The sequence below is a fragment of the Bactrocera dorsalis genome, chromosome 2 (assembly GCF_023373825.1).
Source record: "Bactrocera dorsalis isolate Fly_Bdor chromosome 2, ASM2337382v1, whole genome shotgun sequence".
NCBI lineage: Eukaryota > Metazoa > Arthropoda > Insecta > Diptera > Tephritidae > Bactrocera > Bactrocera dorsalis.
The window spans coordinates 78,903,960-79,167,385 of NC_064304.1; the positions used below are offsets into that span (position 1 = coordinate 78,903,960).

Genomic DNA, 263,426 nt, shown 5'->3' on the forward strand with positions numbered 1-263,426 from the left:
TGACAGTTCCAAATCACTTCATTGAAATGATTTGAAACTGATCCACGCTAAATCTGTCCGTGCGACTCTGATTTTGCGCAATCTACTTGTCAGCACTGGAAAAATACTAGTCAGCACTGGAAAACTGTTACATTATCACAGCTGATTTAGACACTACAAAGGGAAAAAAATGTAAACAAACAAATTTATTTTATAGCAATGAATCTAATTTCACCTGAAAATCGACTTAACAAATGAAAAAATGCATTCACTATTTCTATTATATGGAAAACATTTGAAAAAAGACGGCTTTTATTTCAAACTACTATATGACAATCTTTTCTTTTGATAAATATTAAGCGATGTGACTTCATGAATGACAATAACAGCTGTTTTTTGATCTTTCTAACGGCAGTGAGAACACTGTTGGGTTATGAAATGATTAAATGTAATCTAATCTTTTGAATTTTCGGTCTGAACATGGTATAACATAAACAATGTGCTACATACATACATATGAACATGTATTAAGATAATTAATAGCGGGATTCTGTAACCAGTCTCTATTTGAGTCATTTTGAGGCAAAATCTCATTTTGTGACTAGTTACTATTCATTAAACAGTCTATAGCGTTAGTCTCAAAATATTGCATCAAATTTGAGATCTGGTAGTTAGCGGGTTACAAAACTAAAAAGAACTCTTGTCTGCCATTTTGAATATACTGTATAGAGATCATCATAGATATTAATCAAACACGAAAAGGTTAAAAATAAATAAATTTTAAATTAAATTAAATTAAATTATTAAATTTTCAACATATATTTTTATTTTTATTGATAATTATGTTTTTTGACTATGTTAAAGAAAATTTAATATTTGTTATCGACATATTTATTTTCATTCAAGTGTAAAATCATCTCTGAATAATGAAATGTAATAGATTTTGTGACTGTCACATACATAATAGCAAAATCGTCTCAAAAATTGTCTCTAACTTAAAATCTCAAATTTAGATACTTAAGACTGTCTCACGTTACAGAATCGCACGGTAAAATAGTTCTCGTAGAATGAAATAGTTCTCAGCTTAAATAAGATCTTTATTTCCCCCCCACCGGTGGTAAGGATCTAAAGAATCTTATTTAAGTTTTAAAGTTTGATCTTACAAATCAAACAGTTTGATTATAATTCAAACACTCTCACACTGGAATAAATTGGACATCCCTTTATCCCGGTATCATATTTCAAAATCGCACATTTATATTCAGTTTGTTTTGTCAAACCCCACAAAATTATTACTCTGCGTCCAATATTCAGTCGACTTACCACTATGATCAAATTGAAAGGTAAATTTTGTCCATTTCATCTCCTTCAAAGCCATCCCAATTACAATTAACCTGTATTAGATGGTCTATTGTCGCACTTCTTTGTTCAATAAATTCAGACAGTAAAGATCGAACAACTTAGTTTTAGAGCCTCATAAAACGACGCGTATCTCAAAAACTAAAAAATATTTTGACGTGAAATTTTTTAGCACAGAAATCAACAAAAGTACTGCCAACTTACAGAAAAAAAATTTACCGACTCGAAAAACACGCGAAGTTATAAGTCGCCAAGCAGAGTCGATAATTCAAACAGTCATGGAAGGGTTTCGCACCATTTTTACTCTAGCGAATAATGTGAAACCTCAGCGTAACTGTACAGTGCACACGGAAGAAACTTTTGCTGCAAAATAACGAAAAAGATCCGAATAAGTCAAACAGTTACGGGACATTTCGACAGGCTAAAATTTATGGCATTCTAACTGTCAAATCTATTGCCATTGCCGTTGCTAAATCTGTATGTGGGTATTTGTTATCATAACATAATCATTTGTGAAAAGGCGTCGGGTAAGTAGGTTCGTGCTGAAGTAGCGCATGCTTTGGGGTCTTGAACTGTTTAAATGTTTATATGGATGAAAAAAATTTATGTTATTTATAAAAAAAGGAGAAATATACTTTTCCTACAAATGTATTTCTTGAAAAAAAGATTTCATATTTTCGAAATATAATAATTTTTATACACCAATTAAAATAATAAATTTAAAGTGAGAAATGATATTTTGATTTATGCTTGTATAATTATTATTACAAGTTATTTAAGGCTTTACTCAATCGCCAATTCATTTAGTATAATTTTTCTGCAAATGAACAATATTAAACTAAATATTGACTTGTCAAAAAAGTCTTGCGGTACTTTTATTGAATTTTATTTATTTTATTTTTTATTTTTTTTTTTATTTTTATTTTTTCTACTATGCCGGTCTCTTTCGACCGATTCAGCGATTTTATCGCAATTTTCGACGACAGGCCTTCTGGAGCGTGGCGCATCTTCGACCACCTCTACAACACCAGAACGAAAGCGTTGAAACCATCGTTGTGCGGTGGAAATGGAAACTGTATCGGGTCCATAAACTGCACAAATTGGCGGCTTGAGGTGCATTTTTGCCTTTATCGTAGTAGTACTCGTACTGTAAAATATGCCGTATTTTCTCTTTATTTTGCTCCATGTTTGCGACGCTATAACTCACGAACGACTTAAAAGAAACGACAATCAATCAAACACGTGTTAGCGCGTGAAATGAGCTCTCCAAAAAGGTATAGCATGACCCGATGCGACGAATAAAACTAGAACTACGCGCTTTCAGCGCCAACTAGCGAAAATACCGCAAGACTTTTTTGACAACCCAATATTAATTTTTTTTTTTGAAAATTGTATGAAATTATTGTGGAAATGTTCTTTATTTTTATAATTTAAGACAACAAATTTAATACTCGCGCTACTATATTTAATATTAACGAAATGAAACTACCGTCGTCGGTATAAGTGTAAATGGGATGTGTTGCCTCTTTTCATAGAAATGAAAACTGAGCTGCCAAAGTGCTGAGGTGACAGTTCATTGCAAGAATAAAGAGATGTTCAACTTATTTCAGTGTGAGAGCACCTCAAAATTAGCATTTTTTTTAACATTTTTCATTATGGCCAAATTGAACGAAATAATAATTTTTGGGCATTTATCAACCCAACGCCCAACATTTAGTACGAATAAAAATTAATATACATATAGTGGTTATTTATTATATGGAAAAACTATTTAAAACTACTTTATCCTTATTTATGGCATGTTAAAACAACTGACTTTTGACTTTTCAATGTCCAATAAAAGGTTTTAAGCTTTTTAGCTCTTAATCAATAAATGTTTTTAATAATTTTCCATTGAAAATAATACTATGATGCTTGACATTACAAAATATTTCATCAAATACATTTAGATTTCATAGATTTATTAAATTTTCATTGTTTTTTCTAAGTGCAAAAGTGCCCTGTTACTGCGCACTATGGCCGAATTTGCGAAAGGTTCTTAATTTGCGGGCTTACAGAACGAGATGGCTAATGATACCGCTTTTTATAAGAAAACTTTGTGTAGCGAAAAAGCCCACTTTTTATCGATTGATAGCCATTGTTGGGACTCCGTTAAATATTCAAAAAGTCACTTATTAGTGTGCTGTATGAGCAGAGGGTTTTTCCATAGTAGTATTCTATATTTCAGTAGAAAATGTTGACTACAAGGAAAACTAATAAATGAAATCTATTTCATGAATTAACAAAAGTGTTAACGTTGTTGTTAACAATTTACATGTTGCATTTTCTTTTCGTCTCAAAATAATTACGTCACAAGATGGCGATTGGTGTAAGTAATCTTGATCTAAGAGATGAAATCATGAATTTCATTATTTTCAATGAAACCCAAAGAGACTAGTGATTTTAAAGCCACTTGGCAATCTATGAATATAAATATATGTACAGTGGCTCAAAGTAATAATGGAACAGTAAAAAGGCAGAAGTTTCGAACAGTATAATTGGTCGTACAGATTTAGTACAATTATTTTATATTTTATTTTAAAAATATGTATTTCACATGCTTAAATAATTAATAAAAAATATTGTAAGTTTCACATTTGTTATTTTTTAATTTGCTACTTTTTCGTAAAAACATATTTTTTAACCCCCCTAAGTAATAATGGAACACTATAAGGCAACTCTACTTATGCATTGCAGAAATCGCTACTAACTTCAATTTCTTATTAGTTAGTATAGAACAAAAAAGGGGAGTCCCAAAAATTCGGTATTCAGGTTTGGCTAGTTCTGTGAGTAAGTGTTATAAGTAAAATGGTTCCACAGAGTAAACAAACCACAGTTGAACAGCCGGAAACTGTCATTCGGTTGTCAAAATCGGGGAAACCTATCAGTGATATAAGTGAATTTGTGAATCGAGCTCCTACAACAGTATTTAATATAATAAAAAGGTACAAAAGTAATGGTAACATCAGCAATAGAGCAAAACCAATTAAACGCAAAATTTTTTCTGAGTTCGATGAGCGTTGGCTTTTAGCAAAAATTAGGAAAGATCCTCATACAAGTGCTCCAAAATTAGTTTCCTTAGCGGAGAAGTATTTAGGGAATAATTCATATCCAATGCGGATGTGTGCTTGCGGAAACACAATTACATATAATGAAAAAGTCGCGAGAAAAAAACTTTTTGTAAGTAAGGTTAAGAAACGGAGACGGATCAACTTTGCCGAAATCATACATGTTCTTAAAGATTTTTCCTTCTGGAAAAATGTTTTATACACGGACGAAAGTAAATTCAACATATTTCGGTCAGATCGGCAGTCATATGTTTGAAGAAAGACTAACACAGAGCTCAAACAAATTAACCTAAAGTATCCACTGCTAGTGGACAAGGAATAATGCATATAACAGAAGGGAATATGGATAAGATGGCTTATTTGAACACTTTGAAAGCGAGTGCGAAGGAAAGTGCTCGAAAATTGGACAAAGAAAAAGATTTTATATTTTACCAGGATAATGATCCAAAGTCCCGTGCTTGAAACTCTGACAAAATCCCCCGATTTGAATGTCATCGTGTCGAATTATTTGGAACAGAAATTAAATAAGCGCCACATTACGAAGACACCTAGGTTGGTAGCAGCCTGGAAAGAGAAGTGGAACAATATCCCACCTTCGTTCTGCCGTAAATTGGTGGAATCTATGCCAAATCACTTGAAAGCTGTTTTACAACAAAAAGGACGGCCCACTAAATATTAAAAAAAAAAATCTGTATTTCATTTTTTACCTTACTTATTTGTACTTATTTATGAGTGTCCAATTATTACTTTGAGCCTGAATTCTGTGTATTATTATAGTTATATTTTCCGTGGTAAATATGAACAATTTTAAAGTTTTGTGGGTTGATATATGTGTAGAAAAACACCGTACTGGTGTGCACTCGTTAAAATTGACAGTCAAATAGAACTTTATTTAAATATATGAAAATATTACACTTATGCAAATTTATAGAATGTTCTCAAATATTGCGTACTCGTTATTTTACGTTGTTCACTCGCTGACGGTTGCTTGTTGACTGTGCCCTTTTGGTTGCTGCCACTTGCTTTATTTTATCTGACACTTGTTGGGCAACAGAGTTGCCATCGCTTACAGTCGGCTTTCCTGACCCAATGTGGCGCCCTCGCCCATGGTGCTCTCATCTTTGTTGTCTATGTCGTCTGGATCATCTGGTGGTAACATGCACCAAGTTTTAAGTTGATCTGATGCAAATACGGCTTTGTAGTGACGTTGCGTTCGCTCGGCATGAGGTAAGTCTTCAATTACATAACGATCATTTGGCAGGACTTTGGTGATGATGAATGGTCCTCTGAATCGTGGTTCTAATTTACGTGATGTACGGAGCTTATTGGTTCGTTTGTAGTCAATAAGGGATCACCTTCGTTGTACGTCTTCGGTTGATTATGCTTTCGGCGTTTATTCGTTGAGCGGTGTCATCTATCAGGTCAACATCATCGTCTTGAAGTGCCTGGATAAGTTGATTCTGCAGGATGTCTCGAGGCACGTACCCATAAAGTAGTCGGAATGGTGTACAACCTGTGGTTTTATTCGGGATGGTATTAATGCTCCATTGCATTTGACGTAATTTGTCGTCCCATCGTCTTTCGTCATCAGTAGAAGGTAGTAGCATGGATAGGATGACGCGGTTTGCTCGTTCAGCGTGTCCGTTAGCGCGTGGCGTCCGCACTGCGTTGAGAATATGTTTGACGTTGTTTTCATTGCAAAACTTTTATAACGCTTTTGAAGTGAAGGCCGTTCCTCGGTCGGATATGATACGTTCAGGCATTCCCAGATAGCTCGTGATCTCAAGCAATACCGGGATTACATGGCTTGTTGCGGTACTCTTGACTGCTCGTAGGATTGTGAATTTGGTAAATGAATCTACAATTACCAACACATGCTCGTTGCGTTTTAAACTTTTTGGGAACGGACCCAAATGATCAATGTGTATTGTCGTAAACGGTATTGGCTTAACGTTATCGTAGTGATATCGACCCTCACGTCGTCCGCCAGGGGTTTTATTTAGCACAACCCACACATGAGTTGATGTAGCTCTTTATGTAATTGCGCATTCGAAGAAACCAGAAGAGATTGAGATTTCGTTTTATTGTTTTGTCAACGCTCATATGACATGCCTTATCGTGGCATTCGTGCAGTATTTGGAACCTTAATTGCTTCGGAACAACCCATAGTAGTTTGTTGTCGTGTTTTCGATATAGGCGTCCCAGTTCCACAACGTAGTCGGGATATTCTGGCTTCACCTCATTCTGTATTTCGTTAACGATGTTTCTTATTTTCTCGTCTTGTAGCTGAACACTAAACAACCAATCCGCCTGGTCGATAATCATCTTGGAAATTTTGAGATCAGCGGCATCTACTTCGTGTGAATCTTCATAAGGTGCACGGCTCAACGCATCGACATGGGCCATACGAGCTCCTGGTCGATGTTGAATTTCAATGTCGAATTCTTGGATTCTCAACCACCATCGGGCAATGCGTGGTATAAGCTCTCGTTTCTCCATTGTTGTTCGTAAAGCGTTGCAATCGGTAATAACTTTGATCTTCTTTCCGTATACGTAGTATTTGAATCTTTCCAATGATTCCACAATCGCTAATGCTTCGAGTTCATAGCGTTTTTCGTTGTCTGTAGTAGAGCGACTAAAATATGAGATCGGGTGGAGTTGTCCGTTCTCGACTTGCAACAAAACGCTTGCAAGACCGATAGAGCTTGCGTCTGTTCGGCTTCGATGCGGTAGTTGACCATGGTTGGTTTTGATGATAATGTGGTTTTGAGTTCGTTGAATGCTGACTCTGCTGTAGTCCCCATGCGAATGCGGTGTTGTTGCGTAGCAATTTGCGTAACGGTTCAGAAATAATGGAATAACCAGCGACGAATTTTCGGAAGTAGCCACTGAGACCTAAGAATTTGCGTACTTCAGTGACATTTCTCGGCTGTGGAAAATTTACGATAGCGTTGGTTTTGACGTTGCCCGGACTGATGCCTTCAGGAGTTAACTGATGTCCCAAAAATGTTATTGTTTGCGTGAACAACTCACATTTGTTAACGTTCAATGTGAGTCCACAAGTACGTAGTACTTGGAGTATACGAGAAAGCTTTGTATACATTTCGTCGAAAGAATTGCTGCCGATTAGGATGTCATCCATATAATGCAGCATGTCGCCCGTCTCCACCCGTCTTTGGATATCTGTAATGAGTCTATTAAATACAACTGGTGCATTCTTTAGACCAAACGGCATGCGTTTGAACTCATATAGACCGTCCGTTGTGATAAAAGCGGTGTATTTCCTACTATCGGGTGCCATTTTGATCTGATAGTACCCACTATTCAAATCGAGTGACGAAAAGTATCGGAAACGTTTTGCTTCATGTAGCCGTTCTTCAATATTCGGGACTGAAAATTTTTCTTTCTTTGTTATCTTATTAATTCGTCGATAATCGATACATAACCGATCACTTCCATTCTGCTTTTTGACTAAGACCACGGGACTTGCGTATTCGGATGTCGATTTCGTGATAATATCACGCTCAAGTAATTCTTCAATCATCTTGTTGACAATATCACGCTTCGGTTCTGGGATACGATAAGGCGCTTGAAATATGGTGCGATTGCTCTAAAGTTCGATGCTAGCTTGAACTACGTCAGTTTTGCCAATATCTTTCAGCCCACTGGAGAAAACATCGGCATAGCTTGCCAGAAGACTTTGTATCTTATTTCGTTCTGCTTCACTGCTGAAATTGGACATTAGTTTGGAAAAATTGCTCTCAGTTATTACCGTTGTCTGTACTGTTCGTCTGCTTCCGAATATTGTGCGACCATTTTCAATTTTCAGCGTAGTGTTTGCAGTGATAATAACATCTTGACCTATTAAAACGTCTTGTTCTAGTAACTCGTCATCAGCGATGTTGGCTTGCGTCTCGATGTTGATTCCGTCGATGGTGATGTCTATGGTAATAGCCTCCGTGAAAGTACGCACCCCTCCGCAAATGCCTTTTACTTGTAAGCAGCATTTTACGGCTTTATCGGCTACTGACCTACGAATGATGCTGCATTGGCTGCCCGTGTCGATGAATGCGATATACGGGTGCGCTTTTATGTAAACTAATTTCTTGAAACATTCGTCAAGGTTGATTGCACCAAGTCGTCGTAACGGTACTGTCGTCTTCTCACAATTTCCTCCGTTTGGATGAACTTTGTTACACGTTGTACAGCGATGTCGTTTCTGCGGCAATGGACATTTGTTGGCGAAATGTCCAGGTACGTTGCAATTGTAGCATTTCAATTGTGCTTTAAATTCATCATTTTGTTTCGTTGACTCAGCATATTTTTCGTTATTGTTGTCTCGCTTGCTTGGTTGATGTACTTGTGGCTCACTCCGCGATTAATGAAATAGTCCTCGATGGCGTCTCTCATCTGCTTCATTGTTGTAAACTTCATTGCTGTAATGCTTTGTTGGAGTTCTCTATGTTTTAACCCAGCTCTTGCATAACGTATAATGGCTGCCTCACTCAGTTTGTAACGTATACCTAGTGCCGCCACTCGAAAACAATATTCTTTCACGAAATGAATTTCTGCCTCGTCTCGATCTGAACCAAATTCGTGTCGTAACGCATCAGCAAAATTTCCCCAAGTTGTGTGTAATGTGGGTGATGCATCCAACCACATACGTGCAACTCCTCTTAAACGTGTATAAATAGCCAACAATAAAAATTTCTCGTCCCATCTATATGCTTCCACTACTCGATCGACTCTGTCAATAAATTGCTCTACCGTAATGCTTGCGTTATTCGTTGGATCAAATTCCGGCAGGGTATTTGCAATTTCTTTTACTGACGCGTGTCGCATATTCCCGTTCGTTGAAATATTCCCGTTCGCAGAAATATCCCCGTTGCTTTGAATGCGTGTTGTAACGTTTTTGTTAGTTGCCACCGTGCTGTCGTCGTTCGTTGAAATAGCGTCAGTGGCGTGACTCTGAACGCCTGCGCCGCCGTTGACTACGACTGCGCTATCGTTGCTATTTGCGTTTTGTACCTCTTGCATGCTGGCTGTACCAGTGCCGTTGTTTTGTGCTTGTAGTAGCTGTACCATCATTTCGCGTAACTGCTTCATCTCCTGCTGCAGTTGTGCCACCGTTGATATCTCGGATGACTCCTCCGTAACGTTGATCTCTTGGATGTCCACCTCGTCGGACTCCTCATATGCGCTAAGACGTTGCAACAATTGGTCTCGCGTGCCAGTCGTCGCTAATTGCCTTTCCCGTAGCAACCTCTTCAGTTGTTCCACCTTCAAATCACTGATTTTCGCCATCGTATCGTTTTTACGTATCGTGTATATATATCTGCCGGTGCCTATAGCCCTTCACCAACGCACATATACTTCCTATGTATGTAGACGTGTATGGGTTTATCATCCCACTTCTGAACTGTAGAAAAACACCGTACTCGTGTGCACTCGTTAAAATTGACAGTCAAACAATTATAACAATATAGAACTTTATTTAAATATATGAAAATATTACACTTATGCAAATTTATAGAATGTTCTCAAATATTTCGTACTCGTCATTTTACGTTGTTCACTCCATAGATAATATGATACGAAACTCTTTGATTCGAGAGAGAGCTGTCAAAACTCGCATTTTTTATAACATTTGTCAATGATGCCACTGCTGAAAAAATTTAGATTGGGTATATAATAAATTATACAAAAATTTCATTTCACATTAATTTCGTCAAGTAATTATAGCGCTTTACTTCTGGCATCCCGCCTTTTCTGAAGTCAACTGTCAAAAATTCCTTGATCTCCATCGCTGTCAAATAATCAGGGAACGCGTTTGACAGAAAAAGAGAGCCAATGCTAAAGTTTCGTATCATATTATCCATGGTTCACTCGCTGACGGTTGCTTGTTGACTGTGCCCTTTTGGTTACTGCCACTTGCTTTATTTTATCTGACACTTGTTGGGCAACAGAGTTGCCATCGCTTACATATGTGAACACTAAACAAAATTTTAAAAATAAGAAAAATTATTGTCGTCTTTCAATTTAAATTGTTTGCATTTAAGATAAAAGTATTTCATTCATACTGATCGATTATAACTTTGGGCCACTGTATATAATTTTGGTAATCGTTCAGGAGAGCGGCTTTTCAGAAAACATACACCAATTTTCTTGTTTTTAATTCCACATTACGAATATATATGGCGCATGACCAATTTTTATGTTCTTTTGTAATAAAAACGATAAAAAATGTTAGGGGTATTCTCTTGCTCTTGCAAGATTGCAGATTGCAAAAATACTGTTACAAAAGTAGTATTAAGTTATATTTGTATTGCTATATGCATCCCTTATTATGAACAATAGCTGTAGGTATATAGAATAGCATTTGTTTTGTTGTAGACATCTGGCGCCGCGGCTGTCTGCTTATCGAAACAATAGACATCTGGAGCCGCACTGTCTGCTTGTCTACTTAAACAATTGCTGAGTCTGGCGCCGTATAGCATTATGTTCTGGTAATTTCCAGACGCAATATTCTAGAAGGACACGTCGGCATCAGCGAGAAGTGCGTGGCTATAAAGCCGTGGCAGCGCCAACATAATCAATCAGTGCTAAGAGTAAACTGCTATAGTGTAGACGAATTGTGAAATAAAGAGTTGTTGAATTAAATTAAACAGTTTTGCTTTTATTTGTCAATCCAGAGATACGAACCTAGCAAAGTAAATTAGCAAGCAGTAAAAATCGTAACAATTGGTGTCAGAAGTGGGATTGTCAAATAATCCAAATTCAAGATGGTTAAATTCGGAGAATTGAGAATTCAGCAATTAAAAAAGGAACTGGAGGAGCGTAATTTGCCGATAAGCGGGCAAAAGGCGGATCTGCAGGCACGATTACGTGAAGCAATGGAAGCGGATGGAATTAATGTGGACGAGTTCGAATTTGTTGGGCCAGAAACTTCTACAAAGGTAGAAGAAAAAGTAGAAGAACAACGAACATCATCGAGTGTGGACATGAACATGCTGTTAGTGGCTATACAGAAAATAGCTGAAAATACAGAAAATGCAGTGCAAACAGGAAATCGTCTGGCACAGTAAATAGCGGAAAATGCAGAAAAGGCAGTGCAAACAGAAAATCGTCTGGCACAGCAAATGACGCAAATAGCTGAAAATGCAGTGCAAACAGGAAATCGTCTGGCACAGCAAATGACGCAAATAGCTGAAAATACATCACAGTTAGAGTCTCGCCTTACACAACAAATGACTGAAAATAATACGCAGTTAGAAAAGCGTTTGGTACAACAGATTACAGAAAGTAATACACAAGTGCAACAGAAAGTTGCAACAGAAAATTGGAAGACGAATTAAGCACGTTAAAAAATGACGAAGAAAATTTGAAATCAGAAGTTCTTCATTTGAGTAATCGGATGCGAGAACTGCAACTGCATGGCCCTGCACCATCAACAAATAATCCAAGATTAAAGGCACCCACATTCGATGGAAGTATTCCATTTCAAATTTTCAAACTTCAGTTTGAAAAGACAGCAATGGCCAATAACTGGAATGCAGTGGACAAAGTAGCGTCCTTGTTTGTATCATTGAAAGGACCTGCGGCAGAAATCCTTCAGACTATTCCAGACTGTGAACGGGACAACTATGAGGCATTGATGAGTGCGATAGAAAGACGATATGGTAGTGAGCACCGGAAACAAATATACCAGATCGAACTGCAAAATAGGGGTCAGAAAATGAACGAGTCATTGCAAGAGTTCGCAACTGAAATAGAACGTCTGGCTCATCTGGCAAATGCAGATGCACCTGTGGATTACATTGAGAGGGTAAAAATTCAAAGCTTCATAAATGGAATTCGTGATGTGGACACCAAACGCGCCACATATGCATTGCCAAAAAGAACGTTTGCTGAAACGGTTTCGCACGCCCTCACACAGGAAACAGCTTCTCTACTAACCAGCACACAAAGTACAAAGGGTTGAAATGGAACAACCGGCGCTGATGGAAGAAATATTGAAGACTCTGAAAACAATTGCTGCACCGCAAGTAAATACAACAGGAAGATGTTTCAACTGTGGAAAAGCGGGTCACTTTGCCCGAAATTGCAATACAAAAGTAAACCCATCAAAACGGAAACAATCAACAGATAACGAGGACGGAGCATCCACATCTCACAAGTCGTTAAACTAAAACGGAACAGTTCAAAGGGGCGTGAGCTGGTTCCCACAACTATTTGCCCCGCCATCTCGATATCACAAATAGGTCGCCATGACAACAATCTTACCATCAACGGCATCGTAAATGGACGACTGTCAACGCTTACTTTGGATACTGGTGCCACACATTCAATTATCCGACCGGATGTGGTAAGAGGAACGGTTGAACCATTAGTCGGTTGCAAGCTTCGAACGGCCACCGGGGAGGAAGCAGCTGTCGCGGGAAAAGTGTTTTGCGAAGTGATGATTGGTACCCTGGAAATTAGTCACACCTTCATCGTAGCAGAAATCATGGATGAAATTATAATGGGAGTAGATTTCATGATTGATCACGGGGTTACTTTGGATTTAAACAAGCAAATGCTGTTTTGCCAGAACATGGAGCTGCCTATAAACACCGGATATGTGACCAACGTTGAAAGTAAGAGGGTGATTGTTGATGATAATCAGAGTATTCCACCAAAATCTGAGGCGATTGTATGCGCAAAAGTGAATGGAGGAGGTGGGACTGAAGAGTTGTGGATTGTGGAACCAACAAAAATATGTAGATACACCCATATTGGTAGGAAGAACGCTTGTGAAAACTAGAGAAGACGCCACCATTCCGGTCAGAGTAGTGAATGAATTCAACACGCCTATAAGTCTGAAGAAAGGAGCAGTAATTGGACAGTGCCAGAATATAAGTGCAATAGCACGATGCGAACAGTCACAACAGAAGCCTACTATTGAGCCACAGCAGATAAGTCCTACACTCCTAAACAATTTGCTGAACGAACTGCATGGAAATGAAAAATTAAAAGCAGAAAAACTATTAGAAAAATACGCATCCATATTTGCAAACGAAGGAAACACAGGAAGAACCGGCATTGTCAAACATCGCATAAATACCGGAGACGCTAAACCAATCCGACAAGTTCCACTAGAAAAACGTGAGGATGCTAACAAAATTATCGAAGACATGCACAAAAACGGTGTAATCGAACCTTCAATAAGTCCATGGAGCTCACCTATCGTCTTAGTTAAAAAGAAAGATGGTAGCACCCGTTTCTGCGTAGATTATAGGAAGTTGAATGATGTCACAAAGAAAGACAGTTATCCTCTACCGAGAATCGACGATACATTAGACACCTTGTCTGGAGCGAAATGGTTTTCTACATTAGATCTACAAAGTGGATATTGGCAAGTCGAGATTGATGAATGTGACCGTGAAAAGACCGCTTTCAGTATGGGCGACGGGTTATGGGAATTCTCTGTGATGCCATTTGGGTTATGTAATGCGCCTGCAACGTTCGAGCGACTGATGGAACATGTGTTAAAAGGACTCAACTGGAAGACATGTTTGGTGTATCTTGATGACATTATCATCATGGGAAAAAGTTTTGATGATCATCTGAAAAATCTAGAGGAAGTCTTTCAGCGAATAGCATCAGCCGGATTACGCTTGAATCCCAAAAAGTGTTCATTATGGAAGAAGCAGGTCACATATCTCGGACATAAAGTGTCAACTGAGGGGATTCACACCGAGGAGGGAAAAATAAAAGCAGTTAAAGATTGGCCTCAACCCACCAACATACAAGAACTCCGCAGCTTCCTCGGCTTATGCACGTATTACCGCCGTTTTGTACCTGGATTTGCGAACGTGGCTAGAAGTTTACATGATTTAACAAAGAAGAATCACCCGTTTGTATGGCAGTTGGAACAGGAAAAAGCATTTGAGCAGCTTAAAGAATTACTTTGTACGGCGCCGATGTTAGCTTATCCAATACCTGGAAAGAAATTCATCCTGGATACAGATGCGAGTGCTTATGGAATTGGAGGTGTCCTGTCTCAGCTCATCGACGGACAAGAAAGAGTAATTGGTTATTACAGCAGAGTGCTCGGGAAACCAGAGAAAAACTACTGTGTGACGCGGAAAGAACTACTAGCTGTGGTGGAATGTGTAAAACATTTCCACAAGTATTTGTATGGACAACGAGTCTTGCTGAGGACTGATCATGCAGCATTAAAATGGTTATTACAGTTTAAGAATCCGGAAGGCCAAATTGCACGATGGATCGAAAGATTACAGAATTACGATTTCGAAACAGAACGCCGAAAGGGGATTCACCACAAAAATGCGGATGCATTATCACGTCGCCCTTGTCCACTGGAATGTAAACATTGCTCCAAATCAGAGGGAAAAGAAGGTATAATCGACGTGCGATTACTGAATATAGAGCCTGAAGATGATTGCACTCCTCACCGCATCAGAATCAATCAGCTGGAGGACCCTGATCTTGCAAAGCTGGTAATAGCCAAAGAAAATGGGGTACGACCACCAAAGGAACAAATAAGTAACGAGAGTTCAACGGCAAAAGCATATTGGGCCCAATGGAACAGCATAAACCTCGTTAATGGATACCTTCATCGTACCTGGGAAAGCGAAGATGGCAAACAGTCTCGTCTGCTGATCATAGTACCGAAGTCCATGATCCCGAAAGTATTGAAAGAATATCACAATGGACCTAGTGGAGGGCACCTTGGAATTACAAAAACTATAGAGAAGATTAAACAACGGTTCTACTGGATCGGTTGTCGAGATTCCATAGCAGAATGGATAAGTAATTGCGTAGAGTGCATGGCAGCTAAAGGTCCTAAAGCCAAAAGTCGCGGTAGGCTACAACAGTACAACGTGGGATCACCATTTGAACGAGTCGCAATGGATGTTGCAGGTCCGTTCCCAACCAGTACGGCCGGAAACAAATATCTACTGGTTGTCATGGACTATTTCAGTAAATGGCCAGAAGTATATGCCTTACCAAACCAAGAAGCGAAGACAGACCGAAGCGTTTGTAGAAAATTGGATAACAAAGTTCGGAGTGCCCGTCGAATTACACTCAGATCAAGGCAGGAATTTCGAATCTTCCATTTTCCAAGAAGTCTGTACATTATTGGGCATCCACAAGACACGGACAACAGCGTTACATCCACAATCAGATGGAATGGTGGAGAGATTCAACCGAACGCTCGAAGAACATCTGCGGAAAATCGTTGATAAAGATCAAGGGAATTGGGACAAGTGCATCCAGATGTTCCTGCTGGCGTATCGTTCAGCGAAGCACGAGACAACTGGTTACACGCCAGCAAAGATTATTTTCGGATCTGATCTGCGACTCCCTGCTGATCTTAAGTTTGGAACGAATCCTACAGCTGTAAGAAATGATGGAGATTATTGTTCTGCCTTAAAGGAAGAAATGAATGAATTGCATCTAATGGTAAGACAGCATACGCATCTGATGAGCAATAAGATGATGGACCGGTTCGATCAAGCGGCAAATTCAAAAGGTTTTGAAGAAGGTGATTATGCCGGTGCACCAAGAAGAAATATATGCAGTTCTTGCCCCGGCAAGGGTTTTGCAAGAGCAAGAGACTACCCCTATTATGATTTTGCGCGATATACACGATATATATGGCACCACTTTTCGAAATTCAATCGGGCACTATTGATACAGGCAGTGATAGGTTTCGAAATATCGACATTCTCGAGATTCGAGCCTGAACGAGAAATGATAAGAAATGAGAGAGATATAATAGAAAAATAATATTAATTGGAAAAATAAAAAGAAATTAAAATAACGATATTCTCAATATACGAGTCTGAAAGAGAATTGGTAAAAATGAGAAATAAATAAGGAAATTTTATAATTAAAAAAAAATCGAAAAACAATTTTAATTAAAAAATTTTTATTTTAAGCAAATATCTAAATAATTACTAAAAAATAAATATGTAGAAACAATGTAGTGAAGTGTAAGTGTATAAAAAGTGCGTAAAATGAAAAAAAAAATTATCATATATCGAGAAATTGCAGAATTAAATTTGCGAAATTTTCACCTCTAAATGCAAATATCTCGAAAACTATAAGTTTGCGGCGGCTATACTTATATATTTTCTTAATCTCATCAGCCCTATCCAACCATACCACTTTTAACCTTGAAATCGTGGGAAAGTATACTAATATTTCCGGAAATATTTTATTCCCGATTTCTTGGGACGGATAGATCAGATAGACTTCATCGAAAAAATCAAGTCTTTGTTTTTATACATCACCCTAATAGAAAGCGATTGATAAATAACTGTCTAATTTGAATAATTTTATGTGGCAACACTACTACATGAACTTGGTTGCTTTTGACGTGTCATCATACGGCCTAAAATCAGAAAACTTAAATACAAGTTAGAATTGCGAAAAGTTATTGGTGTTAGCAAGTATAATTATCTTTTAAAAATATTTGCATAATATGGAACCTTTAGTGGTCAACCAGCCTGTTGTCATTGACAATGTAAGTGTGCTATAACTTAATTCGCTTACTAACAAATTTGGCATAAAGATTGGGTGTGTGGCATCAAGTGACATCACTCGTCGTTTTATGCAAAACTATGAAGCCGCAGTTCCCGTGCCTCTCTTATAAACTTCAACTGCTTCATGAGGATGGTATACATATATAGACAAAGTGATGACTAAACCCTCGCATATACATATTATCGATTATACCTTTACATTTCTAAATATTAAACTCTGATTTACAATATTAACTTATTTGTGCTCAAAAATGAAACTTGTTTCATACCTGGTTTATCTATTATATTTATTTTTCAACGTTTATATTTAATACAAGATGTGCGGTCGTATTGCCCACCTAATATTATGCCTTCATCCAATCGTAACTTCCTTCCATATTTTAAGGGATATACTACAGGTTGTTTCTCACGGACCCACGTTGGCGGCAAACTTAATGAAACTGTGTTTTTATCAATTTCTCTTCGTCCACATTTTCCATAATGCTTCTTAAATGCTTCCGGTCTAGAAATCTTATTATATGGATCGCGGTAGTAGTCTCTAAATTCTTGGCAATCAAGGTAGAAATTATCAATGTCATCTAATTTGGCATAATTAACCATAGTTAGCCCAATTTTAGGTGCAAAATTCATGATAGATTTTCTGGAATTTCTGGAACTGCGTGAAACAATCAGCATATCAACTTCTGGAGCGATAATAGTTTTCATTTTATATATATGTTTTTGTTAATTGCTATTGAATAATTTGAATTTTTAAAATTTAAATCTGTAGATAAATTTTATGTACTTATAATATACATATAATTGTCATTTTTCTCAAAGGGTTCTGGAGTTATAAAAGCTGGTTTTGCTGGGGAGCACATTCCAAAGTGTCGGTTTCCAAACTAGTAAGTTAATCATTTATACTAATATTGAAAAACGAATAGATTAATTTACATACATAGTATTGGACGGCCCAAGCATGTTCGGGTCATGGCCGGAGCTCTTGAAGGAAAGATTTTCGTGGGTCCCAAAGCAGAAGAGCATCGAGGCTTACTAAGTATAAGATACCCAATGGAACATGGTATAGTTACTGATTGGAACGACATGGAACGAATTTGGAATTACATTTATAGTAAGGTAAAATGATACAAATTTATGTCAAACTAAGAACATTTATCTCTAACAAAAGAATTTGGCCCATTTTGTTCTGCTCTGCATTAAAAATAGGAACAATTAACCACATTTCCTGAAGACCATCCCGTTTTGTTAACGGAAGCGCCATTAAACCCCAGGAAAAATCGTGAAAAAGCAGCTGAATTTTTTTTTGAAGGAATAAACGTACCCGCGCTTTTTGTATCAATGCAAGCTGTCCTCAGTCTGTAAGTAGCTTTTTATAATAAGCTTGAATGTGTAATGATTCGGTTTTTATGAAGTTATGCTACAGGTCGTGTAACGGGAGTTGTGCTTGACTCTGGTGATGGTGTTACTCATGCGGTTCCTATTTACGAAGGATTTGCGATGCCTCATAGTATTATGCGTGTTGATATTGCTGGACGAGATGTTACACGTTATCTAAAGACTCTTATTAGAAAGGAAGGTTTTAATTTCCGAACTACAGCAGAATTCGAAATTGTGCGATCAATTAAGGAAAAACTTTGTTATCTGGCGACTAATCCCCAAAAAGAGGAAAGTGGAGAAACTGAAAAAATTTCTTATATATTGCCTGATGGCAAGACTTTGGAAGTGAGTAACATATCGAAATGGAAAATATATCATACAAGTGTTTTGTTTTCGAATTCAGGTTGGTCAAGCAAGGTTTAGGGCACCGGAGGTGCTCTTTCGACCAGACTTACTTGGTGAAGAATGTGAGGGCATTCACGATGTACTCATGTATGCTATTGAGAAGTCTGACATGGACCTTAGAAAAATGTTGTACCAAAATATTGTATTATCCGGAGGTTCAACACTATTTAAAGGCTTTGGTGATCGTCTGTTGTCTGAATTGAGAAAACACTCAGCAAAAGATCTAAAAATTAGAGTGAGTTAAATTGAAAATATTTTCTAGTATTAATTTTACGTTTAAGCTCTGCAGTAGTATGTGACGTTTGTTTCTATGACCCGTATTTTGCTTATTTGAAATTATGTCTTTCGTAAACTATTATAATTTGTTATCGTTATTCTTATTACGCAGATAGCGGCACCTCAAGAACGTCTGTATTCCACATGGATGGGGGGCTCCATTTTAGCATCGCTAGATACATTTAAGAAAATGTGGATATCGAAACGAGAGTATGAAGAAGAAGGACAGCGAGCCGTACATAGAAAGACATTTTAAATAAATAACTAAATATAGTTTGTGTACTTATAATTATAAGTCAGTGCTTTGAATTCAAAAACTGAATGCAAATCATTGTGTCGTGTGACTGAAGAGTTAAGAAGAAAAGGAAAACCATCTGAACACGTTCTGTGAAAATTAAATATTTAAAATAATTTAAAAATAATACCTTGCAAATAATACATAATTTATTACCATCGGTTAATTTTATTAGACGAAAGAGCTTACAAAAGGTTTAAATCAAATATGAAATTGGTTTTAAAACTTAATTCTATTGAATGCGATAGTAGGATTCCTTTCTAATAATACTCAACTATTTTGGGTTCAATAAACTGCTTTGTAATATATGAGGAATTATACATATTTACGTTTTATTCGTCAGTTTATAGATTATATCAAAAATATGTTTAGATTAATTTGTGAAGTTGAAACGATTTAATGAATATTAATCGTTATTTTCTAATGTCTAAATTTGACCAGCATAGTTGATATACATATTATCACTTATTGTTGGCGGATCAGGTCGTTGAGTCTCAGACTACCATTCAATAGGCCGATGCTTCCAACACCATCTTCAAATCAACTTAAATTGTTATAAGAAATATTTTCTAAAACCTTTACAGAAATTTCTGGCGCGGAGAATCGGTAATTCACAGGGTACTAAGGATGTAACTGTCATCTAATTCTTGTTATGTAATGTACTATATAATGTAATTAATGGGTACAAACAAGGTGATTCACGCTTCAATAATTTGGTATTAAACTACGCTATTCTCTATATATTATGCTATGTATTGTGCATTGTACGCAAGGTCATGACAAAACGGTGTTGTCTCTCACAATTTAAGTTATTGCGCTATCCAGTCGAATATGAGTTGTATAATCGTTAAGTTGTGTAGGTAAAAAGCGCTACAGTGTTTACCGTTTGGTGTTACTATAGCAGCAAAAGTTGATCCGCGTATCCACCCGTAACTACATATTGGATCACTGAATAGAATGAAATTATCAGTTTAATAAAATAAATTTAAAGTGCATTCACTGCAATAATTGTTACTAGCATTTGTGTTCATATACAGGTATACAGGCACTACATTTTTTTTATAGATTTCTTTATATATGTACATAAGTATGTATACAACGTTAAAACCGTTTTTATGCGACATACTTACATACATATATGTACTTATATGTACATTCATATTCGCTGAATATTTACTACTTTCATTTTGTGAATTTTTGTATTGCTGAACAGGTGTTGGTGTCTCCAACATGTATAAAAAATAAGTACTGTTGCAACAAAAGACTGCTAATTTTTAACTTCGACATACATATGTATGTATACGGCGTATTATTAAATACACAGTTATAAACACGATATCTCTAAAATCATCATTCGAAATGGCGCAGATTGCAACAAGTATGGCCAATGCCTTTAGTAATGAATCGGAGGTAAGTATAAGAATAAAAATTTAATATATTTAGATGTTTATAAATACACATGCATATATTATTTCCAGTATGAGAAAAACTAGTAGTTCCTTTTAACTTCTTCCTCTTGTTGTTGTTGTAGTGGCAGAGTTCTGCCGAGTTGACAGTCCTTGGCCGGATAAAAATCCGGGTCCGTTCCGGTTACGTAGACCCGACTGTCGTGGGAACGGAACTTCTTCCTCTTCTTTACTGGCGGTTATAGCCGTGTTAACAACAGCGCGCCAGTCGGTTCTTTTTTTCGCAAGGTGGCGCTAATTGAAGCTTCCAAGCGAGGCCAGGTCCTTCTCGAAATCAGATTTCATTATTATTTTTCCTTTCATCTTTCCTCTTTTATCTTCCCTTTTATATATTCTAATTTTTTTTTTAATATATATGTTTTATTTGCAATCTATGTATTTTAAAAATAATAAGAAAATGAGATAAAACCATAATCTGACTTATGTATATCATTGATATCCAGTGATATCAATAATAATATACAATATTCATATCGAATGTTCTTATTTCTAATGCTTATATTAACAAACTTAATACTAATATTTAATACCGTAATAATATATGTATGTTATTAAATATTTAGTACTTAATTCCTAAATGGGAAATCTAGAATATGTTGTCTTCTGAGTCTAGTAATTTCATTGCTGTCAGCTAATAACATGATTGCCAAAGGATTGTTGTGATAATTGATTCTGTGTAAATATGCTGTACTAAATCTTTTAATCTCAGCTTTAATAAAAGGCATATTAAGATCTGTGTGAATGGCTTTATTTGTTATAAATCAAGGGCCGTTTGTAATTAGTCTTAGGGTTTTTGACTGAAATCTTTGTAAAATTTCAACATTTTAGTATGGCTTTATATAATAGCAATTTATTTTCAAGATGTAACGGCGATTTATATCCGAGTAGCCAATACAGTTGTTTGATTTTTATTTTTAATTGCTTATTTTTAGCTTGTAACTACTTATGTGCTGTTTCCATGTTAACCGTTTGTCCAAATGTATGCCAAGGTACTTAACGCTATCACTTTTAGGTATAGCATTGCCATTTAGAAGCAAGGAAGGGCTATTACTTCGCCTTAATGTAAATAAAACATGCATTAATTTATTCACGTTTACTTTCATTCTCCAGCAATCTAACCAAGATTGTCTTATTCAATTCTTCTTGCACCAAATTAGTTGCTTCAACAGGAGACTGGCTTGACGTCAATAGAGTAGTGTCGTTAGCATACATACATACATACATAAGTATGTAGCAATTATGTATGTAGCATTTTCAGTTTCAGGTATGTCAGAGCTAAAAATGGTGTAAAGTACAGGACCAGGCACACTACCCTTTGGTACTCCAGCATTTATGTATCTTATATCAGACGTTTCGTCATTTATTTTAACATAAAATGACCTACCAGTTAAATAAGACTTAAGAATTAGATATACCTGAGAGGAGAATATGTTTTTTAATGTACATATGTATATAGTAGTCCATGATGCCAAACTGTATCAAATGCTTGCTGAAGGTCCAAAAATGCTGCTGAACAGTATTCCTTCCTTTCTAAAGTGTCAGTAATGTAGTTAACTACACGGAGACATTGATCGGGTGTACCGTGATAACGGCGAAACCCAAATTGATGTTTAGGTATTACCTTATTCTCCCTTAGTAGTGGCAATATTCTACGCAAAAATATTTTTTTAAATATTTTGGAGAATAAAGACAACAAACTGATTGGTCTATATGAAGTGATTTCGTTCTCAGCTTTACCTGGTTTGAGCACCTTCACAATTTCTGCACATTTCCACTGAGTAGGGAATTGGTTCAGCCTTAATATTGAATTATAGATAAGTGTAAGAAACATAATTCCTTTTTATACCCTGAACAGGGTATATTAAGTTTGTCACGAACTTTGTAACACCCAAAAGGAAGCGTCGGAGACCCTATAAAGTATATATACATATATATATATGATCAGTATGTTGAGCTGAGTCGATTTAGCCTTGTCCGTCTGTCTGTATCTCTATATATTGGGTTGTCAAAAAAGTCTTGCGGTATTTTCGCTAGTTGGCGCTGAAAGCGCGTAGTTCTAGTTTTATTCGTCGCATCGGGTCATGCTATACCTTTTTGGAAAGCTCATTTCACGCGCTAACACGTGTTTGTTTGATTGTCGTTTCTTTTAAGTCGTTCGTGAGTTATAGCGTCGCAAACATGGAGCAAAATAAAGAGAAAATACGGCATATTTTACAGTACGAGTACTACTACGATAAAGGCAAAAATGCATCTCAAGCCGCCAATAAAATTTGTGCAGTTTATGGACCCGATACAGTTTCCATTCCAACCGCACAACGATGGTTTCAACGTTTTCGTTCTGGTGTAGAGGTGGTCGAAAATGCGCCACGGTCCGGAAGGCCTGTCGTCGAAAATTGCGATGAAATCGCTGAATTGGTCGAAAGAGACCGGCATAGTAGCAGCCGTAGCATCGGTCAAGAGCTGGGCATGAGTCATCAATAAAAAAAAAATCAATAAAAATACCGCCAATATATACGAACAAGTCCCTCAGTTTTTAAGATATCGTTTTGAAATTTTGCAAATGTCATTTTCTCTTTAGGAAGCTGTTCATTTTTCGGAAATGCCGATATCGGACAACTGCCATACAAACTGAACGATCGGAATCAAGTTCTTGTATGGAAAACTTTCACATTTGAAAAGATATATTCACGAAATTTGGTACACATTATTTTTCAAGGCAATAATGTAATCTCCGAAGAAATTGTTCAGATCAGCTTACTATAGCATACAGCTGCCACACAAACTGAACGGTCGTAGTAAAAGGCTTGTATGGAAAACTTTCGCATTTGACAAGATACTTATATTCACGAAATTTGATATAGATTATTTTCTAAAGCAACAATGTAATTTCCGAAGAAATTGTTCAGATCGGTTAACTATAGCATATAGCTGCCATACAAACTGAATGATCGGAATCAAGTTCTTGTATGGAAAACTTTCACATTTGACAACATATGCACATATCTTCACGAAATTTGATATAAGTTATTGTTTATAGAAATAATGTAATATCGGAAGAAATTGTTCAGATCGGCTCACTATAGCATATAGTTGCCATACAAACCGAACGATCGGAATCAAGGGCTTGTATTGAAAACTTTCGCATTTGACGTGGTGTTTTTACGAAATTTGACATGGATTACTGCTTAAGGTAATAACATAATCTCCGAAAAAACTCTTCAGATCGGATTACTATAGCATATAGCTTCCATACAAACTTTTGTGGCTTTATTTAGAGTAGTTTTGTTAATTGGATTTCTACAGATTTGCCACTTTTTTCGTAAACGTCTTTTACTCTGAATTAATGATCTAATCCCTGCAGATACATGAATCAGTTTATGAGATGTAAATTTATTCCTTTTTTGGGGAGTGGCAGCAAAAGCTGCTTCGTGAATTAGGTTTGTAAAACATTCGCCTGCATCATCCAGTTCAAATTAAGATTTAATAGAAATGTTAAGTATTATATTTTGCGACATCCAATCTTGAAAAACTCCAATTTCACTTTTATTGCTTAAAGCAAAATATTTTCTTTGCTTAACATTAACTGAAGTGTTGTAACTTACTATGAGAGGCGAGTGATCAGAGCTAACAGCATCTAACAGTTGAGTTGGAATACCTTTGTATACAGCAAAATCTAGAATATCTTAATTAAAAAAACTAATTGACGCTGAAGACTAATTTGACATTATGCGTATATTATATACTTACTTACTATTTACTTGAATTCAAAAAAGTCTTTATTTTAATCGGTCTGTTTGTATGACAGCTATATACCATTTTTTTTTGGAGATTGTAATGCTGCTTTGGACAATAATATATAAGTTTCAGCCTAATTGTATGACAACTAAATGCAAATATATTCGGACGAACATGGTTAAATCGACTATGCTTTTCATGCTAATAAATACATATATGTTTGTAGAATATATAAGTATACAAAATCATCTTCTATAAGAGCGTACAGCTACTGGCGAACGCCAATGATATTGATATCTTTGGCCTCAACAACAGCACCGTTAATTCTGCTTTCTCCAGAATGGAAAAGGCAGCGAAGCAAAGGGTCTGGTGGTGAACGAGGCAAGACGAAATATCTCCTGTCATCAAACAAACAAGCAGCCAATTGAGAAGTAAAGTCACTCATTATTCCCGTCCTGCTATATGGTGCAGGGGCATGGACGATGACAACATCTGATGAGTCGAAGTTACGTGTTTTCGAGAGAAAAGTTCTGCGAAAGATTTATGGTCCTTTGCCCATTGGCCAGGGTTAAAAACGATTTTCGGCAAAACAACGAGTGCTCTAGAAACAAGTTAATTCTGTATTAACACATTTTTCACACATGTGTGAAAATTTATGTGTGAAATTTAAGTAACCAAGTTTATGCATTTTTAGACAGATGCTCGGTTGTACTGACGACTTTAATTTTATTGATTGCCATGAACATACTTAGCTCGGTCTAGCTAAGTTTGAACTGTAAGACGACCAGTTACTGGTACTCAGGTAGATTCCGATTCAAATGTAAATGGAATTGTGATACAGCAAAAATGAAATCACATTACTGAAAATTTACCTAATATTTACAATTATCCTATCGATTTCTTTTTATAAGATTGATTTTTCTACAGATGAAAGCCATGGATGCTAACCGGTATGCGACTAAGAAAACAATCGCTCAAGGTATGCTGGATATCGCCCTTCTCACCGCCAATGCCTCCCAATTGAAATATATACTTCAAGTTGGGGACCAACATCAGTTTTATAAACTAATGCTGATAATGATAAGCCTTTCGATAATATTACAGGTAAATAAATATCTATATTAAATTCCTTCTTACTAATTATCTTTCTTGGACAAACTACTCATTTAATAACATTGCAAGTACAGGTTTTATCCGGAGTCTTAAGCCTTAGCTTGAGTCTAATGCGAGATTGTAGAATGCATAAGCCTGAATATTATCAGTCAGCAAATGTTATAAATCATATTCGCACAGGATTCGCCTTTTTTACTGCTACCATAAATTTGTTCATTTCGGCTTTTGACACGCGTCTGCCACTTCTCATCGGAGGCCAAGTAGAAGAACAAAAATAATAAGAATAATCATTTAGTATGTTCGTAAACTTATGTATAAAATGTTGATAAGTGTGCTAGTGAGCGGACTCTATGAATGTAATGATTTGCAAAACATAATCCTGGAGAGCACTTGTTTCTTGCTTTAAAAAGTTATATATAATAAATTATGGCATCAGATCAAATACCATAAAGTTGTATGAAAATGGTAACTATTAAAAAATTTACGATTGCTAATTAATTCAAACTAAGAATTTATCAATAGTAAGAATAGAATATTAAATGTTGGCTATTCTATAATATTATTCGAGAATTGTTAAAAGTATGAGATAATGTTAAATATGTATTTTGCGGTCAATAGTCTTGTTTCCCTTTGTTTCATGGTTATTTAGTACATAATATACATATATACATATTTATATGCCTATGTATAATGTATAGGATATGTACATTTGTATACGCAGTGGCGTAGCTACAACTTCGGGCGCCCGGGGCCAAGGATGTTCTGCCGCCCCCTTTATCTACCTACCTATAAGTTTCATGAGGTGGTTCGAACAAAAGTGAATTTTTACAAAATATCTTCGATATTAAGTATATAAAATTTAGGAACCAGAAGTCACGCAAATTCTTAAGTTCCAAAATTCTGCTGATGACTTGGATAACGAAGATTTATACAGAGACATCCAAGACGTCCTACTTTTATTAAAGAGAGTGAAGAAAACCGAAGACCAAATTGGATTTTCGCCAGAAAAAGTTTTATTATACATTTCTTCAATTTCTTCAGATTATTACATTGTGAGTGTATAACTCTTTATATTTTATTATAAATTTTGTAAAAAAATTTGTTGAAATATTTTTCTGAATAATAAAAAACAGCGAAGATCGTTTTTCCGCCCCCAAGACGTTGCGCCCGGTGCGACGGCCCCCTTCGCTCCCCACCTAGCTACGCCACTGTGTATACGGAAGTATTAAAATTATATTGAAGCCTGACTGCAATTTGAATTATTAAATTTCAAATTATATTTTCCACAGCTCTTGGTTGGAATACTTTTTGTTGTTATTGGTAGTCTAAATATCAATCGCCAAAAGGATCAAGCGGCCGCTGTGATCATAAATGATATTATTCTCGTTATTATATTTGTCATTTCTGTAATAAATGTTATAATATCAGGATTTGGCATCGAATACTCTTCCCGACCTCTTACACTCTTAGAACAGCAGGCTAATAATTTACCATAAAATCCATCAGCATATTCAATAGAGACCTGCCCGTGTAAGTAAAAATTAATTTAGTTTTGAACGCAAATATGTTATATAAAAGCTTTGCTTTGAATCAATTTTAATTTGAATAATAAATAAATATACTACGGATAGAAAATACAGATTCTGTAAAAATTCAATAATGGAGTAAATGAAAGTATAACTTTAAGGGGTTGGGTGAGGCGTTAAATTTTAAAAATATCGAAAATTTGCATAATTTGATATATCTTATAAGAAGAGAAGTGTGTGATCAGGTTATAAAGAACATATCGTCAGGTAAAATGCAAAATAACGTATCATCAAAAAATTCAAAATTGAGTTTTTTATTGATTGCGATTCACCATATAATATTACACCCTCGACAGTCGGGTCTACGTAACCGGAATGGACCCGGATTTTTATCCGGCCAAGGACTGTCAACTCGACAAAATTCTGCCGCTACAACAACAACAACAACACATACATACATATTTACACTCTAAGCTTCTGCAATCAGAAATACCCCAAGTTATATTGAACATTCAAAAAAAAAGTATCATCAAGTGCTTGATTTCGTTAAACAAAATAACGTATCATAACTCATGTAAAAATAACAGAGTATGCACCCATACCACCTCTTTGACCAGCCCTTAAAGCACTGTTAATGATTTCAAGGCTCTGCGCTCACTTCTCTGAAGGAGGCTGTATGCGTAGCAGTAAATCTAGTGTTACCTTAATGGCAGAAATCTCGGTCTGAAAGACACTGGAAGTCTAAAACTGAAGTTGATATAGAACTCCTAACAATAGACCCCTCCACCAACCATCGCCCCATCCTTAAATACGCTCATTGCCTCTCTTCTCTAACGGCTTTTTCCCACCCACAACTCCTTCACCGGTATATGGGTAGAGAAGGAGCCGCCAGACTTCGGTTTAGCGATCCAAGTGATCCGGTATGAAGTCAAGGAGAGTGAGGATTTGCGAGAATTTAGACCCATGTTTTTTAGAAATTCAGCAGCCTAATCTTTTGCACCCACAATGTTTAACGATAAGCAAGAAGAAATGGCAACATCTGCAGGCCCTAAAAGCTTTGATTCCAGCAGACTGTCATTACATTAAATATAATCTTCTTTTGAATAATTAACTTTTTAATAAAAAATATTTTTTTTTTTTTTTTTTTTTTTGTTTCAATATCTTTTTTATTTATTGAATCTGCTTTTTGTTTTGAAAGCCTAACAATAAGTAATAAAATCTTAAACCTATTTAAAAACTAGACACGCTCAAGCAAATGATTGAGCTGTTTTGGTGATGCGCTGCTCCTCAGTACGCGGGCATATCTCTTCTTTTAAGGCGTGTTTGATTGCAGGAATGTACCAAAGCATTAGCCAAAGGGTTTGGGTGATCACGGAGTTTACATATATATTTAATTCTGATGTCTTCTACTTCTTTCCTTACCATAGAAATACCAAGGTCTTTATGGATATTCTCATTACGCATGTACCATGGTGAACACGTGATTGATCTAAGCATTTTTGATTGGAACCTTTGTATTATGTCTATATTAGTTGCACAGGTCGTACCCCACAGTTGAATGCCATACATCCAAATCGGCTTTATGACCGCATTATATAAAAGCACTTTGTTGTCTAGGTTAAGTTTGGAGTTTTTATTTAATAGCCAATTTAAATTTGCAGCTCTTATCTTCATGCAAGTTATTTTACTAGATATATGTTTTTTCCACGTAAGTCTTCTATCTAGGTGAATACCAAGATAGGTTACTTCATTCGCTTGGGGTACTAAAATATTGTTAATTTTTATTGCCGGACACATTTTTGGTCTAAGCGAAAATGTAACATGCTTACACTTTTGTTCATTTACCTTTATACGCCAGTTAGCTAGCCATTCTTCGACAAACTTTAAGTGCTCGGCTAATATTCTTGATGCTATTATGTGGCATTTGTTACGGCTCACTATAGCTGTGTCGTCCGCAAAAGTAGAAGTTAATACATTGTTAGCTGTTGGAAGATCTGCTGTATATATGATGTATAGTGTTGGGCCTAGAACACTGCCCTGGGGTACACCAGCCCTTATCTGTCTTTCATCAGATATGAAATCTCCCACTTTTACCATAAATTTTCTATTTTTTAAATACGATTCCAATGTTTTATATAACTTTGAAGGTAGAATATTTTTAATCTTGTATAAATCTTGTATAATCTTTTTAGTAGTTATGTTACATTAATAATAAAAGTAACATGAAATATGAAAAAATTGCTAATTTTTTATTTAAAATTAAAAAAAAATTAATATTCAAATTTTTAATTTTTATTCAAATTTAGATTGATCATACGTTATTTTGTTTCATAAATGAAAATTTAAAATAACGAAGGCACCTAATATAAAAATTGCTTTATTTTTTCTTTATTTTTATATCAATATATTTATAGTTTCATGTTAATTGAGATTTGAAAAATGTGTTTCAATATCTCAAGTGGTTTTCTTTTTATACGGGTTTTTGCTTCTGTAAACCTAGGAAAAGTGATGTTACGTTATTTTTTATTTGAGCGGACGATATAAATAACGGCTGTGCATTTCTCTCATTAACCCTTTCATGCCCGAATTAAAGTGGGCGAAGCTAAAACATTTTTTAGGACAGATATGTGTTACTCTTAACTCAAGTATGAAGTGATTAAAATTTCAAAGTCCTGAATGTCCTGGTTCGTTAATTACAGGATGTCGCCTATAGACAACAGCACTTTTACAAAATTATTTTAAACAAACTTAATAATTTTCCAATTATTTATTTTTATTTTCAATAACTATATTATGTTTATTTATTCATGTTCTTCCCTTGGTTTATTAATAAAACAGCTATTTTAATCTTTTTAAGCACTTTTCGCGTAAACCCCTTTTTTCGCGATCTTGACAATTCGCGATCTTGACAGTTTCACTCCACGAAAAACGCCTACTGAATGAACCCTTGCATAGCTTACGATAGAACAATTCACTGTAAGCTTACACAATAAACCAGACTACATAATACAAAAAACCACGCGTCAAAAAAACTGATATAACGGGACTTAGAAGCATATATGTAAATGTTGCATATATGCAACATCGGGCATGAGAGGGTTAAATACTTTTATAGACAAACATTTTAAGGTGAAATTACCATATAATTAGTATACCCTGAATGAGATTTTAAAATTAAATCATACTTCCTTTAATCGGTATCCATTCTGGAATTGTGCAAATTTCTTGCCGCCGACGTAAATATACAACAATTATGTAAATACACAACAAAATATTTTTTTTTATAGAAAATAAATACCCTATAATATAATCGTTTTCAGAATACCAGTAAGAAAACTTGAAATTATTAAGCCCCATATATATTATGATGTAACCATTGCAAACAATAAGTAATTAATTTGTACACGCATACATAGATCTGTATGTAAAATATATAATGTTGTTTTTGTTCTATTTCTTGGTACAGGTAATTGCTGGGAGTTTACTGGTTGTTTTGTCAGTTATCGGGATACACAAAACTAAATATCAACGCTCGCTTGCAGAGACACTAAATCACATTGTGAATGGAGTAATTTTCGCATCAGTTTTTTGCGATATCATAAAAATGAGTTTTGGTCTTGATCTCGCGATTCCCATGGTCGGAAAAGTTGACAAATTAAAACAATAGTTCATTGTGCATTGATAAATTTAATTGGTAGTTCATTTATGTATTATTAGTTCTATTCAAATATATAAAGTTGTACTTCTAATACGAAAATCTTGTTTGTAAGTATTCATAAATAGTTAAATTTTTTTACCCGTTTTTATTCGTTATTGGATCCATATTGTCAAAATCAGCTGTTTTATTTGGTTTTCATGATTCAAAGATACATTTTTCAAAGATTTCAACCAATGGACGTCTGTTTTCGTTTCGATTCGTAACTGTTTACGAAAAGATTGTAAATAACACAAAATTATAAGAATAAAAAAAAAATCATAAAAAAAAAGCAAATTCGAAAATCAATTGCACTGCAGGGTAATCAAACTGCTGCAGTCAATAACATTTCGACCGAGCTACTCAAAGTGATGCCAAAAAGAAAGAAGTAGTAATATATTATTTCATATGTAGCTATTATATGAAATGTAGTGGGATGGAATCTTGTCACGTTTGAAAAATTGTTATTATGCTTCTTGTCCAAACAGAAAATATATACATATGCACATACATACATACTTATACATTTCTATCACATAGATATTTGCCTCGAAGGACGAGTTTCCGATTATCATTTTCTTGGCAATGGCTACATATCCTATAAAATTACGGTCGCAAATATTCATAACTCCAATAAGTTGAATTTCTTACATCTGAAATCCTTATGAATGCTCTATTGGAAACTGACAAGCACCACAGCAGCAAATATTGTCAATTTAAAGAAGAAGAACTGATAGTTAATGCTTCATTCATGAATTTAAAAAAAATTAATCATGAAATTTTACTTACATTCAAAGATAAAAGAGCATCGGACATCGAACCCTTTTATTATTATCAAAATAATAAAGGATAAAGAACTGCTAATTTAAATGTGGAGTGTTTTGACTTAATTCGACAACCGATTTTTTAATTTTTAACTTGTACTAAAAAATGTTTTCCTCTGTTTAATTAAACATGTTTATTACAAACAGAAACCTAATTGTTATTTTTATATGAAACATAATAAAGAGTACCAAAGAATATTTATATTGTCTTTGGTAAAAGACTGCAAATTATTACCTTTTAATTAATATCAAATAAAAATTCGAATATATTGGTATCTTTGAATGTTCTTTAACATTTTTCTGTACAACGACATAAATTAAAAAGCGTTTTTATAAATAAAATATTTCTGTATTTACTCCTTTTTATTGACTACAAGGATAAAGAATTCCTTGTAAATTGAAGTAATTATTTTTCGTTGCTTAATCATATATTTTTTAGCAATATAATGGGTTACAAAAAGAAACTAAACATTTGTGATTTAGCAGTTTTCGTTGAAGTTGTACATATGGTAACACTAAATACTGTTGCAACACTGTGTCATAATGAACTGCAATGAATTGTCTTAACCTCACAAATCGCGATAGAAGTAAAGAAGAGAAAAGAAAGTGGGTGCAAGAATCGAAAAATCGCGTTGGTGCATATCAGACAATTTAGTGAAAATAGCAAAAAAGTTATTGAAATTTAAAATTTGAGATTCCGATCCCTTTGAAGTAATCAGTCCAATATCATATCAATTAAAACGTCCAAAATTTACGTAGTGTAGATTAACAGCAAGTGGAACTCCAAAGCAAATGAACAACAGACCCTGCTGAAGGAAATTCCATGAAACTTAAGAATACAGAATAAATAAATTAACAATTTTGCACTTGTTAGCGAAAAATTACTTAATTGAATCATAGTGTTATGTTTGTTAACTAAGTGGTCATATAATGTTTCCAAGGAACCAAGTGGGCTGCATGTTATTAATAACTTTTTTTGATGAACGGGGAGCAAGGGTGAATTCGGAAATGTGTTATTTTACAAAACATTGCTGATTACAGTTGATATCACTGTTTGGAATTTTGCAGTTTGTTAAACAGCAGTCGCTTAAGACTTTCCAAACCAATGTTTTCATAGATTTTAAATTGTCCAAAGTTAGCAAAGGTATTTGTGCGGCTTGCTAATTTGTGCCTAGTAATATTATGGTAGTTTTAATCTTTTGTTAAAAATAACCCTGTTATAATCTTCGCTTGTTCATATCCTGTTTTTTGTTATATGAGCGCAATATCAAAAATTGTACGTTAATTAATACAAAACCAGAAGCCAACAAATAAGTAAATATTTACACCCGTCCGCACCTACCTATCCCTCTTGCTACTGGATTTTTCAAAAAACTAAAGGAGCGGAAAACATTAAAAAATACGTAAAAGTAAGTTTCACATTTCAACACATCAAATTAATACATATATATGCATTTATATACATTATGATCAGCTGTCTGTCCGTCTGTGTATATGCCAAATAGTCATTCACTTTTTAAGATTTTGATTCGATTTCGAGGTTAAGGTGGATATGTACGGATAGAAGAGGTTCTCCTTCTGCCTCCGACTTATGAATTTTTGCATTTAAAGTTCAAAAATTCAACTCTTTAAAAAGCTTGTTCCTTTGATTTATAATGAATTTTACTCATAGTATATTTTTAATTTTTATTTCCACTAACACTTTACTAATTCGGTTCAACAAATTTTTTTTGTATTAAAAAGTGCAAAAATCACTTCAATTCCATATTTAACATTCCTTGAAATCCATTTATTCATACAATAAGAAAATGGTTGTAAGCAAGCAAAAAATAAGGTTTATCATACTTTGTAAACAAATAAAGATTAATTAAAAAGAAAGATTATATCGTCAATACAAAATTCATTATCGTGTGTTGAGTAACGAAACAGTCTTTAAGAATTTTCTTTGCCTTGATAATCCCCGTTTTGGCCCCACCAGGGCTATTTTTTTGAACTGCGAAAAACCTGAGTACGCTCAGCTGTTGGCCCGATTTTTTTTTAAGCGCAGCCGAAGGCCAAGTAGTTACAAAGAAACAGCTATTGATAACTGAACATACATAATTTACATAAAATGAATAATTACTACCGAAATTGCAGATAGTTTTGACTGAGTATATTTAGTTTTTTTGTGTAGGTAGTTTTTTTGGATTGCTGTTAATTTTTTGTAAGAACGATATTTCATAATTTATAAATGATTTGAATTTTTTTTTTACTGAAATATGGAGTGAAATGTATGAGGAAAATGTTTAAACTTTTGGCGCTCACAGTATAATATGTTACATTGAAAAATTGATCATAATCAAATACATATGTATATGTATATACAAATACAATGCCGATTGCATTGTAGTGCAATTCAGAAAGTCGTATTTTCATTATTTTATTATTTTTTCAGAAATAATTGTCACGTATTCGATGTAATATCTACAACAACTCATTATGGAAAAATTTTGGATTATCGTACACTGCTACGAAATCCTCCCTCGATATCGAGCTATACTACGATTTGCACATACATCATAAAGTAAAATTAAGTTTACTTTTGAATATAACGATACATGCAACTAGTTTTTGTAAAATCTCTTTTTATGGTAAGTGATCTTATAACAACTGAACAGGGTATTTTAAGTTTTTAACACCAGAGAGAAAACGCCAGAGATCCTCTAAAATGTAAAAAGTGATTAATTTCGAGGTTCTCTAAATTTTTTTTTAAGAAAAAACTTAGAAACTTTGAATTTAATGAAAAAATGAAAAATAATCATTCAAAAGAATATTCTTTGGCATTTATTTTAAAGATTATTTCTTCCAAATATTGTATGCGGCTACCTCTCAGATTGTCGTTCGCATTTCAACTGGTAACTGGCGAATGACATGTGTGATGTTTTGCTCCAAGGCCTGAATTGTAGCGGGATTGTTCGCATAGACTTTAGATTTTACATATCCCCACAGGAAAAAGCTTAAAGCTGTGATATCATACGATCTTGGTGGCCAATCGACCGACCCAAAACTTGAAATGATCTGCTCGCCGAAGTGTTTTCTCAATTAATCCATTGATTGATGCAATGCGTGGGAAGTGGCGCCGTCTTGTTGAAACCAAATGTTGGCGAAATCACGAGCTCCAATTTAAGGCATTAAATAGTATCATGTTAACATGGTGCGATAGCTGTCGTTGATCATTGACAATTACGTTCTCACCGGCATTATTTTTGAAGAAATATAGACCGATGATTCCTCGGCCCACAAACCACACCACACCGTTGTTTTATCTAGATGAAATGACAGTTCTTTAATCTCTTCAAGTTGCTCTTCGTCCCAAATGCGATAATTTTTGACAATTTTGTTGTTTACATACCTATTGAGCCAAAACTGGGCCTCATCGTTGAAAAAAAAATTCCTCGAAAAAGTAAGATCTTCTTTGAACTTTTCAAGAGACTATAGAGCGAAGCGAACGTCGAGCGGCTTTAGTTCTTGCACAACGTAAATAGCGACAAGCCGAGTTACTGCGAACGAATTGGTCTTCGTGTACACTCTCAGCTACGGCTGCTATATTTTCTTCACTGCGTGCTGGTCGTGATCATTCGGTCGTATATTATCCAATAATGAATGCTGGGTCTCAGGATTGGTAATGGTGTTCTGAATAGTACGCTTAGTAGGCCGATTGTTTTGATCATAAGTTGAGTGAAGCGAGCGAAACACATTCTTTAAAGAACGTAAATTTTCGTAAAAAAGCTGAACGGTTTGAACATGGCAGCTTGACACGTCTCACGTGTGATCTGTCAAAAAAAACCATTGAAAAAATGTATAATTTGAATAAGCAAAAATAAAAAAAGCAAACACATATTCAACAAAAACGCAAAAGCAAAATAAAGAATCAACAAAACAAAAAAAGTACCTCTACTTGGATCAACCGTTATAAGAAAATCATGATATCGATCTGACTTTTTGCATAGAAGAAACTGCTAATTTTTCGGAACCGCCGATATCGATATAGCTGTCATACAAGCTGTACGATCAACACAATCAAATGTCCTTTGTCAAGGCAACAAGCAAGACGTGATTCAGATAGTTATACCGCTATAGCTACTAGCTCTCATACAAACTGATATATCAAAATCTAGTTCTTTTGTATATGATATATCTTCACGAAATTGGATTATTGTCCAAGGGAACTGTGCAATCTTCGAAGATGATGGTATAATAGCTTCGATGCAATCGAAGTTAACGCAGTTTTCTTCTATAAACTTTTTTGTACCAGAAAATCGTCTAAGTATTAATAGAGTTTTTAAATCCATTTATAAGTGAGCCCATATATTACTTTAGGAATAAAAGTTAATTAACACATCAACATAAATCCATTGTTTTTTATGTGTTATACCACGTTTTACCCCATACGAAATTATTTTAATTTTTCTGAATCTGAAATTTCATGTTATAGACGTATTAAAAATGGTTGAGCGATACTAGTTAACACAATAAAACTCTTATTTACCAACAAATCAAATAGTTTCTTTACACTCCATGCATATTGCTGTATTCTCTTTGATAGTTATAAAGTGAATATGATTCAATTATATGTGCAATGATGTGAGCAATTTTGTCTCGAATGTGTCTACCGTCTGTTCAACATTCTTTCAAAATATGTAAATTTTTGATATTAATATCTACATATGTATGTATGTAGGATTCTTTCATTTATTTATGGTGTGGAAAACTTTTGTAAGCTTTAAGTTATATTGTGCATAAGAATTTTTCACTACAGCACATTTATTTGTTCTGCGATGCGCACAAAATATGGTTTTTTAAGCTTCTGAAAACGGTATGCTTAAAGTACGATACATGCATTTTTATAGTTGTCATATACTATGTAATAGACTGTACACATAAAAGCTAATAAAAGCCACAAAATATTGACTGTTGTGCTATTCTGAAAACATCTACGATTAAATACGTTCCAAATCTTATATAAAACTAGGTCGAGCGGATGCTTAAGTTAATATCAGTTTTAGATTCGACACCGGAAAAGGTCGTAAAATCAAAAAAACTTAAAACTACCAGGAGCTTATATAACCATTAAGCTGTCAAATCTAAACTCTATCGAAACTGTCATCATAAAAGGTGTTTTATGTTAATAACAAAATATTGTAAATACCATTATTTTAATCACAGACTGTCAATACGGATACATTTCGCAAACTTTTTCAACCTCTACTACATCAATAACACTTCTCTGTGCTTCACATTCTTTTGAAACAAGAAATTTTTTCAAAGAATGTTAATAACCACTATAACTGCATCACGAAACAAACCACAATTATCTAAGAGAAATTTTGTGATTCTGTAATATTAAAATATTATTTGGCTGCGTTAGCAGCTAAACTAAAATTAATTCAGATGTTAATTCCATTCAATACCTGCGGGACTACAAGGACGTGAAGTTACGAGAACGCAAAGTAAATAGCAAAAATGAGGTTAAGGCTGCTCTTTAGGAAATATGGGCAAATATATTTTCAGAACTTACACAAAATATGGTGCATTTTATGCATAAAACACTACAAACAAAGATAGAAATAAAAAATTTACATACAAAGTAGTAATTTTCCTTATATAGTATTTAATATTCATAATATATATGAACCCAACTGTAATAACCACATACATTCATATATGTACAAAGCTTACTTTTCCTTGCTTCACACAAAAATGTTCCAAGCTCTACACTATTGCTTTTATGCGAAGACAGTGAGAATGAAGAAACTTGAACCGTTTCAGGCAAGACTGGTAAGGAGGGGGAGTGCCACATAATTTATTTTGGTATATTGCTGGTTGATTCGGAAGAGAAGGACGATGAGATCTAAGATGCCTTCTCTGAACGCTTGGAGTGCTCTTACGAGAGCTGCCCCTCCACGATGTGAAAATCGTGCTTGCCGACTATAATGCCACGTTTCCATGAAAAAACATCCACAAATGGGTTGAGGCTGATCGGTTTCACGGAGGCCTGAAATATGGTTATCTCTAGTACTAGAATCATATAAAAATTCATCAAGCTACCTGGCTGTCTCTGTATCGAAAAGTCGAAAACCAGATCGAGATACGTCTCCAATGTTTTAGGCGTGCGCACATCTTTTTGCAGCCAAGATAAGCAAACGTCTCTATGCAGTAAAAAATGCACATCAACAAACACAAGGAAGGTTCGACGTCGAGCTGCAATCACAACAGACAGCCGAACGATTTTCTACTCGACTTGCACTCCTGCTATCTGAGAGCACTCGTCAGGGAGTGGGACAGCACTTCAAGCTCCTTAAAATATATCGCAATTTGTTTTCAGACTTTGTCATCGCTGTATGTGTATAGTTGGTTGCTGATAATTGCTTTAGTTTGATTCTTCAGACATCATAATTAGTAGAAGTCACGAACTACTTTTTGTTGGAAGCGTTTTAAAGGGGTTGAAAATTTTAAACACGCATGCATGCTTAAATTATCGAACTTTATTTTAAACATATTTTATAAAAAGCGATCCTTCCTCTTTCCAATAAGGTGGCGTGCTTTATGTATTGTGTTTAACCCTTTCAGCCCCGAAGTTGCTTATAAGCAACTTCTATCTATGTTTGACATCGTTTAAAAAGTCAAATACACAAAAACTTCTTTAAAATACACATCTTATAGATCAACTTCATGATCATGATTAACCCTTTTAGCCCCAAAGTTGCTTATAAGCAACTTCTATATATGTTTGACATCGTTTAAAAAGTCCTTTGGTGCTGAAAAGGTTAATATTGTGACAAACATCGATACGAGAACAAAATCGAATCGATAAATTTCCATAATAAACTAGACAACGAGATATAGTTGCCAGAATGTTCGAGTAGCAATGGTTAGCTAACAATCTACTAACAGACACTAACGAAGTTTTATGGAGCTATTCTGTACTGTGATATAGTCACAAGTTTCTAAAATTGAGATTTTCAATTAGAGACAATTTTTGTGACTGGAGACAATTTTGCAATTCTGTATGTGACAGTCACAAAAAGCTCTCAATTGAAAAAGAACAGGTTTAATTAGCTATTCTTCTTCCTTACTGGCGTAGAAAACTCTTACGCGGTTATAGCCGAGTCAACAACAGCGCGCCAGTCGTTTCTTCTTTTGGCACGGTGGCGCCAATTGGAAATTTCAAGCGAAGCCAAGTCCTTTCAACGGATTGGAGGTCTTCCGCTGCATCCCCCGACGGGTACTGCGTCGAATACTTGCAGAGCTGGAGTGTTTTTTGTTCATTCGGACAACATGACCTAGCCAGCGTAGCCGCTGTCTTTTAATTCGCTGAACTATGTCAATGTCGTTGTATATCTCATACAGCTCATCGTGGCCAATGCGCAAAGGAACATAAATCTTCCGCATAATCCTTCTCAAGAAAACTCGTAACGTTGACTCTTTAGTTGTTGCCATCCTCCATGTCTCTGCACCATATAGCATAATAATGAATGACTTATAGAGTTCGGTCTTTGGGCGGCGAGAGAGGACTTTACTTCTCAATTGCCTACTTAGTCCGAAGTAGCACCTGTTGATGCTGGTTCCAAAATGGACGAAATTATTTACGACTTTGAAGGTCTGACTGTCAACTGTGACATGGGTGCCTAGCAGAGAACGGCATCGGTTGAATGAAAAACATTCGTACGCGCTCAACAGCCGAATAATCACACTGTTCGGATCAGCCGATCAAACTTGCATGCGCTCACATTTTCGTTGTTGATTTTAAATTCACTCGGGTGTGTGCGATTTTTTGTTTCACTCCGAGTTTGTTCGGCTCGTGTTCAATATAATGATTTCGGACGCTTGCTCATTCGGTTCAACAATCATTGTTTTGAACAAGAACAACACTCAACTCGCAAAAATCAACTCGTATGATTTTACTCAGGCGCCCAGCAAGCGGCACTTTTTCTGCACAGATGAAATGTGAGAAGAACGAAAACAAAAACAAAAACAAGCTACAACAACAAGCTGCAGTTCGTAGAACGCATGGGGCTTGCAAAGAAATTGTTACTGTACATGCAGTCGTAACGCTCACATCGTGTCGTCTTGTCGCTAATAGTTTACTCATAATCGATCAACTCAAATTGAACCGAGTGATGCTTTCGTCAACACGCACATTTTATTGAACGCTGACTTTTGTTCAGTGAGTTGAATTGAGTGAGAAATTTTGAACCGAAGACTCAAGATCCTCGGAATGATGTGTACGGCAAAATTAGTTGATTTTTACTCATCACTCTGTTTTTTTCAGTGAGTTGGGTTGAATGAAAAAGTTCGCGTATGAGTAAATCAAGAAAATAGTGATTTTTGCAGTTCTCTGGTGCCTAGTCACTAGTGCGACAACTGTTTGTTTGATAATAAGTGAAATTTCGTCTTGCCATCGTTCACCACCAGACCCATTTGCTTCGCTGCCTTATCCATTCTGGAGAAAGCAGAACTGACGGCGCGCGCGGTTGTTAAGGACAATGGTATCAATATCATCAGCATACGCCAGCAGTTGTAGACTCTTGTAGAAGATTGTACCTACCCGGAAAGGTTCTGCAGGTCGAATTATTTTCTCCAGAAGTAGGTTGAAGAAGTCACACGAAAAAGGGTCGCCTAGTCTGAAAGCTCGTTTGGTAGCGAATGGCTCGGAGAGGTCCTTTCCGATCCTGACGGAGCTTTTGCCGCCGTGTTTGAATAGCTCTGCTTCTTAAGAAGGGTAGTTGCTATTCGAACTTCTCCATGGAATCGGTTTCGCTTTCTCCTGGCGTTATGCTTACACTGCCTTTCAGCAGGCTGGAGTAGTGTTCCCTCCATAATTTTAGTATGCTCTGAGCATCGGTTTCTATGTCACATTCTTGGGTTCTACAAGAGTATGCTCCGCTCTTGAAACTTTATGTTAGGATTTTCGAGCATTAGCCTTGTCGGCCAGCTTGTCAAGTTCTTCCTACTCACGCATTTCGGCCTATCTCTTTTTCTGTCTGCAAATGTGGCTCGCTTCCCTCTTCAACTCTCGGTATCTATCCCATCAAGTACCTGTTGTGGTCGATTGTAACGTTGCAATGTAGGTAGTACGTTTTCTCTCCGCTGCGACACGGCACTCCTCGTCTTACCAGCTGTTCTTTTGTCTGTTTGTTGCAGCTGTTCCGTACAGCTTAAAATGCCGCCCCAAAGTTCCCTTATAACGAGTTGTTGACGATTGCTCTCAGAGAGAATACAAGGCGAGTAAAAAATCGTTCGGTTATCTGTTGTGATTGCAACTTCTCGAAGTCGAACCTTCCTTGTGTTTGTTGACGTAGTTGCACCAAAGATACCCAAGCACGATTTATCGTGGCGGGGGCAGCTCTAATAGGAGCACTCCAAGCGCTTATAGAAGGAATATTGGGTCACATCGTCCTTCTGTTTCGTCGGGGCGTGGGCGCAAATCAGTGATATGTTGAAGGACCTCGCTTTGATACGGATTGTGGCTAGACGTTTATACACCGGGGTGAATGATAGTACTCCGCGACGGAGTCTCTCTCCCTCTACGAATCCCACACCAAACTTGCGCTCCTTTATATGGCCACTGTAGTAATTGCCACAAGGATCTACTCGCCTCAGTCCTTGTCCCGTCCATCGCATTTCTTGAACGACGGTGATGTTAGCCTTTATTTTCACGAGGACATCAATCAGACAGCGACACCTTCCCAAATTAAGGGACCAGACATTCTAGGTGCATGCCCTCAAATCGCAATCCTTCTTTTGTTTGCCATTGTCGTCATCAAAAGGCAGTTGGTAATTTTACATTGATGGCGTTTATTACGTGGCGGGTCCCAAACCCAGCGCACAACCCTGTGTAGGGGATGTTTCGCCTTCAAACGGATGTTCTTAGGCTACCCAGAGGATACTTGGTCAAAGACCGGAAGTCGTGAGCTGCTTGAGCAATATGTAAAGGAATCGTTTCTGGCCACTCCTAAGTGAATGGCGATCAGAAAACTTTCCTCACTTGCATGAACTTCTGCACATGACTTCATCAGCTATTACATTTCATTATTTACACTTGAATATAAATAACTATGCCGATAAAAAATATTAAATTTTAGTTAAGTAAGTAAGTTTTAGTCAAAAAGCATATTTACCATTAAAATTAAAAATATTTGTTCACTTTGTTTCAAAACATTTACGAAATTTATGTGAAATTTATATATTTTGAATTTTTTCGTGTTAGAGTAGCTTACAAAAACATATTAAAAACGACAATCGATTAATATATATGATGATCTCTACTCAGTATATTCAAATTGTCAAACAAGAGTTATCTTTAGTTTTGTGACCTGCTAATTATCAGTTGGCAAATTTGAAACAATATTTTGTGACTAAAAACTAGAGACTGTGTTGTGAATAGTAAGACAGATATAATTATTAAAAAAAAAAATACTTGGCAACCTTATATCTCAGTAACTTTGTAAATAATTATTGGTATTAATTATTAGTATACTTTTAGGCTTTCAGTGGCTAGATAACTCAAGCGAGCTATAATATTTTAGAGCGAAAGCAGCAAAGCAGGCGAACAGATCATTGCCCGTTGAGATTTCAGTGTTAGCGACATAGAACAGCTGTCTTCATGGAAATAGTACAAAAAAATAAGTAACAAATTTTTTAAACTAGTATAAAAATTTATGATTTTGCTATGCTTTATGACACGTTGTGAGTACCCCAATTGTTTTCTTGATTTTTTAGTAAGTAAAAGTAAGTAAGCATACACAGCCTGTAATCGGGTTTTCATTCTATGGACTCCGTTGGTATACTTTTTTTAAATACATTATAAATTTCGGCTTGTTGTCTTCAATAAAACCAAACTTTTGAGTATTGCCTTTCAAGTAAGTTCTTAAAAAGGTAAATATTGTCCTGCATCCATGATATCCTCAATGAAGGCAATTATTTGAAATGCAGTCCTACACCATGACGGATAGTTTACCAAACTTAACAGTTGAAATAATATATTGATTTTTCAACGCTTTAAACGGTTTTCCCCATACACTTCTTTGGTCCATATTTATAGTAAAGCATCATTTTATTCTCGTCACAGAATATTACATCATCCCAAAAGGTAATTGGTTTTTCTAAATACAACGTAGGGAACGATAATCGGTTTTCAATATTATTAAGGGATAGCAGTGGCTTCTTCCTTTCAATTCGCGATTTAACGAAAGCGATTCCGATTAAGAAGTTGTCTTACAGTTTCATAGGCAACAGTGACAACACACTAATTCTGGAGCTCAGTAGCAAGGGCAATAGTCGAAATTCCCTGGTCGTTGTGTATTTTTCTTATAATTTTTCGTTCTTCTCGGTCAGATATTTTAGTCGGCCGGCCACTCGAAGGCTTTGCTTACAACCTGCCTTCCTTGTTTGCATGTTTTAAAACATTATAAATTGCTTGTCTACTAAAGCAGAACATTACTGACAACTTTTTTATACTTTTACCGATGTGGTGATTATAGTATACAAACTGAGCCACATCGAACGAGATTCTTTTGACAGGCATTTTAATTTTTCACAGAACTGACCGTAGCACATTTTCACTAAATGATGGCAAACTCAAAAAAAAATTAAAACATTTAAGTCGCATGATTTCTGGAATTAGACCCTGTTCCTTTAAAATTAACAATTTTGTTTTAATTTTATAGATGGCCGACTGAACTTTTTTCTTGCAGCAACATATTTCTTTTTTAAAAGAGTTACTTTCGGGAAACTTCTTATTTTCCAATTGTTTTGAAATACGATTTGTAAGAGTAGTAAACGACAATTTAATTTTTTTAAATAATTTTTGAGGAAATATATTTTATATTTTTTAAACTAATTGCAAACAGTGAAATTTTCTTAAGAAATCTTAAACTTAGTTAAATATTGCATGTAACTGATTAAAAGAAAATTCATGCCTTCACCGAGAAGTCATTAAAAATTTTGGTTGTTAATTTAAAATTCAATCAACTAATAAGATGATAAAAAAATGTATTTGTAATTATTATTATTATTATAATAGAAATAAATATTTTCGGACAAATTCTGAAAATTTCACTAATTTATCTTTAACGGTTGATTTAAAAACATTTTTTTAAGTAAAAGCACTCGAAATTTTAAATTAGAAAGAAATTACAGTTAGAATTACAATTTTCAATTCGTTTTCTGCCAACTTTTTCACGCAAAATATGATGAAAAGATGGAAACAACAAATACTAATATAAGCAAAAAAGGTTAAAGCGAGAAACCACTGCACATTAGAGTTCGCAAGCTATCGATATTTGCAACCATAATGAGCGAGTATGAGTATGAGTTCTTCTTCTTACAAAGGAAATCAATGAAATTAAAATTTAAGTTATTACGCATACCTCAGGGAAAATTATTACTTATTTTTTACTAATACAATAGTTTCCATTACAGAAAATTAGCATATTAACATTTTTTTCATTTTAAGTACGTTCGCCGGTGTGTAATCATCCTCCCACACTTGCTAAAAATACGCTCCGATTCCACTGATGTTGCTGGAATACACAAGTATTTAGGCACACAATCTTTTATTGCATTAAATTCATCGCTTGCAAACTGAAAGTATAATTGGTCAGATCGTAGAATGTTTACCTTCTTAATTATAATAATGTCTTCCAAAGAAGAAGAGGATCTGAACTGGTCTCAAGGTTGGCTCTTTCATAGTATTGCTTCAGCATTTTTATGCCATATGAACGTGAGGTTTTTACCTTTCACGCCCATGTCTATGAAATCAAGCAAAGATGAACTGGAACTATCATTCATAGTGTAGTCCGCACTGTGAATTGTTTTCTCACGTAAGAATGCACCTTTCTGCTCTAAACAAATAACAGATTGTGCTGTATTAGTCTCATAGCGGCATTCTGTAATCAGTCTCTTTTTGAGACATTTTGAGGTCAAATCTCAATTTGTGACTAGTTACTATTCACTAAACAGTCTCAAAATATTGCATCAAATTTGAGACCTGGTAGTTAGCAGGTCACAAAACTAAAAAGAACTCTTGTCTGCCATTTTGAATATACTGAATAGAGATCATCATAGATATTAATCGATTGTCGTTTTTTTTATATTTTGTAAGTAACTCAAACACGAAAAGGTTAAAAATAAATAAATTTTACATACATTTCGTAAATATTATGAAACAAAGTCAACATACACATACATATTTTTATTTGTATTGATAATGATGTTTTTTGACTATGTTAAAGAAAATTTAATATTTGTTATCGAGATATTTATTTTCATTCAATTGCAAAAACATCTCTGAATAATGAAATGTACTAGATTTTGTGACTTACACTTACAGAATAGCAAAACCGTCTCAAGTCTCAAAAATTGTCTCTAACTTAAAATCTCAAATTTAGAGACTTGAGACTGTATCACACTACAGAATCGCACGGTCAGATTCGAAACCTTCTTTGAAATGAGGATCGAGTAATGTACCCATCCGCAATGGTGTTCTCGGTTCAAATGTAGTTAATCTTCTTGTTACTCCACAACTTAAATCTGCGCACAAAATTGTGGCTTCAGATGATGTTAAGAATCATTAATATTGTTCAACTTTTGCTTTAACCCATAGTCAAAGGAATCATCAGCGATATTGTTACGTACTTATTTCCAGGAACTTGTATTATAAATTATATTAATTAGTTTGTAAAACTTAAACACTTATTATACTTTTTAACTTTTCTGTTGCTTCCTGAAATATTTCTAACAAACTTAGTATCTTAGACGAAACGGTTTCGAAAATCACCTGCGCCATGGCATCTTTAGTAGCTATTATACGATTAATCATAAAATAAGTACTATTCCATCGAGTTGGAGTTTCTTGCAAAAAAATATACGGCTTCTCAGTATTTTGCGCCAGTTTAAATTTCTTATACGCCAGCGTATTAAAATATGTAATTATTCCTTTGCATTTTCTTAAAATTATTTGAAGTTCTCGATTATCTTTTAAGGGGTTAGGGGTAGTCAGAGGCATGAAAAAATGAGAATTTTTCGTACTTTTTTTTTTGCTATTAAATTGTGTTATTTTATAAAAGTAGGTAATATGGCATTATTATAGAATGTGTTGACTTAAAGTCACGAAAATTTCGAAAAAAATAATAATTAATTTCCAAATTATAGTTGTTTGTGTAGACCCAGTTCCAAAAAAAGGTACTTGCGGTGACAACCATAAGTGCTTGGAGATTCATCTAAAATCAATCGGACGAAAAAACTAGTTTTATAAATAGATAATCCTGGGCCTGATCGAAGGATTTTTTATTTTTTTAAAAATTAACAAAATGGCGGTCTCAGGTAATTCTTTTATAAATTTTTGGGAAAAAATCAACAGTTAATTGGTCTTTAAAAATCGAAATTTTTGAAAAATCCTTCGATCAGGCCCGAGTTTATTATGTATTCTAAAAGCTGTATAAATTTCATTAAAATCTTCTAAGCGGTTTTCGAGTTACAGTTGTCACCATTTCAAAAAACATAGTTTTGAAAAAAAAGCGTTTAAAGTTTCACACTAGCGCTTTGAAATGCTGACTACCCCTAACCCCTTAACCTGTCTTGAATAATCAAATTGATTGTATATGCATAACATGGCAAATGTTTTTTCGCAATATCTCGCACGCTTTTATCATAACAGATGCATTATCTGTAAGAATGCAATACACTTTATTTGTTTTGTCCCACTTTAACATAACATTTCTTATAGAATTCGCGAAATTTTTTGCTTTATGAGAGGTTACATCTTCCAATTTCTTTGTAGATAGAACCGCAGAGCACAAATTGAAATGGTTGTTAATGAAATACACGTTATGATTAAGTATCCCTCATTTGCCGCTGATGTCCAACCATCCGTCGTCAAGGCCACTTGAGAAATACCGTGCAGCATATTTCGAATTTGAAGTTACCTTATTCTAGATTGGCGAGTATTTTGCGAAGTACTTCCAAACTTTAGAAATGCCATCCTTTCGCTTCATATATATTTTTCCATCAATTTCTTCGTTGGACGCCAAACAGTAACACAGTCTCTTCGGACGATTCCATAAAAGTTTCAGTTATAACTTGATCTCCTTTAACAAAAAATCCAAATTAATTAGTAAAACATATATTTAAATTGAACCATTTATGATTACATTTTGTTATTTTTGTTACAAATTTTTTCATAGTTAAAGTTGCTGCTAACAAAGGCACGATTCCAATTACTCTGGCGGTCATAGTTTGGCAACGAATTCTGGTATAAACAGGGTATGGACTGAAAGAGGAGGCTCTCTAGATAAGGAATATATATAAATAATTTAGCTGAGACTTATAGTTTTTAAAATATTTATATTTAAAAGTCCAATTTTTTGTATAAGTTACACTTGGTATGTCAATGTGTTAACACAATTTTCTCATATTCTTCACTTCACACATTGAAAATTACACTGTCAACATTGAAATAAATTCAAATTTTACATTTACAGGGCTTGTCCGGAAAGTAATAGGACTGAGTAGATTTAAAAAAATTTATTAAACCAATCGTTACAATTCTTTAAAACCTTTCAAAATAGGCTCCTTCTGCGTCGATGCAGCGCTGCCAGCACAATTTCCAAGCAATGAAGGCGTCAAGGAAGATATTCTCCAGAATAGCCTTGAGAGCCGAGGTGCCTGCTGCTTGGCGAGGAGACGCCGGCGTGTGCCACTAGGAAAATTGCCTCTTTGTCTCGGGATCATACTCAAAGATTCATGACTCATCACCTGTGATTACGTTATTCAAAAATTTGGGTTCAAATATTATTGGCACACTTCCACTCGCCGCTATTTTCTGGTCGTCAGTTATCATACCTTGCGCATGTTCAAATGCTCCGGCCCAATGTCATGAACCACAAATTTTGATAAATTTAACATCTGAGCAATTGAACGGGAGGATGGAGTCATGTGTAGAAGTTCACGCAAGTGAGGAAAGTTCTCTGATCGCTATTCACTTGGGAGTGGCCAGAAACGATTCTTTTACATATGACTCAAGCAGCTCACGACTTCCGGTCTTTGACCAAGTATCCTCTGGGTAGCCTAAGAACATCCGCTTGAAGGCGAGCTAAAGTGAGAAGGCGAGGCAGGGGTTGTGCGCTGGGTTTGGGACCCGCCACGTAAAAAACACCCCCAATGAAAAACCACCAACAGCCTCGGATGAAGGAGCTGCCTTTATGCCGCGATGTCTGAATTTGGTATCCCCGCAAAACTAATACGGCTGTGTAAACTGACGTTGAGCAGCACCAAAAGCTCTGTCAGGATCGGGAAAGACCTCTCCGAGCCGTCAGTATACCAAACGAGGTTTCAGACAAGGCGACTCCCTATCGTGCGACTTCTTCAATCTGCTGCTGGAGAACATTATTCGAGCTGCACAACTTAATAGAGCAGGTACACTTTTATAAGAGTGTACAGCTGCTGGCGTATGCCGATGATATTGATATCATCAGCCTCAATACCCGCGCCGTTAGTTCTGCTTTCTCCAGACTGAACAAGGAAGCAACGCAAATGGGTCTGGCAGTGAACGAGGGCAAGACGAAATATCTCCTGTCATCAAACAAACAGTCGTCACACTCTCGACTTGGCTCTCACGTCACTGTTGACAGTCATAACTTTGAAGTTGTAGATAATTTCGTCTATTTAGGAACCAGCATTAACACCACCAACAATGTCAGCCTGGAAATCCAACGCAGGATTACTCTTGCCAACAGGTGCTACTTTGGACTGAGTAGGCAATTGAAAAGTAAAGTCCTCTCTCGACGAACAAAAGCCAAACTCTATAAGTCGCTCATAATTCCCGTCCTGCTATATGGTGCAGAGGCTTGGACGATGACAACAACCGATGAGTCGACGTTGCGAGTTTTCGAGAGAAAAGTTCTGAGAAAGATTTATGGTCCTTTGCGCGTTGGCCACGGCGAATATCGCATTCGATGGAACGATGAGCTGTACGAGATATACGACTACATTAACATAGTTCTGCGAATTGAAAGACAGCAGCTACACTGGCTAGGTCATGTTGTCCGGGTGAATGAAAACACTCCAGCTCTGAAAGTATTCGACGCAGTACCCGCCGCGGGAAGCAGAGGAAGAGGAAGACCTCCACTCCGTTGGAAGGACCAAGTGGAGAAGGACCTGGCCTCGCTTGGAATATCCAATTGGCGCCACGTTGCGAAGAGAAGAAACGACTGGCGCGCTGTTGTTGACTCGGCTATAATCGCGTAAGCGGTGTCTACGCCAGTAAAGAAGAAGAAGAGCAATTGAACGAATACTTATAGCTTTGGTATACAAGCAAAATTGTATGGTGATAGACGGCAGAATTGTGCATCTGGTATTTTTGGAAAATCAATATAAATTTAACGAAAAAAATCTTTTATTATTAAATACGTTAAAAGATAATAAAGTGCAACTAACCCATTACTGCCTGCCAATAGATCCCGCCGTATGATTTTTTCGAAAATTTATGGGGAAGTATTATATATAGGTCGTGGAAGTTGCTCTGCGAAATTTCAGGTTTGTAACTTTCAGTATACCTAAGATATACGATGGCTAATAAGGGTTCTAAGTGCACCTGAAACTTAGTATATGTGACAACCTGTTGATCGGCTGTTCAAGTGTTTATGAAAATCAACTATGTTACGAAGTAGATGCAAGTGAAATTGCAATTGTAACATAGTGCGGGTGTTGATTTTGTGTAATAAACATAAATAAATAAATAAATGCATCAATTGTATAGACAACGAAAGTTTTTAATAGGCAAGGAACTGCAGGCGAAAGTAGACAGCTGGAACGACAATAATGAACCTGGACGGAATTAAAAAAAAATAATCGAAATGGCGTTTTAATAAAAATGACAAGTTTGAGAATCAACCCTACCATCAAAATAGAAACATCAATACACCATAACGTCACATTCGACAACTTTTTACGATCCACAATTTTATGTGCCATGCTCGAATATTTGGCAACAGCCACTGCGCGTGACAATAGCGTCAATCGTGCTCCTTCATTAGGCATGATAGAAATGAAGAAGAATCCATGGAGAACATCCGATTATTCCGCTAATCGACGGAACTAATAATATATTAGCAGTGCGCTGGAATGACAATTCAGTAATAACCAGATTTTTAAACAATTCCATTCTATGGCTCTTTTTTGATTGTTTTTTATATTCTACAGGTAGTAACATTGACTTTTTCGCACATACGTCAATGTGTCATGTTAAAAGATACGATCGGAAAATGACGATTAATGATCAACTCTTATTAATACACGAGTATAGTTAACAGATGGAAGTCGTTGACTTATTCGACAATGCGATGGACAACTACCGCATTAAGATATGTGAAAAGAAGTAGTACTGGCCATTGCTTATAAATGCATTCGATGCAGCAATGGTGACAATTCCAAAGTTATGAGTCAATTTGACTTCCTTGTGGAAATTGCAGAAGCTTTAATAACTCAAGTCGTTTCCTCGACGATCTGGTGGAGGGCATAATAACAATATCAGTAAACGTACAGACGGCTTCGTTTAAATTCAAAACTGGACAGATGTGCTCACTACCACCAATGTGGAGGAAAAACTTAGTTTGGTTGCAGAAAATCATCCAAAATAATACTGTTTTGAACCAATAAACTTGTAAACAAAGCTTTGGTTAGTTTTAATATGAATTAGCATTCAAACGATTAAAAAAACTATGTATGTATGTAAAAAAATTTAAGTTTCTATTTCACTCATTTTTTTTCAGCACATATACACCCATCTTTGATCAATGGGTAGTTCAATACCCAAGTTAGTATATTCAGCTCCAGAATCTTAGGGGGTTAGGAATATTTTTTGATGGTTTTTGTTTGTTAAGAAAATCCTTTACAAAAACCAGTTATGATTTAATTTTTTAATTACTTATTTGCTAGTTTGCTGGAAAGCTTTGAAAATACATTTTCTGGTTTTTAAAATGTTTCAACTTTGACCTTAAAAATGGGCACCTATTAATCGAAAATTTGTCCTGCCTTAAAAGGAGTGTATATTCTTTTACATTTCCTCTATGATTTAGACAAAAAATAAAATCAATATCTCCAAAAACTTGTGTGGGTATTATTAAAATTAAATACCCATCGGGCAGAAAAGCAATACTTGATTGTAAATCGAAAAAAGTGTGCGAAAAAGTTAAGAATATTAGAAAATGGATAGCAAACTGTGTGTTGTTTATTTTCTGCCATCTAAAAATATTAAAATTTGTTTCTGTTAATATACTTACATAAATTTAATTAGTAATATAAAAACTGCTTACCTTTGATGCTTTAAACACAAAGGAGGCGGCAGACTTCAAGTGACATCTGTCAAACAATAGCAAAAATCGCCCTTTTGGGCAGTGTTGCCAACTCAAAGTTGGTAAATTCTGTTAAATGCACGAAGTTTTTGTGCATTACTAATTTGCATTAACATGGATCAAATGCGCAAGGTAATGCAAGTTAACCCCGCTAATGCAAATTAGGGCTGTCGCCTGTCAAGGCTATTAGTAGACTTTCTGAGTTCAAAACTTTGACTCGTGTGCAGTCACATTGTCGTTTGTCCAATTCGCAGGTCTCCCAGCACGGTCTTCATCAGCGACCTCTTCTCGATCCTCCAAAAAGGCTTGGTGCCACCGAAACACATATTTTTCTCATAATTTGTTTACAAAAAATTAAATGGAATCAGTTTTTTGATCGGATCGACTTTTAACGTTCGCTCTTACCGTTAGTTTCGTTTGTTGTGTAATTTCAAAACGAACAATTCAATTTAAGTTTAAAATTCATTCAAAACTCAATTCATGATATACATATGTGCTTATGCATTGGGGTACTCACAACGTGTCATAAAGCATCGTAAAATCATTAATTTTTATGCTAATGTAAACAATTTGTTGTTGGATTGCATACTAAAATAAGTTTACGCAAATACAACTCTGAACGCTATGTTTTCAGATCGTTATTACTTATAACTTTATGAGACTTTTTGAAACCCCTATATATGTATTATTAGCAATTCATAAATGAAGAGACAAAAGTTTTTTAAAAAAGAAACAAACATTTCATCGCACTTAAATATTTCTTTTTTTTTAATCTTAAATTAAAAACAAGTAAGGAAAGGCTAAGTTCGGGTGTCACCGAACATTTTATACTCTCGCATGATAAAGTGATAATCGAGATTTCATTATCCGTCATTTACATATTTTTTTATTTTGCTGTAAAATTAATTATAATTAAATTCTGAGAGATTTACCGATATTTTCGGTGAAAAATTAGGTTAGGTTAGGTTAGGCACTGAGTTCTTCGTGTTCGCTATCAGGGACCTTGAAAAGTTATAGTCCGATCACGACAATTTTTCCACAAAGGATACCTCAGCTCAAATACCGTATTTGTGTAAAGTTTTATTCCGCTATCATCATTGGTTCCTAATGTATATATTATATACGTACAGAGAAGGCATCAGATGGAATTCAAAATAGCGTTATATTGGAACAAGGCGTGGTTGTAAACCGATTTCACACATATTTTGTACATGCCATCAGGGTGTTAAGAAAATTTTATATACCGAATTTCATTGAAATCGGTTGAGTAGTTTCTGAGATATGGTTTTTGGTCCATAAGTGGGCGACGCCACGCCCATTTTCAATTTTTAAAAAAAGCCTGAGTGCAGCTTCCTTCTGCTATTTCTTCCGTAAAATTTAGTGTTTCTGACGTTTTTTGTTAGTCGGTTAACGCACTTTTAGTCCTATGTATGGGAGATGGGCGTAGATTTTATCCGATTTCTTCCATTTTTGAACTGTATATGGAAATGCCTGAAGGAAACGACTCTATAGAATTTGGTTGACATAACTGTTGTAGTTTCCGAGATATGTACAAAGCAGGGGACGGGGCCACGCCCACTTTTCCAAAAAAATTAGGTCCAGATATGCCCCTCCCTAATGCCCCTCCCAAATTTCACTTTAATATCTTTTTTTATGGCTTAGTTATGACACTTTATAGGTTTTCGGTTTCCGCCATTTTGTGGGCGTGGCAGTGGGCCGGTTTTGCCCATCTTCGAACTTAACCTTCTTATGGAGCCAAGAAATACGTGTACCAAGTTTCATCATGATATCTCAATTTTTACTCAAGTTACAGCTTGCACGGACGGACGGACAGACAGCCATCCAGATTTCAACTCTACTCGTCACCCTGATCACTTTGGTATATATAACCCTATATCTGACTCTTTTAGTTTTTGGACTTACAAACAACCGTTATGTGAACAAAACTATAATACTCTCCTTAGCAACTTTGTTGCGAGAGTATAATAATAAGTAAAAGGAACAGAGTTAAAAAAAAAAACATTTTATGGTATTTATCACCTAATATATTTAAAGTCCTACATTTAAGGAAGCAAGTTATAGTAATAGTCAAAAAATATACATATGAGATCGATGATTGTTAAACATTCTAGTTTTTATAATAACAATTTAAGAACAGCAAGCCGTCTACCGATGCACAGTGGTCTGTCTTGTATGGAATCAGCGGCCAAAAATCCTTCCACTGCCTATATAATAGTGAAACTTTTGCCAAAGCTTTTTAAAATCTCCCTCTCTCTCGTTTCCTACCCCCCGATGTTAACGAATTTTAATTAATTATATTAAATTAAAAGGGTTGATAAAAGAAAAACGAACTTTTTGAATATTACTCAATTAGTTCTTTTGTGTGTGATGGAGCGGGTGGACGAAGGTCTGAAGTTTTTCCAACACATTATCCTATTAATAATATATAATTAGAGGACTCATTGCATTCATTAATAACATTCGTGACGCAGTGTGGTCCAATAATTTTTTTATCTCATCCTCAACATCAGATTCTGAGACCTTTATTTGCTCAAGATAACTGTTTTTCCTTTAAAATGTTATCATAGCAGGATAAAAAGTTAATATCAAGTTTTTTATTAACGAAGCTAATAAGAAGATACTGATGTTTTATTAAAATTTCTTTGGTGATAAGTGATATGATGTGCTTGAATAAAAGTACGTATAAAACAAACGTAAATACAAAAAATTATGAAAAATGACACACAAAAATCGCATGCCTGGTAGAATAACATAAGTAACAAAGACACAAAGAGGGGCAAAAGGTGACAGCTGAAATCAAAAGTATAGATTTAGAAAACATTAACTAAAATAAACAAAATAGTCTCATTTTAGGGCAAGACAGGGATCACAACTTTTTGCATAACTTAGGGGGTTATATGTATACCTTCTTTGTCGAAGAAAAAAAGGAAAGTTTGGATTTTTTTAGGTATGTAGCAATTATTTCATTACATGAATGTTTTTGTTTTTTGATAGTACACTTTATTAGCAATGTTTGTCCGAAATTTCGTGGAAAATGTCAAATAGTTTTTAAGGGGTGGCTGTTTCCCTTAGAGGCCTTTTTTTTGGCAGAGCCTTGTGGTGACAATTCCCCAGGTCGAACAAGTCAACTGAAACCATAAAAGTAAACAAATTTCATAAGTTTGGTGTAATTCCTTGTGCTTGAACGATCGTTTTTATGATTTTTTTTTGTGCACACGGGAGCGTTTTATGCAAAAAATGAACTTTTTGGTCACTAGAAATTTCACTAAAAAATTCATTTCGGCGAAAAAAAAGTTTGTGCGTAAAAAGTCGATCGTTCAAGCACAGAAAAATTTCATTATGAACATTAAAAAAAAAAATTGAAGAAAATCGGTTCAGCAGTTTTCCGCCAATCCATGTCACCGCAAAGTCATTTTTCAAGAAACACCATTTCGAGATATTCGCGTTTAAAGATTCAAGTTCAGTTCAGGTTAGAAGTGTTCAGTTCATGTTAGAAGTGCTGTAACTTTTTTTCTACTGCTCGAATCTCTATGAAAATTTGAGAAAATGTTCTCAAGGAGTTGTTCAAGATAAAGCAATAAAAAAATTTCAATTTTTTGAATTTAAAAAAAGGTATAGGTATAAGTCGATGAATAAAGAAAAACATGCCACTCAAAAGGGCACTTATAAAACAATGGTTTAAAACAATAAAACATATTATTATATAAAAACCACTTTATGACATATAACTTTCTTCTCAATATTCAATTCGATTTCTGGCGATTAAACACGATCTTATATTGCAATTTAATTTATTATAAGAGATAATTTTTAAGCTATTATAACTGCGCGGTCCGCGTGTTTCTATTGCCTCACTTTTCTAGCTTTTCGTAGTGCGTACAAATGGGATGAGCAAAAATGTAATTACCGTTACTTTTATTGGGTTTTTAAGAAATAACTTTGATACAAACAGTGGTAAATTTCAAACTTTTATTTTTTTTATTTTTGGCCTATGAAATAGACCAGTCTGCGATGCTAGCTCTAGTCTATTTCTTTGTTCTGATGCTATGTTGCCAGCCAAAGAAAGACATCTCTCGGTCGCTGCACTGGTAGCTGGAATTGAATGAATTTGTCATGCTAGTTTTAATAAATATGAGTATTTCTTCTAATTTATTTGCAACCATTCCATCAAATTGAAAGTTTCAGTCATCTGGACTGCTTACTACTTCTCTGCTATATCGTTCTACTTCGTATTCAGGTTTTATTTTTACTGGTAATCGATGCTGAAAAACTTGAATGACTTTGATCTAAGTCACTTTCATTAAAAGGAAACGCGATGTCGAAGCAGAAACGGGAGTGGTTGGGCTTAAAGAGCGGTAATAACACAGACGAGAAGAAGAGTGTAGAAGATAGTTATATTGAATTTGAGAAATGCAAAAATTCTTTATACTATGCAAATCATTTGGTTGCATGTTTTATTTAACTTTCGCTTTTAACATTAATATTGCAGTTATATCATCACAATTCGGTTCACAAAAATTTACTTTTAACATAGACAGCAAAACATAGCACAGCTGCAAAGTTGTAATTTCTTGAGCGCACAACTTTACACAATTTAAACAAAACTTTAAGTATGACTATATTACCGAGTAGCAATAGTTGGCTTTGTTCGTTATCAATCAGAACGTTGTTAATTTTAAACCAATTGTAAACTATGTATCTAATCTTTCCCTAGTGAGAATTCCATCGCGTTGGACATTGGGCTTTCAATGAAGTGAATAAAATATGCTGCAAATTTGTTTTTTTTTTTTATATTTGACTATTTTTATGCAAGGCTCGCAAGATATTTCCGTTGTATAGCAATTATTAATCTTTCCGATAACTTTGCTCTTTTATTCTTGTAATAATTATTTCAATACTGCCCTTGGTTTCGAAAATATACTAAAATATTTTTCTTATCTTTTGTATGATAGGCCGTTGACATCAAACACACACAGGGGGCAGGTCTGGGAAATTCAATGGCTGGGGCCCCATTAATGTGTAGTTTTTAACAAAAAATTAATATTTTTCAAAAGTTATATTTTTTTATTCAAAGTAGTTTTCTTGTGCTTCGATACAGCGTTTAGCCCGGTCAATTAGCATTTCAAATGAGTGTTTAAGGTCATTTTTTCGGAATGCTCTTGAGAATATCGGTCGTTGCCTTTTGGATAGCTGAAATGTCCTGAAACCCGTGTCCTTTCATGGGTAAATGAAGTTTTCCAAATAGGTAAAAATCACAGGGTGTCAGATCAGGTGAGTAGGGTGAGTGATTAATGGTTAATACGGAGTTTTTTGTCAAAAATTCAGGGACAAGCGTCGACCGATGACACGGCGCATTATCGTGCAACAGGCGCCAGGACCCTGCCTCACGGTGTTGTGGTCGAGCACGACGAATGCGTGACAAAATATGCTTCATAACACCAAGGTATTACCCTCGGAATCGTAAAAACAAATCAGCATCAGCATTGTCTTTATTTTTGACTTCTGAAGACGACTTTCTTCTGATCGTCACAGAGGTCCTCACGACCTTCTTGGAATCGCTTAAACTACTCATGCCCATTACTACGGGATAGGCACTGATCACCATAAACTTTTTTTTTTATCATTTGAAATGTTTCAGTAAACGTTTTCCCAAGTTTAAAACAAAATTTAATATTTGCTCTTTGTTCAAAATGCATTTTACGACCGATGACCAAAAACTGCTGTCACTTTTTGATCGATAAAATCGATTGTAGTTATCCAATTGTCTTAAAATTTTTAGGAAATGTCAACAAGAGATCAAACTTTTTATTTCTTATACCCACCAATAGGTGGCGCCACCAGAAACAGTTATATTTAAAAAGTTCTGTTTCTTTTGCGACAGACCTTGTATTCGCGCACAAGCGATGGCGTAAAAGCCAATTTTTGTTCTTCCACAAATCCGGGCGTTTCTGACCGGTAATTGCATATCACTTGCAGGTAATATTCTTTATTGACCCTCTGGCAAGAACTCATGATGCACCATTCTTCTGTAATCGAAAAAAACTCTTAACCTTAATTTTTTTTGGAATAAGCAAAAATGGGAACACAAATCAAAACGGGTCCAAGCAAAACAGCTGACGAAAATTAACTAAACGTTCAAACTGGCCGGCCTTGTCAGCATAAGGAAGTGATATGAGTACCAACAAAACAATCGAATATCGAATACATGTATCCCGCGAAAATTTAAAATTCGCGATACTTTTTGAACAAACTTCGTATCTCCGCAAATGCTATATCAGGTTAACCGACCTTTGGGGTGGATATGGTAACACTTTTGCAACATTCGAAATCAGCCACTTCTTGACGATGCAGCAGACTACATCTACGTGCTGATTTAAAATATCTATCTTTGTTTAATGTAATCGACGATACACAACGATCCAGCTTATGTTATGTTGTGCAGTTGCAAAGGTGTACGAAAATGCCGGATACTCTTGAATATTTCTTTAATTTTCTTCCCCACAACCGCTCAAAATTTCAATCCGATTTTATAACGTTAAACACGGCTTACTTACATGTCTGTCACGGGTATTAAAATCATGTTTAAGTTTATTTCTCTGCCTGACTTACAATCAATGACCAACTTCCATAAAATATAATAACTTTTACATGGAAACTAACTGTAGTTGCTAATTTGGACCTGAATAATGTACCGTTAGTTTTACAGTTAAATTACAAATATCTGTCGCAGTTTTTGAATGAAATATTTATTTGGTGGTTTTGTTTTATAATAAAATTTAATAAAAGTAACTGACTTCAGGGAAATCTATTAAATTCGATCTATGCATTTGCCATACCAATTATTTCATTACCAATTTCGGTTATGAAAATATATATTCACCGTCATCGTTTGTGCCAGTTTTTTTTCATTGTACAAGTGTATAAAACTGTAAATACTCTCACAGTTGTGTTAAAAGGTAAGGAGCTGAAAGATAAAACGATTGAATAGTTTTTTTCGAGTGACAACTTCAGCCAATTTGAAACATGTAGTTTTGAGAAAAACACCTCTAAATATAAATAATAAATATATAATGAACCGAGCAGCTACACTTTAACACACACTTGTACAGAACTATTATTTTAAAATTCTAACATGTTATTTTCAAATAACTATGTAAAAAATAAATAATGGATTTTTGCTATAATAATTAACACAAATCACTATATTCATACTATTTGTGGGCATATGGTGTATTCAACATTATACCATAATATAAGCCGTATGCACCTTTTCCTTCGAATTTGGTATATGAGGACTTGAAAAGTTATGTTCATTATACCCTTCCGAAACTATAATATCAACATGTTAGAGTGTTAAACTTTATACTAAGTAGCCAGTAAATAGAAAAAATCATAACTTCTATAAAGATTGCTTCTTTCGTAGTGATAAAGTGCATACCTACTTATATTATTATGTATATAGTGTGTTTTTAGAAATACCTTAATGCTTTATATACTAGTGTTCTTCGATTCGCCATTCCATCGTCAAAATATTTATAACAGTTTGCTCATATGTCTGCAATGTGTATACATATTAATATATGTATATATTAACTAATAACTGAATACATATGTATGCATGTATATATGTATATTCGTAGTATATCTTCAAATGAAGGTCAAATAAACTTTCTTGTCTAGACTTTTGGTAGACTTATGATAGTAACTCTAACCCATTTGCCTATACCAGCGATAGTGAAGCAAGTTAAAGGTAATTAAGCAAAGGATATGTCCTTTGTATGTATGTACATACATATGTTTATTTCAATGCCAAAGCGTTATTCAGCCCTTTAGTTGCTAAGTTGAATTAAAATAGTTTCCGCCAAACTACTAAAACACACCTACATATGTTATTAAATACATTTATATTTTCAAACCTTTCCTCCCGGTTATTCAATAATACATACTTACATATATTACAATTATTGTGAAAGCAAGGGTAAATTATTATTGCTTTGTTGGCATTATTATTCATCCATTACTATTTTCCATGTGCACATAAGGGCGAAAAGCGAATGTGAGGATATTACGCCATGTGGTTATGTAAATCTTGGACCTGCGCATATTAGGGGTGCCAAATTATGATTACTCGGCCAGTTCACTCTGTCCCTTTTTCGCCCAATGTCAGCACATTTAAAAGAGCATCCTTTATATATTATAATACAGTGTTTAGAATATCACAATGGCGCACAGTGTACTATTGAATAAACTTGGTATTAATAACACTAGTCAACATATCTAATGGGCTATAACTGGTCTACAGTTCTTTTGGTGCCACTTAGAGCCTACTTGGCAATTTACTCTAAGTATAAGGGAAACGAAACGGTTTTCCTTTTTCAGTAAAGCTTAAATTTTTGACCAAATTAATTAACGGTAAATTGTTTATAAGAAAAGTTCAGTGGGAATAGTAACAAAACATCGTACGTGGTTCGCTAAAGTTTTTGTGAAACTGCAGTAAAATTTCGAGAAAAACTCGTTTAAAGTTTTACGTGCTCAAACTGATCGGCGTACATTTTTTATAATTTTTAGGCATGGATTTAAGTGAATGATACATATATAAAACAATGAATAAGCATATGTATCTGAACATTTTAAGAAAAAAATTTAAATTTTAAGTGTGCTTAAATCGGCTGTTAATGGCGGCCACTTCTATTTATAACAGGATAACGACCCAAAACACCCGTCTAATCTTGTACATGCAGGGTTGTTATCCAATTAAAAATAACTCCATAGGTCCCGCAATCACCATACATTAATCGTATTCGAAAACATCGAATTTCATCAAAATAAGGCCAAAATGCAGAATCATGGACTTAGAGGGTCAAAATATCCGGAAATAATACTACAAATTGAATGGGGATCATACATCGATGAGTAGGGACACTAATTACTGTTGATTTATATAAATAATCATAAGTGTACGTCAACTTTTTTGATATAAATTATGCCCATTTTAAGCTTTAGCATTAATTTTTTTTATTGAATATTTTGTTTATTTTGATATGCTAAATTTAATGTTAAGTGTATATATTTTGAAATGGATAGAAAAAACCACAAAATTTATTCATTTTAAAACAAATAAACGTGCCATAATTTAATAGAACTATGTGTATATAAATTTTATTGGTCCACTGTATCTCTATATACCCATAGTCTTATATACAAATACATATGTATATTGGAGTAAATGTATTGTCAACACACGGTACGTTCTCTACAATAGAAACAAAAAGCAACAATTGATTCTCTGTGAAACACCACCAATGTGCAACTTCGTAAAAAAGGCGCTTCTAAAGTCGTAGCAAAAAGGCAAACTTTGCAATCAGAAAAGTATTTTCCAGTTTTATTGTTGTTTTCTTATACACATATGTATGAGACTCTTTTTCATGTTTTTGGACGCATGCACCTTTCGTACATACGCATTGGGAATCTCCTATCAATTCGAGTTCAAATTATCCTCATTTTCAATGGTAAAGATTCAGTTTGACTTTGTCGCTTTATTCAGTCTGGTTCGGCGCTACAATTTTATATAATCAAGTATTTTACAAACAAGAAACACTTAAATTAATAACGACGCTATTGGATAGTTGGTTTGTCAACAAATTGCTACTTTGTACTTTTTTACTTTTGTGACGTGGTCTCATCTAAATAATCTGAAAGTGGTGCAAAAGTTGTTGGGTATCTATGTAAGTACAGTTGCAAAAAACTAGTTAAGTTTGCACACATGTATTTGTAATTTCTACACGTAATGTCTCCGAAGCAACAGGTGCAACAGACTAATTGTAATACAGGTGAATAAAAAACATAAATATTTATTTATATAACATTAAAAAATTCTTAAGTTTATCGTACCGAAATCTAATGAATATTGTGGGCATTTGCGATCTATAATATATGTATATGTATATAAAGTCTCTGAAAATCTTAAAATGTAATAAGACTAGTATATAAAAATACCTTCCAAAGGTTGAAATTGGTAGACTTTAAAACTAAAATAAAATAAATATACAAACCATTAAGAATTTTGTAGTAAGAGAGCAAGACATTTTTTTTATTTACGCAGGAAACAATAAGTCCCGCAATGTTGTTTACCAGGATGTGCTGCAGTATAATGATTTCTGGTTCTCTACGACTCGAGACAAAAAAAAAAACAATTATATAAGCATAATCAACTCTCTCAGTTCTGTCAGTCATCATTTTGTAAATTGATCTTTCTGTTTTTTACTGTCAAATAATTTCCCTTATAAACTGCGGGTAACATCGCGGACCTGGTATATATTATATAGATATGTTTTTGATTTTTAAAGTGAGTTAGTGGACTAAATGGTAAAAGTACCACATATGGTTCGAAATTGCTTAGATACAAACAGTTGTAGTGGGGCGTATAGTGCTCAAAAAACACCAATATTCCCATGTTTAGCTTCTATTTATTATGCTCTTGCAACCAGTCGCTGCAGAGTAGTATAGTTTTGTTGTTTGTGTGAGATATATAATTGAAATTCAGGGATAATACTTCTCAGACAATGGTATGTCTGTATGTAAAAAATGGTTTGAATCGGCCAATGCTTCCCTTAACCATATACGTAATATAAAGATAATCGATCTTCCGGTTGACTTTGTACCGCATATATCGGCCAATATGTGAGTTATCTCTAGGAAAATGAAAGAGCGTATTTTACTCATAACGGTGTTTCTTTGTGCCTAAAATAACTAAGTTGGGCGAAAACTTGACCTAGCCCCCATATAACTAATATCAGGATTTTCGAAATTCCGGGTGACTTTACTCCATATAATTGGTTTTTTTAGTATGTGACATGTTAATAGTATGTGGTTTTGGGAAAGGTGATAAAATCTGGTCGATACTACCCCAACTGTCACATACTACATCTAATAGTTTTATGCATTATATATAAAATCGCGTGCTACGTTCTTTGTCCGCAATGGACTCTTAAACTACTGAATCGATTTTAGTAAAATTTAGCACACTGTGTTCAGTTCGAACCAACTTAGAATATAGGATAGGTAAGGCAATTCATTTGTAAAGAATACAGTGAAAGCTCTCTTAAATAGACGCCCTATTAAGCGAACATCTCCATTAAACATGCTTATTGTTGATGTTTATTAAGTATAATATATTAAGCGGACATCTCTATTAACTGTTCAGAAACACTGGTAACCAGACATTGGGAAAGCAGCCTTAAATTCGTTATTATTTCCAATGAAATTTATTTGTATGAATATATTTAAAATTAAACCTCAAGTACAATCCATTGGATTCTTATACCGACAAAAAAAATCGTAAATAAAATTGTCACTGTATTGAATAGTTTACTACATGAATAATAGTATAAAATGTATACGACAGCCGAATCCCCTAGTGATTCTATATACTATGTGTATAGTATATGTATGTATATAAAATTGCTTGTATTTCTATCCTCAGGTTGACGTTTTTTATCGTAAAGTATTTCGCTGGCTTTGATTCTTGAAAGTTGCAAGAATATAAAATGTTCGGTTACACCCGAACCTTGTTTTTATATTAAATTTCCTTATAATTATTTCCACTGTGACACAGTGCGTCCTTGTTTCGAACCAAGCGTTCGCGGGTCTTTTTTTATATGGTAGAAAACCAGATGAGTTATTCAATCCATAATACATTACATAAATATGCACACTTTACGCACATACATAAGTACGAGTGCACGTGGGTACTCGTAAATACATATACATATGTATATCTAATTAGTTCAACCACCATCAGATTACTTATTGTGCGCGAAGTTGTTTGTGCATTCATATTTTCGGTACATAAAACTACGTGCATTTAAAAAATATGAAGTCAGTTGGAAAGGCCGGCAAGAGATTTGCTCGTAAAGCGTAAATTTTTAAAAATAATAACAAAGGAATACGTAATTTTGATTGTATTTTGTTTTCATGGTTTTATTCTTACGAATACTTCTGTTATAGTATGCGCAAAGGATAAAATTTCACGGGCCCATTTCGCTGGCACTAATAAACATTATGTTATGAAATTATTTGAAAATAATATGAGCAGATGAGTAGGATATGAAATGTGTGTTTTGGCTTTGTTAAAGAATAATAATTATTCTTCGCACAGGTACGAATACATTATACCCATGTGCTGTATCATGCAATTAAGTATTGTACATTTTTTCACTCCATACCCTACCCTACCTACCTTATCAAAGAGTACAGTTTTTGCTAACTTAACTTAAATTATTCTGTTATTTTCCTGTAATATGGTACAAAAATCGAAGTACGGTAGAAGATCATTGTTATGTTTTTTGTGGGTGGCCGCGCCCCCTAATAAGCTCATTTCTCACAATTACTTAGAATAATATAATATAATTGTTATTACTTACAGTAGACTAAAACTCAATAGTATAAACTGAAGACCTCTTTCATATCTTTAATGAAATCAATTCAACATTAAGTGAATGAATTGGGACATTTAAGGTACTACTTCGCACAAACAAATCTGGCGACATTTTGCATAAAGTTTAGATAATGCAGATCTTACATTGCTAAGAATATTGTATTAACATATCGAACAGAAGAATGAAGAGGTAATACTCAAGATTTAAAGATACAAAACTAAATTTTTAAAAAGTGTCTCAATATAAAATTTGAACAAAATATTATTTTGTCAAAGTTTAATGTGAAAAATCATTCTGTTGTAGGAAAATAGCGAATTTTTTTTTTAATGTCATCATTGACCATTCGTCCAGCAACAATTTTAAGGGTCAGACAACAATTTTTTAAAGCTCAATTTGAATGGAAAAATGTTTTATTTTTAGTTGAATTTAAGAACAAAATATGGAACATCAAAGGCTCAATCATAACTTTTATATCAATTGCGAAACCTGGCTAATCTATACATAGGATATTAGATCTACCATGTACATACGTATGTACATACATATACATATACGCTATTTTATAAAATGTAATCCATAAATTAAACAGGTATACCCATTTAGCAGATGCAAACACCACCGGGATAATGCTCAATAATCCCCAACCATAACAAAATTTAGTTGCTTATTAAAATGAATGGCTTTAATGGAAACGTGTTAGACAAACATATCATTAATGAGTTGTTTGAGAATGGGGACAACTACGTTGGATCTCTAGTTACTTGACTGTTGCATACATGTATTTCGAAACACATATTATATCAGTGGTCTGATTAATGGCGGACTTATGGTCGTCGCAACGCTTCCAATTTGGGTTTAGTGTATTCAGGCCACTTGTACGAACGCGTCTTAATGATGCTAAATTGTTTGGACTAATGCGTGGAAATAAAAATAACTCCAGATACACCACAAAAACCGTTAAGCACTGTGGTGGTAGAGTGACGTTCGCAATTGGAAACTCAATATATATTTTTTAAAGGACTATTAGAAAAATCTTTTTTTAAGTTTTTATACATAACGTATTCCTCAACCCAGAAATTATTATTTTTTTTTCATGTTAATAATAAAAACGTCGTATTATACTCCAAGTGTACTATTTCTCTGTCCATGACTGTATATAACTCCATATCTATCTCGATTAATTTTAGGTGATACAACCGGTAGGTGAAGAAAACATTTATACTCTGTAGCAACATGTTTGAAGAGCATAAAAATGTGTCAACATTTTAATCCCGCAAGAATATTTTTATTATTCTGTGGTAATATTGACGAAGGATGCGTTCAGGCTATGTAATAATTACAGCAGTACAGCAACTGTGTAGCAAATTTGCTGAAACTCTTCTGATGTGCAGACAAAAATTTATATTGATGAGTTTTGCATAAATTGCGCACAAAAAGTGACGGTAGAAGGTGGCGCTGTTGCTGGTGTTGACAAAAATTCCCTCAGAACGTGATACTTTGACAAATTTGAAATACTGCTGTCGTGATTGACATCTTGACGCCCAAAATACTCGTATAAACCTTCAGAATGCAGCAATGTTCCCCATATGTGTTGACAAGAATAATGTTAACATAAACATCTGATTTCTGCTGGCTACCTTCACATTTTTCCAAGGAGTCATGATCAAAGGTTTTAAAGCTGCCAGAACTCTTATGACCAATTGACGTAGAACTTTTGCTTTGCTTTGCGTCAGACATTTATTTCAACAGCAAAGTTTGATGTACGCTTTTCACATAAAAAGTTTCGATGCGAAGCCAAGAAAAACTTTGGCTTTAAACATTTTATTAGAGAGAAACACTGAAAGTAAAGCTTTCATTGTGGCATACCCTTTGTTTTCTCCGCTTCGTTGTTGCAGTATGAACTGTCACGCAAAAGGAGGAAAGTTGTATGTAAACGAGCCCTTCATAGTTAAAATAAGCTAGTTTTTTGGTTATCACGTGGTTCAATTTCATCAATCAGACGACGCCAAATTTTCCAAGGCAGACGAAAATTTTGCGTCCCGTAACTTTCTTATCCGAGATCCTAATTTTCGTAATTTTACGCTTTGTCTAAAAAGAAAACAATAAATTATTATAATTTTGCGAGTTGAAAAGGTTAGAAAGTAACAATGAAATTATCTGCTTATAATGGGAACAACAGAGTCTGACTTGTAGCTACATACATACGTACATTAGTATAATAATGCTTCTTTAAGCTTGTCGTCATTTATTTCTTATTTCCATTCTATTTGTCTCCTGTCGACATAAAAGACAAATAATTTTAACTTTATTTCCCTCCCCTCTTATCGTCATGCCAGAGTATGAGCTTACCAACCCCACTATCGTCTGAAAATTGTCATTAACGTTTGGTAGTTCATAGTCTTCGCACATAAGAGATAGTGGTAAAGGCGACGCCATATATAAGGGGCATAACGCCTTTTACACATACTGCGAGTGCCTGAAAGAAACAAGGGTGAGTCCGGAGTATACATAAATGTGGCATATGTACACATATACATTGTATATACGTATATAAGGGAGAATATAGTTCGGTTAATGTCGCTGTCGCGATACCTATTTCTTTATGACTATGGCGGTTTGATGTGTTTTTGGTTTTGCCCCTTTGTGTGCACTGCTTCGGGCTTTGTTGGGAATTTTGATTTTCTTCGTTCTTTTTGGTATTGCAAACACGTTAGCCCAACAGTGTTTGTAAATACATAAGTAAAAGGAATATCTTTCAAAATTTCGTGCAACTGTTGATTGTCCTCCTTTGCCTGTTTTGTCCGGAATACTTTATTGGTCGATCTCATCAACCAATCACAATCACTTTCAAAATGGCCGTAGTTCAATTCGATGCATTTCTTTTATACAGTAATTTTTTGTGATTTTAATCATCTTAAAGATATCACTGAACGTCTTTACTACTGATTTTTGACTGCGTATATTATTTTGTAGTTAATGGGCTGAAGTAATTGAAATTAATAAAAACTGTTAATTGGTATTATTAATCATTATTATACAGAAATTTGCAATAATGGCAAATCTAAATTTGCCCATTTCTCTCCATTTTGTTGTTACTGACAGTTATCAAGAATGCATTTTAAATGATTTTAACGGAAACAACCTTTAAATATTATGAACACCATATTTGTGCGCAGTCGATTACTGAAATGGAGCAATTCGCTTCAAAAGCTTAACTTAACCCAAAAAGTATATTCATAGGAGTAGTGGATTTCATCGACTCTAAATTGTAGCTTGTTTCGTCCAGTTTCGGGATTTTACTCCACGAACTCAACAAAGTTTTCACCTTTCTATGGATTTCTACATAATAACTGATTAAAATAGTTCGAAAATACATATAAGTATATAAGCTGTTTTTACCCATTTTTCATTTTCTATAAATATTTTTCCTAAATAAATTCATGAATATTTAACTACAACTCTAGTCCAGCGGTTCTCAGCTAGTTGTTCGCAAAATGGAAGATATGGTGTTTGTTTAATGCAATTTATTTATTTTATCCACATCAGATTCAAAAGACCTTCCAGGCCGTGGTACTGAAAATGCCGATTTTTCGTCACAAAACAAAATACAGTCATGGACAGAGAAATATCACACTTCAAAATAAGTTATTCAGATAAGTTTTCAGTTTTATCAAGTAAGTGAATCTTAACAATTTTCCACGTTAATATTCAAGGTCTGTCGCAAAAGAAACAGGACTGTTTAAAAAAACCACAAAAAATTCATATTTTTCAAAAGTTATACTTTTTATTCAAAGTAGTTTCCTTGTGCTTCGATACAGCGTTTAGCCCGGTCAATTAGCATTTCAAATGAGTGTCTAAGGTCATTTTTCGGAATGCTCTTGAGATAGATTTTGGATAGCTGAAATCTCTTGAAACCAGTGTCCTTTCATGGGCAAATGAAGTTTTCCAAATAGGTAAAAATCACAGGGTGCCAGATCAGGTGAGTAGGATTAGTGATTAATGGTTAATATGGAGAACTTGCCTACTAACTTGCCTAACTAATAAATTTATTTAATGTCCGCAGAACCGGCCTACTGTGCTATTTCTGTGTCCAGACCTAAACAGGCAATGGGAAACTTAATCAGTTTTTTTCGGAACAATTGAATAAAACTTTTTAATTTTTTGTAAATAACTCACTTATTTCTTACTTTATGCGATGCTAATGAAAAAATAAAATTTGTTTTTTGTTTATATCGAAAATATACGTCTATTTGCTATTTGCTCCATCGAGAAACGGTTCTTTTTTGTTCTTTCGAGCTGCAGATCTTGGCGGGAAAACAGAGCTATGCGGGAGTTGTTGTTTATTGGTATGCTAGCCAGTCAGCGAACGCCACGCACATACCGCACATATTGAGAATTGAGTGCAAGAATAGGTTTAGCTCAGATGATAGTATTAACCTTTGTGTCAGATTTTATAAACCCTCGTGTTTGACAAAAGGCGTACCTTAACTTATACAAATATACGGAAATTAATCAATAAAGTTTACATGCACCTAGTTGAATTAATCTACGATACGTTTATTTGTTTTAAAATTAATATATTTTGTGTTTTTTATATCTTTTTCAAAGGATGTATATTTAACATTATGGGGGTAGTAAGGTATTTTTTTTTGCATTTTTTTATTTTTTATTTTATATTAATGTACAATATCTTAAGATTATTCTGTGAAAATTTGACAGAAATAAAAGCAAAATTGACGGAGATATACACTTGTAAGTCTCCGCCCTCCGATTTGATTGTGAGCGTCTGTGAAACTTTAAACGTCTTTTTCTCACACTTCACTTTTTCGAAGCCGGTGAACTCTGTAGCTCAAAACCTACTGAACCGATCCTTTTGAAATTTTGAACAGTCTTTCTTTACATAAATTGTGAGGTAACGCTGCCGAGTTTTTTTTTTTTGCATATCTGTTTTTATTTATTGAATCAGTTTTTTTGTTTTAAAAGCCTAACAATAAGTTATAAAATCTTAAATCTATTTAAATACTAGACAAACTCAAGCAAGTGATTGAGCTGTTTTGGTGATGCGCTGCTCCTTAGTACGCAGGCATATCTTCTTTTAAGGCGTGTTTGATTACAGGAATGTACCAAAGCATTAGCCAGAGGATTTGGATGATCTCGGAGTTTAGATATATATTTAATTCTGCTGTCTTCTACTTCTTTCTTTACCATAGAAATACCAAGGTCTTTATGGATATTTTCATTACGCATGTACCATGGTGAACACGTGATTTTTCTAAGCATTTTTGATTGGAACCTTTGTATTATATCAATATTAGTTGCACAGGTCGTATCCCACAGTTGAATGCCATACATCCAAATCGGCTTTATTACCGCATTATATAAAAGCACTTTGTTGCGTAAAGTGGCTTTTAAATAAAAACTCTAAACTTAATTTTGATTTAAAAGCCAATTTAAATTTGCAGCTCTAATCTTCATACATGTTATTTTACAAGAGATGTGTTTTATCCATGTGAGCCTTCTATCTAGGTGAATACCAAGATATGTTACTTCGTTCGCTTGGGGTACCAAAATATTGTTCGTTTTTACTGCCGGACACAGTTGGCTAGCCATTCTTCGACAGACCTTAAGTGCTTGGCTAATATTCTTGATGCTATTACAGTAGGTAGAAAAAGTAAGTTATCAAAGTGAAATATAAATCAGCGATGTGAGTAAAATTTAAAAGTTTATATTTTTCAAACGAAATATTATTTTTTTATTGAGACCATATTTCAAAGTATCTAATTAAAGTAATTTTAAAACAAAAGAGAAGTTCATTGCTTTTATAAAAGGAAAACATACACACATACGGTAAATTGTATGTAGAAAAAATAAGTTATCAAATTGTTTAATATCTACAATGTCCATAATTAAGTCTTGCTAGTTGACCCAATCGTTATTTCATGAAGTTGGCAAGCTTCAAACAATAATTTTGAGGAAAATTATTCCAAATGTTATAGATGCAGTTCTTCAAATCAACCAGGTTTTAGGGGTTCTCCTCAGTTATACGCATCGTAAGGACTGCCCAAGATTTTCAATTGATAACAAGTCAGGGCTTTGAGGAGGCCATTTCCATACACTCACATTTTCATTTTGTAGATGTTCTGTGATGATTTTTGCAGTATGAATAGGCGCGTTGTCCTGTTGAAGAAGGATATCCTGCTCAATTAATCAGTGACCTTCGGGGATGGCGTGCTCCTTTAAAATATTTAAATAAACTTCAGCAGTAACTTTTCCTTCCAGGATTACAATATTGCCAGGGCTATTCACAGATAAGCATCCCCAAACCATTAAGCCCTTTTCCAACGACTTAACTGTGGGTAGAATGCACTTGTATAATAGTTCTTGTTCGGGTGAGCACCAAACGTAAACCATATAGTGAGAATAACGAAGACAAATCATCGATTCATCAGTCCACAGCACTTTATGCCAATAATTTTAAGATTTTAATATGTACTCTTTATAAAATGCTTGTAATTTTTTTATTTGCCTCATTTAGGTAGAGTAACTTTCTTGCAACGCGGCTGTGAATATTGGTTTGGTGCAATCTGTTAGGGACAGTGTGCGCTGAGGGGGCATTCATGCTTTTTATTATAAACTGTGTGCAAAATTTTGAACTAATTTGAAGGGATCAGAATTGGAAATTCGTTTGTAAACTCTCCCGTTGTTATTTTTGGGAGCTCTTGCTTCTTCTTCCTGATGACTCGATTTTCTTTGTAGTAGCCGGCAATAACTTTCCGTATTGCGACCTTGCTTTTATTAAATTTTAGTAATATAACGCTGCATGTGATCATCCTTATGAAAATTAACTATGGTTGAGCATTCCTCATTCGTTAATTGTTTAAAATTCACTATTTTCATATTTTTTTTTAATTTACCGTAAAAATCGCTTTAATATTTCAAAAAATTAAATTAAAAAAAACGAAAACTTTAGTTACCAATTCAATTTCCAAATTTATAAAATTAACAATTCTTGCACATTTAATGCGTTTTTGTAATTTATTTTCAAGTTTTAATATGACAAACACTTTTTAATTACTGCACTTGATAATTTACTTTTTCCACGCTTTGTCACTCAGCATTTTTATAGAAGGCTACCAAAATGTCTTACCAGATAAGCGATTGCCACTAAAATTATCAATTGCGGTACTTTTAAAACGGTACTTTCCGAATATATACAAAAAATATTATTTTCAATTAAGCGAAAAAGTGTAGAGCATTTAAAACAGCGCTGGCTGTTTTGATAACTTATTTTTTCTACCTACTGTATGTGGCATTTGTTACGGCTCACTAAAGCTGTATCATCCGCAAAAGTTGATGTTAATAGATTATTAGCTGTTGGAAGATCTGCAGTGTATATGATGTACAGAGTTGGGCCTAAAAAACTGCCCTGTGGTACACCAGCCCTTATCTGTCGTACATCAGCTGGACAGCTCAAAGTTGTTCCTTTGGGAATTAGGTTGAAATACCTTCTCTAGGTGATTTGCAAAACAATTAGCCTTTTCCTCGTCGATAGGCGGATTTTAAGCTTTAGTATTAATTTTTTTTATCCGTGTAAAATAAAAAATATTTTAATATGTTAAATATAGATCTTTTGAGAGACTTAGATATAAAAAACACAAAATATATTCATTTTAAAACAAATAAACGTGATGTACGTAAACTTTATTGATTCACTGTATATATCATGGTAAACGAGATTTGCATCATCAGAAAAAATATTAGTAAAGTCTTTTGACATTTCTAAATTAATACCACAGAGTAAAAGTCGGAAAAGGCCTTGTTAAACCGTACGATATCAAAACCGTTGAAAAGGTTATAGAGATATAACTCTGTCCATTAAGACGGTCAAAGAGCGAATTGAACTAAGGTCAAATGATATGGAGGAGCAACTTATTTCAACAATTAAAACGTCGTAATTTATCGCTTTGCAGTGTAATGAATTGACATTTTGAATTGTCAACTACTTGTACATATTTGTTCGCATTTAAAAAACAAAAATGTTCTAATGTAAAATCAACATACTGCATCATACGTCGCCAAGCATTAGCTCCTAAGACCCCGGATGCCTTAATGAAAGTTGTAAATGTTATCAAAAGCAGTTCTTTCAAATATATGTATTTTTTTTTAAATTATGCACTGAAATGCATTTTGAACATAAGGCTCTTCTCTTTCACGTGGATTTTCGAAGGCTGGCCAAAGGTAATATGTTGCGAGGATTATATGAACTGTGACGGTTTACAAAAAAATTAATGATTTACTGTAACAGTTTACTAATCCGGCATATCAGATGATTTTGGCTCATCTTGTGGATATTTTGACACACTTAAATAAATTGAATATGCAACTGCAAGGTTGCAGAAATAAATAATTAGAAAACGTCGCAAAAATATTACTTTTTGAAGATAAATTTCCTGCTTTTAGTAGTGAACTTCAGTTGTGGCGGAAGAAAAACAATAATAATTATTCTAGTATATGTTTGTTAGCAAAGCAAATAAATAAGAATACATAAAGACTCATTTACAAATAATGGTTGAAGAAATAAATTTTTACTTACCAGAGAATGCCAAAGCTAAAGTTGATCAAAAACTGATTCGTAGCCTCTAGCACGGACTATCGTATTTTTACTGAAGAAATACAGGAAGAACTCATTGAATTACAACAGTACAGAAACTGCAAGGCTGCTTTTGAATCAAATTCGCTTTAGTCGTTTTGGTGAAATTAAAACCCAACTCATGAAGAAGATGCAAGCAAGCTCAGAAATGAAATGAATGCAAAATTATAGAAGTTTATCCTAAAAATATATGTTTCTTTCTGTATAATTTACTACTGACTTCTTAATTAAAGTTTCAGATTACTTATTACAATTTGTTTTTATTATACCTACATTGTGGCCCATGCTAACAAGAGTAATATTAAAAAGGTCCCTGACCAAGGTAAGATTCGGAACCTCTTCTCTAGTTGGCCGAATTCTGCCGAGCTGACAGTCTTCCGGTTAAGTAGACTTGACTGTCGTGGAAACGGACCCTACTCTAGTCAAACCCATTGGCAGAGAATTGAAAACCATTAAAGTTTGATAATACTTCAACCGACATTTTTTTTGACAGGTTGAGTAGAAAACCATAATGCCGAACAAAACTTAAACCAATATGCGGCTGCGCATTGCATTTAGCGGGAAAACGTTTTGCATGTTTTTTCTAGTCACTTTTTTTTGAGTTTTAATTGTAACGTCGCCCTGAACAATAATCTATGTTCCGTAAAGATAATTTGTGGAATTAAAAAAAATAGCAAACAAGAACTTTCCTTTGATCGGTCAGTTTTTTCGGATATTTCAGTGTAATTATTATACAATGAACAAGGTATAGATACTTTCAAAGCCCTTTTTTGTTTGATATATATCGGGATATGTTGCTATAATATTTTACATTGAATTTATGTCAAGAAAGACATTTTTATTATTTTAATATTACTAACAATGGGATATTTGAACATCTAAAATTTGTGCAATATTTCTTTCAAATGCATTTAACATAATTTATGTTAACTATTTCAATATGTTTGCAAATATTTTATTCATTTAAAATTGCTTTATATTAAAAATATAGAGTGTTCTTTAGCTTTGTCTAATCAGTGGTAGATTCAGAGAAGGAAATAGGGGAAAAATTGCGGCAGATTTGAAAGTTGACGAAGAAAAACCAAGAATCTGCGGCCGACAAACAAAGCGCGAAAATTTTTGCCTGAGAACTAACGGTCTCAGTGTACATTCCTCTCTTACAATCGGCGAAGATTTAAAAACGCGCTTTTCTTGAGAAGTATTAAATGGATTTAAACTAAGTTTGCTGCTTTCAGAAAAGGAAGAAATCGTGGGTGAGGACAAACAAGATAGGTTGATCGGCTTGGCGTTGCTGCACACACATCATGCCATTGAAGTCACTGCAGAAAAATTTCTCGAAGGATTCTCAAAACTTGGCCCACGTCGTCTTGTTTTGTAAAACTTTTCTATTCAATACACGAACTGACTATTGTACATTGTAATAAAGTATGTTACCCGCTCTTCTACGATTTATAATGTGTTTTTCAATTTAGTAGGATTAGATATTAGAAGGTTGATTTGAAATTTTTCCACCATAATGTTAAACTGTATAAAGACTACTATATTTAACATAATAATATTCATCTTTCAAGTGAAAGAAATCTGATATTAAATTCGTTCATTGATTTTGGGACTTATGGTGAAAAACAGGATACAACTTCTTGTTGGTATATGGGTAATAAAAACATAATTCAACGTAAAATTGCATTTTAATACATACTTTCAATGTGTTGTAGTGATGTTGTTACCAACCTGCAAAATTTACAAGCAAATTTTGTATAGTATGAAATAGATAATAATATTTACTAACACATATGTATAGGCTAACAAATGGCTTATAAGAAATTTATTAAATATGAAATTTGTTCGTAATTTCTCATTAAATTCACAACTTATTATCTATTCAATATTTGTGCTTCTCTTTTTCAGCCCCTGCCATATTGCCTTCCATAAATAAATTAGCACGCAAAATTATTAATAACTTCCAAGTTCATTATATTCTAAATATAGCGGACAGTTCGTATAGATAAAAATATATATTCATTAACGCTGTAAGTGTGAAAAAAGCATTAGAAACTTTGCGAGGCGGTAGTTTGCTAGTCAAACTTAAAGGTAGATAGAAAAATAGAAAACAGAAAGTGGCATGAGCCAGCCATCAGGATTCCGAAAATATGATGATAATGAGTGCAGTGGGCCTAGACCACCAGTACCCGGAGAAGAAAGTCGAGTTAAAAAGGTAAGTTTCATTAAAAGCCGATAAAATCTAGAAAATTGTATAGGAAATAAATTCTTAATTATATTTCAACTTCAGATGACCGAAGGGGTGGCTGACAGTTCCCGAAATTCACCACCTTCTTATTTGAATTGGGCTCGAACGCTTAATCATCTTCTTGAGGACCGTGATGGAGTGGACCTTTTCAAAAAATACGTTGAAGACGAAGCACCTGGTTATAATGATCATTTAAATTTTTATTTTGCCTGTGAAGGTCTAAAGCAGCAAACTGACCCCGAAAAAATTAAACAAATTATAGGAGCGATATATCGGTAATGTAACATTTTAATTTTATGTAAGTGTTCGCTAACATTTCGTATTGAAAAGGTTTTTACGAAAAAGTCAACTATCAATACCTGAAGACTTGCGACGAATAATAAAAGCAGGTCTTAAAAATGAAGTCCCACTCAATTCTAACATATACGATTCAATGCAACAATATGTGGAGGTCACTATACGTGACAACATTTATCCCAGCTTCCTTTGTTCAGAAATGTACATTTTGTATATTCAGCAAATGTCCGTTTCACATGAACGATTTGGGATTGGGGCCGCTGGTTCCGGCAGCGGAAGTAGTAGTGGTGCCAGTTGTGGTAGTAGTGGAGCAGGAATTGCTGGATTGACAGGAGGAGCTTGCGCGTTGCCCACTAGTTCTGGGAAAGTGCCTTGCTCTTCGGTAGCGCCATTTATTAACCTGCCTATGAGCACCTCTAGTGGAAATATACAGCTTGGCGGTACTTGCAGTGCAAGTGGTAGCGTGTACGGTCCTTCAACATCAGCTAGCTCCAGTGGCTCTATTAGTGCAACTGATACTCTTCCACGTAGCTCTACACTACCTACACTGCATGAAGATTCGGAATTATCTCTTTGTGACGATTTCGAGAAGCTGCGAGTTGAAGGTGGTCGTAAATCAGCCGATATGCCTATACGTCTAACCCACGACTTACTACTAGCAACTCAGAAAAGAAGACTGGAAATACGACCTCCGGGGTAATTTTATAAACTTTTATTGTTTATAAATATATTTGTTAATTAATTTTACAGAAAATACGCAAATTTCACTTTTTATTATAAATATGCACTTTATAATAGCTTACACGAAATGTTTACATCTTCATTATTTATTAGTATGACTTGCGGTTTTTTAATCATGAAAAGCTCCACTGTCCGAATAAAGAAACCGACGCATACAACTCTCTAGAATTTGATTGACTTTAAAATTGATCCACATGAAGAGATTTATATTTAAATTAAATTTTTAGCAAAAATACTTTACTTGATGATATACATACATGATTTGTCCGGAAAGTAATAGGACTGTTTTTTCACGCTGCGACTGTTCTTCGGAGCGTGCGCGCACTGACTGAATTCGGTAGAAGGCGTTCCTAGGTAACGAATGAGCACCTGGAGAGTCAGGACAAACATTTTCGCGCGACGTGTTTCCGTGTTAATTGCCCAGATGTTAAATTTATCAAAATCTGTGGGGCATGGTATTGTGACGGAGCACTTGAACATGCGCATGGTCTGGGCGAAGATGGTCCCAAAAGTGCTTACTGACGACCAGAAATCGCGGCGAGTGGAAGTGTGCCAAGAAAATTGAACATATATTAAAGTGACCTCCAATATTTGAATAACGTAATCACAGGTGATGAGTCATGGATCTTTGAGTATGATCCCAAGACAAAAAGAGGCAATCTTCGAGTGGCACACGCCGACGTCTCCTCGCCAAAAAACATGCACCTCGGCTCTCAAGGCTATTCCGGAGAATTCTTTCCGTGACCCCTTCAATGAAATTCCACTGGCAGCGCTGCATCGACGCAAAAAGTGGCTATTTTTTAAGTTTTTAAAGAATTGTAACGATTGGTTCAATAAATTGATTTAAATCGACTCAGTCCTATTACTTTCCGGACAAACCCTGTAGGTAATATAATTTTTGTTGCATGGTTGTTTATATCTGAATATAAATGTTAAAAATCCTTTTATTAATTAAATCAACTTCCTGTGTGCAAAATAATTATTTTATTTTTAAGAAAACACAATATATCATCCAATATTTAATTAAAAAGGTAATTCTTTAATTAGTAAATGTAACGTAACATAAAGGTAAAATCGCATGGAAAGAATACAATGTATTATAGAACATTAAAATAATTTAATTTAATTTATTTTTTTTTATCCTGACCAATAAAAGACGATTTAATGCTAATAACATTTTTAAATTTTATATTTATTTTCATTTGTATTCATCATGTTTTATAACCCACAAATGTTACATCACACAACCAACCAACCAACCAATCATTGAATCATACAACCAATCACTCCATTCGGCATGTCTCCTTTTGTTCTACGACTGTACCCATGACGCTGTATCTATTTACATATTATGGTTTAATAATTTTATTGCATTTATACTATATATGATTTGTACATGATGTAAATGGAAACAATGCATGGATATGATATTATCTTTTATACCAACCTTTGCATGCGAATAGTGCTCATGGTTATGTGTATCCTGCGGCCGCGAATACTTCTTATGTTCCGAATTCGCGTGTGGATTCGGAAAGAGCGAGCGTAAGTTCCGGTGGTCGAACTGATTCCGATACAATGTCTCTATCTAGTTGTTCTATGTAAGTATACATATATCCTAAATGTGGAAAATTACTGTTTCATATTTTGTTAAATACGTACATACACAGTATGCAAATAACATGTGTTAGATGTCTGACTTTATGATGTGTCAGAGTGAAGAGAATTGTCGTAATATAAAATTATAGAAAACAACACATTTTCTACATTTCAGGGATGGTCGACCTTATATTCAAAGGAGACATAGTTCAAATGAAAGCAAAGCGATACGTCAAAGTGCTTTGGCCAACAAAGAGACTAACACGTTTCAAGTAAATAATACATGAATTACTTTAACGTCAGAATATATGCTACATATTTATTTTTATATTACATAGGTTATACCCCGAACACAACGCCTCCATTCGAATGAACATCGTCCTTTAAAAGAGGCTGACTTGATTGCATTACTCATTCCGAAATTGGAAGAAGTGAAACGAAAGCAAGACATTGAGGATAGAGCTAGATTTGATGTATATATAAACAATAAATATCACGGTATTAAACAATATTTATACATTACTCTCGTACTCTTTCCAGCGTTTCACAGACGATTCAATGCCGACAAATGAAAGGCTTGCCAGCGATCGTGCTTTTGCAGACGCGATCCGTGAAAAATTTGCGTTAGAGGAGGACAATGACCAAGATATACTCGATCAGCATGTATCAAGAGTATGGAAGGATCAAACACCTCACCGTTCGCCTGGTACCATGTCACCATGCCCGCCTCTTCCGACGCGACGTCGCACCATAACCCACGATTCAGGAATGCTTAGTGACGGAGCTATGAGTATAGGTAATTAAAAGTCGTATGCACACTATTTACAAAAAAATTATAAATGCCTTCTTAATACAAACATATTTATTTTTTTATAAGGGGGACATTCTATGAAACACTCCAAATCTATGCCGGATCACAGTTCCTCCTCCAGGAAGCTAACAAATAAGTGGCCTTCCGTCAATACAGATAGTGGAATCAGTCTGTTCTCAGCCGATACTCTTATGAAGTACAAAGACACCAGGTAAAATAAGAATATAACAAAAATATTTGGTTAATAACCCATTTTCAATTTGAATAAAGTTCGCGATCTGGTTCAAGTACGGCCTCTAAATCAGAAGAGGCAAAAAGAAGACTGGAAGATGAGACCCGAAGGTCTCGTCGCTATACTCAACAACATATACAGCCATCGCAGCAACCACCATCATTCAGCAGCAGTAGCAGTGGCAGCAGCAGTTTACATCACCAGCCGCAACCACCACCTCTACCCGCAAAACCACTAGAGACTACGACTGTCGTATTCTCATTCTGTGACGAAGAATATCCTTACAGAACGAAAATTCCCGGTTCGCAACCCACCCTGAAACAATTTAAAGACTACTTGCCGAAAAAGGGCAATTTTAGGTGAGTAAAATTGCACACTTTAATTACGCAAAAATATATTAATCTGAAAGACTCTTTGAACTGCATTTCAGGTTCTTTTTCAAAACACATTGCGAAGATCCGGAAAGTCCAGTGATTCAGGAAGAGATCGTGAATGACAGTGATATTTTGCCACTATTTGAAGGCAAAGTGATGGGCCTAGTGAAGCCATCCGATTAGGTTTAGGCTAGTATCTTAGCGACTCACAATAATAAAACAGCGAGATTAACAAATAACTGCAACGAAACAAGATTAGCAGCAATTAGTAACGCCTAAGGAATAGTTATTGGGATAGCAAAAGCGTAAAGAAGGTTGACAAAGCAAATGTTACATTAAAAAATGTATTTAGTACTTAGAGATAATTGAGAAAATCACACAAAAATCGAGTTTTGTAAAAACAATATTTTTAGATTTTTATAAAAACATAACAGTAGATATTTCGATTTATGTCTTTTTTATAAAACGCTATAAGGATATATATTTTATTCTCGCCTTGTTTTAAATTTGCGTAATACATTGTTTATAGATTTTCTTTAAGAAAGCTAAAAAAAGTTGATTGAAATGTGTTTTTATGGACTGCCTGCAATATATATTGTTTACATATAAGGCGCTGCCTGTTTTTAGCAGCACTAAATATTGTTCTCGATCACGAAAATCAAAAGTATTTTATAAGAGTTTTTTAGTAGATTTTGCTTTCTTAAATTTTATATCGACTAAAACTATTTCATAACGCAATTTTTTATAGAATCTTAATTTGTTACACTCATATTGATTCTAAAATATGAAACTACACTTGTGTGTGTGATCATTACATATTATTGAACTTTGCTTATAACCACAAACAAGCCTACCACATGCTCATATTCACACATGCATTTCCAAAAGATTGGCGATCTATACACTTTTGGAACGCTAATTAGCATAATAGGTTATCTTTGTGTGACCATAAATAAATTATTAAGTGTACATTATTTAAAATAAGATACATATTCATTCTTCTATAAATTGAGTAATGGATAGACTATACAACTGACTTACAATTAAAAATCGAAGAATAACGATATTTTTTTAAGTAACGGTAAAAAAATGTCGAGTGTCATCGAAAACTTTGTTTGAAAAAAATACAAATAAATAAAGATAAAGAAATATAATTTAGCATAACTGTGAACTGAGTTCAAATTAATATGCGTATCTAATGTATGTGGGCAAATTGTGCCCATTTTTATCAGCATATGACCCGACAATCATAATGCCTGTCTGTAAAACCTGGCAGTCGTGCATTGATAAGGCACAAATGTGTATTATTTGAAAGTGTAGGATCCACTGAAATCGAGTTTTAGAGATACAGTGGTGGTCAAAACATTTGCACCCATATTGACTATTTTATTTGAAACCATCTCTTTAACTTCGATAAAGTATTCCTTTATCTATATATATTTTTTTATATTGTTTATCAATCATAAAAATTGAAACATTAATTAATTTGCTTGTAGTGGTAAAGAGGCATTAAATAAACCAAAGTCAAAATTCATGAGTTCAAAATATTTGCAACTTTTAAGTATTATAAAAATATTTTAAAATTTGTTTAATATTTAGTTGTATAACCATTATTTTTAATAACTTCAGCACAACTCCTAGGCATTGATGCAACTAGACTTTCAATGTAATTGTAAGGGATGGCCTTCCATTCCCTTTCTAATCTGGCGAAAAGTTCATCACCATTCCGGAATATTTCACTCTATTTTACGTTTAACCATCATCCACATATTCTCAATCGGGTTGAGATCGGGAGGCTGTGCCGGCCACACCACGGTCTTTATAATAATTCGCTTAAATTTCAATGAATTCCATACTTAAGTTGTGCTGAAGATAAAACAGGAAAATAGTGTTTTACAGTTCATACTTAAGTTATGCTTAAGTACTGAAAATGGGAGACCTAAGCAGTACTTAAGTAACTGCTGATTTTTGTTTTGAAATGTTTTGAATTTTCAGTTATTTGTCAAAAGAAGAATAATAAGAAATAAGAAGTTATTTTTTGTGAAAAAATATGGAATCGGATTGGGATTTCCACCAGTTTTAAAAGGTGCTCCGACTCGCTAGCGGTGAAATTGGGGGTTCTTTTGTTGTTTTCAGCCATTTTCGATATAACTTCCTCGCTCTTTATGTAATGTCTGTTGTAATTTAAATATTTCAAACATATTTTTATGAATGACATTTGTAAAACATACGTTGCTCATAACGTTGCCATATATCATAATCAGCCCTATCACGCAATCCATCGTAGCAAAGCTACGAATACGAATGTCCGCTACGAATACGAACAATTTGCTATCATTGAATTCATGTGAATTCGAAACTTTTGTTGCCAGACTTAATTTTGAATTTTGACATTTCGAAATCAGCTGTGTAGAAGAAAAAATAAAAATTAGGATTAATAAAAGTGGAAACGTTTATATTCAAATTGATTTTACGAACAAAAAATATGTATTCGCTAACGTTTTCATTTATGTTGCTTGAGGAAGAACGTGAGAGAAGTCGGCGTGATATAAAAATTCACCGAAAATCACTGAGGGACAGGAGTAACCCTTTCGATGTGGACGAAACAATGTACAGTTCATAAATCCATAAAAATTCATTGTTAAATTTTATTAAAATTATTTTTCTAAAACAGGTTTATTAAAAACTATCGCTTAAATAAGGCGGCCTTTACGTATGTCCTCAATGTTCTAGAGAGGAATGCAAGTTTCTCAAGATCGTCGTCTATATCTTTACTTCATCGATTGTCTTCAGTTTTTCGGTTTTTAGCTGAAGGAGGCTCTCAGCATGGAGTGGGTAAAGACTTCGATATTCCAATGGCTCAGTCAACATTTTGTTGCATCTTAAAAGAAGCAATCCCAACTTCAGTCTCATTTGTGCCCTCAGTGGATAAACCTCGATTTAAGTGATGTTGAAAAAAGGGAAGCGAAAAAGGATTTTCAGAAATACGGATTTCCAGGCACGATTTTATGTGTAGACGAGACACATATTAAAATCGTTGCCCCAACTAAAGATAAGTTTCTCTATTATAACCGCAAAGGATACTTTAGTATCAATGCCATGATTGTAAGTTTGGTGACAAATTCGCATTTCAAACATCTTAATGAATGTTTTGCAGATAAGTGACAATAAAATGAAAATACGTTATGTCAATGTTCAGTTTCCTGGCAGCAATCTTGACTCTCACATATGGAAATTTATTTCTCCGTTAGCACAAACCTGTCGTACAAAAATTCCGCTAAACTTAAAAATTTTCCGTTCTGTTTCCGGAACTGTTCGAATTGCATGATAGCAGTTTTGTAACTTTCCCTAAAAACACTCTACGATGGATTGCGTGATAGGGCTGAATAAAATTTTATGGAAATTAAGCATTGACTGTGAAACGTAAACGACTACCCAGTCTGCAACAATTCTTAGCTAAGATTTAATTTAATTAAAACCGGGCATTAATGTTTTCATTGATGACTGAGAGAATTAGAACACAGCAAAAAAGTAGGTAAATTAATGCGTTTGCATTTATGAATTTATTAATTCAAATATTAATATTTATTGAAAATCAAATAATAAGAACGGCAAAAAAGTAGTGTAAATAAATATTGGTACAAAATATAGTGATCGTTCAATATAACGAACTTTCGAAATAAGGAATTTTTGATTCAACGGGCCATCAAAATTATTTTATTGATGTTTTTTATATTACGAACGGAAAGAACTTTAATTCATCGATTGCTGCTATATTTTTATCTTGATCTTCGCAGTTTTTGCAAAAACATAGGTTTTGTTAACGTTTAACTGTTGTAAACATGATTTAATTATAAAAGGTTGTGTCGATACGAAGCGCGCTTTGTCTTACGAAAGAAGTGTTTGTATCCATAATGTCAATATTAGTTATTTTTTGTTTTTCTCATAACGACCTTTTTCATATAAAATTTGTAAAAAAAATTAATATTGCGCCAGCACGCGCTATTTATTGTATTGGGCGCTTTTTATATTTGAATAATTGCTGTAAAACTCTGAGAAAATAAAAATAATTTTATTTTTCAAGTTTCCATTGGCTTTGAATTAAACATAATTCAGTCAGCTTAAAATTTTTTTTCGTGCGGTTGATTCTTTTCGTTTGGCTTAAAAATTACAATGTCATAAATAAAGCGTTTCTTCTTCTTCTTAATTGGCGTAGACACCGCTTACGCGATTATAGCCGAGTTAACAACCGCGCGCCAGTCGTTTCTTCTTTTCGCTACGTGGCGCCAATTGGATATTCCAAGCGAAGCCAGGTCCTTCTCCACTTGGTCCTTCCAACGGAGTGGAGGTCTTCCTCTTCCTCTGCTTCCCCCGGCGGGTACTGCGTCGAATACTTTCAGAGCTGGAGTGTTTTCATCCATCCGGACAACATGACCTAGCCAGCGTAGCCGCTGTCTTTTAATTCGCTGAACTATGTCAATGTCGTCGTATATCTCGTACAGCTCATCGTTCCATCGAATGCGATATTCGCCGTGGCCAACGCGCAAAGGACCATAAATCTTTCGCAGAATTTTTCTCTCGAAAACTCGCAACGTCGACTCATCCGCTGTTGACATCGTCCAAGCCTCTGCACCATATAGCAGGACGGGAATTATGAGAGACTTATAGAGTTTGGTTTTTGTCTGTCGAGAGAGGACTTTGCTTCTCAATTGCCTACTCAGTCCGAAGTAGCACCTGTTGGCAAGAGTTATCCTGCGTTGGATTTCTAGGCTGACATTATTGGTGGTGTTTACGCTGGTTCCAAGATAGACGAAATTATCTACAACTTCAAAGTTATGACTGTCAACAGTGACGTGAGAGCCAAGTCGCAGGTGCGACGACTGTTTGTTTGATGACAGGAGATATTTCGTCTTGCCCTCGTTCACTGCCAGACCCATTCGTTTTGCTTCCTTGTCCAGCTTGGAGAAAGCAGAACTAACGGCGCGGGTGTTGAGGCCGATGATATCAATATCAAATAAAGCGTTTACCGTTGGGAAAAAAGATGAAGATTTTGTATGATTTCATAAAGAGGCTTTCAGTAAATACCTTACCCACCAAGTATGGAGTTCCAACTTCATGCATACATACGTACTGTATATATCTGGTACAAATAAACCGTTTTCTGGCCTTCGTACATACCCTCGGAAACCTCGAGACTTTTATTTAATAATTTTACAATTGGCCAATGCAAGTACTTTTCAATAAATTAAACTCTGCCATCGAAGTAGTGACTCCTTTCTAGAACTCCTGTCGTAAAGTTTAACTGTTATCAACTTTATTTCATAAAATGTTTTATTTTCGGGCCAAAACCACTACTTTCCTGAAATGTGGAGTCTCTATTCATCCCCTTTTTTCCGGATTTGGCTTCCCTTTTATTCATTCGCAACTAACTATTTTGGCAGAATATCCGAGAAAATCTATATCTACATATACATCGTCACCTAAAATCCAAAATACCGTAACAGTATTTTCGGAAATTTACAATGGAAACAATGAAACACGTGAGTGAAACAAAGTTTAAATATTGGTTAAAACTGGGTTATATCTGATAGCATAACGTTAAAACGTTGGACATATGTACTTATATGTATATTTGTAATTTGAAGTAGCGGATCGTAATCAATGAAACCCTCAATTTCGAATTGATCATACGTTATTTTGCATTTTGGGTGACGATATGTACATATGTATGTATGTATATAAAAGAAAATCGAAAAATAGTGTAACTACATTATTTATAACTCAAGACTGAACCGATTTGGCTGAAAATTGGTGGGGAGATTGCTTAGAACCAGGGGACGGACATGGGATAATTTTTATCTCCTTGTATTAAAAGTCAATAAAATTCAAAAATACAGTTTTTTTTTAGGACGAACCCGCCTGACATTTTTAATCACAACTAAACGCGATGATAAAAAGGTCTATTATAATTTGAGATATACAGAAATATTTTCGAAGCATTGCACAGAGCAGTGCAATATTTAAACGGAAACAATGAACGATGATCCTTCCTCAAAAATAATAAAATTCTTAATTTAGGCTGTTGAAATTTTTGTTTCTGTAGCTGAGCAGCTTAAGATCGCAACGCTTAAAACTCTCTTGTCTATTATGACTCGGCTAATTCCGCTCGTTCGCGGATTGCGCCCCTCGCCTCTGTTGGACGGGAGGAGGGTAATCGTGGGGTATTAGTATTATTATTATTAAAAGACTTATACCATAACCTTGCCAGACGACTTTTTCGTCTTTCCACGCTGGAGGACTGATTCATAGCCATGTTTCTATTGCCACATACCGACGGTAAAATTTGGTTTTATTACGATTATAGAGCTCCTCAGAGTCAGCAATTCGTTGTTTTTTGGATTATGAACTTGCACACCTTGCACGGAGCTTTTGCCTCTTCAGCGCGTCCACTGCCTTCATTGTCCTCGATGCTCATTTCGCCTCTTTCCAAATAAACAAATACAAAAGTATTTTCACTCAAAAGAAAAAAAACATAATAAAATGCTCGCGAGGCATGGGCCTAGGGCGGCACAATTCGGGGTGGCGGCAAATTTTTCGGAATTTTAAATCTCATATAATGTAACGACAATATATTTTATTTCTTCTACGAAGAAATCATATTATTAATTCAAAATAAAGTATTGCAACATATTTCTAAAGCAGTGCAATCTGCTAAGTATTTTGGTGTAATTGTGGATTCCACGCCTGATATTGCTCATGTTGATCAACTCACGATAATTATTAGATATGTTCGTAACAATGGTAAAATTGTCGAAAGATTTCTGGAATTCATTCCAAATACTGGTCATAAGGCTAAAGATATTGAAGATGCTTTGTTAAAATCTCTTGAGGATAATAGTTTAAATATAATGAATTGTCGTGGTCAATCACATCAAGCAACATGTCAGGTTTATATTCAGGAGTGCAAGCACGAATCAAAACAACTAATCCATTAGCTGAATATGTTCCTTGTGCTGATCACTCTTTAAATTTAGTGGGAACTTGTGCAGCTGAATCTGTTACCAAAGCAGTTGACTTTTTTTCTACTTTGCAAGAATTATAAATTTTTTACCGTTTTGACACATCGTTGGGAAATTTCAAGACAGCATACAAGTTTAAGACTTAAAAGCCTTTTTCAAACTTGTTGGTCGGCTCGACATGATGCATGCTACACATTAGAAAAAGAGTGGCCTGGAATAGTTGTTGCACTAAACTTCATTGGTGAAAACAAAGATGAAAAACCTACTACGCGAGCTGAAGGGAGCTAAGGAACTGCAGCAAAAATTAGAACATCTAGAAACAGCAATTCTAGTCATTGTTTGGAATGCAATTTTGGATCGCTTTAATGCTCCGAGTAAGAAGCTTCAGGATTCTCAAGCTGATTTATCATCTGTGATAAGATATATAGTTCTTTGGCATTATTTCTCCAAGATATGAGAGATAAACAATTTTCTGATTATGAAAAAAAGCCAAAGCACTATCTGGAGTTCAAAATTATTACCACTTTGACACCCGTCGTAAAAAACCCCGAAAACTTTAGGCTGACTAGTCACGGGAAAATGAAAGAACAGCTTTATCTGGAGAAGAAAATTTTCGAACCAACGTTTACTATCTAATTTTAGATACTTTAGTGTACAATTGACAGGACGTAAAAGTGCTTATCATAATCTTTACGAAAAATTTAATTTTTTTTTGACAATTTATATGAAATAGATACCAATGAATTAAAAATTCGCGCAGATGAATTATGTAGTTACTAAGTATTCTGATGATTTCAAAGATACTTTCGCGAATGAATGTATTCATTTGCACTGTCAACTCAAAGATTCTCTAATGAACACAAAAGAAAACTGACTGTTATTTATGTTGTTAATATTTATTTGTATTGTTTAACAATTATACTTTTATGAAATAAATGTTATATCTTAATAATATCAACGGACTCAAAGAAATAAAATTTCATCCTTTAAAAAGGGATGGGCCTAGGGCGGCAAAATACTTAATCCGCCACTGCAGCTCATCGTTCCATCGAATGCGATATTCACCGTGGCCAACGCGCAAAGGGCCGTAAATCTTTCGCAGAATTTTTCTCTCGAAAACTCTCAACGTCAACTCATCCGCTGTTGACATCGTCCAAGCCTCTGCACCATATAGCGGGACGGGAATTATGAGTGACTTATAGAGTTTAGTTTTTGTTCGCCGAGAGAGGACTTTACTTCTCAATTGCCTACTCAGTCCGAAGTTGCACCTGCTAGCAAGAGTTATCCTGGTGTGTGGCGATTCGCCTTTCACGGGTCTTTTCCAAAATTTGCGCATGGTGAATATCTGGTCGGTTGTTAATTTGCCAGGTCTAAAGCCACACTGATAAGGTCAAATCAGTTTGTTGACGGTGGACGTTAATCTGTTGTTGAGGAGGCTTATCCCACGGTAGTTGGCGCAGATTGTGTGATCTCCCTTTTTGTGGATTGGCCAGAGCAGAATTAAATTCCAATCGTTGGGCATGCTTTCGTCCGACCATATTTTGGAAAGAAGCTGATGCATGCTCCTTATCACTTCTTCGCCGCCGTGTTTGAATAGCTCGGCCGAATAGCTCCATCGGCTCCCGCCGCTTTGTTGTTTTTCAGACGGGTAGTTGCTATTCGAACTTCTTCATGGCCGAGCAATGGAACGTCTGCTCCATCGTCATCGACTGGCGTTGTGCGTTCACTGCCATTCAGCAGGCTGGAGAAGTGTTCCCTCCATAATTTAAGTATGCTCCGGTCTTGAAACCTTCAGTTAGCCGCCGCATCTTTTCGTAGAATTTTCGAGCATTACCCCTGTTGACCAGCTCATCAAGCTCTTCATACTCACGCATTTCGGCCTCTTTCTTTTTCCGTCTGCAAATGCGTATCGCTTCCGTCTTCAACTCTCGGTATCTATCCCATCCCGCACGTGTTGTGGCCGATCGTAACGTTGCGAGGTAGGCAGCCTGTTTTCTCTCCTCTGCAACACGGCACTCCTTGTCGTACCAACTGCTCTTTTGCATTTTCCGAAAACCAATGATTTCGGTTGCAGCTGTACGTAAGGAGTTTGAAATGCCGTCCCACAGTTCCCTTATGTTGTTCCGAGTTGTTGACGAGTGCTCTCAGAGAGCAGGAGTGCAAGCCGAGTAGAAAATCGTTCGGCTATCTGTTGTGATTGCAGCTTATCGACGTCGAACCTTCCTTGTGTTTGTTGGTGTGCGTTTTTTGCTGCACAGAGGCGGGTGTGAATTTTGGCTGCAACAAGATAGTGGTCCGAGTCGATGTTAGGACCTCGCAGCGCAGGTACATCTAAAACACTGGAGACGTGTCTTCCGTCTATCACAACATGATCGATCTGGTTGGTGGTTTTTCGATCCGGAGACAGCCGGGTAGCTTGATGAATCTTTTTATGCTGGAATCTAGTACTACAGATAACCATATTTCGAGTCCCGGCGAAGTCGATCAGCCTCAACCCATTTGGGGATGTTTCCTCGTGGAAGCTGAATTTACCGACCGTCGTACCAAAGATACCTTCTTTGCCCACCCTGGCGTTAAAGTCGCCATGCACGATTTTGGCATCGTGGCGGGTGCATCTCTCATAGTGATATGTTGAAGGACCTCGCTTTGATACGGATTGTGGCTAGACGTTTATACACCGGGGTAAATGATAGTACTCGGCGACGGAGTCTCTCTCCCACTACGAATCCAACACCAAACTTGCGCTCCTTTATATGGCCACTGTAGTAAATGTCACAAGGACCTACTCGTCTCTGTCCTTGTCCCGTCCATCGCATTTCTTGGACGGCGGTGATGTTAGCCTTTATCTTTACGAGGACATCTACCAGCTGGGCAGCGGCACCTTCCCAATTAAGGGACCGGACATTCCAGGTGCATGCCCTCAAATCATAGTCCTTATTTCGTTTGCCATGGTCGTCATCAAAAGAGGGGTCTCTCATCCGAGGCTGTTGGTGGTTTTTCATTGGGGGTGTTTTTTACGTGGCGGGTCCCAAACCCAGCGCACAACCCTATGCAGGGGATGTTTCGCCTTCTCACTTTAGCTCGCCTTCAAACGGATGTTCTTAGGCTACCCAGAGGATACTTGGTCAAAGACCGGAAGTCGTGAGCTGCTTGAGTCATATGTAAAAGAATCGTTTCTGGCCACTCCCAAGTGAATGGCGATCAGAGAACTTTCCTCACTTGCGTGAACTTCTACACATGACTCCTCCAAAACAGTGGCAGAAAAACATGGAACAAAGAATACGGAAGCTAGAGGAAATATCGGCGCAGAACACTATACTCCTGCAGCGGATTATTGACATATTGCAACCGAACAAGATTGAATTAATGATATTTCCTATTAAAAACATGAATGATTTAGCATCTACAGAGTCCTTGCTTTTGAATAAGCCTGAGGCAGAAATTGTGAGTATGATAAAATACATTTGATAAGATGTTACTAAACAGTTTGAGTTTATTAAAGGTGGCGTATCTCAAACAAAAATTTTCAAAGAGACCCCTATCAAAAATTTTGGATGAAATGATTGCGGAGTCACTGCTCTTAAAAGTGAATTGGGATGAAGCCAAAAAAAAAGTTGCATTGAAGAATTATGCACTTTTCAATAAATTTCTTTATGGTAATACATAATTCCAATTCATGTCATCTATTTTTTTAACAAGTTTAATTTTTCGAGGCCTTAAAAGATGATTACTCATACCCTGATTTTGAGGCAAAGATCAAAAAGGCGTTTCTCAAATGTAAGGCTCAGTTCTACAGGAACACTTATAATAATAGATATCATGTACATTCATTTAATTAAAAAACTTTAATAAAAAAAAAATTGTTTTTGTTAAAATAATTGCAGGTTGAAAATAATATAGGATTTATTATAGAGATCTCCTTTAGGATTAATCATAGAGATTTCCTATAGTAGTAATCATAGAGATCTCCTATATCAGTAATCATAGAGATCTCCTTTAGGAGTAATCATAGAGATTTCCATTAGGAGGTTAAAAGGAGTACTCGCGTTCCAATGGCATGCAATGTTAAAAGCGAGTATACAAATTTGCGTGTATTTACACACGAGTATTAGGAGTAATAGGGAGTATAGGATATCTCATAAAGGATTAATCCAGGAGGTCTCAAACGATCATCCTAAAATCTGCTTGGGCTCTATATGTTTCACCACATGAAAATTAAATTAATATACTCACTAGGTACGTACATATGTATGTATATAAGTAGGTATATGCGCCTATGTAGACAATTTCGTTGTTGTCATACTAAACCATTCACTTCAAAGAAATTTTAATATTTTGCTCAATGTGAAATTTTGTATGCAAAAAAAGTAAATAGGGCAGTTTATTTGTTTTAAATTATCAATTCTATTACAAATGATATAACAGAGCTATTTTATGCTTCTCTTTGTAAAATAACATCAGGTTTGTTAGAGCTTTGAATAATTTTACATATTAGTGGCCTCCTCTCCTCTCTACTGTCGTTGGCAAAGTTAGAAATATTTTTAAATTAGCGAGAGCGACAACTGAGAGCCTGTTGTCGTGTAGTCGTGCAGCTGTCTAAATAACTGAGTCCAAAAGATCGATTGTATTTTAATATTTGAGAGATGTCGCTTGAAGTCTGACGCTCTCCATAACTAGCGCAAGACCAGAGAACGTGAAGTATGAATATACTTTACATTCTCTGGTCGAACCTGCACCTTCTCTATACTTCACGTTCTCTGTATATGCCACGTCATCATATGCCGTGAATACATATTCTCTTCATATTCTCGGTTAGAATATGTGAGAGAATGGTAAAAAATGTTAAAATTGCGGGGCGAAATCCGACTCACAATGTTAACGAATCCGGCGAATTCCCTAATAAAAATCTATCAAATGTTCGCAGTCGAACCTGCACCTTCTCTATACTTCACGTTCTCTGGTTCTGCTATAGCTCTGTAACGGCTCCCGACAATGTGAGAGGGGTAGCAAAAGCAAAACGAAACATAACGGAGTAGCTGGCTTTTCAAACGCTGGTTGAAAGCTTTGAAATATTTCTTTTTGAACCGAAGAAACAAAACAGCTGCTTTTGACATCGCAACAACCTGAATCAAGTTTTCCTGCTAGTTTTCGTTTCTCTACTTTTGCGTTATTTTGCTCTTTATGGGAGAAACTTTCAATATCCTTCTTCCTGACAGCTAGCTGCTACCCCAGTACCGTTCTCGCGACAGTCGGGTCTGAGTAACCGGAACGGACGTGGATTTTTATCCGGCCAAGGACTGTGAACTTGGCAGATTTCTGCCGCTACAACAAAAAGTTAAAATACAAAGCTAATGTTAAAAAGAATAATTGCATATTTTTTAAAATTGAGCTTTCTATGACAAAACGATTCATTATTTGCTTAAACAATATACAAGAAATTCACGATTTTTAATCTAAAAAAAACTTAAGTATGTGCTCTAATATCTCCAAGCTTCCGACTTATATCGCCTAGGCAATGTAGCTTTTGATGGCGTTTTAAATTCCATGCAGTCCTAAATTGAAAGTCGCAAACCTGACATACGAAGCTTCGAGAATCTTTATGGACCAACATGTGCTTTTGTAGAAACGTCTTTGATATATATTTGTTTCCGCATTCTGAACATTGGTGTTTTTTGTCCATACGATGTCCCATCATATGACGTTGAAGCATTCTTTGAGTTAACATCATTTTCGAACATATGGAACACTTGAACTGTTTGTGGGCTATTTTATGTGAATTCAAAAGTACGGATGAGTCAAACAAAGCTCCACAAATGTCGCAACGTGACTGATCAGTATAGTGAAATTTGGACAAATGTGTATTATGTTCGTCTTCAGATGTAAAACTTTTTTGACATTGGTGGCACGAGTAAATAGTTTTTTTACTTTTCGTGTGAGCCACTTTTAAATGAGTTTCAAAAGCATCATCCGATGGAAAGTTTTTATCACAGCGCCAACAAAATCTAAGCTTTGTTTTCGGCATACGTTCAATAGTTATCAAGGCTTTTCTCATTTGCCCTGGGTTTTCTTGCGCTATTTAAGAAATTTTAAATTAATTATAATTACTTCAGTAAATTAATACTCCTATTTACCGTCTGAGTTGACTGAACAATCTGAGGACCATTCATCTTTAAATTCTTCGGCTGGCTGGTTAACTTTAACAAATTCGTCTTCTGAAATATTTAGGGTCAAATGTTCATCATCTGAATCAATAATTTTAACAAACTCTTCTTCTGAAGGATATGAATTTGGCTCATGTTCCATCACACGGTTAGTTGTTGGATGCGGCGAAATTGCATCGTTTTTCGTTGATTCAATAATTACAAAATATTCTATTTCATCTGCTGCTTTATTTTTATCCTTAACTCGATCAAGGAACTTATTTCGTCGAATGGAAACAGTTTTCACGGCGTCATAAAACTCAACAAGGAGCTTTTCACAAGAGTCACATATGAAGTTATTTGAAGGCTGCTCGCCAAGTACTAGGCGAAATTTATCCAGTGAATCAAAACATTGTAGCAGTAAATCACTTGTTGAAATAGGTGGTGTCCCAATGTATGATTTCTCCACTATGGTAAAAGATGACGACTGCTCCTGACATATACAACATCTTTCAACCATTTGTATCTGACTAATTGAAATTTCAAAATCATTATCCGAATAACATCCCATATTCGTAAAGGAACTCAATACTATTAATGGTAAACAATATATCTCGTACCATGCAATGTGTAGCAAATAATGAATATGGCGAATAGAGACAGTCAGTGTATAATAAAAGTTTCATGTTATCGATAAATAATTATTTAATTGTGCATATTGTAATGGCTTATAGCCCTGACAGACGACAGCGCTAATATGCATTAGCGGGCTTAATTTACATTTATTTGCGCATTTGACCCATGTTAATGCAAGTTTGTAATGCACAAGAATTCCGTGCATTTGGTTGATTTTACTAAATTTTCGTAGGCAACACTGCTCAAAAATGGCTGATTTTTGCTATATATTGACAGATGTCGCACTTTTGCTATCCATTTTTCCAGTATTCTTAACTTTTTTGCACACTTTTTCCGCACTACAATCAATTAAAGCTATTAATTTCACTCTATTATCTTTAAACGTAGATAATAATACACGTTTTTTTTCGTTAAATTTATATTGATTTTCCAAAATTACCAAAATTTCTTTTAATAATTTATCTTATTCATTTTTATTTCACTTTTTTTTTTAATAAACAAACAAATTTCACTATCAGCTGTCTAAATGCACAAGCTTGCCGTCTGTCACCATAAAATTTCAATTCGCATTAGCGTTGCTTAAGGCGCATTAATTTTGCTCGTCTGTCAGGGCTATTAGATATTGAACATTTGTTAGAATTGAAGTAAGGAATTCACCTCAAAACCACAGAATTCACGCTGTGATATGTTAACATTGTTTACAGTTCTCTCACATACTCAACCAGTGAATATGAAGAGAAATAATATACATATGTACGGCATATGCTGTCATAGCATGTATGCGCAATCAGGGAATATTGCAGAAAACTAAGTTCTTTGATATTCCACTTTTAACAGCGAAAAATGTGTACAACTCTCTCACATACTCAGACTCACATACTCAGACAAAGAGACATAAATACATGTATGGATACTCCCAACAACAGCATTGCGATATTTCCATGCTTCATGTTACCTTTCATTGTACGAATGTAAGAAATTTCGTTTTGCCGTCGGCATTTCTATGCTCATGCTTCAATTTTTGCTTTCAACCAGGGAATCACTTCTATATGCAATATATGCAAATATATATGTAGATATGTACCCTGCCAACCATGAGCGGGTAAAAAACCAGATAATCAGGGGGTGGCATGGTGGTAAACGTGAGGGTAAACATATAGAGCTTGTCTTAGGCCGAGCGAATATCCTACCGTTTTTTCCCTTACACGTACGTATACATGTGCACATACATCTCCGTTGCGCTCATTCAGCAGTGTCATATAAAAAAGTATATCAGTCCTGCCCTAATATCCCCAATCGACGGCTGATGCAGGGTTGTATTTTAAACAGATGATGCAGGGTTGCATTCCATTGATTCCTACTTTAAAAATTTATTAAAATTTCAAAGAAAACTTTTTAATTTTTAAATTATTAATTTTATTATTTTTAATAGATATAGAAATTTACATTTATACAATATATTTAATTTACAATAATAATTTCATTTGGAAAAATATTAATTAAAGAAAGGATTATTAATAGCTGAAAATAAAATAAAGGTTATGAAAACACTTATAATAAAGTAAAGGTAATAAAACCTGAAAATAAATAATAATTACGTTGAATTTGTAATATCAAAAGAAAAAGAAAGATTAATTGAATAAAATGATAATAATATCTGAAAGAAAAGATTAATATTATCTGAAAAAATAATATATAGTATTAAATACAAATAGAATTTACTCTGCAAGCAAAGATTAATTAAATAAAGATAGTGATAACATCGGAAAAGAAAGAATAATTAAATAAAAATTATAATAGCATCTGAAAGAAAATATAAATATTGTTTGATCATTTAAAATATAAAACAAACATTTGTTTTCAATTATTATATTGGATTGCGCAGGCCGTCTTAAACGCATAAAATACATACATATGTATGTATTTATTTTTGCGTATTATCTGGGACCGCGCAGCCCAATTTCAAAGTACACACACTTTTTCACATACTTACTTAACAATTGGTATTTGCTGCTTCTGATGATATAGCTGCTGCTGCTACTTCCAATTCAGTTCTGATTTCCAATGCTATAAAAATAAATGAAGTAATTATTTGCAATATATTGATAAAAAATAACATAAAATTCATTTACTTTTACCTTCTTGTTAACGAGCACGAATGACATGGATAAATTGATACGAAACTCTTTGATTCGAGAGAGCGCTGTCAAAGTCCACATTTTTTATAGCATTTGCCAATGATGCCACTATGGAAGAAATGTGTTAGGGAATTTTTAGTAAATGTTTTGGGAGTTTGTAATTTCCACACCACCGCTGAGGTATGCAAAAAGCGCGTTACCGAAGTTAGTTTTGGGTGCTCGGTTCCCCTATAGGCCTATATCACCCATATAGGTACAAAATAAAATCACGACATTTATTAGTATTTACGATACTTTCTACTAGTATTGTATTTATTTGTACATACTTACTAATTTATAATTATAGTAATGTTTACATCTACTACGCTACTCCAAACAACATATTAAATTGGATCTATTAAATATTACAATACTATTTACTAAATTACATTACATTTCGCAAGTATGATATATTTTTTATAATGCAATAAATTGCATCTAAAAGAATATCAAAATAGGCAAAATTTATGGAAAAATATTTCTAAATTTCACTAAATAACTATATTTTTCTACTAATTAAAATTATTTACGAACCTGGATCCATCCTTCTCCTTGTTGGGGAAATTGGAAAACCGTCAAGCTCCTACGCATCCAGCCACACACTTATTTTTAGTTCTCGGCATTTTCCTATAATACGTTAGGAAAACATAATATATTTATATACATGTATTTACGATGGCTTTAATAATACACTTACCAACTTTATTTTTAGTAAAAACACTTATACAGTGTATTTTTAATAAAAAAACACTATATTTTCACAACACAATTACTTATGTACTCCACAATGAAAAATAACGAACTGATTTTGTCAGTTATTTTTAATGGGATTTTGTCTGGCAGTTCATTGTTTTGCTTGTCACCTGATTCGTAGCCCATGAACTTTCAGTATTGCCATACCAAACCGTGAGATCATGGGCACTCTCAGAAAGCGAAGAGAGGAGTTTCGGATCAATTTATCCATGACGAATGACATGCGTCTTTCAATTGTTTTTTTATTACCCTTTTTGGGATTTTCTATTGTCACTATTGATGCTCTGAACACAAAACGACGACAGACGACAAACGACATCTGTCAAATATTACACACGTTCTTATGGACACTTATTTTGACGACGACACGAATACACGACTGTAGGCCGACAGTTGCCATTCTTGCTAACTCCTATTTGCCAACGACAGTAGAACGACAGTAGAATGGAAGAAGAGAGATGAGGAAGAGTGGTGATGCCACTAATATGTAAAATGTAAAATTATTCACAGCTCTTACAAACTTGACGTTATTTTACAAATAAAAGCATAAATTAGCTCTATTATAGCTCTATTTTACCATTTGTAATAATAATTGATAATTTAAAACAAATAAATTTACCTATTCACTTATTTTTTGCATAAAAAATTTCACTTTGAACAAAATATTAAAATTTAATTGAAGTGCAAGGTATTAGTATGGCCACAACGAAATTGTGTACATGCAAAATGGATAGCTGCGTTGTCTTGTGTACATGCGTTGTTTTGTTTTCATTTCACTTTCGTACAGTCGTTTGTCGTTTGTCGACTGTCGTCGTTTTGTGTTCAGCATATGACTCCTTCGCACTCATTTAAATAAAGGGCCGCAATTCGCGAACGAGCGGAATTAGCCGAGTCATAAAAGGCAAGAGAGTTTTAAGCGTTGCGATCTTAAGCTGCTCCGCTACAGAAACAAAAGCTTCAACAGCCTAAATTAAGAATGTGATTAAAGTTTATTTTTTTTAAATGTTACTTGTTGAGAGTAGATAAAATAATTTTTTTAATGGTAAAGAGTGAGTCTGTCAGATCAAATGTGCTGGAATGAGAATTGAGATCATGTATATATCGGAATGGTTCGTTTAACTCAAAATTTGTTCTAGAAAATTTTATAATGATATAAGACGTCTGCTTCGGAAATGGTAGGTGCATTAATGACAGAAATCGGACTTAACTTGTGCTGATGCGGAACATTTTTTGGAGATTTTGGAGAGTAATTGGACTTAAAGAATTCAGCGAACATATTAGATGGTGTGATTGTCACTAGACATACTAGACTTATTTTTCATAGCGGACGGAAAATTACAAATCCTACGTTTGGAGTTGATGAAACCATAGAACAATTTTTGATTACGTATAATATTATTTTTTACTTTATTTATATAACTATTATAACATATGGAGGATGGAGTCATATGTAGAGGATCGCCATTCACTTGGGAGTGGCCAAAAACGATTCTTTTACATATGACTCAAGCAGCTCACGACTTCCGGTCTTTGACCAAGTATCCTCTGGGTAGCCTAAGAACATCCGTTTGAAGGCGAGCTAAAGTGAGAAGGCGAAACATCCCCTGCATAGGGTTGTGCGCTGGGTTTGGGACCCGCCACGTAAAAAACACCCCCAATGAAAAACCACCAACAGCCTCGGATGAGAGACCCCTCTTTTGATGACGACCATGGCAAACGAAATAAGGACTATGATTTGAGGGCATGCACATGGAATGTCCGGTCCCTTAATTGGGAAGGTGCCGCTGCCCAGCTGGTAGATGCCCTCGTAAAGATAAAGGCTAACATCACCGCCGTCCAAGAAATGCGATGGACGGGACAAGGACAGAGACGAGTAGGTCCTTGTGACATTTACTACAGTGGCCATATAAAGGAGCGCAAGTTTGGTGTTGGATTCGTAGTGGGAGAGAGACTCCGTCGCCGAGTACTATCATTTACCCCGGTGTATAAACGTCTAGCCACAATCCGTATCAAAGCGAGGTCCTTCAACATATCACTGAATTGCGCCCACGCCCCGACGGAAGAGAAGGACGATGTGACCAAAGAAGCCTTTTATGAGTGCTTGGAGCGCACTTATGAGAGATGCACCCGCCACGATGCCAAAATCGTGCTTGGCGACTTTAACGCCAGGGTGGGCAAAGAAGGTATCTTTGGCACTACGGTCGGTAAATTCAGCTACCACGAGGAAACATCCCCAAACGGGTTGAGGCTGATCGACTTCGCCGGGGCCCGAAATGTGGTTATCTCTCTAGATTCCAGCATAAAATGATTCATCAAGCTACCTGGCTGTCTCCTGATCGAAAAACTACCAACCAGATCGATCATGTTGTGATAGACGGAAGACACGTCTCTAGTGTTTTAGATGTACGTGCGCTCCGAGGTCCTAACATCGACTCGGACCACTATCTTGTTGTAGCCAAGATTCGCACCCGCCTCTGTGCAGCAAAAAACGCACGCCAACAAACATAAGGAAGGTTCGACGTCGAGAAGCTGCAATCACAACAGACAACCAAACGATTTTCTACTCGGCTTGCACTCCTGCTCTCTGAGAGCACTCGTCAACAACTCGGAACAACATAAGGGAACTGTGGGACGGCATTTCAAACTCCTTACGTACAGCTGCAACCGAAACCATTGGTTTTCGAAAAGTGCAAAAGAACAGCTGGTACGACGAGGAGTGCCGTGTCGCAGCGGAGAGAAAACAGGCTGCCTACCTCGCAACGTTACGATCGGCCACAACACGTGCGGGATGGGATAGATACCGAGAGTCGAAGAGGGAAGCGAGACGCATTTGCAGACAGAAAAAGATATAGACCGAAATGCGTGAGTATGAAGAGCTTGACAAGCTGGTCAGCTAATGCTCGAAAATTCCACGAAAAAATGCGGCGACTTACAGAAGGTTTCAAGACCGGAGCATACTCTTGTAGAACCCCCAAAGCTGATCTAGTCACCGATGCCCGGAGCATACTTAAATTATGTAGGGAACACTTATCCAGCCTGCTGCCAAATGAGGTTTCAGACAAGGCGATTCCCTATCATAATGTCAGCCTAGAAATCCAACGCAGGATAACTCTTGCCAACAGGTGCTACTTCGGAATGAGTAGGCAATTGAGAAGCAAAGTCTTCTCTCGACAAACAAAAACCAAACTCTATAAGTCACTCATAATTCTCGTCCTCGTATATGGTGCAGAGGCTTGGACGATGACAACAACTGATGAGTTGACGTTTAGAGTTTTCGAGAGAAAAGTTCTGCGAAAGATTTACGGCCCTTTGCTCGTTGGCCACGGCGAATATCGCATTCGATGGAACGATGAGCTGTACGAAATATACGACGACATTGACATAGTTCAGCGAATTAAAAGACAGCGGCTACACTGGCTAGGTCATGTAGTCCGAATGGATGAAAACACTCCAGCTCTGAAAGTATTCGACGCTGTACCCGCCGGGGGAAGCAGAGGAAGAGGAAGACTTCCACTGTGTTGGAAGGACCAAGTGGAGAAGGACCTGGCTTCGCTTGGAATATTAAATTGGCGCCACGTAGCGAAAAGAAGAAACGACTGGCGCGCGGTTTTTAACTCGGCTATAATCGCGTAAGCGGTGACCTGGCTTCGCTTGGAATATTCAATTGGCGCCACGTAGCGAAAAGAAGAAACGACTGGCGCGCGGTTGTTAACTCGGCTATAATCGCGTAAGCGGTGTCTACGCCAATTAAGAAGAAGATTATAACATATTTTGTTAAGTTCTGCAAATTGTCGACGCAATTTAGAATATTTTGAATAGTCAGCAACTAAGAAGATCTAAGAACTTACCAAACTCGTTTGAAATTAAATTAATTTGGTTAAGACCCAGCTCCGACAATTCATATAAGAACTCGTTAAAACATAAGCGAGTACTAATAGGAATGGTGTAATCATCAATAGATTTCCATGATACGCACGGTAAATTAAAATCTCCCAAAACAATCATGTAATCAGTATTATTAGGAATTGAGAAAACATTATTTATTAATGAAGCATGTTGCATATATACAGATATGTCCGAGTGAGGCGGTATATAAGACAGAGTTAAGTAGATATGGCCACTTTTATCGCAAATACGAATGCACTTAAATTCTATGAAGTCTGCATGCGAACATCGACTTCTTCAGATGGAATTGAAGAATGAATAGCAAACAAGAAACCACCTCCTTTTCTGTTCAGCCGGTCTTATCTAAAGATTTCAAATTCGCTGTTGAATATTTCATTATCAAAAATGTGTCGCTTTAGCCAAGTTTCTGTGGAAGCAAGGATTTTAAATCAGTAAGTTTTGTATTAGACCCCACAATCTGCGCCAATTACCGTGAGATTAGCCTCCTCAACATCGCGTACAAGGTTCTATCGAGCGTATTGTGTGAAAGATTAAAGCCCACCGTCAACAAACTGATTGGACCTTATCAGTGTGGCTTCAGACCTGGTAAATCAACAACCGACCAGATATTCACCATGCGCCAAATCTTGGAAAAGACCCGTGAAAGGAGAATCGACACTCACCACCTAATCGTCGATTTCAAAGCTGCTTTCGACAGCACGAAAAGGAGCTGCCTTTATGCCGCGATGTCTGAATTTGGTATCCCCGCAAAACTAATACGGCTGTGTAAACTGACGTTGAGCAACATGAAAAGCTCCGTCAGGATCGGGAAGGACCTCTCCGAGCCGTTCGATACCAAACGAGGTTTCAGACAAGGCGACTCCCTATCGTGCGACTTTTTCAATCTGCTGCTGGAGAAAATTATTCGAGCTGCAGAACTTAATCGAGCAGGTACAATCTTTTATAAGAGTGTACAGCTGCTGGCGTATGCCGATGATATTGATATCATCGGTCTCAACACCCGCGCCGTTAGTTCTGCTTACTCCGGGCTGAACAAGGAAGCAACGCAAATGGGTCTGGCAGTGAACGAGGGCAAGACGAAATATCTCCTGTCATCAAACAAACAGTCGTCGCACTCACGACTTGGCACTCACGTCACTGTTGACAGTCATAACTTTGAAGTTGTAGATAATTTCGTCTATTTAGAAACCAGCATTAACACCACCAACAATGTCAGCCTTGAAATCCAACGCAGGATTACTCTTGCCAACAGGTGCTACTTCGGACTGAGTAGGCAATTGAAAAGTAAAGTCCTCTCTCGAGGAACAAAAACCAAACTCTATAAGTCGCTCATAATTCCCGTCCTGCTATATGGTGCAGAGGCTTGGACGATGACAACAACCGATGAGTCGACGTTGCGAGTTTTCGAGAGAAAAGTTCTGCGGAAGATTTATGGTCCTTTGCGCGTTGGCCACGGCGAATACCGCATCCGATGGAACGATGAGCTGTACGAGATATACGACGACATCGACATAGTTCAGCGAATTAAAAGACAGCGGCTACGCTGGCTAGGTCATGTTGTCCGGATGGATGAAAACACTCCAGCTCTGAAAGTATTCGACGCAGTACCCGCCGCGGGAAGCAGAGGAAGAGGAAGACCTCCACTCCGTTGGAAGGACCAAGTGGAGAAGGACCTGGCCTCGCTTGGAATATCCAATTGGCGCCACGTAGCGAAGAGAAGAAACGATTGGCGCGCTGTTGTTGACTCGGCTACAATCGCGTAAGCGGTGTCTACGCCAGTAAAGAAGAAGAAGAAGTTTTGTATCAAGACTTCTAACATTTTGATAATAAACAATCAGCGAATTATTGTTAATTAGTTTTTTGTATCAACGGGTTTTCTTGGCATTTTAGTGATACCTACAGGGGGCTTATCACTTTCGTGCATGAATTCGCGCACAAAGACCCCAGATGACCAGAATGAGTTATCAAGTACTATTAGTACTAGTATTTACGGATGTCTGTATCTTCCGTTTTTAATTTCGACGTGATATAACTTTTTATATCGACTGTGATATCCGCAGCAAGTCTTGAGATAAAAATTGCCCTTTTTTGGGTGGGGGCATTCTTTTTAAATAAGATGCAGTTGTATTTTCATTAGACGGACGTTTACGTTTAGATGGGCAACCCCGTCACAAAGCCAGCAAATAGTCGAAATATGTACAATTTGTTTGAAGCATTCATTTATTTAAAATTATTTTTTATCTAATATTTCCCGATTTGGTAAAAAATTAAAATTTTTATGTATGTGACTTTGTATATTTTTTCTTCAACGCATTTCCCTTTATTCATTCTGGCGTGAGCTCAGTCGTTTTACATATATTTCTGCCAGAGAACGTGCTTATTTCTGCTAAATAGCAGCGAGAATGGTGAATTCCTTCCTTTAATTCTATCAGTTCTGTCGAACCACCATACAGAATTCAATTTTCACCTTCTCTATGTTTTTACATTCTCTGTCTGGCTCAGTTATGCCCACAAACCAGTGAACGTAACGTATAGGCAGAGAACGTTTATCATAGAGAAGGTTCACGGCGTGAAGAACGCAAAAATATTTTTGGCTAACTCGGCAGAGATGGAAGAGTTTCACCACTGCCAGCTCGGCAGGAGAAATTTTAACATTTTTGCTTGAACAGAGCTGAGCGTGTAATAAAAATTATGCTCAAAACTATATATCGCTCTAACAGACGTATGTTCGCTCTTTTGCTTATATTCTTATATGTGTGTATGTTTATATGCAAACATGTGTATTCGTATGAATTCTTTTTGTGCATATTAACGAACACGAGTGCAATTGAATACATTTGAATTAAATTACTTTTTCAAAGCAAAATTCGTAGTTAATGTGAAAATAAAGCCCATTTTATAATTATTTTTTGAATATATCAAATCATACTTATATGTATACTTCATAACATATGTACATATATAACAAACTATCATAATATTATTAAAAAAATGAGATATATGACAATAGTGATAAATGTACATTAATCGTACACAACATATGTACATACTTATATGCGTTCACATGTAGATATGTCACCCGCAAAAACTACAAACATTGCTTTACAAAAACAAGAATCGTTTGAAACAGCATTAGCAGCGTCACAAGTCACTATGACAGCCAAATAGTCGATGCCCAAATTTGTAGAAAGACTCCTAACAACAACATTTTTATTCATAAACGCAAGCGCCCTTTCAACAGGCAAACTTGCTTCATTCATAAAAACAAACACCATTACATCTACCCGAGCATGCCTTTGCCTACAAGCGTCTTTTCGCGACGGTAGCAAAAGCTAAAAATCATAGATTGAACAATTTCTGATATTTGTATGAGAAGAAAAAAGCGACAACCCCGCAAATATAAGTATGGAATAAAATTGACAACATAGTTTATTTGTCGATTTTCAAGTCAAGAAAGTATCAAAGAAAATATTCATTATTCCTCTGAGTTATGTGTACAGTGAGTCCCGGTTAAGTAGTACTCCGCTTAAATGAAAATCATCCCTCTTAACTCCCTACATCTTGCTGCTTCTCACGGTTTATTTTTACGAAATACATAGAAATTATTGTTTTAAGTACCACTCGCTTAAATATACTCACACGCTTATGTGGCATATTATGTTTTTAGTTTTACAAATAACAAGCATCTGTATCTTTGATTATGGCACATAACCGTGATTGACTGTATTTGTCAAGGAATGTAAAAAATATTTTTAAGCGGCTTGCAAAAGTCTGCGTCGATATGTATGCACGCTCATACAAATACATATGTATGTACATATCTACGCTGGTTTGTATGCGAAACTGTTTCAACGGCAAGGGAAGCAGTGGCAATAGGCGATCATTTGTTTGTGTTTTCGGCACAGCTCGGATTTTCTACCAACAACACAATGAAGAATATTAAAAATGTGAGCTTCATAAATATAATCCAAGTTTTACTTGTGATGCATGCTTGCGCTAACATATCCTCTGACGTCTACAAAATTTAACCATGGGTTTCTCTTGGTGGAGAAATTATTTTACCCCATCAAAACCCGCTTTTTACATTTTTTGTATACTGTTATAACTGATTTTAAGTCTTAAAATTTTAAAATCAAGGAATAAAAAGAAGTTTTGGTATTCATTTGCCATTTTAGCCATTCACAATAGTAAATGTTTGAAGCAATGTTAAAGAGGCAACACATCCCATTTACACTTACGAGTACATACACCGACGGCAGTTTCATTTCGGTAGTATTAGGTTTAGTAGAGCGAGTATTAAGACGGTTGTATTAATTAACTTCTTGAAACTCCCACAGCCACAAGAGGGAGTTTCCATAACCTCGTACGCCGATGATTGCGCAATATTGAAATCACCTTTGCAGCCACCTGCTTGGAGCGAACCACCTCCTAGGAACATCAAGATGTCTTTCCTTAACCACGTCCACGACATCGAACAATACGCCGACCGGACTTCGGACGCAACTAACTTCCGCCAGGTACTGACCGCCATTCACAGTGGAGCCATCAACACCTTCACCAACTCCCTTCTCGTGAATGACGTTCTTGGAGTCAAATGACCCCCCATCGCAGACGAAGAGCTTGAGTTGCCGCGAGAAACGCGAGTGACCCTTGCGCAGCTTCGTTCTGGATACTGTAAGACGTTAAATTCCTACTTGTCCAGAATAGACCCCGACATATCCAATATAAGTATGTCCTGCATCTAATGATTCTCCGCATGACACGGGCCACCTCTTTGCATACCCTACCAACCTCACTCATCTAATACCCCTCTTTTCTTTATTTACTACATAAATTTGTTTTCATCGATATAAAAATTTAAACAGTTCAAGAGCTCAAAACATGCGCTACATCAGCTCGAATCTACCTACCCCACGTCTTTTTGCAAGTGATTATGTTATGATAACAAGTGCTCAATACAGATTTGGCAACGGCAATAGATTTGACAGTTAGTGTGCCATAAACTTTACCCTGCAAGACGGGTAGCTGTTAGCGAACGTGTAAGCGAATTGTTATTGTTCACTTTTGCATTCGTTAAAATATTTGTTACTTTTGTTCAGAGAGTGGGAAAAAAGTAACACATAGCTATTTGATGTTCAATGGTTATCTCGCTCTAACCAATGGCAAATATCGCATGCTGCCTTGTTCTAACAGAATACACACATTTGTTAGCAAATCACTTCACAGTATGTTACGGGTAACAAATTATTTTGTTAGCGCTTAGCTTACCCATGTGTTATGGATAACAAAAAGTATTTGTTACCCGAATATCTGTTAGTGTTATTATTTTGGTTATCAGTTTGTTACCTTTAACATATAAGCATGTTAGGAAGAACAAGCAGTAACAAGATTATCTGTTACCCATTTGTTACATCTAGCAAATTTAATTCTTTTAAATAAAACTCAGTTTTTTTATTATTTCTCTTTATTTAATAATAAAATGCACAATCTATAACAAATATTTGAATTAAATATACACTATTTAACTTTAATAATTTTAAACATACTCCATTATTTGGTTGCTGCACGGATGATGGTCCAAATGATTTCTGTAATATTAAAATTTTTAATTATACACACAACATTAAATTCACAATGCTTACCTTTTTCTCCTTGTTAACCTCTTTCGTTTTCTCTATATAAAAGAAATTAATAATATATATATATAAATTAGAAATTAATTATAAAATATCATATTATCAAATAGCGAACTTACCTCTGTAAAATCCAAAATAAACTGCGCTTTTCGTTTATTCTTCTTGAAATATTGGGTATTCGCCTCTCCTATTCTAACAAGTTAACATTACAATATGTTTATAATGTCGATAGTTTTTCTCTATCTTACTTACGTATTCTCCCATTCCATTGAAAATTCCAGAAAATGTAACAGTGTTAGTGAACAGCTGAAAATGTTTCAATGTGTTTGTGCAATCTGTTACCTCCGTCTTGCAGGGTAGCCTGTCGTGATGCGGGGTTATCCCAGGTATGAATTGTCAAACAAAGCAAGAAAGGTACATGTGAATAGGACATTACACCATCGATAGATTTTCGTATTGACTTAAAATCGTGAATATCATTCCCAATTTGGAATGTATAGTTCGGCGATTAGATTAAGTAAGGTGTTTTTTGTATTCCAATTGTCTTCTATAACTCTTTAATTCATTAAAGATTTTCGAAAGCTTTGTAAAATGGCTGGTGCTAAATTAGAAGCAGTTCCAAGTGTTGATATTGAGGAAGGAGTCTTTAAATATGTATTAATAAAAGTGTACGGAAATGATGATTCTCTAAATAAAAATATTGTAAGGGGATATGCGGACTGTCAGTGGCATTGTAAGATTTGAAATACTTCGGCTTTTGTGTATGGATAAAACAATTCAATAAATAAGTATATGTGTATGTTGATTCTTTGTTAAGCCGATATCTACGACCGAGCTAGTGAATCCTGTAAAGGATTAGGATTAGAAACAGAATGTCTTGGCGGTGGTCGCATTGAACACAATCCCAATTTGAAATTAATAAAGGTGTATGGCTACTCCCAGGTTGTAACAATTCTATAAGTAAAATATATTTAATAGAAATTTTTAATTTCTAGGGCTTTGGAAAGGCGGACCACGCGGAAACTAGGAGAATATTGCTGGATAAATTTCCACTATATAGCATTGAAATATCCGACGAAGGTTATTAATTCAGCTTAGATTTCTGACAGTTATATTGAGATTTAAAAATAAATGTTTTATTATTTCCAAAAAATGTAAATGTATTAATGGATAAATATTTGAACACATCTGTAATTGGTTATTACCCTTATTACTGTTCGGAACTTCCCTCAGCTTAATTAAAGTTAAAGCAATTCAATAATAAATAGAGCAAAACTAACTTTAATCAATATTTAATTTTTTTTTGGAATCCAGTTATTCATACAATAAGAAAATAGTTGAGAGCAAGCAAAAAATAAATGTTACCATATTATTTAAACGAATAAAAATAAATAAAAAAGAAAGATTATACCATCAATAAAATATTCATTATCGTATGAAGAGCAACGCAAAATCTTTCAGATAAATCTCGATGTTGGATCTGCGCGTCCGAAGGCCACTAACACAAAAGGGAGTTTGAATGAATAATCATCGGTGATGCGGCTAATTGAATGGCGTGCCTCCGCAGCTTTAGTTTTTGCTTTATTTTGTAAATGTAAAACTGCATTACTTTGTCGTTAATAGCCTTTTCAATGGCAGTGAGACGGTCATCAACACCACTTATGAGTTTTGCTACCAGGGTCTCAATGGCATCCAGCTTTTAGATTATATCTGAAATACATAAATGTATTTTTTTAAAGCAAATAATAATATATGTTAATACATTATAGCTGCCACCAGACGATGTTGACGGTACCACAATTTTTGAAGTTTTTTCTGATGAAGCGCAACCGAGATTATAACATATCTTTTGTTAACACTTTATCTGTAAAAGAAATTATTAAAAAATGCAAAATATTTATCTTCAATACAATCTCCATGGGAGCTCAACGGTTGTGAGCATTCCACTTCGGCATCCATTTCTTCCACAAGGTCATCGAAATTCATTCTATGAAAAATCATGAAAAAGTTAAATGAGTGGAACTAAAAAAAACTTGTCATCTATAGGTATGGAAAAATATTTATATTTAATATCTAACCTACTTAAAACTACGTCATTTCCGAAACTTTACCTACAAGTATACCTAAATATTATATTCTATCCGACCTCTCTATCCGACCTCCTCTATCCGACCATACCCATTTTATTCCCGAAATTCTGGGACGGGATTCTAAAGCCGACCAAATTATAATTGTAACCGCACAATTCGTTTCATTTTAGATTTTAATTTTTTTTTACATTTACACATGTATGTATTTATATATACTATATATGTATATGTAGATATTACGCACAAATTATATATTTCACACTTCTGCACACTCTAAACCACAACTTTTTAAATTAAATATACATTATTTAGGTGTATATTAAGCCTGATTAAAAAATATATATGGTTATAGGTTATAGGTACCGCAAACGAGATATTCGACTTTAAATTTCAAAAATTCACAAAATTCGAACGTTTCAACAAGCTATTTCACTACATTTAACCTCACTTCAAATTCATTTAATTAAACAGTAGACATTTAAACAAATTCACAACTTACACTTTTTGCAGGTTTTATAAACAACCTCCTGCTATATGGTGCAGAGGCTTGGACGATGTCAACAACGGATGAGTCGACGTTGCGAGTCCTTTGCGCGTTGGTCACGGCGAATATCGCATTCGATGGAACGATGAGCTGTACGAGATATACGACGACATTGACATAGTTCAGCGAATTAAAAGGCAGCGGCTACGCTGGCTAGGTTATGTTGTCCGGATGGACGAAAACACTCCAGCTCTGAAAGTATTCGACGCTGTACCCGCCGGGGGAAGCAGAGGAAGAGGAAGACCTCCACTTCGTTGGAAAGACCAATTGGAGAAGGGCCTGGCTTCGCTTGGAATATCCAATTGGCGCCACGTAGCGAAAAGAAGAAACGACTGGCGCGCTGTTGAAACAAACACAGCAAAGAGACAAAATTAAATAATACAATGAAAATTCAATTAAATGAATATGTAGGTAAATGTTCACTATAAAATATTCACTTATATTGATGTTAACTTTTGATGATGTTCATGTTTTTGTATGCCTGCAACACAAAATTGCTTCTTATTGCAAAGAAAAACAAACAACTGAAAATCAGCTGATTGTACGTTGGTTAACCGTGACGTAGATGCGCAGGACGAACAAAATTTGAACTCGTCATTGCGCAATCTTTGTTTCTATCATTCTTGACTTTTTCAACGATGAGTGTGACAAGTGTTTTTAAAATTAATAAATATAGCTAAATTATAAGAAAATATAAGTGAAATATGAACTTATTTCAATGTTTACAGTGTATATTGAAATATACAAAGTGAAAAATGAGAAAAAATTTAACAACATGCTGGTTCCAAACTAGACGAAATTATCTACAACTTCGGGTTCGCCTTCTCCTGACGTTCTGCATTCACTGTCATTCTGTAGGCTGGATAAGTGTTACCTCCATAATTTTAGTATGCTCTGGGTATGGTCTCTAGGGTTCCATAAGAGTATGCTCCAGTCTTGAACCTTCTGTTAGTAGCCGCATTTTTTCGTAGAATTTTCGAGCATTACCCCTGTCGGCTGCTTATCAAGCTCTTCGTACTCACGCATTTCGGTCTCTCTTTTTTTCTGTCAAATCTGTCTCGCTTCCCTCTTCAACTCTCGGTATCTATCCCATCCCGCACGTGTTCTGGTCGATCGTAACGCTGTGAAGTAGGCAGTCTGTTTTCTCTCCGCTGCACGACCCTCCTCGTCGTACCAGCTGTTCTTTTGCATTTTCCGAAAACCAATGGTTTCGGTAGCAGCTGTACGTAAGGAGTTTGAAATGCCGGAGCGTACGCACGTCTAGTACACTGGAGACGTATCTTCCGTCTATCATTTGGTGGTTTTTCTATCCGGAGATAGCCAGGTAGATAGATGTATTTTGTTGCGCTGGAATCTAGTACTACAGATAAGCATATTTCGGGTCCCGTCAAAGTCGTTCAGCCTCAACCTATTTGAGGATGTTTCCTCGTGGAGGCTGAATTTACCGACTAAAACCTACCCACACTAAAATTGCGCTCCGTTATAAGGCCACTGTAGTAAATGCCGCAAGAACCAACTAGCCTCAGTTTTTGTCCGTTGCATTTCTTGGACGGCGATGATGTCATCCTTTATTTTCATGAGGACATCAGCGACACCTTCCCATTTAACGGACCGGACATTCCAGATGCATGCCCTCAAATCGTAGTTCCTATTTCGTTTGCCATAGTCGTCATCAAAAGGGGAGTCTCTCATCCGAGGCTGTTTGTTATTTATCATTGGGGGTGTTTTTTACATGGCGGGTCCCAAACCCAGCGCACATCCCTATGTAGGGGATGTTTTGCCTTCTTACTTTGCTTGCCTTCAAACGTATGTTCTTAGGCTACCCAGTGGATACTTGGTCATAGACAGGAAGTCGTGAGCTGCTTGAGCCATATAAACGAATCGTTTCTGGCCATTACTAAGTGAATCACGACCAGAGAACTTTCCACACTTGCGAGAACTTCTAGACATGACTCAATCCTCCAATAATAACCTTCTCTAAATAAAATAAGTGAATTATATCGTCACCTGAAATGCAAAATAACGTATCATCAAAAAATTCGGAATTGAGTGTCTTATTGATTACGCTTCACTACTTCAAATTATATACATAATTTTAAATATGTTCAACATTTTCTGGTTCTGCGGTCATATATAAACCAGTTTTAACCAATATTAATATTTTGTTTCACTCATGTTCCATTTTATTCCGTGTTTCATTCATGCCACTGTAAATTTCTGAAAATGTTGTTACGTTAATTTGCATTTCAGGTGACGATATGTAAGTATATGTAACAAAAATTAATTATAAAATATGAAATTATCAAGTATCGAACCTACCTCTTTAAAATCCAAAATAAACTGCGCTTCTCGTTTTTTCTTCTTCTTGAAAAAATTCGTCTTTCCTATTCTAGCAAGTTAATATTACAATTTGTTTAGAATGTCGATAGATTTTCTCTATCTTACTTACGTATTCTCCCATTCAATTGGAAATTCCAGAAAATGTAACAGTGTTGGTAAACAGCTGAAAATGTTTCAATGTGTTTATGTAATCTGTTACCTCCGTCTTGCAGGGATTTGTTAACAATGTATGGCATTCTGTTAACACAAACATACTCTTTTGGTACTTTTGTTCAGAGAGTAGGAAAAAAGTGACCCTTCGCCTTTGACTTTCAATGGTTTTCTCGCGCCAACCAATTGCAAACATGGCTGTCTTGTTCTAAATTACCCTTATATGCGTACCTTGTTTGTTATGTTTGTGTTAACAGAATGACATACATTTGTTATCAAACCTCTTTACAGTCTGTTAAGGGTAACAAATACTTTTGTTAGCAAATAGCAGAGAAAGTAAATTACAGACAGAGAACGTATGTAAGTTATCACGCGACGCAAGAATGTAATTGAAGGAGCCCCAAAATATTGCGCGTGGCCTGAGTCAGCAACAAGTAGCGCACTCAGAATCATGAACGGAAATAACAAGTTTTAAGATGCATCCAAAAGTTGCGCGTGGACTGAGTCAGCAATTATACGTTCTCACGTCTGCCAATACCATCAGCACATATTCGTTCTCACGCCTGCAAATACCAGCTCGCAACACCACAATTGCTACGCAGCAGCGGCGGCAGCAACAGCAACAGGTAGCTTGAGGATAGTTTATAATTAGAATAATTTTTAGTATAATGTTTGGTGCTCTTCGAGCTGGACGCGCTCCACTCGAATACTTGTAATAAAGTCAATAAAAACAAAATTGGCATTTTGAATTAATTGGCGCCCAACGTGGGGCAGTGTTTAAGCAAAGTAGTTTGTCGGTGTCGGTTAAAAACGAGCAACTACAATCAACTAGCTGCCACAAACAATCAGGATTATGCCGCTGAAAGTCGATCGAATCAAGGACCAGCCAGCAACTGCAATCAACCAGCTATCGTAAACGAGCAGCAGCTATTCCATTGGCGGATCAGGACAGGAGGAAGATCGAAGCAGCCTGCAATCATGAATTTAATGTAAGTTGAGAAACTCGAATTTCAATTTTAGAATCAAAGATCTAAACATTGAAGGTACCTCTTGTTAAAAAATAAAATATATTAAGAAAGTGAAATTTAAACTCTAATAGTTTACGGTGCACCCGGTATTTATTTCGTGGAAATAGTAATAACTTTTTCAATGATTGAGGAATAGTGAGGAGTATTGGTTACACGGTATATGAATAGGCCAACCGTCAAATTAATTGACTTAGTCTCTAGCTTTGAAAATATTAAATTATCAGAAGAAGAAGAAGTCAAAATGAACGAACCCCAGCTTACACAGATAGTGAACGCGGCGGTCACTGCTGCTTTAGGGGTGCAGAGGCGGGAGTTTGAGAATAGGCTTAAGGTCATGCAGGACCAAATTGATAACTTATCCCAAAAACCCACTATAACGACTTACGAAAAAATTAAGATAGTAGCGGGTAGAACCTGTGAAGAATCGCTGGACGCTGTAAAGTCTCTACCTGAATTTTCCGGTCAAACCGAAGGTTATGTGTCCTGGCGTGAGGCCGCACATAACGCATATGAGATTTTTAAGGACTACGATGGTAGCTCACGGCACTACCAAGCCGTTACCATTATAAGAAATAAAATTCGAGGCGCTACCGATGCGCTTTTATCGTCGTTTAGCACTGTCTTAAATTTTAACGCTATTATAGCCCGCTTAGATTTCACTTACTCCGATAAGCGGCCGATCTACTTAGTCGAGCAGGAATTGTCGACGTTGAGGCAGGGCTCTTCCACTGTGCTCGAATTTTATGATGAGGTTGAGAAAAAACTCTCCTTACTTGCTAATAAAACCAAAATGTCTCATGAAGAAAATAAAACCAAAATGTCTCATGAAGAAAGTATTGCAGGCGCAATTAACGAGAAATATAGGGCCAACGCTCTTAGAGTGTTAATTTCTGGGTTAAGGAAGCCCCTTTGCGATATTCTCTTCGCATCGCAACCTAGTGACTTGCCATCCGCCCTGGCACTCGCTCAGGAAGTCGATGCGAATCATGAACGTTACATTTTCGCAGCAAGCTTTGCAAATAGAGCATCTGATGTGACCAAAAAAGCAGAGAGCAGCCAAAGGGGAAAAGATAGCAATAATCAAAACATGCTAAATAGAACAAATTCGGGTAATCAGAAAAATCCTCATTTCGTAAGGCAGCACCGGGGTGATAACCAAAATAATGGCCAATACCGCCAACAAAATTTTCAGCAGAACCGTCAAACAGGATATCGGAACTCTCAGCCGCGACAGGAACCAATGGATGTGGATCCTTCATATTCCCACCTACGGCAATTTAAAAGTAACGTAAGAGACGACAGTGGTCAAAAGCGTCAGGCAGCGTCGGACCGTCGAACAGGACCAAAACTGCAAAGGGTAAACAATTTGAAGGAAGATCGAAATACCGAGTTAAGCTCAGACTCTTACGAGGGGTTATCTGAGCCAGTTGTTGAGGACCTAGCGGCAGAAGAAGTGAATTTTTTAGGGGTAAGTCCCTCCTGCCATAGATTTCTAAGTCACTAGGTGGGCGGGAGGTAAAGTTTCTTGTCGACACGGGTGCCTCCAAAAACTACATCAGGCCTCTAGAGGGCCTAAAAGGAGTGAAGCCTGTTGATAAGGAATTCACGGTGAAATCCATTCATAGATTCACCAATATTGGAAAAAAATGCAAGTTACACTTGTTTGAAGTGGTATCTGAATTTTTCGTCCTGTCAAATCTAACTCTCTTTGATGGAATAGTAGGTTTGGATTTGCTGAACAAGGTTCAAGCAAATATTAATTTGAAAAACAAAATTATCGAATACAACTCTGGTAAGGAAATTATTCATTTTCTCCAGAGTCAAGATGTTAGTCATCTCCAGCTCCATACCGAGTCAGTCCCGGTGAGCATAAAAGGGGAATTTAATGGAATGTTAGAGCGCGTTTCAGGAGTTTTTGCTGATCCAAACGAGAAACTACCATACAACACTAATATTGTGGCCATAATCCGTACTAGGGATAATGAGCCGACTTACGCAAAGTTCTACCCATACCCAATGGGAGTCGCTGATTTTGTAAAAACAGAAATAGAGGATCTCCTCCAAAATGATATTATCCGACGTTCGCGGTCGCCATACAACAATCCCATTTGAGTGGTAGACAAAAAGGGTTTCGATGAGAACGGAGTTAAAAGGAAAAGATTAGTAATTGATTTCCGAAAACTGAACGAGAAAACCATTGAAGACACATATCCCATACCAAACGTAGGGGTATATTATCAAACTTGGGAAAAGCCCAGCTCTTCACAACCTTGGACCTTAAGTCAGGGTTTCATCAAATTGAGCTCGCCGAACGTGATCGTGAAAAAACCGTTTTCTCTGTGTGTAATGGGAAGTACGAATTGTGCCGTCTTCCCTTTGGCCTTAAGAATGCACTTGGCATTTTTCAGAGCGCAATAGACGACGTTCTTAGGGAACACATTGGCAAGTATTGCTTTGTTTATATTGATGATGTGATCATTTTTTCACAAAATAAGGAAGACCACTTGAAACACGTAGAGGCTATTTTAGTGAGTTTGCTGAAGCAAATATGAGGGTTTCTGTTGAGAAATCAAAATTTTTTAAGGCAGAACTTGAATACCTCCAATTTCTAATATCTAAAGGAGGAGTAAAAACATGCCCGCAGAAAATTGAAGCAATCCAAAACTTCCCACAGCCAACAACATTGAGAAGTGTTCGGTCCATTTTAGGAATGGCTGGGTATGACAGATTCTTCGTTCGTGACTATGCAAAAATTGATAAACCAATAACTAGTATCCTTAGGGGCGAATTTGGTAAAGGGTCGGCCTCTCAATCAAAAAAAATTGAAATATCATTTGACCAGGAACAAGTGAATGCATTTAATAAATTGAAGAGTATACTAACATCAGAAGATGTTATATTAGCCTATCCGGACTTTAGAAAGGCTTTCGACCTAACCACTGATGCTTCTTCACACGCCCTAGGTGCGGTCCTTTCTCAAGGGGGGAGACCGATTACAATGATTTCCAGAACCCTTAACAAAAAGGAAGAACACTTTGCAACAAACGAGCGAGAGCTTCTGGCAATCGTATGGGCTCTTAAAACCCTTACACATTATTTGTACGGCGTTAGGGAATTAAACATTTACACAGATCATCAACCCCTAACCTTCGCGGTGTCTGATCGTAACCCGAATCCAAAAATAAAGCGACGGAAAGCTTTCATTGAAGGATATAATGCCAAACTGCACTATAAACCAGGAAAAGATAATTTAGTAGCTGATGCTTTATCACGCCAGTTTATAAACGCACTAGATCCAGAACCTGAATCGGATGCTGCCACTATTCATAGCGAACAGTCTCTTACTTATACGGTGGAAACAGTTTCAAAACCAGTAAATGTCTATAAAAACCAACTAATTTTGGAATCTGGCTTACATCCGGCCAAAAGGACATTTGTTATTTTTGGAAATAAGTTACGTCATTTTCTCACGTTTCCTGATAATGAGAGTTTGTTTAAAATGCTATCAGAAGTGGTAAAATCCGACGTGGTCAACGGCATTCACTGCGAGCTACCTCTGCTGGCGCAAATCCAAAACTGGCTAGGGAGTACTTTCCCAAATACAAGATTCCGTCACACAACTAAATTTGTCACGGACATTTTTGATCCTAACGAACAAATTGAAATAATTACACAAGAACATAATAGAGCCCATCGTGCCTCTCAAGAAAATGTTAAACAAATTCTTGAAGATTATTTTTTTCCGAGAATGGAGAAAAAAGTTAAGGAGGTGGCGTCGAATTGTTAAGTCTGCATTAAAGCTAAATATGTCAGACATCCAGTAAAGCATCCCATAGGAAAAACACCAATTCCATCTTTTCCCGGGGAATTTCTCCATATTGACATATTCTGTGCTAATGCCACATATTTCCTTACTTGTGTGGACAAGCTGAAAAATCATTAAACTCAAATACAATGGGATCGTGCCTTAGAGACCTTTTCGACATTGAAATTGTGAATGCTCCTCCTCTGCATAGTACTTCTAATGGGCAGGTGGAGAGATTTCATAGCACTATGGGGGAAATAGCTAGATGCTCGGACAGTAATGGGACCGACAAGACATTCATGTAGCCTAAGCATCTTGGGAACTGCTCTTAAGGTTGTGGCAGGCACGCCGGACTTCGACGATTTTCAGAAAGTAACTTTAGAGCTTGATAGGCTTACTCTGAAAAACAAAACTAGTAAAACCAAAGTATTCTGCATTTGCAACAAATACTTTTTGCATTAGAAACGTGCCCAAATACTTTGAGCATTTGTTTTAAAAGTGCGAGCACTGTTGAAGTAAATGCGTCAAGTATTTAAATTAACAGTGGAACATTTTTGATCGAAATACGGGGCACTGTTGTAGCAAATACTTATACATTTATGTTAACAGTAGAAGTATTTGAGATTAACAGAAATTGCTCTTGATTCAAATGTAATCGTATTTGTTATATTGTTGTTGTTTTTTAAATAGTATGCGTTATTGGTACCTAAAACTTCGTGAGACTGAAATTTTTCCAAAAAAGAAGTTTTGCATTCCGGACAAATCAAAAATATTTCATTATGTAAATCAAAAAATAAAATAAGCAGTATTGTATTCTTTGATTTAACATAGTAATTCTTTTCATACAGTACCCCTTTGTATCTCATACTTAAAACTTCATTTCCGATTGTAAATTTGGTACATAAATTCTGATAAAATTCAAGTTTTGAAAGATCTATTGGTGAAAAATTTTTGCAATCCACAAGATCATTTTGGAAAAAACTATTTTCAAATAAATAAGAACAGAATTGGAAACAGTACTTAGTAGCTAAAGTAAGGGGAAAATTTTTCCGGGATGTTATATTATTTGACTGGTATATCTTTCCTAAAAGTATTCGGTTTGCAGTGAAGTTGTAAAGCATGACTTGTTACATTATAATCTATTAATTTTTTAACATGTGAAATATTTACTTCATTACTTTTTTCAACGCAGTCTTGACTTGGCGATTCTGCTTGAACCTCTAAGTACTCTTGGCTTGGAGTCAGTTCATTTACATTTTGAGAGAAATTTGTATTAGTTTTTGGTACTTTGGTTTGTGAACCATTTTTGCTTTCATTAAGATTACAATTAAAATCATGCTTGCTTGCGTGATTTCGAAACTTATACAAGTTTTGAAAATATCTATTGCATTTCTGATAAAGGCATAATTACTTAAAAGTAATTGGAGTTCGATGTAAAATCTTAAAATGATTAAAAAGATTTTCAAATAATATAAATTCATTTCCGCATATAGAGCAAGTATGTGTGGGTCTTTCTTCAAGTGCATTTTTATTGAACATTATTTAGCTTGTTTAAAATATTTTCAATTTTGGGAAATTTTTCCTTAGAGGAAATATCATATGTAAATATATCACACAATAGAAGAAATCGACATTACTTGCATCAGGTGCTCCAAGCATGGCGTCGTAATACGTCAGGTTCAGTTTATCTTTTATTAATGAATGGGAAAGCTCTTTCGTTATTGCTTTCTCAACGCTTTCAATTTTGTTAAACATTAGATCTGATTTTCCAGGAAACATAGTGTCAAAATCAATATCAATCAACTGGTACCCATTGGAATCGAAATATCGTGGCCATTCCTTAAAAATATCTTTAATACCAAATTTAGCAAGTTCTTTAATTCTATCTTCTGAAGTTTCTTTCCATGACACGCATATATCTTCAGGAATATTGTGCTGTAACCACTGTTTTATTTCATTAAGTTTAGCGTGGCTCTCATCATTTACACCGGCAACTTTGAAAATTTTTGATGGAGCTTCATTTTTCAACTGAGCTTTTCGCTTATGCAAGCTGTTAAAGTATCTATCATATAAATTTCCCAGTTGCGTTTTTTTGTTTGCCCTGGGTACGTAATACACCGATTCTTGTTCTTTAGAAAACAGTTTGACAATCTATTCGGCAACAGTTTTCACGGTGATCGGGGTCATTTTAATATCACGTATTAAGTAATTATCCACAATAATGCGAACTATTGCAGATTGGTCACTTTTTTGGAGGCAACCACAGTTTTCGTACTTCTTTATTATGTCGTTACCTGCTACTGTTTCTTTTAAAACCTCATCGACGTTGGGTTCGTTGTTTGGGGATGTTGAAGGTGTGCTTGCAGAGCTCAGCCAGCTTCGAATGGATGAAAGGTTTGTTATAGTTCTATCACCACTACAGCACGTGAGCATATCGAACTAGAAAGTCATTAATATAAATAATTTATAAGCGTGTTATAAATGTGTGCGAAACTCTCAATGTGAAAATTTAAATGGAAGTTACGCTGAATTTTTAAAATGATTTGCTTACATTATTTTCTAAACGCCATTTTTGCAAGTTGTACCGGAACTTAATTTTGTCCGCAATTAGTTCTTTGGCTCTAAAAATTTCGTCAATGTCGTGGGAATGGATCATCTGCAAAATTGCTACACTCTTTAAACCACACCTATTGAACTGTATCAATGCATTTGATGACAAATCCCACGAACACAATAAATTAATTAACTGTTCATCACTATCCAAAATTACTACGGACTCATTGTCGACATTTTTCGTTGTGGGGGACTCATCTCCCAACGGACATTGCTCGCAAATAACGACAGCTCAGTTGATGGTATCAACTCCTCACTCATAGTGTAAACTAAAATGCACAAAATTTGTTTTTAAACACATATTTTTGTTGAAATAAATGTGTATATAAACCATGACATATCTGCAGAGTAGGCTTTTCGCAAATGTTGTCTTTTATATATGTAAGAAGATACTGCCGAATGGCAGCATGCACGATTAGTATTATCTAAGTTTACTATTCTCTTAACTCCGGCTGCTTTGGCTTGTATTTGAACTGGCTTGAAGGCTTCACCTGGGTCCATCCTTCTTCCCTTTTCGTCATCTTCCCTTTCTTTTGTAGGAATGTTGTCTTCTATCCTCTTGCACGCAGTGGTCCCCTTTGCACTTCCTCTTGACTGTCTTTTTTCATAGGTCTTTCGAGCCAGCTGCTTATTCTCGTGAATACTCGGGAATTTTCGCCTGTTTTCCTTGTCTCTGTTATATTCGCTTAGGGCGCATTAGTGGAATGTCGTCACAGATGTAGGTAGGTAACGGATCTGGTTATTGATCGATCGTTGAGGCAGTCGCATTGCTTCTGTTAGCCTCTCGATCGTATCCGCTAGTCTGACATAATGTCTCCATTCAGTTGTGTTGGTTCCGCTTGAGGCGTGCTGTTTGGTAGCGCAGGTGGCGACGATCTCGCTTTCGTCTGTTATTGTATACCATAGTTCAGACATCCCACCACCAACAATGTCAGCACCACCAACAATGTCAGCTTTGAAATCCAACGCAGGATAACTCTTGCCAACAGGTGCTACTTCGGACTGAGTAGGCAATTGAGAAGCAAAGTCCTCTCTCGACAGACAAAAACCAAACTCTATAAGTCACTCATAATTCCCGTCCTGCTATATGGTGCAGAGGCCTGGACGATGTCAACAACAGATGAGTCGACGTTGAGAGTTTTCGAGAGAAAAGTTCTGCGAAAGATTTATGGTCCTTTGCGCGTTGGCCACGGCGAATATCGCATTCGATGGAACGATGAGCTGTACGAGATATACGGCGACATTGACATAGTTCAGCGAATTAAAAGACAGCGGCTACGCTGGCTAGGTCATGTTGTCCGAATGGACGAAAACACTCCAGCTCTGAAAGTATTCGACGCTGTACCCGCCGGGGGAAGCAGAGGAAGAGGAAGACCTCCACTCCGTTGGAAGGACCAAGTGGAGAAGGACCTGGCTTCGCTTGGAATATCCAATTGGCGCCACGTAGCGAAGAGAAGAAACGACTGGCGCGCTGTTGTTGACTCGGCTATAATCGCGTAAGCGGTGTCTACGCCAGTAAAGAAGAAAGTTCAGACATAAAGCTTCCATTCGGTTGCGTTGGTTCCGCTTGAGGCATGATGTTTTGCAGCATTTACAGGTTTTTCCACGGTAAGCGCCTGTTTTGGTGATCGCACCAGTCTTGGTGCACGTCTAAAGGGGTCAGCTTCGACGCCAAATCCACTAATAGTCGGCGTTTCCCTGGACAGTTCCGCTTTTAGAATTCTGCTGCCAGTGATTTAAGTGCCGTTGCTTATCATGCAATAATGTATACTACTGATATTCTTATTGTTATGTTTCCTCAATTAATTCTCCATTGTTTGTTTCTTCCATACATTATTACAATTCAAATTCAGAATCAAGATATTATTACTTTTCGGAAATAAAATATTCGCGCACTGCTCTATACGAGTATGTTCAAACATACGCATGTTCATGCCTATATGCGTACAGATTTAAATATGTCAGCCACAAAAACTATAATATGTATAAACATTGTACTACAGTTGACAGTTGACTGGATGTGGTAGGTTTTGACGTTTCGCAATTAGAATGACTGAAATTATCATATTGAAATTCTATCAAAAAGTTCGACTGACATAAATAGCTGTTGTAAACACACTGGTTGACAGATCGCGCTAATTTTTCATCATCATAATTAAGGACGGTTGTGCCAACCTAGGAAAAAAAATTTACCTGTCTTCCATATAAGAGGGTGATGAGAGGGGGAAAGGAAGAATTCCCGAAACTTTCTTGACAGGGTATACATATATGAACGGAAGTATAAGTTGCCGCCGTTAAAGATCACTAATAAAAATGTAAAAGTTGAAGTTGCAGTTAAAGAAAATGTGAAATTTAAATGTATTTGATGAAACGTTTTGTAATGTGATGCATAGTAGTATTAATTTTCAACTTAAAACATTTATTAATTGAGAGCTAATAGACTCAATTCACTTAATAAATAAGTTCAAAAGTCTGTTGTTTTAATATACCATAAAGTTATAAAAAAAGGTTTAAATAGTTTTAAGATTTACACATATGCGACCGCTTGGTCTTTTGAGATGTTATCAAAATTTTAATGTCCAAAGCAAATAATTATATATAACTTATATATTAATTAAATATATATATTTTCTGGGTACCAAACGAGGTTTCAGACAAGGCGACTCCCTATCGTGCGACTTTTTCAATCTGCTGCTGGAGAAAATTATTCGAGCTGCAGAACTTAATCTAGCAGGTACAATCTTTTATAAGAGTGTACAACTGCTGGCGTATGCCGATGATATTGATATCATCGACCTCAACACCCGCGCCGTTAGTTCTGCTTTCTCCAGACTAAACAAGGAAGCAACGCAAATGGGTCTGGCAGTGAACGAGGGCAAGACGAAATATCTCCTGTCATCAAGTAAACAGTCGTCGCACTCGCGACTTGGCTCTCACGTCGCTGTTGACAGTCATAACTTTGAAGTTGTAGATAATTTCGTCTATTTAGGAACCAGCATTAACATCACCAACAATGTCAGCCTGGAAATCCAACGCAGGATTACTCTTGCCAACAGGTGCTACTTTGGACTGAGTAGGCAATTGAAAATTAAAGTTCTCTCTCGACGAACAAAAGCCAAACTCTATAAGTCGCTCATAATTCCCGTCCTGCTATATGGTGTAGAGGCTTGGACGATAACAACAACCGATGAGTCGACGTTGCGAGTTTTCGAGAGAAAAGTTCTGCGAAAGATTTATGGTCCTTTGCGCGTTGGCCACGGCGAATATCGCATTTGATGGAACGATGAGCTGTAAGAGATATAAGACGACATTGACATAGTTCAGCGAATTAAAAGACAGCGGCTACGCTGGCTAGGTCATGTTGTCCGTATGGATGAAAACACTCCAGCTCTGAAAGTATTCGACGTAGTACCCGCCGCGGGAAGCAGAGGAAGAGGAAGACCTCCACTCCGTTGGAAAGACCAAGTGGAGAAGGAACTGGCTTCGCTTGGAATATCCAATTGGCGCCACGTAGCGAAAAGAAGAAACGACTGGCGCGTTGTTGTTGACTCGGCTATAATCGCGTAAGCGGTGTCTACGCCAGTAAAGAAGAAGATATATTTTCTGGAATATATGGAGAGTTTCACGAAAGTGAGAAAAGTTCTCTGATTGTCATTCACTTGGGAGTGGCCAGAAACGATTCTATAACATATGGCACTTTCGACTTCCAGTCTTTGACCAAGCATTCTCTGGGTAGCCAGAAAACATCCGTTTGAAATCGAGAAACATCCGCTCCAAAGGGTTGTGCGCTGTGTTTGGGACCCGCCACGTGAAAAACACTTCCAATGAAAAGAAGAAAACAGTTTTGATGTCGACCCCTGCAAACGTGTTAAGCATTACGATTTAAACGCCTGCAACTGGAATAAACGGTCCCTTAATTGTTAAGGTGCCGCTAAACTGAAAGTAAAAATAAATAAATTAAAAAATTATTAATTAATTTGTATATTTATGTATTCTTTTAACTCTTTGTGGGTGTACGTGTCTATTTCTTTTGTCTAATATTTTACCATCCTTTAATTGTATTTTTATTTATTTGTATTTGGGATCACATGTCCTAATTTTTTCCGCTTTTATGAATATGCCTTCTTCATTTATTTCTGGTATATTTTTTATTTTACAATTTTGGTTGTTTATAGTTGTATTCTGTTCAGTTTCCGTTTATTCTTTTATTTTTATGAAGTCTGTATTTATTATTTTATTTGTAATAAAATAAATTGATTGTTATTAGTAGTTGAATGAATACTATTATTGTAATATTGCACTGATTTTGTTATTCTTTTGGTAATCGTTTCTTTATTATTTTGTGATTTTAAAAGTCTTAAGTGTTTTTTATTGTACCGTGTACTCTCTATATATCACCATTACCTGTTTTTACTACTGGTGATGTAACATGTACATTAATTTTTTCGTTATTAAAATATTCCCGCACGTATGAATTATTGAATTCGTTATCAAAAACACATTTTTTCGGTTTTCCAAATATTGAATGTCTATAATTTAAAGTTTCAATAAACGTTTGACTATTTCTGTCAGTTACTGGTCCTACAAACAAATGTTTGCTAAATTTGTCGGTAAAAGTAAAAAATATTTGTTTTTCTGCTATATATAAAACTCCGTGTGTTATTTCTTTAGTAGAATTTGGAATTTAATTTTTTATTCATGTCTATCATGTTTTGCTTATTGACATGTTTCACAATTATTTATAAATCTTGTAATGATTAAGCCTTAAATGTTCCTTTTCTGTGATATCGAAGGCTTTTTCTTCATTTTCGATATAATCTAAAATAATGTTCCTTTTAAGAACTTTTACATTCGAGTTTCCGAATTCCTTTTTAAAATATCTTTGAAATTGTATGTATTTTGCTTCGTTCGGACAATCTACTCTAAAGTTTTTTAAATTAAAATTTCTTAAAATTTTTCCAAAATTTTAATATATTACATTCTCATAAAATAAAATTCGTCTATATTTAAAGATTTTTGTTTTAAAAATATCTTTCCCCTTTATTTTGTTTTCAGAAATTATTATTTAAGTTCTAGATAGATTTATTGGTTTTTCTGTTATACAAATATGGTCGTCTGTGTCTTCGATTGCACTATGAATAGTTGCACAAGTTGTTTCATCAACATCCATGCCTTCTAAATTATTTACTTGTAGTCTACTTAGAAAATCTGCAACGTTATTTTTTTTTATCTTTAATGTACTCAATATCAAATGCATACTCATTAAGAGCTAATTTCCATCTAGTGAATTTACTATTTTCTTGTTTCAGATTGTTTAACTAGATTAATTGCTTGTGATCTGTCTGTAATTAAAAACGTTTGCCATACAAATATGGTCGATAATATTTGTATGCTCATACTATTGCTAGTAATTCTTTTTCTATAGTTGAATACTCGTAATTCTTTTCACTGTCGCAAAGTGTTCTTCTTGCGTAAAAAATAAGATGTTGTCTTGTGAAAGTACAGCACCAATTGCGAATGTACTTGCGTGTCGTTCAGACAAATTGTTTTTTGAAATTCAGATATTTTAAAATTGGGTAAATAATAAATCAATTAAATATGTTTCTTTTTTGAAAAATAAGCATTTATCTTTTGAATTGAACTTACGTGTTCCTGAAGACTTGTACTGAAAATTAATATGTCGCATCTTCATAACACTTTGCACTGTTTTTTCTTTAATTTCCATTTTTGGTTTATTTTCCTTAAATCTTTCATATCTATTTTCGTCTAAATTCTTGAATTTTATTATTTGTCCGTTTACGTTCAATATGTTCGTCTTGTATGAAAATTCAATTTCTAATAGAATCATAACGTCATTTCCTAATCTTTCGTCATATCTTTTGTTCCTAAAAGCATTCATTACTCTGAAAGTCCGTCTTGTAATATCGTTAAATTCACTGGGTAACCAAGTTTTGATATATTTGTCCGCTATTTCTTGTTGCCTTCCTGCCTTTTTCGGTATACTAAATTTTCTTTTACTTACATTTTTACACTTTTGGAAAAATTCCTGGTTTTATCACTGATGCTTCCGCCCCTGAATCTATTAATAATGTTACCTTAGTTCCTCCAATTGTTACATCAATCATGGGTATATTTCGTCCTTCGAGGCTGGTTTCGGAAAATTTTCAATTAATTATTATTATGTTATCTACCTCCATCGGTTCCACTGGCTGTCTTCTCGTCTGTCTAGTGTTGTTGTTTGCCTTGAAAATCGTGTTCGCCTCTGAAAATTGTGTTGATATCCATTTTGTTGAAAGTTTTGTGGATATCTGTTTTGTTGAAAATTTTGCGTGTTCTCTGCGCGTTGTATTGAAAATTCTGTTTTATCTTTCCAGATGACCCATTGTATTCGGTGTGTTGCTGTTTATTCTTATTTGCGTTTGCGTAATTTCCTTTATTGAAATTCGAAGTATTTCTGAAATTTTTATACTTACTATCGAACCACGTCCAATTGTGCTGTTCTAATAATCTGTAAGTTTCAAATAATGTAGTTACTTTTCGCAATGTAGTAATACTCGCTGCATTAATTGGAATTTTCCTTTGAATAAGTTTAAAATTGATTCTTCATTCTGGCGTTCTATCTATCGATCTTTCTACCGACAAATGATATTTATTATTCATTCGCGTTAATATGTTTGATAATTCATTGTTCGTTTGCGTTATATTTTTAAGAACTACTGTTTCTGCTTTTTCATGCAGTTGCAAAAAAGTGTTCCATTCACTGAAGTTTTCGATTAAATTGTTAGCCTTTTCATCTCACTCCAATTTGTGGTATCAATACTATACCTTAATAGTATGGTATTCGCAATTTTGTCTCGAATTTGTAGAACTATAAATTTTTGTGACTGTAGAGAATAATTGCTCATGCTATGTAACAATACTTCCACTTTGTTCACGAATTGCACTATTTCCGCAGTATTTTCATTGTACTCACCCATTCTGCTGATAAAGTTGAGCGGATCGAATTTGATCTCCATAGTGTTTCCTGCTAGTCTTTGTTGCACCGATTGCTCTGCTGTTGCCATTTCTTCTGTAATATCCTTTTGTTTCCTTTTCGGTATGTGATAGGGTTTCATTAAAATTAATGTTTCTCGATATACGTATACACAAGTGAATCGTTCACACTTGTTTTACCAAATTCAACAGGGAAATTCAGAATCTGGTGCAAATGGTTTTGCATATTTGCAATTGCAAATGAGCGAGCATATTTTTGCTTTTACACTAATAAAATGTATACCGCACCTGCTACACTCTTGCAAATAAGCAACACTAAAACGCCATTGAACTATTTGCAACACGGGTTTGCAAATTATCAGCTGCTGTCAAAAATAAAAACATTGTAAACAAAGAGAAGAAATGGAAAAATTTTTGTAAATTAAAAATCAAAAAATTTGAAATTTGTGCTATGTGCCGCATAAAAATATTCCTTCAATGTTCATAATTGCTTCAGCAGTTTCATCAAATAAAGCGTCAGTTATTTTTTCCCAAAAAACTTTTTTGCGGCATATTTTCCAATTTGTGCGAAATTTTTTTTTTCAAACAATGTTTTTCTTCACCGATCAACTGTGAATTAATGCTCTTTGCAAGGATTGCACAGAAACCATAAAAAGACGTTCATTGTTCATGGTAAATATTTGCAATTACATAATTTTGCAAACTCAGATGCACAAGATTCTGAATTGCCCGAATTATTTCTTTTTCTCAAACTTTATTTGAATTAATATTCGATATTGTATTTTTGGTCAAATCCAAAGAATATTATTCTTTAGCTCAAAAGAAAAAAGAATTGCTATATTCGGTTTGCCGACTGCCACAATAATACATAGATTTTGCGTTGCAATAATCTATTTTAATTTTCTTTGTTGAAATAAAAGATCAGATTGGTTTTCTTCTCTTATATTACAATCGTGATTTTATTTTTAAGAACTGCAAAGGAATTTCTGAATAAGCTTGATTTTTTAAAAGGATACTTAATAGTCTAGAATAATCCTGAGGGAATCAGTTTCACCATCTCCTGGTGTTATGCTTTCACTGCCATGATGGCTGGAGAAGTGTTCCCTTCTCTCACTTCTGGGGGTTCTAAAAGAGTATGCTGCGGTCTTGAAACCTTTTGTTAGTTGCTGCACCTTTTCGTAGAATTTTCCCCCTGCCCGCCAGCTGGTCAAGCTCTTCATACTCATGCATTTCGGCCTCTCTCTTTTTCTGTCTGCAAATGAGTCTCGCTTCCATATTCAGCAGCTTTCGGTATCTATCCCACCCGCACGTATTGCCGTCCTTTGTAACGTTGCGAGACAGTTTGTTTTCTATCTACTGCGATACGGTACTCATCATCATACCACCTGTTCTTTTCCTTTTCCGAAAACCAATGGTTTCGTTTGCAGCAGTACAAGCTTTGAATGCCGCCTCACAGTTCCTTTATACCGAGTAGAAAATAGTTCGGCTGTCAGTTGTGATTGCAGCCTCTCGACGTTGAACCTTCCTTGTGTTTGTGGACGTGCGTTTTTTGCTGCACAGAGGCGGGTGCGTATCTCGACTGAAAGAATATAGTGGTCTGAGTCGATGTTGAAGACAGCGGCGACGCTGGCTAAGTCATGTCGTACGTATTAACGAAAACACTCCAGCTCTAAAAGGATTCGACGCAATACTCGCCGGGAGAAGCAGAGAAAGAGAAAGAGAAACATACCGTTTGAAAGACCAGGTGGAGAAAAGTCTGGCTTCGCTTGGAATTTCCAATTGGCGCCACGTTGCGAAAAGAAGAAACGGCATAAGCGGTGTCTAACCCAGTGAAGAAGACGGTTTTAAAACATTTCGCTCTCCTTGTAATAACAACATTATAATTACTGTCTTAGTATTATTTTTATTACAGTTTTTTCTTTTAATTGAGTTTCTGTTATTGTAACACACTTAGCTCTAAAGTACATCGTACATTGAACAAATACATTTACTTAGAAATATACTTATTTTATTACTATTTACTAATCAGCTTACATATTTTTATTGCGCTTAAAGTGCAATAATATAACGACAAATTTACATTTTCAGACAAGCAGTTGTGTAAAGAGATTGGAGTTCAGTTGTTTGGCTTATTATTATTACCTTAAAGTTTAAAAAATGTTGTAGCTCGTTCATATTTTCCTTATCAATTAATCAATCACATTCAAATCATACAATATTTAAACTTGAATAAAATACTTACAAATGTCATTATGTGGAAAATGTTTCAGCTTCTACAATTGTCGACAAATCAACACCGGTATTGATTTTGTAGAAGCTAAATTGTTACATTTTCAGCACAATAACGGTTTGTTGTTGGAATATCATTCTTCAAAAACCTTATTCACCAATATATATTGTGCACTAATATATATCTGAATAAAATTTTTAAAGCGCGTCAAAAAACTGTATTTGTTTCCAAAAACAAAAAAAACGAATACAGGTTTTGTTGGCTTTACAACGTTTGATATATGTATGCAATACAAATGAACAAATATGTATTGCTATAAAATAATTACTTTGAAAGAAATAAATTTAGGTTATATCTAACAAAAATTGACGCACCTATAATATTAATAATCAATAAAGTTTCTATATAAACAGTAATACACTTTAAAACAGTTAATAATGCAATACACAAATCATGGTAAAAATTTATAGATAACTCAAAAATTTTCAATTTCAAACTAGACATAAAATATTAATACTCCAATTGAGATTCAATTAATTGCAAAACTCGTTGTCGACCAATTTTGTTCCAAAACACGTATGGCTCTGAGGTACCAGTTACTATTCTTGGTTCGCTGAAGAAACAATATTGTATATATGTATATTAGAAACGCTAATTTTTTGTTTGCATTGGTAGTTACTCACTTCTGAAAACAGTCGAATAGGATGTGGCCTCTTTCATTTACTAAGCATGCCCATATGTCCATAACCAATAAAAATTCACCTTCCTTTTTTATGAAATTGTTGAAGCGCTCCAATTTAGTTTTAGTAATTTCATCGTGTGCAAAATTGGCAAGGGGAGCCAGCGTCGTTAGAATTGGTGTAAATCCCTTTTTGAACATTAAGTTGATGAGCTCGCGAAAATCATGTTCTATTTGCACCAAAGGCCGACCTTTCATTATATCCACAGATCCAATGTTAACGATAATACTCTTACACTGATCTTCTAATTGTCGAACTCTTTTAATTGCACCGCAAATAGTTTGTCCGGATACGCAAAGCCCACTTTGCAGTATTTTGTCATCTAAAAATAATATAATATAAATTAAAAAAATGTAAGAAAGGGCTAAGTTCGAGTGCCACCGAACATTTTATGCTCTTGCAACTTGTAAGAATCAAAGCAAAGAAATTCGTTCATATAAGTATATGAGATATTAACTCGACCGAAGAGGCTAAATTTAATATATTGAGTGAATGTGGAAAACATTAACCAGAGTATCGAAATTCTTTATATTAGGGATCTGGGTTCACACTAAAGAATTGGTTTGTATTCAGCGCTAAACCACATAACTTTATACGTGATATACAACTCACACACTGACCGACTTATTCTTCATAAGGTTTGCGGGAAAAACGAAAATCATTATACGAAGTACATGCATATGTATATGAGTGTTGGGGGTAGTATCAACATGATTGTATCTATAGTATTAAAATGCCACATACTAATAAAATGTTCCCTGGGTTTCATTAAGGTACCTCACATACTTTCACATACTGATGTTAGTTACATATATGGGCTAAGTCAAGTTTCCGCCCAATTTTATAGGCACAAAAATATACTCTTATGAATGAAACACACTCTCTCATTTTCATTGAGATGGCTCACATATTGGCCGATATATGCAGTATAAAACACATTGACTAATATATATTTTATGGGAAGTAGGCGTGGTTGTAGTCGTATTTTTTGCATAGAACTGTCAGAAGAAAGCCACGTGCCAAAGTATATCTACATACATATATCGATAAGTTTTATGCCAACAAAACTATTATACTCTAAATTGATTTTGATTAAATTTTGGATATTTTTTATATTTCAGGATTAGAGAACGCAAACAAATATTAATAATCGAAAAACGCTTTAATGTTTCTCAAAATTTGAAAATACTCCATTAAGATCTATACAATTTTACATGCGTTTGTTCTGCGTTGTTCTTGTGGTATGGTTGCGACAAGTCTAGTTTTTTCACAAAAGTAGGCAACTTTTTTTTGGACGTGCTTCGTGAGCGAACAGCTTTTGTTGGATTCGACTCATTTTTAAAGATATACAAGTATACAGTCGACTGTTGCTAACTTTCGGTCTTATATGTATAAATTCACGATTCATTACCTGTCATGTTGTCATCAAAAATTTAATTAAGTTCATCGGTGTTGCTGAAATTACCTACCTACCGAAGTTGTAAAAAATAATTGCGCCAAAAAAATATTTGAAGTAACTGTAAACAACACAAAAATTGCTCACATGTCAAAACATTATGAGTACGTAAACAAATGATAAATTTTACGATAAAGTTGTGAGTTGTGAAAACTGAGGTTGCCAAAATCCAAAATAAAAAAGGCGATTACATAATTTTGCACACAGTTCACGAAACTACTAATGTTATTGTGAGATTTGCATTCCTTTATTTTGAAATTCTTATTTTCATTATACATTATAAAAGTCAGAAAACCTAAAACAAAATACATAATATATTTATGTATAATGTCAGTCGTGCCGAAATAAATAGATGCAACGTTATTCTATTTAGTTCATTATAAATTTTTCACTTAAAACAAATAAATTAATTTTATTTCACTAATTAACAGGAGTATTTACCCTTTTATTGGCAATTTATATTCTTTTCTTTGCTTCTTTTTCTCAACTCAAAAATGTTTCATCACAACGTGGCGGAATATTGCAATATTTTTTTCTAACAATTATCACAGCCTGTACCTAAAAAAGTAACGGTAAACAATTGGCGTAATCATGTATTCTATCATTCTTGTATCAAACCTCAGTTTAAAATTTTTAGAAGCGCTGTTCAAACTACATACTATTTGGCAGAAATCGTAAAATGAAATGTAAAGAAATGAAAAACAATGACGTTCATTGGAATTTAAGATAGTTATTTTTGGTATAATTGATTAATATTAACACATACTACATATAAATATTATTTTAATCATTATAAACCATCAATAGACTATGTAAATTCTTATGAAAATATTTTACGAGAAAAAGTGAAAAAAATATGTGTATTGCTTCAAAAATAGAGTGTTTAAAAAGCAATGATTTCTTTGAGGATCAATTTTGGTAAATTTTCAATTATAAACGTTCGTAAATTAATAAAAAATAAAGTACACATACTTTCTTTAAAGATGTTCGATGTTCGATAATAACTTAGACAACTGTTCTGGAACATTTTTTTGATTTGGCAAGTTGGCTTTTATATTTCGGAATTAGAGAATAAAAACAAATTTTAATTACCGTTCGAACCAATTTCTGACACTCTGAGGTATCTCCAAACATGCATTCTGAAGGTATCGAACGGAACTTCTTTCTTCGGAATAAAAAGAAGTGATTCGGTCCCAAGGCAGGACTACACGGTGGATGACTCATCAAATTGATGTTTTGAGTACACAAAAATGTGTGGTTGGTTTTTCTGATTTCTTGAAAGACAACTTGCAAGCAAATTATTGTTATCACTCAGAATTTCAGGTTCTGCTTTCTTATAGTTTAATGGTTGCGATATATCCAATTGTTTCAAAAAAGCCCGCAATTATTTGCTTAGAAGTGCACGAGCCTTTTTTTGAACGATCGAGAAATTGTGTAAGATCCAAAGTCAAAAAAGTTCTTTTCAGTGAAATGTCCATGCAATATTGAATATATGCTGGTCCCACTAATACCTACAATTGCCTCTCAAGATAGGTTACAGGTGACGATGTGGCAATGTTAGTTTGTGAACAAAATGGTACAATTCCGAATTTACCGCATTTTTCACTTCAAATTCATTTAGTTAAACTGTAAACATTTAAACAAATTCACAACTTACACTTTTTGCAGATTTTATAAACAAGAAATCTATATTTTAAAAATCACTTTTTACATTCGTAGTGAGCATCATTTATGTGCTAACTATTATGAGGAATTGGAGCGCTGCCATATGAGCAATTCGCTGAATTTCTCTATTCCGATATAACTCGTCTTTCTTTATTTAGCAATCTTAGTTCTAATAAAAACAAGTATGTCTATAAATAATGTTTTTTAAATTAAAATGAGAATAAACAATCTTTCCATGCACATGGATTTTTTTATTACGTAAAATACGTAGGTTACCCCAGGTATTGGCTCGACCAGGGTTATTTTTTTAAAGCGCGGCCGAAGGTCTCCATCCAAAAGGAGTACTACGCGAAAGTACTTCAGTCACACCGATTTAAAATAAATTTTATAATTTATAATATATTTATAATATATTATCATAGAGTTTTACTTATTTGTGTTTATTAAATATAAATCACATATTATACATTTACTATATGCGTATATGGAGAAAGTGTTAACAACTCAATTATACATAGCTTGAAAAATGTTGGAAAGTATTTTTTATTATACTTGTAGTTAATATAGAAAGAAGAATCAAGCGAAAATACAAACAAAGAAAAATCGTTGAAAATCCTACATATTTGGTGATTAAGATGCAGCAACGCTCATTTTTTTCATAATTGTAAACAATCTAACCTTTTCAACGATGAGTGCGCTAAGTGATTTTTAAATTAAAAATTTAGCTAAAATATAAGTAAATAAAAGTGAAATGTTTACTTATTTCAATGTTACAGTGTATATTTAAATAAACAAAGTGAAAATGGTGAAAAAATTGAGTGAAACATTGTGAAATACTATGTGTTATTAATAAAAATTTTTGAATTTTTAATCGGGAATATTTAAAAAAATATAAGTGTTAGCAACATTATTTTTGCATATTCGTTTTTTTTACTCGACCGCCAAAGTAATCGGAATCGTGTCCACAGAATCAATAACTGATTTTGGACGACCTTTACGAAATTAATTTTGAGGCGATCTACGACAACGATTGATTTCATCATAACCTCGTGCCTCATCGCCAAAAACTAAGTTAAGTTCAAAATTAACACAGTACAACAGCTAATCTGGGGGGGGTGAGAAATTCCAAGTCAGGGTGATGGTACTAAGTCAGTATAGTAAAACCCTCAAAGGGTTTGGCGTTCGTATGTGTCAGTTTTTTTTTATGACCTTTTAAATTTTTTCCTTATCTTGATGTTTTTTCGCTTAATTGTAACATTTTGGCCTACATCCCATTTAATAGAACTATAAAATAAACTAATAATATAGAAAATATGATTATAGTTCAATCACGGTTTCGTCGAAAATTTAATATTAAGTTTATTTGCATCATCTTTTAACTACAATTTCGCCAACATACTCGTATTAATTTTTTTCGTGTAAAATTTCAAATACGTTTTTTCAAAACAATGTATTTTGAACTGGTAATCACTGTAGCTTGAAAACTTCTTAAAAGATTTCAATGTTTACAATTAACTGTTTTTTTAACAAAAAATCTGGATTTTTACAATTTTCCTAAGGCCGCCATTTTGTTAATTAAGAAAGATTCGATTAGGCACTAGATGATCTGTCAATAAACCTATTTTTTACCACTTGGTTTTAGATGAATCTCCAAGGATTAGTGTCGGTTACCTCAAGGAGCTTTGGTTGGATCTAGATCAACATAAACAGCCATTACTTTTAGAATTATTAACTTTTTCAAATTCTATCTAGTTGAAACGTTATTTAATGGAATTATGTTTCTACTTGTATACTCGTAGGATAAAATAATATGCTGGCGAAAAAATATTAAAATTGTCGCTTTTTTATGTATCGGACTACATCTAACACCTTAAAATATGTCCTCTCCTTTGACCCTTGCAAATTACTAGAGTTTTCCGATGTATACAAACTTAGTGCTATGTTTCTTTTTTACATTTATAATCTTGATACACTGTTCATTGGGGTGTTTTTTACCTGGCGGGTCCAAAGCCCAGCGAACAACACTGTGTACGGGATGCTTTGCCTTCTCACTTCAGCTCGCCTTCAAACAGACTTTCTTAGGCTACCGAGAGGATACTTGGTCAAAGACCGGAAGTCGTGAGCTGCTTGAGCCCGGTGCGAACCCGATTCCCCAATCGATGACGAAAAATCAGAAGTTCCATTGCCCGACCATGAAGAAGTTTGAATAGCAATTACCCGTCAGAAGAATAACAAAGCGGCGGGGGCCAATGGATTGCCAATCGAGCTATTCAAACACGGCGGAACACGGCGAACTGATAAGGAGCATGCTTCTTTGTAAAATATGGTTCGGACGAAAACATGCCCAACGGTTGGAATTTAAGTGTGCTCTGCCCAATCCACAAAAAGGGAGATCCCACAATTCTCAAGGTTCTATTGAGCGTATTGTGTGAAAGATTAAAACCCACCGTTAACAAACCCACTGCACCTTATCAGTGCGGCTTTAGACCTGGAAAATCAGCAACTGACCAGATATTCACCATACGAAAAATCTTAGAAAAGCCCCGTGAAAAAAGTATCAACACTCACCACCTCTTCGTCGATTTTAAAGCTGCTTTTGACAGCACGAGAAGGAGCTGCCTTTATGCTGCGATGTCTGAATTTGGTATCCCCTCAAAACCGTCAGAATCGGGAATGACCTCTACGACCCGTTTGATACCAAACGAGGTTTCAGACAAGGCGACTCTCTTGTGACTTCTTCAACCTACTTCTGTACAGCTGCTGGCGTATGCTGATGATATTGATACCATTGGCCTTAACAACCGCGCCGTTAGTTTTGCTTTCTGCGGAATGTATAAGGCAGCGAAGAAAATGGGTCTGTTAGTGAACAAGGGCAAGACGAAATATCTCCTGTCATCAAACTAAGTGACGTCGCATTCGCCACTAGGCACCCACGTCAATGTTGGCAGTCGTAACTTTGAAGTTGTAGATAATTTCGACTAGTTTGGAACCAGCATCAACACCAACAACAACGTCAGTCTCGAAATCCAACGCAGAATATCTCTTGCCAACAGGTGCTACTTCGGACTAAGTAGGCAATCGAGAAATAAAGTCCTCTCTCGACGAACAAAGGCCAAATTCTATAAGTCACTCATTATTCCCGTCCTGCCATGTGGTGCAAAGGCATAGACTATGACAACATCTGATGAGTCGACGTTACGAGTTTTCGAGATAAAGGTTCTACGAAAAAAAGAAAAAACTTATCTTTCAACTGTTATTGCGTAAGGGTTGATTAAAACCCACCGCATAACTATTATTAGTGAGCAATAATCTATCTATCTTCTATATACATATGTATATAAAAAATAAAGTATGTCTGTATGTTCCGGGTGGATTTCGATACGGCTGGACCAATTTCAATGAAATTTTCAGGAAATCCTTAGATTGACCTGACGAGTAATCCTAGTTTGGTGACGATCGGAGCACTTTTTTTGAACTGTCAAATACAGTTTTTATTTATTATGATGATATTCTATCGTTTTATAACCTAAATTTGGCAAATGCGTTGTGGATATAAGTATGTATATGTACATATGTCAATATGAAACATATTTAAGTTCAATGGAGTATATTGAAGTACACTAAAGTATATTAAAGTAAATAATTAAAGATTTTTAGGAATTCCAGGAAAGTTGTATCCGTTTACTGATGAGTTTTAAATTGATTGTTAGAACGGAAAATTGTATGAATTTTTGTTCCCCAATCATATTTCTTCACAGAATCATTATGATAAATAAAAAATGGCACCCAAAAAAGCAAGTATTGGTAAAAAAAAACCTCTAAATCAAAGAATGTTAAGGAAAAAAGAGCAATTGAAAAAGTGCTCAAATCCGAAAAAAAAATTTCAATTTTGCGGCGTTCAAGTACAATAAGGATGGTGATTATTGAAATTACAAGGACGTAGTGATCGGTGCAATGAACAAAGTTTGTACATATTGAGATGCTTTAAAATTCGCTAAAGAATCCCCTGGAATGTGCTGTTCGAACGGTAAACTTGTTTTGTCACCATTGATGAAGCCACCTGAGCCACTTCTTAATTATATTTCTAAGCGCACTTCAACTTCCAAACATTTCTTTTTCAATATAAGTATATATGTAGATATGAGGTTCAATTGAATAATCATTAAAAAGTAATTAAATAGAGTATTATTACCCTGGAAATGTCATGTCAATAATTTTAAATAATAAATATATGTTCATTTTTTCTAATATTTAAAAAAGAGTTGCTGGCGTAATTTCAAACACTATTGGCTTGAGAACATCTGGAAATACCAAATATTCTATGTTTACTGTCGAACTACTTGATGATGTTGAGATATTAGTCTGAATTGTTCATCTTAAAATTTCATGAACATCAGGTCATTAAAATTATTCCTTATTTGTGATATATGAAGGTAATTGAATAATTTAATATAATTAAGTGATAAATTAAATATTCAATGCTGTAATTTTATTGTAAAAAAAGCAAAATCTAGCCCGGCGAGGCGGGCTGGGTACGTTAGTGAAAGTTGTAAAATAATTCTTATTTTGTAAGAGAAAAATAAAAATCAAAATATAACCATTATTATGTAAGACAAAAATATAATTTAAAAAATTATAAATTAAAAATTCACCTTTCAATTTGATCACAGTGGTGTAATGCCGAAATTTGTGGTTTTGGTCCACGAATTACCCAATCTCATATAAATTATATTTAATGATCTTCGTTATTCTAAAAAATCTTATGCCGAATATGTTGGTCAGTTAAATTTATAAAATTGTTTGAAAATATCAGTTCAAGTATGCCTGAGTAATGTCAAAAGTTTGCGCAATCAGCCCAGATCTTTTCTGTTTTCCGATTTCCCACCTATCTTCAAACCGTTTAGAATAGTCAAAAAATGTGTTGTTTTAGTGAAATTAAATGAATAAGTTTTCTTAAAACTTATGTAGTTTAGCGTTTAATATGAATGGATTTGGTTTAAACCTTGGTCCAAACCTCATATCCTAATATGTATAATAGATTTCGATACTCTGATTGACGTTTTTCACATCAAGTTAATACTTACATACATACATATGTATATTAATATATATAAAATATAAATATATATAAAATATAGTTATAGAACTAATTTAGTCTATAACCTATAATATCTTATAAAGGAAAGGGTATCGGTAACATCTGCACTTAGTCCTTCCTTACTTGTTACATTCAGAAATATGGTTGAACTTACGGAACTTCGTTCAAATCATATTTTTGTGAGTGAATTGACTGAGGTGATATGAATATACATATTAATACGCTGAATTGAAAATATTGTATCAGAATATGTGAGGAGCTTAAACGTCACGATTGCTATTTGTTATATAACGTCACCGTTCAAAAGATTTCCTCCTCCTCTTTTTTTCTATCTTTCATAATACAGTAGAACTCCAATTATCCGAACTCCGGCTATCCGAATCGCCGATTATCCGAATCACAAAAAATTGTCCCAAAAAAGTCTAAGTGCGCTATTATTCTGAATGCTGAAGATGAAGAATTGGTTTTGGCAAATCATAGCAAAATAAATTTAAAGGACTGCTGTTACATGGTAGCGGAAGCTTGGAGTTTGTTTACGCCAGTGACGCTAAGACGTGCGTGGAATAAACTGAAAGGCCTACCGTCTGAGAAGAACAAAAAAAAAAAGAATCTGAAGAAAATGAGAAACAAGAATATGGAGAGGATGATGATGATGAAGATGCGTTGTCACTAGAGGAAATAAGAAAATTGATTGTAAAAATTCCTGGTTGTACAGAAGTAAGTGCTGAAGATGTAGGAGAGTGGATGGCTTGTGACGCGTCTGACCCTGGTTTTCAAATTCTCAATGACGATGAAATTGTTGTAAGTGTGAGAGAAGATGTTGAAGTGGAAGTGGAAGAAGAACTTTCTGCTGATGTTGAAGTAGACGCTGGACCATCAGCTAGTGAAGCATTTGCCGGCCTCGAGACTGCTTTGAAGTGGATGGAGCGTCAGCCCGAGTGTGACCACTTGCAACGGCTCACCGTCAAGCGAATGCGTGACCTGGCTGCCCGAAAACGGTTGAAGACCGCAAAACAGAGATTTTTATTTCTAAACTTGGACATAAGTACATTTTATTTATATTTAAAACATGTGAAAACATGTTTCTTTCATTTAATTCAATAAAAAAAATAGTGCAATATCAAAACGTAGCTCTTATTCTCTCCAATGGCAATTTAAAAAAAAATCCGACTATCCGAATGGGTCCCGGTCCCCATTAATTCGGATAATTGGAGTTCTACTGTAGATATCTTGGTCAATAATTCGGTTATCTTAGCGAAATGAGGTATATATCTTACATTTACCTGTATCAAAGCGTATAATAAAAAAAAATCTTCAATTCATATCCAATCTTTTAGATGACTTTATATCAACAACGTTCACATGTATTTGAAAAATAATTATAATAAGTTATTTTGTAACAGAAGAGAGCAAAAAAGTTATACATAACTTCAAATAATAAAGTGGGTTGATTTCGTTTGTTAAAGACTATAAAAAGCTTATAAAAGTACATACAGATAATATTAATGAACGCATAGTATCGGAGTCCGACCGACTATTACGTATAATAGTATAACAATTCAGACGTATAGTTAGGCCATAATTTTTGTTAAACTTACATTTTTTGAATTTGCATCTTAATTCCATTCGCGCCAAAAACAAAAAAAAATCATCGCCCAGCAAGGGGAAGTCCAAGAGGTGTGCCTCATAGTCGGAATCTGTCGTATAGATCGAATCATTATATCGACTACTCTTGGTACACGATGGTGAGATGGGTCGACTCGTACTTGGAGGTATGTATTTAGCCATAGATTCTTTGTATGGATTAGGCTGCTTCTCCAGTTTATTCGTATTCAAATAGTTCTGCTGTTGGATTGATCTGAATTGAGATGTTTGACTTATTGTTTTTGCTTGTGAATATGTAGATTGTTGTTTCGTTATTCGATTATTCTGATTTGAATAATGAATGTTATTGAAGTTGTGTCCAAGATTCTGTGATGCCATTTTCGGTTGATTGCATAATCTGTTGAAACTAGCAAAAAATTCGTTGATCTGATTAATTAAATTCGGTACAGTAAAAATAATTTTTTATTTAAAGTGTAACACTAAACAGGTAATTAAACTGAGTATGCGATTATTTACATAATTTTAATAACTTTTCCTGCCGATGATTGAAAAAGGACGTTTTCAATAACGCGCAAGAAAGTAACGATTTGTCTTACCTTGAGAAATCCTTTCGCGATAACTTACAACTTATAGTGCCCTCCATTTATTATTGTTACAAAAGTAGTATTAAGTTGTATTTGTATTACTATATGCATCCCTGATTATGAACAATAGCTGTAGGTATATGGAATAGCATTTGTCTTGTTGTAGACATCTGGCGCCACGGCTGTCTGCTTGTCGAAACAATAGACATCTGGCGCCGCACTGTCTGCTTGTCTAGTTAAACAATTGCTGAGTCTGGCGCCGTATAGCATTATGTTCTGGTAATTTCCAGACGCAATATTCTAGAAGGACACGTCGGCATCAGCGAGAAGTGCGTGGCTATATAAGCCGTGGCAGCGCCAACGTAATCAATCAGTGCTAAGAGTAAACTGCTATAGTGTAGACGAGTTGTGAAATAAAGAGTTGTTGAATTAAATTAAACAGTGTTGATTTTATTTGTCAATCCAGAGATACGAACCTAACAAAGTAAACTAGCAAGCAGTAAATTCGTAACATTATACTCGTATAACTAGTTTAAACAAGCGGCTCCGTTCGCTCCTTGTTGTCAAGGATATCATTTATCGCGATAGTAGTATAATGGAATAGTTAAATTGGTAATATACATATTTTGTTGACTTCGCAAATCACTTAAGGGACGGTGTCAGTGTGAAATTTTCGAGAAATAAATTTTTTTGTTGCATTATCCGATACTCTACACTATAATAAACATTCTTTCACATTTGAAATTGAAAATCAAATTATTACGATCGCTACAGCGTTTCTTGTAGAAAGGGAACAGAGTGGGGAATATAGCGAAGGAATAGTAAGATATTTAGTTCCAATTTAGATAGAAAATGTTTAACGTAATTCGCTATTGCGCTGTGCAACCTTTTATTTTTTTTGAAATGTTACTATATTTGTTTACGAAAAACTCGAAAAAAGGTCAAAATTTGATACTTTTCGCCGACACCGATTCGATACCGCCGCCATTTCGTCAAATAAAAAAAAAAACAGAAAAAGCTTCCATAGCGCGATAGCGACTTTTCTATAGCTTAATAATCTTTTTGAAATTTTTGCTTTAGACCAAAATTGGGGCCGCAATCGCGGACATTGTACAGGAACTTTTCTTTTTTTACGTGTCTTTTTAACCATTGATTTAACTATTGTACACCCAACAATAAACATAAAAAACATTTAGTATTCGTCATGAACGTATTTATTTATAAAAAAAATTGGACTATTTAGTTAATTGCAACATGAAAAAAAAAACACTCACCCTGCCAGCCACGGCTAACCACTTTTCTCAAATATTTCAATACAACTACACATTTTTTCTCTATGTACTAACACCAACGCACATTTTCGGGTTATTTTTTGTATGCTTAAATGCGATGAAGAAAGTTTATTTCATTTCATGATTTATTTGAATGAGTGCGAATGAGAAAACATCATTGTCAATAGCGCTAAAAGAAAATCCCAAAAAGGGTAATAAAAGAACGGTTGAAAGACGCATGTCATTCGTGCTCGTTAACAAGAAGGTAAGTGAATGAATTTTATGTGATTTTTTAACAATATATTGCAAATAATTACTTCATTTATTTTTATAGCATTGGAAATCAGAATGATTTGGAAATAGCAGCAGCAGCAATATCATCAGAAGCAGCAAATATCAACTGTTAAGTAAGTATGTGAAAAAAGTGTATGTTGTTTGAAATTGGTATGCGTAGTCCAATATATACGTAATACGCAAAAATAATTACAATAGTTTTCATATGTATGTACATAAGTATGTATTTTATGAGTTTAAGGCGGCCTGCACAATCCAATATAATATGTGAAAACACATGTTTGTTTTTTATTTTAAATTACGAAATAATATTTATCTTTTCTTTCAGATATTATTATCATTTTGTACAATTAATCTATATTTTTCTTTTAGATATTACAAATTCAATGTAATTATTATTTATTTTTAGGTTTTAATAACCTTTATTTTATTTCAGGTATTTGCCTTTTATAATCTTTTTTCAGACGATAATTATTATTTTTTAATTAAATATATTGTGTAAATAACAACGTTAGCTTTAATTTATTTAATTATAATAAAATTTATGTAAACATGTATTAAAGTTTTGTTTGAAATTTTAAGAAGTTTTTAAAGTAGGAATCAGAAAATGCAACCCTGCATCAGCCGTCGATTGGGGATATTAGAGCAGGACAGATATAAATTTTTATGTGACACTGCTGAATGATCGCAACAGAGATGTATGATCACATGTATACGTACGTGTGAGGGGAAAAATGGGTAGAATCTTCACGTGGCCTATGGCAATCTACCCAAACAAAGAGGCTCAGGACGAGGAATACCGGACCGTGTTCCGCAGAAGCAGTAGGATGCTCAGATCCCCTACCCTGACCAACACTCCCAAACAAGTCGAAAAAAGTCGAGAAAAGATTGCCTCAAAGGAAAATCCTGCCACACAAGAACCACGAGCAAAATAAATAGAAGAGAAGAGCACCCCAGTGGCCACCATAGAAGGCCCTCAAAACACGCCGAAACAGGAGTACATCACGGAATCTTTGGAAAAATGCAAGAGTATTGCGCAAATCATGAAGACGGCGATGGCAAAGCAAAAGAACGTCAGCTTGGATGTCAAGAACGGAGCGGCACAGCTGGACGAACTCTTCGACGTAATGAAGAGTTACCGCAGAAAGTGGCTTATCGCAGAAAACGAGAAAAGACGCGGACTTCTAAGCAGACGGATCACGACCACAGAGCCAACAACCTCGAAGTAGCGAGCGACAAGTCCAGTGGAGCCTCGAGAAACAGTGCGACCAAGAAGTGAAAAGGACGGCCAGTGGCAGAAATTCTTGCCCAAAAAAGCAAGGAAGATACACGCATTAGAAGGAACGGAAAACAAAAACCCAAAAGAGGGAGAGCAGCAAGAGAGGAATATCGCCTCAAATCAGAGAGCAAAAAGCAGGCCCAAACGACAATCGGAGGCCGTAATCATCAAGCCAGCAGAAGGAAATAGCTACGCCGAGGTCCTCAAGAATATCCGTAGCAAGGTTAACCTAAGAGAAGCAGAGGTGAAAATCAAAGGGATCCGCAAAACAAGAGCCGGGGCTTTACTACTGGAGCTGGAGAAGGAACAATCCATAAAAGCCAGCTTCTGCGAGGCACTCAAGACGACCCTCCGAGAATCCGCAAATGGTGATGGAGAACGCCTACGAGTTAATCATCTTAAGCGAACAATATAAAAAGAAAGAGAGAGGTACCTGGCTGGAAGATAGCAGCTCGACCGCCGCTATATGGGAACGGTAATGGTTTTGTCTGGGCCAAATGAGACCTTTTTACAGTAATCAGCTGCTACTTGACGCCAAGCGATAGCATACAGGAATTCCAAGAAAAGCTCGACAACATTGAGGACACAGCCAGGTCTATAGAAAGCCAACTAGTTATCGCCGGATACCTAAATTCCAAAGCAGTGGAGTGGGGTATGCCAAACACGGAGTCAAGAGGAAAGCGCATTCTAGAAATGGCTGCGCGCCTAAGACTAATAGTCCTCAACACGGGAAACGCAACCACGTTTAGAAGACCGGGATGCGAGGAAACTACACCAGACATCACTCTATCATCAGAACGCTTGACAGGCTCAATAAAGAAATGGAAAGTCCTGGAGGACTACACTGGCAGCGATCACCAGTACATTTCCTTCACTATCGATACAGGAACAAACGCTAACCAGCACAGGAAAAAGACTGCAACACGGAAGTGGAACATTTCGAAGCCAAATACTTCGAAATTTATCTCCGCAATAGACGACCAAAATCCATCTAGCAGCTCCCCAAAAAATGCAAAAAAAAATTGTCGAGCACACAATGCTTAACATAACAAGAGCCTGTAAAAAATCAATGCCCAAGGCCTCCCACAGCAAACATAAGGCAGCAGTCTACTGGTGGACTGAAAATATCGCCCAACTCAGACGCACATGACTCCGCCTTCGCAGATCCTACACGAGATCCAATCGCAGAGGAGCCGCACCCGAAGAAGCCGAGCAATATAAATCAGCAAAAAAGGAGCTGAAGCACGCCATCGACGACAGCAAAAAGAAAAAATGGGGAGAACTACGCGAGGATATAAACAGAAACCCCTGGGGACTCGGATATAAAGTAGTTATGAAGAAACTCGGCGTTCGATCAAAACCACCCGACTTAACCGCTGTCAAAATGGATCTCATCGTGAACGTACTATTCCCCACATACGAAAGCAGGGCTAGTGATCCAGAACAAACATTAAGATCTGCGCAAATCCCGCACTTTACCCTTGAAGAGCTGCAGCTCAAGGCCAACAAGGCCCGGATCCCAGCAGAAATCCTCAAAATAATCGCAGCAGAGCGCCCGGAAGTACTACTAAACAAGTACAATGCCTGCATTGAAACCGGAATATTCCCTGAACCATGGAAAAAGCAACGGCTGGTGCTAATCAGTAAGGGAAAAGGAGACCCCAATTCGCCATCAGCATACCGTCCACTATGCATGCTTGATATAGCGGGAAAGCTATATGAAAGCCTAATAAAAGCCAGACTCGAAGCGGCTATTAACGAAGCTGGAGGACTGTCCCCTAGACAACATGGCTTTAGACCCGGCAGTTCAACTATAGGAGCCATAAAATGCATCATTGAAAGCGTAGAAGCAGCGCGGCGTAGATGGCATAAATGTAAAAGAATAGTGCTACTGGCGACTCTAGATGTCCGAAATGCCTTCAACAGTGCTAGATGGGTGGACATGATCGACGCTCTCGAAAAAAGCTTCAATATACCCGACTACCTCAGGGCTGTAGTGCGGAGCTACCTTAGCAACAGAAAACTGCTGTACGAAACCAAATAATGGTCACGACAGATAGCGGAGCAGCACAAGGATCTATTCTAGGCCCAGACTTATGAAACATTAGCTACGACGCTATATTAAAACTAGAAATGCCAGACGAATCATATTTAATCGGCTACGCGGACGACATCGCGGCAAGGGATACAGAAGAAGCGCGAAGAAAGCTGAATCAGGTCATGATACGGACGCAAGCATGGCTTGATACCCACAACCTCCAGCTAGCTACCGAAAAAACAGAGCTGCTACTGCCAACAAACAAGCACATACCTCTCGAGATAAGCATGCACACAACTACGGACATTCTTAGGACACAAAGAGCAGTAAACTACCTAGGCGTAAGACTGGACCCCAGATTAACTTTCTGGGTACAAATCCAGCACGCCGCAGGAAAGGCAGCGAAGATCACCTCTCAACTGAGCCGATTAATGGCCAACATAGGAGGCCCCAGCCAAGAAAAGGGAAAGCTCCTAATGTCGACGACAATCAGCGTCCTACTAAACGGAGCCGAGATCATGGCAGACGCGCTTGAAAAGGAAAACCGACGTAAGGTAATAGCCAGAGTGCACCACACCGCAGCCCTCAGAGTTGCATCAGCCTACCGGACAGTATCCGGCGATGCAATATTAGTTATAAGCGGCAATGCTCCAATCGACCTACTAGCATATGAAAGGAAAAAGCTGTGGGAGCTAAAGAAATCATCCGATCATAACAAGAGCGCAATACAGCAAATAAGGAAAGATACAATAACAGCATGGCAACAAATATGGGAGAATGAAAGTCGCGGCAGAAGGGCGGCCAGGCTAATAAAAAATGTAGACTTATGGACAAGCCGTAAATTCGGAGAAGTCGATTTTTACACAACCCAGCTTTTATGCGGCCACGGATACTTCAAAAAGTACCTCCACAGAATGGGAAAAGTCGAAGAGCCGTCATGCCTATATAACGACGCGACAGAAGACGACGTTGAACGCACCTTCTTCGAATATGTGCGCTGGCGACAAGAACGCTCCGCTGTAGAAAACCTGGTTGCCCCAATAAACGCGGACAATTTAGTCAGCGTGATGTTGGAGAGTGCAAACTGGGAAACTATCAAGAATTTCGCAGCAAAAAGCGGGACCTGGACGCAGGTGCGCAGATGTAAATCTCTCAATGAGAAAAATGGAACGCCACCCTGAAGTAATGCAAATGCGGTCCCAGGGTGGGCGACGGTTCCTTAGAAGGGGAGTTTTTAGTGACCTGCAAGTGGATGATGCGGAAGGCATTTTCCACCCCCTCACCCGCAAAAAAAAAAAAATGGCAATCTACCCACTTTACTGTTTCACTGGTTTTTTACTCGCTCATGGTTGGCAGAGAATTCATCGAATATAATTGCAAAATCGACTGCTAAAAAGTAAGAAAACACAGAAATATTTGTCAGCTATTATGCACTCATCTCAAATTATGATTTAACCTTTTCTTATTCAGCCTGTGATAGTTGTACACTATAATTCATATATGTACATATGTGTATGTAAACAAAAAATTCTGTACTCTGCCAATAGCTGTGTGATTTTATTTTGTATTTTTAAGAAAAAAATGTTCAAATGATTCTTACATGAATATTGAACACATGCTTATGTTCTGAAATATAATTTATTTTATTTATGAATTGTTGTTTAACCTAAATTCGTAGAAAGTAGCCTATGCCCGTCCCCAGGTTCCAAGCTAGCTCATCTTCAATTTTCAGCTAAATTGGCTCAGCCGTCCTTGTGTTATAAATATAAACATAAATTGCGAAATCGAGGGTGATTTTGCCAAAAAAGGCCGCCGTTAGGACCTTCTCCCGGACTAAAGATATACCCGAGCAAATTTTCACGACTTTCCGTGCTGTGGTTCTGGCGTAATGCGCGGATATACAAAAAAGGCGTTTAATTTTTATATATGTACATATAGATAACAATATGTGTCAATATGCACAAATTGAACCCATCGCAATTTTATTGAACAGCGAGATGTTTCAACCTTATGATAGCGAGTTAGTTGGGATATTGGGGAGAAAGTGCCAAGGTTTTCCAACACCGTCGACCCTCCCACAACTTTGACAAATGGCGGTCGTCAGGTGTAATCCAGTTGAACCCTGTTTAGGACATCTAAACTGTCAATCATTTGCTCCCCACAAATCGTGGATTAATCAATTTAGGCTAAATAAACCGTGTTCATCCTTATATCGAACAATTTCATATTTTATACAATATAATGTGTACTTATGTATATAGGAAAATATTAATGAATCATACTTACAGATGATTACAGTTGTCTTGATAATAATTATTCCTTCCCGTTTCCTCAGTGTAATTAAAAACACCTTTATGAGCGTTAGTTTGCAACGATGTTAAATTCTCAAGACCCACCTTTGTTTTTACTACATCAATATTTGCCGATTCGCTGAATTCATTATTATCAATGTTTTTCTTATTAATATATTCGTTATTTTTTTGGCAATCAGTCTGTTTATTGTTGCGGTACCAAAATTCATCACGTTCGTTTTTCTTAGATGAAATATTGTTTACAAAAGGTTCGAATCGGTTTTGGTCGTTATATTGAACAAATTGTTGGTGTTTTTGAGTTTGAAGTTGATGTTGAGGTTTTTGCTGTTGTACTAAATCATAGATGTGCTTTGTTCTAGCTGAAGGTTGGACATTAAAAATGAGCTTTCCATTTTCATTACAAAATGCGGTAACAAACGGTATTGAGAGAAGGAACTCGGTAATGTTTTGAAATATTGGGAACACTATACCAGTATTTTTCCTATAATCATCTATAAAAATAAATAAATAAGTACAGCTTTTAAAAGAGAATAAAACTTTTAAACCGTATGAGAAAACGACAATAACTTTTCGACACAACTAACTGATTTACCAAATCCAAAAACACAAATTTTTGCGTTTTGAAATATCTTACCATATAATGCTTACTGAATAATTTTAATGGTTAGTCTCAAAGTTCTGTATTTTACATCTTAAAAGTAAAGATATATGTAAATAAACAATGCAAAACGTTAACTTCGGTTGAACTTAAGGTACATATAATACTCTTGACAAATACAAAAGTTTTCACACAAGAACTACATTTTGATCAGTCAGTTTTTATGGAAGCAATTAAATATACTATAGCAGCAGGAATTAAACAATTTCTGCAAAGAATGTACCGTTGCCTTGGACAACAATCCATGCAAAATTTCGTGGAGATATCTTCTCAAATAAAAACGTTTTCCACGCAAGGACTTGATTTTTATCCTTAATTTGAATGATAGCTATGTATATGCTATGGTGGTCTTAAGGGGTTAAACTTCAAATGATAGTCCGTGTAGGATTTAATTATTTTGACCGTTCAGTTTATATAATAGTGGTCCGATAAATAAGCAGACATCAACAAATCGACTCAGCTATCAGCTGATCAGTCATAAGTATAAGTAGTTATACGCATAAGTACTTTATTGGGTCTCCGACGCTTCCTTCTCCTTGGTAAACTCAAAATACATACCTTGTTCGGATATTAAAATAACGTGAAAATAAAAGTTTAAATTACTTACCCTTTATATCGGAGATAGTTGCCCCATCCTGAGAGCGCGTAAGCAATATGCTCCGCACCTCTGCGTCCAAATCAGGAAACGCGCTTCGCAATTCTAGGAAAGCTTCATGCATAATTGTCATAATTGCGTGATAATTGGAGCTGCTGTAGAAATCTTCATAAATAACCTACGAAGCGGCACTTGATATCAAAGTAGAAGACAAAATATTGCTTATAATGTGAAAATATTCAGTTCCGCTGGGTTTTTCAGATTTACGTTATTGTGTGTTTTATTGAAATTTCGAGCTATTTCCCGTAAATTTTTGCGCATAAAAATATTCACAATATTTTGATGTTAAAATTTGTAGTCGTGATTAAAACTGAGAACCCCAAATACACAACGTATATGTCCCTCTTAATACTAAAGAAAATTCTTTGGATGAAACACGTGGTAAAGCGCGCTTCCCGCAGTCGGTAACTTCTCGAATCACAGTGCAAATACTTTTACTTAGCAGATTCATGGACTCATATACATACATACATATGTATGTATGTATGTATGTACATGGGTATAAGATAACGAAAACGTGTACAAATATATACGTACTTTCCAAATTATTGAAGTGAATTGGCTTCGATTGATTCTTCACTACAGATTCCTAATGCTGGTATTGAGAGTCTTAACGGTTGTTTTTGCTTATTGAATGATTGATATGGAGACAAAAATGTACAACCCATTGCTCTCATTCTCGAAACGGTTGTTTTCGCTTCTTCAATGAATAATGTGGTGCCAATAATTTACAACCTATTGCTTTTGTTCTGATTTTGGTTGGTCTCTAGTGTTTTATGCTCAGATCAAGTACTGCTCTTTAATTTTAAATATTGTAAACGCATTTTTAATTTTATACAGAACAAACATCTCAGTGAGTTCTACTCTATGTGTTATGCACATACTTATGTCATATGTATGTAAGTTTCGTTAGTTGTTGTGCTTTTTTATTTTTCTGATCAAGCAAAATTTCAACACAAATTTTTTACTTATTCTTTTTTAGACTCTCTAAACATATTATAGAGAGTATAACAGTTTGGTCGAATAATCAAAATAAATTCAGAGCTACATATCGTCACCTGAAATGTAAAATAATGTATCATCAAAAAATTCGAAATTGAATACGCTTCCCTACTTCAAATTACATACATAATATTACATATGTATGTTCAACATTTTCAGGTTCTGCGGTCAGATATAAACCAGCTTTAACCAATATTAAAACTTTGTTTCACTTATGTTCCATTTTATTTCGTGTTTCATTCATGCCACTGTAAATTTCCGAAAAATGCTGTTGCGTTATTTTGAATTTCAGATGACGCTATGTATGAATATCAAAACTATCAAGATTATAAGAATAATTTATTGATTGATCAAGCCATAACTTAAATGAAATATTCAATAACTTGTCAACGAATAAGAAATATTAAATTTTTGGATAAGGGTAGCACAGCATACTTGCATGTACATATGTACATATGTAAATCGGTAGCAAAACTAAACAATGTTTGTGGCACCACTCACTTTTTGGTGGAATTTCACATCAGTGACTATTGAATCATATTTAACTAATTTGTTTAATAACATTCACTTCATTACATTACAGTTTTAAATTAAGCAACACCATTTTGAATTCTATCAGATTTCCTTTGAGATTAAAGTAAATTATTCCTGCCAGTCCTTCCTCTGCTTCCTACATATATACTTAATACAGTGATTTTCTACCTTCCAGTTGATTTTATACCGTACATCCCTCAATATGTATGTGTTTTAATAAAATTAAGTGGAGATATTTAGCATTAAGGGGCTATACCTGTGTGACACTTTCAAAACAAATTTTTTTTGGGCTTTTTCGATAGCATATACATATTTCCAAAAATGTCCTGTGAAAGCGGCAAGGATATTTTTGAAAATATATACCAAAAAAAAAAAAATAAAAAAAAACAATGTGTAGATATGCGTAGATATTTTGATTAAAATTATGTTATTCGGTAATAAAATTTGTTGATACATTAAGATATGATTTTTAAGTGCCGTTTATGCCATTTTTAACATGTCATGATTTCTTCTCAAGAATTGGGACGGTTTCAAACCACAACTTGGCGGATTTTGAAAAGGATTTGGGCTTGAATTCGTATAAAATTATTCTCACCCAAGAACTGAGTAGACGTCGTGAATTTACTGATTTTGCCTTGAACGGACGGGTTTAGGCCCATGCTTTTAAAATCATCTGGAACAAATTTTGAAGTAAATGAACCATTACCCTGCAATTATCAGAATTCATTTGTCAGGCTCATTTTTATCAGTAAGAAAACACTATATTATTTTCCTTTAATAAAAACTTTCTTTTAACATATTTATGTTCCTTTAAATATTATGTAAATGTTCAACGTTTTTATATCTGTACCCGCGCAATTTTAGATCTCGACGCTTAAAAATCTACCCTTCTTTTCATTACTCGGTCCACATAGCACAATTCCCTCTAAAACCGGTTCAGTGGTTCTCCCATTTTGAATTTAAACCGTATACATAGGCGCCGTACCGTATACGGAGACCGCCTTTTTCTGATAATAATGTGTCTTTATGTCATAAAAGGAAAAAAAATCGACCATCAACTTCAGATATATGAGATATTTCTGTCTATCTAGAAGGAATGTTAATGAAATCCAGTAAGAATATTTGTCGAACAATGGTGGATCGTGATGGCGAAAGTGAGTAAAATACTTCCCTTAGCCTGCATTCTAATATGGGGATTACAATGCTGAAAGCATGTTTTTCCAGCTCCTTATAAATCGTTGTTGGTAAGTATATGTATGTGATATTTTAATGAAATTCCACGGAAATATCTTTTTTGAAAACGTAACGCAATTAAGCGCTGCATATGAATGAAAACGGCCTAAACCTTTTCTCAATTGCAAAATAAATATGACAGGTTGCAACCCCACTTTAATAATGACAACTTAGTTAAGAGAAATTCAAAAGTAGTAGTTTGGCAGTGTTGTCAATTTGACTTAAGATTTTTATCGATTACGGTTAAAAAATTAATTCTGTATCAAGTGTAAGTAAACTAATCTTAATAAACTTTTTTCTACTGGTCAATATAGTGGTTATATTCTATTTGATTTTACCACCCAGAAAATCAGACAATGATAAAAGAAATTGGTTTAATCAATTGAAAAACTGTTCAAAAATATAGTCCCGAAGTTTCATTGGTTTACTCCGAATATTTTCGAAGAAATAGGCCACAGAACCACTGCACTTCATGCAGCGACTGTATAGGCACCGAAACTTTAAGTCTCGTTTCCTCCAAAAAAAAATTATTTTTATCCAGCCGTAAAAATTGCGAGCGAAATATTTAACCAACTTACTTGAACTTAAGCGTATTTTTCAGAAAATTATATATTCAAATGCGTGATAGAGCGCATTTCCGAGAAAAGTGGCGTTTTAACAGTTGTTTAGCATCTCCAGTTTTTCGAAATTCTCAAAATCCCTATACTATGCACTTGATAAATAAGTCAATAAATCGTGTAAAATCTATAGGTTTCGGCTACATTTCATTGTATAACGCGAAATATCGTGAAAAAAGGCAAATAAAAGTTAAAAAAACATTTTGATGAATTAGCAGTTGATCACTGAGAAACCGATAAAAAATATTTATTGATTTTCAAACACCAACATTTTTATTAAATATTGATGAAGCAACTTTATTACAAACACCAAAGCTAGATTTAAATGAGGTTATTGATACTTTTGCGAAAACTAAATCTAAGAAAAAATTCTAAATATAATTAGTCAACTGTTGGCCCGACCTTTATATAATAAACCCTTGAATCTTTTCTATTTCGTTTTACTTATGTATATTTGACAAACCTACACCAAGTATTGTAATTTATGTTGTTTCTTTTTAATACTTTTTTCCTACGCTGCAGTGCACCAAAAAGAGCTTAAGTAGCTTAGCATTTTAAAAGTATTTGTATATTTTATAGTTATATTTGATAAAACCTAATCAGTTTACAAAGTATGGGGCATTTTTTAATTTGGCCCAGGGCCCTTGGTTACCTAGCTATGCCACTGCCCACACCTGGTCGAAGAAATCATATCTTTTGTACTTGTGAAGCTATGGTGCAACCGAATTATTCGTTTTCAATTAATTTTATATATTTGTCCAATATTATGGTATACTTTTTTCCATCATAGGGAAAATATAGTCAATTTTGAAAATTTCATTTTCCAACACTAGAGAAAAGAGGTGAATTTGTCAACGCAACAGTTAGCCATTACAAACATATGTATAAGTACGTGTATATAAAAAATTCACCACTGTTGTCAATGAATCAACCAGGTAGGCACACAGCCAAAAGGCTGTTAGGTCCATGCATTTCATATGCACTCTGGCATAAAAATACGTACATATGTATGTACATATATATCTATGCAAGTGTATACGTATACAATGTATGTGTATTCGTTTATGTACTTTCAAAGGCAAGCAGGCATAGATACTCGAGAGAATATAGAGATACGTAACTAGGGTTCACCATATTGCTAGCCTCTCTTCACATTTGGATTTTCTGTGCTTGTTGTTAGTGTTGATTTGTGCGTTTATTATTGCAATCCATTTGTTATGCTCGAACATTTTGCTTAGCATTGCTATTGTTGTTTCAGTGCCAACCCAAGGGAAGCCGGTTTGGAACGTAATTCAGATATAGATATTTTGGTGTTTGGATCAGTGTGGTGTTTAAGTTTCTAGAGATTGGAAGTATGATTGTTGAGGCGCTTACTTCAATTGAAAATACATTTCTCTATCAATTATTAAAAAGGTTATATATTCATAATGTCACTGTCTAGTACATTTGTGTAAGAATGCAAGTATAAAAATTCTATTAAAAATGTGCATAACAGAAATACCGAATGAGAAAGAAACTTCGTGTTTTTAATACAACGTAAAGTAAATATTCAATACTACGAATCATACATATGGATGGATGCATATATACATAATTCGTGTGTGATTGCAATACAAGCAAAAATACATGTAAATTGTTTGTTTGTGTTCCATTTGTGCAGCTGTGTGTGAGTTTCACCATTTTTGTGATTTGACCGGTAGTGTTTATTACAAAATGTCCAGGGAAGAGGAAGAAGAGGAAGTTCGTTCGCTGCTTTTGCGGCATAAGGACCGTATAATGCTCGACTTGTGTGAAACGGACCTCTTGACGATCCTTGTAAAGAACACTGTGTTAACGCAGTCCGAAGAAGATTTGCTTTTGAGAACACATTCTGCAGCATCTGCTCCGTCCAGTGCTCCACTTAGCGCCGTTGTTATTAAACGGAAACTAAGCACTGCTGTTAGCAGCGGCAGCGGCAGTAGCAGCAACACAATTACTAGTTACGGTGATGGTGTGTTAGGTGAGGAAGCCTGCACCAGTACAGCTGGATGGAGTAGTAATAATTCTCATAATGCTAGTGTGATAGGCGACAACGCACAAAGTGATAATCGTTCTGTGACACCGTCACTTGTGAATGTTAGTGAAACAGATGGCATCATTGCTACTAATGCCGACCAAAGTAGTGAAAATAATTGCGAAGAAGATTTGAAATTAAATTTAAATTCACTAAATGATGCTGACATATATCAAGAACAATCTACAAAATTAATAGAAATCATCGCTAAAGGTGGATTTATTAAATTCAAGCAGTTCTGTTATGCAATCGACAATGAATGCCCGAAACTTATTGAGGATCTATTCAATGATAAGGAGAAATGTGGTAAGCCATAAAATGATATACTATATACATATGTATGAACATACTTACATATACATATGTCACGGTATTAAAATTTATTATAACCTGAAGAATAGAAAATCTTTTCTTATATAAACAGCATGTCTAACTAGTCATCCGCGAGTGTTTTTTCCACACAAGCACCGCAAGTAAATAAAAACAAACAAAAACGGTAACTTCGGCTGCGCCGAAGCATTAATACCCTTCAAATATGCTTTTCTTTTAACATAAAAGGTTTTTATCTTGATTTTAATCGGTCAGTTTGTATGGTAGTTGCATACTGTAGTAGTCTGATCTGTACAATATGTTCGGAGATTTTAGGGTTGGATAATCATTGCCGAATTTGTAAAGAAATCTTGTCAAATAAAAAAGTTTTGCATACAAAAGACCAAATCAAGGGCCGATCAGTTTGTAAGGTAACTGTATCCCAAAAACATTCAATTTGATATCTCAAATACTGAGGAACTAGTTCCCGTATACACAGACGGAAGTATAAGTCGTTTATATTAAATAGAAGTACCAAGTTTGGGAATATGGATAATAATTAAAATCTGCGTTTCACTTTTAGTAACAATATACATATCTTCAAAATAAACTGAAATATTTAGTTAGAATTTGATATTTAAACATTTAACCTTAATATTGCAATCCATACTTACTTGTACATACATGCGGAAGCTGATGTTCCTTTTGTTTTAGTTTTATTTCGCTCGTTTCGCTTCGATTAGCACTATTTTGGCTGGGCTTTATTTTCATAAATACAAATATATACCTTTGTAAATACGTGACCATATTCTTATGAACACATACTCCTATACACGTTTGTATGTTGTGTGCTTTACACACCTACACAGTTTTGTAGGTATGTATGAGCCCATAAAATTGTATGAATCAAGTATGAATCATCAGAAAGCCAGTTTACAATTATTAAGGGTATTCAGACCGATCTTGTTAATCTGGTTGTTCGTTAGTTGATACTTCGTTAAAACACTTAACTGTGAACATACTTTTTGCTGTACATCAGTACCGGGTGTAAATTTTGTTTCAAAACAGCTCATTCAATTATATTAAATACTTACTTTTGAAAAATTTGTCAGAAACTAATTTGTAGTAGACAGCAAATGTATTTTTTTGCAATGAATTAAGTTAACTTTTGAGGCAACAACGCAAACAAAATAGCTGAGTGATGTTAACAAGTAACGAAAAAGCTATCGTGCTTGCCAGTCTAGTACTTCGTTACTCGGTAAAACGATAATCTGTTAATTGTACAAAAACAAAACCCACGTAAAAAACTACCGAGTAACGACTAACGAATTAACAAAGCTGTCTGAATACCCCAATTGTTTAGATATGTACGAGTACATAAGTAGTTTAACGTATGTATGCATTTTTATTATCAACCTATGAACACGTAAATGTATGAAATAAAACCGATGTGTATTTAGGTATTACATCTGAACTTTTGCCATTGATCTGTGAAGAGATTTGGAAATGGCGGCAAATTTAAATATCGCATTAAATTTGGGACTGCCTGTATACTAGAATATAAGTAGTCTCAACCATCCATTTTACTCAAATTATTATTTTTATATTAAATGCTTATGTTTAAAAATATATAATATTTTTTAGTAATTATTTTGACTGTTAGCAATGTTTTACCCCGGAGAAAAAATAACACATATTTTTTCAAATGTACATACATACATATGTATATACATTGGGACAAAGAGCCTCCGGAAATTGTTTTAATAACCCGAGTAAATGATAACGGGGGTTTCAAAAGAGACGTTACAAAAGTAAACTGATAGGGACAGCAAAGGACGCCACATTTCCCCCGCTCTTTTGACATTTCTCTTCAGTAAAGTTTGCCATTTCATCATGAATAGATATAGGATCCAACAACGAGTCTAAATTTTTAAAATTTTTCTACCGAAAATCGGAGTCAGTAGCCTCAACTTTAAGAGCGCTAAGTTCAATTTATGATCGTCATAATTGTCTTGTCAGATCAACAATTGATTGTATAGAGGAAAAATTCGAATCCACAGGCACAGGAAATGTTCCCGTGCCAGTGAGACAAAGAACTGCCCGTAATTTCGAGAATATTGCTGTCGTTGGCGCATCAATTGAGGAAGACCCAAATCAGGCTCTCACACGTCGTATCTCTGTGACGTCGTTGTGACGAATTTTGCAAAAAGATCTTGGCCTACATTCTTACAAGATCAAATTAACACAAGAACTGAAGCCACATGAACAACAGAATTTTCGTATGTTCGTGAATTAGGCTGAGCAGCAACTTGAAAATGAACCGGATTTTCATCGAAAAATCATCTTCAGCGATGAGGCTCATTTCTGGCTGAATGGCTTCGTCAATAAGCAAAATTTGCCTTATTGGTCAGGCAGCAATTCATACGTATCCTCACCATAGTATACCGAAAAAATAACTGCTTGGTGCGTTTTATGGGTCGGCGGCGTCATTGATCCGTACTTCTTTCGTCATAATCAAGATCGGCATGTTACTGTGAATAGGAATCGCCATCGCTCAATGATAACCGAATATTTTAAACCCGGATTGGATGATATGGACTTGGGCAATATATGGTTTCAATAGAACGGCGCCACAAGCCACACATCGAATTTAACAATCGATTTATTGAAAGCCAAGTTTGGTGAACGTGTTACCTAAAGAAATGGCCCAGTCAATTTGGTCGCCTCGGTAGAGCAATTTGACACCACTAGACTATTTCCTGAGTGGCTACATCAAGTCTGTGGCCTATGCCAACAAGCCAGCGACGATTAATGAACTTCGTACGAATATCGAAAGTGACATTGCAGCAGTATCGGCCGATTTATGCTTGAAAACTGTCGAAAATCGGGTTCAGCATCGTTGTGGGCATTCAAAAGAAATCGAGTTCCAAACATTATTGATTTGATGTACTTTATTTAAGGGGCTATATCCACTTGTAAGTTCGAAAAAATGTGTGTTTTTGCTAATTTTTTTTACTGAAATGGCGGCTTCCCAACAAAAAATTTTTTTTTTGCACGAAAGTGACTTAAAAATTGAAATTTTTATCTGAAACTTTATTCCTTCGATCATTACCTGACAAAAAGTATCTAAGAAGATATTGTGAAAATTTCAAGTCAATCGGTCAAGCCGTTTCGGAGAAATATTCCTCATCGACTTTGAAAAAATCGTTTCCAGAAAAACGTATTTAAAGTTTTAGCTACTCCGGGTTACGGTTTCGCCTACTTTCAAACCTCCGAGCTCATTACTCCGAAACTACTTACCGGATTACTTTTAAATTTACATACAATATTCTTGAATATATACATATGTATACATTCAAAATATGCAAAAAAGTTTAGTTTTTTCAAAATTATAAGTGGATATAACCCCTTAAAACAACTCTTGTGGCGCTCTTCAATTCATATCAATGTCGTATTATATCTCATACAACTCATCGTTCCATCGAATGCGATATTCGCGTGCCAATGCGCAAGGGACCACAAATCTTTCGCAGAACTTTTTTCTCGAAAACTCGTAACGCCAACTCATCAGATGTTGTCATCGTCCAAGTCTCTACACCATATAGCAGGACGGGAATAAAGAATGACTTATAGAGTTTGGTTTTTGTTCGTCGAGTGAGGGCTTTACCTCTCTTGCCTACTTAGTCCGAAGTAGCACGTGTTGGCAAGAGATATTCAGTGTTGTTGGTGTTGATACTGGTTTCAAGATAGACGATATTATCTACGACGTCGAAGTTATGACTGTCAACAGTGACGTGGGTGCCTAGTCGCGAGTGCGACGACTGTTTGCTTGATAGCAACAGATATTTCGTTTTGCCCTCGTTCACTATCAGGCCCATTTGCTTCGCTGTTTTATCCATTCTGGAGAAAGCATAACTAACGACGCGAGTGTTGAGGCCAGTGATATTAATATCATCTGCGTTCGCCAGCAGCTATACACTATTAAAGCAGACGATACCTTCTCGGCTTAGTTCTGCAGCTCAATTTATTTGGGCAGTTGTGGATTTGCCAAGCCTAAAGCCACACTAATAAGGTCCATGTTCGATAGAACCTTAAACGCGATATTGAGGAGGCTTATCTCAAGGTAATTGGCTCAGATTGTGAGGCCTTGCTACTTTGTTGTTCTTCACGCGTCTAATTGATATTCGAACTTCTTCATGTCGGGCAATGGAACGTCCGCTTCATCGTCATCGCTTCCCTCTTCAATTCTCGGTATCTATCCTATTCCGCACGTGTGTTGGTCGATTGTAACGTTGCGAAGTAGTCACTCTGCTTTCTCTTCGCTGCGACACGGCACTCCTCATCGTACAAGCTGGTTTCGGTTGCAGCTGTACGTAAGGAGCTTAAAATGTCGTCCCACGGTTCCCTTATACCCAGTTGTTGACGAGTGCTCTCAGAGAGCAGGGCGGCAAGTCCAGTAGAAAATCGCTTTACTGTCTTTTGTGATTGCAGCTTCTCGACGTCGAATCTTCCTTGATTTTGTTGAAGTGCGTTTTTTACTGCACAGAGGTTGGTGCGAATCTTGGCAGCAACATCACATAATAGTTGGTTGAAGAATTGGTGTATTTTTAAAAAATAGATAATATTAGAGCAATGTAATTTCTAATTTCTAAAATCGTATGTCTTTTAGCAATGTGGTCTCTTCCTTGAATATCCGAAAGATAGGTCGGAGTAGTACGGTTTCCCTTTCCAGTACTTATTTGCGAAAACTAAAATTTCAAAGTGACCACAACTGTCGAAATACGAGTACAAACATTTCAGAATAACTTACAGCTACTAGACTGCATCAAAAATGTATATTTTTATATATATTATTATAAAACTATTGAAATATTTAACCATACAAAACCGTAAGGAATTTATTTTACTCTTTCAATTATCAATAGATATGGTATATGGAGGAAGTAGAAATTTGGAGTGATTTAGAGTATAAATTGCTAAAATTATTAAAATAAAAAGTAATTTTAGGGAATATGCATATAAGGTATAAATCACCTTTTCACTGTCTAAATATCAATGTACATAGTAAATTGCCTCTGATGAACGTGTAAATGGTTTTTCCATATTTTTTGAGAGTGTGAATCCCTAACAATACAAGCTTATTTGCTCGCTTTTAAATCTAATATAACATTTTAATAGAAACAGTTTTGATAGTATTTTACGTGTTTGTAATTAAATTTTAAGAATATTGTAATGTAAAAAGTATTATATGTATAACCGTAATGTGTAGATTTGTTTCACAGTTTCACCCTGTATCATTTATACATCTGTATGTACTATGTATGTATATAGTATAATGTATTGTTTAGATTTAATGTACATTATATATGTATAGGCACAATCGTGTACATTTTAAGCTCAGTACTACTAAGTTAATCTTGCATTTAAATCTGAAGACACAATCATATACGTATTCGTAGCCACTTATATACATACATATACTATAAGTATCTATATATATGTACTATATATAGTATTTGTGGGTATGCAATGAAAAGCGCAAGTTTTCCAAATTGTTGTACAATTTAAAATAAATAGGTTGAGCGCACTCATTTATAAACCATTTAAAGATATAAATACACATATGTATGTATGTATGGTATGTTTATGTCTATACATTTGATCCAGTTGTTAACGATGGAAATACAAAGAAGAATGCAATTGTACCGAAATGAGAGGAAAAATATGATATGCAAAGGTATTTGATTAGAGTGTACATATGTATGTCGAATTAGACACTTACAAAGAAGTCAAAAAGTAATCAAATTTGACAACACCTAAGTTAGGTTTCTTATGCCTATCCAATATTATGTGCTTTTAATTACACACTTTTATACTCTTGCAACATGTTGCTATAAATTATAATTGGTTTGTTCACCTAACGGTAGTTTGTATCATCTAAAACTAAACGAGATAGATACATAAATGATTCAGATGACGAGACGACTTGAAATCTGCATATCGTGTATGCCCGTCCGTCTATCTGTACAAGCTGCAACTTGAGTAAAATTTTAAATATTTTGGCTCTGGGGATCACATTAGTAAGTGACATCTGTGATCCAAAAAATTTGAGAAAATGGTCGTGGCACTACCCTCTAAAATGTTTAATGTACATATGTATCTCCTAAAGCACTAAGGCTATTAAAACCTACTAAAAGCGCGATAAATAAATAACTAAATTCTTCATAAAATTTTATAACCGAGATGGTATGAGAGGGCGTTATACGAACCTGGGTAAAATTGGATAATGTGGGAGAAATTACATCTATTGGAACCTGCCAAAATTTGTTTCAACTAAAAGTGTCCAAGCCCTTATGTACCGAATCTTTGGACCCCATTACCTGTAGACGACTTTTTACCGTAATTATCGGTCCATGTGTGAGATACATAATTGAAACTCAGTGATAATCCTTTCCTGACAATGGTATGTTTGTGTGCCAAAAATAGGTTTAAACGGGTCAATACTTCCCGACAATACTTAAGCTCCCATATAAATAAACAAAGATTTTCGAACTTCCGAATGAATTTATACCGCATTTATCGGCAAAATGCCAGTTATCTCAATGTAAGTGAAAAGGCGTGCTTTATTCATAACAGTGTTCCTTTGTACCTAAAATGGATAAAATTGGACGAAAACTTGACATTGCTCCCGATTCAACCTATTTTTCAAAGATACTATTATCAGGAAAGGGTTATATCTGAATTTCAATTGTACATCCCATACTTTTTATTCTTCATTATTGGCGTCGACACCGCTTCCGCGATTACAGCGCGCCAGTCGCTTCTTTTTTTTCGCTACGTGGCGCCAATTGGATATTCCAAGCGAAGCCAGACCTTTCTCCACCAGGTTCTTTCAACGGAGAGGAGGTCTTCCTCTTCCTCTGCTTCCCCACGGTCTTCACCGCGTCGAATACTTTCAGAGCTGGAGTGGTTTCGTCCATTCGGATAACATGACCTAGCCAGCGTAGCCGCTGTCTTTTAATTCGCCGAACTATGTCAATGTTGTCGTATATCTCAAACAGCTCATCGTTCCATCGAATGCAATATTCGCCGTAGCCAACGCGCAAAAAACCATAAATCTTTCGCAGAACTTTTCTCTCGAAAACTCGCAACGTCGACGATGGGAATTATGAGTGACTTATAGACTTTGGTTTTTATTCGTCGAGAGAGGACTTTACTTCTCAATTGCCTACTCATTCCGAAGTAGCACCTGTTGGCAAGAGTTATCCTGCGTTGGATTTCCAGGCTGACATTGTTGGTGTTGTTTATACTCGTTCCAAGATAGATGAAATTATCTACGACTTCAAAGTTATGACTGTCAACAGTGACGTGAGAGCCAAGTCGCGAGTGCGACTACTGTTTATTTGGTGACAGGAGATATTTCGTCTTGCCCTCGTTCAGCCAGGTAGCTTGATGTATCTTCTTATGCTGGAATGCACGATTTTGACATCGTGGCGGTGGCATCTCTCATAAATGCGCTCCAAGCACTCATAAAAGGCATCTTTGGTCACATCGTCCTTCTCTTCCGTCGGGCGTGGGCGCAAATCAGCAATATGTTGAAGAACCTCGCTTTGATGCGGATTGTGGCTAGACGTTCATTCTCCGGAGTGAATGATAGTACTCGGCGACGGAGTCTCTCTCCCACCACGAATCCAACACCAAACTTGCGCTCCTTTATATGGCCACTGTAGTAAATGTCACAAGGACCTACTCGCCTCTGTCCTTGTCCCGTCCATCGCATTTCTTGGACGGCGGTGATGTCAGCCTTGGACGATGACAACAACCGATGAGTCAACGTTGCGAGTTTTCGAGAGAAAAGTTCTGCGAAAGATTTATGGTCCTTTGCGCGTTGGCCACGGCGAATATCGCATTCGATGGAACGATGAGCTGTACGAGATATACGACGACATTAACATAGTTCAGCGAATTAAAAGACAGCGGCTACGCTGGCTAGGTCATGTTGTCCGGATGGATGAAAACACTCCAGCTCTGAAAGTATTCGGCGCAGTACCCGCCGCGGGAAGCAGAGGAAGAGGAAGACCTCCACTCCGTTGGAAGGACCAAGTGGAGAAGGACCTGGCCTCGCTTGGAATATCCAATTGGCGCCACGTAGCGAAGAGAAGAAACGACTGGCGCGCTGTTGTTAACTCGGCTATAATCGCGTAAGCGGTGTCTACGCCAGTAAAGAAGAAGAAGTCTAAAAATTAATTACACGAATTTTTATAAAACCAAAATTAAAGGTTGCAACAACGTTTTCTAACGTGAAAAAAAGAATTCTTCGCTAAGAAATAATCATAACACTATTGCCCATTTTATTTACTGAATTTTCGATCGTTTAATATTATTTGCGGGAATACTGGACTCATATTGAGAAGCTTGTGACCAGCGTTTTCTGCGCTCGTGTCATTCACTTTCATGGGCTTGTCGGCGAATTGTAATTCAATTACAATTAATGCTTGGCCATATTGTCATTTATCGTTTTATTTCATCGGTGTTTTTGTACTCCCTTTGTTGTAATCACAGTCGCTGCAATTCATTCATATACATATGTACGTATAATTGGTCGTTGCATTGTGTTTTAAGAGCAAAGAGCGGCAATTGATTAACCTCGATTCAATTTCCGTTTAAGAATGTAATGCTTTTTTGCAGAAAGTAAATCACATCAATGTCTCTTAATTTTTTGAGTGTAATTCAATTATGAATATAAATTGAGTGTTCCTCTTTACTAGATCTAGTTTAGCGAAATATACATATGTACATACGTACTGCACACAAGAAAATATAAACTTTATTTTGATATTCGAGGGGAATTTACACTTAATAAGTTATATTAACTTCCCTATTGTGAAAAAAAACTCACAACTGATTTGTGAAGAAAAAATTTGTCAGGTTTATTTTATGAGGTTATTCTCCCATACATCTAATTAAAAATTTCAATTTTGATTGCCGTGAAATCGTTATTATGTAAAATATGTTATTAAAATTTAGTGAACATATAATAAATATGCGGTAATTGATCAGTGAATTTACTCAGCATCTATATACGAACTTTTGTTATTCTAGCTGGCTTGGGCCAAATCTATCCGTCTGTGTGTGAGTCATCTAATAATTCTACCTGGAATCATGTTTCTTGGTAAACCTAAGTTTTCTGATAAGTTAATGCAATCAGTCCAGACCTTCGCCTAGTTCCTTGAGAATATAATTTGCGTTTAATATAAATAAAAATAGTCTAAACCTAATATTCGTAAAATAATGACCTTCAATTATTTGGTTTTCTTTTTATCATAAATAAATTTAGCCCTTTTGGAGCCGTATTTTTTGAAATCCGGTTGACTGACTGTCCGTCTATCCATGCAAGCGATGACTTGAGGAAAAATTGAGATATCTTGATGTAACTTGATACACGTTTTCCTTGGCACCCAAAGAAGATTGACATTCCAGAACGGCGAAACAAAGCCACGTTCTATTCTTCTAAATTTTTCAAAAACCCTTACCCTAATTATTTGGAACCAGTGCAATGGCTGATTTTGTACCGAAAATATCTGTCAATCCGTGAGTTCTAGTATTGAAAATTGGGGAGAATATTTTTCTGATGACAGCATGCCCTTTTGCCAAAATTATATATATACTCGTACTCGTATATGGGTGTTTCCATGAAATGGTCCACCGTGCCTTAAAAAAACAAAACGCTCGCAGAATTTTTTTAGACACAGAAAATGGAAGAAAACTATTGATATTTTACTATGCAAAAAAAAATTTCAGCGCATTATAATTTTAAAATAAAAAAAATTGTATGCAAAACTTATGATTCTTTTATTCACTTTAAAAGCTGTAGAATGTATTACTTTTAATCGCTGCTGACGAAAGAAATATATATGTAATATCGCAATTTGGTATATAAGTAATTGGTACAACTACAAATGAATATAAAAATGAGAGAAAAGATCAAACTGCACATCGATAACGGTATTTTTTTCAGTTCTATTTCGGCAACATTCGTATGTCACGTGCGTAATGCAATAGGACCACATGGTGCCATTATTCGCGCATTATCAGTTTAAGTGTTTTTTTATTTAGTTTGTAAAGCACTAAACTTGCTTTGCTAAAAAAATTTATTAATACAAATAGCGTTCTACAAAAATTAATTTTTTTCTTAACTTTTGAAATTTGTCACGTGCGTAATGGTAAGTACGAAAAATTGAATGCTCTTAATTAAAGTCCATTTGATAAATATTATTTTACTTTTACAATACATATTACACCTAGATGTCACGTAATGCTAAAAATCAAAATCGGTGGAGGGAGAGGCTTAAGCAAGATGAAAATAAGCTTAAGGAACATAAAGAAAAACAAGCTGAAAGAATGCGTGAATATCGGAAGAGAAAGGCATGCGAGGCCAAAAATAATTCAAAAATATTGAAAGAAAAAAGAAATAGAGATCGCGTTCGACAACAAAAGTGTAGAGCAATGAAAAAAAATTCAAATACCCAATTCAAAAGTGGTTACAAGTGTAAACAAACACTAGCCAAAGCTATAAAGAAGGTAGAGAGGGCGTTACCAATGAACGCAATAAAGAGAGATGAAGTTCTAGAAGCTTTATATAAAAAGTATCCCAAGCTCTCGAATAATGAAACTGAGACACCATTATGTTCAAATGGTCATATGCCGGAAAACATTAAAGTAGTCTACGAGTTTTATATCCGAGATGACATAAGTGTTCAAGCTGCCGGCCGGAAGGATACTTTAATCTGCAATAAGCTAGTAGTTGCAAAGCGTTTTAAGATTGTATCTGTATCAGAAGCTTATCAACTGTACAGAAGCGAGGTCACTTCAGAATATCTTTGTAAATCCCAATTTTTTCACCATCGATCCAAAAACGTTAAATTAATGGAGAAACTTCCGCATAATATGTGTGTATGTAAATATAATGCGAACTTCGCATTTTTGCTAGAGGGATGTCATAAAGCTATGCCTCAGTTTCCATCTCATTTTGAATCTTTTTTGAAATTAACATGCTGCAATGTATTGAATGAAAAGTGCATGATTAGTGACTGTGATAAATGTATACGGGATCTAAAACATGATTTGGTGCCTATATATTTTCTATCCAAAATGGAAGAAAATGTTAATTGGAGCTATTGGAGGAAAGTTAATGATCGCTTAACATTAAGCTATACCAAAGCGCCATTATCGGATTTGTTTCATGAACTGGAAATCCAGCTGCCAGCTTTTAAACTTCATTATTTTACAAAGCGCGCTCAGCAAAGATATTTTAGAACAAAAAGAATAATTTACGTGATGATGAATTAATTTTGCAAATCGATTTTGCAGAAAACTATCGATTGATCAATCAGAATGAGGTCCAAGAAGCTCACTTTAGCTACCAACAAGTTACTATTTTCACTTGCGTTGCATGGATGCGAGATCAAATTGAATCTTTCACTGTCATTAGTGACAAACTTTCCCACAACAAATTTGACGTCTATTGTTTCCTTACAAAAATTGTGCACAAAATTCAAAGTCAATTCGAAGAAATGTCTACGGTTTTTATATTCTCTGATGGCAGCACCAGTCAATTCAAAAATAAGTATATTCTCACCAGCATTCCTTCGTTTGTTAGCGAATTTGGCTTAAAGCATTTGGAGTGGAACTTCTTTGCGACTTCGCATGGCAAAGGCGCAGTCGATGGAATCGGCGCGGTGGTGAAGCGGAAAGTTTGGCAAGCGGTTAAGGCAAATAATATTATTTTACCGGATGCCTTTGCATTTTATGAATGTGCTGGCAAAATCATCGAAGGAGTTCGTCTGTTATATATCTCATCAAAAGAGATTGAAGACTTTTCTCCACCATTAATTGAAAAATGGGAAATTGTCCGCGGCATTCCAGAAATACAAAAAATGCATTGCTTTTCCTACCAAGATAGCGAATATATAAATGTTGCTCGAACAGGATACTCACTTAAGGAAAAAATTAAGTTAGAATAATTTTATAGTATTCTTATTTTGATTTTTTATTTTTCATTTTTGAATAAAAGTTTAAGTTTTTTGTCAAAATTTCTGAAAATATATGTAAAATTACTAAAATATGTATGAAGGTAAAAAGTGTCACGTACGTAATGTCACGTGAGTAATAAATTTATTTTTTGTCTTAGCCAAACCATGCTCAGTTGTTTTAGAAGCAAGCATGAATTATAAAGCTCCATTACTAACCTTTATAAAAAAAAATTTTCCTGTATAAAAATCTCCTACAATTCGCTTACTTTCGCATTTTTTCTTACGGCTCTGAAAGCGATTTCCATTTTTGTCACGTGCGTAAGTCAACTTTGATTGTCTGGAACTTGGGTACCCATTGCTCAATTTTCCAATAATAATGTTTTTTGGAAAGAACTCATCACATACAATGCAGCGATCCTAAAATATATGACTTTTTCCCATTAATTTCTGTTTTTACAAGATTCAAACGCAATTAAACGTGTACAAATGTCGCGTGCGTAACCATGGAAACACCCATATATATAACTAACTATAACTTTGCTTCTGCCGTTTTCCAATAGATGTCTCTAGGGCCAAGCACTGGTCGATTAAATCGTTTTATATCGATCTTGGACATTTGTGTCAACATTAACCCAACAAAATATTTGTAGAGATCTGTTTGCATCCCAAACTTATTTTCAACTGAAAATGTCACTTTCTGAGCCGAATTCTCGACATTTGTGGGAAATTTTGCTTTTCTTTTTTAATTCCAAGAAAAGTGGGGCTGAGGACCTGTCCACGCTTTACTGAGGCTGACACATACATACATAGATAATACTATTACTCTACTACTATCAAAAATTTACAAAAAAACGGCGGAAGCAAAGTTGCAGACCTGATATATGGATTAATACTTCCCTTGGTCAACATTTACCTAATGTAAATATTTTCGAACTTCGGGCTGACTTTATACCGCAGCTTTAGGTCTCGATGTATCTTCTTGTCTGTAATTTTAAATAATGGATGCAATACTTCGTACTTTTATCCTTTCCTTACTTGTTCATTATAAAGTTTTGCCAACACCATAAAGTATTGGCCGTTCTAGATCCTTGCATATTGCGAGAGTATAAAATGTAGCCCCTCCTCTGTTTTTGCATTATGTTAAATTATTAATTACTTTATGAGCCATTTAATTAATTTTTTTTTGTTAGAAAAAGTTCGGAGAAACTAACTAATAAAGCGATTTCTTATCTTAAGTTTTTTTTTTCAAGCTTCCTTTTTAAAACTGATCTATAAATGTGTACCTACGACAATAACTTGGTACAAAGTATAATAGTTTTGTTCACATAATTTTTGCTATAAAAAATCGAGTGTTATACTTATGTACCAAATTTCTGCAGCAAAATCCACAGGTCCCACAACTAGTCAGGTTCCAACGGAGTAGTGGTCTTCCCCTTCCTCTGCTTCCCCCGGCGGTTACTGCTTCGAGTACTTTCAGAGCTGGAGTGTTTTCGACCATTCGGACGACTTGACCTAGCCAGCGTGGCCACTGTCCTTTAATTTGTTGAACTATGTCAATGTCGTCGTATATCTCATTACATCTCATCGTTCCATCGAATGCGACATTCGCCGCGGCCAACGCGCAAAGAACCATAAATCTTTTGCAGAACCTTTATCTCGAAAACCCATAACCTCGACTCATCAGATCGTCCATGCCTCTGCACCATATAGCAGGACGGGAATGGGTCGAGAAAGGACTTTACTTCTCAATTGCCTACTTAGTTCGAAGTAGCACCTGTTGGCAAGAGATTAGTGGTCATTGGATTAGAGTGAAAATTTATCCTGCTTGGAATAAACAAGAAAATAATAAATTATTACATGTTCATGAATTTTACTATAATTTCCGACAGTAGAAGTAATATTGCTTTTAATAGCTTCAAACAAGAAAATTTTTTTAAAATTTGACAATAATGTACGTATTTGTCTACCTATTTTCAATGATAAACTTATACATATATGAAATATACTACAAATATCTATAATAATATATTGAAAAAGTATACATATGTATTTTACTCAACATTTAAATAGCTATTATAAATTAAATAAACTTTAATTATTTTCAGATGCTGCAGTTAATAATACCTCATCATGTGAAAATAAAATTCAAAAGGAATTGGAGCCCATCGATTGCATAGAGAAGTAAGCATACATATGCGTGCATACATACATTTACCAACAGTTATATAAATAGGTCTTGAATGCTGAATAAGCTCAACAATATCTCATATTTAATATTTCTTAAATTATTTTTCAACGATTTATCTTTATACATAAAAATAACGTGTCACGTCGTTTGTCCTAAACTACTAAACCGATTTTAGTAAAATTTAGGACACTGTGTCCAGTTCGAACTAGCTTAGAAGATCGGATAGTAAAAACAATTCATAAATAAAAGTGAAAGCTCTATAAATTGCTCTATTAAGCGGACATCTCTTTTAACTATGCACATTGTTGATGTTTTTTAAGTACAATCTATTAAACGGACAACTCTATTAACTGGACACAATGGCTGGTAACCAGACATTGAGAAAGAAGTCTTAAATTCGTTATTTTTTCCAATGATATTTATTTGTATGTACATATTCAAAATTAAACCTCGAGTACAATCCCTTGGATTGTTATACCTACAAAACCTTACCTTTATTCGTAAATAAAATTTTCACTGTAATGAATAGTTTATTATATGAATCTCACAGGAAAGCGTGGCCGGATCCACTAATATGCACGAGTATATATGATGAAAGTTATACATATGTATATAAGTTTTTATATAGCATAATTAAATGAGAGCCTTAATATAGCGATTTTTTCTTATTCATAAGCCAACCATCCATTCCATTCAAATATTTATAGCAGAAACCTTTTCTATTTTACTTTTAAACTATAAATACCGAACACCAATCAATACACAACCTTTCGATTAACTTGACTTAAGCTACTTTTTCATATGAATAAAACTACCATACATACATACATATGTAAATATTCATGAATATCAAATAAACAACGTTTTGGCCTTTCCCAATATGAAACTTGTGTTAACCGACAACAAAACATTTTTCAAACTAAATACGAGTACACACTAAACACACCATCAAGTATTTTAATATGTGAGTGAATTTATAATTTTTGTGAGTCCTCTATCAGGTACTATTACCATATTTTCCCTGATTTACTCGCTTATTTGTAGGTATACATATTAATGTGTAATCTTATGTGCTATTGTAATTCATCCAGTTTGCGAAAAAAAAACTTTCGACTTTTCGACAAGATATTTTTTATATGTACTCTCTACTGCTTGAGTGGCGCCAAATATTTAGCCATTGAAAAGGTGTGAACGTAATTTATTCAACGCTACGTAATGAACGGGGAGTGAAAGTTAGATGGTTATCTACCTAAATAGAAGAGTAACATTACCTTTGATCATGACATGATCTGTATCAAAAGAAGAATTTTTAAAGGTCCAGAACTACTACTGTGATCAAAATAAAAGGTGAATTTTTAATTTATACTTCGCGTGTTTTTCCAATCGGTAAATTTTTTTCTGTAAGTTGGTAGTACTCTTAGTGACATCTATGCTAAACTACACGTCAAGATATTCATTAGTATTTGAGATACGTGTCGTTTTGTGAAGCTCTAAAAGTGAGTTCTTCGATTTTTACTATGTCTGAATTTATTGAACAAAGAATTGCACCATCTCATACTGCATTGCTTATTCGTGATCATTTCGCATATTTTCAACTAATATCGTGCCGCATCATCGCATTCGCCTGATTTACCTTCGTGTAACTTCTGTCTATTCGGCAAAGGAGGACACCGTTTTGACTCAATTGAGGATATGAAAGCTGAATCGAAGAAGGCTCTGAAGGCCACCACGACGGAGGATTTTTCCAAGTGCTACTTTTTTTTTTAATTCTTTGGCAAAAGTGTATTGCAGCGGAAGGGGATTAAAGTCAATAATTGAAGAAAACACCAACTTTAGAGTCTTATATTTGTAAACAAGTCAACAAGCTAGTTATAAGGAAATACAGGAAACATTTGCTGAGGAAACACATTTGTGTAATCTCTCAATATATATATATAAGTATATATATACACATTTGTATAATCTCTCAATATATATACGTATATAACAGAGTACACTTATCGATTGTTTTTGCCTACAAGTAATATTTGGTTAAAACTTATGATATCTTGATGGAACTTGAGCCACGGACACGCTCACAAAATGCAATCATACGAAAGCTTTTTAATGAACATATCTCGCAAACCAATAAAACTGTATAAACATCGGAGGAAATTATTTTAAATACGATAGCATTATATCACAGTGTATATAATAAAGCAAGATCTCACAGGAGCCGATTTTAACAGAAAACCTATATCTCCGTAATTACTTTAACAATTTTAACCACTTTTAGTGAATTATATTATCCATAACCATGCCTACTTCCCACATATAACAACTTTAAACTCCATCTACTTTGAGTCATCGCAATAAAATTTTGCAAAAATAGCATTTTTGGAGTATTCTGTCATACGTCTGAACATTTCTGAAATCGGAGCAAAACTTTTTAAGCTCCAAGATACCAAATATGTGTACCCTTGTGCCTATTACCCTTGTGTCAAAAATTGATTAAAAAAATTTCCTAAAATGGACGTCTAATACAGAACGCAATGTAGTTTAATGCTAAAACCTTTTGAAATCGGTTTATGAATTTTGTCAGTTCCCAAATGTTACGTTTCACACTTTTCGTTGTTTTAGCAGGCTGCCTTGGAACATGTTCTCTAGTATACTTGGGTAATGTCAAAAGTTGATGCAATCAGTCCATACCTTCCTCTGGTTGATGATTTTCTCAAATACCAAATGTAATAAATTTAGTGTCCTTGGTTGAAATCTCTGTGCAACATCTTTTAATACAAGGTTTTGCTACACCTGAAAGTATTTTTTATTGTTTTCATTGTGTCACCTATCTGTGGTCTATGTTAAACAGCAGATAAGAAAACAATATTTTTAATTTCCTGAACTCAGTTTGGATTTATTGTAATAATTTAAATCTATCTGCATTTAAATCAAACAGAGGCTGCAATTTAAAACCTTAAGGGCTTGATGCATTATCCATGCGATTCTGTACTGTGATACAGTCTCTAAATTTGTGATTTTAAATTAGAGATAATTTTTGAGACTTGAGACAGTTTTGCTATTCTGTAAGTGTAAGTCACAAAATCTATTATATTTCATTATTCAGAGATGTTTTTACACTGAATGAAAATAAATATGTCGATAACAAATATTAAATTTTTTATAACATAGTCAAAAAACATAATTATCAATAAAAATAAAAATATATGTTGACTTTGTTTCGTAATATTTACGAAATTTATGTAAATTTGATTTATTTTTAACCTTTTCGTGTTTGAGTTGCTTACAAACTACATATAAAAAACGACAATGGATTAATATCTATGATGATCTCTATTCAGTATATTCAAAATGGCAGACAAGAGTTCTTTTTAATTTTGTGACCTACTAACTATCAGGTCTCAAATTTGAGGCAATATTTTGAGACTAACGCTAGAGACGTTTAGTGAATAGTAACTAGTCACAAATTGAGACTTTAACTCAAAATGTCTCAAATAGAGACTAGAGACTGGTTACAGAATCCCGCTATATGTTTAAATATCTTTGAGCATGCTTGTCATAGAATATGCTTGGAGAATACAAAACATACCACCATTAACAAATATGAAAAATGCGATGCATTTTACGCATGCATACATAAATAAATGTATGCATTGATAAAATAATGTTTCTAAAAATAAATTTAGGCATTATGAATATGTGCACTTGAAAATAATTCATTCGGTAAAACATACATACGAACATACATATAGAGTTGTACAATTAAAAACAAGCCTATGTATATACATACAAACATACACATACATTTAAATAGATAAGTTAAATTGAAAAATTGTATAAAAAGACATCTAAAACAATGATTAAATCAGAATGAAAATATGTTCACTTGGTATATTTTTTATCCCCCACCAGCGGTAAGGTATTTAAGAAATTATATTGAGATTTTATCACTTTATAATAAAGGCTGATTTTTTAGGAGCTTGATAACTTTTTTTAAAAAAAACGCATAAAATTTGCAAAATCTCATCGGTTCTTTATTTGAAACGTTAGATTGGTTCATGACATTTACTTTTTGAAGATAATTTCATTTAAATGTTGACCGCGGCTGCGTCTTAGGTGGTCCATTCGGAAAGTCCAATTTTGGGCAACTTTTTCGAGCATTTCGGCCGGAATAGCCCGAATTTCTTCGGAAATGTTGTCTTCCAAAGCTGGAATAGTTGCTGGCTTATTTCTGTAGACTTTAGACTTGACGTAGCCCCACAAAAAATAGTCTAAAGGCGTTAAATCGCATGATCTTGGTGGCCAACTTACGGGTCCATTTCTTGAGATGAATTGTTGTCCGAAGTTTTCCCTCAAAATGGCCATAGAATCGCGAGCTGTGTGGCATGTAGCGCCATCTTGTTGAAACCACATGTCAACCAAGTTCAGTTCTTCCATTTTTGGCAACAAAAAGTTTGTTAGCATCGAACGATAGCGATCGCCATTCACCGTAACGTTGCGTCCAACAGCATCTTTGAAAAAATACGGTCCAATGATTCCACCAGCGTACAAACCACACCAAACAGTGCATTTTTCGGGATGCATGGGCAGTTCTTGAACGGCTTCTGGTTGCTCTTCACCCCAAATGCGGCAATTTTGCTTATTTACGTAGCCATTCAACCAGAAATGAGCCTCATCGCTGAACAAAATTTGTCGATAAAACACATTTCGAACCGAACACTGATTTTGGTAATAAAATTCAATGATTTGCAAGCGTTGCTCGTTAGTAAGTCTATTCATGATGAAATGTCAAAGCATACTGAGCATCTTTCTCTTTGACACCATGTCTGAAATCCCACGTGATCTGTCAAATACTAATGCATGAAAATCCTAACCTCAAAAAAATCACCCGTTATATGTCCGAAAGTGTTGTGGCTGATAAAGAAAATTGTTTTTGGGGTTTCATGAACTAAAGTGCAACTTTCGACTATTTACTTTCATTATTTATAATTTTTAATTTAGATTTCCTACGTACCTAATCTGTTCCACTGTTAAGAAATAACCTAGTCTACATTTATGCTCTCTATCAATGTTTTCTCAGTTCAGGCTACCAATGTCTGATGCTCACTGTCACCAGACAATAGATCGCTCATTTCCTCTCGTGCATTACACGAATATATACAGACATGGGTAAATACGAAAATAAATTCGTATATCACCCAGTTTATTTTATGTACAGACTCAAGCGCTGATATATATTTTAATTTAGGATGCAGCGTGTGATTTTTTCTAAATATCTTTAGTTTGTAAGCAACTGCCAGTTGGAATATGTGTCCGACATAGTTACTAGTAATTCTTCTAAACGTTTAATCTCTCTGTGTAAAATGTGTATATATATTTATATATACATAAGTATAAGTATATATAAATATGATGTGTGAGAGTATAAAGTCCATGATAATACGTACTCCATTCGTTTGGTCAAGCAAACGTGGTTGGTTTACCATCCGACCCGTAGAATAGTTTGTGATCTAGTATAAAAATAATAAAAAACGTACTTATATGAATGAAAAGCTCACAGGCAATTCACACAGCCTGTCATTTTCAGTGAAGACTTTTTTTATTGAAATCTTTGCGCATACGGTTATGTATTATATTTAATTAATGAATAAATACATTTTTTAATCCAACCAAATTAAGTTGAAAATATATTATCAGAGAAATAAAAAAAAATTATCGTATAATTTAAGGAAATGTATTACATATATACAACTGATCCTACAAGGAAAGGCTTCACTAATAATGAACGAATTATGATTATGTGAGATGGAATTGGCTGCTACGGCAACATTTTTTAGGGAGCTATGTTGTTTATAGGGGTAATTTTTGACGCTTCCAATTTCGTATATAAGACTCCGCTCACAATATATGTATTTATTTTTTTTTTTAATAATATTCCATAAATGACATAATGATAGCGTGGAATTCCATAGAATAGTTATTTTTCTATATATTTCAATTTTCGTACGTCCCCATTGAAGTCAGAATAAACTGTAAAAGACTAAATAAATTTAAATAACGTCATATTCTTCAATTATCATAAATCTTGAAATGGCTCGACTACTACAATGTAGTAATATAGTACTAAAAAATAAAATTTTGCTAATCAGTGTAAAATACTTTTTATTATTTAAATAGGACAAAACTTTATTCAAATAAACAAAATCGTCTTCCACTCAATCATAGATTGATCAAAATGTAATTTATCGAAGTAACTCTCTGTACCGACCTACCGACCGACTATAATAAATTTGTTACAAAAACACGCATAATTGTTGGAGGAGATGGCAAACATAAATTATGAAGCTCATAATTTTATATGTTATACTGTACCGGAGTGTTCTACCGACGACAATTCCGATGACACGCCTTATGACAGCATGTCCTCGCTAAGCTCACAAGATTCAAGAATTCAAATCAAAATATATAACGACGTTCTGCGAAGAAAAAAGGTAGATCTGGAACAAAACAGGAGAACGTCGCAACGTCGTTCTTTCCTGATGATGTCTCCGTCAGAGCTTGGTTACTTTGTATCCGTTGCAACTAATACACCTTCACAACGAATACGTTCTAGGTCAGATATGTTCATAAATGTGTCTTATAAACGTTTTAGGTCTACATAAAATATTAGTTGTAAAAATAATATATATTTATTTATGCAAATTATTTGTATACTTATAGAGAAAAGGAAAACGATCGCAATCGACGAGCAGTCAGCTATGTTGGTACAAGTCGCGATGTTGGTTCGTTGCCACGAGCTGCTCCACGTCGGATATCACTTATGAAAGATCCTCCTCCGCCTCCACCACCAAAACCGACTCAACTTGCGCCAATAAAAAACGTCTCGCCCACTCCACCCCTGCCTAGTAATTACGAGCAGTCTGATTATAATCTAATCCAGAAACTCGACTCGAATACCGGATTAACATCGACCGCCCAATATCAATTGCCGAACTTTTATGTAAACACTAGAGGGAGTTCAGAGACCTATACAATGGTCAGCAACAACAATAATTACTCATCGCTGCTATGTCATTCCAACGCAGCGTCCAGCCCTACTGGTGTGCGGAAGCGTGAGAAACTTCTTCATCGGTTTAGTGACGCTGCCACTTTGGGCCGTAAACTAAAGAAGAAAAAGAACACTAATAGAACGTGCCGTTCGATGACTGAAGCCATTGAGATGCTTGCCGATCCCGTCATAGAGGATGAATTCTTTGTAAGTAATACATATTTATGTACACTCGTAGGTACTAACACCCAGTAAGAACATTGCGTGTTATTTTATTACTTGATATCATTTGTAGCAGTGAGAAATTCAAAATAGTTCTTGGTTCTTTGTGGATCTGTGGAAATATTTTTGAATACTCATAACTATAAGACTTAAAGTAATATTTAAATCTTGCACATCTTGCACCTTATAATTGAAGGAAAAAGACGCGAAAGGTACGAGATAAATTAATGCAATAGATGCATTGCTTTATTCAGGTGTCTTTGCCTAGTATGTATCTTGTGTATTCCAGTAATTCTAATTAATAATATAAGATTGAACTATTAATATTTATTTTTTAAAAGTGAATGAGTTATGCCATGAGATCTGAAAAACTAGCTATTTGTGCTTATTGTTTTTCAAAAGTAACAATGGGTTCTGATCCCGTCAATGAAGAACCTAAACTCATTAAATTTTAAAGGATCAATATGAGTAATTTAGTTTACTTTTTTTACATTTATTATACGCTTCCAACATGTTGCTACGAAAAAAATAGTTTTGTTCATCTAATGATTATTTTTCACACCTAAAATTAATTGAGATAGACATTTAATTCAAACACTGGAAATAGGATAAATCGGAAATCGGGCTACAATTGCGCTTAGTTTGTAGAAATAATATTTTAAAGTTGGAATACTTCTTTCACTTTACAGTATATAAATCGATGACGTTATACAACTTTTCAAACAAAATGAATTTAAGTTATATGTGATCTTGCACCCAAAAATAAACGAAATCGGGCCATAATTATGCAAGTTCAAACTAAGAATATTCCAAATAGGTTCGTAATCCGTTCTGGTTCTTCAGATAATGCATGTTGAATTCTTACAAAAAAAAAATTTTTTTGCTAACACTTTAGAGTATTCCTCCGGCTCAGATCCGAACAAAAACTGATAATTTTAATCTTTTGATTACTTTTTAATATTTAGAAAGTGAATGTATAATTATCAGATATTTTTGAAACAAGCTAAAATGCTGTTGATTCTATGCTATACTACATGTGCAAATTTATTGGTAGTAATAAATTGTTATAATTACATACTCTGCAACCCACTAGTCGTTTAATCACTGGTTAAATACCCAATACCAGATATTTTTTTTTATTGTTTCTAAGAGTTTGTTGAGGACGAATTGGCGAATCTAGCGGTGTGGAATTGAAGTGTGATTATATTCAAGTTTCGGTAGTCGTTACTAGATCGGTATTTTTCCCTGATAGATTGTACAATTAACAGATATATGTCGCTAACACTCAGGACAATTTTGTGATTTTTGTCGGTAAAACTCAGATCTGATACTTCTTAATTTGGTTCTTGTTTCAATTAAACTCATTCTGAGTTTGGTGGAAAATACTATACTCGTATGTACATAATAACCTACTGGCATCGGAAATGTCAGAGAGTAGTAGTATTGATGTAATGAATCACAAGCGATGTAGTATGTATGTAAAGGGTGATTTTTTAAGAGCTTGATAACTTTTTTTAAAAAAAAAAACGCATAAAATTTGCAAAATCTCATCGGTTCTTTATTTGAAACGTTAGATTGGTTCATGACATTTACTTTTTGAAGATAATTTCATTTAAATGTTGACCGCGGCTGCGTCTTAGGTGGTCCATTCGGAAAGTCCAATTTTGGGCAACTTTTTCGAGCATTTCGGCCGGAATAGCCCGAATTTCTTCGGAAATGTTGTCTTCCAAAGCTGGAATAGTTGCTGGCTTATTTCTGTAGACTTTAGACTTGACGTAGCCCCACAAAAAATAGTCTAAAGGCGTTAAATCGCATGATCTTGGTGGCCAACTTACGGGTCCATTTCTTGAGATGAATTGTTGTCCGAAGTTTTCCCTCAAAATGGCCATAGAATCGCGAGCTGTGTGGCATGTAGCGCCATCTTGTTGAAACCACATGTCAACCAAGTTCAGTTCTTCCATTTTTGGCAACAAAAAGTTTGTTAGCATCGAACGATAGCGATCGCCATTCACCGTAACGTTGCGTCCAACAGCATCTTTGAAAAAATACGGTCCAATGATTCCACCAGCGTACAAACCACACCAAACAGTGCATTTTTCGGGATGCATGGGCAGTTCTTGAACGGCTTCTGGTTGCTCTTCACCCCAAATGCGGCAATTTTGCTTATTTACGTAGCCATTCAACCAGAAATGAGCCTCATCGCTGAACAAAATTTGTCGATAAACACATTTCGAACCGAACACTGATTTTGGTAATAAAATTCAATGATTTGCAAGCGTTGCTCGTTAGTAAGTCTATTCATGATGAAATGTCAAAGCATACTGAGCATCTTTCTCTTTGACACCATGTCTGAAATCCCACGTGATCTGTCAAATACTATATTGATGTAATGAATCACAAGCGATGTAGTATGTATGTATTATGATCATATAACAATAGTATACTAGTGCTGATTATTGGACTATTGCTGCGCCATTGACTGTCGATTCAAAGCTCCATGAATGTGATAAGAGACAAAGTAACCTCCTTCTATTAAATATCCTCGTATTGTTAATTTCGCTATTTTATTTTTATATTTTATATGCATATAAAATTATGAATTGATTAGCTCGCTATACGCCCCTAAATTAAACAGACACAGTCAGCTAAAAGAATAAACATTGTGTGAAAATATTTTGATCCAATAAATATTTTAAGGGATCAGATCTGGCCTGCTTTTTTGAAATATTTTTCATAGAAATTTTTATTCCACAATAGAACTTTTTTCACGTATAGTGAGGTTTATCGTGGAGTGCATAAACAAATTTTTTCGGATTTTTTTGATGACATCTGCCGGGTGAATGAGATGCGTTTTTTTTTACTGGCGGAGTCGATTTCTCATGTTTGGATAATCTGAAAAACAAAGTACGTGAATGGTTATCGTCCCTATTAGAATCATGAAAAAATGTTGATAAATAAAAAAGTAATTAACTTTTTTTTTAATTTTTCTAAATTTTTTTATACACATTTTGTCATAACATTGTCAATAAATATAGGGACGATAGCCAGGCATTTTGTGAACATTTAAAAAAAATTAAGCAAATCGGTTGAGTATTTCGACCAGTTTAAAAAACGCGTTTAGAGTTTGAGTTGTGCACTCCGAACGTCGAGCGGTATTATTATTTTTGGGCCTTTTTCGAAACCTTCCAATGGTAAAGTGGGTTTCTACATTAATTCTAAGGGTATAAGGGAACAGAAAATGCAAAAAAAAAATTTTAAAAATTACCCTACTGACCCCTTAAATTTTGTATTCAAAGACATAATCTGGAATTATTGGCCGCAGTAAAAGTCCAGCGACGTAAAATACGTTGGATTGTAATATTCATAGTAAATACAGCTGTTGACAGCTAATTAGCAACGCTAAGATGCTAATAAGTATAATGATAAAATGTTTTGAAATACCGTTATTTACATTCCTAAAAGCATTGCATTGTTTGCCTTGCTCTATTCTATTAACTACTAAATTCGCTCAGTTTTGTCGTTTTTCTGTTAAATTTTTCCCATATAGTAAAAGTGTTACCATATAGAAGGTGAATTAAATGCAACAGCTAATTAGGAACAGTTATTCAAAGAATTAAAATTCCTCAAGGTGTTAATTTTTATTAATAACATTATTGATTTCTGGTAAGTGTGTGCTTCAAAGTTGTGGTTTAAAATATATTAAAATGTATTATTCAAGTTATTTAATGAGGACAAGCTGCAGCTGTACACCTACCCTTCGCAGCTAAATTTTTGACCTTCGCCGGTTTGAAAAGATGTACAAAGAAATTTCGAATAAGGCCAGATGCTCAAAAATTTGAATTACACAGTCCCCGAGAAGACCCAAAAAAAAGTTTCCACTGACTCCATAAGATTGATGGAATTTTAAACAAAAGGAAATACGTCAACATCCTAAAAAATGTCATGTTGACATGAGCTGAGGAAAATTTGCGTCTTATATGGAAATTCCAATATGATAACGATCCAAAGCATACGGCGACATTGACACAAAAGTGTTTTGATGAATATTCCATCAATGTTTTGGAGTTGCCATCATTGGTACCAAAAATATCCCAAATATTAAGGTTATTTTTGATAATATAAGGACGACATGGCTAACAACACCAAAGTCTAATAACGTCAATTCTCAGTGGATATGAAGTCATATTAAAGTATAAGTGTTAAGCAACAAAATACTAACTGAAAGTAAGCTAATTTTTGTCAAATCATTATTTTTTGCTTATAAAATATTTTCGTTTCTAATTAGTTGTCGCACTCAAATCGTTGGTTCCACATGTTTTAGTTCAAATCTTCATAACAAAAACGAATATTAAACAAAATGTTTACTACCCGAGTTTAAGTGTAACATAGGTTTCAATAAAACTAGTGAAAATGCAGTATAAATACGTGATTTATTGGAAAATAACATCAAATGAAATAAAATGCGTTTATTTCAAAAAATGTAGCGTTTCTAATTTGCTGTCAACAGCTATAGTTATACGTAACTTTTTTGAAATGAATTTGAAAATGAACCCATTCAAACCTCTGTCATCCCAAGAATGTAATAAAAAAATTGTAATTAACTTCTTCCTCTTATATGGTATAATGACATTGCTTAGAAATAACTCTTTAATTGGTCACTAGGAATGCACACTACTCATACAAAAGCCTTTGTTTCTGTCACATTGAATATTATGATATAACTGGCCGGTTTTGTAAATTTTTTTTTATAATGCATGGTTTTTGGGTAAAGATAAATAAATTATTCAGTATTAGTGTAATATAACCGAACAGAGAAAGATTATTTATCACACACAAATATAAACATAAAATGTTGGCTGAACTGATACTTGTGCACCGAAAGCAGATGTACGTATGTATGTATGTTCTTTGCTAAATTTTTCTGTCAATCGTGGTATACGCCCCGGCGTCCAAATAGCTTTGACAGCTTATCAATTCCACTGGAAAATGCAGCAACTCTTAATTGTGCCTATATTTTTATTCTCTTTAGTATCTTTAAATTTCGTTATTTCCTTCGAGCCTCTTTGAGTAGAATTCGTTTTAGTTTCAATTCGTCGTTGACCGTTGAAAGAAGTGTGCTCGAGAGCTTTAAACGGAAACGCGAGTACTTTGTATAAAGGTCTTTGTTCTAAAAAATTAAATAAGCTCAACAGCTTTGGTGGCGTTCTGGTTAAAATAAATATTTTTAAATTAAACTTTAAAATCAAGTAAAACTAATTTACCGTTCCAATTCATTGCTGTCAACAATTATTATTACATATTTTAATAATTTACATATATCTATAATATATTTGGATTTGCAATTTTCTACTGATAACACTATTAATATTTTCATTTAAATATTTTTTTTGGAGTTAGTGCATACATATGTACATACATATGTGTGTATCCAAATGATATTATTGAAACTACTTTTAAAATTTACTTAACGTCATCCGATTACCACATAAGTATACATATATACGCATTTGTATATCAGTACTTGTATATGTTCATATTTGCTATCCAGTTACGATGGCACGACTTTTGGTATTCAGGTCAATAAAAGAATTAAAATGTAATCGGAAAACTAAATCTAACAGGTCACAAAAAATCGAGAAAAATGACTGGTTCATCATTAACAAATTAAAAGTGCCTACGAAGGGCGTTTTTTAAAGTGTGTCATTTTAGTGACGACTTGGAAAACACTCAATCTAACTGCATAAAAGTTAAAAGACAGACATACAGATGCACACGGTATTTAGAAAAACTTGAGAGTCTTAAAAAGGCATACAAAACTGAGGTGGCAAAGCGGAGAATGGCATAGCACCATCCCGTGTGAGTGTTGAAGGAAAGCAACCAAATAAGCTAATTGGCTTATTACTGTGCTTTTTACGTGAGTCGCGTAGGGTGAAATCAAAGAGCCGTAACAAAACTACGAAATTACGAAAATAATATCAGTCATTCGTTTTCAAGTATTCGCGAGTGAAAGTGGTAAGAAAATGTAGCTGCGACAAAATTTTCAAAACATTTCATTCAAACCGTTAGAAATACCTAAGTACAATTATACCGATATATGGATTTACATCGGCTGTGCTGATGTGTGTATGCATTCAGAAGAAGCCAAAATGTTGCCTACTTTTAGGATGACACAATTACATATAATATATCGAACGAACTGCGATCCACAAATGGTACAATGAAACTTCTACAGTATAAATCACGGCGGAACAGTTTCAAAGCTAAACAGCGCCGAACTGTGATACCTCCACAGTCTGCAACGGGCCGACGCAGTAGTGGCAATCGTGCTGGCCTTAACACGATCAATACACAAGCCCGCTATATACGCGCCGGATACACACCCACCGCTTTCATACGTAACGGAATTATAGGTGGCGGGGAAGGTCCAGGTGCTAACGGTCTTTACCAAATTGACGATCGCATTTACACCACAACGAAAATGTTTTTGCGCGATGCCTATATGTACCCTCGCCAAGCGGGACAAGCAATGGATCCCCGTTATCCATATGAACTTCATGAGTTTCCCGAGGAAACTGGTGCCGTTGGTCTACAGTTAGTAACCACGCCTAAAGTGCATATATCAGGCGAATACTTGGCTAGTAGCAGCGCAGCTGGATCAGTGGATAAACATAAGAATGAAAACCACAATAATTCCTCTTTAAGTCGTCGTAACGTTCGGAAAGCGGCCGCAGAAATAAGTTTGGCAAACGAAATGTATTTAATACAGAAGCAGCGTTTAAATGGTGACAGTAGTCGCTCGCGGGCTAGTAGTTTGGCTCGTAGTATTGGCGATAAGGAAAGCAAAGATAAAACTTACATTCACAATGAACTTTCGGAAAAATTTGAAACCCATGATACAAGTGGACGGGGTTCCCCATACTCCACTATGTCCAATCGACGTAGGAAAAAGGTAGGTAGACCAGATTTAAGCGATTTTTTTTCATACCAAAATTAAACAAAAAGAGTATTTTAGTAGACCATGAATCAATCTTTAAATGTATGGTATGTTAAGTGCACAACTTTCTTTGTGAGATATATGTAAAACTATAACAAATTTTGTTTCAAGCTTACAATTTTGAAATCATGTACTTGTAAGCGTAAGAATTTATAATTTTTAGATAAATTCATTCATTCTATTGTTTAAAAACTCTAGATTAGGGTGCTTCATATTAAGGCGACTCTTTTTTTTCTGTGAACTATACCATGGCATGGTACTTAAAACCTTTTACCCTGTAGAATATATATTTTTATTTTGTATAAAATATCAGACTTTCCTGTAGCACAGAGGAAAAGAAATTATCGCCTAAAAATTACGATTTGTAATACATGAAATTATTTGCAATGTTTCTAAAGTACTCTATTTAGCAAGAGATAAGCTGACAAACATAAGAAACTCAAAGGTTTGTTACGCAAGAGATACACTTGCTTCAGAGCATTTACTGTTTTATCTTTTGACAACATACCCAAATTATAGCCAAAAATTTATTTTAATTCTGAAGTTGTTATATTGTACGAGAAGTGCGATAAAATTAATTGTAAGGATGGCAAATACTTGTACTAAAGGAGTCTATTTGCTTGTCAGTTGGTTCGTTATATGTGAGAGTGAGAGTATTAATTATAATTCTAATACTCTTTAAAACCCTAATTTTTATTTAATTGGTAAATTCTATTTGGGTATGGGTAATATTCAGCCTTATCGTAATCTTTGCGTGAATGTCATTCCCCAAGGATTTGTGAATACAAATTTGTGTTTTTCTTATCCGGAACTTTCTCTACTCGTAAATAAACTCGAATCCATGAAATTTGTTCACAAAATCTGTAGTTGGTAACCATTGTCAATAAAATAAATAAGTGGATGTGATTTATTTAATCGAAATTTACGGTAAGGCTCAATACAAAAATGTTCTTTATTTGACTGACATTTTTTTAAAGTGGGCGTAGCCTCGCTTTCAAAATTATTTAATGTACACATCTTCTAAACCGCTGAATCTAACTCAACCAAACTTGCTTTGTGAGATTACTTAGCCATTCCTATTATACATTGCGAAAATAGGCGAGTTCGGACAACAATCACGCCTACTTCCCATATAACACAATTTTATATTCCATCTGATTTTATTTCTGCCAGTATACAAATCAAACATCTATGAATTTATCGGGATTAAATTTTGCGCAAGTGCCCTTTAGGTATTTAATCTTTTGGCCAAAATTAGTTGAAATCGTGTATTAACTTTTAAAGAACTCAGATAACAAACATTTAGGCTCACAATGTTTTTGGCTGTTTTCTTAAAGCTTATTTAGCTTCACTATGGTTAATAATAAATTAGCGTTTTAAGGCTAAAAAAACGCATTATAGCATAATAAATTAAAAAGTGAAAAATAAACCTAGTTTAAAAACAAGTAAGAAAGAGCTAAGTTCGGGGGTAACCGAACATTTTATTCTCTTTCAATTTGCAAGAATCACAACCAGTTATTGGAAATTGTTGCGAGAGGGTTCAACTTCATGAAATCGTGAATCGATTACAATCAAAGCGAAAATTATACTTACTAAATTATTCTCAATCGATTTTATCTATTTAAGCCAATACTACTTGTACAAGTATATACAATTAACATACCACATTCTTTTTAAATGCTCTTACGGTTTCATTAAGGTACCTCATATACCGTTACCAATCTATTTGGAATAAAGTCAGCTGAGTAATTCTTATTTTAGTTATATAGTAGTCAGGTCAGGTTTTCGCCCAATTTTAAGCATAAAGATACACTGTTATGAATAACACGCTGATCCATTTTCATTCAAAATATAAGGTTATCCTTCTCCACAACACTCATAGGTTTCCTCCAAAAATTTTGTGAAGGTGAAAAATATATTCACATTTTCGTGAATTGAAGGTAAAAAAACGATTTTTCCGGAAATAATTGTAATGCATTTTGTCATATTATTATTTTCTTTTACGAAAGATCACAAAGAATTTCTTCATTTAGAAGTTAGGTTAGATATATATTTTTTGCTGATAGTATATTTTCTATTGTAGTTCAACGCTTGTTTTGAATGATGAAAAAACTAATCAGTTCATTATTAAGCTGTCCGAGTTCAGGATGTTCTTTGACACGATCCAAAACCGGAAATATTTTTCCAGTTGGAAATTTTACAACCGTACTTTTTAAATAAAATTTTCATACATTATGTCAAAATTTCACATGAAATATAGAGCACTTGTGTCACTGTGTATTTGCAGTTGCTTCAATCAGTAGCAATTTTGCAGTTTTGTAGTCGAACTCAGTCTTAGCCAGTCTATTCGAATTCGAAGTAAATTATTCAGAGGAAGCTGGCTTAGGCGTTCTTCATACGAACCTTTTTGGTTTTCTTCACTTGTGCTCGCCAACTTCGCTGGAATGCGTCTGAGAGCAAATCGAGTCGCAGGTAGTTTAACATTTCGGTTGAGTGTGTTCGCGTCTGTAGCATTTGAGTAACTTTAATTCATTATTCAGGCGCTTGCATGAGCCCAGTTTTAGCTTCAAAAGCATGTGAGATTTCATCGCGAACGGTTGTGATCAGCGGACAAAGTGTAAAGCACCGTCGAAAAAAGTAAGGTGTGGTGCGAAGCGGGTTGCATTGCAGTAGAATAGTATCTACCTGTATTGTAACATTGGGATCTGTACTTTTTCCTTAATGTTGCTGCGTTCGTGTCTTTTGATTGGCATCCATGCACGTTAACGTGGTACCACTATTGGCAGAGAATTTTTATTTCAAAGAAGATAGTGTGATTGAAATGCATTTGCACAAAAAAAATTAATGATTTGTAACTTAAAAGATTAGTAAAACAAAAGTGAATGTGAAATCTGTTTACGGTACAACAAATTTAAAACCCAAAAATTATTTAAAATCTTTGCAAAACGTTTATAGAATTAAAAATCAAGTTTTGGAGAGTTATTGTGCAACAATACGTAGTGATTAAGTGAAAATGTTTGAGTAATTTTGTATATACGTACATATTTCATATGCATAAATTTTATATACATGCTTAATAAATATTGCAAAACCAGTGGCTCCTGTTCTCTACCTAAATGTGAAAATACCTGTTTACTGCATCATAAAGGAAACCTTTGCTAACCTGTTATACGCGTGTTTTTGTCATGCTCTCCAATACTAAACGAAAACTCACACATACGGCAAAGCTGAATCATTTACTCATATTATATTATTGTATATTTTGTAACAAAGAAAAGAAAGTCAGTGTCCAATTCCAACGGAATCCAAATCAGTGTACTTTAAATATTCACTATGTTGCAATTGCAGATAAATTTCTAATAATTGCTATCTTGTTTCAAAAGAGTTGTTGGTGCTAATCATCGTGATTAATAAATATAATGAATAGTGCCATCAGTTCCTCTGGGACCAATCAGCTAGCTTTGCCAAACAATAATTTTCGGCTTGACTCTCAACAGGTAAAATATCATACATTTAAAATAATGAAATTATGTGGGCTACAAATTCAATTGTTAAAATCCCAAGAATACGAAAATCAGAAAAGTTCTTGCCGCATGTGTTTAAAGGAGTTAATGTAGCTAGACACTAAAGACTAAAGAAACGAACTTGAATTGTTAATAAAAATATTTACTTTTAGATCTTCAAATCAGCATTTATACACATGTATGTATGTTCTCACTTATCCATCCCACACGATTTTAAAAGTGAGAAGGCAATGAAGAACGATTCGATTTTTTTCTCGATTTGTGTTTCGTTCAACAATATTCATTTATTAAAGGCATCTCGTTTGGCAACATGGCTAAACTGGTTTATTTTCAAGCGACTACGTTGAGTGCGCCGGGACAAGTTCATAGCATCGTTTGGCGCACCGTCATTGACTCCAGCAGTATTGAGATTTTTATTTGATTTGATTATGCTTGTTAAAAGAACAAGCGCTCTCGTGCCTGATCACCCAGTCGAAAGCGAATTTAATCTGGTTATGACAAGATAGAATGTTGCTAGAGTTCTTATTGTCGTTTCTTATGCGATCAACGTTTTGTTAAATATAGTGCTTTCGCTATTAAATGAACATTGCATTGGTATATATACATGAAGGTTTGTCAAAATACCGCGAGAAAATGGGTTAGTGTCTTAATGGAGAATTGTATTTACTTTCTTTCTAGTCAACTTATTGTTATTCAAGTACCAAAGTTTTGAATCTTTTGTTAAGTAACGCTGACAAATTATCAATTTAAAGAGAAACGATACGTGTATTAACAACAATTGATTTTAACATGATAACTTTATGTAATCGAGACAGGTGTGTATTTATGTACGCGGCTATTTCATATGATCATTGATACTTTCGCGGGTGCTTATAATTGGCACTGAAAACTTAAAAAAGCACCACATTGTGCATGTATAACTGCTTAAACCGGGAAGAACTCTTTTGTAGAAATGTTACTGATAGCAAAAACAGTTTCTAACACCAATATTCAATTTGAAATGTAAAATTGTAATTACCAATTGCGAAGTATGCGATAAATGCAACAAGTTTGTGACATTAAATGAGTAACACTATTATATTATTCAAATTGGAGAAGTTGACTTTTAAGTAATACTATGTTCAGACCGACACTTAATCACACGATTTCGGCTGTTGAATGGATTATCCCACTAATCTTAAAAATTTATCAAGATTTCGCCATACAAAAATGACAGTTCCAAATCACTTCATTGAAATGATTTGAAACTGATCCACGCTAAATCTGTCCGTGCGACTCTGATTTTGCGCAATCTACTTGTCAGCACTGGAAATCTTTTACATTATCACAGCTGATGTAGACACTACAAAGGGGGAAAAAATGTAAACAAACCAATTTTTTTTAAAGCAATGAATCTAATTTCACCTGAAAATCGACTTAGCAAATGAAAAAATGCATCCATTATTTCTATTATATGGAAAATATTAAAAAAAGACGGCTTTTATTTGAAAATACTATCTGACAATCTTTCCTTTTGATAAATATTAAGCGATGTGAATTCTTGAATGACAATAACAGCTGTTTTTTGATCTTTCTAACGGCAGTGAGAACACTGTTGGGTTATGAAATGATTAAATGTAATCTAATCTTTGAAATTTTCGGTCGGAACATAGTATAAGATTGTAAAATGGTAAATACGTTACTCACTAAGAAGCTTCACAAATTTGCAAATGACATTTGGAATATATTGAATGCATTATATCGAAGCTTCACTATGTTATTTGAATAATAAAATACACTCATATAATAAGATATACGCTTTATTAAGCGTAATCCAGTGAGTGACACAACCATAAGTGCGTTTAAACTAATACATATTTCATATGTACATACATATGTACATATATATTTGAAAAATGTACTCAAGGGTGATTGTATGTTTTCAAAAATACACTTAAGCACTCCCATTTAGCTCGATGTTTATCTTCCGAGCTCGCTTTCATTCAGTGTATACAAGTGGCTTTTCAAAAGTGAGTAAATATATTGGCATGTGCATATTTATACTGTGACCAGTATGAATGTACTCATATGCATTTGACGGCATTGACGCCTGATGAATAGCCTCAACTGTTGCACAAAAATTCGTGCCTTTGATGTTTTGACCATTTGACGTTTCAACCTACTTTTACTTTGCTGTTTTCAAACGCTTTAGCTTCTACTAAGAAACAAGAAGAGTTGAAAATTTCTTGCATGCTTTTATAATCTACCGGTTAAGAGTTTTCCCAAAGGTCTCAAATTTGATTCCAGGTTATTAATATATATCTAACCATTCTGACATGCGAGTCCTGCTCATTAAAATGACAGATTCAACGGATGAATAATGTATTTAATAACTAATGATACAATACAAAATATTGTTTATGTAAAATATTTTTGTTTTATTGGTGGGTTCCTATTGATATAAATATAGTGATTAAAGAGGACGAGTAAACAAATTAAAGGGTGTTATTTTTTTTTAAATTTAATTAACAATCATAAATAGAATATACTAGCAAGAAATGCAACAAATACATGCATATGCAAATGTGTATACATGCTAAGTGCATATACATATGTATGTAAATATGTGTGTTAATTTAACCTCCATTTAGAAAAACGAGTACTGCTTTTAAAATTTTTTAAGTAAAATCAATACATTTTTTTATTTTTATCTATAAACACGCATCTACCTACATATATATGTACATATGTATATACTTGTATTTTAAATAACTGGAAAAAATCCAAAATAGTATTCGTTGCACATACACACTTACACAAGGTAACTCACCCAAGCTTATTTCGCTGAAGAATGTGGAATGACTACTTCACTGGCCCTCATGGTACCTTAATGTCAATGTATATGTGTGCTCATACTAATATAAGCAAATGCACATAAAATCCAATATCCAACACTTGTATTGTACAATTGTCGGTAGGTATTTACAAGCACAAACATTCGTATATACACATAGTATGTTTGTACATATGTATGTAACGTCTGACGACTTGTAGGAATAATGTCGAAGAAACATGTGTAGGCATGAAGCGGGATCGTTTCAGAATCATTTTGTTAGTTGGTTTTTATTCACATTTTTGTTTACATTTCATTCTACGGAATTACGTACATGTGTACTTGTATGTGGGTACTGTTTCCTCAACGTTATTTTTCTATATTCCTTTTCCGAGTGCATTCGCTTGGATTTGTATGAATACTTGTACAATAAGCACGCACACACAAGCATGCATTTGTCAATGCGCACAAATATGCACACACGTATAAATAATTTGTTCTCTTTATTTTTGCCTCTGAAGTCAGACGATTCGCCGAGCCACGTTTTGTGGGCTCAATCCACACACCATGCAAGCGAGTCGTCTAGTTTCGTATCGTGTTTCAATGTGTGAGCATAAGTTTGTATTTTTTCTAGGCGGCTTTTTTGCGCGTATATTTCCCAAAAACGCATTCTTCTTCGCCGAATAGCAACTTTATCATAAAAAAATTGCAAAATAAACAAAAATAGTTTATTAACACACTAGAGTCTTAAGTGAATAATAATACATTAATTTATATTTAATTGCTTATGTTTCATATGAAAATATTTCTGTCGGTCAAACAGGCGTGTGCCTTGTCATCATAATTGTAAAGACATTTGAGAATAAATCCCTGTGAATATCCAATTTGTTTGTGTGATTTTGGGTCCAGATTTTTGAGAGTATTTATTAGTTATGAAAATCTTCCTAGGACATGCAACACTAAATTAGTAAAATAGTGCTAAATCTAATATTGGTCTTCGCCGCCTGTTCATCTGTGACCATTCGCATTCCATGAAAATGAAATTCCCAGACTATATCCCGAATAATATAGTGGTAAGCATAAGTACCTCTTTATTGCGTCTGGTAAATATGTTTTCCGTTGACATAGCATCTATAATGAAATGTTTATTGAAAATAATAATAATAATAATATCAATTGGCATTCTGTATAAATTATAAAATTTATATAGTGAGATTGTCGTGAGACGATATCATATTAACTCTTATACTTATTATGATAATTTTAGAAAACTTTATTTATCAATTCCAGTTGGTTTACAATAAGATAACCTTACGATTTCTTTTTTCGTATCAAGAGTGAATTACTCCTTTGCTAATGTGAGATCAGCCCTGATAAATTCACTTCGAATTGATTCTGAAACCTAAGAATTATTTATTGGTCGTCAGGCAATTAACAACAATATCATGTATGGAATATGTATACTCCAAGACGTATGTACCTATTGAAGATAGTATTGGTCGAAATGTGTAATTGTTAAAGGTTTTGGCTTGACATCTAGAGTACCGTTTGAAAGAACTACATAGTTTATATTATTTAAAATATAACATTTATTGTAATTCATCACAACGAAAAAGTGACGGCATATGTGTTTCTATGTATGTATGCATGTATATTCATGATTTTTACACTCTTGCAACCAGTTGCTGCAGAGTATTATAGCTTTGTTCACCTAACGGTTGTACGTGTCACCTAAAAGTAAGCGAAATAGATATAGGGTTATTTATATATAAATGTCATGATTACAATTCTTTTGGCGTCGCGATTTCAGGGTTAAAAAATGTATACACATATGTATACTCTCCTCAGATTTATAGTTTTCGAGATATTTGTATTTAAAGTTCCACCATTTTATATGCAATTCACTCTTATAGCGGGATTCTGTAACCAGTCTCTAGTCTCTATTTGAGACATTTTGAGTTAAAGTCTCAATTTGAGACTAGTTACTATTCACTAAACGTCTCTAGCGTTAGTCTCAAAATATTGCCTCAAATTTGAGACCTGATAGTTAGCAGGTCACAAAACTAAAAAGAGCTCTTGTCTGCCATTTTGAATATACCGAATAGAGATCATCATAGATATTAATCGATTGTCGTTTCTTTATATTTTGTAAGCAACTCAAACACGAAAAGGTTAAAAATTAATCAATTTTACATAAATTTCGTCAACATATATTTTTATTTTTATTGATAATCATGTTTTTTGACTATGTTATAGAAAGTTTAATATTTGTTATCGACATATTTATTAACATTCAAGTGTAAAAACATCTCTGAATAATGAAATGTAGTAGATTTTGAGACTGCCACTTACAGAATAGCAAAATCGTCTCAAGTTTCAAAAATTGTCTCTAACTTAAAATCTCAAATTTAGAGACTTGAGACTGTCTCAAGTTACAGAATCGCACGGTTGTAGTTGGTTTGTTTAAAAAAATAATCAAAAAATTTTCTATTTAACATATACGGTATAGGAACAATGGTTTTTGTTTGATTACTGAAAAAAATAGCCATGGTCGGTCCAATGCCGGGGTGCTCATAGTTCTTTTGTGTTGAACTACTTTCCTTGCCGGTCCAACAACGCAGTCTAACGGAAAATTTTCTTGGAAATATGTATATCATATTTAGACTTTGGAAATTCCCAAATAGCAAGAAAGCTAAAAATATGGGAGTTTCCATTGGAAATATGAAACGGGTATTTACTAAGAATATTAAAATAATATTTTTCTCTACTTTTTAATAATAAACAATCGATATGTATGAAAGAAGAGTTCATTTTGAACCATTGTCGCTTTATATATGAATTTATCTAAAGATGAAAAAGAAAAATTTTTGATTAATTTTTCAGGACACAAAGTATGGCAGCACTGCTATTTGTCATAAATGTAAACACACAAATATCTTGAAAGTGTGAATGTTCAAAATAGGTTTTAAAGTATATTTATTTTCTTAAAAAATTCACAATAAGTGTGAATTTTGGGTATACATATTTCAATGTGTCGTGTAATTAAAAATATATTAATTTAAAAAAGGTGTGAACAGTGCGTTAACATTGTTTTTTTTTTTTTAAGTGGGTGTTGCCCCGCCCTCTAACAAGTTTAATGTACATATCTCCTAAACCACTTAAGCTACAACAAATCAAATTTGTTAAGGACAAATCTTGTAAGAACGTATACCGATAGTGTGAAAATGGATGAAATTGGAGTATAACCCCGCTCACTCCCGATATAACGTTACTGTTCAAAACTATTAAAAGAGCGATAAAACAATAACTAAATACGCCAGAGATGGTATGAGAGAGCTTTAGAAGAGCCGGTGTAAAAATTTTACGATGGGCATGGCAACGAACACTTTTTCGTGAAATCCCATATCTCGGGACTCGTCAAACAGATTTCTACAAAATTTAGTATGTCACATTGTTAAAAAGGACGAACGCCTACTTTCCATATAGCACAATTTTAAATTCCACTTGATTCGTTCAGTTTCCAGTACCAAAATCAAAAAGCAATAATTATAACGAGATAAAACGGCTGGGATTTAGAATAGCATCCCCGGATTTCGGGAATAAAATGGGTATCAATGGAAAGGTGACGTTCTCCAGATCCAGATTTCCGCGCCGCGCTTCAAAAAAAAAATAACCATGGCAGCACTTTTCTCATTGTGCAAATGCAGAGAATTGTAACTAAAATAAAATAATTAAAATAAAGCTTTATTTACAACAAATATTAAAAAAATGAATATGCAGAAACGTTATAGTGAAGTGTTAGTAAGTGAAAAGTGCATAATATAAGAGAAAAAGCTACTCACAATACACAAATTATCAATGTAAAAGTTGTCAATTTTTCAACTTTAAATGCGAATATCTCGAAAACTATAAGTCAGCGGCAACTATATATATATATTTTCGTGATCTGGAGAACGTCACCTTTCCAGTGATACCTATTTTATGCCCGAAATCCGGAGATGCTATTCTAAATTTTACCCGATAAAACTTTGCACGAATAATGTCTTTAGTGTGTGCCACCTTATGACCAAAAATTGTTTAAATTCAATAAAAACTGTTCAAGCCTATAGTTGACTTTCGATCGAAAACGTCGGTAATTGTGTGATATATACAACTGGTTGAATCGGACCAATACTCCCTATATGGGGGCTACGCAATATAAAGATTTTCGAACCTCCGGGTGATTTTGAACCGAATATATCGGCCAATATGTGAGTTATCCCAATGTGAATAAGAGAGCGTGGTTTATTCATAAAAGTGTATCTTTGTGTCTAAAATAAATAAATTGGAGCGAAAACTTCGCCTAGTCCCTATATAACTAATATCAGGATATTCAAACATCCGTCTGATTTTACTTTAAAGTATTTCCCTGGCTTTGATTCTTGCTAGTTGCAAGAATATAAAATGTTCGGTTGCACCCGAACTTAGCCCTTCCTTACTTGTTTATTTTATTTTACGGAAGAGTCATGCATTTCCGTTCTTTTGTACATACAGTCCCACATACATTTTTGAGCAGCTATGACATATGCAAATGTGTGTGTCTATTCATAATTTTATGAATCTATTAATATTTTTTATCATCGTTTTTTATTTTTACAGGGTGATCGTACAACATGGGAATACCACACGGTTTCTGTGACACGTGTTCCGGGATATGGATTTGGTATTGCAGTTTCAGGCGGTCGCGACAACCCACATTTTGCCAATGGTGATCCATCTATAGCTGTAAGCGACGTTCTAAAGGGTGGTCCTGCCGAAGATCGTTTACAGTAAGTGAAGTTGTGCAGCAAAATGTACTTTTTATACACTTATTTAGATGAGTAATGTTTAGTAAACCTAAAATATTCACGAAATGATATCAATATCAAAAAATAATCTCTATTTAACTCTGAATTTGTTAAAGTTAGGGAATATCGGGACATATACCTTTACGGTAATATACATAGTCATATCAAATTCAAGAGTAGATTTCCTTCTTCTTCTTCTTTACTGGCGTAGACGCCGCTTACGCGATTATAGCCGAGTCAACAGCAGCGCGCCAGTCGTTTCTTCTCTTCGCTACGTGGCGCCAATTGGATTTTCCAAGCGAAGACAGGTCCTTCTCCACTTGGTCCTTCCAACGGAGTGGAGTTCTTCCTCTTCCTCTGCTTCCCCTGGCGGGTACTGCGTCGAATACTTTCAGAGCTGGAGTGTTTTCGTCCATCCGGACAACATGACCTAGCCAGCGTAGCCGCTGTCTTTTAATTCGCTGAACTATGTCAATGTCGTCGTATATCTCGTACAGCTCATCGTTCCATCGAATGCGATATTCGCCGTAGCCAACGCGCAAAGGACCATAAATCTTTCGCAGAACTTTTCTCTCGAAAACTCGCAATGTCGACTCATCGGTTGTTGTCATCGTCCAAGCCTCTGCACCATATAGCAGGACGGGAATTATGAGCGACTTATAGAGTTTGGTTTTTGTTCGTCGAGAGAGGACTTTACTTTTCAATTGCCTACTCAGTCCGAAGTAGCACCTGTTGGCAAGAGTAATCCTGCGTTGGATTTCTAGGCTGACATTGTTGGTGGTGTTAATGCTGGTTCCTAAATAGACGAAATTATCTACAACTTCAAAGTTATGACTGTCAACAGTGACGTGAGTGCCAAGTCGCGAGTGCGACGACTGTTTGTTTGATGACAGGAGATATTTCGTCTTGCCATCGTTCACTGCTAGACCCATTTGTTTTGCTTCCTTGTTCAGTCTGGAGAAAGCAGAACTAACGGCGCGGATGGTGAGGCTGATGATATCAATATCATCGGCATACGCCAGCAGCTGTACACTCTTATAAAAGATTGTACCTGCTCGATTAAGTTCTGCAGCTCGAATAATTTTCTCCAACAGCAGATTGAAGAAGTCGCACGATAGGGAGTCGCCTTGTCTGAAACCTCGTTTGATATCGAACGGCTCGGAGAGGTTTTTCCCGATCCTGACGAAGCTTTTGGTATTGCTCAACGTCAGTTTACACAGCCGTATTAGTTTTGCGGGGATACCAAATTCAGACATCGCGGCATAGAGGCAGCTCCTTTTCGTGCTGTCGAAAGCAGCTTTGAAATCGACGAAGAGGTGGTATGCGTCGATTCTCCTTTCACGGGTCTTTTCCAAGGTTTGGCGCAGGGTGAATATCTGGTCGGTGGTTGATTTTCCAGGTCTAAAGCCACACTGATAAGGTACAATCAGTTTGTTGACGGTGGGCTTTAATCTTTCACACAAAACGCTCGATAGAACCTTGTACGCGATGTTGAGGAGGCTTATCCCACGGTAGTTGGCGCAGATTGTGGGGTCTCCTTTTTTATGGATTGGGCATAGCACACTTAAATTCCAATCGTTGGCCATACTTTCGTCCGACCATATTTTGCAAAGAAGCTGATGCGTGCACCTTATCAGTTGTTCGCCACCGTGTTGTAATAGCCCGGCCGACAATCCATCGGCGCCCGCCGCTTTGTTGTTCTTCAGGCGGGTAATTGCTATTCGAACTTCTTCATGGTCGGGCAATGGAACGTCTGTTCCATCGTAATCGATTGGGGAATCGGGTTCGCCTTCTCCTGGCGTTGTACGTTCACTGCCATTCAGCAGGCTGGAGAAGTGTTCCCTCCATAATTTAAGTATGCTCTGGGCATCGGTGACTAGATCACCTTTGGGGGTTCTATAAGAGTATGCTCCGGTCTTGAAACCTTCTGTAAGTCGCCGCATCTTTTCGTAGAATTTTCGAGCATTACCCCTGTCGGCCAGCTTAACAAGCTCTTCGTACTTACGCATTTCGGCCTCTATCTTTTTCTGTCTACAAATGCGTCTCGCTTCCCTCTTCAACTCTCGGTCTCTATCCCATCGCGCACGTGTTGTGGTCGATCGTAACGTTGCGAGGTAGGCAGACTATTTTCTCTCCGCTGTGACACGGCACTCCTCGTCGTACCAGCTGTTCTTTTGCACTTTCCGAAAACCAATGGTTTCGGTTGCAGCTGTACGTAAGGAGTTTGAAATGCCGTCCCACAGTTCCCTTATACCGAGTTATTGCCCTCAACCTCTTCTCTATCACCACCAGGGGCGTGGCAATAGTGTTCAAAATGAAAAGTCGTTTTTGAGAAAAGTCACATTTTTGTTTCAACTTTGTAAACGCTCTAGCGCCTAAACTGTCTAATTAAGTTTGGAAACAATACTTACTTCGTTGATATGAGGTTTATGCGAGATTTTTAACTGAAATATTATATATTTTTATTTAACAGAATCAGATAGCTATGGTAAAGTATACGAGTAGATGTTTGCCAGTTCGCCCGCGTTTCGACACGGCGGCTTAAGTGACTCTAGAATACGTAATTAGTCATAGAGAAATTAACGCTCACGTAAAACTTTCCTAGTTTAAATTCAAGTTAAAATTTATTCGAAATGTGGCGTAGATTTTGATAAGGCTTGTTTTGTTCAAATTCGTAGTAGTTTAGTTCCAAAGTAACGTAATCGGAAAACGCAGTTCAAAAGATCCAAAAAATGCAATAGGAGGTCATTTACAAATAGATTTAAAAAACTCTGAAACCATTAAGGCGTTGGATTGTCAAGAATGAAGTTGCTGAACCGGTACAAAATCTCCTCTTATTTTTTCAAAGTATGGAGAGTTATGATAAATAAAACATGTTTGCCTTGATTTGAAATACTTTTCCATAAACGAAGGAATGATACTCCACCGAAAAATCAATCTTAAAAAGGTTCTCCGGTTGAGTTATTTTTAATTTAAATTATAAAATTATATTGAATAGAAGTGATAGCAGCTGCGTACATGGCAAGATGGACTTGGAGTTCGTTAGCATTTACTCGTATGTACAATATTTGCCCTATAGAGTAAAAAACCAAAACAGACAAAAAAATACAAAAACTGATGCTCTGCTGAAGACCCTCCTTTTATCTATTATACATACGTACATTCATCGACCTAGTTCCATTATACTCGTATCACTAATACAAAATACTAAATGGAGTTCGCAATTAACTTTCTTTCTTTCGGAACTGATTGTACTATTATATATGCTCAAGTATGTGTAAAAATAAATGGGTTAATTCAGTCTTTCAATATTTTGTTCAAAATAATTATAAGTATGCCAGTTAAAGTAAATATAAAATTTATAAATACTTACATATATATATATATGTATAGCTGCATAGTCAACAATCAACATTCTTATTTTTGGTTCTTTGTCTCGATGGTTGAGATGGTTGACTTTTGCCTTTTCTATTATTTCTATATTACCTTAAATCTTAAAAAATACGGTAAATATACTTTGGTAGAGTTATGAATGTGTGTACATACTTATAACATATGCTTGTATTGAAATGTTGGTCTTGATGTGTAAATATGAAATAAAGAAAGGTGTGCAAGTTGAAGCTTTAACTGAACTTTAGTAAGTTCAGTTGTGACTTCGGAACATCATTTACCAATCTTCTAATAAGTAGATTTTTTGGCAACAAATTAATTAAGTGGTTACAGTTTGCAAATTCTATACAATATATTTTTCGTCAATAATTAGTATACCCAGAGTTTCCGAGACTGGGTCCTTAACTGAGTGCGTTTTAAGTTTAGTCTAACACATATTATTAACTTGAAAAATCTTTGAAAAATGATCTGGTTGTTACGAACCTTAAATATTTCTACAAACTAAAATATTGTAAAACCCTATATTTCGAAGAGTTTGGACAGACTGTAAAAAAAATATACTCTATACCTCATTATTTATATAACATGTTTTATGTAGTGTCCGACCGTTTAATCGGCAACGGCAATGGCTAAAAGTTGGGTATGACATAAAAGCAGTAAAAGTAAAGCAGTATGCTATGGTTCTTTGGTTAAATATGCAGGTATCATTATTTAGATTATGAGTATGATCCCGGCTTCCATTAAACATCAAAAAGTTTTTTCGATACTACCTTTCAAAAGAAAAAAAAAATAAAATAGATACAAAAAATTAGGGAATGAGTACTTATGTATAAAATTTACTCATATAATCAATAGAGATCGAATTAATTCATTTAAATAAATTATTTTCATTGAAATTCATTATCCATTTTAAATTAAAAGACTTCCTGTAAGTAAATCTCATTTTCCAAATATCACCATATATTTCGAGGAGGGCAAAATGGTTAGGAAAAACTTATGGAACCCACTTATAATTTTTTATGTCACAGTGTTGCAAACATGGCTTTTATTAATAAAAACTATTTAAAAATTCATTTTTACATAGAAATAGCCACATTAGAAATTATTTTAAGTTCTTTCAAATTTTACTTTAAGATACAAATTAAATTTTTCCAACTAAACTTAATAAACTAGAATATTAACTGTTAACACTCTCCCAAGTATATTAATTGACATAAGTTTCTGCCACTTACTCCTCATACATATGAAAGAGTGTAAAACTGTTTTGAGAAAATTACTTTATTAGTTATTCTTTGATCAACTAAACCTTCAATGACCCAATAATATTGCCTGAGGTGATAATTAGTTCCTTATCTAAACGCATGTAAATTTGTGTAGATACATACATATGTAAATAAATACAGTCATTCTTACATATTACATTTGTATGTTTAATGTTAATGATACAAAATTGAATTTATTTATCTTTAGAGTTAACGATCGTATAATATCGGTGAATGGAGTGTCTTTAGAAAATGTTGAATATGCCACTGCTGTACAAGTCTTAAGGGATAGCGGCAACACCGTAGCGCTTGTGGTTAAACGGCGTGTGCCTCTGAGTTCCATCGCACAGAATCATCATTCCCATAGCATGAGCTCGGTAGGGGCAATTGCGTCGAATGTAAACGGCGCACCAATTCAACCAGCGGGTTCGGTACCTAACACCATGAGTCCACCGAATTCGCTGAATACCGCTTTTGTGCAAAATAATGCAGCGCAACCCATTAAAGTTACCCTCTCAAAAGGTAGCAAAAAGGACGACTATGGCATTGTGCTTGGCTGCAGATTATTCATCAAAGAAATTTCAACGAGAGCACGTGATCAATTAACGGCCAATGGCTATTCGCTGCAAGAAGGTGATGTAGTTACGAGAATACATAACACAAATTGTGGAGACACAATGAATTTGAAGGAGGCAAAAAAAATTATTGATGGCTGTAAGGAGCGTTTAAACTTGGTGGTTTTACGCGACATCACCAATCAGGCGGTAACAGCAATGACCAGTCAGTTAAATAACTCAGCTACACAATCGAATTTATATATTAGCCACCAAGCACAGGTTTCCAACTGCAGTAATAATTTGGATGATCCATATTTAGGAGGTGCAAATTACTCATCTCAGAATTTATATGTTCAACCGCCGACTCGTTCGATAATGAATGGTGCAGCAAATGGAATAAATGAGGAAAAAAGTAATCTGACACCAAGGGGTCGTTCACGTGGCCCTATCATGGATGGTGTTTCACTCTTACAGCTCGACCGTCCAGTAACTCCTCCAAATAGTAACCGTGCACGAAGCGATGAGCCACCGCGACCACCTCCTCCTCGTGTCAATGGTAATGGAAGCACAGAGGACTTTTATAGTACACGTCGACAAGTATTCGAATCAGATCAAATGGCACATTCGCGACAATCGTCGGAGCCACGATTTATATCCTTCCAAAAAGAGGGAAGCGTGGGAATACGACTGACGGGTGGAAACGAATCTGGAATATTTGTTACGGCCGTTCAACCTGGTTCCCCAGCATCTTTGCAGGGACTTTCTCCTGGAGATAAGATCCTTAAAGTCAATGATATGGATATGCATGGCGTAACTCGTGAAGAAGCTGTTCTTTTTCTACTCAGCTTGCAAGATCGGATCGATTTAATTGTGCAATTTTGCAAGGATGACTATGATGAGGTGGTGACGAATCAGCGTGGTGATTCTTTTCATATTAAAACCCACTTTCACTGCGACAATCCTTCGAAAGGTGAGATGGCGTTCAAAGCCGGAGACGTTTTTCGTGTAATTGATACACTACACAATGGTGTTGTTGGCTCATGGCAAGTACTGAAAATAGGTAGAGGACACCAAGAGATGCAGCGCGGTGTTATCCCTAATAAATCTCGAGCTGAAGAATTGGCAACTGCACAATTCAATGCAAACAAAAAGGAAATGAATTCAAATGAATCTCGCGGAAATTTCTTTAGAAGAAGGAGGTAAAATTCACTTTCAAAAGGTTATTTTTATTTATTACAATAAAATATAAGCTCACCTAACCTAACCCAGCCTTGTATACATTTTAATCGATCTTCGACTGTAACATAAATAGCAGATCTAACCAATTTTCGTTTACTATTACTACTACGCGTTTGTGTATTTCACTCGCGCTTAACTTTTCAAGTCATTCAAATTTTGTTCTCATTGCTTTGAGCCTAGTGTATAAAATTAATAAAAATCAAGTTTCATTGAAGCTCATAATAAAACACAATAGCAACGAAACAAAACTCTGTTCGACTGAAACGGTGACGCTCAACGCACTTCATAACATTTTTTGAACAATCAATCTTCAATTCCATCATTAATTCGATTAGCTTAGAAAATCGAATGTCAATCATAATAAGGCTCTATATGTGAATACTCTAAGGAATTACTATACTTTTACGGGTCTTTATGAATACTCTTGGAATACACTCTACTTTTAGGGTTTTAACATAAAATTTATTTATATAATAGATCTACTCAACGCCGTTCAAAGAGCCTTTCTAGAGAAAATTGGGATGACGTTGTTTTTGCCGATAGCATATCAAAATTTCCTGCATACGAACGAGTTGTTTTGCGTCATCCCGGATTCGTTCGACCGCTTGTACTTTTTGGTCCAATCTCGGATTTAGCACGTGAAAAGCTTGCTAAAGATTTCCGCGATAAGTTCTCTGTACCTCTACAAGATGATGATAAGTCGAATTCAAAATGTAGAATAGTGCGCTTGTCAAATATACGGGATATAATGGATCGCGGCAAACATGCCCTACTGGATATAACTCCGAATGCGGTTGACCGCCTAAACTATGCGCAATTCTATCCGATTGTTATATTTTTAAAGACTGACAGTAAACATGTCATTAAACAATTGCGACATGGATTGCCTAAATCGGCACACAAGAGCTCGAAAAAATTGCTAGAACAATGTCAGAAACTCGAACGTATTTGGTCACATATATTTAGCACCCAGATTGTGTTAAACGATGAGGAATCATGGTATCGAAAGCTACGCGATGCAATTGATCTGCAGCAAAGTGGAGCGGTGTGGATGTCTGAGTCGAAGGTAAGAGGATCTAGCGGTCATTCACAATATTTTAATAATTTTTGTACAACAAAATTAATGTAGCAATCATACATTAGTTTAACACATATGTATTATGATTGTACTTAATTACTCAGACAATATAGAATTTTAACTCGATTTATGCCTTGCAAGGAAATTACTCGATTTAGTATATTGAAAAATATTACTTATTTACTAATAATTTCATAGTAGATCTTTAAATTTTGGTTAAGGATTATAATGACTTAAGGATTGGTGTTTTGAAAGAACGATACTTACAAGATGTCTCGTGCTTATGAATACAAATACGTATGTATGGATGTATTACTAACCCAAAGGATTAAATCTTAAGTTTTAATAAGTTAAATTAAATGATTTGCTAGTACAGAGCTGTAAATGAGTATCCGACGAACCAAATTATCGCTATATAATTCACATAGCTAAAGTGTTACTTTCCATCGAAGTTAAATACGTAACTGTAATCAAAAACCCTTCATCTTCTGACGAGGAGCTATTGCATCATCAAAAAGTAAAAAATATATCTATAAAATTCTCAACTAATTGTGTCATATTGGTTAACTGAGCCATACAATTATTGTCAGATTAAAAATAGCAAACTCCCCTTAACTGGTTTATGAAAATTAAAAGTGGAAAAATTACATTAAAAAATTTAAGTACCGAATATTTTGAACATAATATTTAGAAAATTCAATAATCAGAGTACATTTTCAATTACTATTGCAAGTTTAAGTCCACCCTAATAACTAAATCTAGCATTAGGAAAATACAAAACGATACATATTTTTATAATGTTGTAATTTGTTTGACTATACGTAATATAATTAAAATATTATCTATATTAACTGGTGGAGGTAACTATTAATATTTTACCAATTCGAATATTTTTCACATTCCTCCGTAACCCCATAGTTCCCAGAGTCCCCAAATGAAGTGATATTTCCTCCACATATCGCACCACCATGCAACTTCCCTTGCTGTCGCCCTACATCATCTTCAGTAACCCGTTGTTCCATTGGTCGCAGGAATTCCTTCTCACTATTAACGTACCAAAGGTCTCTAACACCACCACGCCCGCTACCATTACGAAACGAAATAAATTATAATTCCATACCCAATACGCCAGTCGGTAAGATAAAACAGCAACATTGCTTTTACAAAGTAGTGCCAATTATAAAGCCATCCTCATCTATGCCTGGTGGTTTAGCCACAAAGTTTTCGGGTATGCACTTTTCGAATGACATCAATAATGTATCCCTTGATAAAGTAACATCACAGTACCACACCTCCCAACCAAACTTACTAAGTCCATCAGATGAGCTAAATCAAGAAAGCACTAGAAGTCATGATAGTATGGCAATAGAAAATATAACCTCTGCTATTAATGGACTCTCAATGATCAATAGCTGTGATGGTAATCTAAATAATGCCAGAAGTAGTGGATCCATTTGTAATGCATCCTCCCGAAATATTGGACGTACGCCGCATACCATCGAACCACGAACCACTGCCTACTACTATAACGAGCTCTTACATAAACCAGCTATATTTGACTCAAAGTTAAATTTACTAAGCGATACAAAGAAAGAGGGAAATCACACATATGAATATTTCAATAGCAAAACAACCGATCAATCTAATACGATTCAAACATTAGTGGAGCCTGTGTCATTAACGTCAGTTGACGAAAGTGTTACGAGTAATAATCCTTTAGCTTCGCAAATTGGCATAAACAACTCCCATTTAATTGCAAACAGTAAACCCAATAAACAAATACACATGCCCGCCAGTACTAAAATAACAAACAACAACGAAGGAAACGGGAAAGATAATCAAAACGGTAACTTTGAGGTGTCCATGCCACTAACAGCCCATTCTGTAATCAATTCATCCAAAAACATTTTAAATAATATTAATAAAGCTGAGGCACATGTAGAAGGGAGTGAAATCCCAACACCGGCTGCTAGAAACTTTTCCACTTTAAACCCTCCTTCCGCTTCCTCAATTAAAAATTCATCGCCACCTAGCATGCATTATCACAACTTCAACAAGAATAGCTACTACACAAACAACAAATTACGCAGAATTTCTGCTGAATCAAATAATAACTTTGGCAGTAGCAATGAACGAATGGCGTGAGATTTAATGTTAATTTATTTGAATTGAAGTAATTGCACATTTTATGAATGGTGTAAGCCACCACTTTGTTTCAAATATGTTTTATGATCTCGAATACGACTCGTATTTCAAGCGTACAGTTACTTCTTTTCATCTGTATGAAAATTTTAACTGCATCCATATATACATACATACATATGTATGTAAGTATGTGTACATGTTTCTGAAAGTGTCAAGAATTTTCCCTACGCATGTAATCCGTTACAATGTGTGTTTGTGATTTGTTCGTCAAATTTATAATGTAAATATATACAAATTTGTTATTAGTTTTAGTCCAACTTATGTTAACATATGTATGTATATTATAAATGCTTGTAAGTGTACCAGTTCGTAAATTTGCTTTTTGAAGACATTAAAACATCGGTTTTCTAATATAATAAATGTATGTAAGTATATTAGAATTAATAACGCTTGTATGTACTTTCGGTCGTTTTAATATATGAATACATACATAAGTATGTGCAATATGTGGTATGTAGTTGAGTGAACAAAATTCTAATAATGTACTATTTATTTATTAAGCTTACATAAACATACTTACATACATTCCTTCATATACATATATCTATCACACTGTTGCTAACTAAATGTTTTTGTATTTCTATTTCGTTTTTCCCATGTTAATGAAACTCATTGCGAAAATCATCATTATGGTAATTTCCTTGCTTTATTAATCCCTTACTGTTGAATACATCCCAATAAATATGAAATGTACTTTACCTTTATTCCTTACTCGTATTGTCCTTCGTCCGGCTTCGGTTGACTTTAATTCATTTGATTGGACATCATTGCTCGGCTACACTTACATATATACATTAATTATATGTATATGTTATTCAATTAATTTCGTTTATCTTTGTAATGCAATGTTTTGTTTTTGTTTTATGTTTCTCTCTTGATGTTAATTGCTACTTTTTAAACATTCTTTGTTTTGTTTTCGTCTTAAAATGCGACTTTTGTTTCGCCTTTTGACAAATACAAATACTGATCAAACCAATCATACTTTCCTTGTCTTACATTAATATCCTACAAACTTACTTACACTTCATATCCCTAATGAATTACCCTTAGCCTATTGAGTCCCTGTCCGATGATTTCCTTTTCCCCATGACCACCTCCCGTTTATCGTACGCATCGAGTCCGGAATCCGATTTGGAATTAAGTCCAGGGCCGTCAACATCATTATCCCTTGGCAATTTGCCGCAATTGGTTAAATCGAGTTCAGATCCGTCAATTGCCACTAATCAGGATAACTTGGATAGGGATAGAGATACAGTTGGTGATGGACTACCACCTCCATATACGGTAAGAGGCATACATCTACACAACCATTCACTCTTATGCACACATACAAACGTATATTTATTTATTTGTGATATATTTTGCTAACATTTAAAATCAGGGAAATTATTTAAGTTTGTTTGTTCGTACGTTCAATCAAATATTACGCAAAAAATAAATACTACGTTTACAAAAAATATTAGACTCAGTAAAATGTTTACAAAACTTTGTTCAATTGTGAAAATGGATAATGAAAGCTTATATTCGTATTAAACTAATCTCTTACAAACACAAGGTTCCTTACGAACATGCCGTTAATTCACCTTCAACCCGTCGACAGACCATTGAAACCAATAAGTATGAGACTTATGCGACACGATCAAGTAAAATTGGTGCAGGTGGCGGAGTGACCGATCCTTCAACAACACCTTCAACACGTCCACAATCTTTGTATGGAATACATGCGCCTGATCTACCACCGCGCATCGATCGTCAATTGAAACCAGGTTTGGTAGAGATACCCCCATCTTCTAGAACGAATAGTTCGGGTGGAACGTTGGGCCGATCAGCTCAAGATCGTCTGTTTGGCAAAGCGATTGTCAATGAAGAGGTGCAAGCTGAATACATCTCTCGCAATGTTAACGACTCAATCGATCGCCAACACTCTTCATTAGAGCGACAAGCACTTATCAACGCATCCATCTCTACCCAACCAAGTATTGGCAACAAAGCCACACAGCCAAATGTCAATTCATATGATAGTATGTCCAGTTATGATTCTTATAATGCTTCGCAATTAACTGTACAAAATCTAGGCAGGCTTGGGCCGAATGCTCCCGATGATCTTAAGTCAGTACCGAATGCAAAGTAAGTATAAATAAAATATATATTTTTGAAAGATTTAATATGTATTACGTTTTTTCTTTTTAGTCGTCCGCTACCACCAGTTGGCATTGGCTCTAAGGGTGTGGACTATGCCCGCACCAGCCACGACCATCGAAATTTTTCAGGTCCAAATGATCTTAATCGTCAAAGTCCGGCCAGAGCTACTTATCATGAGGCCAATACAGCTAGAAATATCGGTAATTTCTAATTGGCATTGTTATCTATAATATATAAAACCAATTGTTAAAATTTTTCTCAGATTCACGTAACGGACAATTGCAACGACCATCTAATTTGGGACTGGAGAACAGTCCACGTAAACCGGTAGTTGAAACAAAAACTGACTATGGAAAATATAGGTGAGTAAATTAGGAAATTATATATTCTAATAATATTTAAATACCGCGGGTGTAGTATTAGGCCGTTATCAGTTCGAGTATATGTTTAAAACACATAATTAGCATAAAGACTTAAAAAATGACTACCCTTATTTTATATTGGACACAATATTGAAAATTTTAATACATTTTAAAGATACTCTAAATGTTGTTTGCAACAATTAAATGACATTTAAAATACCCGCGGTATTACTAACTAAATGATTACTGATTCAATAAATAACTCGTATATTTTATTTATTTCTTTAAAAACAAACAAAAACTGCATGACAACAAATCAAAATCAACCATGCAAACTGAAATTTCTGATTGGGTAAACGTTTCTTTGCATAACATGTGTTGTTTAATGTCCGCTCAATACTTATTTGTAAACATTTTCTTTGAAACGGTGAAGAAGATATCATTTACGCTTACATCCAGTACACTTGCATTATCGACATCCAGCCATGGCTTGTAAACCGGCAGTGTTGGCTAGTAAATCAATGTTCACATCTACATGTAATAACTTAGCGTCAAATTTCAATGCGAAAATCGGCTGTAATAAAATTGTAGAACGTCAAAAATATCATATTATTGAAAATATATCAATTTGCGACACACTTGTTTGAATACGAATAAAGCCGAATTCAGGAATTTCTTGTATCGATATTTTCTTTCTTTTATTCTATCATACACCGAACAATTTGCAATTTACCCATTTGCTGTTGAACTTATTTAACGTTAATGCAATGTGAAAAGCGGATACAACTGCAGAAGTCGAGAAGAATTTTGATTGCCGATATGGTCTAATTCAAAGCCATCAAGTCGACTTTAGCTTTATGCATTGCATGCACGCAAATAAAACTGTATAATTTTTACATACATACATACATATATACATAGTATATTAGTATAAACATGATTTTTAATTTGAATTTTAACAGCCATTATAAATTACCTGTGCAAAATATATTTTTTTCTTATCAGCTCATTACGTTATCTTTGTGTTTGTTTTCCCATGTATCTAAATATTTTATCTTTCTCATCCTCTGTTTATCCGATTTGGTTGTCACTTGTCCTTCAACTTGTCCCCGTCTTAATTTTTTGATAACATCACTACGAAAAATACTTTGCAATAGCCGCAATAACTCCGTTTCGCAAGCTGATTACAACAAATTGCCGAAAAATCCACATTTGATTGTACCGACATCGAATATAAATAATAACGGCAGTAATGGATCATCGACAAATGGTACTGGCCCATTTAAACCAGTTCCCCCACCCAAACCCAAAAATTATCGCCCACCAATGCAAGGAGGTAACAGCACAGGTCAGTGGGAAAGTGGGGTAAGTTGAAAAATACTTTTCTAAAATGTATGTATTTATTTAAAGAAAATATTCATTGTTAGGACTCGAGCTCTCCGCGTTCACCAAATGGATTTTTTTATTCATCCTTAGCAGCTTCTCATCATCATTACTCCCAGCAAACACCTGGCTCACCAGGCCTTGGCAATAATAATAACAACGGCATGCAATCAACATATAGCAGCGGTGGCAATTACGTCCAACAGTCACAATATTCTGCTCCTCCAGTCAACGGATATGTTGGTAACCACCATTACAACGGCGGCAGTGGTACAGGGCCTTATATTGCTCCACATCGGGGCATGCCAGGTCCAATTGGTAAGTTAACTGCTAACCAAAGCATTAGTGGATAAAAATTAGATTCAATTAAATATCTATCGTACAGTTCTGATATGGAATAACTGAATATATATATATAAAATATATGTGTAGTTCAGTTGGCAATAAGTTTATTCTGCCTCCACTGATTACGATTATATTTATGTGGTGCATTTGTATTGGATTAAATCCATTTACCCAGGACTAATTTTATTAAAAAAAATTTATATTGATCGTCCTGTTAATTGTAAATGTATCTTTTGCTTAAGGAAATATTCCCTCACATACACCTGAACGAAACCCACTAGATTTGGCTGGCAGTCGAGAGCAGCGCGGATCCGCATTTGAATTATACCGCAAACCTCAAATTGGAACAACAGCGCACCATCACAACATGAGGTAATGATCGCGCATAACATACTTACAATGCTGACAAATATACACATACAAATTCCATACAAATGGAAAACGTAGATATTGCTCTGAACAAGTAATTGAATTATCAATAAGTTCATTCAAAGTTCAGCAATTTATTTATATTTTCCATAGTTAGTATATCACTGCTTTCAAGGATGTGTGTTAACGAAAAATGTTTTTATTTTTGTTTATATACAAAATATAGTTGTGATTTGTTCCGGTTAATGCTAATCAAAATTTATTAAGTGCAGAGATAAAAATGATAATTTTTTACGAGATATCACCTTTATTTTGCAAAACCAAAAAAACGAAAATAAAACATTTTTCGGGATAACATTTTCACTGCATATTAAACTCTTAGAGAAGGAAAATATGCATTGCTTAATTTCCTAAATTTACTTTTTCTTAGTATTTGTAATTAGTTAATTTCTAAATGCCTTATAAAATGAGGTTGTGGGTTATAATACATTCACATAGTTAATAGTTTAAATCTCCTTCTACTTAAGAATACGTTTACATATATTAATACATGGTACAAAACTAACCCATAAATAACATTTTCAAGATCCATTTCCACCCCCTTAGATTTTCTACATATATTTGTATTTAAATAATTTTTTGGTGCAAGTTATAAATGAAAATAACTCCGATTGGTATTGCAAAATAAAGAGTTGGAATATTTTTTACAAAAATAAAATAAATATAACCGAAGTATTCACAATAATATATGTATAAATACGAAAAGAATTTGAAAATAATTAAATAAGAAAAAAAGAAGCACACATACAAATTCAGGTTATTAAACCGTAAGAACCAGTTAATAGAATATATAATTGGTATTTTTTGAGACTTTGGAGATTTGTAATACGATAAGGGCAATAATAAAATCACATTTCGTATTTAAAAAAAAGAAACTAGGATTACCACCTCTGCTATCAATCTATACTTTTTCCTGTAATCTACCTACTTCATCTTTCTCAAACTTTATATAATACATTTTGTGTATCTACTTTTTTGTTACTGTATTCATTACACATAAGCAGATATACTCGTACATTGCTCTTGTAGTTATCTAACAAGTATTCCCTTATATCAAGGCGCAGATTTTTAATACGATTAGTCCATTGAATAGAAAATGCCCAAAGTTTAAAATGAGAGTTAGTTTTGTAAAAAACTCATGTCCCAATCCAAAGTCCAAAAAAGTACTACAAGAAGTTATCAATCTATTATAATCAATTAAATCGAAATTTTACGAAAAGTAATTTCATTTTTAATTAATCGTATTTGAATAAGTTCATTACGATTAAATTGTATATGTCGTTTCTCAGTAGAACCAAGTAAAAACTATACACATTCTTATACACTAAATTGAGATAAACTAAATGAAAAAGAAACCTCACAGAATTAATTTTCTCGTCAAATCAGGTTTTAACATATCATAAACCATTTTTATTTACGTGTATGTATGAAACCGGTCAGAAAGCCCTTTTCTCTTGAATTCATTTCTCAATTTTCGATTCACTCAATAACATCTTTAGCGAAATGGAGCCATATGAAGAAAGATTTGAGGGTTGTTATGCGATGTCACCACCTCCCCCGCCACCAGGTCATCCATGTTCACGTTCAATCTCCAGTTACCCAGGTCAAATTGCTGCACCAAAACCGTCTCCAAATCATAATGCTGATTGTTACACTTATCAACTGCCTCAAAAGTCTTACTTAGAAAATATAATGCCTCCACCTTTACCACCGCACAAAACGAAGAAGAAATCAGTATTGAAAAGTCCTTTGGTGGCTATTAAAAACGCTTTTATTAAAACAACAAAGCCTCTAAGGCGTATGAACAGTATGGTTGAACCAGAACGGAGGCCGAAGTCATCGATTAAACGACAGCATTCAATGCTTGAACATGGTATGCAAAGACCCTACTACCCAGATGAATACCCCACATATCCAGCTGGATTTGAGGATCGATATTTCCATGGATCGCAGAGAAGTGGCATGGGTTCCCATAACATGATGCCAAGAGAACAGTATTATAGACAACGATACGACGGTCATTACCATCATGACTTAATAAATAGTACATATCAAAATTTAGAAAGTGAAGATATATATGGAAATATGGGTACGGTTCCTCGAAAGCATAGAGGCTCGACAGAAGAGTATACAACTTCTGAACATGAAGATTTATATGCAAATAGAGCTTTTATTGATTTGGAACGCCGACAGGCTGAGGCAATAGCGGCTGCTAATCGAAACGGTCGGAAAATAATACGACGGCATAGTACCACGACAGCCGACCACATTGGACGTAAAATACCTGTTTTTGATTCTTCCATTGGGTCAGGCTATGACCAGGGTGTATATAAAAGTAAAATGGATGCTTTTAATCCACAAATTCAACATAGAGCTCCAAATTCAGAACTTATGACACGCAGACATTTTTATAGTTCGACCGTGAACGAAATGGTGGAACCAACTTATCAATACCACAGGGATCTGCCACGCGGCATTCGACGAAATCCACCGAATGAATTTAAAAAAGAGATTCAGGGAGGGAATAGGGAGCAAGGTTGCAGTTCACATAGTAGTAGTCAATCAGAGCGTGATGACAAATCCGAACGTGAATCAATTTACCAAAGTAAACGTGAAGTCAAAGACAGTGCTTTAAAAACACGTGCTCAGTTAAGGGATCAAATTTACCAAACTCGCCGGGAAGCATTAGATAGCATGGCTGAACCAATATATGTTTCCAGAAAAAAGGAGACTGTTCGTCCAGAGCCTATATATGAAACTAAGGAAGAAAGTATTTTGCATTCACGTGAAAATGAGACTGATGAGAAGAAAGAAGAGTATACTGATTGTGCAAATTCTGAAGGAAATCAGATGAACGAAGCCTTAAGTCGATCAGACCTACAGAAATCCTCAGACACAGTAATCGAAAATACAGTAGCACAATCGCTCGATCCTCCAGAAACTAAAGCCCCTCTTGTTCAAAGTGAGGATATAGATGATTATTTAGATGGTACAGATAACGACGAGGCAACATTGTGCAAACTTCCCAGCAACGAATTAAAAGAAAGCGATGCAGTAATGCAAACATCAAGTAACGAGTCTCGTGAGCTCTTAGACGAAGTATTTGAAAAATTTCCTTTAGTTGTAGAGGGGCCACCAATAAAAGCTTTAGAGCCACCACAACCAACTAAATGTATAAACACTCGTCCACCACGTGTACCATTTCATATTTCAAATATTTTAAAACGCACAGGGCCTCCACCTAACGCAGCCATGGCAGACAGCCGTACATCTTTAGAAACACAATACACATCACAAGCAAGTTTACCTGTAGGCCCACCAAAAGCAAGTAGTACACCTTATACTAGTAACATATCGTTACCGATAGCTGGGCCTATACCTACAACAGCTCCGCCTATTGCAGCTACTTCATCTACAGATGCATTTCCATCCATCCCACGTGAACCCAGCACCACACGTGGAATCTTTGATTCGAGTGGAGGAACGCTAGCGGACGCTGTTTGGAATGTTTCTCTCCAGATACCACCGGGCGCCATCCAAAGTGGCGTGAAGCAAGAAATATATTTCACAGTTAGTGATCCAAGGTTGGGAGAAGCCGTTGGTGGACCCCCACTGGATATGGAAAACGGTTTGTTTCATCACATACATACATAAATGAATACAATACTTTTTAGGTGTAATAGAAATAACAAAAATTCACTGTACGTTTGCGACACGCCCTATTTTATTTACCGCTTCTTGTATAACTCTCTCGCACAATTTCGCATTACTACACTTTACTGCATGCAGTTGGCAATAGATAATATTTGTAGATAATATATGTATATGTATATATATATATATATATATATATATACATGTGTATTATACTCATTTAATTATTAATAAAATAACACCAGAAAATTATAAGTAAATGTACACTGACAATAGCAATTAAAAACAAGTAAGGAAGGGCTAAGTTCGGGTGCAGGCGAACATTTTAACTCTTGCAACCTGCAAGAATCAAAGCCAAGAAAATACTTTAAGGTGTCAAACTAATCATATAGAGTAAAGTCGGCTGGAAGTTCGATATTAGGCCAAGTTTTCTCTCAAATGCATCTATTTTGTGCACAAAGATACATTGATATGAGTAAAGCACACACTTTTATTTTCATTGGGATAACTCACAGATTGGTCGATATATGCGATACAAAGTGACCCCGAAATTCGATAATCTTAATTTTAAGTATATGGGGGGGCGATTCAACACATTTTTCACATGCAGTCATACCATTGTAAGAGAAGGATTATCCCTTAATTTCAGTTATATATATCACAAATTGACCGACATTTTCGATCAAAAGTCAACTATACTTACCGGGGTCTAAATATTCGGTACCTAGGGGCTTGAACATTTTTTTTGGACTTAAACAATTTTTGTTCATAAGATGGCACATACTAAAGTCATTATTCGTGCAGAGTTCTATCCCGTTATATTAATTACTTCTTGATTTGTGTACCAGAAACTGAACGCGGAGTTTAAAATTGTGCTAGTTATATGGCAAGTAGGCGTGGCAATGTCATATACTTAATTTTGTCGAAATCGGTTAGACGGGTCCCGAGATATGGGATTTCACCAATAAGTGGGCGGTGCAACGCCCATTATCCAATTCTCCCACCGGCTCCTATAAAGCTTTCTAGTAGCTTTTAACAGTACTGTTATAAGAGAAGTGGTCGGGGTTATCCTCCAAATTCATCCATTTTCGCACTTTCGGTAGAAGTTCTTATAAGATTTGTACGCAGCAAATTTGGTTCTTGTAGCTTAGGAGGGGGTGCCACGCCCACTTTTTCAAAAAAATTTTACCAAAATGCCCCTTGTTACTGCGATCCAATGTGTCAATACTAAAACTTTATATCTTAATTTTGGGCTTAATAATGATCCTTTATATGTTTTCGGTTAATGGCAATTTGTGGCACTGGTCGCCCATCTACGAACTCCTAATTTTTCACCAAGTTCCATCGAGATATCTCAATTTTTACACAGTTACAGCTTCCACGGACGGACAAACATACTGTCAATTTCAACTTTTCTTGACATCCTGATCTGTTTTATACATATATATAACGCTATATCTATCTCGCTTAATTTTAGGTGATACGTACAACCGTTAGGTGAACTAAACTATAATACTCTGTATAATATGTATATACAAATGCATGTAAACAATATTTCTTTCGTAGAGGACATTATTTATAATAAAATATTTAATATTTAGTTATTAATTTGAAACGTAAGTTACGGAATTAATTGAATTCCGCAAGCGAAAATTCCCATCCAATCCACCGCAGCCATGCATGAATTTGGCATTGTAACCCTTGTTGTTTTCCTTTTTGTATTGCTATGTATATAAAAATGATATTATTATGCGTAGTAACGTCCATAAAAAACGTAGTATATTTGTAAGCAGATACAAATACGAATATTTGTCGACATATAGTCAGGACAGATTTAATTTTGAAAATAACTAGCACAAAACAATATTGTAAATTATTTGATTCAGTTCAGTAGAAATTAAATCTTTTCGCACACTTTTGTGAAATTGCTTCCAATTCATGCGTTATGAATGGTTCGGTTTGGAAATGTCGGCAAAGAATTCAATTAAAAATTTCGTTTTAGAGAATCAGATAATTAATTTTTGCACTAATCTATGTATTTTCACATAGGGACACGATAATCGCAGATTTCCTATTTCTAATTAATGTTATGTCATTAGCATTGGTTTTTAGTGTTAGCCAATTAATATGTACCTACATACTTATGTATGTACTTCGTACGTCTTTGAAGTTGTTAATCGAAAGCATATGTATGTACATATGTAAATTTTTTTAGCACACTGTATATATGTAAATCAAAGCTTTAATAATACAAACTATCAAAAATAAATAGTACGCAAATGTATATCATCAATCTGACTTACATTTAATATTTATTCGTAGGTGAAACAATGTTATCTCCCTTAGTAATGTGTGGTCCACAAGGGCTCGAATTTCTTGTGCCAGTAACACTTAATATTCCACATTGCGCGGGCAGAACAGCATCATTGGGATTGGCGTTGAAAGCCACCGACAGCGAGAAAAACTTACATACGGAGTGGGACAATATCGACTTACCAAGCAACGCAGCTGCTCATACAGTCTCAGTGAAAGTGGATCATTTCTAGAATATCAAATTTTTTTATTTAGTTTAAGACGCAATTATCATATTTATTTATAAGAGTCATTATATTGAAATTAATCCACGAATAATCAGTATCCGCAAATATTTAGTAATTACAGAAAACAGAGTGTATTTGTAAATAACAAAATATTTTTACACATACATACAATATTACATCCATATGTTTGCAATATGCTGAAAAGTGCAAAAATATTTGTGCCTTTAAATAGGTATTTTAACACAAAAATGTTAGGACCCAAAATGTGTATAGTTGTTAGAATGATTTTATTAATATAAAGATTAATACTTGTATGTCAATAATAAGAATATGACAGGATCGTAGACAAATTTAAGGTTCTCTTTATAAGCATAATCTAATTGGAAAATATTGTATGCTAAATACATATATATGTATATAATAAGTCTTCAAAAATATCAGTAATATACGCATTTTTACATACTAATTTAACGGTTTACTTATTTTGAAAATAAATACTAAACTTCTTATTCCATTTTTTTTTTTCCTGATAAAATTCATTGAAAGGAACTTGAATCTTTTCATTTCTATTACTGCGACGAATTTTATTCATTGTTTTTTAATAGTATAGTGTTGAGAAATAGTTTTAGAAACGAATGCTATGTGTAATAATATCAGTATTATGTAGGGCGGTATACAGGTGCCGTTCTACTAGCTTTGGTTACTATATCAAGATTTTGTATTACGTGTGCTGATCTCAGCATAATTTAAAGCACAGATAACAGCACCGAATTTATGTATATATTTCTGAATTGCTTTTAAAGTAATTGACAACAAGGATTAGACTTGCGCAAGAATCCCTAAGATAAATAAAACAATAAAATCGAATTTGTTTAAAGTTTGTGGGGTTAATAGATTTGAATAAATTTGCAGCTTGGTTATAGGTTCCGTAGCATTAAGTACCTCATGTTGTTCAAATGTTTAATTTTTGTCAACTTACAGAGAAATACAGTGATGAGCAAAACTAGAATCTGACGAAACCGTTCCTAATAGTTTTTAGTGGGTTCGGGTAATTTGCCAGTTACGGTTTCCAAAACTCCATTAGTTCTCTATTTAATTCATTTCTGGGCTTTGCGCAAGTTGCTTCATTGTTTAAAAATATTGCAATTTTAACCAATTTCGAAGAGTGTTTAGAATCATTTTTATGTTGGAATATAATCCAGCAATCGGTAAATTTTATTTTAAAATGTCCAGATATTGCTTTTTTTATCTTACATCGGCTTTTACGATTGGACCTACTTTATACTGCGTAATACACCCAAATCTTTAAACATTTATCCCAAACAATGCCCAGACGAAAACATTTTGCGTTAAAAGCGGTAATCCTTGCTTTACGATAGTTAATTTATTGGGTGTAAGTTGTTTAGCTTCTTGCATTTGAATTTTTATGGCTCTTAAACCCTTGTTACATATTGGCCTTATCAGGTTTCTACTTTTTCCAGTCGCAAAACCGCTACGTGGCAGATTTTAAGCTTCTTGCCAGTATCGCGAGCAGATTGCCCACCAGGTAAATAAATTTCAACTTTTTGTTTAATTTCTTCCATTACACCCCGTATTTGAAGCACATTTGACCGTATTACAAGAAAGAATTGAAAACTTCTGTGAGAAATTTCGATTCGAATACTAAATTCCAACGTTTACTTAGTGGATGCAAAAGTGGAAACATGTAGTTTTTCCCTACTTTTCATTTTTTCGATAAAACAAATAATCCATGTATACAATGCAGTGCATAAAAGTTCATTTAAGTAATCCTTGTTCCAGATTTGCTCTTCAGTGTAAATAAGGGTAATATGAATGCAGCTTAGTCAGATTATAAGTGCTAGTTACCTTGCAGTAATAGGCGCTAGTTCGATGCTGGTGAAAGAAGTGTTTATTAGGAAACCACACCTACTTACTTTACTAATGATAAGCAATGCGTCTTATCCCTTTCGTTTTTTGTATTAAATGTCTGCAAATAGTGTTAATTCCCACCTTCTCGTTTACAAAGGACCTGGTGAAATAGTACCCCATATTAGTGTCTCTAGAAAGGTATCGCCAACGGTAATACTGCATTGGCCATAATATTTTTAAGGTGTTGTTACGAATTTACTCCTTGCTAGTTTTACTTTACTTAGGTTCGTACCTCTGGATTGACAAATAAAAGCCGTTTAATTCACTTCAACAAAATCCCTTTATTTTACAACTCGTCTACACTATATCAGTTTACTCTTAGCACTGGTTGATTACGTTGGCACTGCCACGGCTTATATAGCCACGCACTTCTCGCTGATGCCGACGTGTCCTTCTAGAATATTGCGTCTGGAAATTACCAGAACATAATGCTATACGGCGCCAGACGCAAGCAGAGAGCCGCGGCGCCAGACTCAGCAATTGTTTAAATAGACAAGTAGACAGTGCGGCGCCAGATGTCTATTGTTTCGACAAGCAGACAGCCGCGGCGCCAGATGTCTACAATAAGACAAATGCTATTCCATATACCTACAGCTATTGTTCATAATAAGGGATGCATATAGCAATACAAATACAACTTAATACTACTTTTTGTAACACTGCCCTCCACTAAAGCTTAATCGTCCCGATTAGGCACAAATCCTCTTGAACCAAATGGGGCGAGCCTCTCCAAATGTACTACTTTCATTTTACATCGTGCTTTTCCATTTCTTTGTATGGGGTATACCACGTCATTAAGTCGTTTCATCACCATATAGGGTCCTTCCCAGGCTGTCTGCAGTTTCGGGGACAAGCCTTTCTTTCGAAGTGGATTGTACAATAGGACCAGATCACCTTCTTCAAAACCTTTTGAATTTGCCGCTTGATCGAACCGGTCCTTCATCTTATTGCTCATCAGATGCGTATGCTGTCTTACCATTAGATGCAATTCATTCATTTCTTCCTTTAAGGCAGAACAATAATCTCCATCATTTCTTACAGCTGTAGGATTCGTTCCAAACTTAAGATCAGCACGGAGTCGCAAATCAGATCCGAAAATAATCTTTGCTGGCGTGTAACCAGTTGTCTCGTGCTTCGCTGAACGATACGCCAGCAGGAACATCTGGATGCACTTGTCCCAATTCCGTTGATCTTTATCAACGATTTTCCGCAGATGTTCTTCGAGCGTTCGGTTGAATCTCTCCACCATTCCATCTGATTGTGGATGTAACACTGTTGTCCGTGTCTTGTGGATGCCCAATAATGTACAGACTTCTTGGAACATGGAAGATTCGAAATTCCTGCCTTGATCTGAGTGTAATTCGACGGGCACTCCGAACTTTGTTATCCAATTTTCTACAAACGCTTCGGCTACTGTCTTCGCTTCTTGGTTTGGTAAGGCATATACTTCTGGCCATTTACTGAAATAGTCCATGACAACCAGTAGATATTTGTTTCCGGCCGTACTGGTTGGGAACGGACCTGCAACATCTATTGCGACTCGTTCAAATGGTGATCCCACGTTGTACTGTTGTAGCCTACCGCGACTTTTGGCTTTAGGCCCTTTAGCTGCCATGCACTCTACGCAATTACTTATCCATTCTGCTATGGAATCTCGGCAACCGATCCAGTAGAACCGTTGTTTAATCCTCTCTATAGTTTTTGTAATTCCAAGGTGCCCTCCACTAGGTCCATTGTGGTATTCTTTCAATACTTTCGGGATCATGGACTTCGGTACTATGATCAGCAGACGAGACTGTTTGCCATCTTCGCTTTCCCAGGTACGATGAAGGTATCCATTAACGAGGTTTATGCTGTTCCATTGGGCCCAATATGCTTTTGCCGTTGGACTCTCGTTACTTATTTGTTCCTTTGGTGGTCGTACCCCATTTTCTTTGGCTATTATCAGCTTTGCAAGATCAGGGTCCTCCAGCTGATTGATTCTGATGCGGTGAGGAGTCCAATCATCTTCAGGTTCTATATTCATTAATCGCACGTCGATTACACCTTCTTTTCCTTCTGATTTGGAGCAATGTTTACATTCCAGTGGACAAGGGCGACGTGATAATGCATCCGCATTTTTGTGGTGAATCCCCTTTCGGTGTTCTGTTTCGAAGTCGTAATTCTGTAATCTTTCGATCCATCGTGCAATTTGGCCATCCGGATTCTTAAACTGTAATAACCATTTTAATGCAGCATGATCAGTCCTCAGCAAGAATCGTTGTCCATACAAATACTTGTGGAAATGTTTTACACATTCCACTACAACTAGTAGTTCTTTTCGCGTCACACAGTAGTTTTTCTCTGGTTTCCCGAGCACTCTGCTGTAATACCCAATTACTCTTTCTTGCCCTTCGATGAGCTGAGACAGGACACCTCCAATTCCATAAGCGCTCGCATCTGTATCCAGGATGAATTTCTTTCCAGGTATTGGATAAGCCAACATCGGAGCCGTACAAAGTAGTTCTTTAAGCTGCTCAAACGCTTTTTCTTGTTCCAACTGCCATACAAACGGCGATTCTTCTTTGTTAAATCATGTAACCTTCTAGCCACGTTCGCAAATCCAGGTACAAAACGGCGGTAATACGTGCATAAGCCAAGGAAGCTGCGGAGTTGATGTATGTTGGTGGGTCAAGGCCAATCTTTGACTGCTTTTATTTTTCCTTCCTCGGTGTGAATCCCCTCAGTTGACACTTTATGTCCGAGATATGTGACCTGCTTCTTCCATAATGAACACTTTTTGGGATTCAAGCGTAATCCGGCTGATGCTATTCGCTGAAAGACTTCCTCTAGATTTTTCAGATGATCATCGAAACTTTTTCCCATGATGATAATGTCATCAAGATACACTAAACATGTCTTCCATTTGAGTCCTTTTAACACATGTTCCATCAGTCGCTCGAACGTTGCAGGCGCATTACATAACCCAAATGGCATCACAGAGAATTCCCATAACCCGTCGCCCATACTGAAAGCGGTCTTTTCACGGTCACATTCATCAATCTCGACTTGCCAATATCCACTTTGTAGACAAGTTGTCTAATGTATCGTCGATTCTCGGTAGAGGATAACTGTCTTTCTTTGTGACATCATTCAACTTCCTATAATCTACGCAGAAACGGGTGCTACCATCTTTCTTTTTAACTAAGACGATAGGTGAGCTCCATGGACTTATTGAAGGTTCGATTACACCGTTTTTGTGCATGTCTTCAATAATTTTGTTAGCATCCTCACGTTTTGCTAGTGGAACCCTACGCGGAGCTTGTCGGATTGGTTTAGCGTCTCCGGTATTTATGCGATGTTTGACAATGCCGGTTCTTCCTGTGTTTCCTTCGTTTGAAAATATGGATGCGTATTTTCCTAATAGTTTTTCTGCTTTTAATTTTTCATTTCCATGCAGTTCGTTCAGCAAATTATTTAGGAGTGTAGGACTTAGTAGGTTTCTGTTGTGACCGTTCGCATCGTGCTATTGCACTTATATTCTGGCACTGTCCAATTACTGCTCCTTTCTTCAGACTTATAGGCGTGTTGAATTCATTCACTACTCTGACCGGAATGGTGGCGTCTTCTCTAGTTTTCACAAGCGTTCTTCCTACCAATATGGGTGTATCTATTTTTGTTGGTTCCACAATCCACAACTCTTCAGTCCCACCTCCTCCATTCACTTTAGCCCATACAATCGCCTCAGATTTTGGTGGAATACTCTGATTATCATCAACAATCACCCTCTTATTTTCAACGTTGGTCACATACCCGGTGTTTATAGGCATCTCCATGTTCTGGCAAAACAGCATTTGCTTGTTTAAATCCAAAGTAACCCCGTGATCAATCATGAAATCAACTCCCATTATAATTTCATCCGTGATTTCTGCTACGATGAAGGTGTGATTAACTTCCAGGGTACCAATCATCACTTCGCAAAACACTTTTCCCGCGACAGCTGCTTCCTCCCCGGTGGCCGTTCGAAGCTTGCAACCGACTAATGGTTCAACCGTTCCTCTTACCACATCCGGTCGGATAATTGAATGTGTGGCACCAGTATCCAAAGTAAGCGTTGACAGTCGTCCATTTACGATGCCGTTGATAGTAAGATTGTTGTCATGGCGACCTATTTGTGATATCGAGATGGCGGGGCAAATAGTTGTGGGAACCAGCTCACGCCCCTTTGAACTGTTCCGTTTTAGTTTAACGACTTGTGAGATGTGGATGCTCCGTCCTCGTTATCTGTTGGTTGTTTCCGTTTTGATGGGTTTACTTTTATATTGCAATTTCGGGCAAAGTGACCCGCTTTTCCACAGTTGAAACATCTTCCTGTTGTATTTACTCGCGGTGCAGCAATTGCCTTCAGAGTCTTCAACATTTCTTCTATCAGCGCCGGTTGTTCCATTACAACCTTTTGTACTTTGTGTGCTGGTTTACTTAGTAGGGAAGCTGTTTCCTGTGTGAGGGCGTGCGAAACCGTTTCAGCAAATATTCTTTTTGGCAATGCATATGTGGCGCGTTTGGTGTCCACATCACGAATTCCATTTATGAAACATTGAATTTTTACGCTCTCAATGTAATCCACAGGTGCATCTGCATTTGCCAAATGAGCCAGTCGTTCTATTTCAGTTGCGAACTCTTGCAATGACTCGTTCATCTTCTGACCCCTATTTTGCAGTTCGATGTGGTATATTTGTTTCCGGTGCTCACTACCATATCGTCTTTCTATCGCACTCATCAATGCCTCATAGTTGTCCCGTTCACACTCTGGAATAGTCTGAAGGATATCTGCCGCAGGTCCTTTCAATGATACAAACAAGGACGCCGCTTTGTCCGCTGCATTCCAGTTATTGGCCATTGCTGTCTTTTCAAACTGCAGTTTGAAAATTTGAAATGGAATACTTCCATCGAATGTGGGTGCCTTCAATCTTTGATTATTTGTTGATGGTGCAGGGGCATGTAGTTGCAGTTCTCACACACGATTACTTAATTGAAGAACTTCTGATTTTAAATTTTCTTCGTCATTTTTTAAAGTGCTTAATTTCTCTTGCACTTGTTTTTGTAGTTGTGTAGTATTTTCCGTAATATGTTGAACCAAACGCTTTTCGAACTGCGTATTATTTTCAGTCATTTGTTGTGTAAGGCAGGACTTTAACTGTGATGTATTTTCAGCTATTTGCTGTGCCAGACGATTTTCTGTTTGCACTGCATTTTCTGCTATTATTTGCTTAATGGCCACTAACAGCATGTTCGTTGTTCTTCTACTTTTTCTTCTACCTTTGTAGAAGTTTCTGGCCCATTAAATCGAACTCGTCCACATTAATTCCATCCGCTTCCATTGCTTCACGTAATCGTGCCTGCAGATCCGCCTTTTGCCCGCTTATCGGCAAATTACGCTCCTCCAGTTCCTTTTTTAATTTCTGAATTCTCAATTCTCCGAATTTAACCATCTTGAATTTAGATTATTTGACAATCCCACTTCTGACACCAATTGTTACGAATTTACTCCTTGCTAGTTTTACTTTACTAGGTTCGTATCTCTGGATTGACAAATAAAAGCCGTTTAATTCACTTCAACAAAATCTCTTTATTTTACAACTCGTCTACACTATATCAGTTTACTCTTAGCACTGGTTGATTACGTTGGCGCTGCCACGGCTTATATAGCCACGCACTTCTCGCTGATGCCGACGTGTTCTTCTAGAATATTGCGTCTGGAAATTACCAGAACATAATGCTATATGGCGCCAGACGCAAGCAGACAGCCGCGGCGCCAGATGTCTATAACAAGACAAATGTTATTCCATATACCTACAGCTATTGTTCATAATAAGGGATGCATATAGCAATACAAATACAACTTAATACTACTTTTTGTAACAGTAATTTCGCAATTGATGGTAAGGTTATTCACTGCATCGAACTGTGAAGCAAATAAATAAGAATTTGAATTAGAAGAACAATCTTGATTGTATTCATACATAAAAAAACGTCTCGGTTAGTGGCGTTTATTTCCATGTATTGCTGTTTGCTCTTAGGAAGCTTCCACAAGAACATCGATTTGGTCTGCTAAATATAAATACGTATATATGCATATATTACATATAAGTACTCATATCTATTAAAGTCTGAATTTCATCGACGATAATGTCCAATTTTTCGAAGGTCAATTGACTGAATTTAAAAATAAAATAATACACGTTTACCCGGGAACTGATGAAATAATATTCCATATTAAGGGTCGATAAAAACAGCACTTACAGAGGAGGTAAAAAGGTTATCCAATCTTAGTGTACTTATGTACGAGAAATCAGTAATTATACAGGGGTGTTGTGAAATCCAAGACATATCTTACTTAGCTGTCAGAATTGCAAATCAATTGAGATTTTCAGTGGTGTGACAGAATAGGGGTATTCGCTTGTTCTTGCAAGATTGCAGATTACAAAAATACTATACCGAAATATACAAGGGCACGAGAGCACCCATTGCAGAATCTAGTGATGTATGAACGGCAGATTCGGTCAATTTATTGTGAATGACTATTATGCATGGCTATTGTGAATTTGGCGCACCTTCTGCATACAATTTTAACAAAAAAAAATGTAACAAATCTTTATAATTTAAATAGAAATTATAAAATCTATTTTAAACTTACCTTCCTCAACAATTTAACAACGTAATATCCCTTTATGTAAAATGACGGTTAAAACAGGGTTGCAATTATATTTTTGCGTGACATTGTACGCAAATATACATGGGTTTTGGTCTGACATATTTTACAGCCATTGCAAATAATTTTCTGCGTGTGTTTGTTGTTGTGCCGGTGCACCAAGAGGAAATATATGCAATTCTTGCACCGTACAAGAGTTTTGCAAGAGCAAGAGAATACCCCTAATATTTTCATTCATAAACGCAAGCGCACTTTCAACAGGCAGACTCGCTTCATTCATAAAAGCAAACATCATCACATATTCCCGAACATGCCTTTGCCTACGAGCGTCCTTTTGCGACGATGGCAAAAGCTAAAAATCATAAATTTAACCATTTCTGATATTTTTATGAGAAGGAAAAAATTACAACCCCGCAAATATAAGTATTAAAATATATTAGAAAAAAATTGACAACGTACTTTATTTGTCGATTTTCAAGTCAAGAAATGTGTCAAAGAAAATATTCAATATTCATCTGATTTATGTGTACAGTGAATCCCGGTTAAGTAGTACTCCGCTTAAATGAAAATCATCCCTCTTAACTGCCTATATCTTGCTGCATCTCACGGTTTGTTTTTTGAAATACATTAAAACTATTGTTTTAAGTACGACTCGGTTAAGTATCCGCAATCGCTTATGTACCATATTATATTTTTATTTTTAACAAACCCAAAAAAATATGTATCTTTGATTGTGGCACATAACCGGGATTGACTGTATTTCTCAAGGAATGTAAGAAATATTTTTACGCGGCTTGCAAAAATCTGCTTCGATATGTATGCAAGCTCATACAGAAACATACATATTTACGAGCGTTTGTAGACGAAGCTGTTACAGCGGCAAGGGAAGCGTTGGCGATCGTTCGTTTGTGTTTTCGGAACAGCTCGGATTTTCTACTAACAACACAATGTTCTGACGCTATGTCGTCGTGTCTGTTCTTCGACACATTGACTCTTTGACAAAGCGTGAGCTTCGGCTATAAGTTTTCCGTGACTGCGGAGATTTCGCATGAAAGAATAAGGGTACATATTTACATACAAAGTTGTGTATGGACAAATATACAAACATTTTGCGTATGGTTATTTTTGTTTACATGCACACAATTACATACATATGCATGTACGTGAATATGCGCGACCGCTTGGTCTTTTAACATGTTATCAAAACTTTTATAGGCTAGACAGTGAACAACGCAGAATCGTGGGTCGTGTCAGCTGGCACGACCTATCTTATGGGCGCGCAATGTAACTGAACAGTGAAAAACGCTACTCCCTTCTCTCTGACGTGACGATGACGTGAGAATCCGCGACATTTGGATTTTGCCGCCGCAAACATCGCAGCTGATTGCTCTCTCACAACGCAGTGTTGCCAATATCGATATACTGCAGTAATTATAAACTTTTATAAATCAATCTGTTCAATATGTTTGAAATTTTCTTAAAATAACTCAAAATCAAAGTCGAATGCTATTATTTATAAATATATAAACTATTTTTGAAAGTTTGTTTTCAGTTTTGATATTTTATATTGTAAAAAATTGTAATTGAAAACAAAGATGTGCTCAAAACTATATACATATGTGTATTGGGCAATGGCAACATTGTTCAAATGAAAACAAAGCAAAGATGGCTGATTTCTGCGTTTTTACCACGTCTTTCACTGTGCACACATTTTGCCGATAAGGAAGGGAGTAGCGTTTTTCACTGGCTAGCCTTTTAAAGACCTGCAAATAAATATGTATGTAGGTATATAAATATGTATGTATAGGGTGGGCTATCTAACGTTTGAAATTTGAATTATCTATATTTCGACATTGGAAACCTCAAATATCATTCGGAAAGTAACAGATATTCTGTAAAAAGTTTAAAATTTACGAAATGTGTCGCTATTCACTAGAAGAAAACTGGGAAATATTGAAAACTTTTTTCCAAAGTGGTGAGTCTTCAACCCATTCAATTTTACCGAGAAATTATCTTTTCGGACGAGGCTCCACCTCGATGGTTACGTTAACAAGCAGAATTGTCACATTTGGGGCACAGAAAACCCGCATGTAATCGTCGAGAAGCCAATGCACCCAACACGAATCACTGTATGGTGAGGATTTTGGTCTGTTGGAATCATCGGCCCATTTTTCTTCTAAAATGAAGAAGGAACCGCCGTAACCATCAATGGTGAGCGATATCGCGTAATGTTAACCGAATTTTTCTTCAAGAGAGGAAGACTTAGACAACATTTGGTTCCAGCAGGACGGCGCTACGTGCCATACAGCAAACGCTACACTCAAACTTTTACGCCCACATTTTAAATTTAAAATTTTATATGGCCCACCCTTGTTTGATAAGATATATAACCTACATTAATTAAATAATTAAGTAATAACGGGAGGATGAAGTCATGAGTAGAAGTTCACGCAAGTGAGGAAAGTTCTCTGATCGCCATTCACTTGGGAGTGGCCAAAAACGATTCTTTGCATATGACTCAAGCAGCTCACGACTTCCGGTCTTCGACCAAGTATCCCCTGGGTAGCCGAAGGGTACGATGTGACCAAAGATGCCTTTTATGAGTGCTTGGAGCGCACTTATGAGAGATGCCCCCGCCACGATGTCAAAATTGTGCTTGGCGACTTTAACGCCAGGGTGGGCAAAGAAGGTATCTTTGGCACTACGGTAGGTAAATTCAGCCTCCACGAGGAAACATCCCCAAATGGGTTGAGGCTGATCGACTTCGCCGGGGCCCGAAATATGGTTATCTGTAGTACAAGATTCCAGCATAAGAAGATTCATCAAGCTACCTGGCTGTCTACGGATCGAAAAACCACCAACCAGATCGATCATGTTGTGATAGACGGAAGACACGTCTCCAGTGTTTTAGATGTGCGTGCGCTCCGAGGTCTTAACATCGACTCGGACCACTATCTCTGCAATCTCAACAGACAACCGAACGATTTTCTACTCGGCTTGCACTCTGAGAGCACTCGTCAACAACTCGATATAAGGGAACTACGATCGACCACAACACGTGCGGGATGGGATAGATACCGAGAGTTGAAGAGGTTAGCGAGACGCATTTGCAGACAGAAAAAGAAAGAGGCCGAAATGCGTGAGTATGAAGAGCTTGATAAGCTGGCCGACAGGGGTAATGCTCGAAAGCTCTACGAAAAAATGCGACCGGAACATTATCTTGTAGAACCGCCAAATGTGATCTAGTCACCGATGCCCAGACCATTCTTAAATTATGAAGGGAAGACTTCTCCAGCCTGCTGAATGGCAGTGAATGCACAACGCCAGGAGAAGGCGAACCCGATTCCCCAATCGATGACGATGGAACAGACGTTCCATTACCCGACCATTAAGAAGTTCGAATAGCAATTGCCCGTCTGAAGAACAACAAAGCGGCAGGGGTCGACGGATTGCCTGATAAGGTGCACGCATCAGCTTCTTTGTAAAATATGGTCGGTGGAAAGCATGTCCAACGATTGGAATTTAAGTGTGCTATGCCCAATCCATAAAAAAGGAGACCCCAGAATCTGCGCCAACTACCGTGGGATAAGCCTCCTCAACATCGCGTACAAGGTTCTATCGAGCGTATTGTGTGAAAGATTAAAGCCCACCGTCAACAAACTGATTGGACCTTATCAGTGTGGCCTTAGACCTGGCAAATCAACAACCGACCAGCTTTCACCATGCGCCAAATCTTGGAAAAGACCCGTGAAAGGAGAATCGACACACACCACCTCTTCGTCGATTTCAAAGCTGCTTTCGACAGCACGAAAAGGAGCTGCCTTTATGCCGCGATGTCTGAATTTGGTATCCCCGCAAAACTAATACGGCTGTGTAAACTGACGTTGAGCAATACCAAAAGCTCCGTCAGGATCGGGAACGACCTCTCCGAGGAGTTCGATACCAAACAAGGTTTCAGAGAAGGCGATTCCCTATCGTGCGACTTTTTCAACCTGCTTCTGGAGAAAATAGTTCGAGCTGCAGAACTAAATAGAGAAGGTACCATTTTCTATAAGAGTGTACAACTACTGGCGTATGCCGATGATATTGATATCATCGGCCTCAACACTCGCGCCGTTAGTTCTGCTTTCTCCAGACTGGACAAGGAAGCAAAACAAATGGGTCTAGCAGTGAACGATGGCAAGACGAAATATCTCCTGTCATCAAACAAACAGTCGTCGCACTTTGAGAGAAAAGTTCTGCGAAAGATTTATGGTCCTTTGCGCGTTGGCCACGGCGAATATCGCATTCGATGGAACGATGAGCTGTACGAGATATACGACGACATTGACATAGTTCAGCGAATTAAAAGACAGCGGCTACGCTGGCTAGGTCATGTTGTCCGGATGGACGAAAACACTCCAGCTCTGAAAGTATTCGACGCAGTACCCGCCGGGGGAAGCAGAGGAAGAGGAAGAACTCCACTCCGGTGGAAGGACCAAGTGGAGAAGGACCTGTCTTCGCTTGGAATATACAATTGGCGCCACGTAGCGAAGAGAAGAAAGACTGGCGCGCGGTTGTTAACTCGGTTATAATCGCGTAAGCGGTGTCTACGCCAATTAAGAAGAAGAAGAATAACACAAATATGATTTTATTATATATTCATCATGAAATAGTTCAATTTGTACGTATATATACACATGCTTGTGAGCTTTGATATAAAATATATAGAAATATACATATGTATGTACAAATATGTAAATTATATGCAGTCGTTTGCGCTTTATAAATATGCGAATCTGTAAGCGTACATTTCTTAACGTAGGAAATAGCATAACTTTTCTCATTTAACACTGAAAATGCTCAATTCTGCTATTTTCATGTTATGTGAAACAAGTGTACAAAAAATTTTCCTCGACCCGTAACTCAGCCTCATCCAACTGAAAAGCAGTTCGGCATACCTTGAAGGTGTCTTCAAACCATATGACACATCCAATGCAGCAGAAATGGAACCTCATACTTACGAGAATTATACCGAAATTCCTCTAATAACTAACGATGAGGTATGTGCAGAAATAAAAAAACTGAAGACTAAAAAATCGCCTGGGTTTGATCTTATTATCAGTGAAATACTAAAACAGCTTCCTCACAACGTTATATGTAAAATTACTGCCATAATGAATGCTACTATAAATCTTCAATACGTATCCATTTATTGGAAAACTGCAGAGGTGATTATGTTCAATAAACCTGGTAAGCCAGCGCACGAAATTACTTCGTATCGGCCCATATCTCTCCTGTCAATACTCTCAAAACTATTGGAAAAATTGCTTGCTGTGCGTATTAACAACATAATTGAAGAGAGGAAGCTGATATGGGCTCATCAGTTTGGCTTTCGAAAAAAATCACTCCATTATTGACCAAGTACATAGAATAGCTCGAGTCATTGAAAATGCCTTCGAAGACAAAAAATTTTGTTCGGCCGTTTTCCTCGACGTGTCTAAAGCCTTTGATAAAGTTTGCCATGGCGGGCTCCTAAACAAAATTAAAATGCTTTTACCAAAAAAATATTACAATATTTTAAAATCATACCTTTCGGACCGAATTAAACATGGAGATATGTACTCTGATTTAAAGGAAATAAAGGCTGGTGTTCCTCAGGGTAGTGTGTTAGGACCCATCCTTTACCTACTCTTTACGTGCGATCTACCACACGACGACAATTGTATTACAGCAACATTTGCAGATGATACTACGGTTCTGTCTGTCGGCAAAACACAAACTGCATCAATTGCAAGATTGCAGGAACATTTAAACAAAATATTTGAATGGACAGCTAAATGGCGAATAAAATTAAACGAGACTTAATCAGTACACATTGATTTCAGATACAACAATACTAGATATATGCCTCTGTACTTAAACGGAGTGCAAATACCATATCATAATACCGCGAAATACCTAGGTATAACCTTGGACACAAAACTTAGATGGAGTGCACATGTCAAAAAGAAAAAAGAAGGATTAGAAATAAAATTCAGAAACTTGTATTGGCTATTGGGTAGAAACTCTGCATTATCCACATATAACAAAGTTCTAGTCTACAAGCAGGGGTTCAGACCAGTTTGGACTTATGGGATACAACTTTGGGGCTGCTCAAGCCCTAGCATTGTTGCACAAATCTAGCGATTTAAAAACAAAGTTTTAAGATGCACCGTCAATGCGCCTTGGTATGTTCGCAGTCACGATCTTGAACGCGGTCTCGGAATTGACTCAGTTGCTGCATCAATCAAAAAATGTGCAAAGTCTCATATGGAAAGACTTTCTGACCATGTGAACACAGAAGCCAGGGCTCTTGTCACTCGAAGTGAATGGAAAGAAAGGCTTAAGCGCAAAAAAACGTATCACCTCATACAGTAACCAGATTCTTTGCAATTTATATGCAGAGCACCATTATTTATTTTGTATTATACAATAAGCAAAACAAATTGTTCGTTAGTTTGTTTTATGTTAACTAGTTACAATGGCATTGAAAAAAAAACATCGTGCAATCGTGCAAGAGCAAGAGAATCTCCTTAATGAATTTATTTAGGAAAATTTTAATAGAAAATGGGAAATGCATAAAAAGAACTATTTCATTTTAAATTCAAATTATTTTAATCAGTTACTAGGTACAAATTCATGGAAAGGTGAAAAATGTGTTGAGGTTATGTAGTAAAATTCCGGAACAGAAAGAACAATTTGGAAAATTAAGGAACCGTTTGAAGTGTTTCAAACTTAACGCTACGGTACAATTTACTACCCCTACGAATATTCTTTTTAAGTAAAATTAAAATTTTGAAGCCTTTGGCTTCTCTTAAGTCATTTATGTTTTATCTACAGCGCTCATCATGAACACCATAATATTTAAAAGCAGATTTTATTACAATTTTTGGATTGAAAAATTTAAAATGCATTCTTAATAACTACCAACAACAAGGAAATGGGGAATTTGTGGTACAAATTGCGTCATCTTATTTCGGGAAAATGATTTCTCATTCCACTGGAAATAACATGAATCTGTATAAATAATTCAAATTAAGTGAAGTCATTATTAATCGTTAACAGTATTCAAAGTATTCATACTACAAAATTTACAAAATTCTGTATACAACTAGTCTTGAGCAGATACTTGAATTTGACAATTACATAACATACATATGTAAACTATAACAAGGGAATGCAGAATAAACAATGCCTGTGACATGTAGCCGGAAGCCACGCATATTAGACAAAGCTTTCAAAGACGGTCGAGAGATCGTTGAAGACATGCCTCGTTCTGGACGACCTTCGACCTTTTCAACTGATGAAAGTATTAAAAAAAGTGAAGTTTATAGTGCTTGGAAATCGTCAGGCAAGTGTTAGAGAGATGGCAAGAGTGCTCGACAACTCTCGCGGCGCCGTTGGAATGATTTTGGTGGATATTTTGGATATGAAACGTATTCTTGTTCGACTATTAATCTACTCGGAATCTCAGTTTGTCAGTAGGGCAATTTATCACACTATAACAGCTTATTAAAACTCTAATCTAGATTGTCCTCACTGCCGTTGGAGATTTCTAAAACAGTTCTTTTTGACATTAAATTTTACCTTACGCAATTTAAACATTCGAAGGCAAAGAGGGGTCAGGGGGTGCACTGCTACAAAATTATTTTAGAATTTGTTTTTTTATTCATACTTATTTAAACTAATATCTAAAAAAATATAATTAGGATGAATTTGTGTATATTTATATTATTGGAAACAGAATTTCAATAAGTAGTCCTCCATACAAATAAATCAGTAATAGATGAAACGCCTATGTGCATGATGGTAAGCCAACTATACGTATAACAGCTGTTTCCCGCTGAGACACAGCGGAGAAAAAAATTAATTTAAAAAAACCAATCGAAAACTTGTGACAAACATTCATACATACGAGCTCGCATACATATTGATGCCGAATTGTTCGCATCGTTACAGAGTTGACAAAAATTGCTTCAATCGACAATCTTGTGACTATTGTCATGCTTGTGCTATTTTATCAATGCACACAACTAAATTTATAACCTGGAGAGCAAAAGGCAGAGTTAAACCAGAGAACGTAAATTATAGAGAAAGTCGAACTACGGTGAATTGCCAAAGCTAACAAAATGCGATGAGCGAGTTTTACCACAACTAGCTCAGAAAACAGAAATTTTAACAGTGGCGCGTGAACAGAGCTGAGCATTGAATAAAAAATATACTCAGAAATATACCTGTACATTTCTCTTACAGATGTACAATTTTGCTGTTTGATGGAGCTGTCCATTTTGCATGTACACAATTTCGTTGTGGCCATACTAATACCTTGCACTTCAATGAAATTTTAATATTTTGTTCAAAGTTAAATTTTTTATGCAAAAAATAAGTAAATAGGTATATATTTTTGTTTTAAATTATCAATTGTTATTACAAATGAGAGGAGGGGCGGCGTGGTTATGCGGATGCTGTCAGAGACATCCGCATGGCTGTTCTGCCTTTCAAATACCCGGCAGAGTCGCTGAAAACGGAGAAGCTCACCGTGCTTTAGGACATTCTTATGGATAAGATGTCTAAAGGAGAGGACTACACGGCGTCCTTCCTGGGCATCGACTTCAGAGGAGGTATGATGCAGGTAGACTGCCTGGAGTTGTCGGAGCAGCCCTGCGGGAGCAGGTCTGGACAGGCAGTGCCAGTAACGACCACAGACGTCCCCGATGATGGCCGGAACACGGAGCTACCCTCAACGCAGGAGCTCCTAGACGGATTTGGAGGCCCAATGGACAGCAGCGCGGTTGACGGCGGGGTAGAGGATCTTTTTTTCCTCGAGCCCAGTTTATGATGGCCGTCAACATAGAAATTGCCCAAGGAACCTGCATCATGCGGCGGCAGCCTCAGCTGTCATAACAAGCAGGTTCACTGCGAAGAAACTGGGCACACTGCTGATCCAAGAGCCTTAGGTCTATAAAGGAGAGGTAAAGGGCCTTAAGACGGAGCAAACAAGGTAATCTGGCACCTCTCTAGCGAGAGGCTTAGGACGTGTATAGTTGTCAGAAGCAATATTGATTTCTTTTGCATTTCAGAGTTTCTGACGCAGGACCCCCCCGGAGGCGGTGGAAAGGCTTGTAGAGCACTGCAGACTGCACAAGCTCCCCCTTATCATCGGTTGCGACGCGAACGCTCACCATACGGAATGGGGCAGCACCGACTGCAACGTGAGAGGTGAGTCCCTGTTAGAATATGTAGTAGGCAGTAATTTAGCGATAGAGAATGTAGGGTGTGAACCCACATTCATAACCATAAGCAGGAGGGAAGTGTTGGACATCACCCTCAGAAATGAACCTGCAACCGGGCTGGTCTCACAGAGGAGAGTCTCAACGGAGCCCTCCCTGTCGGACCATAGAATTGTAAGGTTTGCGCTGAGGGCAGGGGTCAAGCTATTCCCTCCTAGACGCAACCCTCGAAGGACCAATTGGAGTGCCTTCAGGGAGAGGCTAGATGAGGAATTGAAGAGGAAGGGGCAGACTGACAGTAGCGCCACGGGCCCGGGAATAGAGAGCAGATTGACCGCAGATTGAGTACCCACAGACAGGCGCAATTGCTCCTGGTGGACAAGGAAACTCGCAGACCTAAGGAAGAAGGTACGCCGCCTATTTAATAAGGCTAAACGTACAGGGGTCTGGGAAGAGTATAGGAGCAACCTGACACTGTACAATAAAGAGATCAGGTGCTAAACAGGCTAGCTTTAGGAGATACTGTGAAAACGTCTCCTCCACACCAGAAGCTGCCAGGCTGCACAAATCTCTGGCTAAAGGGAAGACGGACACAGTGCTAGCCATCAAAAGGAATGACGGGACATTCACGACCAGCGCGGAGGACAGAGCTACAGAGTTCTTGCATGCTCACTTCCCGGAGACTATTCCGGTTTACCGGTGTCTGCCCGTAACTGAACACAGGCCATCCCGCACTGATTGGGCTATCGCTAAATAATTGTTTACTGCGGACTCGATCAGGTGGGCAATGAACTCGTTCGAAAGGTTCAAGTCTCCGGTAGTGGACGGCATCTTCCCAGCACTTCTACAACAGGGTGAGCAGATCCTGATGCCACACTTGATTAGGCTGCTGAGGGAAAGCCTAGCCTTGGCCTACATCCCTGAATCATGGAGGACAGCTGAGGTAATCTTCATACCGAAAGTAAGAAGGTAGGACTACTCGTTAGCTAAATCTTTCAGGCCAATTAGCCTAACCTCCTTCCTACTGAAAACTATGCAGAAGATAATAGATCATCATTTAAGGTCGAAGGCGCTGAAGACTGCACCCCTGCATGCGGCTCAGCATGCATACAGAGCTGGCAGATCAACAAACACGGCTCTGTACCAGTTGACCTCCGAGATAGAGAGTTCACTGGAGAAAGGGGAAGTTATGCTATGCGCCCTTTTGGATATCGAAGGAGCTTTTGACAACACATCTCATAGAAGTGTAGCAATGGCACTGGAGGGTAGGAATGTGGCAGCACCGGTGCGTAGATGGATAGAGGTGGTACTGCGCACCAGGTTTGCTGAGACCACAGCAGGGGGCACAAAGATTCGTCTCGGCACAACAAGAGGCTGTTCGCAGGGTGGTGTACTATCGCCCCTGCTATGGAGCCTTGTTGTGGACGAACTGTTAGCACTGCTAACCGACAACGGTATTCCGCTGCCAAGGATATGCGGACGATACAGTGATTATAGCGAAAGGCAAGTTCGAGGACACTCTCTGTGACCTAGTGCAACGAGGTCTAAACCTGGCAAAGGAGTGGTGCAGGGGAGTTGGACTGAGTATCAACCTTTCGAAGACAACCATCGTGTTGTTCACGAGACGAAGATCCCTACCCGGGCTTAGGAACCTCACACTTGGGGGTAGAGAGATTGAGATGACCAGCAAGGTAAAATATCTTGGTCTCACGCTGGATTCCACTTTGTGGTGGAAGCAGCATGTGAACCAAACCCTGGTCAAGGCGACAAAGGCTCTAATGGTGTGCAATCGGCTGGCAGGAAAATCCTGGGGTTGCAAGCCAAGGATTGTCAGGTGGTTGTACACCATAATTGTGTCATAGCCACATATGGAGCGGTGTCCTCTGTGGCGGCACAGGCCTCGGTGGTGATGAAACTATCGAAGCTTCAGCGGCAGCATGCGTCTGCATGACGGGCGCTATGCGAACCTGCCCAACGGCGGCGCTGGAGGTCCTGCTGGAACTCACACCGCTCCACATAGTGATCGGTCAAGTAGCCAAGCATTCACTCCTGAAGTGGTACACTGACGGCTCGAAGACGTCGGAAGGTATTGGTGCAGGGATCGCAGGTCCACGCATAAGGCTATCCATACCGATGGGCAGATTCCCCAGTATCTTCCAGGCCGAAGTCTTGGCCATAAGTCGATGTATAGAGATAAACCTCCATCGCGGCTATCGAAATGAGCGAATAACCATACTTAGCGATAGCCAAGCGGCACTAAAAGCGATCTCCGCTTACGAGATCAAATCGCTGCTAGTGCAGTAGTGTAGAGAACGGCTAAACAGCCTAGCTGAATTGAATCAGGTACACCTAATTTGGGTACCTGGTCATAGAGGCATAGCCGGCAATGAACTGGCTGACGAGCTCGCCCGCTCCACAGCCCCCACAAATATGGTAGGGCCCGAACCACTATAAAGGACCTGCTCCGTAAGGAAGAAAGAGTGGGTAGAGAAAGTCATTGGCAACGGGCGCATGGTATGCGGCATGCCAAGTTGCTAATAGGGGGGTACAATCTCAATAGGTTTAGATCGATAATCAACCTCCCAAGGATTAAACTCAGGCTCTTGGTCGCATTCTCTACCGGCCCCTGCAAGTTGAAAAGGCACCTATTCAACCTAGGACATGCCTCTTGCGCTAACTGCCGCTTCTGCGACAGGGAACCTGAAACCCCAGAGCACCTGCTAATCGACTGCATCGCAGTCTGCAGACGCAGGTCCAAGGCCCTTGGAACCATATTTCCGAATAGGGATCACATCGACTCACTAGCTCCCAGCAAAATACTAGAATTTATTGATTTGTTGGGGCTTGGTGAGTCCATGTGAGTTAGGAGAGGGCACAATAGACCCAAGGTCGCAGTGCATACCTCAATTAAAATCTATTCTATTCTATTCTAAGGGTTTTGCAAGAGCAAGGGAATCTCCCTAATTTAAATCAAGATATCATTTCATCAGCTAAATCACGTTGTGATAGACGGAAGATACGTCTCCAGGGTTTAAGATGTGCGTACGCTTCCAGGTCCTAACATCAACTCGCACTACTATACGCACCACCCTCTGTGCATCAAAAAGCGCACGTCAACGAGCACCTTCAACGCTCTCAAGTTCAATTCAATGGTCAAGCTTCTTCGGACCCGAAGAAGTGCGCGAGCTATTTTTGCCGGCAATTTATACTGCACCCTTTGCAGTCGATCACGTCAAGATTCCGACGGTCAATAATCCTAAAATTCTAGGTGTGACTTTTGACAGTCTGTGCTCCTTCACTTCTCATACGACCGCGATTATCGCCAAGATACAGAGCCGCAACAAAATCCTCAAGTCGATATTCGCAACACAAAGGGAAAGAACAAAGAAACGTGATTAGCAACTTTCAAGGCAATCGGCCAACCAGTTCTCAATTACGCAGCACCAATATGGTCGCCTGGATGTAGTGGTACGCAGATAAGGAAACTCCAGACCTGTCAAAATATTGCACTCCGGACGACGACGGGATGCCTCTGGATGTCTCCCATCGAACACCTACATAGTGAGACGCTTATGATCCCAGTTAAGGAGCATAATGAACTCCTCTCCAAGCAGTTCCTGCTGGAATGTTTTCGTTGAAATCTTCCTTGCAGCCTGCTGCTTGGAGCGGAACCGCCTCCTAGGAGCATCAAGAGATCTTTCCTTGATTACGTCCACGACGTCGACCGGACTTCGGACGTAACTGACTTCCGACAGGTACTAACCGCCATTCACAGTGAAACCATCAACACCTTCACCGACTCCCTTCTCGAGAATGACGTTCTTTGGGTCAAACCACCACCCATAGCAGACGAAGAGTTTGAGTTGCCGCACGAAACGAGAGGGATCCTAGCGCAACTTCGTTCCGAATACTGTGGCAGGTTAAACTTCTACTTATCCAGAATAGACCCTGACATACCCAATGTATGTCCTGCATGCAACGAGTTTCCGCATGACACGGACCACCTCTTTACATGCCCTACCAACCCCACCCATCTAACACCATCTTCCCTTTGGTCCGACCTCGTCAAAAAAGCACGTTTCCTGGGCCTCCCGTTAGATGACGTCGATGACAACACAGATAACCCTTAACCGGTAAACAACAACAGTGCTCGGCGACGGAGTCTCTCTACATCAAATTTGCGCTCCTTTATATGGCCACTGTAGTAAATGCCATAAGGACCTACTCGTCTCAGTCCATCGCATTTCTTGGACAGCGTTGATGTCAGCCTTCACTATAACGAGTACATCAACCAGCTGTGCAGCGGCACCTTCCCAATTAAGGGACTAGACATTCCAGGTGCATACCCTCAAATCGTGGTCCTTAATTCGTTTGCAATAGACGTCATCAAAAGGGGGTCTCTCATCCGAGGCTTGTTGTTTTCTTTCGTTGGGTGCGTTTTTACGTGGCGGCTCCCAAACCCAGCGCACATCCCTTTGTAGGGGATGTTTTGCCTACTCACTTTGCTCGCCTTAAAACGGATGTTCTTTGGCTACCCAGAGGATACTTGGTCATAGACCGGAAGTCGTGAGCTGCTTGAGCCATAATGTAAAGGAATCGTTTCTGTCCACTCCCAAAAGAATGGTAATCAGAGAACTTTCCTCACTTGCGTGAACTTCTACACATGACTCCATCCTCGCGGTTGCGCATTGTAAATACACGATTCGGGGAAACTTTAGTATACCATCCCACGATTTCAGGATTAAAAGTGGTATGGTTGGATAGGACTGGTGCTACAGATTAAGAAAATATATATTATTATAGCCGCCGCAAACTTATAGTTTTCGAGATATTTGCATTTAAAGTTGAAAATTTCGCAAATTTAATTTAGCAATTTCTCGATTTATAGTAACTTTTTCTTTCATATTATGCACTTTTTATACATTTACACTTCACTACAATATTTCTACATATTTATTTTATCTTTATTGTTTATATATTTGCTTAAAATAAGTATTTTATTTTTACACAGATTTCATTAAATCGTATGCACAATAACATAAGTGTTCCGTGTTGTCAAATAATAAGTGCTACCATATCCCAAACAATAAAAATAATTAATAAAATCTCAAATGCAGGAAAAAAATAACCCTGGCCGATCCAACACCGCGGTGTGTCAAGTTTTTTTTTCGAGTAAAACTCCTTTTTGCTTTTTGCTCATGATATGGCAAGAAGAAGGATAATGATTTATGTATTTCTGCTATAAACCTAATTTTTATTCTTTTTTATTCGTTTGATAAATGTGTAGATATTGATAGATTGATTGATTTATTGATTTATTGAATGATGAGGAATGCACCGCGACCTTTGGTCTGATATACTTATTATTTGACAACACGGAACACTTTTTGTTATTGTGCGTGTAATAAAATTTGTGTAAAATATAAAATACTTATTTTAAGTAAATATCTAAAATATTAATATAAAATAAGTATGTAGAAATATTGCGATGAAGTGTAAATATATGAAAAGGGCATAATATGAAAGAAAAAGTTACTATCAATCGAGAAATTGCTAAATAAAATTTGCGAAATTTTCAATTTTAATTCCAAATATCTCGAAAACCATAATACTGTTACGAATTTACTGCTTGCTAGTTCACTTTGTTAGGTTCGTATCTCTGGATTGACAAATAAAATCAACACTGTTTAATTTAATTCAACAACTCTTTATTTTACAACTCGTCTACACTATAGCAGTTTACTCTTAGCACTGATTTATTACGTTGGCGCTGCCACGGCTTATATAGCCACGCACTTCTCGCTGATGTCGACATGTCCTTCTAGAATATTGCGTCTGGAAATTACCAGAACATAATGCTATACGGCGCCAGACGCAAGCAGACAGCCGCGGCGCCAGACTCAGCAATTGTTGAAGTAGACAAGCTGACATTGCGGCGCCAGATGTCTATTGTTTCGACAAGCAGACAGCCGCGGCGCCTAATGTCTACAACAAGACAAATGCTATTCCATATACCTACAGCTATTGTTCATAATAAGGGATGCATATAGCAATACAAATACAACTTAATACTACTTTTTGTAACACTCCCCTCCACTAAAGCCTAATCGTCCCGATTAGGCACAAATCCTCTTGAACCAAATGGGGCGAGCCTCTCCAAATGTACTACTTTCATTTTACATCGTGCTTTTCCATTTCTTTGTATGCGGTATACCACGTCATTAAGTCGTTTCATCACCATATAGGGTCCTTCCCAGGCTGTCTGCAGTTTCGGGGACAAGCCTTTCTTTCGAAGTGGATTGTACAACAGGACCAGATCACCTTCTTCAAAACCTTTTGAATTTGCCGCTTGATCGAACCGGTCCTTCATCTTATTGCTCATCAGATGCGTATGCTGTCTTACCATTAGATGCAATTCATTAATTTCTTCCTTTAAGGCAGAACAATAATCTCCATCATTTCTTACAGCTGTAGGATTCGTTCCAAACTTAAAATCAGCAGGGAGTCGCAGATCAGATCCGAAAATAATCTTTGCTGGCGTGTAACCAGTTGTCTCGTGCTTCGCTGAACGATACGCCAGCAGGAACATCTGGATGCACTTGTCCCAATTCCGTTGATCTTTATCAACGATTTTCCGTAGATGTTCTTCGAGCGTTCGGTTGAATCTCTCTACCATCCCATCTGATTGTGGGTGTAACGCTGTTGTCCGTGTCTTGTGGATGCCCAATAATGTACAGACTTCTTGGAAAATGGAAGATTCGAAATTTCTGCCTTGATCTGAGTGTAATTCGACGGGCACTCCGAACCTTGTTATCCAATTTTCTACAAACGCTTCGGCTACTGTCTTCGCTTCTTGGTTTGGTAAGGCATATACTTCTGGCCATTTACTGAAATAGTCCATGACAACCAGTAGATATTTGTTTCCGGCCGTACTGGTTGGGAACGGACCTGCAACATCCATTGCGACTCGTTCAAATGGTGATCCCACGTTGTACTGTTGTAGCCTACCGCGACTTTTGGCTTTGGGACCTTTAGCTGCCATGCACTCTACGCAATTACTTATCCATTCTGCTATGGAATCTCGACAACCGATCCAGTAGAACCGTTGTTTAATCTTCTCTATAGTTTTTGTAATTCCAAGGTGCCCTCCACGAGGTCCATTGTGATATTCTTTCAACACTTTCGGGATCATGGACTTCGGTACTATGATCAGCAGACGAGACTGTTTGCCATCTTCACTTTCCCAGGTACGATGAAGGTATCCATTAACGAGGTTTATGCTGTTCCATTGGGCCCAATATGCTTTTGCCGTTGGACTCTCGTTACTTATTTGTTCCTTTGGTGGTCGTACCACCATGATGCGGTGAGGAGTCCAATCATCTTCAGGTTCTATATTCAGTAATCGCACGTCGATTATACCTTCTTTTCCTTCTGATTTGGAGCAATGTTTACATTCCAGTGGACAAGGGCGACGTGATAATGCATCCGCATTTTTGTGGTGAATCCCCTTTCGATGTTCTGTTTCGAAGTCGTAATTCTGTAATCTTTCGATCCATCGTGCAATTTGGCCTTCCGGATTCTTAAACTGTAATAACCATTTTAATGCTGCATGATCAGTCCTCAGCAAGAATCGTTGTCCATACAAATACTTGTGGAAATGTTTTACACATTCCACCACAGCTAGTAGTTCTTTTCGCGTCACACAGTAGTTTTTCTCTGGTTTCCCGAGCACTCTGCTGTAATACCCAATTACTCTTTCTTGTCCGTCGATGAGCTGAGACTGGACACCTCCAATTCCATAAGCGCTCGCATCTGTATCCAGGATGAATTTCTTTCCAGGTATTGGATAAGCCAACATCGGAGCCGTACAAAGTAGTTCTTTAAGCTGCTCAAACGCTTTTTCTTGTTCCAACTGCCATACAAACGGCGATTCTTCTTTGTTAAATCATGTAAACTTCTAGCCACGTTCGCAAATCCAGGTACAAAACGGCGGTAATACGTGCATAAGCCAAGGAAGCTGCGGAGTTCATGTATGTTGGTGGGTCGAGGCCAATCTTTGACTGCTTTTATTTTTCCTTCCTCGGTGTGAATCCCCTCAGTTGACACTTTATGTCCGAGATATGTGACCTGCTTCTTCCATAATGAACACTTTTTGGGATTCAAGCGTAATCCGGCTGATGCTATTCGCTGAAAGACTTCCTCTAGATTTTTCAGATGATCATCAAAACTTTTTCCCATGATGATAATGTCATCAAGATACACCAAACATGTCTTCCAGTTGAGTCCTTTTAACACATGTTCCATCAGTCGCTCGAACGTTGCAGGCGCATTACATAACCCAAATGGCATCACAGAGAATTCCCATAGCCCGTCGCCCATACTGAAAGCGGTCTTTTCACGGTCACGTTCATCAATCTCGACTTGCCAATATCCACTTTGTAGATCTAATGTAGAAAACCATTTTGCTCCAGACAAGGTGTCTAAGGTATCGTCGATTCTCGGTAGAGGATAACTGTCTTTCTTTGTGACATCATTCAACTTCCTATCATCTACGCAGAAACTGGTGCTACCATATTTCTTTTTAACTAAGACGATAGGTGAGCTCCATGGACTTATTGAAGGTTCGATTACACCGTTTTTGTGCATGTCTTCAATAATTTTGTTAGCATCCTCACGTTTTGCTAGTGGAACCCTACGCGGAGCTTGTCGGATTGGGTTAGCGTCTCCAGTATTTATGCGATGTTTACAATGCCGGTTCTTCCTGTGTTTCTTTCGTTTGCAAATATGGATGTGTATTTTTCTAATAGTTTTTCTGCTTTTAATTTTTCATTTCCATGCAGTTCGTTCAGTAAATTATTTAGGAGTGTAGGACTTATCTGCTGTGGCTCAATAGTAGGCTTCTGTTCTGACCGTTCGCATCGTGCTATTGCACTTATATTCTGGCACTGTCCAATTACTGCTCCTTTCTTCAGCCTTATAGGCGTGTTGAATTCATTCACTACTCTGACCGGAATGGTGGCGTCTTCTCTAGTTTTCACAAGCGTTCTTCCTACCAATATGGGTGTATCTATTTTTGTTGGTTCCACAATCCACAATTCTTCAGTCCCACCTCCTCCATTCACTTTAGCCCATACAATCGCCTCAGATTTTGGTGGAATACTCTGATTATCATCAACAATCACCCTCTTACTTTCAACGTTGGTCACATATCCGGTGTTTATAGGCATCTCCATGTTCTGCCAAAACAGCATTTGCTTGTTTAAATCCAAAGTAACCCCGTGATCAATCATGAAATCTACTCCCATTATAATTTCATCCGTGATTTCTGCTACGATGAAGGTGTGATTAACTTCCAGGGTACCAATCATCACTTCGCAAAACACTTTTCCCGCGACAGCTGCTTCCTCTCCGGAGGCCGTTCGAAGCTTGCAACCGACTAATGGTTCAACCGTTCCTCTTACCACATCCGGTCGGATAATTGAATGTGTGGCACCAGTATCCAAAGTAAGCGTTGACAGTCGTCCATTTACGATACCGTTGATAGTAAGATTGTTGTCATGGCGACCTATTTGTGATATCGAGATGGCGGGGCAAATAGTTGTGGGAACCAGCTCACGCCCCTTTGAACTGTTCCGTTTTAGTTTAACGACTTGTGAGATGTGGATGCTCCGTCCTCGTTATCTGTTGGTTGTTTCCGTTTTGATGGGTTTACTTTTATATTGCAATTTCGGGCAAAGTGACCCGCTTTTCCACAGTTGAAACATCTTCCTGTTGTATTTACTCGCGGTGCAGCAATTGTCTTCAGAGTCTTCAATATTTCTTCCATCAGCGCCGGTTGTTCCATTTCAACTCTTTGTACTTTGTGTGCTGGTTTACTTAGTAGCGAAGCTGTTTCCTGTGTGAGGGCGTGCGAAACCGTTTCAGCAAACGTTCTTTTTGGCAATGCATATGTGGCGCGTTTGGTGTCCACATCACGAATTCCATTTATGAAACATTGAATTTTTACCCTCTCAATGTAATCCACAGGTGCATCTGCATTTGCCAAATAAGCCAGTCGTTCTATTTCAGTTGCGAACTCTTGCAATGACTCGTTCATCTTCTGACCTCCATTTTGCAGTTCGATCTGGTATATTTGTTTCCGGTGCTCACTACCATATCGTCTTTCTATCGCACTCATCAATGCCTCATAGTTGTCCCGTTCACAGTCTGGAATAGTCTGAAGGATTTCTGCCGCAGGTCCTTTTAATGATACAAACAAGGACGCTACTTTGTCCGCTGCATTCCAGTTATTGGCCATTGCTGTCTTTTCAAACTGAAGTTTGAAAATTTGAAATGGAATACTTCCATCGAATGTGGGTGCCTTCAATCTTGGATTATTTGTTGATGGTGCAGGGCCATGCAGTTGCAGTTCTCGCATCCGATTACTCAATTGAAGAACTTCTGATTTCAAATTTTCTTCGTCACTTTTTAACGTGCTTAATTCGTCTTCCAATTTTTAAAATTTCTGTTGCACTTGTGTATTATTTTCTGTAATCTGTTGTACCAAACGCTTTTCTAACTGCGTATTATTTTCAGTCATTTGTTGCGTAAGGCAAGACTTTAACTGTGATGTATTTTCTGCTATTATTTGCTTCATAGCCACTAACAGCATGTTCGTGTCCACACTTGATGATGTTCGTTGTTCTTCTACTTTTTCTTCTACCTTTGTAGAAGTTTCTGGCCCATAAAATTCGAACTCGTCCACATTAATTCTATCCGCTTCCATTGCTTCACGTAATCGTGCCTGCAGATCCGCCTTTTGCCCGCTTATCGGCAAATTACGCTCCTCCAGTTCCTTTTTTAATTGCTGAATTCTCAATTCTCCGAATTTAACCATCTTGAATTTGGATTATTTGACAATCCCACTTCTGACACCAATTGTTACGAATTTACTGCTTGCTGGTTCACTTTGTTAGGTTCGTATGGATTGACAAATAAAATCAACACTGTTTAATTTAATTCAACAACTCTTTATTTTACAACTCGTCTACACTATAGCAGTTTACTCTTAGCACTGATTTATTACGTTGGCGCTGCCACGGCTTATATAGCCACGCACTTCTCGCTGATGTCGACATGTCCTTCTAGAATATTGCGTCTGGAAATTACCAGAACATAATGCTATACGGCGCCAGACGCAAGCAGACAGCCGCGGCGCCAGACTCAGCAATTGTTGAAGTAGACAAGCAGACATTGCGGCGCCAGATGTCTATTGTTTCGACAAGCAGACAGCCGCGGCGCCAGATGTCTACAACAAGACAAATGCTATTCCATATACCTACAGCTATTGTTCATAATAAGGGATGCATATAGCAATACAAATACAACTTAATACTACTTTTTGTAACAATACCATGTTCAGACCGACACTTAATCACACGATTTCGGCTGTTGAGTGGATTATCCAACTAATCTTATAAATTTGTCAAGATTTCACCATAGAAAAATGACAGTTCCGAATCACTTCATTGAAATGATTTGAAACTGATCCACGCTAAATCTCTCTGTACGACTCTGATTTTGCGCCATCTACTTATCAGCATTGGAAATCTGTTACATTATCACAGCTGAATGTAAACAAACAAATTTTTTTAAAGCAATGAATCTAATTTCACCTGAAAATCACCTTAGGAAATGAAAAAATGCATCCATTATTTCTATTATATGCAAAATATTTAAAAAAAGACGGCTTCAATTTCAAAATACTAATATATTAAGCCATGGGAATTCTTGAATGACAATTACAGCTGTTTTTTGATCTTTCTACCGGCAGTGAGAACGGGCTGCTTAGTGAATGTAATTAAATGTAATCTAATCCTTTTAAATTTTCGGTCTGAACATGGTATAATTTTGCGGCGGCTAAATTTATATATATTCTATCTGGAGCATCAGCCCTATCCAACCATACCATTTTTAACCCTGAAATCGTGATATGGTATACTACAGTCGGCCCAAATCCTCTAATCGTGACGAGCACTCCTTCAAAAAAAAAGAACGTTTTGAAAATTGGCACATCATGAACGTTCTATATAACAGTATAATTTACATTTAATTGCGCATTTGACCCATGTTAATGCAAATTTGTAATGCACAAGAATTTCGTGCATTTAGCTTAATTTACCAAATTTGAGTAGGCAAACTCCTCAAAAATGACCGATTTTTGCTATTTCTTGACAGATGTCACTTGAAGTCTGCCACCTCCTTTGCGTTTACAGCATCAAAGATAAGCAGTTTTATATTGCTAATTAAATTATGTGCAAGTATATTAACAAAACCAATTTTTTTTATTTTAGATGGCAGAAAATAAACAACGCACAGTTTGCTATCCGTCATCTAATATTCTTAACTCGCTCACTTTTTTCGCATTACAATCAATTATTGCTTTTAATTTCACTCTATTATCTTTGAACGTAGTTAATAATAAGCGTATTTTTTCGTTAAATTTATATAGATTTTTCAAAAACCAAAATTTCTATTAATAGTCTCTTATTCATTTTTATTTCACTTTTTTTAAACAAATTTCATAATCAGCTGTCTAAATGCACAAGTCTGGCGTCTGTCACCATAAAATTTCTATGCACATTAGCCACGATATTATTACTTCAATTTTTTCAACACCGTAATTTGGTGTGTTTAGGTACTAATTGTTTCGATAAATAATCATAAAAACTGCAATGAAACCCTATTATTGACACAGCTGATTGCCCACAAAATCTACACAAATATTACACAGGATAAATATCACAGATATTATTACATATTTGAGTGAAGGGATCCTTCGTGTAGTAAAAGTGCAAACAAACACAACTCTAGTGGAGCAATGACTTCCCGAAAACGAAGCGGAAGTGGGTCTTCGAAGCGTCCTAAAGAAAAAGTTGTTTACATTTACGAATTATTCTTTCGTGGGGAGGATCCAACCACCGAGAGTACGGAATTCTGGAATGAATTTTTTTTGTTACAACCCAATGTAGAATCACTTGAAGCTGAAATAACAAAACTCACATGCGAACAGTTTATCATAGTTAACAAAAATCTGACTTTAATATTTCAGAAAAGCATTGAAATGATGGAAACAGGTCGGCTACAGCGTCATTTTTCTTGACATATGTGAAATAAATGAAAACTGCCTCCCCTTTTATTTATCTTTCATTTATCTTCCAGATCATCCGAAGCGACTGTTTAATAGCCTGCAAACGCTCTGTTCGTTATTTTATGCAATTTACAAAAAATCATCAACAGATTCTTCATTTAATTGTTTAAATGAAATTTTTGGTAACGAACGAATGGATAAAAGTATTCGACAGTTAATGAACAACTGTAACCAAATACTATTAGGTGAGGTAAAAATGTTTTAAATTTTTATTCTCTTAGTTTATTTTCCATTGTAGGCGAAGTAGCAGAGAGAGCCCGTTTTATGTGCCTGAAACTACTGCTAATAATTGTGACTGGTACTGACAATATCAGTCAAAATGTTCTGATGGAATATTTGACAACGTATACCTTGTTTGATGATTTTGTACGTTTATTGAGTGATTCTACACTACGAGCACAGCATGGCCATGACGTTGTTATTTTGTTGACTGTATTAGTTAATTATAGAAAACATGAAGCGACTAATCCATATGTGGTTCAGTTATCTATATTAGCCGACGAAATGGCTCTAAACGGGTAAAATTCTACATCTAAAAATAGATGCAGTTATATGAATCAGTGGGCATTTGATGAAGTAGTTATAAAATTTCGTTCGGTTTCAATTGAGACAGTGGCAAGAGTTTTAAAAAATCAGGCAAACTAAGTACTATAGTTTTTTCAAATGTACACTGTTTTATATTTAATTTATTTTATATACTATCAATTTAATTTTATGATATAACAATTTTGTTTAGCTATGGCCAGATGATATCACAATCTCTGATTGATTTCTGTCGACAGTATATGCAGAGTTTATCAAATGTTCAGTCCTCATCTTGGTTTTCATCTTTATCAAACATTGTTGGAAATATGTTTGTGTCAGACGAAGGCTGTGAACGGGTCCAGCAAATTAAAGCAAACAATGGACTTTTACTAGCCTTATACGAAGCGGTTCATCTAAATCGTAATTTCATAACTACTTTAGCCCACACTCAAGCTGAAACCAGTGCACCGCCGTCTCCCAGCAATACCTTAAATTTAGCAGAACCTGTGCCTGATTTGGCTACTGCTCCGATAATAGACATGACACAATATCCAACTAACTTGCTAGTTGCAGTTTTTCAATACTGGTATGAATTTTATATCAGATAATTATAATGATTTTTCTCACCGTGTTCTTTGCATATACATTACAGTTCAATTGTAATGCAAGATAACAAAAACGAATCCAGTGTCGCAAATCTTAAGCTTTGTTTCCTTATTCTAACATGTATATCGGAGGACCAGTACGCGAATTCAATGATGCATGATAGCAACCTCACATTTAAAGTCATGCTACATCGTGCTCAAATGCGTCATCGCAAATTAAATGTTGATAGGGTGGGCAAATCTCAACCATTGGCAGCCACATTGCTCGATCTATTGGTTGAATTTATTGTTTCACATTTAATGAAGAAATTCCCAATGGAGTTATATTTACTTTGCGTTGGCGTTATTCATCGAATACTTTGCTACCAAAAACGTTTCAGGGTTCGCTTGAATTATCCATGGAAAGAGCTGTGGTCGGCTTTAATCGGATTACTTCGCTTTCTTGTCAATCAGGAGCAAACGCTTGTGAAGAAATGTAATATATTTTATTTATCAGTTCAGGTAAATTTGTTACTTATTTCAAATCAAAGAATTTTTGTAAATAATTTATTCTCTTCTCTTAGGTGGTAAACATTTTTAACTTATTCATTACATATGGAGACACTTTCTTGGCAACAACGAATAGCTACGATGAATTGTACTACGAGTTAAATAGAGAAGAAAAAGTTTTTTCAGAGATACACGCATTGGGTAGGTGTTTGGTTAATAGACTATGCTATGTAATAGAGTAGAACAGCGGTCGGAATTCTACATATTCAAACTTTTTATTTTTTAACTGTGTGTTTGTGAGAGAGCTATTAAGCTTGTCTAGTACTATGTTTTTTACTGTTTCTCTACCATTTTCAATTCAAGTATAAATAGGACCATCACTGATCGGCAGCCCATTGCACTTGCACATTGGGCACTCCGTGAGCGTGCTTTGAGTATCCTGTATTTCCCCACATACGATGGGAGTGTCAGTGGCTTTCTGACTACACACTCAGCAAGACGTGTGCTAACCTTATACGCATTTTTTATGTTAATGTTCCGGCTGATAATGAAACCGAACATGTTCAATTATTTCAGCAAGCCTCTGCCCATTCAGTTTCGGATAGTGTGTTATTTGTTTTAATATTGGATAGCTTATGGCAAACAGCTACCATATATTCATAAGGTGTTTTTTTTTTCTTTTGTCTGATTTGTTTTTTACTAATCAAATAAAGCTCTCTGTCTTTTTGCCTATATCTCTGCAACTCTATGTTCTATTATGACTTTCTAAATTATAAGCTCTGCATGTTACTTATCTATCTCATACTAACAAATAGTATTTCCATCTAAACATTCTATTAAGAAAAAATCTAACATCCACCCAATATTAGAATGCTCGTGGGCTATGGGGTGCCGATAACTGGATTAGAACCACTGATCCGATTACTTCACTAACTCTTACCAATAAACATTGCGACCATGAGCAAAATCGGACTATAATAAGAAGAATCGTTAAAACGAGGTGGAGTTTGTTGTAAAACGTCAGACGACGACCTCGAGTTGCCGTTAGAATCGCGATTGACCATTGAACAGCTTCGCTCTGGATAATGCACGATCCCCCGCATAGCTCTAACCATCTCTTTGTTTGTCTAGCTAATCTGGTCGAACGTTAGATTACCTTAAAGGCAACTTATATGAACCTTACCAATATAAAACGTATTTCTTCTAGTACTTTTTAGACATGTTGCTCGATGTACATACATAAACAATATTCAGGTAGATTTGAGGTTACTTAGTGTGGAGAAAGAACTTTTATGAAGACTTTTTTATCTTGATTTTGAATGACAGTTATAGGATATTAACGGCTGATATCGGCGGTTTCGACAAACAACTAGCTTCTTGGGATGAAAAGAACATTTGCACAATTTTAGCTTATCATACACTTAATTATATACATAGTACATACACTCACACATTTAGAGGTTTATGAAAATGTATGTGAAATTTTGATTATTATTTGCTTGTTACTAATAACAATTTGATATATTTTGTATTTTTATTTGCGCCAAAGTTTTACGTTATACCACAATGGCAGATTGTGAATATAAAGATGATGTTATAAAACTATTGAATGCGCTGGTAAATATTTTGGCTATAGTAAAACATTTCCAAAATAAAATAAAAGAGTGGTTGGCGGAACAAGGCCTCTCTACGCCAACAGAAGACCAAATTTTAGATGTGGTTCGTAAGAATTATGATCTCACTCTTAAACTCCAAGATTCGCTTGACCAGTACGAGCGATATGCCGAAGCACCACGGCATAGTGCTTTTTTTAAAACAATGGTTCGAGATGTGGTCGTCGACACTCGCAAACACATATACGACTATGTGAAAGAGGCAGTTTCTATTATGCCAGATCAGGATGCGACGCAGTCAACAAACTTATCTGTTACAAGCACATAAGTTAAGTAAATATACTTTTATATTTCTTTATAGTTGGGAAAGTTTATTCTGTAATACGCTTAAATTTTTATAATGCAATTTGCGCTGAATAAACAATTACACTCATTTCAAAATTATTTGTGAAACAAATAGTAATATGCGCATATAGAAAAAATATTAAATAAAATGCTTATTGTTTGCATAGAGTAAGTGCCCAACTACTACTTAATACAGGTTAGTAATTATCTTATGGTAAGTCTTCTAATCCAAGTGTTAAATATTCCGCATATGACTTTGTACGTATTTATTTTTTGTCTTCCAGAATTACTTAAAATGAAAAATTGCATGAATTAAAACATCATGAAAATAAAAAAATATTTTTTTTTATTAAAAAACTGGAGGACTTCGTCCACACGTTGCTGATGCTAAGGTATACATTAATTATAAACTATTCAATACAGTAAAATTGTATTTCCGGTGTTAGAATAACCTCGTGAACTACTTCCAAATTTGAAAGTGGTTGATACTAATTTCTTTTGATTTGTTATTAAGCACATATAAATAAAATATATTATATTTATTTATATTATAATTATATATTGGGTTGTCCAAAAAGTCTTGCGGTATTTTCTCTAGTTGGCGCTAAAAGCGCGTAGTTCTAGTTTTATTCGTCTCATCGGGTCATGCTATACCTTTTTGAAAAGCTCATTTCACGTTGGCGTCGCAAACATGGAGCAAAATAAAGAGGAAATACGGCATATTTTACAGTACTACTACGATAAAGGCAAAAATGCATCTCAAGCCGCCAATAAAATTTGTGCAGTTTATGGACCCGATACAGTTTCCATTTCCACCGCACAACGATGGTTTCAACGTTTTCGTTCTGGTGTAGAGGTGGTCGAAGATGCGCCACGCTCCGGAAGGCTTGTCGTCGAAAATTGCGATAAAATCGCTGAATTGGTCGAAAGAGACCGGCATAGTAGCAGCCGTAGCATCGGTCAAGAGCTGGGCATGAGTCATCAAAAATTCATTTCAATTTTAATAAAAAAAAAATTCAATAAAAATATCGCAGGGCTTTTTTGACAACCTAATGTATATATACATATATACTAGAAGACCCGTCCACGCTTCACTGTGGCAGATACATAGCTAATACTACTACCATCTATGTACATGATTTCTATTAGTTGGATTATACATAACTATTAGTTAATGAGATATAATATTTTGTGAAGCAACTTGTGTTAGTTTAAAAAAATGGATCATAAAGCATTTCGTGTGTTAATAAAGCATTGCTTTTTGGGGGAAAATACCGTTGAATTTTGGCTTAGGGAAATCCACCGTTGAAAAGATATTTGCTAAGCTGAAAACAGGCGAAATGAGCAAAGTAGGTGCCTCGCAAATTCATAATTTAAAACAAAAACAACGAATAACTGATTCTGAGAAGTGTTTAAAAGCTCTCTAATCGGAATAAAGCCGAAATTTTTGGTCGGTGATAGAAACATAGCTCCACCATTTCCCACTGGAGTTCAATCGACAGTCATTCTAGTGGACTGCACATCATGAACCGGCCCTCAGGCGTGGTAAAACGAAAATCTCGTCTGGAAAAGTTATGACATCAGTCTTAAGGGGTGCACGTGATATAATACATATTCAACGACTGATTACTGAGCCAGTTATAATCTATTTCATTACGTATTTGGTTGCAGTTCATTTCTTCTATTCCAAATACTTAGCAATTGTATTATTTCAGAGGAAGAATCTGTTTAAAATTGTACGCATATATTCATATGATTTCTACAAACATGAATTTTGAATAAATGCTTATTATTTGAAATATAATTTTTGTACTTATGAGTTGTATTAAATTTTGACATAAAGAGATAAAAGGTATCCTATGTCCTTACCCTCTCCACCAACTTTCAGCCAAATCGGTTCAGCCGTTCTTGAGTTATAAATGGTGTTACTAACAACAACTTTATATAAGTATATGTATAGATTATTTATATTTATTTATTTTATTAGTTTTATTTTCAAGTTTGTGACATATGAGTAATTTTGAAATTGAGATAACGAAAGAGGGTAAATCATTCTTAATTTTCAACAATAATATTTATGGTTTTTAATCATAAAAAAATCTTCACTCCGCTGAAAGGACCAGGTAGAGAGGACCTGGCTTCGCTTGGAATATCCAATTGGCGCCACGTAGCATAAAGAAGGAACGACTGGCGCGCTGTTGTTAACTCGGCTATAATCGCGTAAGCGGTGTCTACGCCAGTAAAGAAGAATAATTATAAAAATTTTCAAGTCTTATTTATAAAAATAAGTTGGGTTTTTGTCTGTTCGCTATAGCTGACTAAACTATTTCATGAAGTGAAAAAATGACCTGAACCATTTTGAAGGGAATCCAATGAGGATGGTTTGTAAAAGAAATCAGAAAATGTTAATTTTTAACCGACTTTCGAGCGTAAATTTCCAAAAAGTGACTTTTCCATACAAGTTTTTTTTACATTTGTTTGCTGTTTTCCAATGAATTTATTTGTAAATTATTCAATCGTTCAATTTCGGTCGTTTGCTTTCTTTATTTCAGCAATTCAACAGGTAAATTATTGAAAATTGTTCAGTGAAAACTTTATGTGTGTTTCATACAAAGTGATCAATTTCAGATTGAAATGTGTTACAATACCACGAAAAGGTCGCCCTAATTTCGGTCAGCATTCTTTTTGCCATCAACATGAATTGACAGCGCAAAGCACATGAACGAGTACTCGGAAGATACACATTCGTGATCGCAATAATGGGCGGCCGGATTTGTTTGTTGCATTCTCTTGCAATCCAAAATTGTCACAGATTACGGAATTATTGAATCGCGGTCAATCAGCAATTATACGAAGTGGTGAAAACCAATATAGTTTATGGACCTTGCGGACACCACAATCCCACTTCAGTTTCTATGTCTGACAAATGAACGAAACACTATTCACATGCTTTTCTTTTTCCCTTTTTCAGTACAAATATTTTTCTTTCGGAAACGCAAACTGGAAATCATGGATATCCACCCTATCGGCGTCGCTCACCAGACGACAATGGCAGAACATTCAGCATTCAATTTAGAGGAGTGAATACCGAATTTGACAACACATGGATCGTACCATATTCGCCACTATTGTCTAATTCACATTCAAAACTCATATCAATGTTGAATATTGCAGTTTGGTGAAATCGATCAAATACGTTTGCAAGTACGTCATCAAAAAACGGAGCCGCCAATAACAGCTGTGGCCTTGAACGGGATAAGATGAGCAAATATCAAATGGGTCGGTACGTGAAATGGTTACACAGAAAGCAAAGCCAACCAGTAGATGGATATTCAAGTGTGTTCTCAACTAATGAATTAGGACGACGAATTTATACAACCTACCCGAAAAACAACGATTGCTTCTACCTTCGGTTGCTATATTAATGTACGCGGTTTAACTTCATTTGAGTTATTGCGTACTGTGAATGGTACGGTGTGTGCAACTTTTCCAAAAGCATGCCGGCAATTACAATTACTGGAGCATGATAATCACTGGAATTAAACGATGGACGATGATCATTTCGACATTTCAGCCTTAAATCCGCGGCAATAATGGGATACGAACAAAAATGACCTTACCGAAGACATTTTACATCGTATTCGCTAAGAATTGAAAATGTTCAAATTCCGAACATTAACCAAATTACACTAGCCGACAATGGATTTTGCTCTGAAATAAAAATTATATATTTTGGTTCCTGTTAGTATGTATATCATTAGAAAAATAATTAAAAAAAATCCTTAGGTCCAATTACGATAATATTATTGAAGTTATACTTCTTATACGAGTTCGGAAAAGGTTGCGATAGATTCAGGTGCATGGAGTACATATCAAAGAAACCTATGAAAATATCAAAAATCTACTACAAAAAATACAGTATGCTAAACATTCTTGGAAAATTTGTTCTGATTTAAAAGTAGTTGGGATGTTACTAGGTATGCAAGCTGGTTACACAAAATTTTGCTGTTTTATGTGCGAATGGGATAGCAGAGCTCGAAGCAAACACTATATCCAAAAAGATTGGCCAAAAAGAACAGACTATGTACCTAATCAGAAAAGTGTGTCCAATCTTCGTCTTGTTGAACCCGAGAATATTGTATTGCCACCCCTTCATTTAAAATTAGGCTTAATGAAAAACTTTGTAAAAGCAATGGATAAAACGGGAGAAGGTTTTCAATACCTTGAAAGTATATTTCCGAGACTTAGTGATGCGAGACTTAGACATACGACGAGTTATGAAGGATCAAAACTTTGTCTCTAAACTAAATACGCTAGAAAAAAAAGCATGGCTTTCATTTGTTGAGGTTGTAAAAAATTTTTTGGGTAACACCAAATCACCCGATTATTAAGAACTCATATCAAGCCTATTGACGGATTTTCAGGCTTTAGGGTGTAACATGTCCCTGAAAATACATTTCCTACATTCGCACTTGGATTTCTTTCCTCCCAATTTAGGTGCAGTCAGTGATGAACATGGGGAGAGATTTCACCAAGACATATTGAGTATGGAGAAAAGGTATGAAGGCAAATGGACTCCTAGCATGCTGGCAGACTATTGCTGGATATGCTTACGTGATAATCCTGACTATCAATACAGCAGAAGTTCAAAAAAGCACAAGAAAATATAAATTGAGGGATAAACATTTGTAATATTCAATATATTTTTTGCAAAAACTTTACTTTTATTTTTCTCTTAACCTGGACCTAGCAATTTTTTTTTATATTCAAATTATATATGTACCTTATCAAAGCAACATAAAAAAACAAGTTTGGTTTCAGAGCAGAAAAAAAATGTCAAAATTGTCGGCTAGTGTTATCGTAGCTACGATTGTTTGAGTGCACACGTAATTTTAGCTGCCAAAAATACCGATGTTAAACTCAACCGGAAGATTCAAACTCAAATTCCGGGAGATTTGCGCTCATACAAATTCATCAATCCTATTGACAATGAAGACGAAACCGTGATTTATCCAGTGGAACTTCTAAATTCTTTGAAGAGGCTTGATAAGCCGCCGCATCATTTGCGTCTCAAAGTTGGATCTGTCATTATTATGTTTCGCAATCTTCATGCACCGAAACTGTGTAATGGAACCTGACTGGTTGTGACGCAGCTATCGAATACAGGGGGCAGAATGCTTGATTCTATGAATTGTTTTGAGTTCCAAGGATTTGCGATTTCAGTTCAAACGCATTCAGTTTCCAGTGAAAATTGCATTTGCGATGACAATCAACAGAACAAAAAGATTTTCGCTAGAAGTGTAGCATAAATCTGAAAATGCTATATTTTCACAGGGCCAGCTATACGTGGCGTGTTCACGAGTTGGAAACCCATCTTCGCTTTACATTTACGCACCGGAACAGAAACCATAAAATGTTTATCAAACTGCGTTACATTGAAACAAATTTAGAAAATTCGCAAATAAATGATTTTCAACATAATATAAATGCAACTTTCTTTACATTTCAAAACACATAATTTCAAGCAGGACAACGCCAGTGGGATCAGTTAGTTTAATATAATTCAGCAAGAGGCAAGAGAAACATTTCTCCACTAAATTTTCCAGCCAAAATGGTTGCTGCGACAATACTTCCAGTAATATTTTTAATTAGCAAACGAGAGCCGTTGCATAATTGAAGTGGATTGCAATTACGCTGATTAATAATAGTTGAAAAATTTTCAACCGAAGATTATGTGATGTCATTCACCATATATCTAGAAAATTTAAGTATTACTTTTCATCAACAACAAAAGCGAATGATTTAAAATATATCAGATAGCGTGACAACAGCTGTTATAATTAGAAATTAATTTAATAAAAAACCACTTTGTATGGTAGCAACTATCAGAATAATCCAGATATGTATACAAAAATTACTGTACTCTTGCATTAGCTATGTGTACTTATTATTATTATTTAGTAATAAAATATTTAAACGATTTCCACATGAATATTGAACACATGCTTATAATTTGAAATATATTTTTTTGAATTTATAATGTTTATTGAACTCTAACATAAAAAAATAAAAAGTATCCTAAGGCCATCTCTTGATTCTAAGCTACATCCCCAACAATTTTCAGCCAAATCGGTTAAATCATTCTTAAGATATAAATAGTGTAACTAACACGGCTCTCTTTTATGTATATATTGTATGTAGATATAAACAATTCATGTTACCGGAATTGACTCGGATTTTATCCGGCCAAAAGCTGTTATTTAGACCATCTAACTTTGTTTAGATTGGTAAGTTTTAAGTTTTCAATCAAAGAAATAAAATCTATCAGAAAGACATAATTTAAAATTTTATAACTTAACTTCGAATTTTATATATTAAATCACAATAGAGAACAATTGAAGAAGGACTAGCTCGGGTGTAAGTGAACATTTTATACTCTTACAACTTGCAAGGGTCAAAACTGGCGAAATACTTTTAACTTTACTTTACTTTTTTACTGTTGACAAAACCAAGTTATAAAGGGCTAAGTTCGGGCATAACAGAACATTTTATTCTCTTGCAACTTGCAAGAATCAAAGCCCGCGAAATTTGTTAAGGTGCTGGCAAAACTTTTTATTAAAATAAAAATATTGCGAAAGAATTGAACTTATATTATTCTTTGAAATCGGTAATAAATTGCAATCAAATTTGGTATTTTCTTGTCTTATATTAAAGCCTAAAAACTTAGACTTAGTTTTATTATTATATTTTTGTTCGCGTCAGCTAGTATTATATCAAAAATATAAATATAAGTGACCTGCTCTACGGAAAGGGGGCTTAGGTGTCAAAAAATTTAATTTTTTTTTTTATGTGATGTTAACCCGATCGAAGATTTAATATATTGAGTTTATGTTGAAACGTCACTCAGAGGATTTGAATTCTTTTCATTTTGAATATGAAGTTTAGACGGCAGTAGTACTAATTCAAAATTCACCAAACCACAAAATTTTAAAAGAACTTGCCTATTTAGTTTCCTTAAATATCACACATTCTGATCAGCTAGAACTGTTTAAATTTTGCATTTACTATAGTGGCCATATAAAGGAACGCACCTATGAGAGCTGCCCCCGTCACGATGTCCAAATCGGGCTTGGAGACCTGGTCTAGGCAAAGAAGGTATCTTTGGCACTACGGTCGGTAAATTCACTGTAGTACTAAATTTCAGCATAAGAAAAATTCATCAAGCTACCTGGTTGTCTCCGGATCGAAAAGCCACCAATCAGATCGATCATGTTGTGTGTCTCCAAGGTCCTATCTTGTTGCAGCCAAATACGCAACCGCTTCAGTGCAGCAAAACACACACGACCACAAACACAAGGCAGGTTCGACTTTGAGAAGCTGCAATCACAACAGACAGCCAAACGATTTTCTATTCGGCTTGCACTCCTGCTCTCTGAGAGATCTCGTCAACTGATCGGTAAAAGGGAACTGTGGAGTAGAGTAGGTCGATTCCGGACTTTTTTCGATTCGGGATTTCTAATAGTGCGGAAAAGTTGCCTTAGTACTTCCTGATTCCAATGCAACTTTTTGTTTTGAGATCGGATTGCATCTTCAACCCCAACTCCGGCCTTGAAATTTCGGAAATTCGCCTAAAATCGTGAAATTGTCCACTTAGCGCCTGAAATATGCATCTCATGGCAAAATGTATAAAACAAAAGTTATTTGTCACGTCATTTACTACCGAAATGGTATATGTGATCATGGCCGTAGGACGAATCGTTCCCAAGATACGAGCGAAAATGCGGCGCGCCACAGCGCAAGGTGAAAATTGTTGCAGCTCTCAGCTAACCTGTATTGGTCACCCAAAACCCACCGCTTGGGGGTGGCTGCTCTTCGGGTTCCTCCCAAGCCCAACACAACCAACCAACCATATGTCAGGCTTGTTTTAGTCTGAATCTGTGTCAAATTTATTGATAAAATCAGATTTTGTACTAAACTTTGGCACTTGTTGCCTAGATTTCAGTGTAGAGCGTATAAAACGATCACGAGATTGGGGGCCAATAACTTTAGAAGATGCCTCTGTCACAAGTTTGACGGTTCTCTCGCCTGCCAAGGTGTGAGAGGGGAATTCACTAAATTTCCATACCTCTGCAGTGTCTCCCGACAGCCATTATATGAGTTCTTCGTTAGAAACTGAACAAAGAACTGGTGGAACAGTCAAGGTAATAGTCTTCCAGTTAATCATATCGTAACAATTATTAGCTTTGAAATTCAGCTTTGGCACTTTATTACATCTAACCCTTCCATTTACAGTGTCAGACTCTGCTTCTCTGGCTGCCAGAAGACGGTCAAGGGCCAACTTTCTGACTTCTATCCGTTCGTCAGTCATCATACTAAGGAGAATGTTTTCTGGAAGAGCAAAGAAAGCATTCTGTTGAATGGATAAATCGACAACCTTGCGCAGTTTAGCAGGTAAGTATCTCGACCTTTGAATTGCAGCAAAGAGATGGCGCGAGCCATCTTTGATTCAACTGTTGAATCTTATTGAGAACCACAAAGGTGAGTAAACTGTAAGTATGTACTTGACCAAAATCTTTATTTCCTTTGTTGGTTTGTCAGTAGAAATGTACATATAATCTCAGAATTTTATTTGCACAGGTGAGCCAGCGAGATTTGCACATGTTACCTGGATGCATCGACGCTAAATCTGAGGAACATTGACCGGAAATAACAGCTTCTGATGTTTTATAGAGATAAGCTTGGTCTGTGTTAAGTTGGGTCGGATTAATAACCTCAGAAGGTAATTGGCAGGATGGAAAACTTTCAAATTTGACAACAGGCAACTTCTCACAATCAGGGAGTAGTTTACCTATGTCGCCAGAGAATGTATTTGGACTCTTTGAGACACCATCTATGTGTTCGAAAAGAGCACGAAATGGAAGTTCGTTGAAATGTAGAAGACAAACAACCCACTGTAATGGCCAACCTATTCTTTCTTCTAGTTTCCGAATGATTCCATCTTTCCAACCTGTGTTCGTGTTGGTGCCATCAGCACCGACAACTTCTAGATGTTCCACATCAACTGAATTGTCTTGTAAATGTTGTCATATAGCTTGCGTCTCATCCTCAGCTGACCCGGAAGGAGAGGTGACGTGGCCAAAGTAATGACAACCAGGTTCCGCTATAAGAGAAATATGTTCCTCTTTGACAGTGTCGCGGTAGTACTTTCGCTGCTCTATCACTTACTCCAAATCTTTGGGCAGCTAAAGCAGTGTGTTCTAATACTAGTGTGTTTTGTTTGGTTTTAGAGGATGGAAGAGAAAATTCATCATCACCATCGTTTTTGGAAGAATCCATGTGCGACGCACCTACATTGTTGTCGTCTGTATTAGAGTCTGGCTGATCTGAATGATCACGTGTTCTAGCTGATACTTTTCTGGTAAGTGTTGATGTTGAATGACGTTTTGAAAGCTTTTCTTTACGTTCATTTTTCTTTGTAATCTTTTTTGTTTCAGGTAGATCAACACTTCCAATGCGACCAATTCTTCTGGTTCTCTGGTCCAAGAGAAATGGTTAAATGTCAAATAATTTTCCGGCAGAAGAGACAAAGTCGTCTCTTTTAGGGCTCAAACCTATTGGGTTCCTTAAAAACATTTGTTTAAGGGTCAGAAATTTCGTATGGTATGTGGTGAGCATTTGTACAACTCTGGTGTGTGAAACAATTGGAATAGATGACTTTTTGAAAGTATTTTCAACCTTTTTTGCAACTAATTCTGTAACATCTTTACTCCTAGGTTCATAGTTGTCGCCTCGGAGTCGCCCTATACCAAATCTTTCAAACTGATAACTCAAAAGAACATCCTGGTAAGTAGGTAACTGGGACTCAGAGAGATTCTACGGATATATGCCAAACACAGGACATTTCTGTCTAAATTTAAATTTAGATACAGACATTTTGATTTCTTTGTTCTGTTGAGAGAATATAAGTGATAGCAGTCGGCGTAATCAACGACAAGAGTGAAGGAACTCGATGAAAAAATATTTATGTGGAGACCAGTCCGAACGTGTCGTATGGCGCAGGGAAATGAATGTAAGTGATAGCACTCGGCGAAATCAACGTCAAGAAGTGTGGCCGCAAGCCGATTTTCGCCTTGCTCTGTGGCGCGCCGCATTTTCGCTGGTATCTCGGGAACGGTTCGTCCTACGGCCATAATCACATATGCCATTTCGGTAGCAAATGACGTGACAAATAACTTTTGTTGTATACATTTTGCCATGAGATGCGTATTTCAGGCGCTAGGTAGACAATTTCACTATTTTAGGCGAATTTCCGAAATTTCAAGGCCGGAGTTGGGGTTGAAGATGCAATCCGATCTCAAAACAAAAAGTTGCAAGTTGGAATCAGGAAGTACTAAGGCAACTTTTCCGCACTATTAGAAATCCCGAATGGAAAAAAGTCCGGAATCGACCCACCCTACTGTGGAGCGGCATTTTAAGCTCCTTACGTACAGCAGCAAACGAAGCCATGGATTTTCGGAAAATGCAAAAGAAGAACTGGTACGACGAGGGGTCCCGTGTCGCAGCGGAGAGAAAACATACTGCCAACCTTGCAACGCTAAAAACGACCACAACACGTGTGGGATGGGCTACATACCGAGAATTGAAGAAGGAAGAGACGCATTTGCAGACAAAAAAGAGAGAGGCCGAAATGCGTGAGTATGAAGAGCTTGACAAGCTAGCGGATAGGGATATTTCTCAAAAACTCTACGAACAAATGCTGTGACTGATAGAAGGTTTCAAGACCGGAGCATACTCTTCTAGAAACCTCAGAGGTGATTTAGTAACCGATACCCAGAGCATACTAAAATTATGGAGCCTGCTGAACGGCGGTGAAAGCGTAACACCAGGAGATGTCGAAACCGATTCCCCAATCAATGACGATGGAGCAGAAGTTCCGTTGCTCGACCATGAAGAAGTTCCAATAGCAATCACCCGTCTGAAGAACAACAAAGCGGCAGAAGTCGATGGATTGGCGAGCGAGCTATCCAACCACCGCGGCGAAGAACTGATAAGAATCATGCATCAGATTCTTTGTAAAATATGGTCGGACGAAAGCATGCCAAACGAATGGAATTTAATGTGTGCTCTGCCAAATCCACAAAGAGGGACCCGTGTAAGGAGAATCGACGCTCACCAACTCCTCGTCAATTTTAAAGCTGCTTATGACGGCACGAAAAAGAGCTGTATCTATGCCGCTATTTCTGAATTTGGTATAACCGCATAACTAATACGGCTGTGTAAACGGACGTTGTGCAACACCAAAAACTCCGTCAGGATCGAGAAGGATCTCTCCGAGCCGTTCGATATCAAACGAGGTTTCAGACAAGGCGACTGCCTATTGTGCGACTTTTTCAATCTGCTCCTCTAGAAAATAATTCGAGCTACAGAACTTAATCGAGCAGGTACAATCTTCTATAAGAGTGTACAGATGCTGCGTATGCTGATGATGTTGATAGAACACCCGTTGATGAACACCCGCGCCGTGAGTTCTGCTTTCTCCAGATTGGATAATTAAGCGAAGCGTGTCAGTCTGGTTCTAAGCGAGGGCAAGACGAAATAACGCAGAGAAAGGGATGGGCTGATTGCATTAATTTTGTCATTGCTCATGTATACTCGAGAAGCATTTTTATATCTGCCGACATATTCGGAATAAAACTTGTTAGAATATAGAAATAGAGGATAGTATGGAACAGGGGATTCCGCTGGGAACAAGGAAGGAATTTAAATTACCTCGCATTCTGATGATTGCACGATATTTGATGACAGCTAATTTTGTACTTTTGCCAAAAGGTAAGCCACAGACACTTGGCTCCACATTTTCGGTATCGTAAATTTTTATGCGTCAAAGGTATAGCGTGAAGTGAAAGAAGGCCGAGGGCACGTCAAATTCGGAAACGTTAAAATTAAAGCCACTTTCGATACCAGAGTTTGGTATATTATCGTGTGATCAAAACATTATAATCTTCTGCAGCAAGTTACGAGAGTATGAACAATTCGTGAGTATATTTGTACATACTATATACATCGTCACCTCGTAGCTGATTATGGTGAAAAACAAATATTCTTTCATTCTAAGAAATTGTAATTGATGATCGTCTAAATGGGCATGCCAGTTAAAAAAATAAGGTGATTTTTTATTTTTCACAAAAATATTTTATTATTCATCAATTTCAATTTTGACCCCTTCAAAGTAGCCCCATTATATACAATACACCTGTTTGTGAAAGGTTTTTCAAACTTCGCTGCCACACGCTTCATGCCCAAAAGTTGATGGCGTGAGACAACCGATATATCGACATCTTCAGCAACTTATCTAATAATTTGATGATTCTCCATAACAATGTTCCTCACTTTTGTATCACTTGTAAACATATTTTTGGCACAGAGTACACTCAACGTACTTCACTGTCAACACGTCAAGTGTTTTTAAGCTCTTATTTAATTTTTCAAAAAACAAAATAAGCATGTTTATGGTATAGCTAAATACATATGGTATAGCTATACATATATAGCTGAAACTGTGAACATACTTATGTTTCAAACGAGTGTACCAACATAGCAAAATAAAACAAAAACGATAATCAAATGTAGTTAGCCCTCGAAATTTGCAACTGATCCGTGGACAAAACAATTTACACTTTAAAACTCATTGTATTTGCTGAATGAAATCCTTAGAGTCAATGAAGACTGACTCCATTTTTACTTAGTATTTTTTTATTTTTGTATATGTATAGATTATATAATATTGAAATAAATGATTGTGATATTGTGATTACTTTTAAGTGTGGAGACAAATTCAATAGATCATTGAATTTTAACTGGAGGAACTTACACAAATATGGCTTATGATTGAATAATTCTTTCATATAACAAAACTAATTTTTAGTAATGAACTTGAATGTGATATGAATTAGAAGATTACCAACTAAATGATGCGGGCATCACTTTCACTTCACGGTAAGGCTTTCCGCAAAGCCGTAAGAAACAGCAAACAAACTTTACCCTATACGAGGATTGACAATTGAGTAATGAGACTGATTTTATTGCCGCGCCTGTGGTAAACCTGTGACCTTTCTCTTTTTCCGGCATCCCTCTCCTCTCCATTGATATATGTACCATCGCTCTAGCTTGTTTAGTTCGCCTGTGTGTTTGTAGTGCTCGTCACGAAAATGGAAAAACGAAATCAAGAGCAACGCGTCGCGATAAAATTTTGCGCCATATTGGGCGAAACAGCTTCGGAAACGTACGCTAAAATTGATAGTGCTCTTAGTCGTGCCCAACTCACAGTGGTTGTCTCCACGCGCCCCCCACCCGAAAAAAACTCGCATGAGCAAGTCGAAGGTGAAAACGATGATTATTGCCTTTTTTGATAGCCGTGGAATCGTCCACAAAGAATTCGTTCCCCCGGGGAAAACTGTGAATCAAGTCTACTATTGCCAAGTACTCGAAAGATTGCGAAAACGAGTCAACAGGGTGCGCCCAGACATCGCTCGTAACTGGATTCTTCATCACGACAACGCGCCGTGCCACAACGCCCTCAGCGTGTCCCAGTAATTGGTCTCTAAAGGGATCTCCGTGTTGCAACACCCGCCTTATTCGCCCGACATGTAATCCTGTGACTTTTTTTGTTTCCTAACACAAAATCGGTGATCAAAGAAACCTATTTTGAGTCGATCCAGGAGACATTCAGAAGGCCATGACGAGGGTACTCGCGGACATCCCAGTCGAAGCGTTCCAGAAATGTTACGAAGCATGGAAAACGCGCTGGAATCGCTGTATAACTGCCAAAGGGGACTACTTTGAAGGGGATGGCAGAGTTATAGAATAATTTTCAAATATACGGTTTTTATGGAATCAGTCTCATTACTTAATTGTCATACCTCGTAACTCCAAATTATATGTATTATAATGTTATTAATGTGCACAAGAGATTGATAGTATCAAATGAACAGCAAAAATGGAAACAGATCAGTAATACATAAAAAGCCTTAAGATGCTTAGCGAAGGTACAACTGTTTTCAACTATTTAAGTTTCCAAAAGTTAAGAAAATTTAATATTTTATTTCTATACATTATTACTATAACTCTTCGCGGACAAGTTGACGTCCCTAGAAGAATTTGTGAAAGTCACTCCTCCCCATTAATCCGCTCACTTGGCGGCTGTGCTACATTAAATAATTTTCTTTCCAGGTGCAACCGAATAGGCCCTTGCTAACTGCTTCCGGTGCATCTTATCTTATGATGTTGGCTGTTTGCCTAATGTCTGCATGAGCCTTGCATGTTTGCCTGTATGTCGTACCGTTTCTACGGATGAGATATAGGTTTTGTTAGGAGCACCCCCTCTTGACCTAATTGTTATACAACGTGCTGTTGCATTCAAGGTAAAAAAGGGTTTGACTGTATCACTGCTGCGGAATGACTGGACTTCCGATGACGACGTAGAGAGAGAGGGATATCGAAGCAAGAGGCTTCTAGATGATAGGGTTAGGAGTAGATGGCAAGCCTGTAGTAACCATAGCCTTAACGGTCGCATGACGTACGAGCACATCCGAGATGTTATGTTTTTTTTAGGATAAAGCAGACTTCGGATTCTGTCTCTAGTCTGAGTTTTCGGAGGCCCATACCTATCTCATAGGTCAAAGTGTAAATGTGGGGCCCATATACAGTGTTGGGATCATGTGATCGCGGAGTGGCTGGACTGACAGACGATCGGGTGTTTCCTGTGTGATGTCCACTAGTTGAAATGCCGAACATTTAGAGATATGTTATATGTTTGCTTTTGAGTTATTTATGCGGCAAAAGCGTTTAACTGTGTATGGTGTGTGCGTATTATGTGCATACAACCCTTAGTCTCCATTCCAGAGCAGTACAGAAGCACAACTGGTAGAAGCTTCGCCTACGAGATCTTATAGGAGTTCTGGTACCACGGGGGGCAGAGCTCTTCAAGTTCGCTTCAGTTTTCTCATGCGGTATGCCCTTGCAGTCAGCACCGTGATGGTTATGTTTTAATACCCGAATTCCATGATAGTGATAGACAACAGATACGATATTTAAATACTTAAATTCTTAGGTTGTCCTTCATTAAATTCTTAAACCCCGTTATATAGCTTTTATTGTCATCAGTCGCGGTTAAGCGATAAGTTTCCAGAGAGAGATTATCATTAAGTTTTCTTTACCGTATACACAAATATTGCAATTTGTGTAATTGGACATTTTGAAGCAAAGCACAAAAAAAAAGAAAATATAAACAAATTGGTGAGATAATTGTTTCTTAAAATACAACATAACAAACATTCTTTCACGTTTACAAAGTGAAAGTTAAAGTACCCCTAGCACAAATTATTCGAGAAAAATTGCATGAGTATGGCAAGCACAGAAAAAGCGTTGCTAGAAAATTCCATATGTTAGTAAAATAAAATGAAAAAAAGAATGGAATTTTGGAAAACAGTTTTTTGGACAGATGAGTCTATAGTTCTGTTTGACGTACCAGTGTACAAATCCTAAGTTTAAAGGATAAGAAAAGGATTTAATGGTATGGCGTTGTTTATGCGAAAGTGGAATAGGGAAATTATTCACTGTAGAAGGTAAAGACAATGCCGAAATCTACTTAAAAATTTTAAAAGAGGTCACAATACCAGAAGGGAGGATACTAATAGGTAATGAATTTGTGCCATGACAAGACAACGCTCCAATCAATATTGCCAAAAAAGTAACTAAATACTTAAAAGATGAATGTATTAATGTTTAGAAATAGCCACCGCAAGGCCCCGATCTATCCCCAATTGAGAACGTTAGGACAATTTCGAAACTACACATTTCTCAACAATCAATGCAAAATATTGCACAATTAAAAATAGTATCAATGAGTCATGGGAAAAATTACTACCGAGGAATGCCAAAAACTTGTGGAAACCATGGAAAATCGTTTATCGAAAATATCCGGCAGGAATTGAGTTCATTCTGGATATTAAAACCAAAGGAAACTTAATAATGTAACAAGATTTAAGTACATAGTGATAATACTGCTCACTATCGAGCGATTTATAGTATATTTTTGCGTTTTAATAATTTTTGAATATTCATCGATCTGTACTTTAATTAACTGAAATATCATTGAAATAAATTTAATCGAAAAAAGTTATATTACTTTGAACAATTTATATTGCGTGGAAATTTAGATCTGTGATGTACTGTATGTCAAACTAGAATTAAATGAGATTTTATTAAACAATAAGTTTTACTTAAACTTGAATGCTTTTATATTTTAAATTACGTCTACACATATTTCCTATAGAGGATGTGACCTCTACTAGCGCATATTTTGCTTAATTAATTATTATTATAAAGAATTAGATATGACAAAGTGAATATTTGCAATTTCCACACAAACAAAACAAATGCTGAAATCCGGCTATTATTTTCAGTCTGCGTATACATATATTCCGGTGTGAACATACACACCTACTTGTGTTAATCACAGCCGGCAAGTGAGGCTTAACGAAAATATTTTTAATGCTCGCCAAACTGAATATGACTCAAACTAGGTACAA

General features: G+C 35.9%; 10 protein-coding genes, 2 long non-coding RNA genes and 1 pseudogene across 33 annotated transcripts; 6 read left to right on the plus strand and 7 right to left on the minus strand.

Moving 5' to 3' along the window:
* Positions 1-8,720: 8,720 nt before the first annotated feature.
* Positions 8,721-10,451, minus strand: LOC125776162 (uncharacterized). The gene is made up of 2 exons (XM_049447051.1): positions 10,164-10,451; positions 8,721-10,107 (listed from the first exon to the last, which is right to left on the minus strand). The coding sequence occupies exon 2, from the start codon at positions 9,747-9,749 to the stop codon at positions 8,721-8,723; it is 1,029 nt and encodes a 342-aa protein (XP_049303008.1). The 5' UTR covers positions 9,750-10,107; positions 10,164-10,451.
* A 673-nt stretch (positions 10,452-11,124) lies between these two features.
* LOC105232130 (actin-related protein 1) lies at positions 11,125-19,672 on the plus strand. Of its 2 annotated transcripts, XM_011213744.4 has the most exons (7): positions 16,800-16,980; positions 17,819-17,883; positions 17,941-18,115; positions 18,206-18,357; positions 18,412-18,721; positions 18,780-19,016; positions 19,170-19,672. In XM_011213744.4, the coding sequence occupies exons 1-7, from the start codon at positions 16,939-16,941 to the stop codon at positions 19,311-19,313; spliced, it is 1,125 nt and encodes a 374-aa protein (XP_011212046.1). In that variant the 5' UTR covers positions 16,800-16,938; the 3' UTR covers positions 19,314-19,672. The 2 variants fall into 2 exon arrangements, 1 of the variants encoding a protein (XP_011212046.1); XR_007421756.1 differs by lacking the exons at positions 17,819-17,883; positions 17,941-18,115; positions 18,206-18,357; ... (1 more) ...; positions 18,780-19,016; positions 19,170-19,672 and adding an exon at positions 17,385-17,542 and having other exon boundaries at positions 11,125-16,980.
* Positions 17,219-17,704, minus strand: LOC105232122 (uncharacterized). The gene has a single exon (XM_011213732.4). It carries the CDS (start codon positions 17,702-17,704, stop codon positions 17,294-17,296), a length of 411 nt encoding a protein of 136 aa, XP_011212034.1. The 3' UTR covers positions 17,219-17,293.
* A 138-nt stretch (positions 19,673-19,810) lies between the features above and the next one.
* Positions 19,811-30,949, plus strand: LOC105232106 (ninjurin-A). Of its 3 annotated transcripts, XM_049448822.1 has the most exons (5): positions 19,811-20,389; positions 20,566-20,762; positions 25,481-25,657; positions 26,956-27,196; positions 30,659-30,949. In XM_049448822.1, the coding sequence occupies exons 2-4, from the start codon at positions 20,712-20,714 to the stop codon at positions 27,160-27,162; spliced, it is 435 nt and encodes a 144-aa protein (XP_049304779.1). In that variant the 5' UTR covers positions 19,811-20,389; positions 20,566-20,711; the 3' UTR covers positions 27,163-27,196; positions 30,659-30,949. The 3 variants fall into 3 exon arrangements, with proteins under 3 accessions (XP_049304779.1, XP_011212024.2, XP_011212017.1); XM_011213722.4 differs by lacking the exon at positions 26,956-27,196; XM_011213715.4 differs by lacking the exons at positions 26,956-27,196; positions 30,659-30,949 and adding an exon at positions 25,741-26,043.
* Positions 30,950-32,283: 1,334 nt separating this feature from the next.
* Positions 32,284-79,673, plus strand: LOC105232091 (axin). 2 transcript variants are annotated; one of them, XM_011213697.4, is made up of 12 exons: positions 32,284-33,119; positions 34,145-34,340; positions 74,118-74,424; positions 74,500-74,732; positions 74,788-75,450; positions 76,959-77,093; positions 77,267-77,363; positions 77,430-77,564; positions 77,632-77,887; positions 77,969-78,113; positions 78,173-78,493; positions 78,565-79,673. In XM_011213697.4, the coding sequence occupies exons 3-12, from the start codon at positions 74,332-74,334 to the stop codon at positions 78,689-78,691; spliced, it is 2,205 nt and encodes a 734-aa protein (XP_011211999.2). In that variant the 5' UTR covers positions 32,284-33,119; positions 34,145-34,340; positions 74,118-74,331; the 3' UTR covers positions 78,692-79,673. The 2 variants fall into 2 exon arrangements, with proteins under 2 accessions (XP_011211999.2, XP_011212007.2); XM_011213705.4 differs by lacking the exon at positions 76,959-77,093.
* Positions 79,674-90,876: 11,203 nt separating this feature from the next.
* On the minus strand, positions 90,877-92,345 carry LOC105232081 (zinc finger protein 184). Its single transcript, XM_011213685.4, has 2 exons — positions 91,659-92,345; positions 90,877-91,599 (listed from the first exon to the last, which is right to left on the minus strand). The coding sequence occupies exons 1-2, from the start codon at positions 92,236-92,238 to the stop codon at positions 90,992-90,994; spliced, it is 1,188 nt and encodes a 395-aa protein (XP_011211987.1). The 5' UTR covers positions 92,239-92,345; the 3' UTR covers positions 90,877-90,991.
* Positions 92,346-103,738: 11,393 nt separating this feature from the next.
* On the minus strand, positions 103,739-105,034 carry LOC125776505 (uncharacterized). The gene is made up of 3 exons (XR_007421769.1): positions 104,895-105,034; positions 104,782-104,813; positions 103,739-104,727 (listed from the first exon to the last, which is right to left on the minus strand). It is a non-coding gene; the product is annotated as an uncharacterized LOC125776505 (long non-coding RNA).
* Positions 105,035-105,154: 120 nt separating this feature from the next.
* LOC105232070 (sex-regulated protein janus-A) lies at positions 105,155-106,060 on the plus strand. The gene is made up of 4 exons (XM_011213665.4): positions 105,155-105,292; positions 105,347-105,508; positions 105,593-105,717; positions 105,771-106,060. Exons 1-4 carry the CDS (start codon positions 105,268-105,270, stop codon positions 105,861-105,863), a joined length of 405 nt encoding a protein of 134 aa, XP_011211967.1. The 5' UTR covers positions 105,155-105,267; the 3' UTR covers positions 105,864-106,060.
* Positions 106,052-109,709, minus strand: LOC105232074 (uncharacterized). 2 transcript variants are annotated; one of them, XR_007421764.1, is made up of 4 exons: positions 108,869-109,709; positions 107,365-107,749; positions 106,538-106,762; positions 106,052-106,485 (listed from the first exon to the last, which is right to left on the minus strand). It is a non-coding gene; the product is annotated as an uncharacterized LOC105232074 (long non-coding RNA). The 2 variants fall into 2 exon arrangements; XR_007421763.1 differs by lacking the exon at positions 108,869-109,709 and adding an exon at positions 107,847-108,862.
* Positions 109,710-123,160: 13,451 nt separating this feature from the next.
* LOC125776499 (uncharacterized) lies at positions 123,161-124,646 on the minus strand (annotated as a pseudogene).
* Positions 124,647-126,221: 1,575 nt separating this feature from the next.
* Positions 126,222-147,877, minus strand: LOC105232054 (maternal effect protein oskar). 2 transcript variants are annotated; one of them, XM_049448799.1, is made up of 6 exons: positions 147,727-147,877; positions 146,176-146,354; positions 144,885-145,401; positions 137,126-137,538; positions 127,252-127,630; positions 126,222-127,181 (listed from the first exon to the last, which is right to left on the minus strand). In XM_049448799.1, the coding sequence occupies exons 2-6, from the start codon at positions 146,294-146,296 to the stop codon at positions 127,079-127,081; spliced, it is 1,533 nt and encodes a 510-aa protein (XP_049304756.1). In that variant the 5' UTR covers positions 146,297-146,354; positions 147,727-147,877; the 3' UTR covers positions 126,222-127,078. The 2 variants fall into 2 exon arrangements, with proteins under 2 accessions (XP_049304756.1, XP_011211954.1); XM_011213652.4 differs by lacking the exon at positions 147,727-147,877 and adding an exon at positions 146,761-147,130.
* A 2,928-nt stretch (positions 147,878-150,805) lies between these two features.
* LOC105232047 (tight junction protein ZO-2) lies at positions 150,806-212,709 on the plus strand. 16 transcript variants are annotated; one of them, XM_049448764.1, is made up of 16 exons: positions 150,825-151,968; positions 166,109-166,184; positions 172,909-173,443; positions 191,427-191,596; positions 196,475-198,022; positions 198,540-199,128; positions 202,396-202,629; positions 202,901-203,366; positions 203,421-203,472; positions 203,536-203,687; positions 203,750-203,849; positions 205,007-205,214; positions 205,277-205,550; positions 205,820-205,949; positions 207,506-209,634; positions 211,983-212,666. In XM_049448764.1, the coding sequence occupies exons 1-16, from the start codon at positions 151,323-151,325 to the stop codon at positions 212,204-212,206; spliced, it is 7,533 nt and encodes a 2,510-aa protein (XP_049304721.1). In that variant the 5' UTR covers positions 150,825-151,322; the 3' UTR covers positions 212,207-212,666. The 16 variants fall into 16 exon arrangements, with proteins under 16 accessions (XP_049304731.1, XP_049304732.1, XP_049304722.1 ...); XM_049448763.1 differs by having other exon boundaries at positions 150,827-151,968; positions 202,901-203,472; positions 211,983-212,709; XM_049448765.1 differs by lacking the exon at positions 202,396-202,629 and having other exon boundaries at positions 150,824-151,968; positions 202,901-203,472.
* Positions 212,710-242,786: 30,077 nt separating this feature from the next.
* Positions 242,787-247,009, plus strand: LOC105226094 (armadillo-like helical domain-containing protein 3). Its single transcript, XM_011204870.4, has 7 exons — positions 242,787-243,186; positions 243,272-243,445; positions 243,499-243,778; positions 243,997-244,371; positions 244,438-244,891; positions 244,954-245,080; positions 246,429-247,009. The coding sequence occupies exons 1-7, from the start codon at positions 242,931-242,933 to the stop codon at positions 246,818-246,820; spliced, it is 2,058 nt and encodes a 685-aa protein (XP_011203172.2). The 5' UTR covers positions 242,787-242,930; the 3' UTR covers positions 246,821-247,009.
* Positions 247,010-263,426: the final 16,417 nt, after the last annotated feature.

Bases quoted from the DNA above. Each gene is read 5' to 3' on its own strand.
- LOC105232091 (XM_011213697.4), top strand. From the start codon at position 74,332: ATGAGCCAGCCATCAGGATTCCGAAAATATGATGATAATGAGTGCAGT. The intron at 75,451-76,958 runs GTAATTTTATAA...GCATGCGAATAG, and splicing joins CTGGAAATACGACCTCCGGG to TGCTCATGGTTATGTGTATC. The intron at 77,565-77,631 runs GTATATATAAAC...TACTCTTTCCAG, and splicing joins AGGATAGAGCTAGATTTGAT to CGTTTCACAGACGATTCAAT.
- LOC105232130 (XM_011213744.4), top strand. From the start codon at position 16,939: ATGGAACCTTTAGTGGTCAACCAGCCTGTTGTCATTGACAAT. The intron at 17,884-17,940 runs GTAAGTTAATCA...TTACATACATAG, and splicing joins AAGTGTCGGTTTCCAAACTA to TATTGGACGGCCCAAGCATG. The intron at 19,017-19,169 runs GTGAGTTAAATT...CTTATTACGCAG, and splicing joins CAAAAGATCTAAAAATTAGA to ATAGCGGCACCTCAAGAACG.
- LOC105232070 (XM_011213665.4), top strand. From the start codon at position 105,268: ATGTATAGTTCGGCGATTAGATTAA. The intron at 105,509-105,592 runs GTAAGATTTGAA...TTCTTTGTTAAG, and splicing joins TGCGGACTGTCAGTGGCATT to CCGATATCTACGACCGAGCT. The intron at 105,718-105,770 runs GTTGTAACAATT...TTTAATTTCTAG, and splicing joins AGGTGTATGGCTACTCCCAG to GGCTTTGGAAAGGCGGACCA.
- LOC125776162 (XM_049447051.1), bottom strand. From the start codon at position 9,749: ATGGCGAAAATCAGTGATTTGAAGGTGGAACAACTGAAGAGGTTGCTA.
- LOC105232106 (XM_049448822.1), top strand. From the start codon at position 20,712: ATGGCGCAGATTGCAACAAGTATGGCCAATGCCTTTAGTAATGAATCG. The intron at 20,763-25,480 runs GTAAGTATAAGA...ATTTTTCTACAG, and splicing joins CCTTTAGTAATGAATCGGAG to ATGAAAGCCATGGATGCTAA. The intron at 25,658-26,955 runs GTAAATAAATAT...TATTTTCCACAG, and splicing joins GCCTTTCGATAATATTACAG to CTCTTGGTTGGAATACTTTT.
- LOC105232081 (XM_011213685.4), bottom strand. From the start codon at position 92,238: ATGGGATGTTATTCGGATAATGATTTTGAAATTTCAATTAGTCAGATA. The intron at 91,600-91,658 runs GTAAATAGGAGT...TTTCTTAAATAG, and splicing joins TTGTTCAGTCAACTCAGACG to CGCAAGAAAACCCAGGGCAA.
- LOC105226094 (XM_011204870.4), top strand. From the start codon at position 242,931: ATGACTTCCCGAAAACGAAGCGGAAGTGGGTCTTCGAAGCGTCCTAAA. The intron at 243,446-243,498 runs GTGAGGTAAAAA...TTTCCATTGTAG, and splicing joins CTGTAACCAAATACTATTAG to GCGAAGTAGCAGAGAGAGCC. The intron at 244,372-244,437 runs GTATGAATTTTA...TATACATTACAG, and splicing joins GTTGCAGTTTTTCAATACTG to TTCAATTGTAATGCAAGATA.
- LOC105232047 (XM_049448763.1), top strand. From the start codon at position 151,323: ATGTCCAGGGAAGAGGAAGAAGAGGAAGTTCGTTCGCTGCTTTTGCGG. The intron at 205,215-205,276 runs GTAAGTTGAAAA...ATTCATTGTTAG, and splicing joins CAGGTCAGTGGGAAAGTGGG to GACTCGAGCTCTCCGCGTTC. The intron at 209,635-211,982 runs GTTTGTTTCATC...ATTTATTCGTAG, and splicing joins CCCACTGGATATGGAAAACG to GTGAAACAATGTTATCTCCC.
- LOC105232054 (XM_049448799.1), bottom strand. From the start codon at position 146,296: ATGACAATTATGCATGAAGCTTTCCTAGAATTGCGAAGCGCGTTTCCT. The intron at 137,539-144,884 runs GTAAGTATGATT...ATTTTTTGCTAG, and splicing joins CAAGACAACTGTAATCATCT to TTTCAACAGATTATGCAATC. The intron at 127,631-137,125 runs GTAAGTTTAACA...TATTATTTTTAG, and splicing joins AAGATGCAAATTCAAAAAAT to ATGACAAAATACTGCAAAGT.
- LOC105232122 (XM_011213732.4), bottom strand. From the start codon at position 17,704: ATGAAAACTATTATCGCTCCAGAAGTTGATATGCTGATTGTTTCACGC.